This window comes from Mastigoproctus giganteus, chromosome 8 (genome assembly GCF_048544385.1).
Source record: "Mastigoproctus giganteus isolate SK-2022 chromosome 8, ASM4854438v1, whole genome shotgun sequence".
In the NCBI taxonomy this organism is placed as follows: Eukaryota; Metazoa; Arthropoda; class Arachnida; order Uropygi; family Thelyphonidae; genus Mastigoproctus; species Mastigoproctus giganteus.
Genome location: NC_143582.1, coordinates 162,690,691 through 162,961,435, shown reverse-complemented (window position 1 = coordinate 162,961,435; position 270,745 = coordinate 162,690,691). Strand labels below are relative to the sequence as shown.

At 37.9% G+C, this 270,745-nt stretch overlaps 1 protein-coding gene across 1 annotated transcript; it reads left to right on the top strand.

The window, feature by feature from the left end:
- Positions 1–34,399: 34,399 nt before the first annotated feature.
- ArgRS (arginine--tRNA ligase-like protein) lies at positions 34,400–257,212 on the top strand. Its single transcript, XM_090379871.1, has 15 exons — positions 34,400–34,417; positions 35,087–35,165; positions 77,364–77,513; positions 110,728–110,916; positions 123,599–123,870; positions 145,650–145,833; positions 160,656–160,785; positions 178,131–178,235; positions 195,960–196,138; positions 214,844–214,953; positions 220,108–220,213; positions 228,077–228,190; positions 228,790–228,848; positions 233,009–233,256; positions 257,027–257,212. The coding sequence occupies exons 2-15, from the start codon at positions 35,118–35,120 to the stop codon at positions 257,134–257,136; spliced, it is 2,004 nt and encodes a 667-aa protein (XP_090235997.1). The 5' UTR covers positions 34,400–34,417; positions 35,087–35,117; the 3' UTR covers positions 257,137–257,212.
- The last annotated feature ends 13,533 nt before the right edge of the window (positions 257,213–270,745 follow it).

Here is a 270,745-nt window from a genome sequence, read left to right as displayed (position 1 = left end):
GCTGATGCTACATAAGCTCATATGCTTGCTTTTTTGCATCACATGCCTCTATTACAATTACAACACTAAGAGAGGGTATGACGCATCTCATTTTGAACGTACAACGCGTGTAAGGACGATAGGTGAGTGGTGGAGTTTCTGCTTAAATCCTGCGAGATCCATTGTATTAAACTAACATCCGCAGTAACTGGAGCCCGCAATCCGACTCACACTGTCCGCCATCATAGAAAAAAAAAAAGAAAAAAAAAAGACGTATTAAGAAAATATTGGTTGTAAGTTTTAGGCGCATCACCAACTTAGGGCCATATCGCGCAGTATATAACGTCTGTAAATTGCGTGTGTTCTGTGGTTGATTTGCTGTTTTCTGAACTAAATACCCGAATTTCCGGGAGAAAAACCATGCTACCCTAGCCTGAGACCGACTAAATCAGCCATATTGTGAAAAGGCTCATAAAAGTTCCTCACGTGATTAACAGAATTCGAACTCAACTCTTTTCTACCGGTGTGGGGAGGACAGTAATTCTACCAACTGTGCACGAGGGCTAAGAAAATGATGCGGCTTGCTTTTTCTACATCGCAGTTAATACAATATAGTTAGTTTTAAATACCCAATCAGTAATATTAATATTTTATTGCATATAATATACAAAAAATATTTAAAAAATTAAATATATATTCATAATATAAGTACTTTTAAATTTTTTTTTTTTTGGTAAGTTGCTGTGCAGAAACAGAACATTAACAGTTTCTGGGTTAAGCTGTATTAAAAAAAATAAAAAAATAAATAAAATAAAAAATAATAAAATTCAAAACTTCTTTCTTGGGACAGAAATCCAGCAGAGGAAAACCCTTTTGCTGGCTGCGCTGCTGGCAAGGATGGCAAGAAAGTTTGCTTGGACTGTACCAACTAAGAAGAAAACAGGCGATGAATTATCAAAAGCTTTTTAAAATTATATTTACAGAACGAATTCCTGAAAAGATTCAAACAGAAAATTCAATAACTTTTTAAAAAGTATGATATACATTGGTTTGCTATTGAAGATATAGAAACAAAAGCGCAAAGAATAGAACTATGAAAACGAAAGTGTGGAAATTTATAACTAATAATATTAAGACGTGGATAAAGGTGCATAGTGTTTGAGTCAGGCGCCACCAGTGATTTCCTACATCTGCGCCATAAGTACTCTTGTGAAGAAATACAGTACTAATGTAGAAGCCAGAAAAGTGTGTGCGTGTAGCGTGTATTGCGTTGGTTCTGTTGTTGTGTTCTGGCTTTGGTTGCAGGATCCCTGGTGGGACCCCACGTTGCCCGCACACACCGCTAGGAGGTAGCCAGGCTGCCATTATTCTCTGGATGGTCTCTGCCAGAGTCACCTGAGCTTCCTCGGATGGAGACCAAATTAAAAAAAAAAAAAAAGGGTAGAGTATGGGGGAAGTACAAGGTGTACACAAGAATAAAGGAGTGAGAGTGAGGCAGTGGAGATGAAGGCATCTCCCTGGTTATCAGTGGAACATTAGTTCCACCAGTGGAACATTGGGTTCCCCTTTCCCTTTTCGCCTGGTGGAACATTGGGTTCCCCTTGCCCTTTTCGCCTGGTGGAACATTAGTTCCACCAGGCGAAAAGGGCAAGGGTAACCCAAGGTAGGGGGAGTTAAAAACACCCAACAAGGATGCTGAGTGAAGTCGCCAATCGGCTTTGGAGTGGTTTTAGGCCACTGAATCCTACCAAGTCCGAGGTCTGGGTTAGCAACATCCTACCCGGAAAGTACCCAGATTAGCAGTCATAAATTCCTACCGAGCCATGTGGCTGGTTTAGCAAGGTCATCCTATCTAGCACACACAGGATTTGCAGTTCCTATCCTGACAGGTGTCAGGGTTTGCAGTCTTACCCTGGGAGACCCAGGGTTAGCTTGTTCAGTTGATAATCCTAACCCACCGTAGATTAGTTTAGCGTGGAGAGTTAGCTGGTCATGTGAGTGCTTCTGGTCAGGCGAGTTAGGTTTAGGTTGAGAGTGGTCTAGTCAGGGTTGTCTGTTGTTGGACAAGTCCAGGAAGTAAAGTCAGGTGCAGGAAGTATTATTTCCAGTGAAACAACCCAGGAAGAATAGTCTGTTCCAGTTTAGGACAGGTACAGGAAGCAGTAGAGGTCTATGTTGGGGTATCAATGTGTATGCCCAGGAAGGTCAGCGGAGGGATTCTTTGAACTAGGAATTGGCTTCTGGTGACCCAGTACGTGGGATTAGTGATCTCCGTACGAACAGATCCTGGGCAAATTGTGAGAAGGCTTTGTAGTAGTTCTCGTCGTTTAAGAAGAGGTGTTCCTGACCGCGGGAAATGTCCTGAATGGTGGTATAAAGGATGGATCGTAGGTCTTCATACGAGGGAAATTCATAGAGATATGGTCCCGTTCCTCAATGCCATCGCAATGATAGTGTGGATCTTCTGAGATACCCAGGGAAAATAGTTTGCTGTTGATGGAGCCAACCCCGTCAGAAGAAAGGTAGTGTGATGCCAGGAGAAAACAGGCAGGAGGCTTAGGAAAGACGTGAACGATGTGAGGGATAAACGTTTTCGTAATAGGACCCTTAGGTCCGTCAAGTCTGAAGCAGAAATGCAGTAAGGCGCTTTTTCTCAAGCTTGGGATCAATGGTGACATGGACATGTGGACATGTGTATAGGTAAGGGCGTCACCTTGAACGTTTGTTCAACTCCGCCTCGTGCTCTGTGAAGAACAGTATCACTACAAATGGGCCAGATATGTGTGTGACGTACGTTTGTGTGTATTCTATGTATGTTCTGTGGTTATGTTCTGGCCGCTTGGCTACCCAGAAGCATCAGTCACCTGGACAGATGATTCTGGGTACTCGTCCACACCACGGGAAGGTGGGCCAGTCCCAGCAAAACACGTACTGTCTCAAGAGAGACTCTGACCCACCTAGTGTTGCCAGAAGGTGGGACATATTCCTCTGGGAGCCCATTCCAGAGGGAAGAGATAAAGAAAGAAGAGCCAAAAAAATAATAATAAATAAATAATAAAAAAAAAACCACTCGTGGTACAGTTAGGGAAAAAAAAATAAATAAAAATAAATAAATAAAAAATATAAAAAATAAATAAATAATTAATAAATTAATAAAATATATATATATATATTAAATAATAATCAAAATATATATATTAAATAATAATCAAAAAAATATATATTAAATAATAATGATAAAAAATAATAAGAAGAAATAAAGAAATAATAATAATAAGAAAAAACAATGAAATAAATTGGCTGCACTAGAGTGGGAACTCAAGGCAGAGCGCATGGAGAAAAAAAAAAAATAATAAATAAATAGAATAAATAAAAATAAATAAATAAATAGAAATAACATGAAAATATTAAAATAAATAAATAAACAAATAAATTGGCTGCACTAGGAGTGGGAACTCAAGGCAGAGCGCGTGGAAAAAAAAAATAGGTATAAAATAAGTAAATAATTTGGCTGCGCTAGTGAGAACTCAGGGCAGAGCGCGTGAAGAGCTTCGTGAGATCTATAGTGAAGCCCAAATAGGTTGCAGGGAAGATACAGAAGTGAAGACCATGACGAATAACTTCCAGGTCTAGGGTGAGATCGCCAGCGAAAACCTGGAGGGCCAATGTGCCCACTGTACAGCAGGCACGGATGATTGTTAGAAGGATGCTTCTTTGGACGGTATCCAGCTTTCTTTGGTTTCGATTGATGACTGCCCGGGGAAACCAGACCCCTGCAGCATAAGTGATCACAAGAAAGATTATAACTTTATGTAAGAGTGAGAGGGTGCGCCATTTGAGGCCCCAGTCACGCCGGGTCACTCCAGCAACAAGGACAGTGTATTTTCTTACTTTTGTCTGTAGATATTGCAGGTGCGGGATAAATGATAATTTGGAATCGAGAATAATATCCAGATGTTTGAATTGGGTTCCGAACTTAATGGTAGATCCCTCAACCGTGATTTATGGTGGTGGTCTTGATGGATGGAGTTAGCCTTTCAGAAGGATGGATTGTGCTTTGGCTGCTGAATTATGAAGATTATGCTTAGCGTATAGATAAATATGATCTTTATTGTAAGGTTCATAGATACACGCTGGTACCCAGAATTTACAAAACCCTTCACGGCATTAAGCCAGGGGTTATGCATGAGAGTAACTAATTTCTAATTATAATATCATATGTCATATGTTGAAAAGAAACCTACAGAAGCAAATAAAGTTAAAAATGAAAATAGCGTATAATAATCTTTATAAAAAGAAATTCTTAAAATCTAAACCAGTGCTTCCCAAACTTTTTTTGGATCACAGCCACCCTAAAAAAAGGCCTCGCCAGGGCTTTTTTTAGCTCACCAATATAAAGTGAAGCTAACTAACTTAAATGAATATTTGTCTGTTTGCCTCCAAAAACGTAAATGCAGCCGTGTATTTACGCTCTTATGCCCTCATGTAACCCTGTGTGAATTATAAAGAAAACTATTTACTGCACTTTATTCCTTCTTCGTAAAAAATTGCAACTACATAAATAAAGTCTGTTATAGTCACTTAAATTAAGTCATAAAAATTAAAGTTAATTACATAAATAAGTCATGATATTAATGGAAATAGTTAATTATATTTTAATATTTAATACGATGGATGAGCTTGGTGGAGATTCAAATCAAGTGATGGCAGACATGCATCTCATGTATGGATTTACAGGATGCAATACAGCTGGGACAAGACTTCAGTATGCAGAAAAACTTGTCTAATCGTCATATGCCAAATAAGACCTTTCAGAGAATACACGAACACTTTGGGGAAACTAATTCATTCAGAAAACGAGTTTCAATTGGTGGTAGAGACGTTAGCACCAGAACAGTAAATCTGACAGACGCCTGGAACTTTTAAGTGGATGAGGAGGTCAATGATGAGGCGTTTTCAGGCTTGTATTTAAGTGCATGGTGGTAATTTTGAGCATTTCTTGTAAACGTAAGCAAATGTATAATATCTTTATTGCAATCATGAAAATCAGTGAAAATTTTACATGCATGCCTGATGCCCATAACAACAACAATGTTAGGGGTTTAACATAGAAAGGAACTAAAACAGACAAAAACACAAATTGTAAACACTTGAAATTTTTTTTTTTTTTTTTTTAACAATGGCAACACACCGATCAAAGAAAGACAATGACAGTCACTCATCTGAAGATGAGAGCTGCGCCCTGATGATACGTCTTTTGTAAGCTTTGTCCTGAATGAATTTCTTGTAGTCAGCATCCATCTCCTGTACGTTTTGGAGCATCTCCATTGGCAGGAATCTGTCGCTTTCCTGAGCCTCCATGCCACGGATTGTAAAGAGAGGATTGTAAAGAAAGGGCTCTTAAGGATTTTGGGGGATTCTCCAATTACACCTCTGTCAAAAGCTTGGCGTATTGATTTCACCCGCTACCATTTTAATTGAGGCGAGTAAGCGGTGGGTGAAGATCCATCTGAGACTTTTTTTGTAGTCTTTTTTTTTTTTTTTTTTTTTTTTTTGGTAATTTCTGAAGTGTAAAGTGTGTTTAGGGTCTGACGGCACCAGGGATTTCCCCCATCTCTGCGTAGTATACATTATCGTGTGTTACAGGCATAGATATTTAAGAGTGTATGGATATTGTTAAGTGTAATGTCACGTATCATTGTTCATCTGGCCATTTAGCCGTTGGACCCCTATTGAGGTCCACCATTGCTCATAATTGGCCCTGTGGAGGACCGGGTACACCAGTATTTCAAGTAAGTACTCTGGTAGGTCCTGCCACCTAGTTTCCTGAGATTTCAGTGGTTAGGACCTAAAAAAAAAAAAAAAAAAAACGCGGTAAGATTGACCGCTGAAAGTGTTAGAGGCTGAGAGGAATACTTGTACAATGGAATTTGAAAGTTTTAAATTTAGACTGCGTGGGGCTTATGCTGTGAAAGCAAACAGAGTAGAGGGTAGGCTGAAAGCTAGGGAGAGGAAACAGGAAGTAAGGGGTCGATAGAGGAGGTGCCCCTGTGGTCAGTGGGGCAGGCCCATGTCCCATCAGGAGGAAAAGGGGGCCAAGGAGGGGAGGAGACAGTGAAGCTATCTCCCCTCCAGGAAGTGGAAAGAAAGTACCGTGCAAGAGAGCACAGGTATAGGATTGCCTATGACATTGGCAGCAGAGCTGCATTGAGGTCAAGTCCATTGATTGGGTCACGCCTGAGACAAGTCCTGTCCTTGCAGTTCAGGCTGTTGAGGTTGTGGCTAGCAGTCTGTCATCAAGTTTTCAGTTGCTCGGTGCTGAGGATCATTTACTATCCTGTGCCTGTCCAGGGTAGGTTGTTGTATGGTGGTGGATAGCAGAGTAGCCTTTTTCCAGCATGCAGTGCTATGGTCACTCGTGGGATAAAGTTCCATCCAGGGTGTTCTAACCATTGAGTCTCATCAAGGGTAGTTGTGGTCACAACAGGTCTGTAAGTAGTGGTAGGTTGTTTTAGTGGCAGTTTTGACTTTTCTAAGGTTGCGGATAAGTCTGTCTCCTGATGAAGAGGTCCTGAGCATATTGTGTGAATACTTTATAGTCATTCTCCTCCATGAGGATTAGGTGTTCCTAGTTTCTTGGTGAGTATTGGAGCTGGGTCAACAGATGGCAGCGAAGGTCGTCATACAAGCTGCAGTTGTACATTAGGTGTTCCCATGATTTGGATTCACCACAGAAGCAAAGGGGTGTTTCACTGAGCCCAAATCCTGCTAGTTTTTCCCTGATAGCACCGTCCATGCCCTGTAAGTAAATACATCACTAGGAGCCTTGGTGAAAGCCAGCTTAGGTGCTTGGGATACGTCATCTGTATATTGGGTAGGAATTTTTTTATGATTGCCCTCTTCGCTAAGGCTTCTGCCACATCTTTTTGGAGATGCGCGATAAGGCGTCTTTTCTCTAGTTTTGAGTCATTTGCAGGATTTGCTGTGAAATCTAGAAAGTCGGTTTCCCAGCCTCTGGAGAGGCAGAAGAGCAGCCCTTGACGTGATGGACAATCTCGAGGTCTAGGGATGGGAACGGCCCCAGCCAGAACCTGGAGCACATGGGTGCTCACAGTGTTGCTGGCACTTGAAATTGTCAGAAGAATGTAACGTTGAAGTGTCAAGTGTGTTTAGGGTCTAATGGCACCAGGAGTTCCCCCCATCTCCATGTAGTATCCATTGTCATGTGTTACAGTACACTGTAAAAGCCAGAGATTTAAAAGTTTATGGATATTGTAAAGTGTAGTGTCATGTACCGTTGTTCTTCTGACCTTTTAGCCGTTGAGCCCATAATGGGACCCACCATTGCCCACACTAAGCCCTGTCGAGGCAAGTCAGGTACACCAATATTTTTATATAGTACTCTGGCAGGTCCTACCACTTAGTTACCTGAATTTCAGTGGCTAGGACTTAAAAAAGGAGGTACAAATAGTTAAGGCGGTGATATGAAATATGCAGATTAGATGGGCGTGGCTTCACTGGAGCTGCTTGTTGATTGGCTGTTGTGCTGGTCCCTCTCCTATCTGTGATTGGCTGTTGAGTTGAATGGGAAAAATTTTATTTTAGTTGTTATTTTGCTCACTATATTGTGCTGACGGTTTTTTAATATTTCATTTTTCTGCCCAGGCCCAAATCCTGATCTTGTGTGGTGGCTGTCTGGCGCTTATCCACTAGGCTACCCTTTAAGTTGAGTGTATGTGTGTAAATGGCGCTATGATACGTATCAGTGTGTGTGAATGTGACATCAAGAGACCTGTATTCTGCAATGAATTGTGGGGCAGAGCTTAGCACCGAATGTTGTTTATTTCTTCTGATGGGAGGTACCTCTAGGAAAAGTTTTTTTACTTCCAATAGCATCAACAAAAGTGTTGATGCTATTGGAAATATATATATATACTATGTTATTATTAGGCTGCTGTGCTGGCGAAAAAAAGCTGAAAGTAAAGATTTTTAATTTATTTTATTTTGTGTTTCATGGTTAAATATATATTTTTTTCCAATCAGTTAATCTGGTGGTTGCTCCATCTATTGGTCCTTTTTGCAACCTGATAATAAAAATTTTTTCCCTTATTCTAGAATCTAAAGTTTTTTTTATTTCCTGTGTTGATACTATTGGTGATGTGATGGATTAGCGGTCCACTTTGCTGACGAAACCCTGAAGAGTAAAGATTTTTTTGTGTTCCATATTGTTTGATTTGTAAATTTATTTTTTTTTGCCAACGAAAACCTGAAAAGTAAAGATTTTTTATGTGTTCCATATTATTTGATGTGTAAATTTATTTTTTCCCAATAAGTTAGTCTGTTGATGGTGGTTCTATCTATCAGTCCTTTTTTGCAAGCTGAAAATGAAATTTTTTCCCCTTTAAATTGAAATATAATGATTTTACATTCTAAAAAGTAATTTCCTAAAGTTGTTTAAGATTTTAAAACTATTGATTAGTTGTAAATTTTAAAAGTTATTTCTCTAGTAGCTAAGAAAAAGACAGACAATATTTACATAAAGATTTTTTATTGGTACAAAGAGATTTACATGGCTATCAACAAAACACACAAAAGGCTAAAGTATTAAGAGAAAATAGGATAAAAATCAACACAATCACTTACATATTTAGATAGTTTTCTAGCTGAATGGATATACCGTATATTTTAAAGTGTAGGCACAGTTCAGTTCTATCATTGAACAAACTGCACTGAATACATCATATACATTAAATTCTGTTTTTATCCCTTCTATCTGAGATTTAGCAAAAAAAATTGAACGCAATTATATGGCTCTGCAGTTCGAATAAAATGTTCATGCACATTGTTAAATAGTATTTAAAATGAGTTTATAAACATTCCTGATTTTAAATGGTCTCTAACGGAGTCTAAGTGTTCTAATATAACAGTTTGCATCAGTATAAATGCAGACTTTTCACAATCGAGATGCTCTATAAATGCGTCAATATAAGTCCAAGTTCTGAATATTCTAAACTTAAATTTACCTCAGGTTCCAGAGGACTGCGTGACCAATACATGCCAGCAGTGCCATGTTTGGTGCCGATTCTGAGTCTATGCAGCTTGATCCCTTTTGCTCCCGCTCTTATGAAAAGCAAGATATCTGGCAATTTCTCCTTGAAATCAGTCCATTGCCTTTTCGATAATCGTATGTATGCTTTTGCTGTTTCGAAAGTCACATATGGCCTCGAACTCATAAAAAATTCGCACTGTTGAACTACTGACTAACCTTGTATAGAAAATAACATCCTGTTTTCTAAGATCCTCAAACTTTGTAGCCGCTGACATTTTTGACACTTGCACAGATAAAGTTCAGACTACAAATTTATGTATTCTAAGTCTGAAATGTTGCAACCATACATGTGCAGAAGTTAACTTCACGTGGTTACCACTTCTCCCCAAGTACAACTCTGAGCTAATACTCCCACGCTGAGAGGTAATAAAACTATGCAACAGAAGCCATGTTTACGGTAGTCAAGTATTCAACCTTTTTGCTCCCAAAAATACAAGAATAATCATATTACAAAGTCCAACTGTAATAAACAAAGGGACTAGTTTAAATTCAAAGAACACCGCAAACTTTTATGGTCATAGGTGCCTTCGCTAGATTTCATTTGAGCTGTGATATAAAAAAAGTTATTTTCTTCTTAGTAATATATATTAAAAAGTAAAGTGCAGCCATTATCAACCCACTGCAGGATGGAAGCCTCCTCAACAATTCATGCTGAGGGAAAATGGACCATAATCTGCCACGCTGGTCCAGTGCGGGTTGTCAGATCGACCGTATTCAGCAGTAAGGGGCTTGAACCCCAGTCTACTCAAAGAGCGTATACTACTGCACTCCCGCTCCTGCCCACTCGGCTACGGAGGTGCCTAGTAATATATTACTATAGAGAAAATATTTATTTATTTTCATTTACTATATACAATTTTCTTAAATTCATTTCGAACCTTGTATTTAGAAAGGCAAAAAATTAGAATCACAGCAAACAAGTACCTTTTTTTTCTACACAATGTTTGTTCAAAGGTCACACTTCAAAGGGAAATGTTCCCAAAAAAAGCATTAGACCTTTCAATTTTTAAGTTTAAATGAAAATATATACTTTTAATTCGAAATCATACCATATTCATCTTAAATAAAAAAAAAAAATCGACAAGACTAGAAAGCAGCATCGTAAGACAAAACTCGTTTATTGGCAAATTTGATTACAATTTCATACTATAGCTACTCAAAACATGAAATAGTCTTTATGATAAAAATCACTATTTTAAATTCATTGACTAAAATGAACATCCATTGTTGAATGTTTGTTTTGGTCAGTGATTCGTAGGCATTATCAATGTAAGCATATCCTTAACCTCTTAATACCTCTGCATTCATTAACAAGGTGTAACTTTTAGTATGGAAAAGACAACTGCTTTTTTTTTTTTTAGTGACAGTTCTAAAAGATAATGAAAAGATATTTTTCTGTTGCCTATTTTAATGTTTAAATGTATTTTCAGGGCAAAAAAAAAAAAAAAATCAGATTGTAAAGCCCGTGGTTTTTCTTTCTTCAACTCTATATTTTGACATGGAGTGGTTTCGATATGTCAGGTTACTATTCTTAGCATTTTTTTAAAGAACAGAAACGATTTTTGTATTCTTTAAAAAAAATCTTATTGGTCCTTTTGAAGCAGAAATTTGAGGCTTCCTATTGGTCATTTTGAAGCAGAAATTCGAGGCTTCCTATTGGTCATTCTGAACCACCATCTTGAGGCTTCCTATTGGCTGTGACAGGGGATCCTCTTGATTCTAAGCTCTGATTGGTCAAAGTCAACTGCCGTTTCAATCCACGCTTTAAAAGGCTCAATTATGGGAGGCAGTGCTAACTGGTTTTTTCTGAACTTTAGCACCATGTCTCAACAATTAGAGCTATTCAGTGATTTGGAAGAAGAGATCATTGCCCTTGCCAACCGGCTCGAGCACTAATATCAGGCAGCCAAACAGTTAGAGGTTGAGATGGAGTACTGCAAGAATTTGGAATATTCAAGTGTGAGTATTTTTCATTACTGAAAATTTTTTTATCGATTTTAAAATTGCTTATAGAGCTATTGTCGCTAATCATATTTTAAACTGCTACTTTCATGTTTTTTTTTTAGGATATGGGGTTCTTTGGCCCTGCACAAATGGATGTTTTTGCATTTACTGGTGCTGAGCCACTAGGGATGGCTGGCCAATCTACCGACAGTGCTCAGGTTTTGGGAGGTGCAGGTCTCCCAGAAGAAGAAGCCTCCCAAAGCACACCCAGTTTGGAATTAGTTGAAGCTGATGAGGAGGTATGTCTATATTATTAGTTTTTTTGTTAGTGTAAAAGCTTTAAGTGAAAAAGTCCCTCCTCTTATGCGATTTTTTTTTTTTATTATTTCAGATGGAGGTAGGAGGAGGCGCTCATGTGAGAAATTACCAGCATTTTTGCAACATTCAAGCTGGGGTTGTATGCTATTCAAAAAAAATATCGGGCCTTATTAAAAACATGAAGCCCCGATTTAGCAATCTCACTATGCTCACCGAGAGAGAGCAGTTTCTTTCGGCCTTCCAGCAAATGCTCCAAGAGATAATAAGGCGTTTAATGCCCCAGGGAAACTGTCCATGTTAGGATGTGTTTAGATGCTCCTAGCATGAAAAACCCAATAAATCTATGGTTTATGCCCTTGTCCGATCTGACGTTTGGCCGCGTGATGACTGTAGTTACAGCTGTGGACCAATCAAATGGTAAATTTATGATTACGGACGACTTGAGTCTGGACGTTATTCTTACATTAGCAATTGGGGAAGGGGAACAATCGTCCTGAGAACATAAAAAAAAATGGACAATTTTGAATTTGAATGACTTTTTGAAAAAAAAGAGTTGTTGTTCAAATCAGTAATACCAATAGTTTGTATCTTATCAGAGTGCTATCTGTCGGTATTTCTGCCCAGCAGGACAATGCTAAAACTTATCCACATCATGGTCATTTCTGCCGAGTGCATATTTGAACTGGTCTATCACGGACCTCTGGCCACTCAATAGATATTTCTGCTACTAAATCACGACAGCCATTATGATCTTGTGTGATCTTTGAAAGCTCTGGCAGCGATTATTATTGTCCCCTTTTTCTTAAAGCTCTTACAAACCGCCAAAACCTAGCTATGCACAACTGTGCATTCAAATGTAATAGGTGCATTGCTATCGCCATTCATAAAGAATGTAACCTTCTTTTGTTCAAAAAATCGATATTTTCAGAGCAGTAAATGCTTGGACAGTCACAGGGCAAAGAAAACTTGCTCTGAAGTGCATCACTACCGCGTTTATCTGTGCACTTTTCTTACTACTACTGCACACAAATGCATCGATCCCAGGCTCTGTAGTCACTGTAAGACTACATACTCAGCATTGTTTTGTTAAAAAACCTGAGGGCCCAAATCACGATGTTTCTGTTTATTTTGACACAAACAGTCTTACTAAACGGCGGATATGTGGCTGTTCTCTGATTGGCTACCTTTGGTGACGAGGAACACGTGTACAGGGGCCAAAATTGCATGGCTGAGTTTTTGGTTGAACTTCTAGGAGTCCAAGGGACTTTGAAACGAGGCAGGGACAGCCAAAAACTTTGACACGTCAAGCCAAAATATAATAATGTGCACGTATTCGCTCACAACCTTTGTGGTTTTGATGCCTACTTCTTGCTTCGTATATTTTTTCAAAACATAACACCACAAACAAAATACAATGGGTTGAAGATTTTGGGCATCTTTATGAACTCGATAAACACAGTCTTCTTGGACTCTTATTCATTTCTAGCTGTTCCGCTCCGAAAACTGCAATCAATGTTTCAGCTGCCTGAGCTCCGTAAGGGATTCTTTCCTTATGAATTCCACAAGATTGATACTTTAGATTATGAGGGTGTATTGTCTGATCAAAACTATTTTAAGCCGGAATTCATGACGAAAGAAACCGGGACAGAATTCGAGTTGTGGTACTAAGAGAAGTCATGCGATACCTACAAACTGAAGTGTGAGTTCTTGGCATATGCCCTAGATGATGTTAGAGTATTGCGAGATTCCTGCAATAAGTTTCATTCTCTCTTTATAGCAGTCTCGCAAGTTGATCCTTTCTGTCAATACATTACTATCGCCAATACATGTAGCAGGATCTTTGCCAGAAACTTTTTTGAACCAAATACAGTGGCGATCCGGCCACCTGGCGGCTACAGAGGGAGTAACACACTGAGTAGGAAAGCATTGGCTTGGCTTTCATGGCTGGAACAACAGAACAACATTAAAATTCAACATGCTCGGTCACAGGGTGGGGAGGCTAGAGTAGGACCTTTTCCTTTTCCTTAGATTGGGTTTGTGGTGGCACTGCCTGGGATCCCTATATGCTGAAACCATGGACCACAAGGCCTTCGTTAAATCTCAAGATTATGAAGTGGTGTCTGTATGGGAATACAAATTTGACAGCCAACAGAAAAATGATCCAGCCATGAAAAATGACCCAACAAGGAAATATGCCATATTTGCAAACCCACAGATACAATGAACAGAAATCCACATAATGAATATCCTCGTTATCAGCCACAAGGTAGTGCTCTCAAAGGAGGTAGAGTTGATTGTTTTCAACTTTACCACCTGGTGGCTGATAACGAGGATATTCATTATGTGGGTTTCTGTTCGTTGTATCTGTGGGTTTGCAAATACGACACATTTCCTTGCTGTCATGCCAAAGTCATTCTTTGTGACTTTGACTCTAGTCACAATGCATACTTTGATATCATCCATGCAAGGGTGACCGTGCCCGAGAAGCAGTTCTTGCCCGTCCTCCAAATAAGATCCAATGGCAACTAGTGTTCCCATTAAGAGGTGCTTGTGCTGAACAGATGTTGCCCACGAGGACCAGAGCTTTTCGGAGATCTGGTGCATGCCTGAGTTTTACCTGGCAGTCGAGAGTGGTTATAAAATTAACAAAATCTACAAAGTTTGGCATTTCAAAGACATTCATAAGTCATTATTTGGTCGCTAAATAGACACCTTGAAAATCAAACAGGTGTTGGGATGGTTTGTTGTTATTTGGTTTTTAGGAGCATTAGCAACTAAGGCCATATTGCTCCAAGAAATGCGGTGGTCATTCCCTGACCTTTCCTCATCTTCCGTATTTGGTGGTGACGGGCTCGAACCCCGGTCTAATCAAGAAGCATGTGCTACGCACTGCTGCTGCTGCTCCTTCCCACCTGGCTACGGAGGTGCCTGTCGGGATGGACCAAGGGAGTTGACCCTGACGCATACATCTCTGATTTTAAATGTAAAGATGGTATCGCTATGGACAGGCACGAAATAAAGGCAAACCCAGCTAAGCGTGCACTTGCTAAACTTTGTTTGAATTCTATCTGGGGAAGGCTTGTAATGAGAACCAATAAGGTGAGCAATGCGAACCAATAGGGTTTTGTATTTAACACAAAAGCATAGCACTTTTCATGGATGACACCTAAATCATACATGAAGCCAAGTTTGTGTGGAGGAAATGCAAATTGCATTCGCTCTGATCGACGGAACGGAGGAACCCTACCGTCGGAGGGAATGCTGTCATTGGCTCCTTCATTGCTTCCTATGGCCAGATGAAGGCTATGGCCCCTCTACGTCATCGCATTCTTTACTGTGACACTGATAGTATTCTGTACAGCGAAAAACCTGGCGACGAAAGTCCACCCATTGGTCACTCGCTTGGGGAACTCACAAATGAACTAGGCGGAGATCACATCATCGTATTCGCCTCCACTGGTCCCAAATCTTATTCCTTCCACACCCCAGGAGGTAAAATAGTAACAAAATGCAAGGGTGTGACCCTTAATGCCAAGGACACAAAACTAGTCAACCTGTACATTATGATGCTGCAGCAAAAGGCCAGCATGTCGATGTTTCTGTCGAAGTATTGTTTTGTATCTGGAGAGACAAACGCTCATCCCGTCTCTTTGAGCCCTCAGTAACAAAAAGGTTTGGATTTAATTTCACTAAACGTGTGATTGGAGTCAACACACACACTTTCCCTTATGGATATTTCCAAACGCCCAGTGAAAGCTAACCATATTGTAGTTTTAAATGTTTTTTTTTTTTTTCGACGAGGCTATCATCACCGATTGGGCGAATAAGTTCTGGGACCGGAAGTGGCTTGAGAGTTTGCGGATCTGTTCCACAGTGAACATTAATAGAGATAGAGGAATGCGGATCCATCCCCTCTTTGAGGCTACTATCCTCAGAAGGGATGAACGGTTCCACATTACCCACTCTCGAGCCACTTCCGATTCCGTAACACAAGAGAACGGAACACGTGGGAATGAAACACGTGACGAGTACCGTGAACCTGCTGGTATTTAAAGACGCACCGCAGAACAAAGAAAATACCACTGAAGAAGAAGGCAGGAGCCTTCGAAAGCTTTGGTTTTATCGATTTTAATTTAGTATATTTTAATGTATTTTATTGTTCTTAACCCAGTATATTTTAATGTATATTTTATATGTATATTTCATATATTTTAGTTGTAAAGTTAATATAATTTATTGTAAATACAGACAAATATAACTTATTATAAATACATAGTTATCAAGATTCCAGTTTTCGTTTTCTTTGTGTTTTATTTCTACATAAGGTTGGTGAAAAACATTTAAAACTACAATATGAACATACCCAACCTCAGAGGCCTGTTTGAAGAATGAAAGAAAGCTAACCACCTAAACATCCAATGTCAACATTAGAAAATTCCAGTGAAATTCCCATGTTTTGACACTAAGCAGTCCTCAGTGGCTTCCCTGGTGACTTCTTTTTTCTGGATGTTGGCGAGGGCACCTGGGCATGCACTTCCCCGGTCATAACGTTCATGTTGGGGCACAGGGGATCACGGCATCCCTCCCACCCATCACGAAGTGACAGTGCACTTAGAGGGGAGAAGATGCACACCCCTTTCATTGGTTTTCTTTTTTAAAAAAACAGCAATAAACAATGTTTCCAAAGCATTATTTCTGAGGGAAAATCTCACAACCTTTTTCAAAAATGGGGACAATGCATCTGTTTTGTCTCTGGAAATGTCACTTTCTATCTTTATTGTTACTAGCCCATCCTGTTGTGCGAACACATAAATACAGGGTACAGACTCACGCATGACCAGTTACAGAATGATGAAACATCCATTTATGGCAATAATCCGTCGAGTAACACAGAGTGGGAAGACAACATTTGTCCTGCCTCTGCTGGAAAACAGCCAAAATTTAATTTCCCCTCCATCCCAAAGAATCATCTATTGTTATTCAGAGTCCCAAGAAAAGTTTCTACGATACCCGCAAATCGAGTTTGTACAGGGCTTAAACATTCCAGAATTTGACTCTAGAGTAAACAATTTACTTGTCTTAGACTATCTCATTAACCAAGCAAAAGATAGTACTGTAGTGTCTGAAATATTTATAAAGGGATTGCACCACAAAAATCTGAGTGTAAATTTATTAACACAAAATTTATTCTCTCAAGGCACTCAGTTCCACACTATAAATTTGAATTCCCACTAGTTGGTTGTTTTTAAAAATCCCCATGACGTCTGACAAATCTCGCATCTAGTCACCCAAGTGTTCCCCAGTAGGTGATGTGTTCTTGTTGATATATAAAGATGGTACACACAATCCACATTCATATTTACTGTTTAATTTTTGTCAGGATACTGACGATAGGTTACGGCTGCGCACACAAATGCAAAGCTAACTTCATAAAGTATCTTTTAGAAGCTCACCCAAAACAGGCAACTGCTATTTTGAAAGCCTCAAATCCTGCACAGATTAATTCTCTCTCTGTGAGATTTCTAAAAACTTAATCAAAAGTAATATTCCTTTGACTGACAGAGAGAAAAGTAAGTTACGATGCAAGGAGCAGTTGCTCGGAACGCTTGCAAATGAAAGAGTCGCCTCTAAAACAAGGCAGAAATTAATACATCAGTAAGGAGGGGTCTCATCGCACCACTCATTACAAGTTTGATTAGAAGATGAGTGAATCTTTCTCCAAATTCCTCCTTGTATCTGCACCACCAGAACAAAAACAACCAGTATCTTTAGACGAGCAGATGTCGGCTATCTTAAAAAGACAAGACTTGCAGCCAGACTTGAAAATTAAGATATATCTACAAACTCTCCACTTTTATTTGGGCCTGAAAGCTAATGCCGCAAAATTCAAGCTTTGCGGCATTGCCTAGAACCAAAGATAGCTCGTTTATACAACTCTTCGTTTCATTACTCAGCATTCCCTGTGAAGTGCAACAACAGCAACAGCCGGAGGCTATAGAGAAGAAGTGATGCAAACCAGTCAAATGGAGATACACAACACTCATCTCTCCTCGGCGCTTGAGTAGCAAACACAACTGGATAAAGTTATAGGTGAGTATTTTTTTCAATAAAGAGACATTTCTTTAAAAAAATTATTTAGGAAGTAAATGTTGAATTAAATCTAATGTGGCAATTACATAATTTGTCCACAATTCTTTAAAATAATATTTGTTTACAATCTTTTGCATAGAAACACCTCGACATTTATGAATTAGGAAAAAATACAGTGAAGTTCACATGCGATTGATTCGGGATGCTGAATTAACATTTGTTATAAGTAAATTTCTTGCTCTTCTTGCTAAGGAGTTCTGCGATGTCCAGTGGCAGTGGTCTTGCGAAGCTGTCGAAAAATATTGGCTTTCATTTTTTCCTAGGTAAATGCACACCCAATGTCTGCCTGGCCTTTGCGAAAAGTTGGTATTCATGACGAGTAAGGCTGGCTTTCTCTGTATTATCGACAGCAATTTGTCTCATGCATAGTTGCCAATCAGAAGTTTTCTCGATTCATTGTCGGCTTCTAAAATTCTTATGATCTGCTCCGTGTTCATTGTCTATAAATGCTCTGTCTTTAGTCACAGAAAGAATGTTTTCGAATTCGGCATACAAGATCACTGTTATGTTTTCTGGAAAATTCTCCACGAATTTTATTTCAAGGCGGATGATTCCCCAATGTGTTGAGCTGATGTGTTTGGCAACTGCATTTTGATCTGGAGTTAAATCGGAGACGTAAAGCACGTTGTCTTCTGTATACTCCAAGAGGGAGACGTCGTTTCCATATTCTGAATTCCACTTGTTTAGGGCTGTAAAAGTGACAGGTAGGACTTAGTATAATGTCTGTTCTTATAATTGTGTGTAAGCAGTATGGACGGATACTAGATGCCATTAGCAGTCAGAAGCAAATAGCACAGGATGTACTGAGCAAAATTAAATGGGTTGGCCACCACCAGACTAACTTATTGGGAAGAGAAAATATATTTAACCATCAAACACATAAAATGAAATAAATAAAAAATAAAAATATATTTACTTCAGCTTTTCGTCAGCAAAGTGCACTAATAATAACACGGTACAGGAACTCCCCGACTCATGTAATACTCGACTTACGGAAATTTAACTTGACGTAAGTTTTTGCCGGCTGGTGCAAACTTAAAAAATGCGTGGAAACATTTTCTGCAACCCATAGGAATAAATGTAGGTATCGTTAAAATATCATAATGTAAACCCAATAACACCGTTTTTATTATTATTTTTTTTGTAATTCATTCAAAGTCCTTGGAAGTTGAAAATTTCGCTTATTACTAAGCTATCTATCTATCTAAAAGGTCATATTTATAATGGAAATTGCACTACCCCTTTGATCCTTATCATATGTTCCAGTTATAAGAATCAGTTTTGAACGCCTTTGTGATATTTTTCTAAAGCACGTTCCTGGAGGTCATGGCCAAAAAACAATAAAAACAATTTGCACTTTCCGATTTATTGGCTTTTCTGTTAGTGCATATAATTATAAATGGGTAGTAAACTCGATCTTATTGCATTTGTGATAATACCGATAACTACAATTGTGAGTTTAATGCTATTATGGTGCAATGTGTTCCCCTTCACTGAAATCATCAATCATATAAACAACAAATTTTCAGAAACTTCTGTTCATTCCTGTTTAAGTATTACAATGATGAAGAGAAAGTGACCAACGAAAACTGCAAGTGGTGGTATTGCCGGGAAACGAAACAAAATTCATTTAGAAATGATGAAATTGATTAAGAAGTACGAAGCAGGACAAAGTTTGTCAATTTTTCCAAGGGAATTTAGGTCTCGCTGCTTCAACAGTGAATACTATTTTAAAGGACAGTGCGCGATTAAAAGAACGTGTCAAGGATCAACGCACTCAAGATCAACAGTGATCGCAAAACAGCGTTCAGGTGCTATATCGAAGATGGAACAGCTGTTAATAATGTGGATGGAAAATCTGATTCAGAAGCCAGTGCCCCTGAGTCTATTGGCCATTCAAGCAAAAGCAACAAGTATTTATAAAGATATTAATTAAGGATAAGTACGACGAACCCCAACCCAAGTTCGTGACAATCAACGGGTAGTTTGATAGGTTCAAGCATCGCGCTGGTTTCCACAACGTTAAAGTATGCGGTAAAGTCGCCAGTGCCGATCTGCAGAGAAATTTTGTGATGCGTTAGAAAAAATTATTGACGAAGGTGGCTATTCAACGCAGGAAACCTTAACATTGACAAGGCTGCTCTGTATTGGAAAAAAAATGCCACATCGAACATACATTGCCAAACAGGAAAATACAATGTCAGGTTTCAAGTTGTCAAAAGATAGGGCCATGCTCTTGCTTGGGGCTTATGTAGATTACAAATTAAAACTGCAGCGGTAGATTACAAATTAAAACCACTGCTTGTGTACCATTCTTGAAATCCTTGTGCATTTAAGGGCATCAATAGAGCCACCCTACCCGTGCATTTCCGATCGAAACAGAGAGCACGGATAACAATATCTCTCTTTGATGGTTGGTTTAAATGCTGCTTCATTCCCGAGGTTGAAAAATATTGTAAAGACATCGACGTTCCTTTCACGATTTTGCTTCTATTAGATAATGTTCCTGGACATCCTAGGCATCTAAACGATTTCAATCTGAACATGAGAGTCGTATTTCTACCGCCAAACATGACTTCACATCCAACCTATGGATCAGGGAGTTATTTCGAATTTAAAAGCATACTATTTCTGCACATTTGCTCAGGCATTGTCTGCAGTAGACAATGAGAAAAATTTTATGTTATGAGACTTTTGGAAATCTTACAATATTTACCACTATGTTATTAACAAGGTCTGGGTGGAAATTACTAAAAGTTGCTTAAATGACACATTGAAGAAAATATGCCCACGGCACGTAAAAGGCTATGGAGGATTTGAAAAAAACGAATCATATGAAGATACAGATATGATTGCAAAGGTTGCAGAGCTACTTCAGTTGGAGGTTGATGCCAAAGATGTGGAGGAGTTAACAGAGGAAGAAGAGAAGGATTTATCTAATGAATAACATATTTGCAGGAAGAAATAGTGAAAGAAGAAAATGCTGACGAAGCTCAAGATGAACCAAATGAGCAGTCGAGACGCTTCATTGCCAGAGAAATGGCAATGGCATTTTGCGAAATTGCATTGTCAATGGTAAGGTTTGAGAAGAGGGATCCTGACAGTGAATGATTCTTAAAAGTTAAGTGAGGAGTTAATGATATGCTTGCTTGCTGCTAAGAAATCTACGACGAAAAGAAAAAAAGCCACCGTCCAGTTACCCATTAATATGTTCTTTCGCAAGGTTGAGCGGCCGATACGTTCTAAATCTCTACAGCCCTCAACCACTGCAGCGGCGTACTTATCAGCTGAAGACGTCGATTTTGGCAGTGATGTTCGAGAGGTAAAACTTACTGACATTATGCCTGTCTCCTCTCTTTTTTTGTAATTTTATAATTTTGAAATTTTTTTAAATTGCACGTTTTGGAATTTTTCCTGTGCATGAGATAAAAAATTGAATAAATACAATAAATAATTCTATTTACATGTTCATCGGACATTTCTTTTTTGATTCAATCAATTCAGCAAGTACAGTTGCGAGTGCTGCACAAGCATGGGAGAAATTCCCTGACTTCCGTAGCGTTCAGCAGAATGCAACCCTTATGTAAGTCGGGAAATTCTTGTTTATACTTATTTCCAGTGGCATCAACACTAGAAATAAAAAACTTTTCTCACAGGTACCTCCCATCAGAAGAAATAAGCCACATTCGGCGCTGGGATCTGCGAAGCAGAACTCCCACACTGCACATTTCATACAGGTCTTTTGACGTCACTGACACCTATAAAGCCACATATATACACATACACTTAAGGGTAGCCCAGTGGAAAAGTGCCAAACAGCAACCACACAAGATTGGGATTCGAGCCTGAGCATAAAAAAGAAATACAGTATAACAAAGAATAATGATCGGCGCCATCTAGTGAGCAAAATAACAACGAAAAAAATTTTCCCACTCAACTCAACAGGCAATCCCAGAGCCAACATCGTTCAACTGAACAGGCAATCCCAGAGCCAACATCGTTCAACTGAACAGGCAATCCCAGAGCCAACATCGTTCAATTCAACAGCCAATCCCAGAGCCAACATCGTTCAACTCAACAGCCAATCACAGAGAGGAGAGGGACCAGCACAACAGCCAATCAACAGGCAGCTACATTTAAACAAGGGCCACCTAATTTGCACGATTCATATCCCTGCTTTTAAGGTATACAGTGTAAATTTAAGAATTTTGAGTGTAGGGCCAGAATAAATTTGACATGGGTTGAATGCTAGTTAGAAAGCTAGAGGGAGGAGAGGGCACTGAAGGTTGGGGGTGAGAGACAGAAGTATGGGAGTCGATAGACAAAAGACCGTAAAATCAGTGAGGCACTCCCATGCCCCACCAGGTGAAGAATGGGGTGGCACAGGAGGTGGTAGACCCTCTCTCCACTGCCAAGAGGGTGGGGGTTAAAAATGGGCACAGCTAGAGTGCCTTGGTCACATCATCCATATGGCGTTGAGCAGCAAGCTGCAGTTGTCCAAGTTGCTGAATCCTTCATGGGATAAGTCTCATCCAAGGTTTCCTGTTCCCATGTTGTTGGTTCCATGGTCTTTTACTGAGTTGAGTGGCCCCAGTTTCATACTTTGACTGTCATTGTAGGGATGTGACTACCAGATCTATGGGTTTATTGCAGTTGTCCATTATCGGACTTGTATGGCAATCAGTGTCTTCCTTCTCATGAAAACCTCCTGAGCAAACTTGGAAAGTACACTATATTCCTCCTCTGTATCCAGGAGGTGATGTTCTAATCCTGTGGGGAGATATTTGATTGTTGTTTTGAGAATGTACCTGAAGTCTTCATATTGCAGGCAGTCATACATCAGATGACTCCAGTTTTCTATCTCTCCACATGTATAATTGGGATCCTCCGTAAGGCTGAAGCCTAACAGCTTTTCTTTGTAGGGTCCATGACCTGTTAGTAGTGGCCATGTTTAGCCTCAGGAAGAACCAAGTTGGCTCTTTAGGATATATTTTACTAAGTTGCCGTAAGTATTTATGTGTAATTTCTACTTTGATGGTCTCTGTCCACCTGTTTTGCCACAGTTTTAGGAGATAAGTTTGCAGCCGGGTTTTTTCTGCCTTGTGTGAGGGCTGGAAGTTTGTTCTTGAAGAGCACCTAACAAAGCAACCAGTACTCATCAGATAAGATGGTTTATAGCGTGGTTTTCGTGGCCTACGCCGAGATTTCAGATCTGTAGTTGGTGACCCATGAGGCTCGACGGTAGCTTTGTTGGGTAACTCATTAATTACTTTCATCAGTTCTCCTTCATGATGTTAAATGTTGACGGGGTCAAATCGCATAATGGGATGGAGAGGGGACGAAAAGATTTTTCCTTTAAGAGACTCACCAAAGGCTCTCATACGTCTGATTCGTTATAAGCACTGTTCTCCCTCACCGTGTAGAAAAAGCCCTGGTCCGAATCCATGTTAATGATGCGAGGAACTTTTATATCCTTTTTTCACTCTGTGGCTGAGTTAGTCGGTCTATCTGTGAACAGCATCGTAAACTTGGTGTTTCGTCTGTTACACAGGCAGCTAGACCAAGAGCACATTCAATTATGGAGATATTACACATCGGGAGATGAGAATTCTTGGGCTGCCCTAATATAATACTTTGTACTGAGGAACATGCGTTTCCAGTTCGTCATGCTAATGGTGAAAGAAATCGAGATCCAACGATTGAGTTGACCAGGGTAGGTTTTCAAATTTTTTTTCGTGTTCCTCAAACCACCCTAACACACATTTGTATCAATAGGCGGTTTCACTGTCATCTTAAGAGTATCCCTGTCCATGGTAGATATAGACACATACACATAATACCTGATCTGCAAATGTTCAGATATGTTCTGGAGTTAACGGTACGCTGGAGTGAGATGAGGAAACAAAAGCTGTGTCACAAAAACATCTCCCTCAATCTCCCTCAGCAGTTGGTGCAGAACAGGATAGGCGAAGTGTCACATGATTTTCACCATGTGTCGATCAACTTGCCTCCAGTCTTCACAACACAGGTGGAGGTTTGTTCCAACAAATAACTACCCACCAGTTGAAGGCAAGTTTCTAAACATCTGCCTTGCAATCCTCTTCCTCAATTTGAATCTATGCCCACTCCCTTATGTGTATAGTCTGAGAAAAAGGAAGATGCTGTTCGAGGCATACACTTGGGGAACTGCAGCCCAAAATAAATTATGTACTTGGTGAGGTTGAATTAAAAACAGTGCAGTAAGAAAGATTTGGGAGTTGAGAGAGAGAGAGAGAGAGAGAGAGAGAGTCAAAAGTAGGAGAGAATCACCAAGAAAGAGAAGAATGATGATATACAGCTCAGGACCCTGGATGTGCCAAGCTCAGACTTACAGGATGTGAGCCCCTGGGGTTAACACGGGCAGATATGGAGTTTTCGGAACAGCATAAACAGACAGCTAGGAAACCCCATAGTGTCCTATCGATGATTTTTTGAATGTTATCCTGTTGAGATAGGAAGGTCATAATCTCACTGTATAACGCAATTGTAAGACCACAGTTGGAATACTGTGTTCAAGTATGGAGACAATATGAAAAAAATACATTGAGCTTCTTGAAAAGGTCCAAGGACAGGCTTCTCGAGTGGTGAGATGGCCAAAAAGTCGACCGTACAAGGAAAGACTGATTATATGGGCTACACAGCTTGACAACCAGGTACCTCAGAGTTGGCCTGATCTAAGTTTATAAAGCTCTGAGAGGGATTAATAAAATGAATGATGGTGGAATTGTCACTGTTACAAAGTATTCATTATGAATACATAGTTTAAAATCAAAGACTGAATACATGGTTTTTGGACCTTGAGAATTAGTGCATATGGGCTTAGGCCATCGAAGCACGTATGGGATAAAGTTGTTAATAAATTTATGTTATTAAGAATTCCAGAACTAGGGGACAAATTCAAATTACAGGGGTAAGTGGTTTAGACTAGATTGTATGACGTTTTCATACAATCTAGTCGAGTCGTTGAAGACAAAAAGTTGTCTTCACATGTAGTGTAAATACATTCAAAGGTCAGCTGGATTGTTACCTATATTAGCAGGGAAGCATATAAATTGTATTTTCTTATTAACTCTCTGTGTTTTTTCTCAGTGCCGCAAAAGCCTGTGGCTTCCTTCACTATATAACGTATACTATTAATATTACTATCAGAATTGAGCTTTCTCAATCCATTCTAAGCCTTACGGACGTCAATCAGATCTCGAAGGTGCCTAGTCTTTAGACACTGCAATTTGCGGAACTGAAGCCTTTCTTGGTATGACTACCCTTTCATTCCCTTCACCAATCGCGCTGCTTTTCTGTGCACCCGTTGCAGCAAATATACACTGATGAGCCAAAACATTATGACCTACCTAATATGACGTTGGTCCTCCATATGCAGCCAAAACAGCTGTTACCCATCGAGGCATGAACGCTACAAGATTTCTAAACGTGTCTTGTGGTAACTGGTACCAACACGTAACCAGCAGATCTTTTAACTCCTGTAAGGTCTGTAGTTGAAACGGCGAAGATCGGAGTTGCTGTTCGAACACAAACCACAGATGCTTGATGGGATTGATGTCTGGGGAATTTGGAGGCCAGAACAATACCTGGAGGTCTTCCTCATGTTCCGCGAATCAGTCTCGAACGATCCGAGTGGTGTGGCATGGCACATTATCCTGCTGAAAGACGGCACCGACAGAGGGGAAGACGGTTGCTATGAAAGGGTATACCTGGTCAGCAATGATATTTAGGTATGAGGTACGTTGAGAGTCTAACAGCTCCTGGGATTTCTCCCATCTCCACGAATGTTCTATGTATCAGTGACAAAGCTAGATATTTAGAAGTGTGTAGATCATATGTAGTATTATATGTTGGGCCCATTGTTTATCGCTTATTGTCTGCCAAGCCCCTAATGGGACCCGACCCACACCTCGCCACATGGAGGCTAGCTGGGTGTTACCAGTGAGTCAGTTGTACTCTGGCAGGTCCTGCCACTTACTTTCCTGGGATTTTAGTGGCTAGGACCTAAAATAAAATTGGAACGAGCACGGTTGATTTTAGATCACTTACATTAAAACGCTAATATGGGATTTGATGCTGATGGCTTGTTTCTGAAGAGCCTAAAAGGTTGGGCAAATTTTTTTTGGTGTATTTTAAATTTGGACGTGTAGGGCTATGCGCTGTGCAAGAGAAAGTGCTGGAAGGGAAGAGTGAAGGCTGGGGGTGAAATAGGAAGAACAGGATCGATAGGGTAGGTGACCCCCTATTATTCAGTGAGGCATGCCCATGCCCCACCAGAGGAAAGGAATGGTGTGGCAGAGGAGAGTGGAGACAGCGAGCCGTCACCCCCCCCCTCCCGTTGCTGTGGGAGAAAAAGTTGCACCGCACAAGAGAGTGCAGAGCCTTGAGGCAACATGGCTCTGTCAAGGCAGCAACTTGGAGTTTCTATGCAGTATGAGATCTTCGTCGGTCTTCTCTGTCATCGGTAGTTTTTAGTATCCACTTTTGTCCTCCTCAGCTATAAACACTGGTCAGGTCCGTTGTCAGTCTGTTATCAAAGGCTCTGGTTCTCTTCATAATGGGAAGATCCGCATCTGTCTCCATTGGGTTATTCTTGCGTTCGCTAGATATGAGATATTATTAGTAGTGAGCAGGCTCCCGAGAGAGGGTTCCCCTGAGTCCGCTCCACTTGTGTTCTGTGTCTTATTTTTTTATCTAGTTTTTCTGTTGATGGCAATCAGTGTTTTTTACACCTAGTTCCTTTAGCGCCCTATATTCCTCTAGTGAGTCCAGTAGATGTGATTCCAGGTTTTTGGGTTTATCGCGGAGATCAGTCTGCATCTGAGGTCCTCATAATGTGTGCAATCTTATGTAATGTGCTCTCCTAGCACTCAAGCTCCCCACAAGTGCAGCTCAGATCCTCAATTCCCAGCGCTTTCATCTTGGCTTTAAAGGCCACCCTGTCCAGTCAGTAAATAGATGGTGTATAAGCCGGGTTGAAACCAAGATGGGGGCTGCTAGTACAACCTGTTAATGTTCGGAAGGAATTTCTTGGTGTTATTTCCCTTGTTTGAGTTTGCCCAATTCTCTTGCCAAATGTGTATCAGGTGTTTTTGGAGTTTTGCCTTTTAATTTTTGTGGTGCATCATTAACATCCACAATATAGCCATGGTATGTACAGGGTATTCCTTTCTCTATGTGGTAGTTAATTCCCCTGTGCATGATCTATAAATCAAGGGGGAGAGTCCCAGCCAAGACCTACAGTGCGTTGGTACTGGTTGTTCTACACGTACGTGTAACTGTCAGTAAGATGGTTCTTTATGTTGCATCAAGGATGTGTCGGTTTACTATAGTCGTTGCGGTTTTGGGAAACCATATCGCTGAGGCGTAAGTGATGATCGGTAGAAAACTTGTTTTATAAAACAATGACAGGGTGCGTTGGTTTACTAATGATATTAAGAGTAGGAGACCGGCAGAATTACTTAACAAGTACAGGTCACTGTTGAACAAAAGCCGAGAATTAGGGTTGAATTTGAAAGTGTCTGCAATTCTGCACTGACACGATAGGAGGAAGTATATGATGAGTGCCTTGTCGATCAATTCGGCCCTGGCAAGATTGTGCAAGGCTCAAGGGGTAGAATTTTTTTCAGCCTGGACTATACTTGTTAACAGGAGAGATTGCTTTTACAGGGATGGGATACACTTAAATAGAAAGTGTGCAAGAATATTTGCTGATGCTATCGAGGCAGTGTTCGGTGGGTCGGAAAACTGCTAGCTTGGGGGGAGACAAAGACAAATAGATTGACAGTAGCCACTGGCAGAGGTCTAAAGGCGACTACGATGGACAAAATGGGGGGAGACAAAGACAAATAGATTGACAGTAGCCACTGGCAGAGGTGAAAGAGATTCTTGCACTGCTTCTATTAGAATGAGCAAAAGCCTGAAAAACAAGATGCAGAACTGGAATTTGGGGAGTACAACGTCTACAAAAAGGATAGACAGGATAGGAAGGGGGGAGGGGTTATGCTATTAGTTAAGAAACACATAAAAACCAAGGAAGTGAAGCCAGTCGACATCGCTGGACAGTGCAGTGTTGAGTCAGTTTGGTGTGACATAAGCATTGGGAGATCAAAATTGAGAGTAGGAGTGTGCTATAGACCTAATGACTCTGATGAGTATAATAAGAAACTGTACAGGGAAATAGTGGGCCAGTAAATCAGAGAGTCTTATAATGGGAGATTTTAATTTCCCAGATATTGACTGGAATTTGGGGGCTGGTCACTCACACACTAGTAGGGCTTTTGTGGATTTATTGGATGATTGTTTTCTACATCAGCATGTTCGGGAGGCAACTAGAGGGAGTAATACTCTTGATTTGATTATCAGCAGTGATTCTTCATGCATTAAGAATCTGCAGATAAATGAACCACTAGGTGGCAGTGATCACAGTGTGCTGAATTGGGATTTACTCAAAGAGGTAACTACCATTAGGGGTAAAGGGAAGGGTTATTGCTTCCGTAAAGGCGACTACGATGGACTGAGACCGTATTTAAATTCTATACAGTGGGACCAACTGATGATGTTACCAACAGCAAATTCAAAATGGGAAGCATTCAAAGAACTTATCTTGGAAACTACTAGGCTTTACATACCAACTAAGAAATATTGTTCAAGGTTTAGGCCAAAATGGATGTCAGATGAACTAATGTCAGATGGCATATGGCAGAAAAGAAAAATGCATGGGATACTTACAAATTAACACATGACACAGAAGCCTATGATAGATACAAGTTGATATGCAACCAAGTTACAAAGGAGGTTCGGCAGGCGAAGGCAGATTACGAGAAATCCTTGGCAAGGGATGCAAAGAAAAACAGCAAAGAGTTCTTTACTTATGTAAACTCTAGAAGGAAGGGGATGAATCAGATTGGTCCACTTGATATTGATGGGTCAACTGTTGATGATCCTGCTCAGGTAGCTAACAAACTAAATGAATATTTTGCATCGACATTCACACATGAGGAGTTATTCAGCGAGGGGAATGCCAGAGGTGTATTCATCTCTAGTAGTAAGCTACAGAATCTTGAAATAACTGGGAGTAAAGTGGAGGAGAAACTGTTGAAGATAAACACAAGAAAGGCACCCGGGGTGGATGGGATCTATCCAGTTATATTAAAGGAGGCAGCAAAGGAAGTAAGCAAACCCTTAGCCATAATTATGAGAGCTTCCTTGGACTCAGGGGAGGTACCCATAGACTGGAAATGTGCAAATGTGACCCCAATTCACAAAGGAGGATCAAAGGCTGACACAAGTAATTATAGACCTGTGAGCTTAACTTCTGTTCCAGGAAAATTAATGGAGGCACTGGTTAAAGAAGCACTGCAGGATCATTTAGACAAGACTTCAGTTATAGCTCGGACACAGCATGGTTTTGTTAAGGGGAAGTCTTGCCTGACCAATTTGATTGGATACTATGATGCAGTCACAAAAGAACTGGATGCAGGGTATAGCTTTGATATTATATTCTTGGACCTTAGAAAGGCTTTTGATACTGTTGCACATGGAAGACTGCTACACAAATTGGAGCAGTGTGACATTGGAGGAAAATTGCTGCTATGGATAAAGGGGTGGTTGAGGGGGAGAAGCCAGAGAGTGGTAATAAATGGACACTGCTCATCGTGGACTAATGTTATTAGTGGAGTCCCTCAGGGCTCAGTGTTGGGTCCATTATTGTTTTCTGTATTTATAAATGATATTGATGATGGTATATCAAGCTTAATGTCCAAGTTTGCAGACGATACAAACGTGAAAGGTGGCTACTGAGGTCTGTTGAGTAAGCTTCATTACCTTGACAGATGCTAAGTTGCTCTGGGAAGTTAGCATCTACTATACAGGGTGTCCCAAAAATACACGGAATAACTTCAGGAATGAGTTATTCATATGTAGACAATAAAAATATTTTATATCAACATAGTTCTGGAAATGCTTGGTTTCCGAGTTTTGAAGGTCGGTCTATGACACTTAACTGATCACATCACCTTATAGTAATTGTTCAAAATGTCCACCTTCTGCCTGAATACAGGCCTCACATTGACGTCTCATGGACTCGCGAAGACTATGCCAAATTCCTGGCATGTTTCGTATTGTCTCACAACCTGCCAAGATTCGATTGCGGAGAGTTTCCACATCAGCTACCGGAGTCGAATACAGCAATGACGTTAAATGGCCCCACAAGAAGAAATCTAGTGGGTTGAAATCAGTGAGCATAGAGGACAAGCAGTTGGTCCACCTCTACCTATCCACCGACCAGGAAACCTTCGATTCAGGTAATTGCGAGCTAGGTGGCTGAATGTGCGTGAGCGCCATCGTGCATGAAGTGTGCTTGTTGACGAATGATCAGTGGCGTGCCGTCCAAGAAATCAGGCATGTCGTTTTCCAGAAAGTTTCTGTATGCCTGCCCTGTGAGTTTGTTTGGAAGTACATGGGGCCCAAATTACTTACCAAAAACACCTGCTCAGATGTTCAGGCTGAACCTCTGTTGGTGATGTGATGGAAGAATTGCATATGGGTTTTCCTCAGCCCATACATTCTGATTGTGAAAGTTTTGGATTCCGACTCGTGTGAACTGTGTTTCATCTGTGAATATCACGAAGGCAGGAAAGTGAGGAGTTGTACCACACTGCTCCAAGAATCACTGGCAGAACATTACTCGCGCAGGGTAATCTGCTGGTGACAAGGCCTGTACCCATTACAGATGGTAAGGACACAGTTGGTGTTCTCGCAACACTCTCCAAATAGTCGAACGTTGAACAGCCAGTTGCATTGCTAATATTCTGCGTGTGCTTATTCGAGGAGTGGCATGCACAACATCCAAAATCTCCTCCTCTACTTCAGGAGTTGTAAACCTCGGTTGTCTTCTGTTGGCAGCACGAGGTGTAAAGGTCCCATGTTCACAAAGGCGGCGATGGATACCTTAAAACGTTTTCCTGTCTGGACATCTTCATTCTTGGAACCTTTCGTGGTACAAACGACGAGCCTCCAGAGCATTGCCGTCCGCCAAACCGTACATAAAGTGCATATCCGCTTGCTCCTGATTTCAGTACATGGCCGGAATGGAAAACCAACAGATTCTCTCAGTACCTTGTGATAAAGGAAATCACCTGCTGGAGATAACACATTCCGGTTAATAACTCGGGAACCAAGCATTTCCGGAACTATGTTGATATAAAATATTGTTGTCTACATATGAGGAACTCATTCGTGAAGTTATGCCATGTATTTTTGAGACACCCTGTATAGCTTATAGATTATATATTATATATAGATTATATATTATATAATCTATAGCTTATAGATTATATATTATATAATCTATAGCTTATAGATTATATATTATATAATCTATAGCTTATAGATTATATTATATCTATAAGCTTATAGCTTATAGATTATACTATGTGGGCTAGGTGGTAGATGTCAGAGTTCCCAGCACATGGATGACTGGACCCAGGGTATCCCATCAGAACATCACCCAAAGTATGACACCGCCGCCACCGGCTTGTTTTTGTGCCCCGGTGCATCCAGTCGCCATCACTTCCCCAGGTAACTGACGTACACATACCCGGCCATCAACATGGTACAACAGGAAACTTAATTCATCAGACACCAAATGACCTTCTAATCACTCAAGGTCGAGTTTCGATGCCGCGTGCCCATTATAGGTCCTGTCGCTGGCGAACCGTGGTTAGCATGGGCACCTGGAGCAGCCTGTGGCAACGCAGCCCCATTTTCGGCAAGGTTCGATCAATCACCGGCTAGTTGCGCAACAGTCACCCTTCTGTTACCACGTACCATCTGGGAGAGCCTTCGCTCAACTCAAGCACCAATGAGCCGTGGTCATCCAACACCTCGCCGGCAGTTTGTGGGTTTGCTCTCCTCGGACCACTTTCAGTAGAGTACTTACCATAGCTGACTGGGGTAAGCTTCAAACGTTTTCCTGTCTGGACATGAAAACGTGCTAGGTATGTGGGCTAAAAGGTCATAAACGTCTAAAAAACATTCTAACAGCCGTGCCGTGTTGAATATGTTCTGACCCAGTCGTTTGGCCATTGCAATTTGGCCTTTGTCAAACTCGCTGAAGTCCACTGACTTTCCCATCTGAAGAATATAAGCAACACTGATTAACGGAGCTCAGTATCAGGTGTTTTTTATACTGTGTCTCAATTTGCATTACGATTCGCTGTCATGCTTTTGCTCATCGGTGTACATCCTCAAATGAGGCCTTCAGACCTGTGTGCAGTGTTCAAGATGTGGCCCAACTATTGCCTTGTGCAACGAGATAATAACCTTATGACTGCTGGGGATTCATGCATATATCATTAACAAAAGTGTTCTTTGTAGAGTTGTAGAGTGGGTATGTTAAGGGCGAAGCATGGATTTACCTTTATTTTTCCTACGGCTCTTCCATGTAGAGCAGTTGGGTTGTTGGTGGAGAATAGAGATACATCGTCTAGTCAGAGTCTGGGCTGTTATGGACACATCTCAGGAGCGTTTATGGATATCACTTCTTTTCTACTTCGTGCTTCATAAAATAGCCTGATGATGGTGCCGAGGGGCCATTTGATGCACGTTCCAATCATTTCAAACTGACTTCTTTCTATCACAATAGATGCGAAAAGAAGCATATTCTGTGCTTTAAGTGTAATTGTGCTTTAGTCTAATCTTTAAGTCTAATTGTAGTTCCTCGATCAATACATCTGTGACGAGTTGTGCTGACGTGTTTGGGGCCAAACGTGAGACAAACAAACTGCTGGGAGGGAGTCTGGATGATGAACCATCCCGTTTGAAAGGCTGAAGTTTCGAGACTAGGGCGGCGCCCGTCCAAGTGGTTTCTTCCTGTTCAAACTATTTCTACTGGCTGTCTTGCACTTGGTAGTCTGGTTATTTCCCGGTTTGGCAGCCAACATCAAGTTGGTCGCAGGCCTGGTAGTGGTTCGGTCTTGTTTAGGGCTAGCTGACGAGTGAGTTCCTGTGTGCAGTTCAAAGGCGTTTGATGTGGCATATTTACTTTTGTACTGATCGTAGCTAACTTCGTAGGGTGGTATATGACCACTGTTTGTTTCCTCGGGCAGGTTTAGCTTGAGCGCGTTTAGATATGATTTATTTCTCTCAGAAGCGTGTTCAATGAAATCTTCCGTTTCTTTATTACGTTCATAGACAGTAATGGGCGGCGTGTTTACGACTGCGTGTTTTGGTCGGTTATCAGTTTTAAAGCGAGAGCTAGTCGTCGAGATGGATGCACGGGCAACACAACCTTTTTCAAATTGAGAAGGTAGTGTCCAGATTTCTTCAAGCTGGTTTGTAGGTCTGAGGAACCCGCAGAGACGATTGATATGCGGATCTCTCCGATAGCATAATATTGCTCTTCAGGTCTATCATCTGGTTTTCCAAAAAGCTTATTTCCTTTCTAATTTCCTCATTCTGTGCACGGCGTTCTTGGTTTATACTGAGTAGAGCACATAAATATTCAAATTTTTTTGGAAATTTCACCTCTAAATTGTGCATATACTCTTCAGCCTGCATAGTAACAGGGTAAACAAATTGTGTAAATGCTTCAGCTATTACGCTGCTAAGGCTATTCGTGAGGTTGCTGAGATGTGGGGCGTGTGACTGTTCACTCACGGAGCTGAGACGACTGGCATTTTGGCAGTTGTCAGGAGAGATACAACAACACGATTTGTTTTCATTGATTGTATCGGGCTGCGATTGTGAACTCCCATCGTTTCCCTTAACATCGTTTGGTGGGTCATTTGCCCGGTCTCGCTCATATTCCAAATGATGTCTAACTTCTTTATCAAACTTGCTTTCTTTATTCTCCAAGTCATTGTTTTGTCTGTCTGTGTAGCGGTGAGGGGTTACAAAATTGCCCCCTTCGAAATTATGAAGTAGTTCTACCGATGCATTTTCGTCTTTGCGGGGGGGAGGGGTGCCACTTTTCCTAATTACCGTTGCCGTGGTGCCTATTTGTTTACTCTTTAGACATTTCCCCAAGAACCCTTTCCTTTTGTTCAGTGACAAGCGAGAGAAGCTTGAATACCCCGAGCATAACAGGCATATTCTGTGCTTCGACTTGCTACAGATTAAGGTTTCGTCTGCCGAGGTGTGGCAAAGGTCCCTTGCCCCAGCAGTTACTGCGAGTGCTGTGTTCTTAGTCTGAGTCATTATTGCCATTTATACAAAAATACAAAGCAAGCGGCTTTGTATTTTTGCTGAATTAAGAGATTAGAGTTCCAAGAGGTGGGGCAGCGGCCGTTTTCGACTCTTAAGGCTATCCAGTCAAATAGCTCTCTTCATGGTGATTAACAATCACCTTGAAACGAGGCCAGGCGGTATTATGGCCCACGTCATAGCTCAATTACTACTAATAAAAATATTAATAAATAATTACCTGATTAACACACAGGTCAAAGGTGTATGTCACCATGTACCTGGTATCCTAAGAATTATGTAGATACTACACATGGAACAGTTCATAGGTAATATCATTCACTATTAAACGTACACACGGAGCACATAGAATTTGAGTCCGCACCGATGCAGGTCTTTTTTGGAGGAATGAAGAGCGGCCTAGCTCCGCTCCCTGATTCGCAGTGATTGGATGATCTCTTTCCGATTTGAAACCAGGCGCAAATGGGAAGCATCGTTTACCGATTTTAAATCAGTGACAAAACGAGAAAAATTTTTCCCGATATTAAACTAGCATCAAAGGTGTTTTTTCCCCTTTTGGCGCTGGTTTAAAATCGGAAAATGAAGTTACGCCCGGGAATAGGTCGTCCAATTACTGCGAACCAGTGGATGGAGCTAGGACATCTCTTCACTTCATGTCGCAAAGATCCATGGGTAAGCACCATAAAGTAAATTTCAGTCGAAATTTTATATTGTTTCACTGACGTCACAGAGTAGTAAGATATGCTACTATTCTGTGACTGACGTGTGTTGTGCAGGTGCTTCTAGGAATTAAACAACACGAAGAGATATTTCAGATTATGGTTTGTCCACCCCATAAATTCAAAGAGGAACTGGACAAACATTTAGAGGGAATGGTTGTGTGAATTTTTTTTTTTTTTTGGCAGATGCTACATAAGCTCATACGCTTGCTTTCTTGCATCACATGACTCTATTACTATTATCCCATAAGCAGATTATAATGCGTTCATCGCCTGACATAAATCCAATAGTTCTGTTATGGGATCATCTGGGCCGTGAAGTCTCTCCATCATAAAATTTATGATAAACCTTACGGACCACTTGGAATAACGTTAGTGAAGACACTATTATAAAATAAATGGTCAAAATGCTTCATCTGTGTAAGGCAGTTACAAAATTTCGTGGAAGATGCTTTGACGAAAATCATTATAGTTGTTAATATTAATCATTTAATTTTTTTTGTTGTAAATTTTTCATATATAAATATATACACAGTGTATATATATATATATATGAAAAATTTACCTCCGGTATGTATATATGTACACACACATGCGTATTTTTTTATTTTATTTTTGGCAGATGTCGTTTAACCCACGTGTTCGATTGCAGCATGGATGACCAGCGTTACGAAGAATTGAAGATTTCGGTTAAAAATGCGGTAAGAATTATGCAGTTGTGTAACTAAAAGTGGTTGTTGTTATTTATAATAATTAATAATATGAATGGGAAAATTAAGTGTTAATCTTAATTTGAGGATTTACGGAAGTTTTGGAATTATGAATTTTGGTCTTTTTGGTAACTTGTTTTTTCTGAACGGTAGTGATGCACAACCTTTTAGATTGGAAAGGCCACAGTCGCATCGAAGACTTCGTCTACTTGTCGCATCAAAAAATAAATAAAATAAAATAAATAAATAAAATAAAAAAATAATGGAGTTCATTCTCAGAGGGATTGTATGGTAGCAGAATTTTGTCTTACAATTGATGCAATGATTTCTTACTCGAGGAAATGATTAAATTAAACAAACAATTAAACTTCCTTAATAGTAATGAATTTAAAATAAAATATAAAATAATAATACATTACTAATATTATCGCTGAACCTGTATAGCAGAACTAAATGTTCATTATCTGGTGTTCTGGATTCTGATATGTTTATTTTAGTGAAACAGTACAAATTACCGCTATCTTCCGTGAGGTGGGGGGGGAATAGCATCGCTGGAGCTTCACGCAAAGGAGGGTCCTACAAGTTTAAACCAGTGTTGAGCAACTTCAAAATTTATGAATTTTATTTGTTGATCGTAATTACATGAATTATACTTTAAAGATGTTCGACGTTTTATATAGCATTTATGTTATTAATGCATAGTTCAGCTGTAGTGTAGATCCGGGTGTCTGTGTCTCTTCTTTGACCCAGTTCAGTATGTGATTTTAAGTTTTTCGTGAACTAACTTGGTATTCCAGCATTTGTGGAAGGTTAAAAATTCTGCATCCCTATCTCCCATAAATAAATTAACAGTGAATAAATAAATGATGAAATATTGCAAAATGTGTGTTACAACACTTATTATTATTATTATTGGCCATATGGTGCAAGGAAGCCTAAGGCTTATGCTGCACCAGCCAAAAAAAAAAAAAAATGCTGAACTATCTCTGAGAGAGAGAAGTAGAAGGGAATCACCACGAAAGAGAAGATGTGGGTTTTTTTTTTTTTTTTTTTTAGGAGCATTAGCAACTAAGGCCATATGCTCCGGGAATATGCGGTGGTCATTCCCTGACTTTTCCGCATCCTCCGTATTTGGTGGTGACAGGCTCGAACCCCGGTCTAATCAAGAAGTGTGTGCTACGCACTGCTGCTTCTTCCCACCTAGCTATGGAGGCGCCAGAAGAAAGAGGAGAATGATGATATCCAGCTTGGCACCCTGGGTGCGTCAAGCCCATACTCACCAGACGTGAGCCCCTGGGGGTAAACTATGTTGTATCTACACCAATATTATATAGTTAATTACCTAAACCCATAAGAAATTATGCCTTGTGCATTTCATCTTCTAATAGTACAAATATATATTAGGTGCAGTGATATAGTTTTTTTTGGATCAGGCTGTATTATTATTGCCTAGTATATCTGAGTGAAGCCTTAGGCAAGTTTGAGAGGACTTCTCCTTGGCAAACATTGGGTATCAGGTTCTTAATATATGGTCATCAGTACTTCAGTTGATAACAGTATCATTTATGTAAGTGAATCACTGTTCCCATCTTTTATACAATAGCACATGGGAGCAATACTAGTTCCCTCATAGATATTCATTTTGTTTTAAGTGAATTACAATTCCCAACATTTATACATGGTCAGAAAGGAGGAAATAGTGCTTTTCCCATATTCCACTTTTAAAATGAATGTTATATGCTGTTGTATATAACTCAGGAACTGTGATTCACTTACATAACTAATATTGTTTACGTGAGTGAAGTACTAAATACTGTATAATATTAATCGAGTCCTCAATACCAGACATTCGTCCTTGACTTATTTTCAAGGAAAAAGCACAATAAAAGGTGTACTTCTTTCTAGAAATGTCAAATCTTTCAAGAAATATGGAATTAGCAATCCTTGATTACTTTAAAGATAATTCTTTGAATAAAGTAAACAGTTCAGACCATAAATTCAGATTATACAGGGTGTCTCAAAAATATTGGTACAAACGTTTAGGGGAGGTAGGTAACATCTAAAGGAATGTGAATCTCATAGGAACATGTAACCGGAAACGTCATGGGAAAGTAGTAGCAGAGGCACAAGAAGCAGAAATGACACAAGACAGTAATTAGTGGCAAACATTTATTTGACATAATATTAACAATGGAGTACGAGATGGATGCATTTCATGATGTTATAACAGATGCTCGAAGGTTCCCCCATGAGACACGATGCATGCATGACACCGACGCAGCATGGATTGGCGGACACGGTCGAACACACCTGGAGTTTCTTTGACAGTAGCAGCAACACAGACGAGTCTCACCACGAGATCCATTTCCGTCTCCACAGGCGATTCATACATGATAGATTTGAGGGCCCCCACAGAAAGAAATCAAGGCTCGATAAATCAGGTGAGTGTGGGGGCCAGGCAACGGGTCCACCCTGGACAATCCATGGACGCCCAAAACGCCTGTTCAAATGGTCACAAACAAATCTTCCATAATGGGCAGGTGCCCTGTCATGTTGTGAAACCAAATGTTGCATCTCACATTTGCTGGAACATCGTCAAGTAACCCTGGTAGAACTTGTTCAAGAAAGATCTGATATTTAGCGGAGTTCATGTGGGATGGTAACAGGTATGGGCCGACTAAGCAGTCACTGACCATACCTGCCTACACATTTATTGCGAAGCGATGTTGTACCACACGGGGGCGCACACCTTGTGGGCCCTCTGCTAATCCATACACTAGGTGCATGTCTGCCAGCTCACAGTTCGTATATCGATGCATGCTCTTCATGCGGGAACTACTGCTTGAATGAATAAACCAGAAATTTTCCCTCTCGATGAACAGCACAGTGTACCGACTTACAGTGACGTTTCCTGTTATGGGTTCCTGTGCGATTCACCTTCCTTTACATATTACCTACCTCCCCTAAAAGTTTGTACCAATATTTTTGAGACACCCTGTATATGGTATAAATTACCATATACAGGGTGTCTCAAAGGCCATGGTTAGAAACTATTTAACATAGATATATAGATACTTAACATAGATGTATACCATAACATATATCTCAAACTCAATAGTGTAAGGCAGAGGTTCCCAAACTTTCTCGATTCACGGCGTCCTTAGTGTCCCAGTAATTTTTTCACGGCACCTCTAGGCCAAAAGAAATACCTAATACAGTGGTTTTCAACTTTTTAATAATCCAATTGTGTGTGTGTGTATTAAAAAAATGTTATATAATTGTTATTATAATAATTAATTATAAACAAAATTACAATTCATAATACAAATTATACATACGTATATAATAATTTTATTCTTTACATAGAGGTACTATGTAAATATCAATTGAATTATCAGATCACCACAAAATTAAAAAGATACAGTACAATGGATACCGTAAACCTTTTTATAATGAAATAGATATATAAATTTCAAAAAAAAAAAGAAAAAAGTTTTAAGTAACTTAAACCCAAATTACATGGCACCCCCCGAATGTTGTTGCAGCACCCTAGTGCGGCACCCCGGTTGAAAACCACTTGTGTGTGGTATAACATTAATAGATAAAGTAATATGTATCACTGCATTTAGGAATCTGTTAACTTAGTGTAGTATTGTCAATTAATCAATTCAATTTATTAAATTTTCATTTTAATCAATGAAATTGTATTTAAATGGAAATCATGTCTTAGACTAGAGCAGCAAAATGAGCGAAGTAGTGAGAGTGCTGTGGCTCGGGGGGAACCAAAGAGGACGATTCTCCAATGCATCACAGCCTAAAAAATGTTCAACTTGTGAAATGTTTGCAGATTGTTCTGGAACTGGACTTGATATTGCCAATGAGGATGTGTTTGTGTGTGCAGAGATTGTGAAGAAATTAGGCACCAACTTAGAATTCTGATAGGTCTGTGAGAACTTAAAGAGTAGGGAAGATGCTCTCGAAGGAATTAAAATGTGTGGGGGGGGGTCCATCAAGCTCTCTGCTAGCCAAATCAATACCAGAACTCAATCCTATGTATCAGTCAACACAATGGCAATCTTCGTGGCAGAATGCACTGGTCCCACAGGAGCTAGTTATTATTGGTAACTCTGTTGTCAGGGAAATGGGAAATATATTATTTAAAAAGATAGGTGGGATAGGACCAGGGTATGTCTGCCAGGGGAAAAGTTCATGATGTTGTAGAGCAGATATAATCTTTTAAGGGCATGAAAGGTGTTGTTGTACATGTTGGCACTAATGATATTAAGAGTAGGAGATCTGCAGATTTACTTAACAGGGCAATGTTGAAAAAAAAATCGCACATTAAGATTGCATTTGAAAGAGTCTGCAATTCTGCCCAGAAACGATAGGAGGGAGTATATGATGAGAGACTTCTCAATCAATTCGGCTCTGGAGAGATTGTGCAAGGCTCATAGAGGTAGAATTTTTCTCAGGATGGTCTGTCTGTAATTTAACAGGAGAGACTGCATCTAAAGGGATGGGATACACTTAAATAGAAAGGGTGCAAGAATATTTGCTGGTGCTATCAAGGCAGTGTTTGGTGGGTCAGAAAACTGCTAGCTTGGAGGGTGGGATTCACAAATAGGTTAACAGTAGCTGCACGCAGAGGTTAAAGTGATTCATGCACTGCTTCTATTGGAATGAGCAGCAACCTGGAAAGCAGGGTGCTGGGTATTTCTAGAAATGCCGAGGCTTATCATTATTATTATTAGCCATATGGTGCAAGGAAGCCTGAAGCTTTTGCTGTACCAGCCAAATAAAAAAAAAATTTTCTGAATTACCCTGAGAGAGAGAGAGAGAAAGAAAGAAAAAGAAAGAAGTAGAAAGGAATCACCAAGAAAGGGAAGAATGATGATATCCAGCTATGGACCCTGGGTGTGCCAACCCCATACTCACCAGATGTGAGCCCTTGGACTTATCATGGAACAAGTAAATGCATTGGCTGTGTTAGGGTAACTAATTGTAAGAACAGGTCCATGTATACTTGCACATACACCAGTGCTAGTAGTATAATAAATAAATTTTATGAATTTGAAATGCTGGTCAAGACATTGAAGGTGGATATTGTTAGGATACCAGAGACATTGTGTCACATAGATATAAGGAATGCAGATTTGGAATTAAGGAAGTAAAATGTGTACAGGAAGGATAGACAGATAGGAAGGGAGGAGGGGTTATGCTGTTAGTTAAGAAACAAAATCCAAGGCAGTACATCCAGTTCTCGTGGGTGGACGGTGCAATGTTCAGTCTGGCTGGAGACATAAGTACTGAGAAAGAAAAAATGAGAGTAGAAGTGTGGTATAGGCCTAATGACTGATAAGTACAACGAACAACTGTACAGAGAAATAGTGGGCCAGTAAATCAGAACGTCTTATAATGGAGGATTGTAACTTCCCAGACATTGACTGGACTTGTAGGTTGGTCACACGCACACTAGCAAGACTTTTGTGGATATATTGGATGATTGTTTTCTACATTCCAGCTAAGGCTTTTTATTCCAACTACTAGACTTTTATATTCCAACTAGGCCTAAATGGATGTCAGATGAACTAATGACACTTGTGGCAGAGAAGAAAAATGTATGGGATACATATAAATTATCAGGTGACACAGAAGCCTGTGTGCAGATATTAGCTAGTCTGTGATCAACTGAGAAAGGGGGTTAGGCAAGCAAAGGCAGATAATCATAAATCATTGGCAAAGGATGCAAAGAGGAATGGCAAAGACTTCTTTACTTATGTAAACTCTAGAAGGAAGGGGATGAATCAGATGTGTCCACTTGATATCGATAGTTCCACTGTTGATGATCCTGCTCAGGTAGCTGACAAAGTGAATGAGTATTTTGTATCTACATTCACACAAGGAGTTATTTAGGGAGGGGAATGCCAGAAGTCTGTCAAACTCTAATGAGGAGCAAAAGGATTTTGTAATCATCATCATTCTTCTCTTTTTTTTTTCTTGGTGATTCCTCTCTCTCTCTGCTGGTGCAGCATAAGCCTCACTCTTCCTTGCCCCCTATAGCTAATAATCATTATTATTATAACTGAGAAGTTGATAACTGAGAAGAAATTAATAACTGAGAAGAAATTGAAGTTAAATATAAAAAGGCACCTGGGGTGGATGGGATGTATCTGGTTATATTAAACGGGGCAGCAAAGGAAGTAAGCAAACCTTTAACCATTATTATGAGAGCATACTTAGATTCAGTGGAGGTACCCAATGACTGGAGATGTGCAAATGTATGCAGGCTTGTCTAGACCTGTTAGTTTAACTTCTGTTCTGTGGAAAATAATGGAGTCACTGGTTAAAGGATCATCTAGACAAGACTGCAGTTATAGTTCAGACACAACATTTTTTTGTTAAGGGGAAGTCTTGTCTGTCCAATTTTATTGGTACTATGATGTAGTCACAAAGGAACTGGGAATAATTTTGATATCATATACTTGGATTTCAGGAAAGCTTTTGATACTTTTGCACATGGAAGACTACTGTGCACATTGGAGCAGAATGGCATGAAGGGTGAGTTGCTGCTATGGATAAAGGGATGGTTTAGTGGGAGAAGACAAAGAGTGATAATCAATGGGCACTGCTCTTCGTGAACTAATGTTATGGTGGAGTTCCCCAGGGTTTGCTCTTGGGCCCATTGTTGTTTTTGTATTTGTCAATGATATTGACAAAGGTATATATCAGGCTTAATGTCCAAGTTTGTGAAGGTTGGCAGTGTTTGTTAAAGACAGTTTGCTACTGCAACAGGATCTAAAAAAGTTGGGCAGATGGGCTGAGAGGTGGCAACTGAAGTTTAAAATTGACAAATGCAAATGGGTAGCAGTAACCCTAGAGTAACTTATCAACTGTGTGGTACTACACAAGGTAGTGGAGAATGAAAAAGACATGGGAGTTATTGAGAGTCAGATCATTCACAAGATCTGACTCACAATGATCTGTATATCATTGGCATGGCTCCATGAGCTGTTCTGAGCAGTGCAGGCAGGCTGTCAGAACAGCTCATGGGGTCTTGTCAATGATATACAGCAATTTTGCTAGCAAGGTTAAGAAGGTGATTATCCCTTTGTATAAGGCCATGGTTAGGCCACATCTTGAGTACTGTATACAGGTCTGGAAGCTTCACTTTAGGAAGGATGTAGCTCTGCTGGAATGGATGCAACAAGATTGGTGTGGGGGAACAAAGGGTTGCTTTCTTGGTAAAAGGTTACCAAGAAAGGCTTAATTTCTGCAAATTGCAGAATCTGGAGATTAGCGACCTGCAAGGTGATCTGATTGACGTCTACAAGGCCAGGAATTGTAATGCTGATGGGATTCTTACTCAGATTGCTTTGTGGATTAACTCAAGACTTGGATGCTGCAAGACTTTTGGAAGGAAATTACTGTCAGCTTAGCTTGCACTTTTAGATAGAAGAAATCTGTTTTGTGGAGACAGGATACATTTAAACAAAGGTGATCGAGAGTTTTTGCCAGTATTATTGAAGATATTTTAAAGGTTCAGGGAAACTGCTAGTTTGGGGGGCCAAGGGTAATATAGGTCCATGTTTATCTGATAATATTGGTCAAAGTAGCACTTGTAGATACCCCAAGAGTTCTTGTTTGTTACCACAACAGAACATATTAGCAAGATGTTCTGAGGGCAGAAAGGTTTCAAATGAGTGGGTAGCTAAAGCCAAGAAAGTGAGCTTAAATAAATTTAAGGGATGTGTCACGATAGTTAACTATACAAGAACACTAAGTCTTAATTGTTTATACAGTAATGTCAAAAGTGCCATCAGTAAAATGAGTGAATTTGAACTGCTGATTAGGACAAGTAACGCTGACATAATAGGGCTTACGGAAACGTGGTGCCACCTGAAGATAGGGGATGATGAATTTCAGTATGGTGTATTTAGGAAAGATAGGGCAGATAGAAGGGATGATAGTTTCATGCTTCTTATCAAAAGCAGCCTGAGCACACGATGAAAGCTTTCCAAGATTCAGGCATTTTGCATGCTAGTATAGAATGTATATGTTGTGAGATAGTTGGAAGCAAAGGTATAATGAGAGTGGGAGTAATCTACAGATGTGATTATGATGAGAGCCTCTACATGCAAATGGAATGGACAAGTAGGTGTCAATGTCTTATTATGTGTGATTTAATTTGCCTCCTTATCCCTGCTAGCAAAATTCCTGTATGTCATTGACAAAATCCAGTGAGCTGACCTGGCATTGTCTGCACTGGTCAGAAAACTTCATATCAGACTGCACAATTACCCCCAGGTTCTTTTCATTTTCCACTACCCTGAGTATAGTACCACACCGTTGATACATTACTGTGGGATTACTGCTACCCATATGGAGTACCTTGTATTTGTCAGTGTTATACTTCAATTGCCATTTCTCAGCCCATCTGCTTAATTTTTATAGATCTTGTTGCAGCAGCATACATTCTTTACTATCATTAACCACCCTGCCAACTTTTGTATCATCTGCAAACTTAAATAAATTTTTCAGAATCTTCTCTTCATTCCTATTTACTTATTAAATGATGAAGGGAAAGCAACCAAAGGAAAGTGCAAATGATGGCAGTGCTAGGAAACGAAACAAAATTGATTTAGAAATGAAGGTGAAAATTATTAAGAAGTATGAAGCTGGGCAAAGTTTGTCATTTATTGCATAGTAATTGGGTCTCGCTGCTTCAGTAGTGAATACTATTTTAAAGGACAGTGAACGTATAAAGGATCAGTGCTTTAAGGTCAATAGAGTTCAGGTGCGATGGAAAAGCTATTAATAATATGGATGGAAAATCGGATTCAGGAGCACTTGCTTCTGAATCTAATGGCCATTCAAGCAAAAGCAAGAAGTATTTATGAAGAAATTAAGGATAAGTATGGTTGAACCCCAAGCCAAGTTTGTGGCAAGCATCGGGTGGTTTAATAGGTTCAAGTGTCACGCTGGTTTCCAGAGCGTTAAAGTAAAATTTTTGTAATTTTGTACACTTTTGTAATTTTTCCTTTGCATGAGATAAAATTCAATAAATAATTCTATTTACACGTTTGTTGAACATTTCCTTTTTGCTTCAATCAAATGCAGCGTGCATAATTGCGAGTGCTGCATAAGCATTTAGGGAAATTCCGACTTACGTAGAGTTCCACGGAACGCAACCCTTACGTAAGTTGGGGAGTGGCTGTTTGAATTCTGGAGCATGTCAGGGTAAGTTGGTTGGTTGACTAATATGAGTTTTAGTGGCACGTTAGCAAATGCCAATGTCAGATAGGTTATACTTCTCGTGTAAAAAAAAAGGGATGTACTAATGTTGGGTGAAAAATTTATTTTCTAAACAAATTAACTTATCTTTTATCTAAACAAATTAACTTATCTGTAATAAAGTTTTTATGTTTGGAAGGAACCTAATCTCAGCATAATCTCTTTTTTTTTTTTTTTTTTTTTTTTTAGAAATTGCTGTTTATTTGTAGTGTGACATTAAGGCATTATGTTGATAGCTCTTCTAGTGTGTGTGAGATTAGGGCTGTTATAAAATTTTTGTATTTTATTTTAGAACGTTTTACTTGTAAATCACCTGTTCTGAAATTAATGGATGCAGCTCCAGTAATTTCCTATTGTAAACAGAAATGTTTGTCTGTGATTAGTTTTTTCCCCCTATTCTTGCATTTTGTACTGTCAGTCTCTATGCTCTGATTATTGCAATTTGTAAGTCAAGTAAATTGTAAAGGTTTGTGACTCTCATAAACATTCATTAATATCATGATGCATTTGCATAATTTATCCTTTTCTATGCACAATGAATGGTTCATTGTGTACATTGTATGCTTTGAATGATTTAAGTTCTGTAAAACATCACATAACTAATAACTATAATAATAATGATTGCAATGGATACTGTATTTTATGTTAATCCTTGAAATGTCACCACATTGAGTATCTTTGGTCATGATTATTCCTTTAGCTGAAGTAAAAATAAAACACACATCTGTGTTTATAAACACTCCAAAATGGAACAAGAAACTGTGCTTATGTGATGCACTGCAAATTCCATTTCAGAGTACTGTATTTATAAACACAAGCTTGTTTATTTTTAGGATCTAAAATGTCAGTTTTGTTATTGTAAATTGTTATTGAAGGTTATATCAGGATGATAGCTGTACATTATTATTATTATATTATTTCTGCCTGACTGGGGGTTCCACCTCGTGATGGGTATTGCTACCAAGTACACAGGTTGATTGTTGTCATGTCTGGTGTTATGGTTTGTCAAGGAACTCTCTGACTATCCATGTTCAGGATTGCGACTGTCTGGAGTTTCTTGTAGGTGTTTGCTGGGAGACCTATTGCTTCTAGGCTGTTATGTAGGGTCTTTGGCATCATACCTGTGGTTGATACGATGATCGGTATGGTCGTTACTTGTTTCACATGCCACATCTCTTTGATCTCCTGTCTTAGGTTCGTGTACTTCCTGATTTTTTCCCTATGGGTTTTCTGCAGGTTGCCAGTGTTGGGTACCGCTATGTCAATGAGATAGGTAGTCTTTTCCTTCTTGTCCACAAGGATTGTCCAGTCTGTTGTGCAGGATTTTCCTATCCGTTATTATGGCGAGGTCCCAGTACAGCTTGTGGGTTGGGGTCTCTAGTACTGCCTGGGGTTTGTACTTGTAGTACGGTACACTTTCTTCGATCAACTGGTATTTCCTTGCTAGCGTCTGATGTATTATCCTGGCTATCTGGTAGTGTCTATGAGTGTACTCAGTCTGGGTGATCACCTTGCATCTTGCGGTGATGTGTTGGATCATTTCTGAGGCCAGATGGCATCATCGAACACTCTGGGCTCCTTGGCTATGTTTTCTATAGTTCCTGGTGTTGGTTACCTGGTCTTGGATGGCGAGCATGAATCATTCATGCTCGCCATCTTCCCCGAGACTGAATCATTCAGTCTCGGGGAAGAGCGTTCCACTCGTGAGCCATGCATTGGAAGCAGTGTTATCTATGTGATTTTTTTTTAGCATTAGCATTAGTAGAGGCATTTGATGCAAGAAAGCAAGCTTATGCAGCATCAGCCAAAAAAAAAAAAAAAAAACCCACTTCCACTTCACCCCTCTGTTCGTTCCAAATACCTGTCCAGCTGAGCCTTAAACTTATTTAGGCTATCAACCTCCACCACAAGGGATGGAAGTCTGTTCCACCAACCAACCACCCGCTGGCTAAAGGCAAATTTCCTCACGTCTATCCTACATCTGTCTTTCCTCAATTTGAATTTATGCCCTCTCAGGTGATTTTTCTGAGCTAGAGGAAGAATCCCATCAGCATTGAGCATGCTTAAACCATTCAAGGCTTTATACACCTCTATCAGATCACCTCGCTGGTGCCTAGTCTCCAGACACTGTAATTTGCAAAACTTAAGCCTTTCTTCGTAAGAGCACCCCTTTGTTCCATTCACTAATCTTGTTGCCCTTCTCTGTACTCGTTCCAGCAGCTCTACATCCTTCTTGAAATGAGGCCTCCAGACCTGTATACAGTACTCTAGGTGTGGCCTGACCATTGCCTTATACAAGGGAATAATCACCTCCTTATCCCTGCTGGAAAAATTCCTGTATATTATTGACAATACTCCATGAGCTACTCTTGCAGCCCGTCTGCACTGCTCAGAGAACTTCATATCTGCCTGCACAACCACCCCCAAGTCCCTTTCATTCTCTACCACTGTCAGTGTAGTACCACAGAGTTGATACGTTGCTCTGGGGTTGCTGTTTCCCATGTGTAGTACTTTACATTTGTCAATGTTAAACTTCATTTGCCACCTCTCAGCCCATCTGCTCAACCTTTCCAGATCCTGTTGCAGCAGCATAGTGTCAGTAGTGTCCTTGACAACCCTGCCAACCTTTGTATCATCTGCAAACTTGGACATTAAGCTTGATATACCATCATCAATATCATTTATAAATACAGAAAACCATAATGGACCCAACACTGAGCCCTGAGGGACTCCACTAAAAACATTAGTCCACGATGAGCAGTGTCCATTGATTACCACTCTCTGTCTTCTCCCCCTCAACCACCCCTTTATCCATAGCAGCAATTTGCCTCCAATGTCACACTGCTCCAATTTGTGTAGCAGTCTTCCATGTGCAACAGTATCAAAAGCCTTTCTAAGATCCAAGTATATAATATCAAAGTTATTCCCTGCATCCAGTTCTTTTGTGACTGCATCATAATATCCAATCAAGTTGGTCAGGCAAGACTTCCCCTTAACAAAACCATGCTGTGTCTGAGCTATAACTGAAGTCTTGTCTAAATGATCCTGCAGTGCCTCCATTAATTTTCCTGGAGCAGAAGTTAAGCTCACAGGTCTATAATTACTTGTGTAAGCCTTTGATCCTCCTTTGTGAATTGGGGTCACATTTGCACATTTACAGTCTATGGGTACCTCCCCTGAGTCCAAGGAAGCTCTCATAATTATGGCTAAGGGTTTGCTTACTTCCTTTGCTGCCTCCTTTAATATAACTGGATAGATCCCATCCACCCCGGGTGCCTTTCTTGTGTTTATCTTCAACAGTTTCTCCTCCACTTTACTCCCAGTTATTTCAAGATTCTGTAGCTTACTGCTAGAGTTGAATACACCTCTGGCATTCCCCTTGCTGAATAACTCCTCATGTGTGAATGTCGATGCAAAATATTCATTTAGTTTGTTAGCTACCTGAGCAGGATCATCAACAGTTGACCCATCAATATCAAGTGGACCATTCTGATTCATCCCCTTCCTTCTAGAGTTAACATAAGTAAAGAACTCTTTGCTGTTTTTCTTTGCATCCCTTGCTAAGGATTTCTCGTAATCTGCCTTTGCCTGCCTAACCTCCTTTGTAACTTGGTTGCATATCAACTTGTATCTATCATAGGCTTCTGATAGATACAAGTTGATAGTTATGTTAATTTGTAAGTATCCCATGCATTTTTCTTCTGTGCCATATGCCTCATTAGTTCATCTGACATCCATTTTGGCCTAAACCTTGAACAATATTTCTTAGTTGGTATGTAAAGCCTAGTAGCTTCCAAGATAAGTTCTTTGAATGCTTCCCATTTTGAATTTGCTGTTGGTAACATCATCAGTTGGTCCCACTGTATAGAATTTAAATACTGTCTCAGTCCATCGTAGTCGCCTTTACGGAAGCAATAACCCTTCCCTTTACCCCTAATGGTAGTTACCTCTTTGAGTAAATCCCACTTCAGCACACTGTGATCACTGCCACCTAGTGGTTCATTTATCTGCAGATTCTTAATGCATGAAGAATCACTGCTGATAATCAAATCAAGAGTATTACTCCCTCTAGTTGCCTCCCGAACATGCTGATGTAGAAAACAACCATCCAATAAATCCACAAAAGCCCTGCTAGTGTGTGAGTAACCAGCCCCCAAATTCCAGTCAATATCTGGGAAATTAAAATCTCCCATTATAAGTAAATCAGAGAGTCTTATAATGGGAGATTTTAATTTCCCAGATATTGACTGGAATTTGGGGGCTGGTTACTCACACACTAGCAGGGCTTTTGTGGATTTATTGGATGATTGTTTTCTACATCAGCATGTTCTACATCAGCATCTTGATGGAGATCATTATAGTGTCTGCCATGGAGTGTCTTCTCTGCCCATCTTTTTAGCTTCATTTGTGACTCCTGGTTGTGGGGGGGGGAACTCCTCGCTTAGATATACTGCTTGTCTATCTTCCTTATGGCCTGCTGGAGTGCTGCTGTGTGTTTCTGGAAGTAATCCTTCAGGTTAACTATCGCTGTCTTCTGTTGCTCAGTGAGGTCTATCAGGCCCCTTCCTGGGCAATTGTCAGTCTCTCCATGGCAGATTTTGGGTGGTGTTGGCAGCTCTTGGTCATCATTGTCCTTGTCTTTTTCATGATATCCTCCAGCTCAGTGTTAGTCCAATCTATGGCTCTGAAGGAGTATGTTAGCACTGGGATTTCATAGGCGTTTATGGCTTTAGCTGTAATCCCTCCATTCAGCTTTGCTTTCAGCAGGCTTCCGAGTCTCTGATGGTGTTTTTCGGTCAGGCAGGCCTTAATTTCCTTGTGCTGTAACTGCTGAGCCTGCATCATCCCCAAGTATTTGTAGGCCTCTCCCTCTGCCATGGCTTCAATCTCTTTACCAGTCTTGCAGCTGGTAGTTTCTGTTGGCTAATTTTCCCTGGTGCAATCCGTGGGTCTTGCATTTGTCTAGACCAAATTCCATCCTAATATCATTGCTGAATTCTTCTGTGGTCTGGAGTAGTTGCTGGAGGTGCTTCTCAGTTCCTGCGTAGAGCTTGATGTCATCCATGTACATCAGGTGGGTGAGGGTGTACAGGTTCTTCCTTCCTTCTTTGAGGTTATATCTGTACTTGCTACTGTTGAGCATGGTGGATAGCGGGTTAAGTGTTAGACAGAACCCCAGTGGGCTCAGGGCATCTCCCTGAAAGATTCCTCTCCTGATGGGGATTGGCCTAGTTATGATATTATTATTATTATTGCTCTTATACTATTTCTCTTTGATTGGGGGTTCCACCTCGTGAGGGGTATTGCTACCAAATACATAGGGTGGTTGTTGTTATGTCTGGTGTTGCTGTTGGTCGAGGAACTCTCTGACTGTCCTACAGGTGTTCAGGACTGCGACTTTCTGGAGTTTCTTGTAGGTGTTTTCTGGGAGACCTATTGCTGCTAGGCTGTTATGTGGGGTCTTTGGCACCATACCTGTGGTTGACACGATGATCGGGATGGTCGTTACTTGTTGCATATGCCACATCTCTTTGATCTCCTATCTTAGGTTCGTGTACTTCCTAATTTTTTCCCCATGGGTTTTCTGCAGGTTGCCAGTGTTGGGTACCACTGTGTCAATCAGATAAGTAGGCTTTTCCTTCTTGCCCACAAGGGTTATATTTGGTCTGTCTTGCGGGGTTTGGCCTATCCGTTATTATGGCACGGTCCCAGTACAGCTTGTAGGTTGGGGTCTATAGTACTGCCTGGGGATTGTACTTGTAGTGTGGTACACTTTCTTCAATCAACTGGTATTTCCTTGCTAGCTTCTGATGTATTCACCTGGCTATCTGGTCGTGTCTATGAGTGTACTGAGTACACTCATATTATTATTATTATTGGGAATGATTCAAGAAAGCAGGCTTATACAGCATCAGCCAAAATATAGTTTGTCTAGTTGGAACAGATGGAAGTTTGTTCTAGCAATCCTATTGGCTTAAGGAAAACTTCTGCACATTTGTTCTGCAACCATCCTTCATCAATTTGAATTTGTCAGTCTGAGCAAGAGGAAGAATCTTATCCGCACTGACTTTGTTCAAGCCATTCAAAGCCTTAAACACCTCAATCATATCATCTTGCAAGTGCCTAGTCTCCAGATGCTGAAATTTGCAGAACTGAAGCCTTTCTTGGTAAGAGCACCCATTTGTTCACTTCTGTAATCTCTTTGCCCTTCTGTGTACCCATTCGAGCAGCTCTATATCCTAATTAAAATGGGGCCTCTAGACCTGTATACAGTACTCAAGATGTGGCCTGACCATTGCCTTATACAATAGGATAATCACCCCCATATTCCTGCTACCAAAATTCCTGTAAATCAATGACAAAACCCATGTCCTGGCTGCCCGTTTGTACTGATCAGAGAACTTCACATCACACTGCACAATTGCTCCCCAGGTCTTTTCCATTTTCCACTGTCCTGAGTGTAGTGCCACACAGCTAATTCTGGAATTACTGCAACCTATATGCAGTTACCTTGCAATAGTCAATGTTAAACTTCAGTTGCCATTTCTTGGCCCATCCTCCTAATTTTTCTAGCTTTTTTTGCAGCAGCATACCTTTATTACTGTCATTAGCTACCCTACTAACCTTTGCTTTCTGTATCATTAATACAGAAAACAATGAACCCAGCACAGAACTCTCTCAGACTTCCCTAACAAAATTAGTCCACAAAGAGCAGTGTACATTGATAACTACTCACTGTCTTATCCAACTTAATCATCCCTTTATCTACAGCAGTAACTTTCCCTTAATTCCACAGGGATCCAATTTATACATTAACCTTTTATGTGCAATAGTATCAAATGCTTTCCTCAACTCCAAGTATATGATATCAGAATTATTTTTTGCATCTAGTTCCTTTGCCACTAAATAGTATCATAGTATCCAATCATACTATAGTATCATAGTATCCAATTATACTATTTATCATAGTATCCAATCAAATTGGGCAGACATCTCCTCTTAATCAACCCATTCTGTGACTGAAGTATAACTGCACTCCTGTTTAGAATGTCCTGCATTACTTCTTTAACCAGTAACTCCATTATTTTCCCTGGAACAAATTAAGCAATAGGTCTGTAATTACTCATATCACTGTTTGGACCGCCTTATCAATAGGGATCTCCCTTGAATTCAGAGATTCTCTCATAATTATGGCTAATGGTTTGCTTATCTCCTTTGCTGCCTCCATTAGCATGATTGGATAGATCCCATCCACTCCAGCTGCCTTTTTTTGTTTAACTTCAACAATTTCTCTTCCACTTTCCTCTTAGTTATCACAAAATCATTTAGCTCCCTGTTAATAAAACTTTTGGCATTCTCTTCCCTAAAGAATTCTTCATGTGTGAATGTACATGCAAAATACCTATTCAATTTGTCAGCAACCTGAGCAGGGTCCTTAACAGATAACCCATTGACTTCAAGTGGACTAATGTGATTCAGTCCCTTCCTTCTATTAATATAATATCAGATCCTTTGCTAGAGATTCTCATATACCTTAGCTTGCCTAACTTTCTTTGTGGCTTGATTACAAACTAATTTATATATATCATTCTGTATCACCTGATAATTTATATTCTTCCCATGCATTTTTCTTTTTTGCCACATGTCTCATCAGTTCACCTGACATCCATTTAGGTCTGAGCTTTGAACAGTATTTCTTAGTTGATATGAAAAGCCTAGTAGTTACTACAGGTACTTTCTGAATGCTTCCCATTTAGAATTTGCTGTTGGCAACATCGTCAGATAATCCCACTGTACAGAACTCAAACTGTCTGAAACTACTGTTGTTGCCCTTAAGAAAGCAAAAGCCCTTCTCTTTCTTTACCCTTGACAATTGTTGTATGCTCAAATAAATCTCTCATTAGTACACTGTGATCTCTGCCACCCAGAGTGCCTTTTACTTGCTGATTCTTAATGCATGAAGAACCTGCTGACAATAAGGTCGAGATTAATGCTTCCTCGTGTTGCATCTCTAACATGCTGCTGTATAAAACAGTCATCCAATAAATCCACAAAAGTCTTGCCAGCTCTGAGTGATCAACCTAGAAGTTCAATCAATTTCTGGAAAGTTAAAAATCTATTCTCATTTACTGGCCCACTCTGTTTCTCCATACAGTTGTTCATTGTATTCATCACAGTCATTGAGTCTATAATGCATCCCTACTTTCATTTTAATTTTCCCAGTCTTTGTTACGCCAAATTGACTCAACTTTGCTCTTGCCACCCATATAAACTGGATGCACAGCCTTAGATTTTATGTGCTTCTTAACTAAGAGCATAACCCTTCCTCACCTCTTATCCTTTTTTTTTTTTTTTTTTCAATGTAAACCCCAAACACGAGAGGTGTTAGAACCTATAGTACTTAGAACCGTGCTTGGGTTGGGGGTTAAAAAGACGAAAGAAGATATTTGTTGACATTGGACTTGAACTTCTGTAGACTAATTTTCAGGAAATACGTACGAAGGAAGGTTGTTCAGAAAACAGCAGTTGAATGAATAAACGAGGAAGATGAAAAGTTGGTTCTGTGAGTTTGAAGTTGGACAGTAAATGGATGTTGGCTGGTGGCGGCACGTGTTTGGACTGTTTTGAGAGAGAGAGAGCAGGAATTATAGAAGCTAATTCAGAAGAACAGTGCCTATGGAAGTATCCGTAGAAGAGGCATGCAGCAGAAACAGTGCATCTATGAGACAGCGAGTGGAGAGACTCTGTTAGAGATGAGTCATTAATTGACCTAACTGCCCTCTTCTGAATGGAATCAAGAAGCCTGAGAGAGGTTTTGGTGGCACCACCCCAGATGTAACAATATTCCATGACAGGGCGGATTTGCGATTTATACAGAGTGAGCAGCTGTTTGGAAGAAAAGTAACGCCGAGAGCTAAAGAGAAAACCAAGTTTTTTAGATGCAGAAGAAGCAATATTTTTAATGCGCTTGTGCCAAGAGAGATTAGAAGTCAGGGTAATCCCCAAAAGAGATATATCATTTTGCCTAGCAATCGGAGTGTCACTAAAGATAAGTATAGGAGCAGAAGAATCCTTTTTGCGAGATATAAGACAAGACTGAGTTTTTGAAGGAATGAAATCAACTAAGTTGTCTTTGCCCTACTGGAGAATTACCTGAAGATTGGCATTTAAGGAATTGGTAGCAGATTTTCGAGAAGTTGAAGCTGATTGAGCAGGACAAGGTTTCTCAAAATGGAAAGTGGAATGCAATGTGCTATCATCAGCAAAGCTATGGATAGGATTTCCAGTAAATGGAAGAAGGTCATTAATATACAAGAGGAAAAGAGTGGGGGGAAAGAACTGAACCTTGGGGGACACCGGCATTAGTGGAGAAGTTAGAAGACAGAGAGCCATCTACCATTACCCTCGGTGAGCGATCAGAGAAAAAACTGGATAACCAATTACTAAAAACAGTTGGCAAACCATAAGATGGAAGCTTGTTTAGAAGACCTTTATGCCAAACACAATCGAAAGCCTTTGAGATGTCAAGAGCAACTACTTGTGTTTCACCGAACCTTTCCATTGAATTAGTCCATAAATGGGTAACATAAGCCAGAATATCACCAGTGGATCGACACTGACGGAATCCATACTGGCGATCAATGATCAGACGGAAGATTTCTAGGTAGTTTAAAATTTGGCGGTTAATTGATTTCTCCATTACTTTAGAAAGAGTAGAAGTAATTGTAATGGGACGATAATTGGATGGGAGGGATTTGTCACCCTTTTCAGGAACTGGCTGGATATGAGCAAATTTCCAAGCAGAAGGAAAAACACCTTTGGAATAAGAAAGTGAAAAAAGGTGGCAAAGAATAGGAGTAAGTTCAGGAGCACAGGTTTTGAGAACAAGTGGAGAAATACCATCGGGACCTTGAGCTTTATTAGCATCAAGATTCGTCAAAATCCTTCTGACATCCTTTTGACGGAAGACCACAGGAGGCATTGAATGGAGTGTGTTGGGAATAGTTGGTGTTTTACCAAGATCGTTAATGCATGAGTTGAAAGAAAAATGGAATGCTAGCAGGTCAGCTTTATCCTTGGCTGAAGTGGCAACAGAACCATCTGGTTTGGGCAGAGATGGGCAAAAGTTGTGGCCAATAGCTTTGGCAAGAGACCAGAATGCTCGGCTACCATTAGGGCAAGAAGCAAGTTTTCTACTCTTAGCCTGTTCAAACTCTAGTTTGGACTGGTTAAAAACTGCTTTAAAATTGTTGCGAGCTTTGGTATAGGCAGAAAATGAAACTGGAGAATTAGAAATTATAGGCATTTTGAAATATAAATATAAATATTCTTCCACCCAGATTTCTCTAACCACTGAAATAAATGAACTAACAAGAAGATTCTCAAATAGGGGTTACCCTCTAACCTATATAAACAAAGTCAAAAAAATAGCCCGTGATAAAATAAATAACAACAACCTCGCAACAAACATAGCAAAAAAATCCGACAAGACCAAAAAAATATATTTCATCACCATCCCATATATCGAGCACTGGTACAATAAACTTAACCAAATATGCAAGGGAACCGACATGAAAATCATAGCAAAACCCATGAACAAACTATACACATTCTTCAGAAATCGGCCTTCAAACACCACATTCCAATCACAGCATGACCTCGTATACAGTATACCATGCAAAAATTGTGACGCTGTCTACGTAGGATCCACCATGGGAGTGGCACAGCTTCGAGCAAAACAACACGAAGCTTCGGTGCGGGCGGGTCGTTCAAATGCATCGGAACTTTCGTTCCACGCAATAAATGAAAGACATACTTTCGGCTTTACGGAAACAAAAATTATAAATATTCAACACAACTACTACAAACTACTCATTGCAGAAACCTTAGAGATGAAACTACATGAAACTTCAATCAATATCCGTAGGCCATTCCTATTGTCCGACGATTGGTCACTTATACGCATGCGTGAAGAACAAATACTACAACATAAGGAAAGAAAAAAAGTTTCGGATTAATTGTGAGTAACTCTCTTCCTGTGAACATGATGCCCCGAAAAGTTCTAGTCCAACTTAAGGAATGTAGAGAATAACCCCAACCCCTACCCCCACCCCCGCCCCTTACCCAATTATTAGACCCCTAAATTTAACTCAAAATTCCAGCCACAGGACCAAAATGTAAAATCGATCCTTAATTATTAGCCCGTTTAGACCTCCAAAATCTAACTTTATGACAATGTTTTGCAAAATTGACATCGCCTTTCCCATGAAGTATTAGCGAGTTGGACAAGGAGAGTTGGAAAAGAAGCTTCCTATATCAAAAAATAAAGGTAAGCCCTGTTGATTCATAATATAATAGAATATAGGAATTATCGAGCACGTAATAGCTCTCTAGTATCAAATCTATAAAGTATTTAATGTTGGTAATGTCGTACTGTGTGTTTAATTTATTCACTTTAACTTTATTATACATATGTACGTACAAGAAAATCACATTATATGGGGTCAGCAGGTATTCGCTTATATCTGTGGTTTCTGCCATCCATGGTAGGTCTTGGAATATATTCCCTGCAGATATGGGGGTCTTATTGTATACCTGAACCTGTTCTTACTCTTAGTTACTGTAATATAACCTGTATATTTCCCACCTTAGGCTTTGAAATCCTCATTACGATGGTCAAAAATTGTTAGTTGATTAATTTCAATTCAAGTTTGTTAAAGTTGAAGTCATTATCAAAACAGCAGTTGACATACAAAAATGTATTTGTTTATTATTGCCATTTGTATTTAAAATATAAAGTTTAAAATTAAATTAATAAAATTTTTAGTTAAAAATGGATGAAAAGAGAAAGAGTAGAGCCCAAGAAGAAAGCAAAAGAACAAGCAGTCAATAAATTACCTAAATTAGATAATTTCTTTACAAAACACAGTAATGAATTATGTCCAGAAGAAGGTAAAGAAAAGGCCAGTATTGAATTGGAAAATGTGGAAAAGAATGATGCTGGTGTAAATATATCTGCAGATCATTTAAATCAAGCAGGGTCATCAAATGAAAACAATTCAACAATATATTCCTTCGTTGGAAATTAGTGTTGAACATACTGCACCATCAACATTTCTGATGAAATAAAAAGAAACATTGAGTTTGTCATCTCAAAGACCTAAACAACCATTTCCAAGGGATTCTGAACAACAAAATAGAAGTTTCAGTGACACGTGCTACTATTCTACTTCAACATATGGTCCAGTTCCTCATTTGTGGCTATGCTACTCACAAATTTTAGATGCTGCATATTGTCAACCATGCTGGCTGTTTTCAATTAAAAGTCAGTGGCATTCTGGACTACAAGATTAGAAAAATCTATCTTTTCAGATAAAAACTTGCAGTGTTTCTCAACATCATATTGAGGCATGTACTATACATAAAATGTGGAAAAGAACGCAACGATTGAAAAAGATCTTGAGGAACAGATCCTCATTTTATAAAATGGTACTAGAATGGTTATTTTGGATAATGCTTATGTTGGCTAAAAATTCTTTAGCATTTCACTGTCATTGGGAAGGATTTAGTAGTAGTGGCATGTGATGCAAGAAAGCAAGTGTATGAGCTTATGCAGCATCAGCCAAAAAAAAAAAAAAACACACCATTCCCTCCAAATGCCTGTCCAGTTCCTCCTTAAATTTATTCAACCCATCAACTTCCACAACGACAGATGGAAGTTGGTTCCAGCAATTAACCACCCTTTGGCTAAAGGCAAATTTCCGCACATCTATTCTACATCTGTCTTTTCTTAATTTGAATTTATGCCCCCTTAGGTTCGTAATCTGAACAAGTGGAAGGATCCCATCAGAATTCAGCGTGCTCAACCCATTCAAGGCCCCATTCAACACCTCAAGTAAATCTGCATCCTTCCTAAAATGAGGCTTCCAGACCTGTACGCAGTACTCAAGGCGTGGCCTGACCATTGCCTTATACAGAGGGACAATCACCTCCTTCTCCCTGCTAGCAAAATTCCTATATATCATTGATTTTCGGAAGATTACAATGGCAATTTTTTATTGCAAGTCCATTTACTTTTCTACTATGATGACATAATGAAATAAATTATTAATAAGCCATCTGGTTCAGTAATTTAAGCTCCACTATCCAAAATTAGTTAACAGAATGTTTAGGTACCAAATTAACAAAAGAATTAACACTCAAAATTAATTCAGCACCATTCTGTTCAATAATTTTAGATGCTACTCAAGATCTCACAAAAAAAGATCAATTAAGTGTTATTTTTTATTTATTCTTTTATGTAAACCCCAAACACGAGAGGTATTAGAACCTACAGTACTTAGTACCGTGCTTGGGTTGGAGGTTGAGAAGATGAAAGAAGATATTTGTTGACATTGGACTTGAACTTCTGTAGACTAATTTTCAGGAAATACGTATGAAGGAAGGTTGTTCCAGAAAACGGCAGTTGAACGAATAAACAAGGAAGATGAAAAGTTGGTTCTGTGAGTTTCAAGTTGGACAGTAAATGGATGTGGGCTGGTGGCGACACGTGTTCGGACAGTTTTGTTCTGTGAGTTTGAAGTTCGACAGTAAATGGATGTGGGCTGGTGGCGACACGTGTTCGGACTGTTTTGAAAGAGAGAGAGCGGGAATTATAGAAGCCAATTCAGAAGAACAGTGCCCATGGAAGTATCTGTAGAAGAGGCATGCAGCAGAAACAGTACATCTATGAGACAGCGAGTGGAGAGACTCTGTTAGAGATGAACCATTAATTAACCTAACTGTCCTCTTCTGAATGGAATCAAGAAGCTTGAGAGTGGTTTTGGGGGCACCACCACCCCAGATGTGGGAACAATATTCCATGGCAGAGCGGATTTGCAATTTATACCGAGTGAGCAGCTGTTTGGAAGAAAAGTAATGCCGAGAGCGAAAGAGAGAAACCAAGTTTTTTAGATGCAGAGGAAGTAATATTTGTAATGTGCTTGTGCAGAGAGAGAGAGAGAGAGAGAGAGAGAGAGAGAGAGAGAGAGAGAGATTGAGATTGAGATTAGAAGTCAGGGTAATCCCCAAAAGAGATATATCATTTTGCCTAGAAATCTGAGTGTCACCAAAGATAAGCATAGGAGCTAAAGAATCCTTTTTGCGAGATATAAGACAAGACTGAGTTTTAGAAGGGTTGAAATCAACTAAGTTGTCTTTGCCCCACTGAGAATATTACCTGGAGATTGGCATTTAAGGAATTGGTAGCGGATATTCGAGTAGTTGAAGCTGTTTGAGCAGGGCAAGGTTTCTCAAACTGGAAAGTGGAATGCAATGTGCTATCATCGGCAGAACTACAGATAGGATTTCCAGTCAATGAAAGAAGATCATTAATATACAAAAGGAAAAGAGTGGGGAAAAGAACTGAACCTTGGGGGACACCGGCAGCAATCTACCATTACCCTCAGTAAGCGATCAGAGAGAAAACTGGATAACCAATTACTAAAAACAGTTGGCAAACCATAAGATGGAATCTTGTTTAGAAGATCTTTATGCCAAACACAATCGAAAGCCTTTGAGATGTCAAGAGCAACTACTTGTGTTTCACCGAACCTTTCCATTGAATTAGTCCATAAATGGGTAACATAAACCAGAATATCACCAGTGGATCGACACTGACGGAATCCATACTGGCGATCGTTGATCAGACGGAAGGTTTCTAGGTAGTTTAAGAGTTGGCGGTTAATTGATCTCTCTATTACTTTAGAAAAAGTAGAAGTAATTGCAATGGGACAATAATTGGATGGGAGGGATTTGTCACCGTTTTTAGGAACTGGCTGGATACGAGCAAATTTCCAAGCAGAAGGAAAAACACCTTTGGAATAAGAAAGTGAAAAAAGGTGGCAAAGAATAGGAGTAATGTTCAGGAGCACAGGTTTTGAGAACAAGTGGAGAAATACCATCGGGACCTTGAGCTTTCTTAGCATCAAGGTTCGTGAAAATCCTTCTGACATCCTTTTGACGGAAGACCACAGGAGGTATTGAATGGAGCGTGTTGGGAATAGTGGGAGGTGTTTTATCAAGATCATTAATACATGAGTTGGAAGAAAAATGGGATGCTAGCAGGTCAGCTTTATCTTTGGCTGAAGTGACAACAGAACCATCTGGTTTGGACAGAGGTTTGAGCAGAGATGGGCAAAGGTTGCGGCCAATAGCTTTGGCAAGAGACCAGAATGCTCGGCTACCATTAGGTCAAGAAGCAAGTTTTCTACTCTTAGCCTGTTCAAACTCTAGTTTGGACTGATTAATAACTGCTTTACAATTGTTGCGAGCTTTGGTGTAGGCAGAAAATGAAACTGGAGAATTAGAAACAAGCCAATTATGATATGCAACATTCTTCTCTTGAACAGCCTTAGTACATTTATTGGAAAACCAAGGTTTAGATAAAGGGCAAGATTTTAAAGTGGAGTGTGGGATAAAGGATTCCATTCCTTCAAGAATAATTTCACTGACACGATCTGAGCAAACGTTGACATCAGAAGTTTTGAAACAGTAATCCAACCAAGGAAAAGAAGAAGAGAACTCTCGCAGGTCATCCCATTTTGCATTCTTTTAATGCCAAACAACACGAGGTTGGGAATAGCCATGAGATAAAGGTTCCATTGAAGAAGAGACAATCACCAAGTTGTGATCTAAAGTGCCTTCGACCGTGTACTTAGAAGGGTTGTTTGTGAGAAAAAGATCGAGCGTGTTGGCTTTATGATTAGGATTGTCTGGTATTCTTGTAGGTAAATGAACAATCTGTGTAAGGTCATTAGTAATTGCAAAAGCCTCAGCATCTCGGCCAGCTGGGTCGGTGTGACTAGAAAATGGAAGCCAGCTGGAGTTGTGAACATGGTCACGTAATTCACGACGAAAATGAAAAATCCAAAGATTTTGAAATTTGTGAAACGTTTTTAGGATTCTATGACATGAATGATCATTTGGCAGAAATGATGACCTATAATATAATGAAAAGATTACACCATGCTTCCTTGCACTATGTGGCTAAGTAATAATAATAATGGTAATAGCTTAAATTGTGGTAATAATGTTTCATCATTTTTCGACATTCTTCAAAATTTGTATAATTTTTTTGGAAATAGTACAAAAATATGGGATCTTCTTTCCAAATTTATTGGGGAATCTGTAGTTGAAAAACTCAATCTAAAAAAAACTTAAAAAGGGAATCTAAAAAAACTCAACCCTGCTTGATGGCCGGGAAGATTACAGTCAGTAACAGCTGTGAAAATTCATTTTGCGGATATTATAAAAACTTGGGCAGAAATTAATCTTAAATCAACTAAAAAAGCAGACCGAGATGAAGCGTTTAGAATAATGAAGCATATGATGACATTTGATTTTATTTTCATTGTATATTTTTGAATAATGTGATGTGCAAAATTAATTATGTTATGCTTCAAAAACTCTACAGAAGCATGACATAGACCTTGATGAATACACTTCTGTATTGGATCGAGTCAGTAAAAATTTAGAAACATTCGAAATTCATACAAACAAATTAAATACAAATTTGAGCAAATTGCCAAGGAAATTTGAAGACAAACGACAACATAGAACTAAAAGACAGTACAATGAATTAGCTTCAATTTTTTGTTTGATAATAGAGATCAGTTTTTTAAAATCAGTGTTTTTTACTATGTTTTAGACAAAATTATGACACAAATTAAAAATCATTTCAAAAGTATGAAGTTAGCAAAAAATTATTTTGCAATACTAGAACCGAAAAAGATATGTCATAAAATCTCATAAAAAAGTATTCATCTGTTCTCTCTCTCTCTCTCTCTCTCTCTCTCCCTCCCTCCCTCCCTCCCTCCCTCCCTCCCTCAACTGCCGATTCAATATTGTAATTTAATCACACTTATTATAGAAGATTTATCAGCAGACAATGTCTATCAGACAATTTTTTTATTTGTTAATTTGAAAATATAGTGCCCTAGAAAATGACTTTCAGAAATTTTTACTTTATTTATGTTATTTTTTTTCCCTACCCGTGTGAGCTGCCTCTGCCGAAAGATCATTTAGTAAGAGTAGACTGTGAAATCTTGCAGTTTTGGCTGTTGAGCATAAATATGCCAGTAAAATGGATTAAAAAGATATTATTAATGATTTCGCAAATGTAAAAGCACGAAAAGTAACGTTTTAGCTGTTTTTGTAAATTTATTAATTATAGTATAATTTGTTTGTAAAATTATAAAGAAATCATAAGTAAAATACATATTTATGTTATTAAAATGAGTTAACATTTTTTTTTATATTATACCTAATTAAAATTTATTTTAATAAAAAAAAGGGGCCCAAAATGATTTCTTGCCTAAAGGCCCAAAAAACTTAGCTATGCCACTGGTTTTGATCCAACAAATTACCGACCTATTGCTTTTACGCTGTTCAGGAAAAACGTTAGAAAAATAATTAATGCCAGGTTGACATGGTTCCTAGAGACTGAAAACATTCTAAGTCGAAATCAATATGGCTTTCAAAGAACTAGATCAACACCCGACCTCATTGTTAAAGCTGAAGGAAACATTCGAAATGCATTTCTTAAGAACGAACACTTAGTGTTGACATCAAAAAAGCTTTCAACACAACCTGCCAATATGGGATTCTTCGAAGTCATCATCCAAAATTCATCTGGAACTTTTTAAGCAATAGATCCTTTCGGGTACGGTTTTGCTCTGCTCTCTTCCAAACATTTGTACAAGCAGAAGGAGTCCTCAGAATTCTTGCTTAGTGCCACACTCTTCTCCATCATGATCAGTTAAATTACCAAATGTATTCCTGACAGTTGAAACATATCTGTATACTAACGATCTGGCAATCTCATGCCGCTCTCAAAACATGTGTCTAATTGAAAGACATCTTCAAGGCACTATTAATAAGCTTGTTCAATAGGAAAGAAATAATTGATATAGACTTTCAAAGCAAAATACAACAGCAATTCATTTTTGCCATAAATGGAATTTACATCCTGATCCAGTCTTACGATTTGACTCTTGTCCAATTAACTTTAAACAGAGTATTAGATTTCTTGGACTAATTCTGAATAAAAAACTAAATTTGTGCATATTAAGCATATTCATACAATCTCTCTAAAGAAGCTAAATCTACTTAGGGCAATTTCTGTTATGCCATGGGGTGCAGATTGGTACATGCTGCTTCACCTATACTGGTCATTAATTAATTATGAAGGAGTGTGTTTATGCATGGGTAATGCACACATCATTTCTACTATCAAGGTAGTTTTAATGCATCATTTTAATTTTATCTCATGTTGTAAATACCTTCACAATGAGTTGCCATGGTATTGCACTACCTTGAATAAGTAACACTTCACCTATGGAGAAGACTGATAATATTGGTCAAAGTTAACGCTTGCACATACCACAAGAGTTCTTGTTTGTTGCTACAACAGAACATATTAGCAAGATGTACTGAGGACAGAAATGTTTCAAATGAGTTAATGCCAGGGAAGGGAGCTTAAATAACTTTAAGGGGTGTTTCAGGGTAGTTAACTATACAAGAACACTAAGTCTTAATTGTTTATACAGTAATGTCAGAAGTGTAGTCAATAAAATGAAGAATTCGGACTGCTGGTTCGGACAAGTAACACTGACGTAATAGGGCTTTCAGAAATGTGGTGCCACCCAGAGATAGGGGATGATGAGTTTCAGTATGGTATGTATAATGTATACATGTCATACTGAAGATAGAAGGGGGGGTGGGATCATGCTTTTTTTTTAAAGCACCCTGAGCATGACGAACGCTTTCCCTGATTCAGATGTTTTGCATGTTAGTATAGAATCTGTATAGTGTGAGATAGTTGGAAGCAAAGGTATAATGAGAGTGAGAGTAATCTAAAGGCGTGATTATGATGAGAGCCTCTACATGCAAATGGAATGGGCAAGTAAGCATCAATGTCTTATTGTGGGTGATTTTAATTTGCCTCTATTGATTGGAGCAAATGGGAAGGAAACTCCACATGGGGGACAATTTTTAAATCAACTAGATGATTGTTATTTGTATTAACATGTCAGGGAAAGTGTTAGGGAAAAGAATATTCTAGACCTCATCATCACCCATGAATCAGATGACATAATAGGGATGACAGTACAGGAACCATTGTCAGGAAATGATTGCTGAGTTCTATGGTGGACGATGAAGAGAGAGGTAGCAGTACTGTATTTAAAGGCAAAGGAATGAGTTATAATTTGAGGAAAGGACATTACGACTGATTGGATCCTACATGGTCTCTATTAACTGGGTAGATATCTCACAGAGAGTGAAAAAAATTGAACTATGGTATATCTTTAAAACATTAATCACAGAAGCCTTGAATGCTTATATACCATTAAAAAAATACTACACGAGGACGAATCCAAGTTGGATGAACAATGAAGTTGCCAGATTACTTGAGCAGAAAAAGGCTGCATGGAAAATTTACAGAGAATTAAAAAAGTACTGAAGCTTATAACAGCTACAAATTGATCTGTAATAGTGCCACAGAAAAGGTTAGGCTGGCAAAGGCAGATTATGAGAAATTTCCGGCAAAGAGAGGGGATAAGGAATTCTTCACATCCATTAATGCAAAGAAGCAGGACAAACCAGATCGGATCCTTATGTAATGGATGTAGAATAGTATTAGATACCCCAGCTGAAATTGCAAAGTAACTCAACAGTTACTTTACATCGATATTTACAGAAGAAAAAGCTTTTGTGTCAATGAGATATTATGGGAGTGAAGTCAAAAAAAAGTAATTAATGATGTTGAAATTTCACATGTTTATTTAATGAAAAAACTTTCAATCTTACAGTCCAGTAAGGCCCGTGGGGTTGATGGCATATACCCTATAATCTTAAGGGAGGTGGCAAGTGAGAGCATTGAACCATTGAGGCATAAGAGCATCACTGGATTTGGGAATGATTCCGTTGGATTGGAAAAGTGCCAGTGTGTGTGTGTGTGTCTCCAGTGCATAAGGGCGATTCTAAGTGTGAAGAATTACCGGCCAGTCAGTCGAACTTCAGTAGTAGGGAAAATCATGGAGACAATGATCAAGGGTGGAATTCAGGATCATTCAGATCAGTGTTTCTCAACCTTTTTTTAATTATTGCCCCCTAAAGGACTTTTTTAGACAATTTTTTTTTTCTAATTCCCTCCCCTCCGGTGATGGCATCCGCTGAGAATAAATAACAATAGTCTTCTCCACTGGTGAAGTGTTATTTATTCAAGGTAGTACAATACCATGGCAACTCGTTGTGAAGGCATTCACAATATGAGATACAACCAAAACAATGCCAATTAATTAATTAATTTAATTAGTTGTTGAATTAATTAATTCAACTACTTTGGTAGATAGCTATATTAAAATGATAAACACTCCTTTATATTCTTACCCATGCATAAACACTCCTTTATACTCTTAGGCAATTAGCCAAGAAATATCTTTTAGTTAATTAATTAGATCTAGACTCCTGTATGTGTCTCAGCTAGAGAAAGTGTATTAAAGTGGCTTGCCCCTGTACATCATAATGTTCTCTGAATTGTACTAGGAGCTTTTTGCACCTAGATCGTGTATCTCTTTTGTACAGAGTCTCTATACATAAGCACACGAACCACCTCTATTCCTTCATCAGCACTCTTCTGTTAAACTGTGCAGCTAAAATCAGAAATTGGCCACATCATCCTATATGGCAATATCTGTTTACGCAAAAGTGGCATAATTTTTATCAAAATGAACCTTTTGCAGAATAAACCATGTGGCATTAGATTAAAAGGTTAAACACATGCTGGGAACTAAATATGAATAACAACTTAAGATGTTAGCATGGATACACCACCATGGTAAATGTCATTAGCACATGTTGATAAACATTTCCAATAATGGGGAAATAATGCACTTCCAAATTTTAGTATTAATCAAATCCATGCTGCCCACTCATTTTAGCTCTCTAGTTTCACTCAAATTTATGCCAATGAGTCCAAGACAGACAGTAAAGTTGGCAACTTAGTTCCACCAAACATTGTAATATCTCAGCAGCTCCCTTTGGAGTGCAGCACTTACACTGCAGAACTGTATGCTATCCTAATGGCTTCAGAGAATGTAAAACAGTCTTTATACCCTCAAACCATTGTTTATACCAATTCCTTAAGCACTGTATCTGCTCTTCAGTGTAAACTTCCTTCCAATCGTACGTTACTGCAACAAATTCAAATAAAGATAGTTCAGCTTATTGCATACAAGCAGAAAACAACCTTCTGTTGAATAATTGGCATTCTGGAATCACAGGAAATGAACACGAAGATTTTGTTGCTAAGAATGTCAGTCACATAATATCAGACATCCAGATACCTTACACCGATTTCAAACACATACAATGATTAAAAAAGATCGCAAGCAGTGGCTATCAAGCCTCAGGGGAGTAGGAAGGAAGAAGTTGTATTTTCTAGATTGCAAATTGGACATACCACCTAACTCAAAGTTATCTACTCACACAAGATGATCATCCACTATGTGCCAACTGTCAAACTCAACTCACAGTAAAACATCTGATCATTGAATGCCCATTATACTTGAGAGAACAACAAATAGCTTTCTCTTCACATCCGTGTTCCTCTAATCAACTTACTTCATAGCAGATCCTCGGAGCCTGATGAGATATTGTTCTTTTTACTTTCCTGAAAATGATAAACAAATATCATCTTATCTGAATCTACCTATACCAGCTAAGAGTGTAATAGGTGCATTGTAGCCTTCACACAAATAAATCAAACAAACAACAGAATTCCGTGCTGGGCTTATTGTTGTTTTCTGTATTTATTAATGATATTGATGAAGGTATATCAGGTTTAATGTCTAAGTTTGCAGATGATATAAAGGTTGATAGGGTGGTTAATGACAATAATGAAGGTATTCTGCAACATCTAGACCTAGAAAATTAGGCAGATGGGCTGATAAATGGCAGTTGATCATTTGAAATTTAACATTGACAAATGCAAGGTACTGCATATGGATAATATCATTTTCAGTAATCCCAGAGTGACATATCAGCAGGGTTCTATACTCATTGTAGTGGAAAATGAAGAGAACTTAAGCGTAATTGTTCAGTCTGATATGAAGTTTTCAGACAGGATACCAGATAGCTCATGGAGTTTTGTTAATGATATAGAGGAATTTTGCTAACAGGGATAAGGGAATGATTATCTTATTGTATAAGGCAGTGGTCAGGTCATAACTTGAGTATTGCACACAAATCTGTAGGCCTTGTTTTTGAAAGGATGTAGAACTACTGGAATGGGTACAGAGAAGGGCAATGAGACTGGTGAAGGGAACAAAGGGATACCCTTAACAAGAAAGGCTTCAGTTTTGCAAAGTGCAGTGTCTAGAGACTAGGCACTTGTGCAATGAAACTGATTGAGGTGTTTAAGGCTTTGGCTGACTTAAACTCAGTGCTGATGGGATTCTTCCTCTTGATTAGACTATGCACATGAGGGGACAAATTCAAATTGAGGAAGGATGGGTGCAGAATAGATGTGTGGAAGTTTGCCTTCAGCCAATGACTGGTTGATTGCTGGGACAAGGTTTCATCTGTTGTTGTTGTTGTTGTGGAAATGGATAGTTTGAGTGAATGCAAGGAAGAATGGATGGATGGGTGAAATGGATGGGTGAAATGCATTTTTTTTTTTTTTTTTTGGCTAACGCTGTTTAAGCTTTATTTTTTGCATCATATTCCACTATTAATACTAAGTGATGGGGGGGGGGGGATTTACTGATCATCACCAAAAATGAAATGGCTATTGCAATAACAAAAAGTATCACAAACGTGATGAATAGTGATTCGAAAGGACAATAACTTAGTTCCAACATGTAACATAATATTGACCTTCAACACACCCAGTTTACCAACCTCAGTTAAAGCAGGTACTTTGCGCTGCCATGTTTGCCTGTGCATACTAAATCCCTTATGATGTTTCAAATGCCAAAAATTTGATTATTCTTAAACAACCTATAGAGGCGAAGCTACATGTCCTAATTATCAGTTCAAAAACCATTTACAAACAAAAAGTAATAAATAAATAAATAAATTTTCTGTTTATACTCCGGCACGACAACCAAGTCAGTAGAGTTTACAATAAATTGTCAATACAAATATTTATTGTATTTAGTAGTCACGGGCTTGAACCCCAGTCCACTTAAGGAACACATGCTATGCACTCTCGCTCCTGACCACTGGGCTACGTCAGGCCTACAAAGTCTCCTGAATATCCAAATTTCAAGAGAGATCACCCAGCATTTTTAAAATCATGAATCTGCTGAAAGAAAAATACAAAAGTATAAGATCAAAAATAGTCGCATATCAGGAGCAAGTAAGATTAACTACGCCAAAGTGCACCTATGCTTTTGCTCCAAAATTGCCAAACTGTTGAAACTCAAACAGAGCTATTGACCCTGCCCATGGGCATGATTTGTACTCTCAACACATCATTCTGCCTCCAAATCAGGTTTAGCTGATGAAATGAATAACAACCCTATCACAGTTCTGCCTAAAATTACACCAAGTGATAAAATACCAAAGAGATCACAAGGCAACATACCACTGAATTGACACAATCAAACTGAAACAGCATGCACACTGAAAATATAACTATACAAAATGAAACAGTACTTGATCTTCATGCGGAAGATGCCATGGAGACCAGATGTTCACCTATTAGAACTAGTGATGTTGAAGAGAGTACAGATGCTTGATGCCTTTTTTTTTTTTCTAAAAAAGATAAAACCAAACATGACTGTTAGAAGCATACTGCTTACATTCCCTCTTTAAAACCAAATAATACAGCACATTGTACAATGGAATTGATAGGTTTATGCAGCAATATTGATGATATCTCTGATTTAATTTCCCAATGTAAACCTGTATCCTTTGTCTTGCAAGAGACTAACCTAACCATCCATCACAAAATTACCGACCGATCTCCCTCACCAACTGCTTAAATAAAACACTAAAAAGAATGATATACATGAGACTTACCTGGATACCTGAAACTGAAGCACCTGATAAATGACAGTCAATTTGGATTCCAAAAACATATTCACTTTGGATGTAATAGTAAAAGCCGAGACTGACATCTGTAATGCATTTTATCAAAAATGAGAGTACAGAGATTGTCCAGTAGGCTGACAGGTTGTGTAAGTAACAACCAGGTTTGTTAGTTGCATTAATGTTCTGCGTCACAATTTTTCAATAGAGCATCAAACAAATATTGCTTTAAAGTGAGAAAATCTATAGCAGAAATGTATGGTGTTGAAAACTGTTTATGTGATTGAAACAAGACTTATTAGTGTGTTTGAATGGTATATCAAAACATCGCAAACATCGTCACATCTGTGAGGATGTTTGCAATGACTCAAGAAGTGGATGCCTGTTAGCCTCTCAAAATGAGGACAGGGTTTGCAAAAGTTCAAGAAATTGTGGCAAGACATCATTGTTTGACCCTCAGAATGATGGCTGATGAGTTGAATATGAATAAAGAGAAGACTCAAATTCTGCATGAAGATTTAGAGAAAAGGAAAGTCTGTGCAAAGTTTGTGCTGCACAGCCTCATGGATGAGCAGAAGCAACAAAGAGCAACAACATCGTGTGGTATTCTGGCTTATGTTACCCATTTATGGACTAATTCAATGGAAAGGTTCGGTAAAACACAAGTAGTTGCTCTTGACATCTCAAAGGCTTTCGATTGTGTTTGGCATAAAGGTCTTCTAAACAAGCTTCCATCTTATGGTTTGTCAACTGTTTTTAGTTATTGGTTATCCAGTTTTCTCTCTGATCGCTCACTGAGGGTAATGGTAGATGGCTCTCTGTTTTCTAACTTCTCCACTAATGCCGGTGTCCCCCAAGGTTCAGTTCTTTCCCCCCACTCTTTTCCTCTTAGCATTAGCATTAGTAGAGGCATATGATGCAAGAAAGCAAGCTTATTCAGCATCAGCCAAAAAAAAAAAAAAAACACACCACTCCCATTTTACCCCTCCGTTCGTCCGAAATACCTGTCCAGTTGAGCCTTAAATTTGTTTAGGCTATCAACTTCAACAACAAATGATGGAAGTCGGTTCCACCAACCAAACACCCGCTGTCCAAAGGCAAATTTCCTCACATCTATCCGACATCAGTCCTTCCTCAATTTGAATTTATGCCCTCTGAGGTGATTATTCTGAGCAAGAGGAAGAATCCCATTGGCATTGAGCATGCTCAAACCATTCAAAGCCTTATACACCTCTATCAGATCACCTCGCCGGTGCCTAGACTCCAGACTCTGTAATTTGCAAAATTTAAGCCTTTCTTCGTAAGAGCAACCCTTTGTTCCATTCACTAATCTTGTTGCCCTTCTCTGTACCCATTCCAGCAGCTCTACATCCTTCTTGAAATGAGGCTTCCAGACCTGTATACAGTACTCAAGATGTGGCCTAACCATTGCCTTATACAAGGGAATAATCACCTCCTTATCCCTGCTAGAAAAATTCCTGTATATCATTGACAAGACACCATGAGCTATTCTTGCATCTCGTCTGCACTGCTCAGAAAACTTCATATCTGCCTGCACAATTACCCCCAGGTCCTTTTCATTCTCCACCACTGTCAGTGTAGTACAGCAGAGTTCATACGTTGCTCTGGGGTTACTGTTTCCGATATGTAGTACTTTACATTTGTCAATGTTAAACTTCATTTGCCACCTCTCAGCCCATCTGTTCAACCTTTCCAGATCCTGTTGCAGCAGCATAGCGTCAGTAGTGTCCTTAAGAACCCTGCCAACCTTTGTATCATCTGCAAACTTGGACATTAAACTTGATATACCATCATCAATATCATTCATAAACACCGAAAACAACAACGGACCCAACACTGAACCCTGAGGAACTCCACTAATAACATTAGTCCACGTTGAGCAGTGTCCATTGATTACCACTCTCTGTCTTCTGCCACTCAACCATCCCCTTATCCATAGCAGCAATTTGCCTCCAGTGCCACACTGCTCCAATTTGTGCAGCAGTCCTCCATGTGCAACAGTATCAAAAGCCTTTCTAAGATCCAAATATATAATATCAGAGTTATTCCCTGCATCCAGTTCTTTTGTGACTACATCATAGTATCCAATCAAATTGGTCAGGCAAGACCTGCCCTTAATAAAACCATGCTGTGTCTGAGCTATAACTGAATTCTTGTCTAGATGATCCTGCAGTGCTTCTTTAACCAGTGCCTCCATTAATTTTCCTGGAACAGAGGTTAAACTAACAGGTCTATAATTACTTGTGTCAGCCTTTGATCCTCCTTTGTGAATTGGGGTTACATTTGCACATCTCCAGTCTATGGGTACCTCCCCTGAGTCCAAAGAAGCTCTCATAATTATGGCTAGGGGTTTGCTTACTTCCTTTGCTGCCGCCTTTAATATAACTGGATAGATCCCATCCACCCTAGGTGCCTTTTTTATGTTTATCCTCAACAATCTCTCCTCCACTTTCCTCTCAGTTATTACAAAATCATCTAGCTCACTGCCAATGTCTACTTTACCTACGTCATTCTCCTTCCTGATGCGTGAATGTAGATGCAAAATACTCGTTTAGATTGTTAGCCACCTGAGCAGGATCCTCAACTGTTGAACCATCAATATCCAGTGGACCAATCTGATTCATCCCTTTCCTTCTTGAGTTTAAATAGGTAAAGAACTCTTTTCTGTTTTTCCTTGCATCCTTTGCCAAAGATTTTTCGTAGTCTGCCTTTGCCTGCCTAATCTCCTTTGTGACTTGGTTACAGACCAACTTATATCTATCATAGGCTTCCATGTAGCCCATTAATTTGTATGTATTCCATGCATTTTTCTTCTCTGCCACATGTCTCATTAGTTCATCTGACAACCATTTAGGCCTAAACCTTGAAAAATATTTCTTATTTGGTATGTAAAGCCTGGTAGCTTCCAAGATTAGTTCCATGAATGCTTCCCATTTTGAGTTTGCTGTTGGTAACATCATCAGTTGGTCCCACTGTATAGAATTTAAATACTGTCTCAGACCATCATAGTCGCCTTTACGAAAACAAAAACCCTTCCCTTTACCTCTGATGGTAGTTACCTCCTTGAGTAAATCCCACTTCAACACACTCTGATCACTGCCACCTAGTGGTTCATTTATCTGCAGATTCTTAATGCATGAAGAATCACTACTGATAATCAGATCAAGAGTATTGCTCCCTCTTATTGCCTCACGAACATGCTGATGTAGAAAACATCATCCAATAAATCCACAAAAGCCTGACTAGTGTGTGAGTGACCAACCCACAAATTCCAGTCAATATGTGGGAAATTAAAATCCCCCATTATAAGACTCTCTGATTTACTGGCCCACTCCATTTCCCTGTACAATATCTTATTATACTCATCAGAGTCATTAGGCCTATAGCACACTCCTACTCTCAATTTTGATTTCCCTATGCTTATGTCACACCAAACTGACTCGACACTGCCCTGTCCATCGATGTCGACTGGCTTCACTTCCTTGGATTTTATGTGTTTCTTAACTAATAGCATAACCCCTCCTCCCCTCCTGTCTTGTCTATCCTTTCTATACACATTGTATTCCCCAAATTCCAGTTCCGCATTCCTTATATCTGTGTGACACCACGTCTCTGATATCCCAACAATATCTGCCTTTGATGTTTTGAGCAAAACCTTAAATTCATCAAATTTATTTACCAAACTCCTAGCATTGGTGTACACGCAAGTATGCATGCACCTGTTTCTATTCTTAGCTACCCTAACACAACCCATGTGTTTACTTGTACTGCAATGATTCCCAGCAGTCTCTGAATTATCCTGCATCTTGTTTTTCAGGCTTCTGCTCATTTCAATAGAAGCAGTGCAAGAATCACTTCCTCCTCTGCCAGTGGCTACTATCCCCCCCCCGCAACTAGCAGTTTTCCGACCCACCTAACACTGCCTCGACAGCATCAGCAAAAATTCTTGCACCCTTTCTATTTAAGTGTATCTCATCCCTTTAGAAGCAGTCTCTCCTGTTACAAGTACAGACCAGGCTGAAAAAAATTCTACCCCTTGAGCCTTGCACAATCCCTCCAGGGCCGAATTGATCGACAAGGCTCTCATCATATACTCCCTCCTATCGTGTCTGGGGAGTATTGCAGACACTTTCAAATTCAACCCTAATTCACGGCTTTTTTTCAACAGTGACCTGTACTTGCTAAGTAATTCCGCCGGTCTCCTACTCTTAATATCATTAGTGCCAACGTGTACAACTATATCACCTTTTGTGCCCTTAAAAGATGATATCCGTTCTACAACGTCATCAACCTTTGCCCTTGGCAGACATACCCTGGTCCTATTCCACCTATCCTTTTTACAAAGCATGTTCCCTGTTTCCCTGACAATCGAGTCACCAACAACTACTAGTTCCTGTGGGACCAGCGCATTCTGACTAGGGGGCTGCCTCTGTGTTGCATGATGACCAAGTGCAAGCTCTGGCGTTGTTGTGGGTAGCTGAGAGCTCAATGGGCCCTCAATTTATTTCCTTCGAGGGCATCCACCCTGTCCTTCAAGCTCTCATAAAGGCCCATAACAACGCTGAGTTGTCGCCTGATTTCCTTGCACTCCTTACATCGTGCACACACAAAGACATCCCCCTTGGCAGTATCATGTCCTGGACCCGACTGCTCCGCAAACATCAAGCAAACAGTGCATTTTAAAAGACTGTGATTCAGAGGACAACTGCCCCCTTCAGTTCTCCCCTGAGCCACAGCACTCCCATTAGCTTGAGCCTATTTCAATGAGTATATCAATGACCTTCTTCCATTGACTGGAAATCCTATCCATAGTTTTGCCGATGATAGCACATTGCATTCAACTTTCCATTTTGAGAAACTTGTCCTGCTCAATCAGCTTTAACTTCTTGAAAATCTGCTACCAATTCCATAAATGCCAATCTTCAGGTAATTTTCCAATGGGGCAAAGACAACTTAGTTGATTTCAACCCTTTTAAAACTCAGTCTTGTCTTATATCTCGCAAAAAGAATTCTTATGCTCCTATGCTCCTATGCTTATCAAAGACAACTTAGTTGATTTCAACCCTTTTAAAACTCAGTCTTGTCTTATATCTCGCAAAAAGAATTCTTATGCTCCTATGCTCCTATGCTTATCAAAGACAACTTAGTTGATTTCAACCCTTTTAAAACTCAGTCTTGTCTTATATCTCGCAAAAAGAATTCTTATGCTCCTATGCTTATCTTTAGTGACACTTCGATTTCTAGGCAAAATGATATATCTCTTTTGTGCATTACCCTGACTTCTAATCTCTCTTGGCACAAGCACATTACAAATATTGCTTCCTCTGCATCTAAAAAATTTGGTTTTCTCTTTCGCTTTCGGCGTTACTTTTCTTCCAAACAGCTGCTCACTCTGTATAAATCGCAAATCCGCCCTGCCATGGAATATTGTTCCCACATCTGGGGTGGTGCCCCCAAAACCTCTCTCAGGCTTCTTGAATCCATTCAGAAGAGGGCAGTTAGGTTAATTAATGATTCATCTCTAACAGAGTCTTTCCACTCGCTTTCTCATAGACTTACTGTATCTGCTGCATGCCTCTTCTACAGATACTTCCATGGGCACTGTTCTTCTGAATTAGCTTCTATAATTCCCGCTCTCTCTTTCAAAACAGTCCGAACACGTGCCGCCACCAGCCAACATCCATTTACTGTCCAACTTCAAACCCACAGAACCAACTTTTCATCTTCCTCATTATTTAGTTTGACAATTCATGGTGTATTCAATAGTAAGAAAAAGTGGGTGGGACATGCTGTATGAAGTAACGAAATTTTTGGATATGGCGTACATGTGGTAAGAATATACCCAGATCCTTGACATAATGTGGCCTCCACAATGCTCCCTGCATACACACTACTCGGACTCCCTCCAGTCACTATCTGGCAGAGTAGAGGTAGCAAGATTATACACTAGCTGATCCGGAAGCCTCCTAGAGAGTTACCAATAGGTTCGGTCCGGTGTACTAACTAGTGGCCGGCCTGCGAACACCGTTTTAGGAATATTGGATCTCGCCATGATGTTCATCGTAACCTCAAAAGTCATCAATCATACTGCATGATGGAAGAGATAGGGAAGGGTTGACCGGAACTTAGCTCTAGAGACTAAACATGGGTTGCACCACTTCAAGCCTCCAATAAGCAAAGTGGTGGTATTTCACCAGTTGACGAGTCATCTACCACCTAGTACTGCCTGATAACATAGAGGGGCGGCGTTCCTCCATGTGGTGTGGGCGCCACACCTCGACCCCTGCTTACATTGGTTCACACCTGGGTGGTCACCCACCATGTACTTGTGCATGGAGGTTATACCCAGGATTACTAACAGTCCCACCATCGTGAAGTTGCAAGCAGAGGATTTGGCTGTCACAGACTGTCCGGACTTCGCCGAAATTGGGTCCACTCCGAATATCAGTTCCATCAGTGTTTTAGACTCCCAGGTAGCAAGTACATTTTGTCTGGCTTATCTGAGAGAATATCTGTGACAACCTCAAGGACCATAATTGTTTACATCAATTAAGGGATAACAATCATTCATTGAAGTTTTGCTGAATTCCAGGGTATGCTGGTATCGCGGCTAATGAGAGTGCAGATCAAGCAGCCAAAAAACCAATCAGTACAGCACTAGCAAATTACGTACCATATGTAAATTTTTTGAGGCGTATGAAAAAGGCCTGTACTTTTCATTGGTCAGAAATCTGGAAATCATAGATAAACAAATTGCACCAAATCAAAGCTTCACGCTAAACAGACAGGAAGAAGTTGTACTAGCAAGATTATCCATAGGACATACCCACCCAGCCAGCCCATATGTTTCTTCTAGTGGGGGGACCCTTCTCTATGCATGCATTATTCATCACTTCTTACTGTCAAATGTATACTCTTGAATTGCATTTACTATTCCCATATCAGTAACAGTACCTTTTACTTGCTGTCACGATGGTAAGAATCCTTATCACTTACCCACATTATTGGAAATAGTGCAAATATAGATGAACTGTTTGCCTTCCTTAAGAAAGTGCACATATAGGCACATTTTAGCCTCAGTTACCCTTGTGCTCTTAAACATTCATACCACTACCTTCTAACAAGAGACAAACTTTGGCATCAGGTGTGCCGTTTTATAACTTTAAAATTGTTCACATTTTAATGCCAGCCTTTATTTTCAATATTTTGTTGACTCAGTTAAAATTTACCCATTTCTTCTCATAATTTGTCCAAACCTTTAAATTTATTTGCGCTGTCCACTTCCATGTGACTAGGTGAAATTTAATTCTAGCAATCAGTTTCTTGCTGAATATAATCTCTGCTTATATGTTGTGTAAACATCATTTTCAATTTATGTTCCTTTGTAATGTGCCCCTCTGGGAAAGATTAAAGGTAACTATCAGCATTTAGTTTACTTATTTTAAAGCTAATTATTATCGTTGGTTTTAAGTTTAAAATTTATGATTATGACAATTCCTTAAATTAAGCCTTGCTAATTTCTGTAAGAATCTTTTAAAGCTTTATACACTTAGGTCACTACATAGATGCCTAGTTTCCAAAGACTTCAATTTGCAGAACTTTAATCTTTCTTGATAAGGATGTGTTTTTGTGCTCCCTGACTAATCTTGCTGCGTTTCTCTGCACCCTTTTTTCGACAGCTCTGTGTCCTTCCTAAAATGAGATTTCCATGTCTGTGTTCAGTATTTCAGGCATGGAATACTGCATATTGCCTTATACATTTGCATTTATTTATACTGTATATGTAAATAGGAATATATATGGGGTTAAGGGGCTGATGAGTTAAACCTCATCAGGTTATCTGCCTAGTTTGCATAGATCTTGAAGTTGCATATCCTAATAGTGTCATTAGCCACTGTGCCCACTTTGGATCATCAGCAAACATAGACATCAAACTTGAAATTCCTACTTTAATATAATAAATATTAAAACATTAAGGGACCCAACACCAGCCCTTGTGGCATCCCACTCATTGCATTCTCCCCTCCCCTACTTGTTCTAATTTTATAACCTAAAAATGAAAAATTATTATTTTTTCATAAAAAGGAAAAAGAATTTTCCTGATACATATACCTAATAAGGAAATGATTATATACCTAAATGGGTAAAATTTAGAAGAAAGAAACCAAATTGCAAGCAAAAATATTGGACTGGAATCAATTCTGATACTGTTAGGTATGCATAGGGTTGGGTTTTTTTTTTAGAGTATTCTCACAATTTTTGTAATTCCCTTGTTATTTTTTTTTCTCATCTCATTTCCAGTTCATTTAAACAAAATCTCATTTGTCGTCTCCTTTGTGCATAAATATCAGGGATTCTTAATACATCTGCAACGATTACTGAATGTTCATATTGTTGCAGATAAATAAATATTCTTTATTGTACAACGAGAAAAGTGAATAGTATTATGGTAATAATGGGCATTGTTTAATGATCCTGCTTTTCCTTAATGGTAATAGTATTTTCTAGCATACCAGTGCATCGAACCAGAAATTTGTAGACATCAAAGAAATGACCTTTTGGAAATTTTCTCTCCTTACTTATCCAGCTTTGCTTTTTTTTTTTTTTTTTTTTTTTTTGAAAAGGTGAACATGTATGGAATGAAGTCATGAGCCATTACTGTCAACTGTATGCATTACATTTATATAGGAGGTACACACGTTAACAACTTGTGTGGGGATGGGGGACAGGTGCAACAAAAATTGTGTTGAGAATTTTGGTTAACTTTGTTGTAAATTTTTCCCTGTAATTTTGATTATTTAGGAAGAAGAAATAGCCGTTCTATTAAAAGAATTAGAAGAATTAAAAAACCTGAAGAATGGTTGTTTGGATGGTGTTCCAGTACCTCATGCACTACGGTCCCTTAGAACAGAAAATGCAAAGCTTAAGTATCGGATCAATATTTTAAAAAGGGTAAGATAAATTCCTGATCATATTACTGACTTCTCAATTCCCATATGATAAAATACAAATAACAGGAATGTGAACATAATGACCATGGATCATGGCAGTTTCTATGTACAATCAGTCCTCGTATAACATGTGTTTACATTACACGAATTCAATCATACACGATTTATAAATAGGGGAACGATTTCGCTTATGCATGATCCGCCTTTGTGTTTACAAGAAATGGCAATCGAACGTGGAATCACCCCAACTGAATGCAACACAATAGGAATGAAGAGAAGATTCTGAAAATGTATTTGTTTTTTTATATCGTTGAAGGGGAAACACATTTCACCATAATAACATAAACACCCACACAATTCCAGCTATTGGAAAAAAACTTGATCTAACTGCAAATGCAGTTAGATCAAGTTTACTACCAGTAACAGATTCCACTAGCAGAAATGCAACTGGAAACTGTTTTTATTGTTTTATGGTAGTAACCCCCAGAAATGTGCTTTAGTAAAATGTGAGCTGAGCTAATGAGATGTTAATAGTGTGTCTCCGCCTTTATGGTGTTGTTTATTCAGTTGCTACACCCATGCAGCTTTTTTTATGTGTGTTAAGCGTGCCTCCTCATTTTGTAATTGTGCTTTATTCCCTAAAAATGAGTAAAATACTTAAAAGGTATGAAAAGGAAGTGTCCTGGTGAAGACACTACAGATTCAGAGAGAAAAAGAAAAGCAACTGGATAGACAGAGGCGGACTGGGTCAAAAATTCTTACATGGGAAAATTTGTAGCTGCCTCATACTAGCATTTATGGCCAAAATCACACTGGCCTCTGGCCCACCCAGGTTTCGCCGGTAAGGCTTTTGGCCAGTCCTCCTCTGTTGATAGAGAAAAAGTATGAAATCGTGAAACACTTTGAGCGAAATGAAGACCATGTGATATTGCACATGCTACAGGCCTAAATGAGGCAACACCAAGAATCAGAAAGAATGCAGAGAAAATAACTTTTATGGCAGGAACAACTCAAAGTGTAGAAAAATCCATTAGATCCATTAAAGAATTGGAAGAGATGGAACGTCTGTTTGGATAGCAGATCAATCAAAGAACAGGTTTGCTTATGATAGAAGCAAAAGCATTAGCAATATTTGATTACGATTATTTATTGTGTTTAGTAATGTTTTGGTTACAAATGTGTGTTCAATCTTGGGTGGTCGGCACCTAACCCTATTTTTCCCATAGGGCCTGTTATTTATATTGCACGATTTTGCATTGCACAAGGGTTTCTAGGAACACAACTATCATGCTATATGAGGACTGACTGTAATTGAAAAAATTTTTTAAGCCTTTAATCCCCTCTGACATTGCATGCAAGTCTTCGTATTATTTTTAATACTTCATTTGGGAATTAATTTTTGTTCCATGTTCCCTGGGTTTAGCTCTGGAATAGAATGGGTACAGTATGGTACTTGCTTTGTGTGATATTAAGCACATTTTACAATAGTGAAGCATTACGTGTCAGATTTGGCATTGTTCCCTCCTCTGATTTCTTTCTTCCTCATTAGACAGTTGGAAAACTGGTCCCACTTTATACCTTTTTCAAACTATATTCTGATCTCTGGCAGGCCCTTTCCATTTAGAAAAAAGTAGGCTGGAAGATCTCCTCAAGCCTTCACTGATTGATTTTACAAACAGCATCACATCACAAGGTGGATTTTTCTTTTACCCCTCCCTGAAGTTAACACTAACAACATTGTTTTGTGCAGTTCTCTTCTCTCTCTCTCTCAGTTAAAGGATAGGTGGAATAGGACCAGGGTATATCTGCCAGGGGCAACAGGAAGGAAGTGTATCCAGGTGACATAAACACTGGGAAAGAGAAAATGAGAGTAGGAGTGTGTTATAGGCCTATGACTCTGATGAGTACAACAAACAGTTGTGCAGAGAAATAGTGGGCCAGTAAATCAGAATGTCTTATAATGGGGATTTTAACTTTCCAGATATTGACTGGAACTTGTGGGTTGGTTACTCACATGCTAGCAAGACTTTTGTGGATTTATTGGAGGATTGTTTTCTACAGCAACATGTTCGAGGAGCAATCAGAGGGAGTAATACTCTTGATCTGATTATCAGCAGTGATTATTCATGCATTAAGAATTTGCAGATAAAAGAACCACTAGGTGACAGTGATCAGTGTACTGATGTGGAATTTACTTAAATATGTAACTACTATCAAGGGTAAAGGGAAGGGTTTTTGTTTTCGTAAAGGTGACTACAGTAGCCTCAGACAGTTTTTAAATTCTATACAGTGGGATCAATTAGCTGATAATGTTACAAATGGTGAATTCTAAATGGGAAGCCTTCAGGGACTTAATCTTGGAGGTTATTAGGCTTTTCATACCAACTAAGAAATACTGTTCAAGGTTTAGGCCTAAATGGATAATTTAATGAGGCTCATAGCATAGAAGAAAAATGCATGTGATGCATATAAATTTTCAGGCAACACAGGAGCATGTGGCAGATATAAGTTAGTCTGTAATCAAGTCACAAAGGAGGTTAGGCAGGCAAAGGCAGATTACGAAAAATCTTTGGCAAAGGATGCAAAGAAAAAGAAAGAAACAGCAAAGAGTTCTTTTCTTATGTAAACTCTTTTGCCGATTTTTTGATGTGAAACATCCTTGGGGGGTGGGTACCTACTGAGTAAATCTGATCGGTCATGAAGTGACGTCACCCGTGGCATCTGTCAGAGGCGCTTCCCATGCTCAGACCACTAGTCTGTGTGGAACGCTCTCACTAGTAGTATGATTAGATTAGAGCATGTGACGCATTTTTTGTGACCAGTACGATATCTCGAGTTCTAACTTTTTGGAATATTTAAATAGTATGATTGCAAGTATTTGTCATATGACTGCAACAATACAAAGATTTGTCAACAATTTCTTATTTCATCTTGGATTTTCGCATATGCAACTGTTCGGGGACCCTAACAATGGAATGTTGTTAGGTGCAGAGACATTTAGATATGTTGCAGTAGCAAGTATACATCTCTTACTTTAGTTATCATAAATCCATTGTATACTGTCTTCCAGAAGTTATGGAAATTTGTGAATGATCAGTACAAAAGCTCTTATTTTGTAATCAAAATATCTAAAAGAAACACTGAGGTTTCACATAAAACCATCCACTGCACGTGCTCGGCAAAAGCGCAACTTTTTTATTCTTTTTTTTTTTTTTTTACAACTAGGAAAATATAATGGATACAATTTTTTTTTTTTTTTTTTTTGTGATAAAATTTTAATATTTCGAATAAAAAATAAAAATATTTCCCATATTACAAAATAACGAATTATCACAAAACATTCTAGAATATAAAAACAAATCATACTTAAAAAACAAACTGTTCTAGAAAAGGTACACAAAAATCACAGATTACATGAAAAAAATATTGCACAAATATTCAAAAAAATTTTATTCTAAAAATTGCCATATGCAATTTACTTCTTTATTAATATTTGTTTTCGATCTTCTTCTTTGCTCAATAGCTGAACTATTATTACGGACAAATGATTTGACATAACGATCCGGATCAAATTGAAGCAATGGTTTTCCATTTAGATGTATGGCCATCATAATCTGCAGCGTGTTTAATTGTCAACGTTATTCATTCATTTATAGAGTATTATTCATTATGCTGGAAGCTCACTTGGTTTCAGCACTGCTAATCGCAATGGTTTCAAGATATTTCTGGCTTTCTTAATTGTAAAGGGAATTTCAATCGATTTTAAAGATAAACTGTCTTCGACAAAATCTCTAAACTCATTAATTTTTATTTCATATTTTATCAGAAAACAAATTTCTTATTCGGTTTTCACAGTCTTGCCACTGAAAGTTCTTTCAAATTCCACAATTTCCAGTAAAATATGTTTAAAATTTCTTCAATGGTATCATTATTTTCTTTATTTAATTTAAGGATAAAACAATGCATTTAATAACTTGTCACACGGTAATTTTACTGTTATTACTTTCGATTTTGATTCCTTCAAATTCTTTCCACTTCAACATGCTCTCAATTTTAGCTTCATAATTTGCTTCAGAATTTTTCAAATTACCGATAGCATTGCTAGTTTGAATAACCTTATTGTTCTTTTACCATAGTGAATCTGTAAAGCTTCTGAAATGTAAGAGAGCTCCTGCGAAATTTTTTTTTTGCTGGTGCAGCAAAAACCCCAGGCTTCCTTGCGCCATATGGCTAATTATAATAATAATAATAAAAATGTTTGCACAATGCAGAATAATTCTCTTAACCCCAATTACCATCTGCAAGCTACAAGCTGCTCTTCGTAGCCCAAACACATGACCGATCTTTGTAGTTTCCACAAGTTCTTTTGCAATCATCTTTAATTCCTGCTAGTTTTTTGGAGATTGGTGATATAATGGATACTTTTTTTTTTTTTTTAATTATTGCATGTATGCCATTATATTTTGGAACATTTTCTACATAGTGAAAGACTCAACAAAATTTCAAAATCTGCCAACATTTCATCTTTGTAAAGTTTATATAATATCTTAGTTTCCTCAATCCCCCTATGCTGCTACTTTCATTAGTTCTTTGAATACTGTGCAAAATATCGGAATCGCTTGGATATTCATCTATTGTGATCATGTAAACATAGACGGAGGACTTGACTGAAACGCGTGGATAACTCATTTCTCCGAAAAACATACGCCTGTTTGTTGGAGTAAAGGGGAACCACGACACAGGTTGACCAGAGGCTATTATCCATGTCGGGAATCTTCTTAATCCTCTGACTGGCTATGGAAAGCATATTGACTAGCGCAACTTCTCGAAATGTGGCTGCATAAAGTTTTAGGACACCACTAATGTTGTAGAACGGTAATCCCTTTCACCCTTAATTCGTAGTTTCTAATTACCCAAAGGCCAGAGGTGAGAACAATGCATACAATGTCTGTCCTAATCTGTTCGTTACATGGAAATTATTTTCGTTCTATGGAAACTACTGTATTTTAAATGTAATTACCAAGAGGAATTTATAAAAATTCAGTATAAAGAAGTTGGTTAAACAGAGGTCCGACTGTAATTAAATCAAAAATTAAGCAATTTTAAAAAAACATAACTGATCGATTGTGCCATTAAAATGCTGGGAATGGTGACCCACTTGCCCCACCGTACTTTCATCTCTGGATACTCAATAATTGCATCCAGGATTTCATTTGTAAAATAAATGATCGTCTCAACAATGGGCTCTCGCGAGCCCACTATAACTCACCACTGATCCTGCTCAAGTAGCTGATAAACTAAATGAGTAATTTGCATCTACAATCACACAGGAGGAGTTATTCAAGGAGGGGAATGGCAGATGTTTATCAAACTCTGTCAGGGAGCTAAGTGATTTTGTAATAACTGAGAGCAAAGTAGAGGAGAAATTGTTGAACTTAAACATAAAAAAGGCACCTGGGGCAGATGGAATCTATCTAGTTATAATGGAGAGAGTAAGGGAAGTAAGCAAACCCTTAGCCATAATTATGAGAGCATCCTTAGAATCAGGAGAGGTTCCCATGGACTGGAGATATGCAAATGTATCTCCAATTCACAAAGGGGGTCAAAGTGACACATAATTATAGACCTGTTAGTTTAACTTCTGCTCTGGGGAAAATAATGGAGTCATTGGTTAAAGAGGTGATATAGTATCACCTAGACAAGACTGCAGTAATACTTCAGACACAGCATGGGTTTGTTAAGGGGAAGTCTTGTCTGACCAATTTGATTGGATACTACGATGTGGTCACAAAGGAACTGGATGCAAAAAATAATTTAGATATCATATACTTGGATTTCAGGAAAGCTTTTTATACTGTTGCACATGGAAGACTGCTGTAAAAATTGGAGCAGTATGGCATTAAGGGCAAGTTGCTGCAATGGATAAAGGGATCGTTGAGTGGGAAATGGCAGAGAGTGGTAGTAAATGGATACTGCTCCACGTGGACTAATGTTATTAGTTTAGTCCTCCAGAGTTTCCTCCCTGCTAGGCCATTGTTGTTTTGTGTATTTATCAATGATATCGATGAAGGTATATCAGGCTTAATGTCCATATTTGCAGATGATACAAAGGTTGGCAAGGTTGTTAATGACAGTAAAAGGATCTAGAAAAGTTAGGCAGATGGGCTGACAAGTGGCAGCAAGTTTGACATTGACAAATGCAAAGTACTGCATATGTGTAGCAGTTACCCAAGAGAAACATAGCACCTGTGTGGTACTACACTCAGGGAGATGGAGAATGAAAAAGACCTCGGGGTAATTGTGCAGTCAGATATGAAGTTCTCTGAACAGTGCAGACAGGCTGCCAGAGCAGGTCATGGAGTTCTGTCAATGATATTTGGGGAGTACAATGTGTACAGAAAGGATAGACAGTACAGGAAGGGAGAAGTCGTTATGTTGTTAGTTAAAAACACAAAATCTAAGGAAGTGCACCCAATTGATGTTGGTGGACAATGCAATGTTGAGTGTTTGGTGTGACATAAGCACTGGGAAAGGAAAAATGAGAGTAGGTGTGTGTTATAGGCCTAATGAATCTGATGAGTATAATAAGCAATTGTGCAGAGAAATAGTGGGCCACTAAATTAGAGTGCCTTATAATGGGGGATTTTAATTTCCCGGATATTGACTGGAATTTGTGGGTTGGTCACTCACACACTAGCAAGGCTTTTGTGGATTTATTGAATGATTGTTTTCTACTGCAGCATGCTCGGGAGGCAACTAGAGGGAGTAATACTCTTGATCTGATTATCAGTAATTATTCTTCATGCATCAAGAATCTGCAGATAAAGGAACCACTAGGTGGCAGTGATCACAGTGTGCTGAATTGGGATTTACTCAAAGAGGTAACTGCCATCAAGGGTAAAGGGAAAGGTTTTTGCTTTCGTAAAGGTGACTATAGTGGTCTGAGACAGTATTTAAATTCTGTACGGTGGAACCAACTGATGATGTTACCAACAGCAAATTCGAAATGGGAACCATTCAAAGAACTAATCTTGGAAGCTATTAGGCTTTTCATACCAACAAAGAAATATTGTTCAAGATTTGGGTCAAAATGGTACTGTTGATGATCCTGCTCAGGTAGCTAACAAACTAAATGAATATTTTGCATCAACATTCACACATGAGAAGTTATTTAGGGAGGGGGAATGCCAGAGTTGTATTCAATTCTCTCAGTAAGCTAGATAATCTTGTAATAACAGAGAGTAAAGTGGAGGAGAAATTGTTGAAGATAAACACAAGAAAGGCACCTAGGGTGGATGGAATCTATCCAGTTATATTAAAGGAGGCAGCAAAGGAAGTAAGCAAACCCTTAGCCATAATTATGAGAGCTTCCCTGGACTCAGGGGAGGTACCCATGGACTGGAGATGTGCAAATGTGACCCCAATCCACAAAGGAGGATCAAAGGGAGACAGGTAATTACAGACCTGTTAGTTTGACTTCTGTTCCAGGGAAATTAATAGAAGCACTGTTTAAAGAAGCATTGCAGGATCATCTAGACAAGACTTCAGTTATAGCTCGGACACAGCATGGTTTTGTTAAGGGAAAGTCTTACCTGACCAATTTGATTAGATACTATGATGTGGTCACAAAGGAACTGGATGCAAAGAATAACTTTGATATCCTATATTTGGATCTTAGAAAAGCCCTTGATACTGTTGCACATGGAAGACTGCTGCACAAATTGGAGCAGTGTGGCATTGGAGGCAAATTGTTGCATTGGATAAAGGGATGGTTGAGTGGGAGAAGACAGAGTGGTAATCAATGGACACTGCTCTTCGTGGACTAATGTTATTAGTGGAGTCCCTTAGAGTTCAGTGTTGGGTCCATTGTTGTTTTCTGTATTTATAAATGATATTGATGATGGTATATCAAGCTTAATGTCCAAGTTTGCAGATGATACGAAGGTTGGCAGGGTTGTTAATGACACTAATGACAGTACACTGCTGCAACAGGATCTAGAAAAGTTTAGCAGATGGGCTGAGAGGTGTCAAATGAAGTTTAACATTGACAAATGTAAAGTACTATGTATGGGAAGCAGTAATCCCAGAGTAACGTATCAACTCTGTGGTATCACATTGACAGAGTACTTTTGGGTCTAACGGCACCAGGGATTTACCCCATCTCCGCGTATGTTCTTTGTATCTGGGACAGTACGCTGTCAAGGCCAGAGGTTTAAAAGTGTGAGAGTCATGTGTTGTGTAATATGTTGTGTCCCTTGTTCCTCTGGCTTGTTAGCCGCCAGGCCCCAGATGGGATCTGTCGTTTACGTACTCCACCACGTGGAGGCCAGCCAGGTGTTCCCTTTAAGTTTGGTCTGGCAGGTCCTACCACCTATTTTCCTGAGATTTCAGTGGCGAGGACCTAAAAAAAAAAAAAAAGAATATATATAAAATAAATAAATAAAAAATAATTAAAATAAAAATTCTTCTTTTCTTTTGGGCACAGATGGTACATTATACGCTACTTAGAGGGGCTATAAGGGATAAGCGCTAGAGGTGATATGATTTCCTAACAGGTCAGGCATGAATTTTGGTGTTTTAAATTTGTACGTGTGGGGCAGGCACTGTTGTAAGGAGAAAGAGATGGGAGGGGAGGTGGAAGATGGGGGATTGGAAATTGGAAGAAAGGGGTCTATAGGGAAGATGACCCCCTGTTGAAATAGTGGGGCATGCCCATGCCCCACCAGAAGAAAAAGAGGGGTGGCAGTAGGGGAGGAGACAGCAGGCTGTCCCCTCCCCCCTGCTAGGGAAAGAGGAGTAAATAGCAGGCTAGTCAGAGCCAGGGCGCTATATGGCTGTATGGCATCATAAGATGCAATCTTCAAGGTCTTAGTCCAAGTTGCAATCTTCGTCTTTGCATTGGTCTGGTGGAGGTCCAAGTCCAGAAGTCAGGTCCAGTTTGTTATGTTCATGTGTTGTTATCTGCTTCAGGTGGTCACTAGTTCAGAGTTTCGCAGTCATCTCAGGTAGTTACGTTTGTGTTTTCATAGGTTAGTGATGATGTGGCAGGGATCTTTGTCTTTCAAAGAGTTCGCGGGCAAAGACCGTGAAAGCCTGGTAATTATTAGCATTATCATTAGTAGAGGCATTTGATGCAAGAAAGCAAGCTTATGCAGCATCAGCCAAAAATAAAAATAAATAAATAAATAACCACTTCCACTTCACCCCTCTGTTCGTTCGAAATACCTGTCCAGCTGAGCCTTAAACTTATTTAGGCTATCAACTTCCACAACAAGGGATGGAAGTCTATTCCAGCAATCAACCACCCGCTGGCTAAAAGCAAATTTGCTCACGTCTATCCTACATCTGTCTTTCCTCAATTTGAATTTATGCCCTCTCAGGTGATTATTCTGAGCAAGAGGAAGAATCCCATCAGCAGTGAGCATGCTCAAACCATTCAAGGCTTTATACACCTCTATCAGATCACCTCACTGGTGCCTAGTCTCCAGACACTGTAATTTGCAAAATGTAAGCCTTTCTTCGTAAGAGCACCCCTTTGTTCTATTCACTAATCTTGTTGCCCTTCTCTGTACTCGTTCCAGCATCTCTACATCCTTCTTGAAATGAGGCCTCCAGACCTGTATACAGTACTCTAGGTGCGGTCTGACCATTGCCTTATACAAGGGAATAATCACCTCCTTATCCCTACTAGAAAAATTTCTATATATCATTGACAATACACCATGAGCTACTCTTGCAGCCCGTCTGCACTGCTCAGAAAACTTCATGTCTGCCTGCACAACCACCCCCAGGTCCCTTTCATTCTCTACCACTGTCAGTGTAGTACCACAGAGTTGATACGTTGCTCTGGGGTTGCTGTTTCCTATATGTAGTACTTTACATTTGTCAATGTTAAACTTCATTTGCCACCTCTCAGCCCATCTGCTCAATCTTTCCAGAACCTGTTGTAGTAGCATAGTGTCAGTAGTGTCCTTGACAACCCTGCCAACCTTCGTATCATCTGCAAACTTGGACATTAAGATTGATATACCATCATCGATATCATTTATAAATACAGAAAACAATAATGGACCCAACACTGAGCTCTGAGGGACTCCACTAATAACATTAGTCCACGATGAGCAGTGTCCATTGATTACCACTCTCTGTCTTCTCCCCCTCAACCACCCCTTTATCCATAGCAGCAATTTGCCTCCAATACCACACTGCTCCAATTTGTGCAGCAGTCTTCCATGTGCAACAGTATCAAAAGCCTTTCTAAGATCCAAGTATATAATATCAAAGTTATTCCCTGCATCCAGTTCTTTTGTTACTGCATCATACTATCCAATCAAATTGGTCAGGCAAAACTTCCTTTAACAAAACCATGCTGTGTCTGAGCTATAACTGAAGTCTTGTCTAGATGTTCCTGCAGTGCTTCTTTAACCAGTGCCTCCATTAATTTTCCAGGAACAGAAGTTAAAGTAACAGGTCTATAATTACTTGTGTCGTCCTTTGATCCTCCTTTGTGAATTGGGGTCACATTTGCACATCTCCAGTCCATGGGTACTTCCCCTGAGTACAAGGAAGCTCTCATAATTATGGCTAAGGGTTTGCTTACTTCCTTTGCTGCTTCCTTTAATATAACTGGATAGATCCCATCCACCTCAGGTGCCTTTCTTGTATTTATCTTCAACAATTTCTGCTCCACTTTACTCTCAGTTATTACAAGATTCTCTAGCTTACTGCCAGAGTTGAATACACCTCTGGCATTCCCCTCGCTGAATAACTCCTCATTTGTGAATGTTGATGCAAAATATTCATTCAGTTTGTTAGCTACCTGAGCAGGATCATCAACAGTTGACCCATCGATATCAAGTGGACCAATCTGATTCATCCCCTTCCTTCTAGAGTTTACATAAGTAAAGAACTCTTTGCTGTTTTTCTTTGCATCCCGTGCCAAAGATTTCTCGTAATCTACCTTCGCCTTCCTAACCTCCTTTGTAACTTGGTTACAGATCAACTTGTATCTATCATAATCTTCTGTGTCACGTGTTAATTTGTATGTATCCCATGCATTTTTCTTCTCTGCCATATGTCTCATTAGTTCATCTGACATCCACTTAGGCCTAAACCTTGAACAATATTTCTTAGTTGGTATGTAAAGCCTAGTAGCTTCCAAGATAAGTTCTTTGAATGCTTCCCATTTTGAATTTGCTGTTGGTAACATCATCAGTTGGTCCCACTGTATAGAATTTAAATACTGTCTCAGTCCATCGTAGTCGCCTTTACGAAAGCAATAACCCTTCCCTTTACCCCTAATGGTAGTTACCTCTTTGAGTAAATCCCACTTCAGCACACTGTGATCACTGCCACCTAGTGGTTCATTTACCTGCAGATTCTTAATGCATGAAGAATCACTACTGATAATCAAATCAAGAGTATTACTCCCTCTAGTTGCCTTCTGAACATGCTGATGTAGAAAACAATCATCCAATAAATCCACAAAATCTTTGCTAGTGTGTGAGTGACCAGCCCCCAAATTCCAGTCAATAGCTGGGAAATTAAAATCTCCCATTATAAGACTCTCTGATTTACTGGCCCACTCTATTTCCCCGTACAGTTTCTTATTATACTCATGAGTCATTAGGCCTATAGCACACTCCTACTCTCAATTTTGATCTCCCAATGCTTATGTCACACCAAACTGACTCGACACTGCACTGTCCAGCAATGTCGACTGGCTTCACTTCCTTGGATTTTATGTATTTCTTAACTAATAGCATAACCCCTCCTCCCTTCCTATCCTGTCTATCCTTTCTGTAGACATTGTACTCCCCAAATTCCAATTCTGCATTCCTTATATCTGTGTGACACCACGTCTCTGAAATCCCCACAATATCTGCCTTTGATGTTTTGAGCAATACCTCAAATTCATCAAATTTATTTACTAAACTCCTAGCGTTGGTGTACACACAATTAAACATGCACCTGTTCTTTTTCTTAGCTACCCTAACACAACCTATGTGTTTATTTGTACCCCAATGATTCCCAGCAGTCTCTGAAATATCCTGTATCTTATTTTCCGGGCTGCGGCTCATTCCAGTAGAAGCAGTGCAAGAATCACTTTCACCTCTGCCAGTGGCTACTGTTAATCTATTAGTCCTTGTATCTCCCCAATCTAGCAGTTTTCCGACCCACCTAACACTGCCTCGATAGCATCAGCAAACATTCTTGCACCCTTTCTATTTAAGTGTATCCCATCCCTTTAGAAGCAGTCTCTCCTGTTAACGAGTACAGACCATTATCTTTTTCTTGCAATATTATTTCTTCTCGGTCTTTTAGCAAGGAGTTGTGTGTATATAGCTGATATCTGAGGTCCTCATAGTTGTCACAGTCATGGATAAGATGTTCCCATCACATGACAGTGGTAGAGAATGAAAAGGACCTGGCGATAATTGTGCAGGCAGTCTGAGCAGTGCAGGCTGTCTGCAAGAGTAGCTAATGGTGTCTTGTCAATGATATACAGCACTTTTTTTCTAGCAGGGATAAGGAGGTAATTATCCCCTTGTATAAGGCAATGGTCAGACCACACCTTGAGTACTGTATACAGGTCTGGAGGCCTCATTTTAAGAACGATGTAGAGCTGTTGGAACGAGTACAGAGAAGGGCAACAAGATTAGTGAATGGAACAAAGGGGTGCTCTTACGAAGAAAGGCTTAAGTTTTGCAAATTACAGTGTCTGGAGACTAGGCACCTGCGAGGTGATCTGATTGAGGTCTATAAAGCCTTGAATGGTTTGAGCATGCTCAATGCTGATGGGACTCTTTGGCTTGCCTCAGAATAATTGTCTGAGAGGGCATAAATTCAAATTGAGGAAAGTCGGTTGTAGGATAGATGTGCGGAAGTTTGCCTTTAGCCAGCATGTGGTTGATTGCTGGAACAAACTTCCATCTGTCGTTGTGGAAGTTGATAGCTTAAATAAACTTAAATAGATTCAAGGCAGAACTTGACAGACATTTGGAGTGAGTGGATGGGTGAAATAAGGGATTTTTTTTTTTTTTCCCCCTTTGGCTGATGCTATATAAGGTTGCTTTCTTGCATCATGTGCCTTTGCTAATGCTAATGAAATATTGGAATTTTGCTTGCAGAGACAAGGCGGTGATTATTCCTTTGTATAAGGCAGTGGTCGGGCCACACCTTGAGTATTGTGTACAGGTCTGGAGGCCTCATTTTAGGAAGGATGTAGAGTTGCTGGAACGAATACAGAGAAGGGCAACAAGATTGGTGAGAAAGGAACAAAGGGGTGCTCTTACAAAGAAAGGCTTAAGTTCTGCAAGTTGCAGCATCTGGAGACCAGACACCTGCAAGGTGATCTGATTGAGGTGTATAAGGCCTTGAATGGTTTGAGCAGGCCTAATGCTGATACGATTCTTTCGCTTGCTCTGATTAAGAACCTGATTGGGCATAGATTCAAATTGAGGAAAGACAGTTGGAGAATAGATGTGCAGAAGTTTGATTTTAGCCAGCAGGTAGTTGATTTCTGGAACAGACTTCCATGTGTTGTTGTGGAAGTTGATAGCTTAAATAAATTGAAGGCTGTATTAGACAAACATTTGGGGTGACCAGATCGGTGAAATGGGAAGGTTTTTTTTCTTTTTGGATGATGTTGTATATAAGCTTGTTTTCTTGCATCATATGCCTCAACTAATGCTAATGTTACTGGTGCTGTTATCATGTTAATTTCATTATGTTGACCCGTATGTTTATGTTGCTCTGCGTGGGTAGCACAGTGGCATTGTCACTGGGTGGGAAAGGCCTGGGTTCGAATCTTGTCGATGATGCAAGGAACTTTAATGGGCTTTTTTCACTCCGTGGCTGAGTTAGTCGGTCTCAGGCATAGATAGCAAGGTTTTTCCCCCAGAAACTGGGTTTTTTTGTCCAGCGAAACAGGCAAATCGATCAGAGAACACACACAATTTAAAGACATAATACATACATAGGTATATATAAGAAATTACAATAATTAAAATTTTTTTTTTATGCCTATGATAAAGGTAAAAAAGGTAACCTGCAGCCCTTATCAACCCACTGCAGGATAGAAGCCTCCTCAACAATTCATGCTGAGTTTATGATGCTATCCCTTAATTCATATTATCATTATTATTATTTTTTGTATTCATTGTAATTGTTTGTATTTAATTTTTCTGTGCAATGATTTCAAATTTTGATATAATGTTATTTGTATTTTCTCCTGCTGTAAACCCTTCTGGCTACTGCCATACTGGGTAGGTATTTGGAATATTACCTGTATTTTCCTTGAAAATTAAGTGATATTTACTTATTTAATTTTTGCTACTTTATGCAGTTCATTTCTTTCACACTTGCATATGTTAAATTCAGGCTGAACTGGTCTTTGTTGAAGCTCTTCATTATAAAGAAACAATAAAGACATGATTGAGTAGAGTATGTATGTATGTGATCATGCATAAGAAGGCTGGTGTTCAGTGTACTCAGGTCCTCCATGATAGTATAATGGTTTGCATATCTTTTGAAGAAGTATAGATTTGAATCTATACTTCTTCAATTGAGGCTGTAGTTAACTGTTTTAGGTAGAGAAAAGAATGTTTCTTCCATGAATTATTCTGTTTTTTTTTTTTTTTTTTTTTGTTACCATGCGGAAATCAGACCTGTACTGGAGTTATAAGAAAACTGGTGTATATTAACCAAATAATTGATGTGCCAGAAATTCTTAATCATCAAAGCAATATGCTCCGAGCATGCTTGAAGTAGTAGTTTTGTGTTTGTATTAATTTTTGTAAAAAGTGTTTTTTATACTTCTTGAATATTTTGATATGTTAATTTTTATTATTTATTTGTATAAAATAAATACAAATAAAATGTTGAGACCATTAAAAAGCCTGTAAAATGGAATGAGCTGGTTTACAGTAACATAAAATTGGATGTAATCTATTTGCATGTCATATACAGGGTGTTTCAGTTAAACGTTTCAGAACTTCTAAGAGGGGTAGGGTACACCCTGACAACTCGAAATCATATAGCAATGTGGGGTCGGAAATGCTTTCCTGAAGTGGTGTTGTACACAGAAGCACCATAAAAAGAAAAGAGACCGTAAGTGAGAAATCGTTTTAATAATACATGAAAAGAAGCAAAAGGTACATGGATTAAAGTAAGTGTTCGAAGTTTCTTCCACGGGCTACAATGCACGCCTCACATCTCCGACGCATGGACATCCGAACATTCTGGAATACTCCAGGCGAATTTCGAATTTCTTCGGCAGCTACTGCGATTCTTGCAACCAGCTCCTCAGCATTGTCAACAGGGGTGTCATAAACTAGCGATTTCATATGACCCCAGAAATAAAAATCAAGACATGATAGGTCGGGTGACCGAACAGGCCAACGCACGGGACCACCACGTCCGATCCACTGTTGACCAAATGTGACATCCAGGTAGTTACGAACATCTCCGCTATAATGGGCAGGGGGTCCATCGTGTTGGAACCACATTGTCTGTTGCGTCGATGCAGAAATCTGTTCATCTCTCAAAAGTTGTGGCAATACTTGCTGCAGAAAGATCAAGTAGATAGGTCCGGTTAGACGACACGGTAACAGGTAAGGTCCGATGAGTTGATCTCCCATAATACCGGCCCATACATTGACCGAAAATCGAATCTGTGCTGCACGACGTCGTATTGCATGCGGGTTCTCGACCGCCCAGATATGGTCGTTATGCGTGTTGAAAATTCCTTCCCTTGTGAAGGATGCCTCATCGGAAAATAACACTTCAGCAGGAAAAAGGGGATTTGTAGCACCTTTTCCAAGGTACCACTGTGCGAAAGCAATACGAGGTTGAAGAAATTTCGAACACTTACTTTAATCCATGTACCTTTTGCTTCTTTTCATGTATTATTAAAACAATTTCTCACTTACGGGCTCTTTTCTTTTTATGGTACATCACCGCTTCAGGAAAGCATTTCTGACCCCACATTGCTATATGATTTCGAGTTGTCAGGATGTACCCTACCCCTCTTAGAAGTTCTGAAACGTTTAACTGAAACACCCTGTATACCTGTTAATTCAGTGAGTAGGTGACTGTCCAAATATTTCAAATGAAATATTGATATTAGGCAGTTTAGAACAGTTAATGAAAAGATTTTGTAAATTAATAGTTAGTGCAATGAAACTTCTTGTACTGCTTAACTGAAGCGGTAATTATCGTGGGTACTTATTTTTATATGAATTATGCTTATTTTTGATATTTCACTTTTCCATTCTCATTCAGAAGTATTAATATGATGAAAAGTAATTATCAAAACAATGCACCTGGTAAGGTAAAGAACGTTTCTACATTTTTGTGGCTTTTTTTTTTTTTTTTTTGTCCTTGCCCTTTTCCCATTGTATATGAGGTCAGCATTTTTTTACTGTTTTGGCATGAAATTTTTACGGCCAGATGCCCTTCCTGACGCCAACCCTTACCCTTTATCTGGGATGGGGATATTATTTGTTATTTGTTTTTTTTTTTTTTTTTTTTTTTTAAGTAGCATTAGCAACTAAGGCCATATTGCTCTGGGATATGCGGTGGTCATTCCCTGACCTTTCTGCATCCTCCGTATTTGGTGGTAACGGGCTCGAACCCCGGCCTAATCAAGAAGCGTGTGCTACGCACTGCTGCTCCTTCTCACCTGGCTACGGAGGCGTCTAGGATTGAGATATGCAGTGGTCGTTCCCTAACCTTCCGCATCCTTCGTATTTGGTGGTCACGGGCTCGAACCCGGTCTAATCAGAAAGCGTGTGCTATGCACTGCTGCCCACCTGGCTATGGAGGTGCCATTTTTGTGACTTTCAATGTTTGTAATTATAAAATAAAAAAAGGTTTTTAATATTGTATGTGCACTACTTCTCTCTCTCTTTTTTTTTTTCTTTTTTTTCTTTTAGTGCATTTTTATATTTTTTGCAGAATACAAAAGTAGGAGAATTATATGAAAAATTCATTGAGTTCTTAACCAATAACTGCGTTATATGACTCAGTCAGATGCTCTGGTTTATTTACCTTGTTGGAATTGATCAAAGCTACAGTGCTTGAGAATGTTATATAGAATTGCCAGTTTTATAGATGGCAAACCTATTTTGAAAAACTGTCTATGTAGGAGGAATTGGGAATTAAAGTGTATCTAGCCTGAAAATAAACCTTAAATTGAAAGGTAAGAGAAATGAAATCTAAAAGTGCCAAATGGGATGATCTACATGATTTCTATTCTTTTCTTTGGTTAGATTTGGTTAATGTTTTAAATCTCTTGAATAGTTGGTGAGAGCATGTTATTGAAATTATTCTTGTAGGGGTGAAATCCTTTATTCCTCATTCCACTCTGAACTGGCATGCTCTATTAAACTATGGTTTTTCCAAAAATTGTGATAATGCTGTTAAGATAAAGAATAAAGCATATTACAATTGGTTTGTATTGAAATATGCAGCTTCATATTTCACTGATGCTGCTACAGTAGTAAACAACAGACTTATTTCTGATAGCTACCTTATTAATAGATCTAAACTTGATTTTGAGAAGACCAAGAATTGGAAACTTCTCTTTTCTGACTCAAGGTAGTCGAGCCTTTTAATCAGGAAAGTGCCTCCTACCATACCAAATACATTCCATTTCAGGCCTTCCTTGGTCTTCTAACTGAAATCTGTCAGAAGAATCCTGGTGAAGGCATTTCTAATGACATAATACCATTTCTCTGCTTATTATTAAAATTTGTGCTCCAGAATTAATTCCTTTTTCTGTGTTGCTTTTACACTCCCTAATTCCACTGGTGTTTTTCCTTCTTCACGGAAATTTGCTCATATGCAGCCACTTCATAAAAATAGTGATAAAAACTCGCCCTTTCAATTACACTGTGGTAATCTCCCAATTGCAGCGTGCATAGCCAAGTGGTCAGGAGTGGGAGTGTAGTAGTACACGCTCTTTGAGTAGATCAGGGCTCAAGCTCCTGACTGTTAAATATGGTTGATCTGCCAACCTGCACTGGACCATTGTGGAAGATTATGGTCCATTTCCCTCAATATGTATCGTTGAGGCGGCTTTCATCCTGCAGTGGATTTGTAATGGCTGCAGTTTACATTTTTTTTTTTTTTTTTTTTTCTTAATCTCCCAATTTATAAATGCTACCTATTCTTCAGAAGTGGTTTATAAATTGGAGCAGTTTTACCCCATATATTCAGAGCAATTCAAAAAGAAATACATGTTTGGATGTTCATAAAACACTAACCATGCATATGGCAGTAAATTCAGATATTAAATGTGATGGATAAACTCTGAAATTTTTTAAAAATTTCAGATTTTATCCTCACTGAAAATTTGTTTCAGATTTTACAAGACCTACGATACAGTTTGGTAAAAGTGAATGTTTTAAAATAGCAGATTTTATCATTCTTAGATATTTGGGAAACATTTTGTGAAATTGGCTTCTTCATTGGGAAAAAAAGCATTTTGTGTCATTCAGTTTACAAAGTCAAATTCAGTGACTAGTAAGCAGTTCTGTACATGCCACAAAGAAGGATCCACTAAACATAATTTACAATTTGTGTAAGCAGTTCAGTAGTAAGAAGCTGCATCCAAGAAGAATCCAAGCCACTTTACTTCATTTTGCTAGCAAATACTGTATCTGAATGGGGAAAATCGAGGCTGCCTCAATTTTTTTCCATTGATTAATGATTAATGTGGAAACATTATTTTTGAGGGGCACCTGTGGAGTATCCTGCCACCACTGTGTTAAGGCCTCTTCATTCGGGGCAGTAAGTAGCCAATCTCAGGCATTGACTCATAGTAAATGGACGTTGACTTATTGTAGCAAATGTACACCTGTGTTAAAAAGAAAGTGCATCACCCCCTTAAAATTTTAATCGTCGTCCGACTAACCTAAGTACATGGCAATATTTCTTACAGATTGCATCAGATAAGGTGCCTCCATAGCCAGGTGGGAAGTAGCAGCAGCAGTGCGTAGCATACGCTTCTTGATTAGACCGGGGTTCGAACCCATCACCACCAAACACGGAGGATGCGGAAAGGTCAGGGAATGACCACCGCATATCCCGGAGCAATGTGGCCTTAGTTGCTAATGCTCCAAAAAACCAAATAACAAACAAACAACAAGCATCAGATAAGAATGACATGCGTAGGCGATGACGTAATATTGCATCAGCTGTTACTTTCAGCTATATAAGCACGCTCTGCAAGAGTTGCAGTCATTTCTTTCTTGTCTGGATGGCAAGTTATGTGCAGTTGACGCTACGAAGAAAGAGTGCTATTGTTTCTTTACATGAGGGAGGATGTTCTTCCCATATTGCTTATAGAGTGTCATGTAATCAGTCAACAGTGAGTACATTTCTTTCCAAACTCAAGAATACTGGTTCTGCTGATAGGAAAAAAGGAACTGGATGCAAACGAGTCTCTGCGCCAAAACAGGACCACTTTTTGAAGCACTTATGTCTTAAAAACTGTAAAGCTTCTTCATTTGAGCTGAAAAGAGAATGGGAAGAACATACAGGAGTAGTAGCAAGTGCAGTAACAGTCAGAAGATGCCTCTTCAAAAATGACTTGTAGCCCATCGACCTAAGAAGCTCCTCCTCCTCACACAAAAAATGAAAAAGGCCCAATTAATTTAGTGTAAGGAGCATGTCAAATGGATCCCAGAGCAGTGGAAGTCAGTTATTTTCTCAGATGAGAAGAAATTCGACCTGCATGGCTCTGATGGGAGACAAATGATTTGCTGTAGACATGGCGAAGAATACCATACAGACTGTATGGTGTCTACAGTGAAATTCCTTACCAGCCAAATGATGCGGGGGTGCATTTTGTATCATGGAGTAGGTCACCTGCAGTTTATAAAAGGTTCTGTAAATGTCAATGGATACCTTGCTATATTGGAAGGCAAATTGCTGCCAACCATTAGAGACCATTTCAACCTGCCAAGTAATTGCATCTTTCAGGATGACTCTGCTCCTTGTCATCGGGCAAAAAGTGTAAGTAGGCACCTCTGTAGTTACTTTAGCTTCATTTCTGCATTAGAGGTTCAACAGTAATGTGTTTACACTCGTTACAGGTGAAAAGATGGTTGGAAGAACAATCCATTACAACTCTTAACTGGTCAAGAAACAGCCTGGATCTGAATCCTATAGAGAATTGTTGGCATTGTGTGGAATCTACAGTTGCCAGAAAGAAACCAAAGACCCTTCGTGAACTTCAGGAAGCATAATTCGTGTTTGGAACCACGAACGATCAGTTGATTATCTTCAGAAATTGATCTTGTCAATGCCTCAACGTTGTGCTGCTGTCATCAGGGCCAGAGGTGGTTCAACTAAATATTAGTTTGCACCTGGTGAATTTTTCATTTTGTTTTCCATTTAAAATGATAAATGATAACTGAAGCAAATTGTGAGGGCTTCTGATAATATTTCAGCCATAATTGTCGTGTTTACCAAAACTGTTGGATAAAGGTTGCAAATGCTCGTTTTGGAATATTTTGAGAGCACCTGTCAAATATTACTTAGCTTTGCCTTAACTATTAATAAATATCTTTTATTTATATTTCTATTTGTGATGCTAGTCATTAATGTAACATACCATTGCGAAAAAAGGTTAGAAATGTGAAATTCCTAGGTGATGCACTTTCTTTGGACACCAGTGTATGTACTGATTTGGAAGAGAGAGGAGGAATTAAAGAAGCCAATTCAGTAGAATTGTGTGTAAGGAAGTATCTATAGAAAAGGCATGCAGCAGAATGGGAACATCTATGAGGCAGAGTGGAGAGACTTTGTAAGGGATAGGCCATTAATTAACCTACTTGCCCTCTTTTGAATGGAGTCTAGAAGCTTGTGCGAGGTTATGAGGACACCACCCCAGATGTGGGAACAATAGTCAGTGGTAGTGCAGATTTAAGATTTTTCACAGAGTGAGTATGGTTTAGAAGAAAAGTAGTACTGAGAGTGAAAGAGAGAAAGAAGAAAGAGAAAATTTTTTAGATGCAGAAGAAGCAATATTTGTCATGTGCTTCTGCCAAGAGAGAAATTAGAAGTCAGGATGATCCCTAATAGAGACATGTGATCTTATCTAGAAATCTGAGTTTTATTAAAGATAAGCATAGGAGCAGAAGAATCCTCTTTATGAGATATAAGACAGAGCTAAGCTTTAGAAGGATTGAAATTAACTAAGTTATCTTTGCCCCACTGGAGAATTTCTGGAAGTCAGCATCTAAGTAATTGGTTTCTGTGCAGAGCAAGGTTTCAGAAATTGGAAAGTAGAATGCAATGTGCTATCTTCGGCAAAACTATGAATAGGATTTCCAGTATATAAAAGGTCAGTAATATACAAGAGGGAAAAGAGTAGGAGAAAGAACTGAACCTTGGGGGACACCAGCATTAGTGAAGAAGTTAGAAGACAGTCATCTACAATCATCTCCAAAAATTAGATTCCAAGTTGCTAAGTCTCTGACAGAGAATATCACAGGAGACGTATGCACAAGTACCACCTTTTGAAGTGAATGGAATCATACGGCAAGTAATTAGGACAACTGAAATGAGTAGTGGTTGAATCAACAGCTAATTGGGTTTCTGTCAGAAAAAGTAAGCTTGTCGTACTAAGTGGAAATGGATATCACTGAGATTGAAACTGAGACCACATATATGAGGTGCTACCCAAATGTTCCCGAAATTTGAATGTTGCGTGGGAACTATGTCTAGTACAGACTTCTGGCACTAGGTAACACTACATGCATCCTTTGTGAATCAGTGTGCCATGTTGCGTCGGGCTTGGATTGTCATTGAATATTTATGCGCAATTCTTTGGTGGTGTGTTTTGCGTAGTTTGCAATTGTTGTGATGGCTGATGTGAGAGAGCAACATGCTTGCATCAAGTTTTGTTTCCTTCTTAACGATACAGCAGCAGGTGACAATGCTTTAGGCCAGATGCAGACCTACTACTGATTTAACCGTTTTAAAAACAGTCAGATGTTTGTTGATGAAGATGATCACTCTGGACATCCATCATCGAGCACCACCCTGTAAAATGACGCAAGAGCTTGGGTGGCGATCTGTGAAGACTGCAGGCGGACCATCCACAACATTTGTGGCATTGTAGGACTGTCATACTTGTCACCGGATTTTGTCAGATGAGTTGAACATGATTAGGATTGCAGCCAAGTTCGTGCTGTGGTTACTGAGTGAAGACCAAAAGCAGCATTGCATGGAAGTTAGCAGAGACCTTCAAGAACAGGCCAGGGGTGATCAAAACTTCCTTTCTATGGTCGTCACTGCTGATGTGAGTTGGGTATATAGGTATGACCCAGAAACCAAGCAACAATCATCCCAGTGGAAGAGCCCATCTTTGCCTTGACTGAAGAAAGCCCAACAACTGAAGAGCAATGTGAAGTCCATGCTGATCTGTTTTTTTTTTTTTTTTTTTTTTTGAATCTTGATGGGATTGTCCGTAAGGAATTCGTCCCTCCTGGCTAGACCATCAACGCAAAGTTGTACCATGACATTCTGAGACAGTTAAGGGAAGCTGTCAGGAGATGTCCAGAGAAGTGGTGCACAAAGAACTGGGTCCTTCATCCTGACAATGCACCGGCCGACACATCTCTTGCTGTGGCGCAGTTTTTGGCATCCAACAACATGACAATTGTCCGCACCCCCTTTATTTTCCAGACTTAGCACCTGTGACTTCTTCCTCTTCCCAAAAATGAAAATCCGGCTGAATGGTCAAATATTTGACAGCATAGAGGATATCCAAACCAAATTGCAGGCAGTGGTGAACACTATGACAAAGAAGGACTTTCAGGGCGCATTCAAATCATGGGAGAAGTGCTGTGATCGGTGTTTATGCTCTCAAGGGGACTACTTTGAAGATGACAGTGGCAAATAAGACCCAAGGTGAGTCTATTTTATAAATACATTTCAGGAACTTTTGGGTAGCACCTCGTATTTGTGAAACAAACAAGGAAGTTTTTACATCCCTAAACTTCTTCACATGTGAATGTAGATGCAAACTATATCAACAACCTGAACAGGATTTTTTGATAGTTAGGCCATTTATATATATTGGGCCAGTGTTGTTTATCCCTTCCATTCTAGTTTTAAAATAAGCGGGGAATTCTTAATCAGTGATTTAAATCTGCCTTAGCTTGTCTGTCCCCTTTAGTGACTAATTTATACTTACCGTAGATTCCTGTGTGCCTACTGATTTATAGTAATCCCACAAATTTTTCTTCTCTGCCATAAATCTCATCAGTTCGTGTGACATCCATTTAGTTCAAAACTTTGAACAATATTTCTTCATGGGTATTAAAAGCTTAGTAGCTTCTATGAACTTAGTATTTCTCCGAGTGTCTCCTGTTTATTATTTGTAGTTGGTAGCATCATTTGTTGAGTCCACTGAAAGGAATTTAAAAACTGTCTGAAATTACTGTAGGTGCCTTTATGAAAGCAAAATCCCTTCTTCCCTACCCTTTACAATAGTTATATCTTTAAGTATCCCATATCAGCTAATGCGTGATGAGTCATTGCTGATAAACGGATCAAGATTATTTCTTTCTCTTGTTGCATCTCTAACATGCTACTGTGTGAGTAGCCATCCCTCAGGTTCTAGTTAATATCTGGAAAATTGGTCTCCCATTATAAGACATTCAGATCTACTGGTCCACTCAGCCTGTCTGTGTAGTTGTTCGTTATACTCATCACAATCATTTGGCCTATAGTGGACTCTTACTCACTTTGGTTTTCCCAGTATTTATGTCACACCAAGCAGACTCAACATTGCACTGCCCGCCCATACCATCTAGGTGCACTGCCTTAGAGTCTGCATGCTTCTTAACCAAGAGCCTTATTCCCTCTCCCATTAAAAAAATCACCCTTTTGTGGATTTTTTAAAAAAATAATTGTAACTCTAGATGTATGATATTGGAACCTATAATGCCATTGTATGATACTAGAGGTTCCATTTTAGAGCTGAGGAAACAAGTAGATACTTATTTACAGTGGTCATTATTTTCTGGAAATACATAAAAAGGCTGCTTTAAAGAACAGATGCAGATGGTATAAATGAAGGAGGAAAAAGTTATTTGGAGTTTATCTGCAAATGGATCTGCTTGTTGGTTAGGTGATTCATGTGTTTGAAAGTTGGGGTTGTCTCCAGTAAAGATATGTGTTCTCGTCTGAAATCTTAGTGTTGCCGAAAATGAGCAAGGGTTGAATTAAGTGCAATGGGGTAATAGTTAAAATGGAGGAATTTGTCACCCTTTGTAGAATTTGGCTGGATATGACCAAATTTCTATGGGAAAGCATAAATGCAAGTAAAATAAGAGTGTGTCAAAAGGCAACACAAAAACAGAAGTTAACTGTGTGGAGTGGGGAGGGGGAAGAATGATGATGACACTGGTTTCAGCAGGTTGGCCAGTGTGGGAATATCAGATTCTTCTGACCATATGTTTCTTTTTTTCCCCCAAGATGGTGATTGGAATTCCCACAAAGGACACCCTGGCCCTATGACTGTAATCTTTCCACCATCATCAAACTCCAGGTGTTGTCCAATCCTCCCACCTCCTATCCCCATGTCTTTGCCTGATGAGCCCTACTTCCCTAAATACTTCTGTTTCTCTTAACAGTCCCCCTTTGGAGGATGGGTTGTGTCTGCAGAGGTTCTCCCTCTGTTCCCTGTTCTTCCAATTTCTGATGGAAACCCTATCATCCACCCTTTTCACCTTCATTTATCCCCCAAAGCTTGAACTGTCACTCGTGTGTTTCTTTCCAACAACCCCACTCCTTTTTTTAATGCCCCTCTGGTAAGCTCAGTTGATGCCAGGGTTTGTCCAGCCGTGTCATCTAATCCCTACTACCTGGCCCAGCTCCCTGAACCTGGTATGGTAACTAGGGGTCCGTTGTTTTCCATGGGCCCCTAGGTTAAGAGGACAGATAACATAACCATGTGTTACACTACATAAACCACTTATCATTCACACTGTCTAACCTTTACAGGGTACTGTATTCAACACAAGAGAACTGACCACAGAGTTATGGGAACTACCGGCCTCTGGTGCCAAGCATTATAGTGATCAAGTGATTTCCTGAGTGATTTCTAGAGAGTTTTCTCAAGGCTACAATTTTGTTCATTTGTTAAAAAGTTTTTTTACGTTCTCATTAAGTAATAGTAAACTTAGTCTTATAAATTGTAAGTAAGTTTCAGAAAGGGAAAACCACCTTTCTTTTTTTCCTTTAAACTAACTTACTAACTTTTATACCGCTTGGTCACTCTAGCGGCACTGCTCCTGCCTCTCCATGGCAGGGCCGGTAATCTGGGAGAAGAAATTCACTCTCTCAGGGCTGAAAGGAACAAAGATGGATAACAATATGTTTCCACATTTAGAGCCATCGAGCTGAAGACTACCTACCAAAGACACCGAAATGACTTCTCTCAACATAAGGGGTTGAAAACAAACCCTCAAGAGGAGATATCAACATTCCTCATACTTCACTCTCTCTCAGACAAGCCTCTGAGTCAACTATCCCCATTTCTTGTGCAGAAATGCATTGAGTCTGCCGCAGGTTCACCAAAAGCAGTAAGGCAACTCCAGTCAGGGGATCTTGACTGGAGTTGCCTTACTGCTTTTGGTGAACCTGCGGCAGACCATGTGGTGGAGACCGTGGAGACCATGAGATCCCAGCATTCTGCAAAGTTGTTAAAGCTGATCACTTTTGGCAGACAACCAATAAAAGTTACTCCTCATGCCACCCTAAACTCTTCAAAGGGAGTAATTTCCAAATGGGATTTATTAACAGTATCAGAGGAGGAAATTGTGAAAGAGCTAGGTGAACAAAGAGTCATCCAAGCAAGGAGGATCATGACTCGGAAAGATGGTATTCTTGTCCCAACTAGGAGCATAATCCTCACTTTTAGCTCACCCATCCTACCATCTGTTAAAGCAGGATATCTCCATTGCCGTGTCCATCCTTATATTCTAAATCCCATCAGGTGCTATAAGTGCCAAAAATGCAGACACTCCAAAACTGCAAATTGAGGTGTTGAATTATGTCCTAATTGTGGATCAAAGGAACACAATCAATCTGACTGCACTGCTGCTACTTCTCATTGCCCAAAATGTAAGGGTAATCACCCAGCTTTCTCCAAAACATGCGATCTATGGAAGCAAGGAAAAAAAATCCAAAAATATAAAGTGGAGAACAAAGTTACATATTCAGAGGCGAGAAGACAAATAATAAAGAGAGAGCCAAAGCATACATATGCCACAGCTGCTCAACAATTTCGGTCCATAGCTATTCAAACAGATATTTCAGTTCCTCCAAATATATCCATTGCTAATTGGGCACGTTCTATAGTCTCTCCTTCCAAACAGTGTCCTCTGCAGAAAAAAACTGAACAAGCCAGTAATACCCCAATTACTGTTCCAGCCAATGTTTCTCCAACAGCAAAATTAAAAGTGACAGAAACCACAAAACCGCAACCTCCGATTTCAATCGGAATGGATATTGATCAACAGAATGAAGCTGATGATGGAAATTTGGAACTTCGTGCAACCGATGAAATGGGCAAGACACGTCCTTTCTTTCCTAAGAAAGAAAAAGCAAAAATAGATACAAACAAGCTACAACTAAAAAGTAGTCAGAAACAAAAACAAACAACAAAACCGCTTAATGGAAAGAATATGTATGTATATATTAAGTGCAATAGCATCATTAATACACAGCCATTTCTGAATAAACAGAATATTTATAAGGCTTTAGCCCTAAATGCATCTTAGTCTAAATACATCATACACCATCAGGCATCTCTCATATTGTAGAGTTATACTTCATAACTGTTTTGCCATCATTGCATCACATGGGTACCTCCCCGTACACCGAAGAAGGGCCAAATAGCCCTGAAACGGTTCCGTATGGGTGGTGGTACCTATCTGAGAATAAGTAACATTAGTCTTCTCCTTAGGTGAAGCGTTACTTATTCGAAGTAGTGCAATATCATGGCAACCTGTTGTGAAGGTATTCACAATATGAGATATGACTTAAAACGATGCTGCCTTATAAATATTCTGTTTATTCAGAAATGGCCGTGTATTAATGATGCTATTGCACTTAATATATACATAGTCTAAATTTGCTCCCAGCTTGAGGCTTTAGCCCTAAATGCATCTTGGAAAGAATACTTCAATGGAATTGTAGAGGCTTTCACAACACAAAAGATGATTTATATGATCTCATCGAACGCTGTGAACCAGCAGGCATATCCCTTCAGGAAACTTATTTAAACTCACAAGTGTGTTCTGCCGTAAAAAATTACACTATTTTCAGACGAGACAGGAGTGACTTGCCAGCTTGTGGAGGGGTGGCGGCTTTCTTTTCAAACTCCTTTTGAAGTAGTGGCAGTGCACACTGTAATTGGGACCACTCTTACAATAGCGTCTATATATATATATATATATCCCTCCTAATTTCTCGTTCTCTTCAGATGATCTAGAAAATCTAATAGACCAACTATCACATCCTTTCTGCTTGCTTGGAGATTTCAGTACATATCATTTTCTGTGGGGATCTCCAAAAATTGACAAGAGAGGTAAACTATAGAATCACTTCTTGATGTTTGTCAACTTACTCTTTTGAACACTGGCGAGCCTAGCTATATTCATTTTTCTACAGGATCCATGAGTGCAATAGAGCTATCAATCTGTTCTTCATTTATATATACCAATACAGGGTGGTTTGTCCTTGAAAATCCAAGGAGTAGTGATCATCTACCAATCACTATTACTGAATATTATTACTGTGTTATGTTACTAAACACAGTAATATTTACACAGTAAATATTACTGTGTTTGTGCATCACTTCACTTGAAAATTTCGTGGGACACATTGGAAATGAATATGCTTCACATATCCAATTTAATGAAGAAATAGTCCATTCGCAGCCCATAGATAATGTCACAGAACACATAACTAACCAAATATTGCAAGCTGCCAATTCTGCAATATCAAAATCTTTGCAGGGGAAGCACAAACACAGTAATTCCTGGTGGAATCAGGATTGTATATATGCTAAACAGGAAAAAAACAAAGTTTGGAACTTTTTTTGCAAATTCCCAACTAGTGACTTAATCGCCTTTAAAAGAATGAAAGCCAAATTCCACCAAATAAGACAAAAAGCAAAAAAAGATGCCTGGATTAGCTTTTCCTCAAGTATAAATAAGGACACGGACAGCAGAATCATCTGGAGGAAAATACGAATGCTTAATGGCAAATATGTTCAGTCCCCCCAGCTACAATATTAAATTGGGAAGGGAAGGAGTTGTCATCACCGGTAGAAATAGCAAATGCTTTAGTGGAATCATTTGCCAGTAAATCAGAAATATCCACCTACAACCCAACCTTTCAACAAATTAAAGAATCTGCAGAACAGCAAAAGATATATTTTTCTACGATAGTTTCACATCCATATATGCAGCTATTCACATTAACAGAACTTTTAGGGGTGCTCAGTAAAACATCCAATCCAGTAGTTCTGCTGGTCCTGATGGGATCTGCTACATAATGTTAAAATAGCTTGACAATGAGCCAAAAGAACATTGTTAAAATATTACAACAGAATATTCTTAGAAAATACCTACCCAATCTCCTGGTGTAACTCAATTGTTCTAGCCTTCCCGAATCCAGGAAAGGGTCGCTCTTTTCCACATAACTACTGTCCGATTTCATTGACTAGTTGTTTAGGCAAAGTCCTGGAAAATATGGTTCACAGGCTGCTAATGTGGTTCCTGGAAATGAACAACTTGCTAAACAATAATCAGTATGGATTTTGTAAGAATCAGTCCACTCTAGATGTGATGATAAAAGCAGAAACAAACATTCCTAATACCTTCATAAGGGGACAACATCCAGTTATGGTCAATCTTGATATTGAGAAAGCATTTGATACCACCTAGCGATATGGTGTTCTTCAAGATCTTCATTCTTTCGGCTTGAGAGGGCAGTTACCCCAATTTATTCAAAACTTCCTATGCCATAGAACGTTTCAGGTTAGATACAAGAACAATTTATCCAAATCATTTGAACTAGAGGAGGGTGTACCGCAGGGTTCCATTCTCAGTACAACATTATTTTCAATAAGAATTACAAACACGGCATGGGAAGTACCAAATAAGTAGAATCGTACATGTTTGCTGATCTCATTATCCCTTGTAAATCCCAAACTATGACCACCATTGAAATGCAGCTTCAAATTTCCATAGCTAAAATAGAATCATGGACATTACGGAATGGTTTCTCTCTAGCAGAAAAGAAACCCACTGCAGTTCATTTTTGTAAAAAACGCAAACTACATCCGGACCCAGAAATATATTTAAAAAAATGCCTGATTCCTGTCACCAACAAGTTCTGTCTATTGGGACAGTATACTGTCTATGCTTAGACAATAAACTTAATTTTGCTTCTCATATAGCTTATCTTCGGACAATTTGTCTTAAAAAACTGAACGTCCTAAGAGCTGTCTCTGCTATGTCCTGGGATGTTGATAGAACCCCTCCTACATCTCTATAGAGCTTTAATAAGATTATACTTGGATTATGGATCACTGGTCTATGACTCCGCATGGAAAAGTTCTCTATTACGTCTGGACACCACCATCATAGTGCCCTTAGGATAGCTGTGGGAGCCTTCAGAACATCCCCAGTTCACAACCTGTACATTGAGCCAAATGAACCTCCTCTTCATCTCAGAAGTAAAACTTTATTTTGTAAATATGCAGTAAAGATTAAATGTAATCCATCTCTCCCCCAGCTGGCAGTGCTTGTTTTACCCTCATTTCACCATGCTATATCACAATAATCCAATAAAAACCACCCTGCAGGGCTTCGATTGCAAGAACTCGTACTTGGGATATATTGGGATATTAATATTTTTTTTATTGGGATATTAAATTGGGATATTAACTATAATTGGGATATTAACTTTCAGAACACATTCCAAGACCTTGCTACCCCAGAATCTCCTTGGACTGATTACTTACCTCTCTGTGACAATTTCTTTTTAAGATGGTGAAAATCTTTCCTGGCAAATATCACCTTTCAACAGCTGCACAAATCTCGTTCCTTGGCCAACTCAGAGAAAGTACATATTTATACTGATAGCTCCAAAACAGTTGCAGCTGTAGGTGCTGCAGCAGTTTCTTCCACCTTCTCAGTAGCCGTATCTCTTCCTATGAATGCAGTATCTATACTGCAGAATTATTTGCAATAAAACCTGGCTCTGGATAACATAAACAACTTCCATATTGAGCAATCTCTTATATATTCAGACTCCTTAAGTGCAATCACTGTCATTCAATCTACCTTTTCTCCCTCTCACTCCATTCTTAAAGAGATCAAGTCTAAATTATTTTACTATCAAACAGACAACCAGAAAGTTACTTTCTGCTGGATCCAATGCCATGTCTGCATCCCAGGTAATGAACATGTGGATGCCGCTGCTAAACATCCCGACTCTGGATTTTCCACTCAAATGAAAGTGCCCTACACTGACTACAAATCCATTATAAAAAAAAAAACATGTAGAAAACAATGGTCTCATCTCTGGCAAACTCAAATCAATAATAAGCTGTTTCAGATTAAAAAAGAGCCACAGCAGTGGTCATTTAGTTTTAGGAGAAGCAGAAGACAAGTGATTCTGGCAAGGCTCCGCATTGATCATTCGCATCCAACTCATCTGTATTTGCTTCTGGGAGAGATTTCTTCTCAGTGTTTCTTTTGCCAGTTGCACCTAACAAAACATTCTCATTAAATTTCCCGAACTGTCATCTGTCTGAAAATCTAGCTTTAGCTCCCTATCCAACTTACAGGAACCTTTAACCTTATCACATATTCTTGGTAATAAAGCAAATTTGGAGGAACTGTTTCAGTATTTAAAATGCATAAATTGGTATTATTATATCTAATCATAATAACGTGAAATTAGTAATAACTAAATCATGAACAGGCACAGTATGGCCTAAGAGGGGCCATTGTGCCAAAAAACCTCAAATACTGCTACTACTAGTAATGGGAACCACCAGTGCCTCTTGATCCTAAACACTATATACCTTGTGGAGCCGAGTTTTAAAAACAAGTTTTGAAATGTCATTAATACCTGGAGACTTGCTGTCATTGAGATTGTTCAGGATTCTTATAATCTCTTTCTGATGTGAGAAGGCATTGAGTGGGATGTTTGGTAGGTAGAAGGAGAATTACTGTATTCATAAATACACAGGTTAGAGGCAAAGTAAGATGCTAATAAGTTAGCTTTATTTTTAGACGAAACTGACTTAGCATCTTTTTAACTTTGTCATAGTGACATATTTCAAATGAGGCTGAGAATAACCTTGCAACAGGGTTCCATTGGAAAAGAGAATATAATTATACCTAGAATGTAGTCAGTAATTACTGTATACTTGAAAGGTGTGTTCTGTGTATTGGTGAGGAAAAGATCAAGAGTGTCAGGTGTGTGGTTAGGATTATTTGGTATTGTAGTAGGTAAACAAACAAGTTCTCTAAAACATTGGTAATACCAAAAGCTTTAGATTTGACACTTCTACCAGCTGGATCTCTACAAATAGAAAATTGAAGCTGGTTGCTTCATGAACATTATGGTCAGAGAGAATTACTTCATTGTTATGAAAACTTGACTAGAGAAAGAAAAAATTCTGAGTGTGTTTGGAGAACAATATGAATTTGACAGGATGGGGGAAAAGAGATTTTGAGTGAAGAGAGATCAAAAGGGAGGGGCGGATTCCAGATTAGGGAGTCTCCTCTCATGGAATATCAGAGTGAAATATGCAGAAGTATCATTTTTAAGCAGGTAGAATCACAGAATGATTAATTTGGTAGTTCAGGAAATCGATAGTGAGATTCTGCCAGAAAAAGTAAATGGGCTATAGATGCTTGTAGATGGAAATAGATGTTATTAAGATTAGAACTGAGACTACATATATTTATTTAATTTGGAAGTCATAGAAATTAGGAATGGAAACGTTTGAAACTTATGTATTCTTAGTTTGAATTGATATCATAGTGCAACTCACTGTGTCTCAGATAATGTTATCAGTTTTGTGAAGTCCTGATCAGATGTATGCTAATATCTAGGGGGGAAAAAGTGACAGTTATTGTAATAAGTGGTTCAGCTTTTTTTTTTTTTTTTTTTGCCCTATTGCAGTTTATGCACGTGCAGTGGAAGTGATTACATAACATCCTGATTTGTTCTTGAAATCTGACACGTGTGTCTAGTTACTGTTGTTGTTACTCTGTGAAAGAAAGTACTGTAGCTGTACTCCTACCAATCGGACTGTTATTTGTTTTTAATGGTTTATGTGAATTTTCAGAAGTATTAAGACAGTTTCATTTTTATTGATGACTTTCTTGATGAAATAGTGGGAGTCAGATTAAAGTATTTTATATTGCTTGATTTTAATGTTTTCTCTCTGACCATTTCCACCTTTTTATTTCGGCTTGACTTCAATAAATAGTACTGAACGGATGCATTCTCATTTCATTGGTTATTGTTATAAATTGGTTTTTGTTATCAGTTTAGCTGAATCTGAAGTGATCACAATAAGTGGTATTCTTTTTTTTTTTTTTTTTTTTTTCAAATTTATCCTAATACACAATCAGTGAAATTTATGATAACCTGCCTTTGTTGCGTGAAGTTTTATATTGCTATAGACAGAATATTTATAAATTATGTGCTATATTATTAAGACAAGAACATCTTGTTGATTACAAACAATATGGTATATAGCTAAATTACAATTTCAAATGTTTATGAATTTGAAAAAATTGATAAACATCTTGAAATTGTAATTTATATGAAAAGAAGGGTATATAAAATTACAGTCACATAATGGTTTTGTATGTCTTTCCAGTTATCCAAAAGCTTAGTTAACCTTTTGGATAACTTTAATTTTTCCATGACTTCTTGATATTATTTAAGTAGTTGACCTTTGTTTACTATATAAAACTAGAAAACTGAGCAAAAGAAATAAAAACTGCTCTTCATTATATTTTATGGAGAAATTTGAATGTTGTTTAATTCTGATTTTAAAATATTACTTAATTGGACAATACTTGATTGGTTAGTGTTACTAAATATTTCCATGAGTTGTTATATTAATTGAATATATTTTATCACTACAGAACATACAGGACGAGCAGTCTAGAAGTTCTGATTACATGGAAAGCCCACAGTCTCGGCTATTAAATAGCTTTATCCAAGCTATAAAGGCTGCATTTCCTGAAATCTGTGATCCACCAGTTGCAGTACTGCCAACTAATACACCTAAATTTGGAGATTATCAGTGCAATAGTGCTATGCGTTTGGCTCAAGTAAGTGAATTGTGCAATGCAAGTTTATTTATATTTTATTAATCACTTACAATAGACAGCAACAGCAAAAGAACAAAATGATCCACCAGAAGTGGTGTAGTTTCATTTGGATATTTAAAGTTACATTACTCACATAAAATCAGACATTACAAGTAGATTTGGTTTTGCCTAATGTGATCACATTTGGCCCTGTGCAACCCTCAACTAATAGCATTAAGTGGCTAATTAAAATATTTAATTAACCACTTAATTAGGCATGGCAAAAAAAAAAAAATGATAGTGTGTAGTTGTTTCTTTATACACAACTGAAGTTTTTTACAATAAAATGCAAGAAATTTTTGAAAATGATGTACTCTACAATTTTATTCTTTATTCTGTCACTATATTGATAATTAGCATTAGCATTAGCATTAGTAGAGGCATATGATGCAAGAAAGCAAGCTTATTCAGCATCAGCCAAAAAAAAAAAAAAAAAAAAAAACCTCTCCCATTTCACCCCTCCGTTCGTTCGAAATACCTGTCCAGTTGAGCTTTAAATTTGTTTAGGCTATCAACTTCAACAACAAGTGATGGAAGTCGGTTCCACCAACCAACCACCCGCTGGCCAAAGGCAAATTTCCGCACATCTATCCGACATCCGTCCTTCCTCAATTTGAATTTATGCCCTCTGAGGTGATTATTCTGAGAAAGATGAAGAATCCCATTGGCATTGAGCATGCTCAAACCATTCAAAGCCTTATACACCTCTATCAGATCACCTCGCCGGTGCCTAGTCTCCAGACTCTGTAATTTGCAAAACTTAAGCCTTTCTTCGTAAGAGCAACCCTTTGTTCCATTTACTAATCTTGTTGCCCTTAATAGAAACAAATAATATGAAAAACAGTTAAAAGTTATTGTAAAAGAACTGTTGCAACTTTAAACAGATAATGCTGAAGAGGCACTTTTTATTGTGTTACCTGCATACATGTACCAAAATAGTAAAAGAAAGAAAGAAAATAAATTCAGACTATCTAATGACAAACAAGGGTTGGCTCACTGAGGAAAGCAGAATGGTGCAGTATCCTGTGAATGATATTGTCCCAACTGTTTCCCCCTCCCCCACTGCCCCAGCTTAATGGGTAAATACAGAAACTTACTAAGGAGAAAAATAACACACAAAAGAAATTTACATTTAATTTATATTTTCAGTTAAAGAACAAATAATGTCTTTAGTAACAACAGTTGCGCAAAAATAAAGCCAAACCAAATCTTATGAAAAATTCATCCCTTCCCCTCCCCTCGAGAGTTGATATACTTCTAGTCATACAAGGTGGAAAAGATCCTAATTTTAAAAATTCAAACAGCATTATGAAGATTTCTTAACTTTATTTTTTTTTTCATGTTTAGTGATACTGTCTAGTTTGTGATAATAAAATATATAGTCAAGAGACTATATAAAAAAAATAAAAAATAAATATCTTTAGTAACAGTTGCAGAAAAGTTATTATTATTAATAGCCATATGGTGCAAGGAAGCCTGAGGCTTATGCTGCACCAGGAAAAAAAAAAAAAAAAAGTTCCCATTTTACCCTGAGAGAGAGAGAGAGAGAGAGGGAAAGACAAAAGTAGAAGGGAATCACCAAGAAAGAGAAGAATGATGATATCCAGCTTGGGACCCTGGGTGTGCCAAGCCCATACTCACCAGATGTGAGCCCCCGGGGTTTTGACTACATCTGATGCCCAGTGATGCAGGCAGCACCTCCTAGTTGTTACATATCTTGTCATGCAAGGTTGAAGAGATATAAACACCAAGAGTTTTGGATATTTATATAATGCTATTGCTAATGCACATTTTTCTTACAAAAATGTAAGAAAAATGTATGCTATCGGATAAAATACACAAACTTTTTTCTTTTGTGCACAATGTAAAGTGGATGCAATTTTTTTTTTTTAGGCTGTAATACAGCTGCCAGTATATAATCTTTGAAATTTTGTTACGATATCAAGTAAATATTGTAGGTTTTTATAAATTTTTAATACAGATTTAAATAGATAACTCTCTTTGAATTTTTTTATTAGTCCAGATATATATACCAAAAGAGGAAAAAGGTGTCAGAATAGTAGAGATTTTAAAATCCAATTTGTTGTGAGTAGCACACTTTTTTCTTCTTTTTTTTTTTTGTGCATGGTGTAGGATGGACTCAGTTATTTATTTTTTTTTATTTCATAATGATTTTGACAGTTTATATCGCTGTTGTCAAAAGATAATAGATAATTTTCTGATAATTGGGCATGTCTTCTGGTGTTCTGATAAGTTTAGTTTTCTTTCAATTTTTGATGAAGAGTCAAGTTTGTGTTATTTTTCAATATCCAATTTCAATTAAATCTGCTGTATTTAATGATATACACTTGAAAGCCAACATTAGGTGTCTTTTTGAATAGCCTATATAGGTGCAAGTCCCTAATCCAGCTTTCAAAAGACTTGTGCGAGTGAGTGAAATTAACATTACAATTTGTTGTAAACCTTTGAGTATTGCTATTCAGTGACAAGTTGGTTCTTCAAATATAATTATTTCTCTCTCTATCTATCTATCTGTCTTGTCTTGTCTCCATCATCACGTCGGACATGTGCTTTTGAGCTCCTGCCTTTTTTTTAATTTTCAACTTTAGCCATGGAAGGCTGGATATTCTAGTAACGGCTTATTCCACACCCACCCCATCAATTGCCCCCAGCTATGGCCAGCGAAGGTCAAACAACCACAGCAACGGAACCTACAGCTACTGCCAGCAATGACCCTGACACCGCAAGCCACACCCTGCGACAAAAGGTGAATACCTCAAGGTCCAAAAGGTCAGTAACTTTCAGTACTTATGCTAATGCCATATCTAATGGATTATGCTTGCCACCAGTGGAAACCGCTCTTTTGCAACTCACAATAGCACATACGTGGTTGAACAGTGCTCCAACAAATGAAGCAATCACTATTACCTCAAGGGAAAATGGAATAGTAATCTTTGCTACCAAGGAGAATACTCCTTTAGAGCAGTACCTTCCAGCGATTGCGGAGAAAGTACCGCCGAAAAATATTTCTCATGCCTCCCATGTGGTGGAAACTGTGCAGGTGTATTTCAGCCACCCCTCCTGGGTGCAAATTATCCTGCAAAACGGAATAGACATTGGTTTTCATCAACTGGAAGCAGTGCCAATTGCCTTAGCACTAACAAAAGTTACAATATCAAATGTCCCACCTGAAATTCCTTATCTATTTCTCAGAGGAATTTTATCCAAATACGGATCTGTTACCGGAAAAATACGCACACTCTCTGTAGCAACCACAAAACCGGAAATTTTGCATATAAAAAGCTTCTGCAGGCAAGCACTTATGTACTTCGCTAACAGTGATGCAGAAAACATCCCAAAACTCATCAATGCCGATTTAAGCGGAATCACTTACACCTTCTATACCTCCATTTCCTCTCAATGTTTCTTCTGCCACAAAGAGGACCACATCAGGAAAAACTGCCTGCACGTCTCTAACCACTCTGAAAGTAATACCAGAATTCAGGTGGCACCAACCAGGGTCAGACCCGAACCACAAAGCAAGCTGGCTATTGGAAACAATGGGCATACAAAAGAAACCATCAACCAGTCTGAGATGCTTCCTACACCAATCACATCAGAAAAAGAAAATCAGAGGACCAGGGCAGACCCCTTTCAGAAGACCCACCAACCGAAACAAGAGGATTTTCTCGGAAGCAACCCCCAAGACAGTGCATATCCAAAGTCACAAAACAGAAGAAGACAACAGATACCCTTGTAGGAAAAGAGCCAACTGCTAACCAAAACAACAGGAAGGATGAAAATAAATACAGAATACCACAGAAGTCAAACAGTCAGATCCTAAATAAGCCCATCACACCATCAAATATGGAAATAAATAAGAAGGTAGAAACCACAAATGACTCAAATGAAGAACTTGAATTTCTTGGGGGCCGTAGAAGAGAACAACTGTGATTCCCATGACTCAGAGGACGAGGAGGGGAAAGCGATTTTCCCTGCACTAAAGGCCCTCTAACTGTGGAAAAACTACGCTCCTTGCTACGGGAAGTATGTGGCTCCCCACAGAAGCTGGTGACAGCTCTGAAGTTCACCACTAACATACCAGAGCTTATCTCACAACTTAAGGACCTGCATTTTAAACTAAAAGGGAAAAAGGACAGGGCAGATGTGAATTGATCCAAGCACCTGTACTACTTGATTAATGGGCTTGAACAGCAATACCATGAAACAGGATGCTAACCGCCCCAAAACTTGCAAAACCCTTACTTTTATTCTTGCAGATAATGATGACACTTAGCATGCTATCACTTAATGCAAAAGGATGTGCCTCTGCATTGTGAAATAAGCTGGCCCTTCTCCAGATCCAACAACATCGTGCCGACCCACTCTTCCTACTGGAAACAAATGTTAAAGCAGATACCAGTCCATCATTGAAATGGGCAGATTCGCCATATGTATTCCATCATTCTCCAACACAACAATATCATGAAGCAGGATTGAGTATCGGCCTTCATCATAAGTCTGCCTGTAAGCTCAAGGTGATAGCAGAGATCGCTGGCTATGCAATTTACGCCCTCCTGGATATACCCCAGAAAGAAAGCCTGCACCTTTTTTAACATATACATACCACAGCAGGACAGACTTGCGATTACGATATGCAATGTTCTTCTCTTGAACAGCCTTAGCACAATTATTGGAAAAGCAAGGTTTAAATAAAGGCTGAGATTTTAAAGTGGAGTGTGGAATAAAGGATTCCATTCCAAGAATAAGGTATATTCAGGTCAAACAGAACCTAGGGTTTCTCCCATCTCCGCGTATGCACATTGTATCGGAAACAGAACACTCTCAAGCCAGAGATTTAAAAAATGTGTAAGATGTTGTCCATTGTTCCTCTGGCTTATTGGCCACTGGGCCACTATTGCAGGGCACCTCCATAGCCAGGTGGGAAGCAGCAGCAGTGCGCAGCACACGCTTCTTGATTAGACTGGGGTTCGAGCCCGTCACCACCAAATACGGAGGATGCGGAAAGGTCAGGGAATGACTGCTGCATATTCACGGAGCAATATGGCCTTAGTTGCTAATGCCCCTAAAAAAAAACCAAATAACAATAACAAATGGGGGGGGGGGGGACTGAGAAGTCCCATCCGAGAGTCAATAGTACTGAGGTTAGGTTCGGAGATAGTCCAGTATTCCGTGAGAAAAACAAGATTCTGTACTTATGTTCATTGCTGGGGTTTTCGTTGGTGGAGTGGGCCATTTGTTCCTTCACGAGTGAAGACGTCCTGTCTGTGCCTTCCTTTGGGGCAAAGTCCCATCTTTGGTTTCATGGAATCAGGGGTCCCATGTTAGGGTCCTTGCATATGGAGAGTTATTTATGTTGGTATTTGCTGTCGGGATTGTGCTCTGTCCCGGTTCTGATGTACAGCGGTGATATAAGCCAGGATTGTGGAGGTGGGAGGGCCCTTCTTCTGTAAAAGAGTTCCTGTGCAAAGTTGGTAAAGGCATTATAGGTCTTGCTGGATTCCAGGAGGTAATGCTCTTGGTCCTTTGGACTAAAGTGTATTTTAGTAATTAATACACATCTTAGGTCTTTGTAGATTGGGCAAGTATAAATTAGGTGCTTGCTCCCAGGTCTCTGGGAGCCCACAGGAGCATAGGGGGTTTGTCTGTTAATCCCATTGTTATTAACTTTCCTCTGATGGCCCCATGCCCATTGAGTAGGTATGAGGACAGTAGGCCTAGGGAAAGCCAGACCAGCATTTCTGGATGAGTTTTTCTGAGGTCTGCAATGAATTTTTTTGGTAATGGCACCCTTTGTGCTGTTATTCCAGTGTTGCTGCCAGAGTTCATGTAAGTATTTGGTTAAACGTCGGTTTTCCATTTTGTGGTTGTTTGCTATGTCTGAGGTGAAGTCTTGGACGGTGGCAGCCTGGTTAGGATGTCAGACCACACTACCTCCAGGTCCAGGAGCAGAACCCCCCCCCCCCCAGGGCTTGCAGGGCATAGGTGCTGACCGTGCAGCAAGCTGAAGAAATTGTCAGTAATATTGTCCTCTGGATAATTTCTAGCTTCCGTTGATCGGAGACCATTGTGGTTTTGTTGTACCAGACTGGAGTGGCATATGTAATAGCAGGTAGAAAGACTGTCTTGTAGAATAGACTGAGGGTTCTCCTTTTGAGCCCCCAGCCTTTCCTGGTATCCTGGCAAATAGTGAAGCATAGTTTTTAATTTTCCTCTGCAGGTAATTGAGGTGCGGTTTAAAAGTAAGGTTATTATCTAGTAGGAAACCCAGGTATTTAAGCTGGGTATCCATTCGAACTGTTTTATTTTGAATCTTTATCTGTGGTCTGTTTGGGTGCAGATGACCCTTTAGTAAGACTGAGCAGGGTTTAGCGGCAGAGATTTGTAGGTTGTGTTGAGTTGCCCATTCCTGTAGGGTTTCGAGAGCTCTATTTCCTAAAGCTTCCAGTTGTGTCCTGGTGCCTGCATCAAGGCCAGGTCATCGGTATAAGCCAAAGATGTAACGTTTCCTAGGTCTTTTTGCAGGAACTCATCAAGTACCATGTTCCATAACATGGGGCCAAGAATTGGGCCCTGTGGACAGCCTCTGGGCACCTGCCATGTGACTTGAGCATATGGGGCTCTCACAGTGATTTTCCTGTGCGAGAGATACTATGCAATACATTTAAACATATTTGGAGGGAGATTTGCCCTTCTGAGCCTTGCCAGGATGCTTGACCACCAAAGGGTGTTGAATGCCTCGGAAAAGTCGACAGAGATGACAAGGAAATATTTTTGTTCACAGGCATTGCCCACATTTATAATTTGATCCAGGGCATCAATAGTAGACCTGCCTTTTCTGAAGCCATATTGGTTGTAAGAGAGTAGGTTTGCTGCAGAGTAATACTTCTCAATTCTTTGTTTCAACATGTATTCGAATACTTTACTTATGACTGATAGTAAGGCAATCGGATGGTAAGATTCTGGTAAGTCTTGTCTTTTGGACGGATTTTTTAGGATTAGCCGGACACTCGCTGTTCGCCTGTTGAGCGGGAAGCAGCCTTCTCGTAGACAGTAGTTGAACAGGTTTAAGAAGAGCTGTGTAACGTATTCGATGGCTTTCTTTATGATTTCAGCATTGTCGAGGCCACGTTATGTTAAGGATCTGGGTATATTGTTACCATATGAACGCCGTATCCAAAAATTTCATTACTTCATACAGTACCCCCACTTTTTCTTACTATTGAATACACTATGAATTGTCAAACTAATAGAGCAAGCTTGTCTGCAAAAAGATCTAAATTTCTCAAACACTTTCCAGTTCATTTCACAAATATAAGTGGTCTCAGTTCTAATCTCAACGATGTCCATTTCCACTTACAGTCTGCCAAACCCCATGTACTTTTTCTGACAGAATCTCAGTTATCGATTGATTCAACCACTGCTCATCTCAGTTGCCCAAATTATTCACTGTATGATTCCTTTCGCCTCAAAGGTGGTACTTGTGCATATGTCCGTTCCGATATTTCCTGTCACTTAAAATCTCTCTACCTCAATCTTTCAAATTCATCTGTTGTCTCTACAGTTCTCCCAACTCCACTGGTCACTTGGAATGAACTCTTTGATTTCCTCTCTTTGCAATTTTCCAACTTTCCTAACAGTGAGGTAATTTTTCTTGGTGATTTTAATGTTCACAACTCCAGCTGGCTTCCATTTTCTAGTCACACAGACTCAGCTGATCGAGATGCTGAGACTTTTGCAATTGTCCATTACTTGGACATACTACTCGGACTCCCCCCACCAGTCACTATCTGGCAGAGTTGAGGTAGCAAGATTATACACTAGCTGATCTGGAAGCCTCCTAGAGAGTTACCAATAGGTTCAGTCCGGTGTACTAACTAGGGGGCGGCCTGCGAACACCGTTTTAGAGTACCCTCGAAATGTAAGGAAGTTTGGATCTCGCCATAGTGGTCATCAGAACTTCAAAAGACATCAGTCATAGTGCATGATGGAAGAGATGGTGAAGGGTTGACTGGAACTTTCTCTCTTGTCTTTTCTATACACATTGTATTCCCCAAATTCCAGTTCTGCATTCCTTATTTCTCTGTGACACCACATCTCTGATAGCCCAACAGTATCCATGTTTGATGTCTTCACCAGCACCTCAGATTCGTCAAATTTATTTACTATACTCCTAGCATTGGTGTACATGCAAGTATACATGCACCTATTCTTACTCTTAGTTACCCTAACACAGCCCGTGTATTCACTTGTTTCACGATGACCCACAGCTTGGCCTGAAATTCTTGACACCTTGCTTTCCAGGCTGCAGCATTTTCCAATAGAATGGTGCATGAATCACCTTCACCCCTGCCTGCAGCTCTGGTTAATCTATTAGTCTGTGTATCCCCGAAAGCTAACGGTTTTCCGACCCATCTATCACTACTTCAATAGCATCTGCAAATATTCTTCCATACACTTCTATTTAAGTGTATCCCATCTCTGTAAAAAAAAAAGGTCTCTCCTGTTAATGAGCACAGACCATGTTAGAAAAATATATATAATAATGGCTGTTTTTCTGTTAGTCTGATTTCAATGAATTTTACAAATTCTTCCAACAGAGCAATATATGAAATTTCATAAAAATCCCTTCACTAGTAGTCAAGTTATTTTATATGCAGACAGACAAAGGCGCAGGGAAATATTAATGCTGGATTTCTATTAGCCCAATTTTGAATGTCTAAACAAATTTTTCTAAAAGTGACATAATTTTATGAAATCCATCCGTTAGAAATGGGGCTCACAACACCAGTGAGCAAAATCAAAATCTTTATACCAGTACTGGGTATTGTTAAATTATGAAACTGGGATACCGGTATTCCAAAAAAAAAAAAAAAAAAAAAAAGTAGTAATTAATTAAATTCTGGTTTAAATCAAACTTGTATTACAATAAAAGTTTGATTTAAAACTTTTATAATTTTAATAATAATTAAAAAATTATTAATAATAATAATTTTAATAAAAAAATGATAATAATTTAATAATTTTCTTATTGAAATTAATAAGTTATTAAACTTATTAATTTTAATAGATTTAATAATTTTTATAACAAAAAATTATTAAACATACAGTTATTCTAAAAACAAAAAAAAAAAAAAAAATTGAAACTGCAAATTTGGTTATGTCTAAGCATCCACACTACCTGTCTGAATAAAGTGAGCTCTTAAGAAACATAAGCAATCAATAGTGTTATTTTTAAACTGGATCTAATTTTGTTTTCTGCCACTAATTAAATATTAGTGGCAGAAAACATTCTTTTGCATTCTGTGCTGATTGGTGCTATTGTACTGAGATAGTCATAGACGAGTTGCAGTTTACTCCCCCCCCCCCCATTATTCCCTCATCTTCAAAAAATATCTTATTTTCTTTTTGACTTTTTATGGCACTATATCCGTATTAACGAAAGAAAGGGATTGACATTGAAGCTTGGTGAGGAAACCAAATCTAGGATGTGGGGGGTTATTTATTTATTTTTTAATTTTTATTTCCCTGTACCTTAGTATTGCCATCACTTGCCATTGTTATGATTTTCGTACAGCAGCTCCCTTCAAGCACTAAGGCCCACTAGCTACCTGACTGCTGAGGGATTTTCCCATTGTTTCTCATGAGCAATGACACAAATATTATAAAACAAAAGTCATTTATCATACAAAACTGCTTACAAGTATATACATAATTTGTATTCATTTACATTTAATCTATTAATTTTTCTCATTTAATCTGTTAATACATGCAATCATTTCCATAAAATTTCTCTCAATTAACAATGTCAACTATCTCTACAGCTGCAAACACTAAACTAATTCAATCTTAATCACTTCCTCATATTTCTCTTAATCAGCAATATCAATTCTCTTCACAACAGTGATCCATACGCTAACTTAATACTAACAATTCCATATATATATCTCTCTCTTAATTTAGCAATATCAGTTTTCTTCACAACTTTAATCAATAAACCAACTCAATACTAAACATTTCAGTAAATTTCTCGTAATTTCTTCAACTTCATCCTTACTTTAAAATAATTACAGTTTTATCTAAGCACCCTTTTCAACACAACACAGTTCAGAGTACTTACCTTCCTTCTCTTTCACAGCGGGTTTGGTTTGTGTGGATTCTTTCTTCTTAGTTGAATTTTGCTGTGGGGGGGATAAAAAATTGCAAGGGGAGAAAAATCATGTTTCAAGTTTCTTCATTGGACCTACCTCCAATACAAGGTTGAGGTGATGATCGAGGCAAAAAGGTGCACCATCTGATGTCACTCCCAATAACTACCACCCACCACTCGATGCAAAAAGCACAAGCTAAATAGGTCCACTTCGGTAACTGGATGAAGATGACAAGAAGAAATACTGAATATACTGCACTGAGTATGGTTAGGGAAAAAGTCCTTTGTATTCAGGCCTTAGGCAGAGGGTTCGGTTCAAAAAGTCAGTCTCCTGAGGAAGACAGTGGAGCAAGTGGTGTTGTTCCTCTATGGCTATCACAAGGGAAAGGCAAGATCATGCAGCCTAATTAACTAAAAGTGCTTCCTGTGCAACTATGCTAGTGGCTACCCAGGAAAGGCAAAAAAGCCAATGCATGAAATGGAGCACGAAATGAATATGTTCATCATGCAAGCATACTTTAAAGTAACTAAACTATTTGTTGATGTGACAATGTACAAGATAAACCTACACATTAAGAGGTTGGAACAGTTCCTGAACGGGTCACTGAACAGCATCATCATCACTAACACCTAAACTACTTGTATAATGCATTACCTGAGCAACAACTCATCCACGCTTCAAATCTTTAATCTATAATTTTATCCTTAATTGATCCATTGCCATGCCCCCCCACCTGACAAGTCAAGTTCCATGGAATATCACTGCCCCTCTCCCAGAGAGGCTGATCTCTACTAGCTATCAGTAGACAGAACAGCAAATAGCAGAGAAGAGATGGACCATTGTCACAAAGATAGCTCCTGTAATCTTGGAAAAAATTCAAGCAGGATGCGAGCAGCCAACAACAAAGAATATAGATACAAATATAGTGTTGATTGTCAAGTGACACTGGAGTCCACCCTTCCAACTCCACATTTGTGTACTATGTTTCACAGTAAAAACTTTGTAAAGGCCATAGATAGTACGATGTGGTTACAAAGGAACTGGATGCAAAAAATAATTTTGATATCATATACAGTAGATCCTTAATAATCCATATTAATTGGGAGGAGAAGTCAACCGGATTAAGCAATAATCTGGATTAGTGAAGCAAAAGATTTCCCTAAAAGACAAAAATCTTAGAGCACAAATAAATAGAAATTTATTTGTGCTCTAAGTACATTTATCCATCGATAGAGGACTCAGAAGTTGTACAGCAGACTCTCGATTAACCAAGACACTTCAAGACGCCAAAGTTAAAATATATATATATATATATATATCCACTGGAAATCATAAAATTCAAGTAATAAATAGAAAGGTTATAAACATATGTTTTGCAAGTCATAAATAAGTGACAAGAAGCGGCATTATAAAGTCATGATTGGGAGATGAATGTACCTATTATCCTGCAACACCTGCTGTCTTCACCCCCGCTGCACAAAAAAACAATGGAAAGAGAACAAATGTTTAGTTTGTTTTAGTGCGTTGTGTAGATTGTTGTGTTCTATCACACCGCAAAAAGACAAATTTTGTTTCATTATTTGTCAGGAGTGTCAATTTTTTTTATAGTAAATATTTTTTGTTTTTTGGAAATCGTAAAAATGATGGGTAAATGCAAAAGAGTTGTGCTTTCAATTGAATAAAAACTTGAAATTATTCAAAAGTTTGAAAATGGTGCAGCTGTTAAATCTTTAATGAACCATTATAATGTTGGTAACAGTGATGCATTATGCTGTCATGGGGCCCATGACAAAATGGAGTTTGGAGGCCCCATCTAAAGAAAAAACTGATAAAGAACATTTTCAATTTCATTTTAATGTAACAACAAAACAAACAAAAAAATGGTTTTGATGAAGATTACTTGAAGATTAATTTTCAAATTAATCTTCAGCTATTAAGCTATCACACATAAGCTATTTATATGCATCCCATACATTCTTCTTCTCGGCCATGAGCCTCATTAATTCATCTGACATCCATTTAGGTCTAAACCTTGAACAGTATTTCTTAGTTGGAATGAAAAGCCTAGTAGCCTCCAAAATTAAATCCCTGAAGGCTTCCCATTTAGAATTCAACATTGGTAACATCATCAGTTGATCCCACTGTACAGAATTTAAAAACTGTCTGAGACCACTGTAGTCACCTTTATGAAAGTAAAAGCCCTTCCCTTTAGCCTTGATGGTAGTTACATCTTGAAGTAATTCCCACATTAGTACATTGTGATCACTGTCACCCAATGGTTCCTTTATCTGCATATTCTTAATGCATGAATAATCCCGACATAATCCCAGAGCCATAAATCCATATGTTATCAACATATTTTATAAAAGTCAGTCACGGAAGTTAATTGTCATATCCACAGGTATAGATTGGTATTTAATTATTAGAATGTTTTAATATATATATATATATTTTTTTTTTTTTTTTTTCAGATGATTCAAAAGACTGATGGTAAGAAGATTTCTCCACAGGTGTGTGCTCAGGAAATTATTTCTTATTTACCTGAAAGTGAAGTAATTGAAAAAACTGAAATTGCTGGCCCAGGATTTATTAATATTACACTGAACCGCCAGTATGTGAGCAAACAAATATCTGATTTACTTACTAAAGGTGTGAGGCCTCCCCATGTCTCCAGAAAGTACAGAGTTATAGTAGACTTTTCATCACCAAACATTGCCAAAGAAATGCATGTAGGACATTTGAGGTATTTAATAATTTTTTTTATTGATTTTTAAAATATATATAGAATAAGATTTTAAAGGTGCATAAGCAAAAGGAACAAATACACAGCAGTTACAAACTACTCACTTAAAACAGTGCTCTGAAATAGAAAGAAATGAATTCCCCCACCCCTTTTTTTATTGCTATGAAAGTACACAATCTTACTAAAACAACCTATCTCTTTTTATGCAAGTGCTTTTGCATCACTGGGTTAGTGAACTAAAAGGCCAAAAGATAATTGATAGATACATTTTAAACATAATAGAATAAAGAAGGCTTTCATTTTCCACAGCCCCCCCCCATCTCATCAGGAACCAAAAGGTACTGGTGTCTGAAACAGCCAAAGGACAGAGTATTTTAATAAATTCTGAATCTGCTCAAGGGCTGAATTGAAAGGCCTGTGGTTCTATATTATGCAAACTACTTACAAATTTTGTCCTATGACCTTTGGGTCATAGGACAAAAGGAAAGCAGGTAGACCTCCTTCAGTAATCTCTCTTACTTGGTGCCTTCTAAAAAAATTAATCAGAAGGGGGATTGGTGGGCTGAAGAGATTTATCAGAGGTAAAGAAGTGTGTAATTAAAATTGAATAAATTAAATTTATCAAAAGATAAAATATATACAAAAAAGGTTATAAACGACCTACTACGTGGACCTAGATATTCTAAAGTAACCTGGGCCTGAATATTCCAAAATTACCAGCGCAGATGGAAGAAATTACTGAATGTCAAGTTTCTGTAAAAACACAAATTTTCATGTCCTGGGAGTAGGGGGAGAGGGGGTTTGACTTTGAGAAAAGAAGAAAACAATTGGGAATAATACTTTAAACATATCCAAAAACTTTAGATATGTCTAATACACATATCCAAGATTGCTAAACTGGTAAGCTGTTTTGCTTCTACCATGGAATGATCATGTGTGCAAACACTATACATTACAGGCACAGAATATAAGCTCCTATGCACATGTTGAAACAAATTTAAGTACTTAGGAAACCTTGTAAAGTGCAGAAAATGAATGAAATGAAAATTTCTTCATAGAGAAAATCAGAATTAAGCAAAAGCAGCCGAATGTATTGACTGCTGAGTATTTATTCCATAATGGTTCGAATGATCCTGACTGTTCAAGGTCCCTTTGAAACTCTTCAAAAATAAAAAAACAGACAACTTCTGGTAATCCGACACCCTCTGGTCCAAGGGGGGGGGGGGTATTGTATTAGCTGAAAAGTCAAACTATTGAACCTTTCCTTAATCTTATCAAACCTCAATTTTTTACATTTTTGAGCCTAAAAAATTAACAAAATGATAAAAATAAGACAGTCATTGGAACACAATTGTGGAGATAATCTTTGAACAGTGGATCTCTGTTTAACACCCTGTTTGTACACTTAAAATTATTAATATTATTAAAAAAAAATAAAAATAAAATTATTAAAATAAATTTCTCCCAATCCATTGGCTGGAAGAAAAGCTGTAGTAATTCAATTCACATCAAGAGAATTGTCTGGCAAATGTGCCCTACAATTATCTAAGATGAGAACAGCCTTTGGATCTTGCACCCCTTCTGATGCTGATAATTTCTCGTGCTGGGAACAAATGAATTCTTAAACCAGTCCTCGAATATTTTGAAACATTCATCCATGCAGATTTTTGGCTGCTGTAGACCACAAGTAGACTGACATTTTTAAGAGAACGAGGCTTTCTCTACTTTCCAGTGATGTGGTTCTGATGAAATCTCACCTTGTGGGTTAAAGGAAAATAAAGATAGTGACCCCACAAGGTGAAACTTCATCAGAACCAGCTAGTGTAGTCCTGGGCAAACTCCTCCATTGTAATCCAGTTTCGCCTGCATTATAAACTTGCTCAGGTGTGTATCTCTGTGTAATGTCAGATGCAAAATTCTGGACATACTCCTCTGCTGTATCATGGTTTGCAGATTGACTCTCACCTGACACAACCAACTTGTGGATATTATACTTCCTCTTGAATCTACTGAGCCATCCATCACTACAAGCACACTCTTCCTGCATGCCTAAGTCATTATGGAATTGTTGAGCTTTCTTACCTATAGTGTCACCACTGAGAGGGGAGTCCTTAGCACACTTAGCTTTGAACCACATATACTCCACTGAATTGACATCACCAGCGACCGATGATTTTAAGGTGTTTCTTTGTTGAAACACCTCCTGTACGTAACTCTCTGGCTTGGCAGCATATTCTTGAAGCTTGTCTGCCTGCTTCACAATATCTAAGACCATTGTCAATCCTATGCCTTACTCTTTAGCCACGTTGCTTCAGCTTTCCCCCTCACTTCATTTGTTCAATGACTTCTAGCATTTTGAGCAATGCTCAGTGTGCGATGCTTCCTATTATTGGTCTTTGATGATTCAGGAGTAGATTTTGAACAATTATCAGCCATGATTAATAAGTAAAAAAAAGTATTACTTGAGAAAATAAAAAGGGGCTCTGTTACTAGACACTGCACAAGGCAATACTAATGTTCATACTGTCAAAATGACAATGTACAGCCCAAGGTGTGCAGGTCTGGGTACAGTGTAGTCTGCCTTATCTATTAAATAACCTAACAAAAATCAATTTTTTATTTTACATACAACTCTAAAAATATTTAATTTAATAGTATACACTGCAAAATAATAATCAAGAGTTCCTCAATAAAAATATTTTTTCTGTATACTGTACAGTACAGATAAGCAATTGTAGTACATAATGCACTTATTTTAACATTGTACCCTGTATTTTTTATCTGCCTCTTCTGGCATTATATTGGGCAGTACAGTGTAACTGTACATTCTTATTTCAAAAAACTTGTTATTCAAAATGTATATTAATCATAGAAATTTTTAAAATAAAATATAAAACAAAATAATTAAATGCACTTAAATTGCATTTTTTTTAAGGGGGGCTTAGAGTTCAAACTGTAGTATTAAACAAAATTTGGATTAAGAGGAGTTGGATTAGTGGAAATCGCCTGCATAAAGCCAATTGGGGATGAGAAATATCAGGACCTATCATTGGAGAGGTATAGTTCTGCACCAATAAAATTAAGCTATCACATGAAGAGATGCTGTGGGTGGGAGAGACCTCTAAGAGTGGGTTGTATTCTGCCCAAAGTTATTTCAGAAGTGTGTTTTCTTACATAGTTCTGAACATTTTAGAAGGAAATTTTCGTTTAATTCATTTTCTGCACTTTTAGTTCGAGGCTCCCTATGTACTGGTAGGAAAAAACAAGATCATTTCAACAGGTTCACAGAAAGTTTAATTCTATGACTGCAAAGTAGTTTGCATTCTTTGTCATTCAATAGTACGGGCAGAGCAGCTCATTAATTTAGTAACTTCAGATGTGGATGTTACTTGTGTTTAAAGTTTTCGGATAACTTCCTTAGAGAAAAGGTATTGTTTTAGTTTGACAAATATTGCTTGCACTGAATTTGTTTCTGTACTTCCTGGGGGCCATGTTGCCCCTCCTGCAGTAATGGCAATGCACGAGCTTAGGCTCTTTAGAAGCAACTAAAGACATTATCCAAGAGTCATCCTAAAGTTGTTCGTTTTTAATTGAATAACATGACCTAGTAGGTGAATCTATTGTTTATTAAACTTAAGGCACTGTTGTGACCGATCCGGAACTATTTGGTTCCATTATTATATAACAGGTGGCTTTAGTTAGCAACCTTGTGTGCTGAGTGGTGAATATATTGAATATATTGATTCAATATATTGAATCTAAACAAGCAGCGTTCAGAAGAAAAACTTCCAATTGAAAGTGTAACTTTTGTTATGTGGTAATAAAACATCTATTGGTAGGCAGAGTATGATTTCAGTGCAGATATTGAAATAGTTTGAGAAATAATGCTCACACTGCATTCTAAATATCTGTTTATACTGCCAGAGGACCATGTTGCTCCTCTGTGACAATGGCAGAGCTACGCTCTTTAGTCTCTTCTAAAGTAACTAAAAAACATAGGCTCATTAGCATAACACTACAGATTTTCAACCCAGCCCTTAAGCAAGTTTAAAGAAATTTTATTAATATGTAATGTCCCTTAGTTGTTTCAGATGCCAGTGCCTTATAGTTCTCAATGAGATGTCACCCTAGCAGATTAAATCAGTCTTTATTCTATAATATATATTTAATTGTATATATCATGTGGCCTTTTAGTTCAAAAAAATCCAGCTGCACGAAAACGTGCATCAAAGGAGTAGTACTACGTACTTTTGTAGTGATTCCAAAAAAATCATTTATTTCTATTTTAACACACTCATTTTAAATGAGTAGTAGATGATAATATTATTATAACTTTCCATTCATGGAAAGAAATGAAAGTTTAAAAAAAATATAATAAATAAATCAAATTTTAATTTTGAATTAGTATTAGTATATGCATTGTGACAAGGGCACAAGGAGTCAGGCTTAATTTTTTTTTTTTTTTTAAATACAAAAGTGTTTTTCTTGTCACTGATTTCATTTGGGTATCTGGCTAGCTCTTTAAATTTATATAAGCTCTTCAGTTTTATAAGAATAGATAGCAGTTTGTTCCAGTGGCTAATTACTCTTGGACTAAAACAAAACCATTATATCTAGTCTGCAATTTAAATACATGTCATCTAGCTTATCACACGTGAGAAAGAGAAAAGTTAATCCCTGTTTTTTTTAATAGACTGATTCTCTTCTTATTTTAGTTAATCGTTTTAAAAACATGAATATCTTAATAAGACTGTAGTATAGAGCTCCTCTTTCCAGACCTTGTAACTTTTAAAACTGACAACTAACAAAGAGCTATTTGGAAATACCTCTTTGTTCTAATAACTAACCACATTAGTCTTCATTGCACCCTTTCTGGCTTACACCTCTATAAAATAAGTCAGATGATGTACCTAACCATTGGTTTATACAATAGAATGATCAGGCCTTTTCCCCTACCACAAAATTCTCATATGTGATACATAGAACCATGTCTATTCTATCAGCCTGTCTTCACTGTTCAGTTTGTAATTTCATTACTCTCTCACCGACTGTAGGGGATACGTTCCTGAAAGATACCACATTTGGCAAGACAAAGGACTTGACACACATGGTATTAGAAAATAGGGAGTTCAGGGGGAAAACAATAAATATGCCAATAAAATATATGAGAAGAAGCACAGTTAACTTCATTTTCAATTCGTGTAAAGGTTGGCAGTGCAATAGGGAAAAAAGATAATAAGGAGATGGAAGATGTACATATGAAATATCAACTATTCTTTTAGGTTACATTTTAATTTTGTATGTCAAAACATGATAACTTCAAAGTGTTACAAAAATAAGTAAAAATTACATCCAGGAAAAATGTAAATGTTAGTCAAAATCACTAAAATTGATAGTAAAAGGGTAACACATCCACGTGAAACACTACATGTGGTACCTGACGAATGCATTGTTGAGTTAATAAACTACAGTGGTTTTCAAACTGTGTCCTGGCACCTAGGTGTGTGTGTGTGTGTGTGTGTGCGCACCAATATTAGATTATATGATGTGTTGTGGCACACCACTATTGGTGTGCTACAACACAGTCTGATACTGGTGTGACACAATACTTCAAGTGTACTACAACATTGGGAAAACCTATGTTGAATTTAATGACAGTTAAACTTTATTTGTGCTCAACTCTTAATTTCAAACTTTAATTGAGTGATAATAGTTTGTGAAACACAGGAGTATATCATAAACTAATCCCTTCCCTCTGCACTACTAAGGTATAATTGTTAAATAAACAAAAGAACACAACAAGTATTAGTAGTGGCAAATGATGTAAGAAACCAAGCTTATAAACTATTAGCAAAAAAAAATCATTTCCCACATTACCTGTCCATCTCCTCCTTTTGTCTAGTTCTTCCTTGAATTTATTCAAACTACCCACTTCAACAACAGATGGAAGTTTGTTCCAACAATCAACCACTTGCTGGCTGCAAACTTCTATCCTGCAATCATCCTTCCTTGATTTGAATTTATGCCCATCATGTGTGTAGTCTAAGCAAAAGGAAGGATGCCATCAGCACTGAGTTTCTCAATCCATTCAAAGCCTTAATCATTGCAGTCAGATCACCTTGCAGATGCCTAGTCTCCAGATGCTGCAATTTGCAGAACTAAAGCTTTCCTTAGTAAGAGCACTCCTTTGTTCCCCTTGCCACTCTTGTTTCTCTTCTCTGCACCTGTTCCAACTGATCTATAACCTTCCTAAAATAAGACCTGAAGATGTACTAAAGATGCAGCCTATACATTGCCATGTACAATGGGATGATCACCTCCTTATCCCTGCTAACAAAATTCCTGTATATCATTGACAAAATTCCATGAGTTCTCCTGGCAGCCTGTTTACACTGATCAAAGAACTTCATATCTGACTGCGGAATTACTCCCAGGTCTTTATCATTTTCTGCTATGCTGAGTGTAGCATAGCAGAAAATGATATTATTTCTCCCTGATTGGGGGATTCCACTCCTCAACGGGTACTGCTACCAAGTACACAGGGTGGGGTGGTTGTAATATCTGGTATTACTGTTGGTCAAGAAAATCTCTGACTATCCTACAGGTGTTCAGGATTGTGACTTTCTGGAGTTCCTTATAGGTGTTCTCTGGGAGACCTATTGCTGCTTCGCTGCTATGTAGAGTCTTTGGCACCATACCGGTGATTGACACGATGACCGAGATGGTCAATACTTCTTGCATATGCCACATCTCCTTGACCTCGTGTCTCAGGTTCGTGTACTTCCTAATTTTTTCCTCTTGGGTTTTCTGGACATTGCTAATGTTGGGCACTGCTATGTCAATCAGATAGGTAGCCTTTTCCATCTTGTCCACAAGGGTTATGTTCGGTCTGTTGTGCTTGATGGTCTTATCCGTTATTATGGCGCGGTCCCAGTACAGCTTGTAGGTTTGGGTCTCTAGCACTGCCTGGGGTTCGTACTTGTAGTATGGTACACTTTCTTTGGTCAACTGGTATTTCCTTGCTAGCTTCTGATGTATTATCCTGGCTACCTGGTCGTGTCTGTGAGTGTACTCAGTCTGGATGATTACCTTGCACCTCACAGTGATGTGTTGGATCGTTTCTAAGGCCAGGTGGCATCGTCAACATGTGTCATCTGACATTGCCAGCATGAATCGCTACGTGTTCTTGATGGAGAGTTTATTATTATTAGTGGGTTTTTTTTGCTGATTCTAGGGTTCCTCCATTTGCCGCTTTGTCGCCTTGTGATGAGGAAGTGCCATCACCGGCCGTTTGTGCGGCCATTTGTAATATGTGAAAGGGTTTTTTTTTTTTTTTTTTTTTTGCATGTTGAGTGACCAGCATCAGGCGATTTAGCAACCAGGGGGGCAACAAACTCGAGTTTGATTGCCCCCTGTCTCATCTCTAGCTGCGTAGAGGCAGGCTAGATTCATCTTAGCTCCTGCTAGGCATCCCCAGAACTGATGGTCTGAGGAAACCCATGGAAATATAGGAAAGGAGAGTGGATGTATATCAGGGAGAAGATGGGGAAGGAGGGACTGGGGGGAATATAGTGATAGAAAGATGGAGATGATTGAGACAGTAAGTCTCAATCATCTTCATCTTTCTATCCTGCCCCTCAGTAGGGGCAGCAGGCAGTGAAGATTCCACCCCTAAGTTGGGGGTCAGCAGCACAAATCCCACCCCTCAGTAGGGGTCAGCAGGCAGTGAAGATCCTGCTCCAGTTGGAGTCAGCAGTGATGATCCCAACCTAGATGGGGGTAAGCAGCATAGATCCTGCCCCAGGCTGTGGTCAGCACAGAGGATCTCATCCTCAGAAGATCAGGGTCTGCAGTGTTTTCTGCCAAGGTGTGGTTCTGTAGGCCAAGTGTAGTGTCCATCACTGGATATAACTATGATTGAAGTTAGGTAAGTCACAGTTGAAGGATTGGTCCCATTAATGTACCTGATCTTGTTAGAGTTTACACGTCAGGATGTCGTTGGCACTGTTCTTGAGAAATAATTGTCCTACGCTTGAAGAGGGCATTAGCATACCTACAGAAGGCTACATAGTTAGCCTGAATTGCAGTTAATTCCGACACTTCATCTTGGGTGTAGCAGCCAGTCTCAATTTCAAGTTGTGTCCGGATGTCCACGTACAGGTGACAGTCATACATCAGGTGGTCCCAAGATTCACTGTTTCTGCAGGTGCAATCTGGGGTGTCTGTGAGGCCCATGCTGTGAAGTTTGTTGTTGAAGCTACCCATGGCCCATTAACAAGAATAGGGCATGGAGCCCTGGAGTGAACCATTTTAATGTGGTTTTTGCTGTTCTCAGCTACCTCTGGTAGGAATTTACGGGTGATTGTTCCATGCTGTGTGTTGTTCCATTTCTCCTGCCACCTGGAGACTAACAGCATTCTTATTCTATTCAAACCTTGTTTAGCAGGAATGGTAAGGTCTATCTGGATGTTGTGAGCATTGTCCTGTATGTTCCTTTTGCGGAGAAACTTTATCTGGTGATAAACAACTTCCATATCAAGAGGGATCTTGCTGGTAAGGACCTGGAGTGCAAAGGACAACCTGCAGGTCATTGCTAGGAGGGCAGCCCTTTGGGCCAGTAGTAGTTGATTTCTCACAACCTCTAGGTTGACTCTGTGCCACCCCCCCACCCCCTGTTCCATATGTTATTATTGGAAGCACAATACAATTGTAGTATAGATTTAGGGTTTGGGGTTTAAGGCCCCACTCCTTCTTAGTAATATTAATAATCCTTCTTATATATGTCTTCACTTTTTCTTTGACATACTTGACATGTTGGAGAAAAGTGAGCTTGTAATCAAAGATTACTCCAAGATATTTTGTGCTGGCCATGCTTTTAATGTTTTGGCCATTGTATCTAACAGTGGGTGGCCTTTCTGGGTCTAATTTCCCCTTGAGGAGCATATGTACTGTCTTGTGTGGGTAGATCTATAGCTTATGCTGAGTTGTCCAGTCTTGGAGTTCTAGTAACATGCAGATGGTACATTAATCTGGGATTACTGCTATCCATATGAGTACTTTGCATTTTTTAATGTTAAACTTAAACTGCAATTGCTCAGCCAATCTTCCTAATTATTCCTACATCTTGTTGCAATAGCTTACCTTGAGTACTGTCATTAACCACTCTGCCAACCTTTGTATCCAAACTTAGACATTAAGCTTGTTATACTTCATCAATATCATTAACAAATATAGAAAACAACAGTGAACCTAACACTGAAACCTGAGGGACTCCATTAATAACATTGCTCCAAGAGCAGTGTCCATTAATAATCACTTTATCTTCTCCCACTCAACCATCCCTTTGTCCATAGCAATAATTGACCCTTAATGCCACATTGCTCCAATTTATACAGCTGTCTTTTATGTGCAATAGTATCAAAAGTTTTTCTGAAGTCAAGCCCAAAAAACATATGATGTCAAAATTATTTTTTTCACCAAGTTCTTTTGTTATTGCATCATAGTATACATTCAGATTGGTCAGACAATATCCTACCTTAACAAATCCATGCTGTGACTGCAGTATAATTGTATTCCTTTCTAGGTGATCCCAAGTTATTTCTTTAACCAGCGACTTATTTTCTCTGGAACAGAAATTAAGCTAACAGGTCTGTAATTAATTACTCATGTCACTTTTGATCTCCCTTTGTGAATTGGGGCTACATTTGCATATCTCCAGTCCATAGGTAGCGATAAGAACCCCTGAATCCAAAGATGCTCTCACAATTACCTCCTATTGGATAGATCCCATCCACTTCAGGTGCCTTTTTTATGATTAGCTTCAACAATTTTTTTCCACTTTCCTCTCAGTTATCACAAAATAATTTAACTCCCTGTTAGAGTTTTATAAAAACTTCTGGCATCTCCTTCCCTAAAGAATTTCACTTGTGTGAATGTAGATGCAGGGTCATCAATAGTTAACCCATTGACATCAAGTGGCCAATGTGATTCAACCCCCTTCCTTCTACTATTAATATAAGCTTCGAAGCCTTTGCTGTTTTTCTTTGCATCCTTTACCAAAGGTTTCTCGTAATCTGCCTTTGCTTGCCTTAACCTCCTTTGTGACTTGATTACAGACTAGCTTATATCTACCATAGGCTTCTGTGTTGCCTGATCATTTATATGCATCCCATGCATTTTTCTTTTCTGCCACAAGTCTCATTAGTTCATATGACCTTCATTTATTCCTACTTACTTGAACAGTATTTCTTAGTTGGTAAGAAAAACATAGTGGCTTCTACAGTTATTTTTCTGAATTCTTCCCATTTAGATTTGATGTTGGTAACATCATCAGATAATCCCACCATATTAAATTTAAAAACTGACTGAAACTACCTTTGTCACCCTTAAGAAAACAAAAGCTCCTCCCTTTATCCTTGATAGTAGTTATGTGCTTAAGTTAATCTCACATCAGCACATTTCACTGCCACCCAGAATGTCTTCTACCTGCATATTCTTAATGCATGAAGAACATCTGCTGACAACAAAATCAAGAGATTGCTTCCTCTTATTGCCTGCATAACATGCTGCTGTAGAAAACAGTTCTTAGAAATCCACAATTCTTGCTGGTGTGTGAATGACCAACCAACAAATTCCAGTCAATATCTGGAAAGTTAAAATCCCCCATTATAAGACATTCTGAATTACTGGCCCACTATTTATTTTTATAGCTGTTTGTTATACTCATTGGTCATTAGGCTTATAACACCTTCCAACTTTCATTTTTGTTTTCTCAGTGCTGATGTCACACCAAACTGACACAGCATTGCACTAGCCATCCATATCAACTGGAGGCACTGCCTTAGATTTAATATGCTTTTTAACTAAGAGCATAACCCCCTCCATCCTGCCCTGTTCTGTTTTGTCCTTTCTGATGAGATGCCTATTGCTGACCCCCTTCCAAGGGTGGAACCACTGCTGACCTTGGCAGCTTGCTGCCAGGGTGGTATTTATGTTGACCCTGAGAGGCCACTCAGGGTGAGATTGCACTGTCCTGTCTTGTATTTTTCCCCTGCTTACTTCCTTTTCTGGCTACTTATGTCCCCATCTTTACAATTACTTTTCCCCATCCCTCCCTACACCCATATACCTCTCCCACTATTCCCTCTCCTTTCTTTCACAGGGATCTATCAGAAACAGTTTCTTGGGGGAGGGGGGTCAGTATGAAATGTTTACAACCTGGACTTCACTTGGCAAAGGAATGGAAGCAGGGAGCATCCGATCAGGTGTTGGATGCTCCATACCTGCTAAGATGCCAATTATATAACACACCAACAGAACACATCACAACTCTTACACACTCTGACTTATGGAAGCCTATGATAGGTATAAGCTGGTCTGTAACCAAGTCACAAAGAAGATTAGGCAGGCAAAGACAGATTATGAGAAATCTTTGGCAAAGGATGCAAAGAAAAACAGGCTTCTTTACCTAAGTAAACTCTAGAAGGACAGGGATGAATCAGATTGGTCCACTGTATATTGATGGCTCAACTGTTGATGATCCTGCTCAAGTGGCTAACAAACTGAATGAATATTTTGCATCAACATTCACACATAAGGAGTTATTCGGGGAGAGGAATGCCAGAGGTGAGTTAAACTCTGGCAGTGAGCTAGATGATTTTGTAATAACTGAGAGGAAAGTGGAGGAGAAGTTGTTGAAGTTGCTGGTGTGGATGTAATCTATCCAGTTATATTAAAGGAGGCAGCAAAGGAAGTAAGCAAACCCTTAGGCATAATTATAAGAGCTTCCGGGACTAAGGGGAAATACCCATGGACTGGAGATGTGCAAATGTGACCCCAATTCACAAAGGAGGATCAAAGGGCGACACAAGTAATTATAGACCTGTTAGTTTAACTTCTGTTCCAGGAAAATTAATGGAGGCGCTGTTAAAGAAGCACTGCAGAATCATCTAGACAAGACTTCAGTTATAGCTTGGACACAGCATGGTTTTGTTAAGTGAAAGTCTTGTCTGACCAATTTGATTGGATGCTATGATGTGGTCACAAAGGAACTGGATGCAGGGAATAACTTTGATATCATATATTTGGATCTTAGAAAGGCTTTGATACTGTTGCACACGGAAGCAGTAATCCCAGTAAACCCTGAACAAATTGGAGCAGTGTGGCATTGGAGGCAAATTGTCACTATGGATAAAGGGATGGTTGAGTGGGAGAAGACATAGAGTGGTAATCAATGGACACTGCTCATTGCTGACTAATGTTATTAGTGGAGTCCCTCTGGGTTTAGTGTTGGGTTTATTGTTGTTTTCTGTATTTATAAATGATATTGATGATGGTATATCAAGCTTAATGTCCAAGTTTGCAGATGATACATTAGCATTAGTAGAGGCATATGATGCAAGAAAGCAAGCTTATGCAGCATCAGCCAAAAAAAAAAAAAAAAAACCCTTCCACTTCACCCCTCCGTTCATTCGAAATACCTGTACAGCTGAGCCTTAAATTTATTTAGGCTATCAACTTCCACAACAAGGGATAGAAGTCTGTTCCACCAACCAACTACCCGCTGGCTAAAGGCAAATTTCCGCACATCTATCCTACATCTGTCTTTCCTCAATTTGAATTTATGCCCTCTCAGGTGATTATTCTGAGCAAGAGGCAGTATCCCATCAGCATTGAGCATGCTCAAATCATTCAAGGCTTTGTACACCTCTATCAGATCACCTCGCCAGTGCCTAGTCTCCAGACACTGTAATTTGCAAAATTTAAGCCTTTCTTCGTAAGAGCAACCCTTCATTCCGTTCACTAACCTTGTTGCCCTTCTCTGTACTCGTTCCAGCAGCTCTACATCCTTCTTGAAATGAGGCCTCCAGACCTGTATACAGTACTCAAGGTGCGGCCTGACCATTGCCTTATACAAGGGAATAATCGCCTCCCTATCCCTGCTAGAAAATTTCCTGTATATAATTGATAAAACACCATGAGCTACTCTTGCAGTCCATCTGCACTGCTCAGAGAACTCCATATCTGCCTGCACAATTACCCTCAGGTCCTTTTCATTCTCTACCACTTGTTGATACGTTGCTCTGGGGTTGCTGTTTCCCATATGTAGTACTTTACATTTGTCAATGTTAAACTTCATTTGCCACCTCTCAGCCCATCTGCTCAACCTTTCCAGATCGTGTTGCAGCAGTGTAGCGTCCTTAACAACCCTGCCAACCTTTGTATTATCCGCAAACTTGGACATTAAGCTTGATATATCATCATCAATATTATTTATAAATGCAGAAAACAACAATGGACCCAACACTGAACCCTGAGAGACTCCACTAGTAACATTAGTCCACAATGAGCAGTGTCCATTAATTACCACTCTCTGTCTTTTGCCACTCAACCATCCCTTTATCCATAGCAACAATTTGCCACCAATGCCACACTGCTCGAATTTGTGCAGCAGTCTTCCATGTAAAACAGTATCAAAAGCCTTTCTAAGATACAAATATATAATATCAAAGTTATTCCCTGCATCCAATTCTTTTGCGACTACATCATAGTATCCAATCAAATTGGTCAGGCAAGACCTTCCCTTAACAAAACCATGCTGTGTCTGAGCTATAACTGAATTCTTGTCAAGTTGATCCTGCAGTGCTTCTTTAACCAGTGCTTCCATTAATTTTCCTGGAACAGAGGTTAAACTCACGGGTCTATAATTACTTGTCAGCCTTTGATCCTCCTTTGTGAATTGGGGTTACATTTGCACATCTCCAGTCTGTCGGTACCTCCCCCGAGTCCAAGGAAGCTCTCTTAATTATGGCTAACGGATTGCTTACTTCTTCTGCTGCCTCCTTTAATATAACTGGATAGTCCCATCCACCCCAGGTGCCTTTCTTGTATTTATCTTCAACAATTTCTCCTCCACTTTCCTCTCAGTTATTACAAAATCATCTAGCTCACTGCCAGTGTTTACTTCATCTATGGCATTCCCCTTCCTGAATAACTCCTCATGTGAATGTAGATGCAAAATATTGATTTAGTTTGTTAGCTACCTGAGCAGGATCATGAACAGTTGAACCATCGATATCAAGTGGACCAATCTGATTCATCCCCTTCCTTCTAGAGTTTACATAAGTAAAGAACTCCTTGCTGTTTTTCTTTGCGTCCCTTGCCAAAGATTTCTCTTAATCTGCCTTCGCCTGCCTAACCTCCTTTTTAACTTGGTTACAGATCAACTTATATCTATCATAGGCTTCTGTGTCACATGTTAATTTATATGTATCCCATGCATTTTCTTCTCTGCCATATGTCTCATTAGTTCATCTGACATCCATTTAGGCCTGAACCTTGAACAATATTTCTTAGTTGGTATGTAAAGCCTAGTAGCTTCCAAGATAAGTTCTTTGAATGCTTCCCATTTTGAGTTTGCTGTTGGTAACATCATCAGTTGATCCCACTGTATAGAATTTAAATACTGTCTCAGACCATCGTAGTTGCCTTTACGAAAGCAATAACCCTTTCCTTTACCCCTGATGGTAGTTACCTCCTTGAGTAAATCCCACTTCAACACACTGTGATCACTGCCACCTAGTGGTTCCTGTATGTGCAGATTCTTAATGCATGAAGAATCACTACAGATAATCAAATCAAGAGTATTGCTCCCTCTAGTTGCCTCCAGAACATGCTGATTTAGAACACATACTTGGCAATAATGCAAATTTTGAAGCACTCTTTAAATACTTGAGAAGCATAAATATATATAATCGCCTCTGATAACCATAATATTAAAGACTCAGTCATAAGTTAATAATGAAAAGGCACAATATGGCTCAGGAGGCTCTTGTGCCAAAAAACCCACAACAACAACAACATGTGGTCATGGTATGTTGATTAAGATAAACAACTGCGATCAATGGCAGCTGATTGTTTCATGAAATTAATTATGTATAATAATATTTATTATATTAATTATAATAAAAAGATTGGAAAGCTAAAATATTGAAAATTACTTCCCAACTGTTTATTTGTTAATGAATGAGATTAATTAAAAAGAAGTGTGGTTATTAAAAAATTGTTAAAATTAAATTGCATAGAACAGTACTTCTCAACCTTTTATCATTCGCAGACAACCTCAAGCATTTTTTACTTACTGCGGACCACTGGGTAGGGTTTCTTTACTTCTTCTTCTTCTTTAATGCTGCCGAATGGCGTTTGCGACTTCGTTTTGATATTGTTCTCTGTCTAGCGCTGCGTGTAGAATTTGTGCTGTTGTCATGTGAAGCCAGGTGTTGATGTTATCTAGCCATGCCATTTTCGGTCTGCCTGGGCGTTTCTTGCCTTCGATCTTTCCCTCCAGGATGAGTGGTAGTAGTGATATTTTTGTTGGTTCCTAGCGATGTGACCTAGGTATTTGCATTTCCTGCTGATGATAGTTTTGAGCAGGTCCCGTTCCGTGTGCATGTCCTGCAGGACCTGTGCGTTGGTTATCTTGGCTGTCCACGGAATTTTCAGCATTCTTCGGTAGAGCCACATTTCGAAGGCCTGGAGCTTTTTTGTAGTGGCTGATGTTAGAGTCCAGGTTTCTACACCGTAGAGCAGTATTGGCCAGATGTAGCATTTCAATGTGCGTAATTTGAGCATGATGTTCAAGCTTCTGTCGGTGAGGAGGGTTCTCCATTTGGTGAATGCCTGCCTGGCTTGTTCAATTCTGCTTTTGATTTCGGCCTCATGGTTCAGCTGGTCATCAATGAGTACTCCGAGATACTTGAAGCGGTGTATTTGCTCTAATTTTTTGTTGTTTAGTTTGATCGTGATTTTGCTTGCAGTCCTGCTGACCTTCATCACCTTTGTTTTCTTTTTGTTGATTCGTAGCCCCCATGTTTGGCTTTCTATGTCCACTTCGTTCAAGATGGTCTGTAAATCTTGTTCTGAATCCGCTATTAGTGCTGTGTCATCGGCATATCTTAAGTTATTGATGTAGTGTCCGTTAACTTTTATGCCGATGTTCTTGTCAGCCAGTGTTTGGTCGAAGATCATTTCCGAATAGATGTTAAAAAGAATGGGAGATAATGGACAGCCTTGCCGGACGCCTTTTTTTATTGGAATTGGGTCTGTCAGATCGTTGTCATAGCGAAGCCGGGCTGTTTGATTCCAGTAGAGAGTTGTAATAAAGTTGATATCATTGTTTTCAAGCCCAAGTTTTCTCAGTCGGTCAATTAGGCGGTCGTGGTCTACTGAATCGAAGGCTTTCTCGTAGTCAATAAAACATATATACACGTCTTTTTGATGTTCATAGCACCTTTGTAGCAATATTTGTAAACAGAAAATTGCTTCTCTGGTGCCTAGTCCCCTGCAGAATCCGAACTGTGTGTTTCCTAGTGCACTTTCGCACTTACATCTTATCCTTTGCTGAATCACCTTGAAGAAGACTTTTAGCACCTGGCTCATTAGACTGATCAGCCTGAAGTCTTCGCATTTCCGGCTGGTAGCCTTTTTTGGTAGGGCCACAAAGATGGACTGGAGCCATTCGGATGGAATGTCGTTGTTGTTGTAGATTTGATTGAACCATTTCGTTAGTTGTTGGATGTTGCTGTAGTCTAGTTGTTTCAGCAGTTCCACATGAATCTGATCAGGTCCACAGGCCTTGCCTGGCTTTGTTATTCGGATGGCATGTTCCACTTCAGATGTTAATATGTGGAGATTGTCTTCCTGTGTTTGTTGTTGCGTTTCTGCCGGTTTTCTGTTGGTGCCGAACAGATTGTATATATAGCTCTTCCAGGTGTCGAGTTTGGCTTGTTTGCTTAGTATAGGTTGATTGTTATCCGTATATAAACTTGGGATAGGAGCCGGTTTGTAGATGTTTCCAGCTTCTTTAAGCTTCTTGTGCATGTTATAGTTGTCATTTTTCTTGATTAGGTCTTCGATTTCTGCACACTGATCTTCCATCCATTTTTCCTTCGCCTTCCGGATTTCCTGTTTGATCTTTTGTTGTATTTCTTTGTATTTTTCCCGGTTGTTGTTGCTTTTGAATATTCTCCGTTCATCCATTAGGTCTAGTATGTGCTGGGTCATCCACCGTTGTTTCTTTTTCGACGCCTGATGTCCTAGCAGGGTTTCTGCTGTTTCATTGATCCACTGTTTGAGTGAACGCCCGAATGCTTGCACGTCTGTTGTTACTGCTTCGATCGATCGGATTGTAGTGTTGAGATGAAGCTGTACTTGTCGTCTGTTGGCGGTGTTTTTCAGTTTCTCCAGGTCGATTCTTTTTGTTGTGCTTGTGTGTTTGACTGCTCTTAATTTGAGACATAGTGTTGCTATTACTGGGTTATGGTCTGATGATATGTCAGCTCCAGGGTAAGTTTTTGCCTTGAGGACACTTGACTTATATCTGATGTTGATTAAGATGTAGTCAATTTGGTTCCTGACGATATTGTTGTCAGTCTTTTGGTGAGGTCCAGGTGTATAGTCGTCGAGGTGGTAGTTTGAACCAAGTGTTGGCAATGCTAAATTTTTCTTCTTGGCAGAACTGGACGAGTCTGTCGCCTCGTTCATTCCGTGTCCCCAAGCCATGTTCTCCGACTATGTTTTGTAGCTTTCCTTGACCGATTTTGGCATTAAAGTCACCGAGGATGACCGTCATGTCGTGCTTCTTCAGCGACTTTAAAGTGTTGCTTAGCTTGTTGTAGAACAATTCAATTTCTTGATAGTCTTTGTCCGCTGTTGGTGCGTAGACCTGGAGCACATTCAGGTTGATCTTGTTGCCTGCTAGCTGTAGTAGTGCGATTCATTCCGATATTGGGGTGAAACTGGTGACTTTGTTGGCCAGTTGTTTGTGGACAACGAAAGCGACGCCGTACGTCTGCTTGGTGTTCTCTTCTCCTCCGGAACAGAAGACGTGGTGGTCGTTTGATATAAACTTCTTTGTTCCAGGCCATTTGGTTTCACTTAGCCCAAGTATGTTGATGTTAATGCGTTCCATTTCTTGTAAAGCATTGGCTAGTTTTCCTGGTTGTAGTAGGCTTCTAACGTTCCATGTAGCTAGTTTCAGAAAATTCTTCGACGCAAGCTCAGAGATTCTTAGCACCCCTGTCCCATTCAAGGGACGCCGAGACTCGGGGCCGTGGTTTATTTTGCTTGCTATCCTTGAAGTTTTCAAGGGAAGGATAATCCAAGTAGTTTCCCGTTGCTTTCTTGGATCACAATTTAGTTGAAAAGGTCGTGTGTGGACCTTTTGAAACGGGTTTCGTCTGATGTCTCCACTGAAACCTTTCCGTCGTGGAAGGCCCTTCTGGGAGCATATATCTTTCGGTGCTTTAATAGTTTAACAAATTAAACTACTAAACCTGCCGCAGCCATATAAATGGAGTAGCTCTTATTCAGTGATGAAGCTGCCTCGTGATGTCATAATTTTACGCAATTTATGCCGAATTTCTAGTCACCACTGACCAAGCAGGTGGCACTGCTGTAGTTTTATCTCCTGGAAACATCCAAATGGCTGACTCGGTAAAATTACTGTGACCTTGAAAATACCAATAATGTATAACTCAGCAAAACGTGAGTATTTTTAAATACAATTTGGTATCCTGAAAACTTCTACATCAAAGCTATCATGTAGCACAACTATTCTACTAAGAATTCCCAGTGACTGATTATAGTTCCTTAAAAATTTAATGACCTTGAAATTTCCTATGCCCGAACATAACAATGATAACCATTTTAAAGTTCAGTCCGAAAAATAAAACCACGTTTAGGTCTCAAATCTTAACCTATCACTCACCCACACTTATTTTATCTAAAATATAACTTTTCTTTACATCTGTGAAAAAACTAGTATTGGGTTGATGTTTCAAAAATCCTGTTTTTAGCCAGTTATCCATGTTGTTCAGTATATTATACTGAGTGATCATAATCATCTGTCATTGTTCCGCTATTCCATGGGTCGATGTATGAAGCCTCGCCACCATGCCCTGTCCGTGTACTTCTCTCCATCATTGATTTCACTTAAATTTCCTCCTCTCTTAATGACATCGGTCTTTATCATGTCCTGCCATCTCATTCTTGGTCTTTTGTCTCTTAATTGTAAATCAAACATTCTTCTTGCAAGCACCTCTCGTTCATTCTCTTGACATGTCCAAACCATTTCAAACGGGACCTTTCAAATTTTGAATTTGAAATTCTCTCCCTAATCACATCGTTCCTAAATTTGTCACGTGTTGTTTTTCCAGCTATGCTCCTCACAAACCTCATTTCTGCCCCCTGAATTCTGCTTTCATCCTTTTTCCTCATAGTCCAAGTTGCCGATGCATATGTCAGAATTGGTACATAATAGACCTGATATATAGCCTTCTTACACTTCAGTGGTATGTTCCAGATCAGATCTCTTGTCTTCCTATAGAAATTCCCACCTGCTTGTATCCTTCTACTTATTTCTTCGTCTATTACTCTAGTCTTTGTAATGGTGCTTCCTAGATACTTGAAGTTGTTAACCAATTTTAGCCTTTTCCTTCCATTGTAATGTATCTGTTAAGCTCACCATGCCTCTTTAGAACCATTACTTCACTCTTCTCCTGACTGAAAACCAGTCCAAATTCATTGGCCATACTAGCCCATATATCTAACTTGCTGTTGCACTTGTTTCCTGCTCTCTCCCCATATGCAGAGGTTATCTGCGAAGAGCATTAACACACACTTCTTGATTAGATCGGGGTTCGAGCCCGTCACCACCAAATATGGAGGATGCGGAAAGGTCAGGGAATGAGCACCGCATATTCCCAAAGCAATATGGCCTTAGTTGCTAATGCTCCTAAAAACCAAACAACAACAACAGCAACGAAGAGCATGACTTTCATCTGGTTCTGTCCAAGTTGTTCCACCATTGCACATCATTCATGACAGCTATGAACAGTAGTGGTGACAGGACGCCTTCTTGCCTCAAACCTAATGTTATTTCGAAGCTCTCTATCAACCCCCACCACTGTTCTTACTTTGCTCGCTGTGTTGGTGTACATATTCTCAGTTCTCTCCACAAGAATGTTCCTCTATCCCCAAGTTTCTCAAAACCTCCCACACTTTCTTTATGGGGCGCCTCCGTAGCCAGGTGGGCAGGAGCAGCAGTGCGTAGCACATGCTTCTTGATTAAACTGGGGTTCGAGCCCGTGAGCCACCAAATACGGAGGATGCGGAAAAGGTCAGGGAATGACCACCACATATCCCCGGAGCAATATGGCCTTAGTTGCTAATGCTCCTAAAAATCAAATAACAACAACAACAACTCTCTTTACAGCATGAAACGCTTTCTTTATATCCAAAAATGCCATCCATAATTCTTTGTGTTCATAACACTTTTCTATCAGTTGCCTGAGGCAGAAAATTAGATCCACCGTCGATCTGCCAGGCCTAAAACCGTACTGTTTCTCGGCCATCCTGTTTTCAATCATTCCTCTTATCTTCCGCTCTAACACTCTCTCATACAGCTTACTTACATGTGATGTCAGTGTGTTGCCTCTATAATTGGAACACTTTTTCCTGTTCCCCTTCTTGAACAATGGGATGATCAAACTTTCTTTCCAGTCCTTCGGCACCTGTCTCTCATCCCAGATCTTAATATCAGCCCTATACTTAGTATAGGGCTGATATTAAATTCCTAAAATAAATAATTCCAATCTCAAACAAAATATCACTTATTAATTAAATATAATTAAAAATATACTAAAAAAACTCGCCCAACATGTACAATCAAATAATCACTACAAATTTTAACAGTTATTCTCTCACACTAGTTTTGTGAAAATGTAAAAAATACTTTACAAATACACAAAAAAAAATCCAATACATATTACATGCTCAGAAGCTGGTGATTGACTGTAACAGATGAAAGCTTGCGGCCTCACCAACAGCACGCTGGCGACAGACAATGCCTTACATTCCAATCAGGAGGTATCCTGTACATTGTAAGGGATACCTCTTGATTTGCAACAACAAAGTAAACAGTTGATTGCCAATTTTAATTTTATTTCTAATTATATTTTATACTTACAATAAAATTTACCTTCTCACGGACCACCTATAACCAACTCAGACCACTGGTGGTCTGTGGACCACAGGTTGAGAAACACTGGCATAAAGGAAAGTGCATTACCCAACATTTGTCATATGGGTTTCACTTGTCATATGGTATTAGATACATTTGAGGTACTATATTTAACTGTAGTGCTGTCAACGTAATGTACATTACATTCTTGTTGATAGTGAATTAAATATACTGTATTATTAATGTCTGAAATATACTTGAAAGTGTCTTTATAATTGTTAAAATATGTACCGATTTTATTATAAGATGAAAATACTAAAGTGAGATCAGTGCTGGAAAATGCGTTTTTGAGTTGTCTAGCTAATTGACTATAATATGGGCGGATTATTTTTATGTTTGTAACAGACTATTTTTTTCATTATTAGGCAATTTTCATGTAGAGTCCACCATTTTCTTATTTTCACACCAATTAAGTGTAAAATATTGCAAACTTCACCTTCACTGCAAAATGTAAGTGTTTGGTTTTTGAATTGTTATACCTGGTTTTACAAAAAAAAAAAAAAAAAAAAAAAAAAAAAATGCTGAGCATATTATTTGGCCAAGTTTTTTCTACAATTAGTTATTGTGTGGAATGAAAGCAACTTTGTTTTATGAGAAAAGTAAAGTATTGTTTAGCTTACGAAAAATGTAGCAGTTCTTGAGAAGGATTTGATTTTATTCCTGTTGTAGAGTAAGTTTGTGTTACTGCTATTTATTTCAGATCAACCATCATTGGAGAAAGCATAAGTAGATTAATGGAATTTATGGGATTTAATGTACTTAGGCTGAATCACTTGGGAGACTGGGGAACACAGTTTGGAATGCTTATTGCTCATCTGAGAGATAAATTTCCAAATTATTTAGAAGAATCACCATCTGTTGGAGACTTGCAATCATTTTATAAAGTAAGTTTAGTTGCATGAGATGTTATTTTGTTTAATATTAATTTAAGAAAATGAAAACTTGTTTAATACTTTGACATGACAACATAAATCAGAGAAGTTCAATCAGTTATTTTTTGACAAAGATGCAATCGTTAACCACATTTAGGAGTCATGGGCTGGAACTTCAGCCATTAAGTTTATAATTTATGTAAACCTAAACACAGTGCGTAGCACACACTTCTTGATTAGACCGGGGTTCGAGTCAGTGACCACCAAATACGGAGGATGCGGAAAGGTCAGGGAATTACCACCGCATTTCCCCCGAGCAATATGGCCTTAGTTGCTAATGTTCCTGAAAACCAAACAACAAACCTAAACATAGAGAAACTCTTTTTTTATATTACTGATTTATTTTATTTTGAATATTGATACATAAGAGTGAACCTTGCTAAGTTCAACCTTAACTGCACACAAATTGTTATATATTTTTTTTTAGTTTAGTATTTTCTTTTTCATACGTCATAGTGATATTACCACATTTCTTCCTATAGTAATATTAAAATTAATGTTTATCTAGTGATTCTTTGTATTAGTAAATAAGCACAATTTGCAAACATAAAAATAAATACATAAGCAAAAGGAATAATGCACTAGTCAATAAAAAATATATATATATATATATATATATATATATAAATAAATAAAGCCAAGTGAAAGTTTTTGCTTTCATATGGCTAATGTAGGGATTCATGAATATATAACATTCTCCTGGATATAAGGTTTTAATAGCACTGGTGATAACCAAATAAAGTACATATTTAGGTGCTTTTTTTTCCATATTTTTCTCCCATATGCTGTTTTCAATTTTTTTTTTTTTTTTTTGTATTAAGCATTAATGTTTCTTTGCAGGAACCAGTAATAATCAATCATCATGGCAGGATGCCATCTCCTATGATGTTGTTCTGTTGTTGATATATCCTGAAGAAACCTTTTGCCTTGTTTGTCTAAGTACGAAATCAAAAAGTGTATTTGTAGGGATATTCGATAGCTCCACATTGTTTTCTAATAAATTAGTTACTAATATTTCAAAGGTTTCTGCTTTTTCCTCCAGTGTCATAAATTTCACGTCTATAATGCATCTCCTTAAAGGATTGCCATACATATCTATTCAGTGTTATTTAGTTCTACTATTAGTATTAGTAGTGGCAAACAATGCAAGAAAGAAAGAAAGCTTATAAAGCAACAGACAAAAAAAAAAAAAAAAAACACTTGCCACTGTCACTCCCTTCCCCTCCAATAATTTGTCTAGTTCTTCCTTGAATCTATTCAAACTACTCACTTCACAACAATAGATGGAAGTTTGTTCCACAGTCAACCACCCGCTTCCTGAAGGAACATTTCTGCAATCATCCTTCCTCAATTTGAATTTATGCCCCCTCACATGCATAGTCAGTGCGAAGGAAAAATGCCATGAACCTTGAGATTTTTCTCAATCCATTTAACCCCTTCCCGGAACATTTTTTTTTTTCCCTGAAAATGTGCCATAACGGATTGACTTTTTTTATTTTACAGATTAAAAGTGTGCATCATGCAAATACTCATTTTATAGTTTTTTTGTATTTTTTATAATTTTTTTAGTAGAAAATACATATGAGTAAATAACCCATTTGGGCTATCCCGGGTTGTCTCGTGTATGCCAAAAAGTTTGGAAATTATACAGATTTTTTTAATAAGTTATCGCTTGAGCTTAAAGAAAGGAACAGAAAAACACTCTTCACTATTCATTATATAAATAAATTTAAAAAATCAAGTGGAACGAACGCACAAGCAGTAACCTTCCACCACAAGCAATAATCGTAAACTAACTACATTCTGACACACGGCCTCTGCAAGTGGATAGGCAAGGTAAGCGTCGCTTACAGATGGCAGTTCAAGAGGGTGCCGAAATATTTTTCAATATAGTTTTCTAATTGGTTAATGCTTATCAGTATGCAGCGTTGAGGATAGCAAATTTTATTTTGCTTACTGGTGACACATGGGAACACCCACTACTGTTCTGACATCGCTGTACAATAAGTAAATATAAGTAAAATGAAAGCCAGTCGTCTGCTGCCAGACATAAGAAAATCTCGAGAAATCATGAGATTTAACTGGCTAATGCAAAATTAGCCAGATAAATGCCCGAGAAAATACGTTCAATCCTAAATTTGGAGGCATTATTGTTTGCTTCAGGTATTATTGTATCCCGAGATATTTCGCTTAGTTCCAAATAACTTTTTAAAACTAAAATCGAGATATCTTGGGATAATCCATGAAGGGGTTAAAGCTTTAAAGGCCTCATTCTGATTGCCTCTTTGGTGCAATTTGCAGAATTGAAGCCTATCTTGATAAGACCATCCTTTTGTTCCCTTCACTAATCATGCTGCCCTTCTCTACACCATTCCAGCAGATCTACTCCTGAAATTTAGACCTCCAGACTTGTATTTTGGTGAAACTAGGAATTGCATAAGAGCTTTCTGATAATTTTTTTTTTTTTTTTTTTTTCAGCTTCAATTAACTTAATTTTGGAAATTGTGTTTTAAGTGGTTGAAGCTATCACCTGCTTTAACAAATTTCTCGAAGAACTCTTGCTTTGTGTAAATGAAAAGAAACGCCCCTGGATATATGTCATGTTGTCTTTTCCAGGAACATAGGAAGCAGCAGCATTTTGTAATAACTTACTAATCCAGGAATCAGTGCAGTGACTTTTAAACTGCCACAGATCTGTCAATCAGCTTTGTAATTGGTGGCACTCAGTATTAGGGAAATGCTTTTGTACATTTTTTTATTTCATGCTAACAGTGTGAACGTCAGGGATTTTTGGTTTTTTATTGCCATTATGTACTAAAGTTGCTTTTAACCTGACCTTAGATAAGTCTACAAATAAATGCCATTCATCAGAATTGTCTGAACACCCATGTTTTGCACAACACCAGTAATATTCAGACATTGATTCTTTCTTTTCATAAAAGGACTCAGTTGTTGGTTCCTGAATACGCTGATTTTTTTTTCTTCACTAACAAATTTCACCGTTGTAAACCATAATTTCCAAAGTTTGGCATTATGCTTTGAAGTTCATGTGAAGTCCATGTGATTGAGTTTGTCTTGTTTTATCAGATAAGATGCTTTTTTAGCACTTTTTTTCAGAAATGCATAATGTGTTTTCTGAAGTATGCAATTATTTTCTCATTGCTTTCTTCTTCCTCTCAGTTAGTTGGTAAAGAAGAAATTGACAGCCCTTCTCCATGCAGTACAGTTTTTAATGTAGATAAAAACATAAGGGTTTACAATACTTTGCTTGTTTTTAGTAGAAAAGTTTAGCTGGAAATTTTCATCATACCAAGGTAGTAATCATAATTGTTTTTAACTTTTGCCACACCATTGAAACAGCAAAAGGCTTAGATTATAACTTTCTTTTCAGGCATTGTTCCGGGTTCATATCATCACATGATTTGTAGCATATATGTGGAGCCTAGCATATCCTTATTTCCCTATTGTGTAGCCAAGTACAAGCAATTGAGGCTGTTTGGTAAATTTGCAGTATATGTACTGAAAAGCTACATGCAGAATTTACATGACTCCAGTTCTTTTGCTTGTGGGTGGTTGTTTTTTCAAAGTTAATATAATATAATTAGGTCAAGTTAATATAATAGTATTATGTACTGTAAATCAGCAAAATAAGTCCTCAATATTTTGTTGTTCCTCCTCCTCCTCAAGCTGCAATTACAGCCTTGCAACGATCTGGCATAGAGTTAATCAACTTCTGAATATATGGTTGCCCAATTTTGTGGTACCACACCCTTACAGTGCTCTCCTGCAGCTGAATCTTACTTGTTGGCTTCTTCTGAGCAATTTTAGACAGCATTATGTACCAGCAATTTTCAATAGGGTTCAAATCTGACTGTTGCTTGGCCAGTCCAACACAGTAATGCCAGCATTTCTGAGGTATATGACTGCACTTTAAGGGATCAAGTTAATATAATAGTATTATGTACTGTAAATCAGCAAAATAAGTCCTCAATATTTTGTTGTTGTTCCTCCTCCTCAAGCTGCAATTACAGCCTTGCAACGATCTGGCATAGAGTTAATCAACTTCTGAATATATGGTTGCCCAATTTTGTGGTACCACACCCTTACAGTGCTCTCCTGCAGCTGAATCTTACTTGTTGGCTTCTTCTGAGCAATTTCAGACAGCATTATATACCAGCAATTTTCAATAGGGTTCAAATCTGACTTGCTTGGCCAGTCCAACACAGTAATGCCAGCATTTCTGAGGTATATGACTGCACTTTAAGGGAGGAAAAACGAGGGAAAACATCAGTGTATGTTTTAAGCCTTGTGAGACAAGAAAACAAACTCTTGATTAAATCTAAATAGCATGAAACTTATCAATTTTGCTGTGTTGCAAGGTGCTGAGTCCTGTTTAAAAATGCAGTTTTGGACATCTGTGTGGTGATCCCAAATAACTGGTTTCAGCCACTCCTCCAAGATAGCAGTGAAGGTTTCTGCATTCACCGTTCCGTTAGTAAACTTAATTCGTAAACCCCTTTGCTTGTTATGCATCCCCCAGACCATCTGACTGGCAGAGAACTTTACAGTTGGTATTGTGCAGTCAGGATGGTACGCCTCTGATTTTCGTCTTCTGACATATCGCTTCCTATCTGAGCCATGCAGGTTGAATTTCAATTTGTCAGAAGAAGATGACTGTGTTCCATTGCTCTTTTGTCCATGAAATATGCGTTTTAGCCTAAGAAAGTCGCTTCTTCCTCATTTGTTGGGTAAACAAAGGCTTCTTCTTGGGCCGATAGACATGCAGACCACATTCCGAAGGCTGTCTTTGAATAGTTGGTGCATTTCTATTTGAATGAGCAGCAGCCTAGAAAATAAGATGCAGGGTATTTCAGAGACTGCTGGGAGTCATTGTGGTACAAGTAAACACATGGGTTGTGTTAGGGTAGCAAAGAATAGGAACAGGTGTATGTATACTTGCGTATACACCAATGCTAGGAGTTTGGTAAATAAATTTGATGAATTTGAGGTGTTGGTCAAAACATCAAAGGCAGATATTGTTGGGATATTAGAGATGTGGTGTCACACAGATATAAGGAATGCAGAACTGGAATTTGGGGAGTACAATGTGTACAGGAAGGATAGACAGGATAGCAATGGAGGAGGGGTTATGCTATTAGTTAAGAAACACATAAAATCCAAAGAAGTGCAGACAGTCAACATCGCTGGACAGTGTGCAGTGTCGAGTCAGTTTGGTGTGACATAAGCACTGGGAGATTAAAATTGAAAGTAGGAGTTATAGGCCTAATGACTCTGCTGAGTATAATAAAAAACTGTACAGGGAAATAGAGTGGGCCAGTAAATCAGAGAGTCTTATAATGGGGGATTTTAATTTCCTAGATATTGACTGGAATTTGTGGGTTGGTCACTCACACACTAGCAAGGCCTTTGTGGATTTATTGGATGATTGTTTTCTACATCAGCATTTTCAGGAGGCAACTAGAGGGAGTAATACTCTTGATATGGTTATCAGTAGTGATTCTTCATGCATTAAGAATCTGCAGATAAATGAACCACCAGGCGGCAGTGATCACAGTGTGCTGAAGTGGGATTTACTCAAAGAGATAACTACCATCAGCGGTAAAGGGAAGGGTTTTTGCTTTCGTAAAGGCAACTGCGGTGGTCTGAGAAATTATTTAAATTCTTTACGGTGGGACCAACTGATGATGGTACCAACAGAAAATTCAAAATGGGAAGCATTCAAAGAATTTATCTTGGAAGCTACTAGGCTTTACATACCAAATAAGAAATATTGTTCAAGGTTTAAGCCTAAATGGATGTCAGATGAAGTAATGAGACATGTGGCAGAGAAGAAAAATGCATGGGCTACATATAAATTGGGTTGGCATGGAAGCCGATGATAAATATGAGCTGGTCTGTAACCAAGTCACAAAGGAGATTAGGCAGATTATGAGAAATCTTTTGCAAAGGATTCAAAGAAAATCAGCAAAGAGTTCTTTGCCTATATAAACTCTAGAAGGAAAGAGATGAATCAGATTCGTCCACTGAATATTTATAGTTGATGAACGGTTGATGATCCTGCTCAGGCGGCTAACAAACTAAATGAGTATTTTGCATCTACATTCACACATGAGGAGTTGTTCAGGGAGGAATGGTAGAGCTGAATTAAACTCTGGCAGTGAGCTAGATGATTTTGTAATAACTGAGAGGAAAGTGGAGGAGAAATTGTTGAAGATAAACATAAAAAAGGCACCCGGGGTGGATGGGATCTATCCAGTTATATTAAGGGAGGCAACAAAGGAAGTAAGCAAACCCTTAGCCATAATTATGAGAACTTCCTTGGACTCAGGGAAAGTACCCATGGACTGGAGATGTGCAAATATAACCCCAATTCACAAATGGGGACACAAGTAATTATAGACCTGTTAGTTTAACTTCTGTTCCAGGAAAATTACTGGAGGCACTGGTTAAAGAAGCACTGCAGGATCATCTAGAGAAGACTTCAGTTATAGTTCGGACACAGCATGGTTTTGTTAAGGGGAAGTCTTGTCTGACCAGTTTGATTGGATACTATGATGTGGTCACAAAGGAACTGGATGCAGGGAATAACTTTGTTGTATATTTGGATCTTAGAAAGGCTTTTGATACTGTTGCACATGGAAGACTGCTGCACAAATTGGAGCTGTGTGGCATTGGAGACAAATTGCTGCTATGGATAAAGGGATGGTTGAGTGTGAGAAGACAGAGAGTGGTAATCAATGAACACTGCTCAACGTGGACTAATGTTATTAGTGGAGTTCCTCAGGGTTCAGTGTTGGGTCCGTTGTTGTTTTCGGTGTTTATAAATGATATTGATGATGGTACATCAGGCTTAATGTCCAAGTGTGCAGACAATATGAAGTTTGGCAGGGTTGTTAAGGACACTAATGACAATACGCTGTTGCAACAGGATCTTGAAAAGTTGAGCAGATGGGCTGAGAGATGACAAATGAAGTTTAACATTGACAAATGTAAAATACTACATATGGGAAGCAGTAACTGCAGAGTGACATATCAACTTTGTGGTACTACACTGACAGTGGTAGAGAATGAAAAGGACCTGGGGGTAATTATGCAGGCAGATATGTAGTTTTCTGAGCAGTGCAGACGGTCTGCAAAAGTAGCTCATGGTGTCTTGTCAATGATATACAGTTAATTTTCTAGCAGGGATAAGGAGGTGATTATTCCCTTGTATAAGGCAGTGGTCAGGCCACACCTTGAGTACAGTATACAGGACTGAAGGCTTCATTTTAAGAAGGATGTAGAGCTGTTGGACAAGTACAGAGAAGGGCAACAAGATTAATGAATGGAACGAAGGGTTGCTCTTACGAAGAAAGGCTTAAGTTTTGCAAATTACAGTGTCTGGAGACTAGGCACCTGTGAGGTGATCTGATTGAGGTGTATAAAGCCTTGAATGGTTTGAACATGCTCAATGCTGATGGGATTCTTCTTCTTGCTCAGAATAATCATCTGATAGGGCATAAATTCGTATTGAGGAAAGACGGTTGTGGGATAGATGTGCGGCAGTTTGCCTTTAGCCAGCGGAACTATGGGGAACCCTAATTCCGCTGGCTAAAGGAGGAACCCTGGAGGAGCCCCAAAACTTTAATAAAATACATTGCGAATATTTGAACATAAGGAACCATGCTTACACCTACACAAAACAGGATACTAATGAGTGTGTAACACCATGTTTACAGAAAAGGCTAATTCAATACCTTGAAATTACTGTCTGATGCAATACCTTTGCTGCTTTGTGACAAACAAAATGACTGTAATCAAACAATATCTTATACATTTCACTACAAATGTTACTTTTTTTAAGGTTATGCAATTTTTTTGTCTGCTGCTGTATATCTTTAATAAGTTATACCTGCATTTAGTATTGATTATAGTAGTACCTCAGTTAATGCATTGTCTGTGAATGAAATGCCTTTATAGTGAGGTTAGCTATAATTTAAAAAAGTAAAAATAATAAAATAATAAAAATAAAAATAAACAGTAAATTTACAGAATACACTTGTGATGTTCGACTTGTGCCTTTATAACTCTCTGCTGCTGGGAAAATTAAATTAACTCAGATTTATGCATTTTCTGCTGTCTTTGGTGTCTTAATTTTTAGTTTGGATTTAAGACTTCAGTGCAATTCAGTTTCTTTCTGTTTTTTTTTGCAAAGAGCACAAATAAAAAATTGTAATTTCATTAAATTATTTATTTGTTGTTATTTAGTTATTTATTTGTTGGTACTTTGTCATGTCTTTCCTCTTGTACAGCACCATATCGTCTCGTATTGGCAGATTTTGGAACAATTTTTTTTTTTTTTTCATGGGATCCTTCTCTTATTCAAGGCATGGGCCTTGAATAGCTTACTTACTAATTTTGGTGGCATTCCACTTATTACTTAGAGCTACAGAGAGCTCTTAATAGAGATACAGTCTGTCCTCGTATAGCACGATAGTTGCGTTCCTAGAAACCCTCGTGCAATGCAAAATCGTGCAATATAAACAACAGGCCCTATGGGAAAAGTGGGGTTAGGTGCCGACCACCCAAGATTGAACACACATTTGGAACCAAAACATTACCAAACACAATAAATAATCGGGTAATTTTAATCGTTATAAAATACTTACGTATTTTATAACAATTAAAATACGTAATAAAAATAATATTATATTATAATAAAGTATTTTTAGTATTTTTTAATACTAAAAAAGTATTTTTTACGAATAAAATACGTATTTTATTCGTAAAAAATTTATTATATTAAATAAAATAGTCGTAATAAAATACTTACGTATTTTATAATACGTAAGTACTGTATAAATTATAATACGTAAATCGTAATAAAATATTGCTAATGCTTTTGCTTCTATCGTAAGCAAACTTGCTTTTTGTTTGATTTTCTATCCAAAGAGATGACAGCCGTTCCATCTCTTCCAATTCTTTGTGTCTTAATCTAATGGATTTTAATTACACTTTGAGTTGTTTCCGCTATGAAAGTTGTTTTTATTTTCTCCGCATTCTTTGTAATTCTCGGCGTTGCCTCATTTAGGTCTGTAGCACGTGCAATATCACATGGTCTTTCATTTCGCTCAAAGCGTTTCACAATTTCATATTTTTTCTCTATTGACAGAAGCGGATTGGCCATAAGCCTTATGGGGGAAACCACGGTGGGCCGGAGGCCGGTGTGATTTTGGCCATAAACCGTAGTATGAGGCCACTATAAATTTTCCCGGGTAAGAATTTTTGATCCAGTCCGCCTCTGTTTATCGATATTGCTTTTTTTTTTTTTTCTCTCTGAATGTGCAGTGTCTTAGCCAGTACGCTTCCTTTTCACACCTTTTAAGTATTTTACTAATTTTTAGGGAATAAAGCACAATTACAAAATGAGGAGGCACCCTTGATATACATAAACAAAGCTGCGCGCGTGTAGCAACTGAATAAATAACACCGTAAAGGCCGAGATACACTATTAATTAACACCTCGCATTTTACTAAAGCACATTTTTGGAGGTTACTACCATAAAACAATAAAAACAATTTCCAGTTGCGTTTCTGCTAGTGGAACCTGTTATAAACTGGTAGTAAACTCCATCTAATTGCATTTGCGATTATATGGATAGCTGGAATTGTGTTGGTTTTTACGTTATTATGGTGAAATGTGTTTCCCCTTCACTGATATAAAACACATAAATACATTTTCAGAATCTTCTTCATTCCTATCGTGTTGCGTTCAGTTGGGGTGATTCCGCGTTCGACTGCCATTTCTTGTAAACACAAAGGCGAGTCGTGTATAAGCGAATTCGGTTCGTGTTATATAAGATAACGTTCCTCTATTTATAAATCGTGTATGATCGAATTCGTGTAATGCAAACACGTGTTATACGAGGACCAACTGTACTTTAATTATGGCCACCCACTGTGTGTATATATATATATATATATATATATATATATACAGGTGACCCCCGCTTAAAAACAGAGTTCCGGAAAAACAGAGCGCTAAGTGAATCCGCGATAAATGAGCACCGCATTCCCATAAGGTAACATATGTATTTGTGAGTTGCAGTCAGTGCCATAGGATATTTCCTAATCAATAATAAATGGTAGTGAAAAGATGCATAAATGTCAGTCAAAATATTTAATATTCAAATATTTGCACATATAAAATATTCTGCATTACATACGTATAATTATGTTGTAACTACTTGCGTATCAAAAGTAAACTTAAAATTCCAATTAAAATACTGAATTTAATTGATTTAATTTAATGGATGAATTTAATCATGAAAAATGTGTGGATTTTGAGTTGAACTTTTGCCCTCTTCCATATAAACTAAAAGGGGTATTAATTTTAAATCCCCTGCAGCATTCCCCCCCCCCCAACAGTAAAGTCAACCGATCCTTCGCCGCTTTGAAACTTGGCATGTTTTTTTCTTTTTTCAATATGAAACTTCTTTTAGGCATTCGTTTCCACAAAAGTCCTGCTTCATCTATGTTAAAAACTTATTGAGAAGTATAACACATAATATCCCTCTTCGATAATTTTAACAAGTTCTTTTTTGAAAGTTTCAGCTCCTTGATCTGCACTCCCTGGATTTTAATTCTATTTTACCAGCTGTTACCAGTTTTAAATGGTTCCACATTTTTTTTTTTAGGCGAGTTTTCTTCAGATCATCATATTGGCTAATCTCTTTCTCTCTCTCTCTCCTTTTTTTTTTTTTTTTTTTTTTTTAATATTTAACTTAACTGAATTCTGCATTGGAATATTATCTTCAATAAAATTAGTTAGTCTTTCCATTTCAATTCTAATAGCCGGCCTAGTCCTAGTTGCTTGCAGTGGAACAGCTATCTTTCCCGCTGCAAAAATTAATTCTTTATTTTTTTATAATTGTTCTTACAGTTAAAGTTGCGAGTCCTAAATTATGGCGCACATCCGCTTGTCGTTGACCGGAATCGATTCGCTTCAAAACGTCTAATTTGATTTTCAAATTCAGTCTTTTTCTTACATTTATAGTCTTCATACTGCACACAGACGTTGTTGCTTTTTCATTCTTTTTTCATTCTTCGAAAATGTAACTGCATTGGTTGAATTAATTGTGATACAATGTTCAAGTAAACTGTCCGTTTCGCACGATGTCTAATACGGTACTGATTGATGACTAGACTTCGGATAAATGCATATAACGCAAATATTACAAGCAGTATACTTGATAATTTTTTAAAATGTTGATCTCGGAACTACATAACAAGTCACTGTACTGCAATTAAATTAGCGTGCGAGAAAATTTCACTGAGCGTGGGAAAATTTCTCAAGTCGGCGTGGGAAACGTTTTAATGCTGTTTTGCTATTCATTTTCAAGCTATCGACTCCATCAAATGAAACGATTTCGTTAAATATGCCAAAAATTCAATCTGTAAAAGAGCGTTATAGTGATCTGTGACAGCATTATAGTCAGATACGGGTTATAATATAAGAACAGTGTTATAGCGAATCAGCGTAAAGCAAACCGCATTATAACGGGGGCCTGCTGTATATATATATATATATATATATATATAATTTGAATAGCTATTGAGGTGTTGATCGGTGTTATGATATGTGTGTATCCGCGGGAGTGTCTTTAAAAATAAAAATATAGTAATAAAAAATTAATATTTTGTTAATAAACAATTTATGCACTAGTCCACCCATGATTCTAAAGAAAAAAAGGTCAGGTTAGCCCTTCCACTTTGGGAGGGGTTAAGTGGAGGTAACCTGATCCTTTTTCACCATTAGAGCATATTATTGAAGAACAAAATACAAATACTGTAAAAAAAATAAATTTTTTGTTAATAGACAATTTATGCACTAGTCCGCCCATGATTCTAAAGAAAACAGGTTAGGTTACCCCCTCCAGTTTTTGAGGGGTTTAAGCTCCCATGGGATTCCAGTGGAGATAACCTGACCATCTTTCTCCATTATGGAAAGTGTTCATTAGGGCAAGTAATACTAAACCAATGTTATCATCTGTTTTGTTCACGCACCAATCAGCACATCATTTGCCATGCCTACCTGTCAATCAATATATCATTTTCGACTTCTACTCCCCACTGTTAACACCTACCATCTGTTTACCGAGTGAGCAGTGCTAGAGTGCGGTATCGGGAAACTTAATTTAGTTAGCAGACATTTCCATAGTTCTCGTGTTGGCTTTCTTTACCCTCACCAATGAAGAAAGTGATTCAAGAGAGTACAATTTTGAACAAAATGCTTGCCTTCAAATGCAGTCAGATAGGAATTTTTTATGTTACTCTAATACTGTCTAGTTCAGAGGTTCCCAAACTTTTATACCTTGAGCCACCTTAAAATATTTTATAAATTTCACACAGCCCCCAGAGTTCCATAACAAGTGCAGATAAACAGATTTGACATAATTTAGCTGTGTATGTGTACACATACTTTTATAAATTAATATATACTTCAATGCATTTATTCTCAAAGAAATAAAATATGAATAATAGAAATAAATAAAAAATGCTTCAAGAAAACAAGTGCCTCCCCCCCCCTCAAAAAAAAACAAGTGTGCCCAAGGAACCTCCTGCCTTCAAGGCGGTTCCCTCACTTTGGGAACCTCTCTGGTCTAGTTGTACAGCAGATGTGAAAGGCATTTCTGAAGTTCCCTTTATGATGGTGCTAGAAAGCAATGATTTGTGAGAGTAAACTGCCATTAGACATGACACTAATATTTACTGTCAATTGTAAATAGTGATTTGTAGTTGTTGATGTTATTGGTTGAATTAGTGATGGAATGAGAATAATTACCTGTTTAGATCTCACTCCATCTTAATACAATACTCAGGAATGATTATTACCTCAACCTCATCTGTCATAGTCTTCTTCTGAAAAGCAACTATTAAATAAAAAAACTTAGAACAAGAAGGCAACAACCATCTGTGGTTGGTGAAGCATTACTTATTTGATGTAGTGCAATATATGGTAACTTGTGAAGACAGTCGCAATATGAAATACAATTAAATTGATGCCTTTCACACCTGTAGTTTACCATTACGAACAAAGGATTGTGTATTTACACTGAGAGTTCTATAGTAAATTACAAGTTCGTAATATATTATGCCTTGAGCATTTATTTTTATTAGTAATACTTACCATATGTATGCTGCACTATGACCATAGTTGCTGATGTGCCTAAAAAATCCCCAAATGAACAAACAAGCCACCACTTATAACTAAGGTATTTGTGAGCGATTAAAGTATATACAATGCTAACCACTATTAAATATTTTTGTACAGGAAATTCTTTAAACACCAGACTAGTGTCCTTTCTGTATTTTGCAGAAATAACTTTATACACATTAAAATTTTGAAGTTTATTTTCCTGTGTTACTCTGCTCCTAAGTTTCTAACATGGTGACTTTGGAATTGGCAGTTTACTAGAAATCTTTGTAGCAGTTATATTGGCTACTAGCACACTTTAACCATTTTGCCTTTTGGTCTCTTCCCTTTTCTTTAGTGCCATTAATATTCAAAGAAAAGATATACTTAATGGCTTTACCTCTATCTTCACTTGAGCCTTAAACTGTAAACAGTTCTCTTTCTTTAATAAAACTGAAATACAGATATTGATCCATTAAGGAATTGTTAATGTTGGATAATATATGTGCATATCCTTCTGAAATTTTATCAATCAGTGACTGGTACTATTAAGTGCCCTGTTTTTTACTTTGTAATACTACAGCTCATACTTTGATGATTCTGAAAGTGAGCAGGGTATAAGAGGAGAAAAGAAATTGGGAAGTTGCAAAAATGATAATAGGAAAAGTGCTATTTACAGCTGGCTGCAAGTTGGAATGATTAAAGCAGAGTACAATAATAAATTTATGGGAAAAATCTGTTAAATGATGGGTATGATTTTTACAGAATCAAATAGTCATAGTAAATTATCTTCTTCTATGTACTTTGAAGTCAAAGTAAATAAATGCTTCTTTTTTATTGTATATTTAACTCTTATTTATTTAACTCTTATTTTGGTGTTTTTAATACATGCATATGCAAAGTAATTGTTTTTATTGTCGATTATATGGGGTACAGATGGTCTTGAAAAAGAGCTTTTGATTTAACAGATATTTTGCAATAATGGACACCTCCATCAGTCTGTAAAATTAAGTTTACTGTAGATAAAAATATAGTAATATATATAAAAGTTAATGGTTACTTTTTGAGTATTGCAAAGAAGCAGACATTCCTTGTTTGCCATTAGTTTAGCCTGTTCTTGGATCCTGCCAGCAGCTGTGGAGCACAATACATGTGGTTTTGAAGAATGTGCAGAATACATTGGTGTTTTATGTCATCATTGTGTAGTGGAATCAGTATTGTATATGACTTTTCTATCTGAGTTGGGTCTGTCCATTGATCTAATGAATGTTAATGATAATGTCAGCAATAGTAAAAATGAACATGGTCATTTTAGATGTTTGACATAGTGTAGTTGAAATATCTTATTAATTATGTTGATCCATTGATTAGGTTCATTTCTACTCCACATTGGTAGTATCCATCTTGTCATTTTTATGCAAAATACTTTATCCTTTAATAAAGATAATATTTGATAATGGGTAATAGCTTCATTTTGGAATTAGCATTTACATTTCTGAACTGATGGTTGGTATGTGCGTTGCACGTGTTAATTAAATTTTACACAAGCTCTAATCTCTAAATTTTATTCTCTGTCTAGGAATCCAAAGTGAGGTTTGATACAGATCCAGAATTCAAGAAGCAAGCCTATGCATCTGTTGTACAGCTACAGAAACATGATCCAGAAATTCTGCAAGCATGGAACTTGATTTGTTGCCAGTCCAGTAAAGGTACATGTTTTGATTGTTATTTTTGTTAAATATCGTCTTTACCTATATCTATTGAGCAAACACAATCTTGGGAATATCTGTAGTAATGGATAAGATAGTTCATGAGTTTTTTTTTTTTTTGTTTCTGGTATACATGATCAAATCCTGATGTAAAGCATTGTTTTCCCGCCCCCAACTCCAGAACTGTAGGCCTTAAATTCAAATTACAAGGAAAGAGGTTTAGATTGGATTGTATGGCATTTTCTTTTAGTCAGCAAGTTGTTAATTGCTGGAATAAATTACCTCAGTGAAGAGAGAAATAAATTACCTGCATGAAGAGAGAAAGACAGGTAGTAGAGGAGTCAAGCATGAAAGTGCAGTAATGCACACACATTTGAGTGAATTGTAGTTATAGCTTGAGACTACTAAATATGGTTAATGATTGCATACATTAACCAAATATTTAATTGTAAACTGTTCTGACCTAGTGGTCATGCTGTAGTATAAACAAGAACATTTTAAGGCTTGATCATGGTCAAGTGCAATAATGCACATGTTTTTGAGTGGACCATGGTTCTAGCCCATCTTCAGCCTGTGTGACTGCATACCACAGTATAAAAATTTTTTTTATCTCTCTCTCTCTCTCTCACACACACACACACACACACACACACACACACACACACACACACACACACACACACACACACACACACACACATCTTTAAAATCCAGCATCCTCAGGGATTGAGTGGTGCCAGATTTTAGAGGTATACCTACTGCTTGAGCAAATTTTAGAGGAACACTTTTTTCAATAAATATTAAGTACTAACAACAACTGAACTTATTTGCATCTGTGAATATTTATAATAATAACTTGGCCTTTCATCTTTTTTTTTTTTTTTTTGCAGGCAACAGGATTTAAACTATATTGATTATGCAGTGATCTTAATTTTCACAGCAGAACAAACTTAACTTTCTAATGAGTTGCTCTGGTACTGCACTACTTTCAGTAGATGACATTAGCTATATTACAACTTTGAAAACTCTAATATTGTATATACTGCATGACAGCTCATACTGGACAACTTTTACAGGTGTTCTGTCTGCATGTTCTTACTAGAAACCACTTGCTGTCTAATGAGGGGCCAATTGCTATTGTAACAGGCTGACAATTTTAAATAAATGCCTAATTAATGGCTGATTTAGAGAGGTTAACTGTTTGAAAGTAGTTCAAGGACAACTCATTGGTCTTTTTTTGTGTAGGTTTTAAAGAAAAATGTGTTGTTGAAATGAGTGCTGGATTATTTTCTTAATATTCTTGTATTATTAAGCTATATGCCAAATACTAATTTTCTTATTCACTTCAGGTCATCCCAGTGCCATGCATATACACTTCACACCATGCTCAATTGGGATGCATGTGAATAAGGACACCACATAAAATGACACCATAGCCTTACATTCTTCAGTTACCTGAGCATGTATAAATTGCACAAAGTCTCTACTGTCTTTGATGGTAAAGTTTGAATGTCCTACAATAGGAGATATCAGTTTGGTTAAAAATCTAGAGACTGCCCACAAATGATACAATTGATCTAAGTGGAATCCCCACCTTATGAATTTTCGGTAGGCCATAAAATCTAGGTAACAGGCATCCCATGACATGGTGTCCAATAGGTGTCCTTGGAGATCTTCCTGGCCTTCAGCCAACCCTGCAAGATTTTGTTGACATGTCGTTCTAATCCTACCAAAGGATTCCTGTGGGTAACTTTATAAGTTGACCTATCATTTAACAGTCCAAGGCTTTGTGATGGTAATCTACTTTGTTTGAGGATCACAGTTGACCTCTCTTTTGCTTTCAGGTAAAACAACAATGTTGGCATCCTGTCTTAACTCCCTAAGAACCTTCCTGTGGATTGTGGTGAGATTAGAAGGAGCTATATGAGCCTGGCTCAAAACCACCGAAGTTCTAGTGTATATTTCATTAACTATGCCGGCCAGTAACTTCTTCACTGGTCTTTAAATACCCATAGCTATTTCTGCTATGGGGGAGGGGGGGGTCAAGAGACCAATGCAAACTTTACACCTAAATTCAACACATCCTCTTATTCCTTAGTTAAACGTTTATTGCTCACATTGCATATGAAATTGCAACCAGAATTCTCATTTCTAGTATTATTATGCTCATCAGCAGCCTTAATCTAGCAAACTTATTGACTTTCTTCTGCCTATAGACATCTGAAATTCAAGCTGTTTTGGCTAGCACCATCCTTGTAGTGAGTAAAATATATGTAGGCACCAAACAACTACTCAAACTATCAAATGACATGCCCTTGCATAGTTCAAATTACCATGTAGTTTTCCAATCCATTGTTCAACCCCTTATTCTGGCAAACTTCACAGCATGAAATAGATAACCATCCTCAAAAGGCATTTTAATATCATTTGGTCTCACTCCCCATGAATTTTGTTCATGGGGAGTGAGACCAAATGCTTAGCACTAATGAGCAAATCTCAAATGCTATCTCTACCTGGCTTCACAAACACTTTATCATTAAAATTCTTGGATGCAACATACCACAGAATAGCCACTAATTCTTCAAATAGGCTTCTGGGGTTGGGAAGGTTCTGACTCATAATGGACTACACCAACCATATATGACTGAAACTTTATTAGCATAAATTAAAACAGAATAATAATAAAATAAGACAGGATAAAATCTTGTAAAAATAAAATACACTAACAACTGTAGAGTTAAAAGCAATAAAATGATAGAATTAAATATATGAAATATTAGTATTAATACAGGCATAGATGCAAGAAAGCAAGCTTATATAGCTTCCATTTCACCCATCGATTTGCTCCAAAATTTTGTCTAATTCTTCTTTGAATTTATTTAAGCTATCAACTTCCACAACGACAGATTAGCATTAGTAAAGGCACATGATGCAAGAAAGCAAGCTTACATAGCATCAGCAAAAAAAAAAAAAAAACCTTCCTATTTCACCCATCCACTCACTCCAAGTGTTTGTCTAGTTCTGCTTTGAATCTATTTAAGCTATCAACTTCCACAACAACAGTTGGAAGTTTGCTCCAGCAATCAACTACCTGCTGGCTAAAGGTAAATTTCCACACATCTATTCTACAACTATCTTTCCTCAATTTGAATTTATGTGCCCTCAGGATTGTAATCTGAGCAAGAGGAAGAATCCCATCTGCATTCAGCCTGCTCAAACCATTCAAGGCCTTATACAACTCAGTCAGATCACCTTGCAGGTGCCTAGACTCCAGACACTGCAATTTGCAAACTTAAGCCTTTCTTGGTAAGTGCCCACAACCAATTTCATTGGCACTCAGAGTGACCCTTCATTCCCCTCACCAATCTTGTTCCCCTTCTCTGTACTCTTCAACAACAACAGATGGAAGTTTGTTCCAGCAATCAACTACCCACTGGTTAAAGGCAAACTTCTGCACATCTATCCTACAACTGTCTTTCATTAATTTGAATTTATGCCCTCTCAGGCGATTATTCTGAGCAAGAGGAAGAATCCCATCAGCATTGAGCATGCTCAATCCATTCAAGGCCTTGTACACCTTAATCAGATTGCCTCGCAAGTACTTAGTCTCCAGAAGCTGCAGTTTTCAGAACTTAAGCCTTTCTTCATAAGAGCACCCCTTTGTTCCCTTCACCAGTCTTGTTGTCCTTCTCAGTACTCGTTCTAGCAACCCTACATCCTTCCTAAAATGAGGCCTTCAGACCTGTACACGGTACTCAAGGTGTGGCCTGATCATTGCCTTATACGAAGGGATAATCACCTCCTTTTCCCTACTAAAAAAATTCCTATATATCATTCACATGACCCCATGACCTCCTCTGGCAGCTTGTCTGCACTGCTCAGAAAACTTCATATCTGACTGCACAATTACCTCCAGATCTTTTCCATTCTCTGCCACCTTGAGGGTAGTACCACACAGTTAATACGTTTCTCTGGGGTTACTGCTACCCATATGCAATACTTTGCATTTGTCAATGTTATACTTCAGTTGCCACTTCTTAGGTCGTCTGCCCAACTTTTTGAGATCCTGTTGCAGTAGCATACTGTCATTACCCTGCCAACCTTTGTATCATCTGCAAACTTTGACATTAAGCCTTATAAACCTTCATCAATATCATTTATACAAAACAACAATGGACTCAGCACAGAAACCTGGGGAACTCAACTAATGATGTTAGTCCAAGAAGAGCAGTGTCCATTAATTACCACTCTGTCTTCTCCCACTCAACCATCCTTTTATCCATTGTAGCAACTTGCCCTTAACGCCATACTGCTCCAATTTGTATGGTAGTCTTCCATGTGCAACAGTATCAAATGCTTTCCTGAAATCCAAGTATAGGATATCAAAATTATTTTGATATTATTGATGTGAAAACAATTTTGGTAGCACCTACCTAATTTCAGACTGAAGTAAAACCAATTTGTCATGATTTTGCAAAGTGGAAATGGTGTCATTTGACGTCATTTCTGGTTTGTCAATTTGATCAACAAACCGGAGATTACAATTTTGCTACACGGAAATGACACATCTCAAAATCGCATGTCAACACGATTTTATCTCTTTGAAGCACCATTCATGTGACAAAGCCTGAATGGTACTTCAAATCAACCCGTCTGTCGTTTATCAGGCATTTTCTCATTACATGAATGTATGTTTGTGAATTTGAAGCTTGATGCTCCCCGAAGCCTTGCTAGCAGAGTGGACACTAACTTGTCGTCGATCATTGTGATGGCGTGTTCTTTGTTCTTGCCTAAAGGATCATTGGGAGCGTTATTTGGCCACAGCAAAATGTGCACGTGTGGACTACCGCAATGTTGAAATTCTATGTGCTTGAAAAGTAGACCACATAAAATTGACCAAATGGGCTAAACGTTTTGACTGCAATATGTTCAAAATTACATCCACAATCTTCTTGAAGTATATCACTCAAGTTGCAGCATTGTTGTTCACTAGCGTTGCCTTCTGCATGAAGTCAGTGGTGCGTGCATAGTCCTCGCTAATATGGTGCCCCCTATTCTGTAGCTTGTGCAATAGCTGAAGCAAGCACGGCCAACCAATTTCATTGGCACTCAGAGTCAAGGTCATTGTAGGTTTACCAAGCTGGCATAGTGAATAGATCGTGCTAATGTTTAGCCCAGTAGTAGATAGAGTTTGGAATTGTCATTAGGAAGGCCAAATTGTTTCCGATACAGCTTTTAATGTATTCTTTACATTGAACTTGCTCGCAGGTATAAGTTTTTGCATCTTTACCTATATATTTGAAAGCCATGTCAAAGAGTATCATTATCAATCTTATTATCTTCATTGCTACGTAAAGGAGATGATATGGAGTAACACGGCATTGGTCAGATCATCTCATTGCTATCATGAATGGAGTCATGTGTAAATTCTCTCTGAATTGTCCAAGATAAATGCTAGGAAAGGACAGTTCCTCTGTGTGCTTGTGAAACAGAAAGCTGTTGGTACGTTATTTTCTCCTGGGGTGATTCTAAAATATTTATCGTCGCTCCACAACGTTTGCTGTTGGATGATAAGACTCTCCTCGATCGGAACCACTTCACTTATGTCGTCTTTAGCCAAATTAATTTCCATGTGACTGTCATCAAAGAATGACTGATCTATCATGATAGATCAGTCATTCTTTGATGACAGTCACATTCTTTGATCTATCTTCGATATTTGGTTGACAAGATAGAGAGGTGTGTCGACCAAATATTGAAGCCATGCTTTAACCACTCACTTTCTTACTAACCCAATGAAATAGCTGGATTTGTGTATTTTATTGCGTTTATATGCACAAATAAGGCACCTGAGACATGCATACAGACAATACAGCATTATGGGCCAAATGATCAATGTGCCTGTTTCAGTCAATCTCCCTTGGTAACCAAGGAACCATCATGTTGACTGCAAGTGGCGCACATTGATCACTTGGCCCAGAATTCTGTATTGACTTTATGCGTGTCTCAGGTGCCTTATTTCCACGAACGGTAAGCTAGGAGAAATAAGCCTCTCTGTCACTAAATCGAACTTTGGTAAATGCAATGGAATTTCTGGCTAGACAAAGCTAGCGATGGAATGGTGTTTTTCTTAAGTGATATTCCACAGATTCCACAAAGATCCTGTCAACGTCAACATCGGGAAATGCATTGCATATCAATGATACAACTTTAGCAGCTGTGTTCTTTGTGTCATTTTTGGACTATAGATGATCGCTAATGTAGCATACAGAACAGAAATCATTTTTCATAAATCTTCTTTCAAACTTGTGATGCGCATTCTTATGTAAATAGTAGTCGGTGTAAGGAAAAGAAACTTGATCATTTAAACTCATCTGATCTGAAATTGGAGAAACGATCTGTTGTACATAATTAATACTCACTTCGGGTACATCATTGTTAGATGGAGCGGCATTGCTGGTTGAAGGCACTGCTAAATCCAATGCTTGATTTTCTGTTTATGCAATCTCGATACTCTTTCATTCTTGCACGCTTATTGCTACCTCCATCTTTATTTTCTTAGGTTGGCTTGCTCAATACTCTCGACAACGCTCTGCATTTGAATTCGGCATCATTGAACACTCAGTCATCACAATGTGGTATTCAGTCCCTTTCACTAATCAGAAAATTATTGATGTGCAAACAAACATCTATAGCAGCACCTAACAATGGAATGTAACAAAAATGCGGATTACAATACTTGTATAGTTGCAATTATACTGTTCAACAAATGGCTACAATCAAATGGGTAATTAGGCTATTGCCTTGAATTTCCCTAACCTCTTCCAAACGTTGATTCGGTAGAGTAAGTAGTGGGTGTGTACATAAAACATTGCATTGTTCGTACTAAATATTATATATCTGGATATTATATATCTGGATCTTAGAAAGGCTTTTGATACTGTTGCACATGGAAGACTGCTGCACAAATTGGAGCAGTGTGGCATTGGAGGCAAATTGCTGCTATGGATAAGGGGATGGTTGAGTGGCAGAAGACAGAGAGTGGTAATCAATGGACACTGCTCAACGTGGACTAATGTTATTAGTGGAGTTCCTCAGGGTTCAGTGTTGGGTCCGTTGTTGTTTTCGGTGTTTATGAATGATATTGATGATGGGATATCAAGTTTAATCTCCAAGTTTGCAGATGATACAAAGGTTGGCAGGGTTGTTAAGGACACTACTGACGCTATGCTGCTGCAACAGGATCTGGAAAGGTTGAACAGATGGGCTGAGAGGTGGCAAATGAAGTTTAACATTGACAAATGTAAAGTACTACATATGGGAAACAGTAACCCCAGAGCAACGTATCAACTCTGTGGTACTACACTGACAGTGGTGGAGAATGAAAAGGACCTGGGGGTAATTGTGCAGGCAGATATGAAGTTCTCTGAGCAGTGCAGACGAGCTGCAAGAGTAGCTCATGGTGTCTTGTCAATGATATACAGGAATTTTTCTAGCAGGGATAAGGAGGTGATTATTCCCTTGTATAAGGCAATGGTTAGGCCACATCTTGAGTACTGTATACAGGTCTGGAGGCCTCATTTCAAGAAGGATGTAGAGCTGCTGGAACGGGTACAGAGAAGGGCAACAAGATTAGTGAATGGAACAAAGGGTTGCTCTTACAAAGAAAGGCTTAAGTTTTGCAAATTACAGAGTCTGGAGACTAGGCACCGGCGAGGTGATCTGATAGAGGTGTATAAGGCTTTGAATGGTTTGAGCATGCTCAATGCCAATGGGATTCTCCATCTTGCTCAGAATAATCACTTCAGAGGGCATAAATTCAAATTGAGGAAGGACGGATGTCGGATAGATGTGCGGAAATTTGCCTTTGGCCAGCGGGTGGTTGGTTGGTGGAATCGACTTCCATCACTTGTTGTTGAAGTTGATAGCCTAAACAAATTTAAAGCTCAACTGGACAGGTATTTCGAACGAACGGAGGGGTGAAATGGGAGTGGTGTGTGTGTTTTTTTTTTTTTTTTTTTTGGCTGATGCTGAATAAGCTTGCTTTCTTGCATCATATGCCTCTACTAATGCTAATGCTAAATATATTGGACTGAAGTATGACACTAATGAGGCTAATGTCACTAACGTTGATTCGGTAGAGTGAGTAGTGGATTTGAGCATAAAACGTTACATTGCTTGTGACTTTGACTCTAGCTGTTCAGTATTAAAACAATTCTGATTTTTGTCAAAGATGTTTTCACATAAAACATCTTTCGTGCGTACAGGGTACACACGCGTGGTTTTTTTTTTTTTTTGCATCTAGTCTCTTTGTGACCACATAGTATCCAATCAAATTGATTAGGCAAGATTTCTCCTTAAACTCATTCTGTGTCTGAATTATTACAGCAGTCTTATCTAGATGATCCTGCAATGCTTCTTTAATCATTGACTCCATTATTTTGCCTAGAGCAGAAGTTAAACTAACAAGTCTGTAATTATTCATGTCACCTTTTGTGAATTGGGGATACATTTTCACTTCTCCACTCTGTGGTGACCTCCCCTGAGTCCAAGGATGCTCTCTCGTAATTAAGGTTAAGGGTTTGCTTACTTCCTTTGCCACCTCCTGTAATATAAGTGGACTGATTAGCTTATATCTAATATTGACTTCTGTATCGCCTGATAATTTATATGAATCCCATGCATTTTTCTTCTCTGCCACAAGTCCAGTCCACCCCAGGTGCCTTTCTTTTGTTTAACTTCAACAATTTCTCCTACATTTTTCTCTTAGTTATTGCAAAATCATTAAGCTCCCTGTTACAGTTTAATAAGCTTCTGTCCTTCACTTCTCAGAATTCCTCATGTGCGAACGTAGATCCAGAATACTAATTCAGTTCGTCGGCTATCTGAGCAGGATCATCAACAGTCGAACCATCAATATCAAGTGGATCGATCTGATTCATCCTCTTCCTTCTAGAGTTTATATAAGAAAGAAGTCCTTGTTGTTTTTCTTAGAATCCATTTCCAAAGATTTATCGTAATCTGCCTTCGCTTGCCTAATCCCCTTAGTGACTTGATTGCAAACTAGTTTATATCTACCATAGGCTTCTGTGCTGCCTGATAATTTATATGCATTCCATGCATTTTTCTTCTCTGCCACGAGTCTCAATAGTTCATCTGATATCTATTTGGTTCTAAACCTTGAACAGTATTTCTTAGTTCGTATGAATAGACTAGTAGCTTCCAAGATTAATTCCTTGAATGCTTCCCATTTAGAATTTGCTGTTGGTAACACATCAGTTGGTCCCACTGAATAGAATTTAAAAACTGTCTGAGACCACTGTAGTCACTGTTATGAAAGCACAAACCCTTCCCTTTACCCCTTATGGTAATTATATCTTTAAGTAAATCCCACATCAATACACTGCACTGCCACCTAGTGATTCCTTTATCTGCTAATTCTTAATGCACGAATAATTACTGCTGATAACCAGATCAACAGTATTACTACCTGTGGTTGGCTCTCGAAAATACTGCTGTAGAAAACAATCATCCAGTAAATCAGCAAAAGTGATGCTAGTGTGCGAGTGAGAAATCCACAATTCCAGTCAATGTCTGGGAAGTTAAAATCCACCATTATAAGACATTCTGATTTACTGGCCTACTCTTATTTTTCTGTACAATTGTTGGTTGCACGTGCTGGTCCCACAGGAACTAGTAGTTGTTGGTGACTCTATTGTCAGGGAAACGGGGAACATACTTTGTAAAAAGGATAGGTGGAACAGTACCAGGGTATGTCTGCCAGGGGCAAAGGTTGATGATGTTGTAGAGCAAATATCATCTTTTAAGGGCACAAAAGGGGATATTGTTGTACATGTTGGCACAAATGATATTAAGAGTAGGAGACTGGTGGAATTACTTAACAAGTACAGGTCACTGTTGGAAAAAAGCCATGAATTAGGGTTGAATTTGAAAGTGCCTGCAATTCTTCCCAGACATGATAGGAGGGAGTATATGATAGCCTTGTCGGTCAATTCAGCCCTGGAAAGATTGTGCAAGGCTCAAGGGATAGAATTTTTTTCAGCCTGGTCTATACTTGTTAACAGGAGAGACTGCTTTTACAGGGATGCGATACACTTAAATAGAAAGGATGCAAGAATATTTGCTCATGCTATCGAGGCAGTGTTAGGTGGGTTGGAAAACTACTGGCTTGAGCGGATACAAAGACTAATAAGATTAACAGTAGCCACTGACAGAGGTGAACCTGATTCTTGCACTGCTTCTATTGGAATGAGCAGCAGCCTGGAAAACAAGATACAGGGTATTTCAGAGATTGCCGGGAGTCATTGCAGTAGAAGTAAACACATGAGTTGTGTTAGGTTAGCTAAGAATAGGAACATTGGTGCATACTTGCGTATGCACCAATGCTAGGAGTTTGGTAAATAAATTTGATAAATTTCAAGTATTGCTCAAAACATCAAAGGCAGATATTGTTGGGATATCAGAGGCATGGTGCCACAGAGATATAAGGAATGCAGAATTGGAATTTGGGGAGTACAATATGTACAGGAAGGATAGATGGGATAAGAAGGGAGGAAGTGAAGCTAGTCAATATCGCTGGACAAGTGCAGTGTCGAGTCAGTTTGGTGTGACATAAGCATTGGGAGATCAAAATTGAGAGAAGGAGTGTGTTAGAGGCCTAATGACTCAGATGAGCATAATAACAAACTGTACAGAGTGGGCCAGTAAATCAGAGAGTCTTATAATGGGGGATTTTAATTTCCCAGATATTGACTGGAATTTGTGGGTTGGTCACTCACACACTAACAAGGCTTTTGTGGATTTATTGGATGATTTGTTTTCTACATCAGCATGTTTGGGAGGCAACTAGAGGGAGTAATACACGTGATCTCATTATCAGTAGTGATTCTTCATGCATTAAGAATCTGCAGTTAAAGGAACCACTAGGTGGCAGTAATCACAGTGTGCTGAACTCGGATTTACTCAAAGAGGTAACTACCATCATTGGTAAAGGGAAGGGTTTTTTCTTTCGTAAAGGCAACTATGGTGGTCTGAGAAAGTATTTAAATTCCATATAGTGGGACCAACTGATGATGTTACCAACAGAAAATTCAAAATGGGAAGCATTCAAAGAATTTATCTTGGAAGCTACTAGGCTTTACATACCAACTAAGAAATATTGTTCAGGGTTTAGGCCTAAATGGATGTCAGATGAACTAATAAGACATATGGCAGAGAAGAAAAATGCATAGGATACATATAGATTAATGGGTGACATGGAAGTCTATGATAGATATAAGTTGGTCTGCAACCAAGTCACAAAGGAGATTAGGTAGGCAAAGGCAGATTATGAGAAATCTTTGGCAAAGGTTGCAAAGAAAAACAGCAAAGAGTTCTTTACCTATGTATACTCTAGAAGGAAAGGGACGAATCAGATTGGTCCACTGGATATTGATAGTTCAACTGTTGATGATCCTGCTCAAGTGGCTAACAAACTAAATGAGTATTTTGCATCTACATTCATACATGAGGAGTTATTCAGGGAGGAATGCCAGAGGTGAATTAAACACTCTGGCAGTGAGCTAGATGATTTTGTAATAACTGAGAGGAAAGTGGAGGAGAAATTGTTGAAGATAAACATAAAAAAGGGCACCCGGGGTGGATGGGATCTATCCGGTTATATTAAAGGAGGCAGCAAAGGAAGTAAGCAAACCCTTAGCCATAATTATGAGAACTTCTTTTGACTCAGGGGAGGTATCCATGGACTGGAGATGTGCAAATGTGACCCTAATTCACTGCGCCTCCGCAGCCAGGTAGGCAGGACCAGCAGTGCGTAGTACATACTTCTTGATTAGACCGGGGTTCGAGCCCGTGCCCACCAAATACGGAGGATGCGGAAAGGTCAGAGAATGACCACCATATATCCCCAGAGCAATATGGTCTTAGTTGGTAATGCCCTTAAAAACCAAATAACAAACAAAGTCTTAATTCACAAAGGAGGATCAAAGGGTGACACAAGTAATTATAGACCTGTTAGTTTAACTTCTGTTCCAGGATTAATGGAGGCACTGGTTAAAGAAGCACTGCAGGATTATCTAGACAAGACTTCAGTTATTTTTTATTTTTTTTTTTTTTATGAAAACCCCAAACACAAAAGGTATCAAAACCTATAGTACATAGTACCGTGCATGGGTTGAAGGAGAAGTATTGGGGGGGGGATGCCGGAAACTTTGCTCTAGAGACTAAACATGGGTTTCACCACTTCAAGCCTCCAATAAGCAAAGTGGTGGTATTTCACCGGTTGATGAAAGTCATCTACCACCTGAAGTTATAGCTCGAACACAGCATGGTTTTGTTAAGCGGAAGTCTTGTCTGACCAATTTGATTGGATACTATGATGTGGTCACAAAGGAACTGGATGCAGGGAATAACTTTGATATCATATATTTGGATCTTAGAAAGGCTTTTGATACTGTTGCACATGGAAGACTGCTGAACAAATTGAAGCAGTGTGGCATTGGAGGCAAATTGCTGCTATGGATGAAGGGATGGTTGAATGGGAGAAGATAGAGAGTGGAAATCAATGGACAGTGCTCATCGTGGACTAATGTTATTAGTGGAGTCCCTCAGGGTTGTGTTGGGAGCATTGTTGTTTTCTGTATTTATAAATGATATTGATGATGGTATATCAAGCTTAATGTCCAAGTTTCCAGACGATACGAAAGTTGGCAGGGTTGTCAAGGACACTAATGACAGTTTGCTGCTGCAACAGGATCTAGAAAAGTTGAACAGATGGGCTGAGAGGTGGTAAATGAAGTTTAACATTGACAAATGTAAAGTACTACATATGGGAAGCAGTAACTCCAGAGTAACGTATGAACTCTGTGGTACTACACTGACAGTGGCAGAGAACGAAAAGGACCTTGGGGGAATTGTGCAGGCAGATATGAAGTTTTTTGAGAAGTGCAGACTGTCTGCAAGATTAGCTCATGGTGTCTTGTTATTGATATACAGGAATTTTTCTAGCAGGAATAAGAAGGTGATTAACCCCTTGTATAAGGCCACACCTTGAATACTGTATACAGGTCTGGAGGCCTCATTTTAAGAAGGATGTAGAGCTGTTGGAATGAAGGGTTGCTCTTACGAAGAAAGGCTTAAGTTTTGCAGATTACAGTGTCTATAGTCTGGAGACTAGGCACCTGTGAGGTGATCTGATTGATGTGTAGAAAGCCTTGAATGGTTTGAGCATACTCAATGCTGATGGAATTCTTCCTCTTGCTCAGAATAATCACCTGAGAGGGCATAAATTCAAATTGAGGAAAGAAAGTTGTAGGATAGAAATGGTGGAAGTTTGCCTTTAGCCAGCAGATAATTGATTGGTGGAACAGACTTCCATCTTTTGTTTAGGAAATTGATAGTCTAAATAAATTTAAGGCTGAGCTGGACAGGTATTTGGATCGAACGTAGGTGTGAAATGGGAGCGGGTTTTTTTTTTTTTTTTTTCTATTTATTTGACTGATGCTGCATAAGCTTTGCTTTCTTGCATCGTATGCCTCTACTAATGCTAATGTGCTTTAGAAAAATATCACCGAGGCATTCAAAATTGATTCTTATAACCGAAGATGTGATTCTAATAACGATGAAAGTGTAGTGTATTTTATTAGTTTGAATTATTTCTTTGAAATTTGATTGTATAAAGTTGCTGATTCTAATAATCGGCGATCACTATACCTGGCGCTTACTGTATATATTTATTTTTATTCTTTATTTTATATATTTTTATTATTTTTGTTTTTATTTGAATATTTATTTTATTTATTATTATTTTTATTATTTTTTTAAATTATTATTATTTTTTTTTTTTTTTGGCTAATGCAGAAAATTAGCTCCCTTTTGATATATGGCTGATACTAACTCATGTGGGAATTCTACTTCCTCTGCATTAAATCTGCTAGCTAGTTCCAGTTGAAAAAGCATTTAAAAATTCCTATGGTTGGACCTGAATCCAGACCTGTACACATGAGTGGCAAAACCATTCTGTCACAGAAGATCAATCAGAAACAGTGCTGTTGTATTGAGTGTTTCAAATGATACATAAGGAATAAGGCTTATGATGATCCTGACTATTGGTGCATTACATGTTGAGACAGTAAATTTTTACTTTTCAGATAGAAAGCATTCTGATTAGTGATTGCAGTACTGCAGCAAAATGAAAATCGCAATATTTTGTATCAAAAAAATTTAATTGAAAATAGAAAAAGTATGTGAAATTAATATTTAACATTATAAATTAAAAAAATGTAAATTTTCATTCTGATAGAAATTAACATGTTTACTGATGTAATCATATATTTTTTAACAAGTAATTGTTTTATAAAACCAAACAGTGGAAATAAATACAAAAAGTTATTTTATTTCATACCTTTGTTTGAAAAAAAATGAGATCTTAAAAAACAAAATGCATTGATAGCCCCGTTGCTGATCTGTGAGCGAATTTTAGTGCAAATATTACCTCCTGAGAAAGTTCATTCCAAATCGACACTTGTTGGAGGAATGGTGAAGGAGAACTGATGTGCTGATTCCAAATATTTCACTCTTAATTTCTTCCTCTTCAGGTTATCTCATCTCTTGTTTGATAATTTTCAGATCTCTTTGAACTGAAAAAGATTGAGTACAGGGTTTTTTTTTTTTTTGGTAGAGACTGCAATCTTTTTTATCTATGACAAATTCTAGTTTTTGTTTCATCAAAAGCATTTCTAGTTCATCTTCACTGTATGTTTGTTTGTTGTAGAGTTTTAAGCACATTAGAATGTATTATGTGGAATATATTATGTCTGTAAATTGTGTGTGTTTGATAAAAATCCAGAGTTTCTAGGGGGAAAACCATGCTGTCCTCAACTGAGACTGACTAATACAGCCACTTTGTGAAAAAGGCCTATAAAAATTCCTCACATCATTGACTGGATTCAAACTTGGGTTTTTTCCACCCAGTGTGTATGATTTACCAACTGTGCTACCCACGAGGGCTGGTCATCTTTGCCTTCTTTAGTTTGATCATGCATGCATACATGAAGATGCAGAGGTTGGAGTTAGTAATTTCAAGCTCAGTAATGTCTTCTTGATATTCCATTGTTTTTCTGAAATTCTTTGATCCAGAGTATAAATAATTTTTTCAATAGAAGCTTTTCTTTGTCGATTTTATTTTTTTCATCCTCTTGAGGATTATGAAGGTATAGAAAACTGCTTTCTAAATCATTCAATTTCAGCTCAGCTAAATCTTTTATTAAAACATCACATGTTTTTGTGCTATAGTAGACAACAATTTTCGTAATAGTTTTAGGAGATTTAGGTATTTCATTAAAGCCTCACAATATTAATATCATTCTCAGATCATTGGAAGTACATAATACATTGAAAGTTAATCCATCAAGAGCAGTCATTTGTACTAAAGAGTAATTGTTGGTAGTGGTATTGGAAAAATAACTTATAATTTTAGATTTTAGTGTTTTACCAGCAGGTGGGTTAGTGTGCATTGTTGTTGAACTTGAGTAGCTTTTAGTTCTTTTCTTTTTAATAAATTAATGTTGTGTGTTCCGAGATGCATGTCAAGCCCTCTTCTTGATTCTCCAGCACTTTTAATAAATTTGGAAGACTGCTTGCATTTGGCTAACATTTCCTTTTCTTCATCTAAATAATAGAACCGTACTTGAGTTCCTATCATTCGCTTTTCTGTGATATTTAAATGTAATATTATTCATTCTGGATTCTGGGTAATATTAATCTGTAAAATATATACATTAATACAATAAAAAATTTACTAATTGTTATTTGATATTATAATTGATAAATATAAATTATGTGTACTTTTATTACTTACTGTTAATATTAGTGTCACTTTGTGTGACACTAATATTAACGGTAAGTGTTAATATTATATGTACATGATTTATATGTGTCACCCTGACACCTTGCAGACAACTTTTACTCTGAATTTCAGAATCTCTTCTCAGATTGGGCCATGGGGTGTCACTAGCCCTGATTGTTGGAAATCCTATCACTCCGTGCCAGTTGCACAGGCATATGCACATTGTTGCTTTATGTAGGCTGCTTGCATATCTCAAATTGAAATGGTGTATGTTTATGCATATCTAAATTGAAAAATCAACCTTTAATTCTGATTCTAAGACTAGAAAGCCAAAATACCAGTATTTCGGTACTGAAAAATAGCACGAAATACTGGTATTGCAATCCCTAATTCTAATTGAGACTATTCTTTCTCCTCATTTATACTTTTTATTCTCTTAATTGAGCTAATACAAAGGTTGGCAGGATAATGGTAGTAATCAAGGCATACTATTTTAATAAGGTCTAGAAAAATTAGCCAGTTGTACTGAAAAGTGATAGTTGAGATGAGATTTAACGTTGATAAGTGCAAGTAATGCATATGGGTAGCAGTAATTCGAGAATAATATCAATTGGGTGGTATCACACTGAAGGCAGTGGAGAATGAAAAAGACTTAGGGTAACTGTACACTCTAACCTAAATTTTTATGAGCAATGCAGACATGCTGCTAGGACATCTTTTAGGGTTTTATCAATGATATACAGGAATTTTGCCAGCAAGAACAAATAGGTGATTATCCCATTATGTGAGGTATTGGGAATTACCAGTGTACAGGTTTGGAAGCCTCATTTAAGGAAGGACATGGATTTGTTGGAATTGGTGCAGATAAGAGTGACAAGATTAATCAAAGACACGGAAGGGTACCATTACCAAAAAAGAATTCAGCCCTGCAAATTGTAATGTCTGGGTGCTAGGTATCTGCAAGGAAATTGAAGTGTTTAAGCTCTTTAAATAGATTGATAAATTAAATGTAGATGGCATCCTAACTTTTTTTTGGGTGGTGCACATGAGGGGACATAGATTTAAATTAAAGAAGGATGGATGATAGATGTGCAGAAATTTGCTTTCATCCAGAGAGTGGTTGATTGTTGGAACAACCTTCCATCTGGTGTTGTGATGGTGCATATTTTGAATAAATTTAAGGAAGAATTAAACAAATTATTATAGGAGGTGGACAGATGAGGCAGACAAGAAGACTTTTTTTTTTTTTTTTTTTTTTCCCTGATGCTGTGTGAACTTGCTTCTTTGCATTTGCCACTACTAATACTAATATTCATTTTGCTGCATGTACTTGAAGTGCTGTCGGTCTCATATTGTCTAGTAAGTATTCCCAGAGATCACTGTAGCTGGACCTTGCAATTCTATAATCAGTTCCCTTTCGTAGCATTTAAAACCTATATATCCCTCAGGTTAATTTTCTAAATTTTGCTTGTATTTCCAGAATTTCGAAAACTTTATAAGAGGCTGGATGTTTCTATAATAGAAAGAGGAGAATCTTTCTATCAGAGTTACATGGAAAAGGTTGTTCAAGAGTTACTACAACGGGGTAAGTTTCTTTTAATTTTGTGTTTCTTTTCTTATCCCACTAGTCAATGTATAAAATTCTGAAACATGAATCACCCAGCACTCCCATTTTAAAATGTTTTTTTTTACAGTTACCCTAAGCATGAGAGCTTGATTGGAACCTATAGTTCTGTAGCATATTGAATTTGTGTAGATTCTAATTTTTCAAGTAATGCATAAGAATATTCTAAAATTAGAATCCTCTTACGTATTAACAGAAAAACTTTCCTTCTTATGTATTACCTGAAACTGAGAATCTACTTAGATTTCTGAGTATTATGGATTCTAATTTCAGATCCTAATTTCGAGTTAATACATAAGAAGTAAAGTTCTTTCAGAGAACAAAAGAACAGAGTAGAAGGAATAAATGCATATGAGTTAAGATTGGTTCAATAAGTTTGGAGTTGAACTGTGAATGGATATTGACTGGCTGATGCACATTTGTACTAGTTTAGAAAAAAGAGAAGTAATTACAAATGCCAATTCAGAAGAAGAGTGCCCATTTAGATATCTGTTAGAAAAGGCAAACAGCAGTAGCACATCTATGTTGAATGACTCAGTTTGTGTGAATAAGTTTGTAAATAAGGTATCATTCATTAACTCAACTCCTCTATTTTGGTTAGATTCTAGGAGCTAAGAAAGGTTTTCAGTATGCTATCCCAGATGTGGAAACAGTATTCTGTGGTAGAGAAAATTAGTGATTTACAGAGTCAGGAGCTGTTTTAAAGAGAATAATGGTGAAAGCAAAAGAAAAGTCTAAGTTTTTTTTGGGTTTTTTTTTTAAATGAAAAGAAGCAATATTTGTAAAGTTAAGTTAAGCAATATAATAAAGGTTAAGTTAGGGTTGTCCCAGTAAAGATATGTGACCTTATCTAGAAATTTGGGTGGTGTTGAACATGAGAATGGGAGCAGTAGATGCTTTCGTTATAAAGAAAACAGTTTCAAAAGGATTTCAGTTTTAACTAAATTATCTTCTTCAGTGGAGAATTACCTGGAAGTCAATATTTAAAGAACTAATGATAGATATTTGAGAAGTTGTAGCTATTTATGCTTTCTAGTTTGACAAATTATGAATTTGTCAAACTAGAAAGTAGTGCTCTATCATCAGAAAAAAAATGGATAGTTTGCATCTCAGAAGGTCATTAATGTTGAAGTGAAAAAGAGTGGATGGAATAGTTCTACACACACACACACACACACACACACACACACACACACACACACACACACACACACACACACACACACACACACACACACACACAGTACATCCTCATTAATTTGATATCTGTTTATTTGAAAATACAGTTTATGTTGAAGTTGCTACAATAACAATATGTTTAGTAATGATAATCTGAAATATGTGTACAGTGAATATCGAAGTAGAGCCTACTACTTATAAATAGCCTGCCGTCTTTTTTAAAATGACTGCTGAAGCCAACTACAGACAAGCATCGTTATAACAAGAATGAAGAGACCGTAATGAAAGTTTTCTACTGTATAATTTATATTATTGTTATACAGTGTTTGTCAACTTTCTACCTAAGGAAGAAATAGCAAGGAGCCCAAAATGGCAGAATGAGAATAGAGACTGCTAGATGCGCTACTGCATATATATGCAGTAGTGCATCTAGCAGTGCCTATTTTAGGCACTTGCCTGTGGCAAGTGCCTTAATTGCACACCCCTAGCACCGTCCTTGATGAGAATGATATTTATATTGCATAAAAATGTAATAAAAGTATGTTAAGTAAAAGTCCAATGAATCTAAGGGACCATAATGAAAATTTGCTACTATATAATTTATAGTATTGTTATACAGTATATGTTAACCTACTACATAAGGAAGAAATAACAAGGATTCCAAAATAACAGGATGATATTTACATTGTATAAAAGTATGTTAAGTAAAATTGGAGTCCAGTGAATCTTGCATACCTAATGTTAACAGGTATATATAAAGTAATGCAAGTGACTACATTATATGTGACATACATTACATGTATATAATAGAGGTGACATGGGCTTATATACTTTAATACTCTCAGAACTATATATATTTACATTATTCATTGTTGTTTCAAACAATGTGTCTGCTAACATGTGGATTGTCTTGAAATCTTCTACTGCTGCCATCTATTCGCTGTGTTTCGAACTAAATAGACACAGTTTTAATAGATGGCAGCATGAAAAGAGGGGTTTTACCTATTGGTCATTGTGCCTGATTTTGATTAAAAAAGCCAGAATTAGAAATTTGTGAAATAATGGGCATTTAAAACCTGTATAGAGTGTAATCTGGCTTTAATTTCTTAAAGAATTACAGATTATTATTGGATGTTTCATGGTACTTCTTTTACTTCTTCACTGACTGTAAAGACAGCAGAATTGGTAAATTATGGTGATATGATTTACTTAAGTTGTCAATTTTTTTTAAATTATGCATTATTACCTGTTAATTTGATTACACATTAATTTGATTATACGTTAGTACATGTTAATTCAATTACTCATTTCTTATTTGTTAAGGTTAAGATTTAGTCTTGAATTAGTTAACAAATAGCTATTAGCAAACATCAGGTAAACAGTTAAGTTTTAGCAGTTTTAAATAATTTTGCATTAGTTATTAATTTGGTTAATAAAAATTAATGATAAATCAGTTAACATAAGTAAATATATAGCTATGAATACTTACACTCCTGTAATGATACCATACCTTACGATACCATCAGCCTCACATACCAAGACAGTGGTTTACAATTCATCATATTTATATGTTCTTCTGTATTGTACTCTTAAACTAAGAAAGTGTGGAATTAAAACTCCAGTTAAGGTCTCCTGGGGCCAATCTTAGATTAGTTTATTGCTGTAGGCGAGGGTATTTGGAATGAGTGTAGGGATTTGGATGTTGTCGGATTAGACATCTGTTTAGCGAATAACCTTTGTGAGTGTTTTAATTGTGTTCAAGGTTATGTTAGAAAGGGAGGATGGGGGTTCTTTTTTGGGATATACTCAATGGGGGTTCTTTTTTGGGATATACTCAATGGTGGTTCTTATTTTGGTTTTTTATCTGCTCTAATACTCTGCTTTGAAAATATGTATGTGGTTATTGTCTATCTGCATACCTTTGTTTCAGTTAATATTGTTTGTTATGCTGATAATGAATGATTCTTTGTACAGTCTGCATTTTCTGTATCTCTCAGTAGTTAGGATTGAGATGTTGTTGAAATACCATTGGTGATCCTCATACCAGGCATGGAAAGCTGGATCTGATTTTGTTATTTGACCATGGACTGTGTTGTATTTATGTTCTTTAATTTCTTAAAAAGAATCTGTAATTCTTTAAGAAATTAAAGGCAGATTACACCACCACACAGATTTAAGTGCTCAATATTTCACCAATTTCCAGTTCTTGATATACTTGCACACCATACCACTAAAAGAATATTTAAAAAGCTAGAATTCTCTGGAAATTTGATTCAGAAGTTGAAGAAATTAAATCAGTAAATATATTGATAAGTAAATAGATGTAGAGGATATTACTGCATCAAAAAAATAAATAACCATAGTTTATTTTATATATTTTTTTAAAATTGTTTGATTTTTGGTAATGAGAAATTAATTTTTAAAGGCATTTATTGTACAAAGTTTTAATTTTTACAGTTTTTCAAAATTCCACAGAAAAAATCACTTCACAGAACTGGCTGGTAGCAGAAAACTCACCACCATATATGGGAAACTCATTCATTAAGCGGTTAAATAAATGGCAGGTTAGCTTTTTGCTGATGCTATTTGTTTAAACGTAGTTCAACGTCAAGGGAACTTATGGTGAAGGCAAAGTCCATTCTGCTTGACCATCAAGACCATTATAGTTACTAGGCAGCGTAAATCCTGGTGTCCAAAAAGAAAAATACAAACAGCCTTACTTTTCATAATTAAGTTCAAGTAGCTTCTTACTCTAACATAAAGCCAGTGTTTTATGGTCAGAGCACTGGAATAAGTTAATTTATGATTTATTTATGTATAGCATTTTGTATAAAAAAAATAATTAAAATAAGCAACATAAATCCATGTTTTAAGTGGTGTGTGATGTTTGACAAAACTGTCCTGAAAGTTCATCATACATGGTTATAGTAAATAGTTGCATGAATAAGGGCACAGTAATGTTTTTGGTAGTTTTTGCTCTTTTCCCAATGCAAGGTTCAGCACTGCAGAGAATTCTTGAAAAATGGTCAATGCCACTGGTGTTAAAATCATATTTTTTGTTGCTATTCATGAGGACAATTTTTTTTTTTTTTTTTTTTTTACCAGTTCATATTTATGTGAGTGCTATAGTTCAAAAGTCGGAGAACTGTGATTTAGTCATGTCTGGCCTAGTGTACTGGAAGTAACCACCTTGGTGTGAACCAGCATAAGCAGGGATCAAGAATGCTGTTCACACACCTCTACAAAAGAATGGCAAAGCTTCTGTGATGTTAGGCAGTACTAGGTAGTAGATGACTATCACCTGGTCCATAACCACCACTTTTTTCATTGAGATTTTGTCACCAAAACTGTGTTTATATTCAGTGCAAAGCTTCAGCCTCTCCCCATCTCTTCTGTCATACAGTGCGACTTATGGTTTATGGCAGTAATAGTAATAGAGGCATGTGATGCAGGGAAGCAAGCATATGAGCTTATATAGTATCAGCCAAAAAAAAAAAAATCACACAACCATTCCCTCTAAAAGTTTGTCCAGTTCCTCCTTGAATTTATTTAAGCTATCAACTTCCATAATGACAGATGGAAGTTTGTTCCAGCAGTTAACCACCTACTGGCTAAAGGCAAATTTCTACACATCTATTCTATAGCTGTCTTTCCTCAATTAGAATTTACGCCCTCTTAGATTCTTAATCTGAGCAAGCGGAAGAATCCCATCAGAATTCAGCGTGCCCACCACATTCAAGGCCTTATACATCTCAATTAGATCACCTCGCAGGTGCCTATTTCAGCCGCTGCAATTTGCAGAACTTAAACCTCTCTTGGTAAGAGGACCGCTTCGTTCCCCTCACCAATCTTGTTGCCCTTCTCTGTACATGCTCAAGCAAATCTATATCCTTCTTAAAATGAGGCCTCCAGACCTGTACACAGTACTCAAGGCATGGTCTGACCATTGCCTTATACAAAGGGATAATCATCTCCTTTTCCCTCTAGCAAAATTCCTGTATATCACTGACAAAACCCCATGACCTGCTCTGGCAGCCTGTCTGCATTGCTCAGAAAACTTCATATCTGACTGCACAATTACTCCCAGGTCTTTTTCATTTTCTACCACCCTAAGTGTAATACCACACAGTTGGTACGTTCTTCTGGGGTTGCTTCTACCCATATGCAGTACTTTGCATTTGTCAATGTTAAACTTCAGTAGCACACTGTCATTACTGTCATTAACAACCCTGCCAACCTTTGTATCATCTGCAGACTTCAACACTAAGCCTGATATACCTTCATCAATATCATTGATAAATATACAAAACAACAGTGTGCCCAACACCGAACCCTGTGGGACTCCTCTAATAACATTAGTCCACAAAGAGCAGCATCCATTGATTACCACTCTCTGTCTTCTCCCTCTTAACCAACCTTTTATCCATTTTTTAATTGAGATTTTGTCACCAAAACTATGTTTATATTCCGGTGCAAAGCTTCAGCCTCTCCCCCATATCTTCTGTCATACAGTGCGAGTTATGGTTATGACGGACATGGTTACAGTTATCATGGCCAGACTCAATATTCCTTATAATTTGAGGAGTACAAAGTTTGAATGGTTTTCATGGGTTTTTTGGTTTAGTTGAGTCACTGTGTACTGTACTAGACCAAATCTAACCCATTGATAATGCTTTAGGGGGTATCATCCAGATTAACCACTGAATCTTAATGAAACACCTTCTATTCAACATGTGCTAATTCAGACTCACTGAAGATAAAGAATTCATGTGTGTGTTACTATGTTTAGATAATTTAAATAAATATGGGACAACTTTCTAGGATGCTACGATTTCAAGGCACAAAGTCAGTCACCAGTTTTTCATCATGTCTCATACATGTGGAGGCACTGCTGAGGTTATGGTAAGTAGCTGTGGCCATGCACTTTGCTGTATGTATGGCATATGTAAAACTTCATACGTTAACACTTTCTCAGTGTTTACTTCATCTACACTGTGCTGCCACTTTATTGGGTATGCCACTGCTGTGCACACAAATGGTTGTCCAACAATGTTGCAAGTCACATGACCAGTTTTGAATATAAATGCAGCAGAACAAACTTTTTAGTATGAGTTAAGCATACAAACTGTACCAAGAATGGGGAAAAGAAGTGATCTAATGGACTTCAAATGTGGCATGGTAGTAGGTGCAAGATGTGCTGGACAAAGCATCTCTGAAATGGCAGTTCTGAACTTTTCACGCACCATGGTTTCAAGGATGTATTGAGAATGATGCAACGAACAGAAAACATCCTCTCAACAGCACTCCTGTGGAAGAAAATCACTTGTTGATGAGAGTGGTCAGAGGAGGATGGCTAGAATTTGGCAAGCAAAGAGACGGGCCACAATGTCGCACATCACGTCAGAATACAACCTCAGTGCGCATAAGAAAATATCGCAATGGACCACTAGTCGCACTTTGTCGCGAATGAGCTACAACAGCCTTCAGCCACATTGTGTACATTTGTTTTCAATAAAGAACAAGAGAGCACACCTCCTGTGGGCACAGCAACACCAGCACTGGACTATTGACGACTGGAAAACAGTTGCTTGGTCTGACGAGTCGAAGTTCCTGGTGCATCATGTTGATGGAAGGAAGACTCAGAATTTGGTGAATACAACATGAATCCATGGACCTGTCATGTCTGATGACTACTGTGCGAGGTGGTGGGGCAGTGTTATGATGTGGGGAATGTTTTCTTGGCACATGTTTGGTCATTGATACCCATAGATTCACATCTGAATGCCGCATTGTACCTAAATATTGTTGCTGACCAAGTGCATCCGTTCATATTGACAGTTTATCCTCAGTCAGATGGTTACTTCCAGCAGGATAATGCGCCAGTGCACAAAGCCCGAATCACTATGGAATGGTTCTAGGAACATGACAATGACTTTTCTTTGCTGCAGTGGCCTGCTCAGTCCAAGGATCTCGAATGGGCAAGGATCTCTATTGAACATCTTTGGGATGAGCTGGAAAGGACTGTTAACTGCAGGCCTATATATCCGTCGAATCTCAAGGAACTGTGTGACACACTCATGTCTGCTTGGTACTCCATTTCAGCATCTTGTTCAATCCATGCCTTAATGAATTCAGGCTGTTTTGAAGGCTAAGGGAGGCTCAACATGCTACTAGGTAGGTGTACCTAGTAAAGTGGCAGCACAGCGTATGTCAGTGTGTCATGAATTATCAGACTAATGGAACAAACTTATTGGAAACTGGATTTATCTGGAAGAGCTAGTTAAACATTGTATTTATGGGCCTTGCCACAAGCCTATTTCGTGATGATCCTGTCTGTTTAGACAGTTAGGAAAAGTATAGTAAAATTGTAATTTTATCAATTTCATAGAATTTTACTACTAGGGATGTTTCACAGTGCTCTTTTCTAGATGTGCTGCCAGTTTTTTTTTCTACTGATGCATATAAGTGCAATCAATAAATAAAGTTCAATCTTCACCTCTGTGGATGATATTAAGTTATATAAAACTGATCATGATTATAGAAGAAATCTACATTTTGTAGGAAAGATTAAGTCAGCTTGCATTATCATTGCGATCATTAAACCGCAAAAAATATTTTTAGCCATCTTTATAAAATAGTTGATAATATAATAAAAAGGTTCATTCAGTCAGTTGATGTATTTATATCATTCATCATAGTTGTTTTGGAACCCCAATTGGAAAAATGGTAAGTAAACTTCTAAAAGGTTGGGTATAGTTTTAAGAAAAAAACAGTTATGTACTTTCATGATACTAAATTCTTAATTACAGTTTACCAAATGACTGTTGTCTGTATTCTTGAGTATGCAGGTTTGGTCCCCTTCAGCAAATGGCTTTATTAGATTGAGTTCAAAAATTATTTATGTGATATGTGAGCTTCAAATTGGAATTGCAATATAATGCAAAAAAGTTACTATGAATGATGTGTCCATTATAAACTGATGACGCTTGAAGAATGTAGAAATTAATTGAATCTAATCATTATAAATAAATTGAACATAGGTCAGTTGGTGCAACAGATCTTGATCTTGATTTAAGGAATCATTAGTTATTTGAAATTAAATATTCAAGACCTGGTCATTTGAGAAATTATTATCTTAGCTAAGCCTAGAGCACTTTAATGACCTGGATATCGATATATTCTTAAAATCTTTACTTATGTAAACTCTAGAAGGAAGGGGATGAATCAGATTGGTCCACTTGATATCGATGGTTCAACTGTTGTTGATGATCCTGCTCAGGTAGCTAACAAACTAAATGAATATTTTGCATCGACATTCACACATGAGGAGTTATTCAGTGAGGGGAATGCCAGAGGTGTATTTAACTCTGGCAGTAAGCTAGATAATCTTGTAATAACTGAGAGTAAAGTGGAAGAGAAATTGTTGAAGATAAACACAAGGAAGGCACCTGGGGTGGATGGAATCTATCCAGTTATATTAAAGGAGGCGGCAAAGGAAGTAAGCAAACCCTTAGCCATAATTATGAGAACTTCTTTTGACTCAGGGGAGGTATCCATGGGCTGGAGATATTCAGATGTGACCCCAGTCCACAAAGGAGGATCAAAGGGAGACACAGGTAATTACAGACCTGTTAGTTTAACTTCTGTTCCAGGGAAATTAATGGAGGCACTGGTTAAAGAAGCATTGCAGGATCATCTAGACAAGACTTCAGTTATAGCTCGGACACAACATGGGTTTGTTAAGGGGAAGTCTTGTCTAACAAATTTGATTCGATACTATGACGTAGTCACAAAGGAACTGGATGCAAAGAATAACTTTCTTATCATATATTAGGATCTAAGAAAAGCCTTTGATACTATTGCTCATGGAAGACTGCTGCACAAATTAGAGCAGTGTGGCATTGGAGGCAAATTGCTGCTATGGATAATGTGGCATTGGAGGCAAATTGCTGCTATGGATAAAGGGATGGTTGAGGGGGAGAAGATAGAGAGGTAATCAATGGACACTGCTCATCGTGGACTAATGTTATTAATGGAGTCCCTCAGGGTTCAGTGTTGGATCCATTGTTGTTTTCTGTATTTATAAATGATATTGATGATGGTATATCAAGCTTAATGTCCAAGTTTGCAGACAATACAAAGATTGGCAGGGTTGTTAAGGACACTACTGACAGTATGCTGCTGCAACAGGATCTGGAAAGGTTGAGCAGATGGGCTGAGAGGTGGCAAATGAAGTTTAACATTGACAAATGTAAAGTACTACATATGGGAAGCAGTAATCCCAGAGTAACGTATCAACTCTGTAGTACCACAATGACAGTGGTAAAGAATGAAAAGGACCTGGGGGTATTTGTGCAGGCAGATATGAAGTTTTCTGAGCAGTGCAGATGGTCTGCAAGAGTAGCTCATGGTGTCTTGTCAGTGATATACAGGAATTTTTCTAGCAAGGATAAGGAGGTGATTATCGCTTTGTATAATGCAATGGTCAGGCCACACCTTGAGTGCTGTATACAGGTCTGGAGGCCTCATTTTAAGAATGATGTAGAGCTGTTGGAATGAGTATAGAGAAGGGCAACAAGATTAGTGAATGGAACAAAGGGTTGCTCTTACGAAGAAAGGCTTAAGTTTTGTAAATTACCGTGTCTGGACACAAGACACCTGCGAGGTGATCTGATTGAGGTGTAAAAAGCCTTGAATGGTTTGAGCATGCTCACTGCAGATGGGATTTTTCCTCTTGCTCAGAATAATCGTCTGATAGGGCATAAATTCATATTGAGGAAAGATGGTTGTGGGATAGATGTGCGGCAGTTTGCCTTTAGCCAGCGGGTGGTTGATTGGTGGAACAAACTTCCATGTGTCCTTGTAGAAGTTGATAGCTTAAATAGATTCAAGGCAGAACTTGACAAACATTTGGAGTGAGTGGATGGGTGAAATAAGGGTGTTTTTTTTTTTTTTTTTTTTTTGCCTGATGCTATATATGCCTGCTTTCTTGCATCATGTGCTTATGCTAATGCTAAAAGTTTTGTCACTTAAAGATATTAAGTAATGAAAATTACAAAATCTTGATTTTTTAATTTTCAAAATTTTACTAAATCCCTTATAAAATTGTAATTTTGCAAAATATAAATTTAAGATGTTATATACACACTCAAAAATTATAAACCAAATGTTTGGATTTATGAAATGGATGTGTAATTGTGATTATATTTTATTTTTAGAAAAGTTTATCTGAATATATATATATGGTTATATATCTTATAAATTATATTTTAATTGGTTAATATGTTGTTTTTTATTGTGTAGAAAATTTATTGAATAATAAAAAAACAGCAAAAAACTTAATTTAATTTCACAAATATGTGTGAGTTCTCGTTTCTTATCTGAATGCTGTCGATTGTCACATTACAGTCTATTTACTTTTTCTGACAGAATCTCAACTCAGTCTCCTTGACTACTGCTCTTCTCATTCATCTTGCTTACTTGTTGTTTGATTCCTTCTGCTTTAAAGGTGGTGTTGTGCATAAACTCAATCTGGTTATCTTTGAAAAGAGATTTCCTAATCTAGAATCTCCTCTCTGTCTCTTTTTTTTTTTAATTTAATTTAATTTTTTTTTTTATATCTCCTTTGGCTCAAAACTGTTTATCTATTCTGCAAAGTTTATTTGATGCTTCTGCAACTTTATGGATCCTCAGAACTTTTACTTTCTTTTGATTAAATTCTACTTTCTTGAGTTTAACAGAAATAATTTTACTTGGTTTGCTCATGACTCTGACTAGTTTCCATTTGTTTGTTATACTGACTCTGCTGATATAACTGATGATAAATTTGCTATTATGACTTTACACAGCTTACCAAACAAACCTATAACTACACACCTAATGCTCTTGATTTTTTCTCTGCCAAACCACCCATTTAAAGTACAGAGTCAATGTTAGCTGTTTTTCTGGTTATCTTGGATCACAACTTGCTTATGATCCTAGCTGTCCCTCATACTATCTGGCTTATTTCTAAATAGGATGATCTGAATGATTTCTGTTCCTCTTTTCCTTCATTGGATTTCTCTTTTAAGTCTAATTCTAATACTAGCTGGGATTGTGTTATGGAAATTGTTCTTATTGGCTGCTTCTCAAAACTGCTACATGTGATAACTAACAGTTATTACATTATTAAATGTGAAATATTTCATAAGGTAATAACTTTTGAGTATTTAACAGATTTAGAGAATTGGACCCAGCAGAATGATTATCCTTTAGTGGGGTATACAAGATGACATTAATGAGTTCTCGAAGGATCATTCTTGCCAGATCTTTACATATAATGCTAAACCCATGGTGGCTTTCTATAATGGCATACTGTATATTTATTTTGATTATGGTAATGGATTGCACTGGTTAGCAAAAAAAAAAAAAAAAAAAAAAAAACCACATTTTTTTTCATTCCCTATTAAAATTCAGGGTGATTTTTATTTGACATTGCAGTTGGATTTGAGGATCCACAAAAATTTCCTATTTTATCTTGGCCTCATTGATTTGACGAACTTTTGCCTCAAAACAGGAAAATCCTTGTCTTTTTTTCCCTATCCCTTTCGCAGATATTTTTTTATCAAACCTAGATATGCAATGGAAGTAAAGGGAAATAAATTTTTGACTTATCCTCCAAAGGAGGATATGCTACATTTTTCTAAGACGCCTCCGTAGCCAGGTGGGAAGGAGCAGCAGTGCGTAGCACACGCTTCTTGATTAGACCGGGGTTCGAGCCCGTCACCACCAAATATGGAGGATGCGGAAAGGTCAGGGAATGACCACCGCATATCCCGGAGCAACATGGCCTTAGTTGCTAATGTTCCTAAAAACCAAATAACAAACAAACATTTTTCTGGCCTGGTGTTTCTGAATGCGCTAGCTTTTTTTTTTTTTTTTTTTTTAATCTTGTAGTGGCAATCTGTTGCTCAGTTGCCCCACTTGCTTAAAAAGCAGCAGTATTTAGTCTTGCAACCCAGTCAGCAAAACTACCACTTTTAGGTCGGCACAGATATTCCATTTGTATTCTTCGTAGCATATTTTTTGGAAAAGATCCTGTAGGTTCTTGAACATTTCTTTCATTTGCACTACATGAACCAATGGTATACATGGATACTTATTTTCATTATGGAGTAAAACTGCTTTCAAAGTGACCTTGGATGAATCAGTGAAAAGCCTCCACTGCTCGGGGGATGTGTTCCAGATGTAACTCTTTCATTAATTCCTGGATATTGTTACAATAAACCAAAGCACCATCCATGGAGTAATAGATTGTTATGTTAGATTGCTTCTTCCTATAAAAAGACACCTTGAAACTCTTTTCAAGAATATTCCACTGCTGAAGCCGTGATCCTAGTATTTGAGCCTTGGTTTTGGAGAGGTCCAAATAATAGTAGTAATAGGGGCATGTGATGCAAGAAAGCAAGTGTATGAGCTTATGCAGCATCAGCCAAAAAAATAAATAAATAAATAAAAATTACACAACCATTCCCTCTAAATGTTTGTACAGTTCCTCCTTAAATTTGTTTAATCTATCGACTTCCAAAACGATAGATGGAAGTTTGTTCCAGCAATTAACCACCCACTGGCTAAAGGCAAATTTCTGCACATCTATTCTACATCTGTCGTTCCTCAATTTGAATTTATGCCCTCTTAGGTTCGTAATCTGAACAAGTGGAAGAATCCCATCAGAATTCAATGTGCTCAACCCGTTCAAGGCCTTATACACCTCAGTCAGATCACCTCGCAGGTGCCTAGTCTGCAGCTGCTGCAATTTGCAGAACTTAAGCCTCTCTTGGTAAGAGGATCCCTTCATTCCCCTCGCCAATCTTGTTGCCCTTCTCTGTACACGCTCAAGCAAATCTACATCCTTCCTAAAATTAATCCTTCATACCTGTACTCAAGGCATGGCCTGACCATTGCCTTATGCAGAGGGACAATCACCTCCTTTTCCCTGCTAACAAAATTCCTGTATATCATTGACAAAACCCCATGACCTATTTTGGCAGCCTGTCTGCATTGCTCAGAAAACTTCATATCTGACTGCACAATTACTCCCAGGTCTTTTTCATTTTCTACCACCCTAAGTGTAGTACCGCACAGTTGGTACGTTCCTCTGGGGTTACTTCTACCCATATGCAGTACTTTGCATTTGTCAATGTTAAACTTCAATTGCCACTTCTCAGCCCATCTTCCCAAATTTTCTAGATCCTGTTGCAGTAGCACACTGCCGTTACTGCCATCAACAACCCTACCAATCTTTGTATCATCTGCAAACTTCAACATTAAGCCTGATATACCTTCATCAATATCATTGATAAATATACAAAACAACAATGGACCCAGCACCGAACCCTGTGTGACTCCACTAATAACATTAGTCCACGAAGAGTAGCACCCATTGATTACCACCCTCTGTTTTCTCCCACTCAACCATCCTTTTATCCATTGTAGCAACTTACCCTTAATACCATTCTGCTCCAATTTGTACACTAGTCTTTCATGCACAACAGTGTCTGTCAAAAGCTTTCCTGAAATCCAAGTATATGATATGAAAATAATTTTTTGCATCCAGTTCCTTTGTAACCACATCATAATATCCAATCAAATTTGTCAGACAAGACTTTCCCTTAACAAACCCATGCTGTATCTGAATTATTGCTGCAGTCTTCTCTAGATGATCCTGCAATCAATGTATCTTTAACCAGTGACTCCATTATTTTACCCCGGAACAGAAGTTAAACTAACTAGTCTGTAATTACTCATATCACCCTTCGAACTCCCTTTATGAATCGGGGATACATTTGCACATCTCCACCCCGTGGGGACCTCCCCGAGTCCAAGGATGCTCTCATAATTAAGGCTAAGGGTTTGCTTACTTCCTTTGCCGCTTCCTTTAATATAACTGGATAGATTCCATCCACCCCCAGGTGCCTTTCTTATGTTTAACCTCTCTGGTTGCCTCTCAAACATGCTGCAGCAGAAAACAATCATCCAATAAATCCACCAAAATCTTACTAGTGTGCGAGTGACCAATCCACAAGTTCCAGTCAGTATCTGGGAAGTTAAAATCCCCCATTATAAGACATTCTGATATACTAGCCCACTCTATTTCTCTGTACAATTGTTCATTGTACTCATTCGAGTCATTAGGCCTATAACACTCCTACTCTTATTTTTGCTTTCGCAGTGCTTACGTCACACCAAACTGACTCAACAGTGTACTGTCCATATATGTCAACTGGATGCACTTCTTTTGATTTTGTTTTTTTTAATTAACAGCATAACCCCTCCTCCCTTCCTATCCTGTCTATTTTTTCTCTACACATTGTACTCCCCAAATTCCAATTCTGCATTCCTAATATCTGTGTGACACCACATCTTTGATATCCCAACAATATCCACCGTTGATGTCTTGACCAACGCTTCAAATTCATCAAATTTATTCACTATACTTCTAGCATTGGTATACATGCACCTATTCTTATTCTTAGTTACCCTAACACATCCCTTATACCCAGCTGCTTCACAATGACTGCCATTAGTCCCTGAAACTCCTATCACCCCTTACTCCAGGCCGCTGCTTATTCTAATAGAAGTAGTGCAAAAATCACCATCTCAATCATGACCAAATCATTCAATTCTGCCTGAATGATTAGATGCAGTATCAAGAATTGAAAAGTCTCTTTCTGTGATCTGTACTCATTCTGGGTTCTGCATCTTCTGGAGACTGCTTTTCTAATCCTGAATCAGAGTCAAATCCATAAGTTTCTGCTGGCTTTGTCACTGGCATTGTGTCATCATGAGGATCCAGCCTTAGAGCAGAAGGTACATTGGAATACTCTATTTTATGCTTAGATTTCCCAGAAAAAAACAGAAATAATACTGTTTATGCAAAAGTAACAATCATTTATGTAGTCTCAAGATTCCCACCATATCACCAGAATGGCAAAAGGCATCAGTTTATGACTACTTCTAAGCCAGCCTGTTAATGTCCTTGAACGTGAGCTACAGGAAATCTTTGGAGCCCATATTTTATCTTGATCTTTCTCACAAGTTGCAACAGTGGATTCTGCTGAAATTTTAATACCACTTCTCCACAAATGTAGCAAAAGCTATTGGGCATACTTTGGCAAGAACACTACATATTTCATGTATGGTTAAGGTACGTGCAAATAAGAACACAATTAAGAAATTGTAGATTTGTATTTCTAATTTAAACACGATTTACACTAATGCACGCAGCACTTGTTAAACCCTAATTCACTAAAACATTTGTTCACCACTCACTCTCTGAAACATACACTTTTTGAAATATGAAAATGCTTGCTTGGTGTGGAACCCACTCATATCTATACTGGTAGAGAAGTTTCTAGCAGGCTCACAGTGTTTATAGAGAACTCTGTAAAAAGTTCTAAAACGAGCCAGAAACATCTAGACCTTTTGTCTGCACATAACAATATCCTGGAATTTATAGAAAGCTCACAAATGCTCTAGAAATTACTCAAATGTTCTAGCAAAAAAAATAAATAAATAGATAAAACAGATGGAAAAGATGATTCAACCAGCTACAAGTCTTGGTTTTCAGCCATTAACCTACGATATTGGAAAACTGAGAGTGATGAGAACTTTTTAGGCACAAATCTGAGTTTTTGAACATATTTCCTATGAGAATCTGTCAATTATTTCAGGGAGGAAATTGATGGTGATTATTTGTTTATTTTTTTAATGCAGGTTTTGTCCCCCACATCTGTCTTTCAAATTTGTTAAAATGTCTTCTTACAAATGCTGCCAGTGTCTTATCTGCTGCAGTCCTTACTCAACCCTCTATTGACACACAGCTTCACATGCAGAGGTACTAACTTGATGTTTTCATTGTAGAAAGCATATTTATACATCTACTATGAGAAAATACTTGTGCATGATCACGTGAAAAGCTGGGGCCAACAGAATGCCTAGCCTAAGCCACTATTCGTGTTTTCAGAGATATGACAGACACAAAATATGAGTAAACTACAGCTATCATGATACTATTATGGTACAGTTGATACTGTTTATAAGGTTGGATGAAAGTTCAACAGAAACATCAAGTAAAGGGTTAAATTATTTTTTTTTCTGCCCCCCCCCATTGTTTTTTATATTTTGTTATATCTGAAATCTTGGATCCAAACAATGCTTGCTGTGTAAGCTTTGTTTGGATCCATCCAAGGTTCTATCCCATTGAGAAAATAATACATTGCCTAGCCACTTTATTAGGACCACGAGCTAATTAATATGTTGGATTGCTATTGGCCCAAATCACTGCTCCTACTTGACGTGGGAGAGAGAGTGAACAAGGTGTTGAAAAGAGACACGAGGAATACTGGATCTTTTGTGTAACAAAACTCCTCAAATCCTGGAATGATGTGGGTAGACATTATGCTAATGAACACACCCTTCCAATTCATCCTATGGATGCTTGATGGGTTTGAGATCCTGTGATTGTGCTGGACAAGGCAGATGCTAAAACCAGTCTCACATATTTGATTCAGTGGACAGCTGTATTGTCATCTTCAACGTATTCTTGTCCATAGGGATGAACATGCAGCATGTCCAGGTGTACTTGATTGTCAGCAGTATTCAGGTATGCTCTGGCATTTATGGTACCCTCCAGTAGGATTAAGTTATTAGATTCTATTCCTTTACCATGAAAATAAGCATGTACACCATTATACCCTCCTTCAGTTGCCAGAAATCATATAAGGTGATGGAATCATCAGACCACATGACTTGACCCCAATCCTTCATCCATCCTTTGCATTCCTACCAACAGAGCCATATTTTCTGGTTGGTTTCAAGATCACTGGCTTCTGTGAAGGTTTTTTACACCCATAATGCATTTTTTATAGGATCCATTGCATGTTGCAGGTTCTGATGTCTTGTGTTGTTCCCACGTTAAATGCAGAGGTCAGTTGTTCCACCATTTGGCAGTGATTGCAATTGATAATCTGCTACAGATGTTGAGCAGATTATCAGATGTAATCATTGTTTTATAGACTGATATAACCAGATAGAATTAAATATGTCCTATATAACTGGAGGCAGTGATTTGAGTATGTCTTGTATTAGTTAATTAAAATTGGTTTTAGAAGTATGAAGTGGGTACGGGATGTCTGATAAAAAAAAAAAAAAAAAGTTCATCTTTAGTTGGAGGCTTGAAGAAATTTGATTTAGGTCTAGTACTAGGATTAAAGTAAAAAAAATTGTGAACTTATTGATTATGAAAAAAAAAAAACAATCTACACTATTATTGTATGCAACCAGGGTTTTTGTTTTTTCCTTTTGATTTTTTACTTTTATTCTAGTGCCTCACTTCAGAAGATGTGGATAGATAGATATATATGAGCTTTCAGCATTCTCCTCTTTTCCATGCACATATCCTCTCTATTATAATTATATCACTACTTACCTTTATATATAGTAGAACTTTTTTTTTAATGTTCTCAGGAGTGTTGGAAGAAGATGAGGGGAGAAAAGTAATGTTTGCACCAGGCATGACTGTTCCGCTAACTATTGTAAAATCTGATGGAGGTTACACATATGCTACTTCTGACCTTGCAGCATTGAAACAAAGAGTGGAAGAAGAAAAAGCAGACTGGATTATTTATGTGGTTGATAATGGACAAGTAATTTATTTCTTCTACTGTACTTTTGAACTGAAATTTATTTTTGCTTTACTTAAAAGTTTGATTCTTATAAATGTTTATTCATACAAATTACAGCAGTCCTATGGAATATGAAAATGATGGATTGAACTGTTTTGTAACTTTTATTGCTCTTAAATTTTTAAAATATTTGCTGGAATTAAGTATATGAGGATTTTGCACTTAAAAGTTGTCCTTGTTTTAAAAATTTTTTTTTTAACCCTTTATTGATTGTGCTGGGTAGAATAGGTCCCATGAAATTTTATCTCTTCTGTGCCCATCAACTATCATATCTATTCAGCTGAAACAAAAAATGTGTTCTTTAATTTTTCCTTTGAAAATTCTAGAAATAAGCTATTAATTGTTGAATATACAGGAAAATGCAGGGATGAGTATGAAATACTTTGTTTAGCCTAACTCATAATAAAGTTGACAGTTTTTGTTCTGGCCAAAAAAAAAAGCAACAGAAAAATCATTGTTTCAAAAATTTCTTTTAACTATGACATACTTGAACAGTTTCACTGAAAAGCATTGGAACTTTGGGTTTCTACAGAATATGACACCTTCCCATTTTCTGTGTGTGCATATGTGCAAAGATAGTTTTTTTAAGTACAGGGTGTCTGATAAGTCACTCCCTACACAACACATTTCCTTAGATGAACTGGTATGTTTGCTACTGCCAATTGCAAAAGGTTAATTGGAATGTCTGTGAGTACATTGATAATTGTTTTCAGTTTATTCAAGTTTGGATGGTTTTTATTGTAAACCTCTTCTTTGACTTGCAGCCTACAAAAAAAAAAAAAAAAAAAAAAATCCACAAGCCATCTCAGATCCAGGCCATTCATAAACATATCTGCCAATCTGTCAGGATTATGCAGCCATGTATGGACGTTATTTGCAAAATTAGGGGGGAAGGTGCTCCATCCTTCATAAAATTAAGTTTTAACGTTGTCTCATTATGAAATAACTAGCCACGCATGACCTTGCAACATTTCAAGGTATCTTATGGCATTCATTTTGTCATGCAGAATGAAAGGTCCATTGACTGTGGATGATGATGATACACACCAAACTCGAGCCGTTTCAACTCACATCCAGATTTTCTGCTGCTTAATAATGGTAATTGTGTTGATTAACAAAAACTATCAGTGTGAAACACAGCCTCATTACTCTAAATAGTGTCACCAAACAGCTCTGACTCTTCATTCCACTTCAGTGTAATTTCTGCAGATTCCATCGTTCTGTCACAGTCATCAGGCAACAATTGTTGAATTTAATGTGGCTTCCACATTACATTGTTATGTTGCTATTCTTGTGAAAACTACTATACCATCAAGATATCTCCAACTACAAACCTCCTTAGAAATTGTAGCAGTTTGGATAGCAATGGGAATATTGTTAATGCTTGCATCCATTTATATGTCACCGAATTATCCTTGCTCCCAGACTGAACTTGACAGTCTTATCACACAACTTCCACCTCCTATATGTTTACTCGGTGATTTCAATGGGGGTCCATTGTGGGGATATTCCACCATGGATAGGAGAGGCCAATTGATTGAAACATTCCTGGATAGCCATAATCTGACTCTATTAAACACTGGGTCTTCAACTCATGTTCAACTACCTATAGGTACAACATCAGCCATAGACTTATCCATCTGTTCAGCATCTCTTTTTCCAAGCATGGAATGGTTAGTGCTGAATGATCCATTCCACAGTGATCATTCCCTATTATAAATTCAATTCAAACGCAGGTCGTGTCATGTTCTAAAGGCCGTACTTCTTGGAATTTCTACAAATTTCTACAAAGCAGACTGGAAAACCTATTCCACTTGTGTCATATGCGAAAAGCAATATGTGCAGCAAACCCTATCTTGATGACGTAACTGACCACGTTACCAACCATATATTATCTGCAGCAGAAATTTCCATTCCAAAATCCAACCAGCGCAAGCATGTACACCAAAATCAGTGGTGGAATTAAGAATAATACTCCAAAGCGAAATGTGATAAAAACTGAGCTTGGAACCACTTTTGTAAATTCCCAACAACTGTTAACCTAATTGTTTACAAAAAACTCAGAGCCAAAGGAAAAAAACTTAACGTGAATCCTCGATTAACTTTGTCTCATCTATCAACAAAAATGCTGACACTCGAATTATCTGAAAAAAAATACAAGCTCTCGATGGGAAATTTCTACCACTGCTCCAATAATACAATGGAATGGACAGGACCTATCCTCCCCTACTGATATAGCAAAAGCATTAGCAGTCTTATAATATTTCTGCCTCATCCTCTTATGTGATCTCCTTTCAACACATTAGAACTAATCAAGAATGTCAAAAATTGAATTTTTCAACTAAATGCTCACTTCTGTATAACCAACCGTTTACTCTAGCTGAGCTCAAAGAGTCCTTGAGCAAATCATCAAATAGTGCAGCGTGACCAAACGGCATTTACTGCAGTATGCTGAAACATCTAGGTGAAGCCGATCTTGACATATTATTACTTTTCTATAATTGTATCTTTTCAGAAAATACATGTCCTCTGTCATGGCAACGTTCTTTTATATGTGTGCTATACCAAAACCAGACAAAGACCCCACTCTAGTTCAGAATTACAGACATATCATTAACAAGCTGTTTGGGCAAAATATTTGAAAGGATGGTACATAAGAGGCCCACTTGGATTCTAGATTCCCAAAATCTTCTTTCTGATTACCAATATGGTTTCTGTGAAAACAGGTCTACCCTAATTTACTTGTAAAAACTGAATCCAACATACGAAATGCCTTTGTGATGAAACAGCATCTAGTGATGGTCAACCTAGATTTTCAGATCAGAAAGCATTCGATACCACTTGGCGTCATGGTATTATTAAAGATATGCATCAGTTGAGGCTGAGAAGCTACCTTCCTTGAATAATTCAGAACTTCTTAAAATTATGCACCTTTCAAGTCCGATATCGAAACATGCTGTCAACATCTCGTATTCAAGAAGAGGGTGTCCTGCAAGGTTCCATATTTAGTGCTACCCTATTTGCTATTCGGGTCAACAATATATTGGACGATCTTCCAAAAACCATTCAAATATACATGTATGCAGATGACCTCACCATATCTTGCCAGTCAAAGTATGAATACTGTTGAAAGACAGTTACAAATCGCTCTTGCCAGAATAGAATCCTGGACCTTAGGTAATGGATACCATCTTGCTGAGCAAAAATCCACCATTACTCACTTCTGCAAATTACAGTCACTTCATCCTGATTTTGAGTTAAAGATCAATAACATTTTGATTCCTCTTGCTCATGCTGTCTGCTTTCTTGGCCTGATGCTAGATAGGAAACTAAACTTTCAAGCATGTGGCCTATCTTCGATCCATCTGTTTGAAGAAGTTGAATATCCTCAGGTGTGTGTGTCATCCATATCATGGGGTGCTGATCGACATACCTTGATCCATCTTTATAGAGCTCTCATCAGGTCCTGCTTGGACTATGGTTCTCCAGTATATGACTCTGTAAGGAAAAGCACTTTAGAGCAACTAAACGCGATTCAGCACAGTGCTCTGAGAGTTTCTCTAGGGACTTCCAGAATCTCCCCAGTTCATAGTCTTTACATTGAAGCCCATGAACCTCTGTTACATCTCCTGAAGAAAGCATTACTTCTCCTGTATGCCGCAAAATTTTTTTAGTCTTCCTTCTCACCCTAATTGGAGATGCCTGTACAATACCGAATGGGAGTCATTTTATAATAGTAAACCAAATGAACACAGACCTGTCCCACTCAGACTTAAAGAACTGACTCAATCATGGAATATAGGAATCGGCAATATATTTTAGGACATGACACTATCAGATCCACCTTGGACAAATATTCCTGCAGTTTATGACTATTTCGAACAGTGGGGAAAGAACACCTTGTCTCTCTCCAGTATCGCACAGTTATGTGAAACTCACTCTCTTTCTAACTCACAGGCCTGTAAGATCTATACAGATGGATCAAAACTGAGACCCGAGTAGGTGCTGCGTCAGTCTTCTCCTCATTCACCACTTCTGTCTCATTGCCAGTAGAATGCAGTATCTTCACTGCTGAGCTCTATGCCATAAACTTAGCTCTGGATCACATTGCAGGTAGCCCTCATATAACACTGTAGTTTGGTTCCTACAACATCTCATGTAATGCGAAACCATGTTATATGGGACTAAGAACCAGTACAAAAAGGGGGGTTATGTTCCAAAAGCTAACAAAAATATGCCATTTTTTTTATAGTAGTAATAACCTAATATTTTAACTATTATTTTTATAATAGTAGTAACTTAAATAGTAATAACCGAACAAACGTCTTACCTTACAAACTGTGATACTTATACTGTATGTGATATAATGTGGGTTCGTTTAATTTTCTTCCTTTTCATTGCTGCTAAGCACAATCTCTTCTGCAGCATCTAGATTTTGTGTACCTTCTGCTCTCTTTAAGTCATGAACTACAATCTTCAAAGTCACTATTATTTTTAAGGTCTCAAACAAGCACAAGTTTAATAGGACAAACTAACCCAGGGATCTCCCAACAAAATATAGTGGACCCCTGCTTTAAATAATACGTGAAAATTGGAAGAATATTTTCCAGTTAGCAAAATAAAAATAAATTTATGCTTACATACATAGCTTAATTAATATGTACTGTAATTTGTACATACTAATTGATATTCCTGTTCGCCGACTTTTTTTTTTTTTTTTTTTTTTTTGTAAAATTTAAACCAGTAAAAATGATAAGCAGTTAATAACAAAGATCATGGCAAGCACAAGTTGCAACAAACACAATACAGAGTAATGAGTTTCTGGAAATTTATTTGTTTTTTTATATGATTGAATATTTATTTCATGGAAGGGGAAACACATTTCACCATAATAACGTGAAAACCCACAGAATTCCAGCAATCAGTACAATAGCAAATGCAAGAAGATCGAGTTTACTACCCGTTTATAATAGATTGCACTAACAGAAAAGCCCAATAAACCAGAAAGTGCAAATTGTTTTTATTGTTTTATGGTAGTGAAGAAGTGTACTTTAGAAAAATATCATGAAGGCATTAACAACTAGCAAGTGAACATCAAGGATTCACAAAAAAGGATTGGAAACATTGAAATTTACGTCTAACGTAATAGCAAGGTTTTCCCAATACAAAAGCTCAAAAGTGCCGTGTTATGTGAAATTTCCAGAATTATCAACCTGTGTTAGAGCGAACCCTTGTTGTAGAAGTACTGTGTTGTGTTAGGATTGCCACAATTTATCAGTCGTGTTAGAGCGAAACATGTTGTAGGAGTACCCTGTTATAAGGGGGGGTTGCCTGTACTGAACTTTTAATTACGACTGCTTTAATATACACTGACTCACTCAGTGCTGTCTCTGCTATAAATAGTAATACCAACCCCTCTCACCCTGTAATAAAGCAAATTCATTCTAAGTTAATTGCTTGTAATGAGAGAAACAAACTGACATTCTGCTGGATCCCGGGGCATTCTGGGATAGCAGGAAATGAGAGAGCAGATCTTGCAGTCAAACAACCAGACTCTACCATTTCACAGACTTTACAAGCTCCATATACTGATTACAAACATATTATCCGTAAAGCATGTTACAATAGCTGATCACTAATCTGGAGAGATTATCCAGATAAACTTTACAAAATAAAACTAGACCCAAAGTTGTGCCTCTCCAGCTTCCAGAAAAGCAGGCAAGAAGAAATAATTCTGGCAAGGCTAAGGATTGGGCATACTCACCTTACTCATCTGTAACTATTAATGAATGACAGCCCTCCCCAATTGACTGTTTATCATTTGTTAGTGGACTGCCCCCAATTTCTAAATATCTGTTCAAACACCTTTAAATCATTTGCTAATGCACAGTCATTATTAACATTATTGCAGATTCTTGGAGTTTAACCTAATAAAGCAGAACTGTTTACCTTTCTAAACTGCTTAGGAATATATCATAAAATATTACAGTTATTTTAAATAAAGTCAGTATTTCATTATTAACCATTAGAAAGACACAATATGGCCCTGGAAGCTTATGTGTCGTTAAACTCCAACACAACAACAACAATGATGAAAGTGTAGTGCATTTTATTGATTTGAATCTGTTCTTTGAAATTTGATTCCATAAAATGGCTGATAACCGGTATCACTCTAACCTGTGCTTGCTATGTACAGTCAGTCCTCATATAACATGGTAGTTTTGTTCCTAGAAATCCTCATGCAATATAAATAACAGGCCTTATGGTAAAAATAGGGTTAGGTGCTGACCACCAAAAGATTGAACACAAATCTGTAATAAAATTCGTGAGTATTTTATTACAATTTTCGTTTTTTACATAATAAAATATTTCTAATGCTTTTATCATAAGCAAACTTGTTCCTGATCTCTTCTTTGTTTAATCTTCTGTCCAAACCGATAACAGACGTTCCATCTCTTCCAATTCTTTGTGTCTTGATATAATGTCTTTTGTTACACTTTGAGTTGTTCATTCTATAAAAGTTGCTTTTATTTTCTCTGTTTTCTTTCTAATTGTTCTTGGTGGTTAGATTATGTTATTTCCTAACTTAACCTTTAAGGCTAAATGAGGAAATAACATTCTAATTGTTCTCAGCAGTTAGGTTATGTTATTTTCTAACCTAAACTTAAAGGTTAAGTTAGGAAATAAGGTTTCCTAACTTCGTCTGTCACACTAACATGTCAGTCAATATACCGTTCCCAACTTCTATTGTCACTAATGATAATCATGCACAGTCTGTTTACTGAGAATGCAGGGAAAAACTGTAGTAACAGCAAACCAGTTTGTTCAGTGAGTCACGTAGTTTACCATGGTTCTCACGTTGGCTTTCTTTACCTTAGCCACTTTTCTTTTTCTCTCTAAACCTGCAGTATCTTCATGAGCACCAGCTCCGGCTACAAGCATGTTCAACTGGTTCTGTCGAACAGGGCCTCTTGCACAAATGATCTAAATAATAATATCATCTATCTTTTCCACATTTCTATCAGTGAACCTGCTGCTGTCTAAATGTTTAGTTACCCACATCATTGTCACTGCAAGAGCACTTGCACGAGTCGACTTTAAAATTACTCTGAGCGTATACTTCATTCTCAATGTGTATGTTCCGTTTGATATTGAACAAATTTAAAATAGTTTCCATAGAATGAAGAAAATTTTCATATAACAAACAATTTACAAGAGACTTAACTGAACTGGAAATGCACTGTTTATACCTCTGGCCTTCAGGCAATTAGTGCAGCTGCTGCTAATCATGAATTAAGAGTCAAAGGGATTACCATTCTGCAACTTAGTGGTTATTGGTAAAATTTATCCATCTGTCCCACATACCCAGAAGTTCTGGTGATCATCTGATTGGTCAACGTTTACCAGTATTCAACACGACAGGCAAATAATTCATTGGAAATAAATAAAGTACATGAAATTGCAGACGTTAATTTTCTTATTATCTGGATTGGTGTTTCTTATTTATATCTTGCAGTTACAAAATAGTTTGTTTATACCATATATTTCAATTTTTTTTCAAGGTAAGTAATTTTTATAATGAAAAATATAACAATGTGAAACTTATTTGTTAGTATATGCTTATAGCTTATATTCTCTATACGATTTCAATTTTTTTAGCATTGCTTATAAATATCACAAAACTTACCCCCTAATTCATATGGTTAAAATATGAACAAATTAAAATGGGAAATTTTTTTTCCTGTTTTAATTTCTTTTTCCCCATGGGAAAAAAGTACTCTTTTACTGTGATTTAGAATTTAAAGTTTATTTCCAGAATTTCAGAATGATTTTATTTTTTTGTTGTTTCATTATATTATATGTGAGATATGTTCTAATTCTTTTCTTTTTCAATAAATTAATAATAATTATTTACACTTTATTTTATTTTTTAATCCAAATATTTTAGGACAGAAAATCTGATTTCGCTTACTGACAGCACATAAGGTCCCAGCGGCCCTGTGTATCTTATCATTTACTAAAGTGATATTATAAATACTAAAATGTGTAATATTTTAAAATATGTTTATTATTCCTTACCACAATTGACTGTTCTTATGCTACATAGGTACACTGATAATTTTTAAGAAATTAATATTTATAAAGAGAAAAAAAAATTTTTATGCAAATAATTTACATGATATAAATATCTTTAATAATAACGGAAACAGACTTAATAATTTATATAATATGAATATTTTATTTTCAACTTAATAGCTTATAAATTTAATAAATTCTTTTTAAATTTAATTATTTCTCAGTTACTGTAAAATTTGAAAAAAAAAAAAAAAAAATTAAAAAATCACTATTGCAAAAACACCCTGTATAAGTTTTGCACAGGACCCCACGGCCTGCAAGTAACATTTAAACAGAGCCCCGCAAATAATTCTTGAACAGGATCCCACAAATTTTGAGGCCAGCCCTGACCAGCACATTATCTTTTCACATTTTTCAAGTAGTTTACTCATTTTTAGGGAATAAAGCACAATTACAGTATAAAAAGAACAAAAATAAAGAGGCACGTTTGATACATGCAAACAAAGCAGTGCACGTATAGCAACTGAGTAAACTGCAGTAAGTGTTGTGTTCAACTTTGTGATTCTGCTGCATTCGACTGCCATTTCTTGTATACGCGAAGCCAAATTGTGTATAAGTGGATTCAGTTTGTGTTATATGTGACATCGTTCCTCTATTTATAAATCGTTTATGATCGAATTCGTGTAGTGTAAATGCTGTTATGTGAGGATTGACTGTATATATATAAATAGCAAAAAACAACAAAGTGTTAGCGAAAAAGCAACAAAATGTTTTTTTTCATCATGCACTGAAAAGTATTTCAGTGCATAAAATATCCAGTGCTTCAAATACAATATGTATATCAGCTAAATGTATGAAAAACAAAAAAAAAAAAAGGAAAGAAAAATAATTTTTAGTTTTCTGTTGGCTTGATTTTAATGAAATTTTGGGAGGTTCAATAAAACTGCCACACAAACAAGCGAAATATAAAATTCATGAAAATCCATCCACCAAGAGTCAAGTCATTACATGTGGATGGATGGACAAAGAAATAATGATTGCTGGATTTTTGTTGGTTTGATTTTAGTGAAATTTGGGATTACTCTACATGTCTGTCTCCATTCAGTAAAATTTCATGAAATTCATCCACTGGGAGTAGAGTTATTACATATGGATGGATGGACAAATAATTTCTGGCTGGATTTCTATTGGCTCAGTTTTAATGTAATTTGCGATGGCTCAACAAACTTTTCTAAAAGAACCAATTATAAAATTTTATGAAAATTCATTCATTAAGTTATTACATGTGGACAGACAGTCATAGACATAATAAAGACAATAAGCACATTACATACATATTTATATATGTATGCTAAAATGTCTAAAAAAGGGTGCTGCTGCTCACAGTGGATTTTTTGAAATCCATATTGTTATAACATCTTTCTTTGATATATATTTACCTAATAACAATTTCAATAAAAAATTTTATATTGGAAGTTGCATTAAAAATTTTCACTTAAACAGTGTCTGCTGCTCATAAATGGATTGCTTTTTTTTTTTTTTAAATATATCATTGTACACCCTTTCTTCCATGTTTACTTGATCTTATAAAAAAACTTCTAAGATGATATAATTGTTACAGACTGACAAAAACTGGTTTAAAATAAAAAACTTTGCATTCATCTTATCTTATCTTGAAAGCAAAAAAAAAAAAAAAAGGACACTACTTATAATGAATTATTTTTTGCAATCTGTATGGTTATAACAATTTTTTTAGGCACATTAGCATATAAAAATTATGTGCTTATTGTTTTCACCATATCTGTCCATCTTTATGTAACAACTTGACTTCTAGTAGATGAATTTTCATGAAATATTATATTTGTGCTTTTTAAAGTTCTGTCAAGCTATTTAAAATTTCATTAAAATTTGGAATTAAAATTATTTTCATTAGAATTTTCATTAAAATTATTGGAAAATAGAAATCTATAATCTATTGGATTGGGGGCTTAGAGGGGAACAGGTATCCTGTGTGTTATCAGACACTCAGCCTAAAACACTGATGGATCCAATATCTCTCTATTACAGAAGATTTAGGAGAAGTCCGGTTGGCCTGCCTCCCTAAAATCCACTCATGCACACCTTCTCGATGGTAAGCCCTGTTACGTCACTTAGGTGGCAACGAACGTGTACAGTGGTTCTCTTCAAGACGCCTGGTCAGCGTGAAGAAGAAAAGACCAAACCCTCCAGCAATGAGAGCACAACAATACAAATGGCCCTCAGTCCCCAGCAGCTTTCACTCTCCCTCTTACGGCAGCGAGAGGATCAGAGTGGAAGCAGAGGGCGCTAAGAATCTCTGGGTACGACCAGGCTGCCATGCACGGAAACTGAACTTGGCCTGTTATAACGTATGATCACTCATCGGTGAAGACAGGATATTAGAGCTGGAAAAGGAATTAGAAAATGTGAATTGGAATATCATCGGTTTGGCTGAAACAAGAAGAAGAAATGAATCACTTATAAGTTTATCAAGTGGAAATCTGCTGTACACTAATGGAAACAGTGAAAGGAGTGAAGGTGGAGTTGGGTTTCTGGTCCATAAAGATTTTAAAAACAACATTTTGGAATTCAAAAGTACATCACATAGTACACAAGGGTGTCAAGACTAATATTTAAGATTTCTAAGAGGTACAAGCTAAAGATTATTATGATTTATGCACCAACATCGAGCCATGATGATGAAGAAGTTGAAGAAATGTACACTGAAATTGAGAGTCTTCTAGATGAGCAGAAAACCCACTACACTATTATTATGGGGGACTTCAATGCTAAGGTTGGAAAAAGGCAAAACAGCGCAGAAAGAGGAACTATAGGAAATTTTTGAATTGGTGAAAGAAATAAAAGAGGTGAAAGACTTGTGGAATTTGCAGAATCTCAAGGACTGTCAGTAATGAACACTTTTTTCAAGAAAAGGGTGAACAGAAAGTGGACATGGAAGAGTCCAAATGGATTAACAACTAATGAAGTCGACTTCATCCTCACTAACAGAAGATATATTGTGAATGATGTTACCGTCCTGAATAAGGTAAATGTTGGAAGTGATCACAGAATGGTAAGATGTACACTTGATATAGATGTAGGAAAGGAAAGGAAAAAACTGACTCGAGTAAATAATACAAAGGTCTTTGAAATAACAGAGGAGGAGGAGAAAAAGCAGTATGTACTGGAACTTAAGAACAAGTTTGAGCTTCTGCAGACTGCTCAGGACCAAGATATCGACGAGGAATATTACAACTTTCTGAAAGTGATAAAGCCCAAGAAACCTATAGGAAAACAGAAATCCAAAGAAGAAAAAATTAGTCAAGAAACACTTGTCATGATGAACCAAAGATGACAAATGAAGAGCAAGAAAAACACTGACAGGGAGAAAATTGAGTATACTGAGTTATGCAAAGCCATTAGAAAGAGACTCAGGAGGACATAAGAAGATTTAACACAAGAAAAGTAGAACAAGCATTAAGGGAAAACAAAGGATTTAAATCAGCAGCCATGAGCAGTAATACAGAAAGACAAATGATACTGAAACTGAAGAATAGCGATGGTGTACTTATAAACAGCAGAGAAGGCATAATTCAAATAGCAGAAGACTACTATAGAGAATTATAGGAGCGAGGGAATGATACCAGAAGTAGGGAACATGGATTGCAAAGTAGCAACACATACGACATACCCGATATTCTTCCTGATGAGGTAGAACATGCATTGAAGAAAATGAAGAATTGGAAAGCCCCGGGGGAAGATGAAGTTACTTTAGAGTTGTTAAAATTGGGAGGAAGAGACATAACACAAAAACTGGCAAGGCTCTTCACAAAGTGCATTAGAAAAGGTGTGATGCCTAAGCAGTGGAATAATGCAATCATAGTTTTGCTGCATAAGAAAGGAGATAAATTAGAAATTGGAAATTATAGACCAATTAGCTTGTTATCCCATATCTACAAGTTGTTCACAAGGGTCATTACTAACAGATTAGAAAGAATACTTGATGAGAATCAACCGAAAGAGCAAGCTGGCTTTAGGACAGGATTCTCAACTATGGATCACCTTCACGTAATATCACAGCTAATGGAGAAAGCAAATGAATATAAAACACCATTATGCCTGGCATTTGTGGATTATGAAAAGGTATTTGACTCCATCCAGCATAAGGCAATGTTTCAGGCACTGGAAAGACAAGGCATAGATACTCCATATATTATGATTTTGAAGGAAATATATGAGAGTGCTACATCCTTTATTAGACTAGACAAAGACAGTAGCAAATTTAAAATCTAGAAAGGAGTTCGACAAGGAGACACAATATCTCCGAAGCTGTTTACTGCTGCCCTTGAGGAAGCTTTCAGAAGATTAGACTGTTCGCAGAAAGGAGTCAATGTGAACGGAGAGTACTTAAACCATTTACGATTTGCAGATGACATTGTGGTCATCGGCCATGATCCCAAAGAATTAGAGGAAAATCTTAATCAGTTATGCACAGTTAGTAAGGATTTTGGACTAAAGATGAATATGGCTAAAACAAAAGTAATGATGAACAAGTATGCCACGGAAAGGGAAATAATGATTGAAGGAGCAGTAATTGAAAAGGTGGAGTCATATACTTATCTGGGACAAGTTATTAGCTGTAATAATGATAAATGGCTGGAAGTCAAGAGAAGAATAAATTTTGGATGGATAGCATTCAGGAAATATAGTCACATACTGAAGAGCAATATCCCAGTTTGTCTGAAACGTAAAATAATGAATCAATGTATACTCCCCAGCATGACTTATGGAAGTGAAACTTGGGCACTCACCAAAAGAATGGAAGTGAAGCTAAGAACTACACAGCGAAGAATGGAACGAATTATATTGGGAATAAGACTGTTAGATAAGAAGAGAAACACATGTATTAGGCAGCAAACTCAAGTAAAGGACATTCTTATCAAAACTAAAGAACTAAAATGGTCTTGGGCAGGACACATAGCTCGAAGACATGATGACAGATGGACTAAGAAAATAACAGAATGGTACCCAAGAGGAGCTAGAAGAAAACCTGGAAGACAAAGGCGGAGATAGATAGATGAAATTCATGAGTTTTTGAGTAGTAAATGGATGGCCAGTGCTCAAAACCGAAGGAACTGGAAAGTTGCTGGAGAGGCCTTCAGCCTGCAGTGGATTGAAAATGGCTGATGATGAATCTATTGGAAATCTATCCAGATCTGGAAATTATTATTATTTATTTCATTCTCATGTAGTAACCTACTCCCAGTTGATAGATTTTCATGAAAATTTGTGTATGGGCCTTTTAAAAAGAGAAAATTTGCAGTAAATGTATACAAGTGTGTCAATTTTGCTTCAGTCAGAATCTTCTTTGCCAGTTAATGAAGAAACAATTTCTTCTTCACCGTCAATTGAAATTCATCACTGCTGCTGCAGTATAATCCTGGACAAGAGAATTTTAAAATTCACTTCCCTATTTGTGATCTTCCATTCAGTAAACTCCATTATTAAAGTTTTTACTTTTTTTTTTATTTTTGCTTCCCAGATCCTTGTGGATTTTGTGGTATACTGCTAGGCAGTTTTTAATTCCCTTTGAAATTTTAAGTTTGTGATTCATGTTCGGATAAGCATACAAAAATGATTTTCTAATTTCCTAGCCATTGTGAGGCTTACTTTTATTATATTGGTAATGGCCATTGACATTATCCGATCAGAACTCCTTCCAGAAACACTAGGAATAGAAATGGTAACTGTCTACACTGATTAATTTTCTAGCTTTGATAGAAAATGAATTTGTTAGTGAATCAAAGATATAGCTTTGATTCACTAACAGTTCTTCAATTCACGAGCAGGTCCAATCAACTTGCCCTTCATCTCCCAATGAATATGCAAGATCAATAATTGGAGCATATGTATTCTCTGCTAATGGGATGCTATTATCACTAAAAACTACTTTGGGCCATATGGCTTTCCAAAAGGCATTTAAAGTTTATTTTTATTTCACAAAACTACTAGTTCAATTATTTTCACATGTTCTGAGATTGTAAAGATTTTTTTCAAACTTTACTTACGGTGAATGAATCATCAGTATTTAGTTCATCCAGAATTTTTAAGTTTATATATTCCATATATAATATGCCTTTAAAGTAAAACATTACAACTTGATCTAGGGACCAGATTAATGATGTCATGTTGATTGCTTAGAGTTGGCAGCCATGGTCTAAATTTTGTGGATGATCTATCAGTAAAAGAACTTTGAACATGAAGTTGTTTTTCTTCATGTAGTTTTCAACTTCAGGAACAAAAAATTCATAAAACTAGTCTTTCAATATTGTTCTTTGTTACCCACGCTTTTTTTTTTTTTTTTTTTTTTAATATTAACATGCCAATGAATTGATGGGATACTCCTGTTGAGCCCTTTCGGATTAACTAGCGTAGGTTTCATCACATGGGCACTTTGATGAATTATTATGTAAAAGAGTAATGTTATTTGAATCTTCTAGTTATTTTTTCAGTTTGAGACAAAGGTTCTATTTGCATTCCAGGAGAGACCCATTTTATTGGCATTAAACGTCCAGTTTGGAAGAACCTTTTTCATTTAATTTAGCCAGCTCCTGTCAAAATTCTTTAGTACTTGATTCTGATCACTTGATGCATTTTCTCCTTTAATTTTACATGTAAGCTTCAGTCTGGCATATTCATTGTGCTAGACAGAAGCTTACCTTTTGTTAAAATAAAATTTTTATATTTATATATATTTATTTTATTTTATTTTTTTGTTCTCTTTTGGGTGTTATCCTCTAAATCAGTGGTGTCCAATGTTTCCCATACAGGGGCCATATTCAAAGTTAGCTTTGTTTTGCGAGCTGCACTGAGTGATTTGAGAAAAATTAATGTTACATTTCCCATATCTTGTTACATATAAAAGAATGTTCCCATTTTCATGTTACTGTTTTTTATTTTCATTAAAATTATAAAAATATTACTTTTATTTAAAAAAAAAACCTTACTTTTGTTTTTTAATGCTCACTTTAGAAAATTTACAACCTGAAAAGGATCACTGCTTTTCAATATTAAGGTGAATAAATAAATATAATAATTTACCTAACATTTTGTAACTTTGAAAACTTCTTTTCGCAATGATCCTTTATATTAATCATAAGATTTATGCTTGGAATCAGTCATTTTAAATAATACGAGCTTTACCCATTGCAAAAATTTCACAGTTGGTGGCAGTTTTTCTTAGCTGTCCTAAAGAAATGCAGTCCGTGTTTTGTCGTGAGCAGGTAAGCCAGTATGCGTCGAATCCTTTCTCATTTCTTGTATTTGAGGAAACTTATAGATTTTCTTTTGTTTCACCATCTTTCCCATTATTCAAAATGTGCACATTGCGTAACAATTTCACATGTACAAAATGTAGTACATTCTCTATAATACTTCTTTGAAAACAATAATTTTATATTCTTGTGCCCCTCTGGTAACCTTATCTTATATATATATTTATATAAGATAAGGTTACCAGAGGTTACCAGAATTTTATATTCTTGTGCCCCTCTGGTAACCTTATCTTAACATGTAGCAATGTCTCTGGTCAGAATGATCTGACCCGAGACACTGCTACATGCAATTGACCATGGCTGAATACAGGGTTAGTAAGCGAAATTCCAACTCTATCAAACGTTTGCCCTTGAATTTTATTTATAGTCATCGCAAAAGCCAGCCAAATAGGAAATGCCCATCTCTTAAATGAGAATAGCAAAGTCAAATCGGATGGAGTCAAATGTAAATGCTGTAAGAGTACCTGTTTTCCTTTAACTGCTCCTGTTATTATTTCTAGATCCAAACAATTCTGATGCATAACTTTGACTATAAGTCTTATACCATTGATCAGTCCTTCTGAAATTGCCATATTCCGCACTAAAATAAAATGATCCCTGACTTTTTTTTTTTTTCACACTTAAAATGTAAGGCTTGACAATGAACACACCTTTCACTAAGTAAGCCAATATTGTGACATATTAAATCTTTCGAATCCTTAAATGCACATTTCAGACCAATCCTGTCTGCATTTGCAGGAGCACGAAAGCATGTGTGTCTTCTTTGCCACAAGGTACGTTCAACATGACCAGTCAGAGTAGTGTAGCGGGGCTAAGATAAGCAGTGCTAATAGACAAAACTGGCCCGTTCTGTAAAATAAAACTATTCGGAATTTTTATATTTTTCCATTTTTCTGCACACCCAAAAGAAATATCTTCAATTTGAGATCACATTCGGCCCGATCGGTTAAGCCTATCTTTCACAATGGCCGTCTCAAGGAAACAGCTTCCGTATTAATATATAGATTCTTTAAAAATTGACAGTCTTCTTACACAACAGACATACTGCTTTTTCGTCGTACTCAGTGAATAAATAGCCTTCAGTCCACCTTTGATTAAAAACACAACACTCCAAATAGACTTTTTCCTCTTTCAGAACATTTTTAAGGATGATTTTTTAATTCAATACAAATTAATAATAATTCAATATAATGAACAATTCATATCACAATATGAAAATATGATATGTACATAACTGTATTTATCTTGCATATGACTGCACTAGGCTACATGTACACATTACACTTGCATGCCTGTACACGGTGGCGTGACTCTATAACGTTGTTTTAGTTCGCTTTCTGTGCAGGCTGTACAAAAATTATTCATGGGTGGATATGGGCCATAGGTTGGACACCACTGCTCTAAATCATTAATGTTTTTTTCCAAATTCTGTTTATATTTAATGTGTAAGATGCTTATTTTAAGATGTTCTCCATGTTTTTTAAATCATTCTAAACAGCTGCTTTGTTTAAGATAAAATATGAGGCAACTGAAGTCATGCCTTTCTTTTCATTCCCTTTTCTTTTTTTTTTTTTTTGACATAATGTAATGAACAATTAAAAAAAAACTGAATGGAGATGCATTTATAAAGTTATTGATAACTGATATAAAAAAATCGACAATTTGAACAAACATCCATATAAATTTACCTCAGGTTTAATTGGTGATGTTTTATAAATTCACTATATTATCCAGCAGTAAACACACATTAAGAGCAACTGAAATTTCTAAAACATATGTTGCCCTTTGTGTAATGTGTAATATTCATTTTGCATTTTACAAAATTAAAACTGGATGCATGTTGTGTTTAAATGAATGTATAACTGCCATTTATTTCTAAAAATTTTCAGATCCACATGGACAATGAGTATACAGTGAATACAATAACTTACATATAAATGTATGCACTGTGTATCTAAAATTTAAATGAAAAAAATCTTGTAAAATAAAACATGCAAGGCTGGGTTTTCATATTGTGTAAAACAAAACTGGTTATATTTTCTCGACCATGTTAAACTGAAACTATGTAAATCAAGTATGCCATAGCTCAGGGCTATGGTTATAACATTTCCCTTTTATAAATAGCAGTAGGCCACACAAGATAGTCCACTAATGGGCACATTATCAGATCATATTGGCTGGAGCTATTTATAGAATCTTGTCTAATTCTCTGTTTACTTCAACTTTTTTTTTTCTAATTGTGCCTTATATTTCATTTTTGCTTCCATTATTTGGCCCTTGAATAATGTAATTTAACTCAGCAATGACAGTGCATTTCCAAGATGGTTAGTTAGCATAAAATCACTTGGCCATTTCTGGGCACATCACAGATTGAAGCTTTATACCTCAGTCCTCAATTTATATCTACACCCTTTTGACTCTTTCCTGTTGTGGAAATAATACAAATAAGTTGTTACTTCTTATACTGGGGATAATACTAGTTGCCCACCAATAAAGGGACAATAGAGCATGAAATATTCGATGTGAGTAATTGCAATTGTTGAGAATAAATAGCAATATGTATCTTTTTATGGGGAAGTGTTGTTTATTTAATGAACAAGAGTGAGGTAACTCATTGTAATTTGCTTCACAATGAGATTTATGATGCTATTATATGCGAATTTCAGTTTACTGTTATAGCTATGTACAGAATGGTTCTTTGTACCACTTGTATTAGTCCCATGCATTACATTAGGACAAATGTTTTTTATATAAAGTGATTCAAAATTCATACATCCAAAAATTTAAGTGTTAATTTATCATTGATAACTTGAGAGAAGTTGATTCTGACTATTACAGTAATAGCACTGGTGATACCTAAATGTCCAACAGTCATTTATATGTTAGCTTTCAGTCATTAACCAGTAGTGTTTTGCTTATAAAAGGTGGTGGAATGTAATTTTTTCATCCACAGACCCCAGTTTTTATCTTTTGTACTACTTGAAAGGAGTGGTATACATAACCTTAACCTTCATATATTAAAAGAATTATAGTATCAAATCAGAAATTTCAATGAAAACTATTGAAACCTCATCAGAGAAAACAATTGAGAGGATTGTAAAAAGTGGTTCTTATATTTGGCAAGGACTGTACTTGCAATATTTATTGCAATTGCTATTATAATTTTTTGATGATAATAAGTGAAATAAAACTTAATAACTTCTATTATAGTTATTATTTATTTATTTTATTTTTTTAGGCTTTGCATCTTCAGTCAGTGTTTTCATGTGCTGAGCAACTTGGTTGGTATGATGCTAACAAAGTAAGGATTGATCATATGGGTTTTGGTGTTGTTCTTGGAGAAGACAGGTATCAGCCTTGTTTTTTATTAGTATGATTAGGTGACAAAAAATTTTGCATATTACCACAGAAATAGTCAAAATTAAACACTTTGGTATGCTGTATCTATCTTATAAAGTTTATTGAGTAAGCATAAAACAAAGAGGGTTTCAAAGAATTTTTATATTAGATACATAGAAATGGGATACAGAAGTATCATTGGATGTTTAAAATGTTCTCCACCAGCACGTGTGTGAAAGGCAGTTTCTTAGCTACCTGGCATATGGCCATGCACATGACAAGTGTAATTTTGCCTACTTCTTGTTATATTATAACCCACAAATCTTGAAATGTTTTTGGTTTGTGAATGTATACTTTATATTTTAGGTATCCCCATGCAAAAAAAAAAAAAAATGGGGGAGTGAAGAGTGGGGAAGAGTATTAAAAGTATTCTCTCACAAGCTATCCATCATTAAGAAAACTTACTATACAGATAGGTACAGATATCAAAGTGAAAATGGGATACATTACAGAAGTTGGAGGTGCACCTATCGGTAGTATTACGGCAGTATATCTGAAAACATTTCTTATTGTGAGAACTGCATCAGTCATTAACAATTCGAGATAATGCTGCCCAGTAACAGTATCATTGAATTTCTAAAATATGATTATCCTAAATTAAGAGGTTCATGTTCATCCACACTGACCTCTGGCAGATTAACATCTTTCTGTAGAGTGAGATGATTGAAATGGCCATTTAATTTGAACATCGCTTCATCTGACCATACAGTTACAACCTGAAAATTATCAGCTTCACTGTTCTTCTGACAGTACTACTCACAAAAACCTGCTCATTGATCAAGATTGTATTCCTGAATCACATGTAGTAGCTGAGGTATGAAGGGTTAGAACTTTGTCCTGTAAGGTTTTCACACTATTTGATGCTTGTGGATCACACTTTTCTACTGAATCAATACCTAAACTACCAGTGTGAGCACCTGATAACCAGATTTAAATCCACTTGACTATTTTTTGGGACCACATAAAATCACAAACTTGCAAAGTGAAGTTCTGATACGAATCATTGGAGATGATTCGTATCAGTTTCAATTGATAAAATGTTTTGAGACAGAGGCTGGACATATAGAACAAAATTTGTAAATAAAATATTCCCTGTGGTTCAAGACTTTATGCACACCCTATACTTTAAGCCTTAGTGAAATTTCAGTAGGCCACACAAGATAGTCCACTAATGGGCACGTTATCAGATCATATTGGCTGGAGCTACTTATAGGAGGACAGATGTAGCATAGATGTGCGGAAATTTACCTTTAGCCAACGGGTAGTTGGTTGGTGGAACAGACTTCCATCCCTTGTTGTGGAAGCTGATAGCCTAAATAAATTTAAGGTTCAGCTGGACAGGTATTTCGAACGAACAGAGGGGTGAAATGGGAGCGTCGTTTTTTTTTTTTTTTTTTTTTTTTTCCGGCTGATGCTGCATATGCTTGCTTTCTTGCATCATATGCCTCTGCTAATGGTAATATCGTAGGCTTCTGTGTTGCCTGATAATTTATATGCATCCCATGCATTTTGCTTCTCTGCACGAGTCTCATTAGTTCATTTGACAACCATTTAGGCCTAAACCTTGAACAATATTTCTTAATAGGTATGAAACGTTTAGTAGCTTCCACTATTAATTCCCTGAATGCTTCCCACTTAGAATTTGCTGTTGGTAACATCATCAGTTGGTCACACTGTACAGAATTTAAAAACTGTCTGAGACCACTATAGTCACCTTTATGGAAGCAAAAACCCCTTCCTTTACCCCTGATGGTAATTATATCTTTAAGTAAATCTCACATCAGTACACTATCACTGCCGCATAATGGTTCCTTTATCTGCAAATTCTTAATACAAGAATGATCACTGCTGATAACCAGATCAAGAGTATTATCCTCTCTAGTTACCTCTCGAACATGCTGCTGCAGAAAACAATCCTCCAATAAATCCACAAAAGTCTTACTAGTGTGCGAGTGACCAACCTATAAGTTCCAGTCTATATCTGGGAAGTTAACATCCCAAATTATAAGACATTCTGATTTACTTGCCCACTCTATTTCTCTGTACAATTGTTCATTGTACTCATTCGAGTCATTAGGCCTATAACACACTCCTACTCTTATTTTTTCGCATTGCTTATGTCACACCAAACTGACTCAACAGTGCACTGTTCATCTATGTCAACTGGATGCACTTCTTTTGATTTTATGTTTTTCTTAATTAACAGCATAACACCTCCTCCCTTCCTATCCTGTCTATCCTTTCTGTATACATTGTACTCCCCAAATTCCAGTTCTGCATTCCTTATTTCTGTGTGACACCATGTCTCTGCTATCCCAACAATATCCACCTTTGATGTCTTGCCCAACACTTCAAATTCATCAAATTTATTTACTATACTTCTAGCATTGGTATACATGCAAGTATACGTGTACCTATTCTTATTATTAGTTATCCTAACACATCCCATATACCCACCTGTTTCACGATGACTGCCATCAGTCCCAGAAACCCCCAACACCCCTCGCTCCACGCCTCTGCTTATTCTAATAGAAGTAGGTGGTAGAGAATGAAAGGGACCTGGGGGTGGTTGTGCAGGCAGATATGAAGTTCTCTGAGCAGTGCAGACGGGCTGCAAGACTAGCTCATGGTGTATTGTCAATGATATATAGGAATTTTTCTAGCAGGGATAAGGAAGTGATTATTCCCTTATATAAGGCAATGGTCAGGCCACACCTAGAGTACTGTATACAGGTCTGAAGGCCTCATTTCAAGAAGGATGTAGAGCTGCTGGAACAAGTACAGAGAAGGACAACAAGATTAATGAATGGAACAAAGGGGTGCTCTTACGAAGAAAGGCTTAAGTTTTGCAAATTACAGTGTTTGGAGACTAGGCACCAGCGAGGTGATCTGATAGAGGTGTATAAAGCCTTGAATGGTTTGAGCATGCTCAATGCTGATGGGATTCTTCCTCTCGCTCAGAGTAATCACCTGAGAGGGCATAAATTCAAATTGAGGAAAGACAGATGTAGGATAGACGTGCGGAAATTTGCCTTTAGCCAGCGGGTGGTTGGTTGGTGGAACAGACTTCCATCCCTTGTCGTGGAAGTTAGCCTAAATAAGTTTAAGGCTCAGCTGGACAGGTATTTTGAATGAACAGAGGGGTGAAGTGGAAGTGGTTTTTTTTTTTTTTTTTTTTTTGGCTGATGCCTCATAAGATTGCTTTCTTGCATCAAATGCCTCTACTAATGCTAAGTAGTGCAAGAATCACCCCCCAAGCTAGCATTTTTCCGACTCACCTAACACTGCATCGATAGCATCAGCAAATATTCTTGCACCCTTTCTATTTAAGTGTATCCCATCCCAGTAGAAGCAAGTCTCTCCTGTTAACAAGCACAGACCAGGCTGAAAAAAATTTTACCCCTTGGGCCTTGCACATTTCCTCCAGGGCCAAATTTATTGACAAGGCTCTCACATATACTCCTTCCTGTCTTGTCTGGGCAGATTTGCAGACACTTCCAAATTTAACCCTAATTCACGAATTTTTTGGAACATTCACCTGTACTTGTTAAGTAAATCTGCAGATCTACTCTTAATGTCATTGGTGCCAACGTGTACAACAATATCATCCTTTGTGCCCTTAAAAGATGATATATGCTTTACAAGGTCATCAACTTTTGCCCCTGGCAGACATACCCTGGTCCTATTCCATCTATCTTTTTTACACAATATATTCCCCGTTTCCCTGACAATAGAGTTACTGATAACTAACTCCTGTGGGACCAGCACATTCTGCTTTGGAGGTTGCCGCTGTTGCCTGATGCCCAGGAGTGAGCTCTGGTGTTGAGTTGGGCAGCTGAGAGCTTGATGGGCCCCTCATATTAATTTCTTTGAGGGCATCTACCCTACACCTCAAGCTCTCATAGACGCCCATCAGAATGCTGAGCTGATGCCTAATTTCTAGACACTCTCTGCACCTGGCACACACACACACACACACACACACACACACACACACACACACACACACACACACACACACACACACACACACACACACACACACACACAAAGACATCCTCCTTGGCTAGATCATATTCCGTTCCAGAGAGTTCGGCAAACATTTCACAAGTTGCACATTTTTTTTAGGCTGCGATGCATTGGACAATGGCCCCCTCCCCAGTTCTCCCCCAAACTACAGCATTCCTGCCACTTTGTGCCTGTTGCTTTTCTGCTCTAGTCTGACTCATGATATTTTAAATTAATAAGATCAATAAATTTAATTAATTGTCACTACTACACTATCTAATAGAATATTAAATGCAAGGATGCGAATTATGCTATATAATTTTATGTTAGAGCTACCTAGTTACCACAATTAAAAATTTTAATTCCCTACCACTCTATACAAAAATAATGGCTGCAAGATTCAAACGAAACAACAGTTTTATGTATATTAAATAGTAATCTACAAAAACTTATCTAAAATAAAAATAACCAGCGTATCTAGAACTATATGACTACTTATAAAGTTCAATAAAAAATAACAATTAGGTAAATAATGCAATATTAACTCTTACTAAAATATAATATAATGTATTGTTCTGTTCCATGTCTAGTATTTTGTTGCATATTACATATGTACCAGAAATGCATGTCATGTAATTTTCCCCTGGACAAATGTAATAGTTTTTGATCTGCCTGACATTCTACATACTGCTAATGACTAACTGCAAAAGTTAGGAATAATAATAAATTAGAAAATTAAATAGAATTTTAAACAAATTTATGAAACTTATTTCATGCTTATCCATTTAACTCACATTTACACCTGAAGGTGCAAATCTTGTGGACTTTCTTTTTTTTTAAATCTATCAAAAAAAAAAGTGATAAATTTGTAATCCAAACATATATGATGTATCTAAGACCTCATATGGTGCTTAAATCAGAGAGAACATGATCATATTTATTATTACTTACAAAAATAAATTATAAACTTGACCCCTAAAAGATGACAGATACATTATAATTATCATAAAAATTAGGTTTCATAGATTTTTCTTTTATTCTATTGTGGATATTGAATTCTTTAATTAATTTCAGTTCTATCTTGTTCTTTAATAGAAAGAAATTTAAGACCAGATCTGGTGATTCAGTTCGGCTGTCAGTTCTCTTAGATGAAGGTCTACAACGTGCACTTCATAAACTCAAGGAAAAGGAAAGGGACCAAGTGAATATTTTGAATTGCTCTTTTATTGTGATTGGAATTTAATAGTATATATAGTAAAAGATCTGGATAGAGACTCATATTTTAGGAATAAAATTTTATCACATGTTGAGAGTGATGCTACATAAGCATTCATTTAGTTTACTGTGTTTAAGCGTAGTAAGCTAAAAGCATTTAGCAAAATCGCCACGCTGTTGAATATTAAAACATTCACCTTAAGCACCTTATAAGAAGATATACATAAAGAATATTGTATTATCAAATTCCAAAACATTATTTGATGCAGTTAACATGAGCAAAATGATGTGTCCATCATAACTGTGCTATGTATTGCCTTACGTCCATAGGCAATACATGCTGCTAAAACAAATCAAAGTAGGTAAGATACAGTTATGAACAACTGATGTGATTGGCAGTCTGTAATTACCAAAACTGTTATTGGGCAAACAGAATCTGAAAATAACTATTTATGCATGTTTACAACAATGAAATATGATAAATTTGTAGACCTCATTATAACCATGTACTAACCAGTGATCTGGATATAGCAGAGGATGAGGGGGAATCAAAGATATTATGTAAGAAGAATTTGAGCTTCAGGCTTGCACCAAAATAAAGTTAAAACTGGTGAAAAGTAATTTACATGCTGATTGCTACTATTCATCTATAAAATAGATAACACACCTGTAGAAACCTTCTATAATTCAATTGTAAGCACTAAAAATGATATTAACATTAATTAATAAACTTAATGACATCAGTAAATATAACGAACTTTAGGAATATTAAAATAAAAGATTTGCATAATAAATTTATAGTGACAGACAAAGCAACTGATAATTTTACCATAATCTGTAAATAAAATTCTACATGGATACTTTAAGCAGTGAATCGGAAAACAGTGAAACCTATAAAGTGGTGCATAACAAACCTAATATAGTAGTAAAAAAAAAAAAAAAAAAAAGACTATTCAGAAAAAGATTAATATTCAAAATGAAAGTACAAAATTCTTATACATTTACTGCATACCATAATTTCATAAAACAGATTTATTGTCATGCAAAGCTAGCTATTTAAGAGCACTCAGTAAATGCCTAGATAAAAAAACTGAAACTTATAGCAGAAAAAAATGATGACGAATGGCAAATTTATTGGCAATAACTCTAAAGTTACTGAACAGATCAGGAAATATCAGACAAAATCGGTATATACATTTGACTTCAGAAACCTTTTTACCAGCACATCACATGACAATTTAAAATTGGCCATAAATTACTATTATTACCAATTCCATAACAGCTTATTTTGTTGCAAAAGTTTTTGGAAAGAACTAATTTCACTTTGTATTAGTAATAACTAGTATACGTGCCTTGAGTGTCTGGGGTTCAAGCCCGTGACTGCTAAATACAGTGCTGTTTCTTGTATTCTGTCTGTCTTGTGAACTCCTCTGACCGTTTGGTCGTCCTGGAGTATAAACAGAAAATTTATTTATTAAATTTGGAAATAGCATCTATATACAATCTAGAGGAATAGCAATGGATGCTACAAGTTCACATAATCTGTCCAATTTTTACCTATATTTTTATAAAAGAAATCTAGATCTTAGTGTTAAAGTATTGCAATTCCTAGATAACGTTATGGAATTCGATTGCAATGAATATGGGGAAATTTCAAATTGAATGTACCCAAGCAATCTGAAATTGAACGGACAAACAGCAGTATGCGAGTAATATACCTTGAATGGAAATAGATATAACAGCGTAATGCACACAAAATTGTACAACAAACAAGTTGAATTCAGCTTTAATACTATAAGCCTCACAAATTGGAACCCTAACATTTCTAAAAAGTGAATGCTAACATAATAAGAAGGCAAACATAGATGAGAATTTAAAAAAGTTGCAATGAAATGCACTTCATCATGAGCTTGAACAAATTAAAACAGAAACTGATTAGCAGTGCTATTTCAGAAGGATATATAAAGTATCATGTGGGTGTAGCTGTAAAAGCAGAAGCTTTTATGGCTTCTCCCATATTTCATGGAAGAATGGGCAAGATTTTCATCTTGCCCTATTCTTGCACTTAATTGAAAATTTGGCCTTGAGAAAAGTAAATATACCTAGATGGTGCAGAAAATTTTTAATGAAGGTCAAAGAATGAGAAGACTAGGTTTAGGAAGATTTTTCGAAAAAAAAATAATTTTTTTTTTTTTTTTTATGAAACCAACAAACACGAGAGGTATTAGAGCTTATAGTACTTTAGTACTGTGCTTGGGTTGGAGGTTGAGAATATGAAAGAAGATATTTGTTGACATTAGACTACTGTATAGATTGTAATTTTCAGGAAATACGTATGAAGGAAGATTGTTCCAAAAAACAGCAGTTGAATGAATAAACAAAGATGAAAAGTTGGTTCTGTGAGTTTGAAGTTGGACAGTAAATGGATGTTGGCTGGGGGCAGCACATGTTCGGACTGTTTTGAAAGAGAGAGCGGGAATAATAGAAGCCAATTCAGAAGAACAGTGCCCATGGAAGTATCTGTAGAAAAGGAATGCAGCAGAAACAGTACGTCTATGAGACAGGGAGTGGAAAGACTCTGTTAGAGATGAGTCATTAATTAACCTAACTGCCCTTTTCTGAATGGAATCTAGAAGCCTGAGACAGGTTTTGAGGGCACCACCCCAGATGTGGGAACAATATTCCATGGTAGGCCAGATTTGCGATTTGTACAGAGTGAAAAGCTGTTTGGAAGAAAAGTAACGCCATGAGCAAAAGAGAAAACCAAGTTTTTAGATGCACAGAAGCAATATTTGTAATGTGCTTGTGCCAAGAGAGATTAGAATTCAGGGTAATCCCCAAAAGAGATATATCATTTTGCCTAAAAATCGAAGTGTCACCAAAGATAAGCATAGGAGCAGAAAAATCCTTTTTGCGAGATATAAAACAAGACTGAATTTTAGAAAGATTGAAATCAACTAAGTTGTCTTTGCTCCATTGGAGATTGGCAATTTTAGGAATTGGAAACGGATACTCGAGAAGTTCAAGCTGATTGAGCAAGGGCAAGGTTTCTCAAAATGGAAAGTTGAATGCAGTGTGCTATCATCGGCAAAGCTATGGATAGGATTTCCAGTCACTGGAAGAAGGTCGTTAATGTACAAGAGGAAAAGAGTGGGGGAAAGAACTGAACCTTGGGGGAAACCAGCATTAGTGGAGAGAGTGGTAATCAATGGACACTGCTCATCGTGGACTAATGTTATCAGTTGACTCCCTCAGGGTTCAGTGTTGGGTCCATTATTGTTTTCTGTATTTATAAATGATATTGATGATGGTATATCAAGCTTAATGTCCAAGTTTGCAGACGATGCGAAGGTTGGCAGGGCTGTCAAGGACACTACTGACACTATGCTGCTGCAACAGGATCTGGAAAGGTTGAGCAGATGGGCTGAGAGGTGGCAAATGAAGTTTAACATTGACAAATGTAAAGTACTACATATGGGAAACAGCAATCCCAGAGCAACGTATCAACTCTGTGGTACTACACTGACAGTGGTAGAGAATGAAAGGGACCTGGGGGTGGTTGTGCAGGCAGATGTAAAGTTTTCTGAACAGTGCAGACGGGCTGCAAGAATAGCTCATGGTGTATTGTCAATGATATATAGGAATTTTTCTAGCAGGGATAAGGAGGTGATTATTCCCTTGTATAAGGCAATGGTCAGGCCAAACCTAGAGTACTGTATACAGGTCTGGAGGCCTCATTTCAAGAAGGATGTAGAGCTGCTGGAATGAGTACAGAAAAGGGCAACAAGATTAGTGAATGGAACAAAGGGGTGCGCTTACGAAGAAAGGCTTAAGTTTAGCAAATTACAGTGTCTGGAGACTAGGCACCAGTGAGGTGATCTGATAGAGGTGTATAAAAGCCTTGAATGGTTTGAGCATGCTCAATGCTGATGGGATTCTTCCTCTTGCTCAGAATAATCACCTAAGAGGGCATAAATTCAAATTGAGGAAAGACAGATGTAGGATAGACGTGCGGAAATTTGCCTTTAGGCAGCAGGTGGTTGGTTGGTGGAACAGACGTCCATCCCTTGTCGTGGAAGTTGATAGCCTAAATAAGTTTAAGGCTCAGCTGGACCGGTATTTCGAACGAACAGAGGGGTGAAATGGAAGTAGTTTTTTTTTTTTTTTTTTGCTGATGCTGCATAAGCTTGCTTCTTGCATCAAATGCCTCTACTAATGCTAATGCTAAGTTAGAAGACAGCGAACCATCTACCATCACCCTTAAGATGGAAGCTTGTTTAGAAGAACTTTATGCCAAACACGATTGAAAGCCTTTGAGATGTCAAGAGCAACTGCTTGTGTTTCACCGAACTTTTCCATTGAATATGTCCATAAATGGGTAACGTAAGCCAGAATATCACCAGTGGATCGACACTGACAGAATCCATACTGGTGATCATTGATCGGACAGAAGGTTTCTAGGTAGTTTAGGAGTTGGCGGTTAATTGATTTCTCGATTACTTTAGAAAGAGTAGAAGTAATTGCAATGGGATGATAATTGAATGGGAGAGATTTTTTACCCTTTTTAGGAACTGGCTGGATATGAGCAAATTTCCAAGTAGAAGGAAAAAACACCTTTGGAATAAGAAAGTGAAAAAAGGTGGCAAAGAACAGGAATAAGTTCAGGAGCACAGATTTTAAGAACAAGTGGAGAAATACAATCAGGACCTGGAGCTTCTTAGCATTAAAATTCGTCAAAATCCTTCTGACATCCTTTTGGTGGAAAACCGCAGGAGACATTGAATAGAGTGTGTTGGGAATGGTGGGAGGTGTTTTGCCAAGATCATTAATACATGAGTTGAAAGAAAAATGGGATGCTAGCTGGTCAACTTTATCATTGGCTGAAGTGACAACAGAACTATCTGGGTTTGACAGAGGTGGGAGCAGAGATGGGCAAAAGTTGCAGCCAATAGCTTTGGCAAGAGACCAGAATGCTCGACTGCCATTTGGACAACAAGCAAGTTTTATACACTTTGCCTGTTCGAAATCTAGTTTAACTGATTAATAACTGCTTTGCAGTTGTTGCGAACTTTGGTGTAGGGAGAAAACGAAACTGAAGAATTGGAAATAAGCCAATTACGATATGCAGTGTTCTTCTCTTGAACAGCCTTAGCACACCTACACCAAAGATTGCAACAACTGCAAAGCAGTTATCTTAATCAGTCTTAACACTAGATTATCGAACAGGCAAGTGTATAAAACTTGCTTGTTGTCCAAATGGCAGTCGAGCATTCTGGTCTTCCTTGCCAAAGATATTGGCACTGACAACTTTTGAGCATCTCTGCTCCACCTCTGTCAAACCAGATAGTTCTGTGTCACTTCAGCAATGATAATCTCGCAGGTCATCCCATTTTGCATTCTTATAATGCCAAACAACACGAGGTTGGGAATAGCCATGAGATAAAGTCTGCATTGGAGAAGAGACAATGATCAAGTTGTGATCTGAGGTGCCTAAAGGACCACTCACTTCGACGGTGTACTTAGAAGGGTTGTTTGTGAGAAAAAGATGAAGCGTGTTAGTTGTAATTGTCCAGTATTCTTGTAGTAAATGAACTATTTGTACAAGGTGATTAGTAATTGCAAAAGCCTCAGCATCTCGACCAGCTGGCTCGGTGTGACCAGAAAACGGAAGCGAGCTGGAGTTGTGAACATCAAAATCACCAAGGAAAATTTCCTCACTGTTGGGAAAGTTGGACTGGAGAAAGTCGAGTTGCAAAGAGAGGAAGTCAAAGAGCTCCAAGTGATTAGTGGAGTTGGGAGAACAGATGAATTTGACACAATGAGGTAGGGAGATTTTGTGCCAGAGAAGATCGAAAAGAGGAGATTCCAAATTACCAAGTCTCTGACAGGGAATATCGGAAAGGACATGTGCACAAGTACCACCTTTGAGGCGAAAGGAATCATACAGCGAATAATTTGGGCAACTGAGATGAGCAGTAGTTGAATCAACCGATAACTGAGATTCTGTCAGAAAAAGAAAATGGGGTTTGGCAGACTGCAAGTGGAAATGGACATTGTTGAGATTAGAATTGAGACCATGTATATGTGTGAAATGAACTAGGAAGTGTTTGGGAGATTTAGATCTTTTCGCAGATAAGCTTACTCTATTAGTTTGACAATTCATGGTGTATTCAATAGTAAGAAAAAGCGAGGGGGGGGGGACATGCTGTATGAAGTAATGAAATTTTTGGATATGACATACACATGGTAAGAATATACCCAGATCCTTGACATACCGTGGCCTCGACAATGCCTACCCCGTGCATACATACGACTCGGACTCCCTCCAGTCACTATCTGGTAGAGTAGAGGTAGCAAGATTATACACTAGCTGATCGGGAAGCTTCCTAAAAAGTTACCAATAGGTTCAGTCCGGTGTACTAAAACGGTGTTCAGCCTGTGAACACCGTTTTAGAGCTGTACCCTCGAAATGTAACGAAGATTGGATCTTGCCATGATGTTCATCATAACCTCAAAAGTCATCAGTCATACTGCATGATGGAAGAAATGGGGAAGGGTTGACTGAAACTTAGCTCTGGAGACTAAACATGGGTTTCACCACCTCAGGCCTCCAATAAGCAAAGTGGTGGTATTGCACCGGTTGATGAGAGTCCTCTATCACCTAGTATTGCTTGGTAACACAGAGGGGTGGCATTCCTCCATGTGGTATGTGCGCCACACCTCGACCTCTGCTTACGTTGGTTCACACCTGGGTGGTCACTCACAGTGTGCTTGTGCATGGAGGTTATACCCAGGATTACTAACTGTCCCACTATTGTGAATGTGCAAGCAGAGGATTTGGCTGTCACAGACTGTCCGGAGTTTACCGAAATTGGGTCTACTTGACTTTTATGTGACCCGAATGTTAGTTCCATCAGCGTTTTAGACTCCCAGGTAGCAAGTACAGCTTGTCTGGCATATCTGAGAGAATGTCTGTGACAAACTCAAGGACCATTGAAGAAGGTCTGGAATTTCTGAGTACTGTAATTGCTTGTGATGAATGTTGGCTGTTCAGTATTACTCAGAAACTAACAGATAGTCTGTGCAGTGAAGAACAATACAATCCCCCTGACCAAAAAAAAGCAGGAATGTCAAAATCAAAAATGAAAATCTCACTTTTTGTTTTCTTCAATATTAAAGGAATTATTATTTCTCCATACTTCCTGCCAAATCATGATCTGGTCTGGTCTGGTCTGGTCTGTACATGCACCCTACTCACCAGAATGGTACAGCCACAGTGTACTCAAAGGAAACCCATTGAAGACATTTAGAGGAAAATCACTAAACTTTTAAAAGTGCTTACAGAAGATGCCTTCCAGAACTGTTTCTCTGAAGAAACAAATGCTTGGAAGAAACGTATAGAACAGTATGTGAAAGCCCAAAACAATTATTTTGAAGGTGTAACTTGTAAGGTATGAAATATTTCATTAAGTTTATTTTATTATAACATTCATTATTTAATAGCCACACCTTGTATTTTCATAATATTCACTTTATTTGTTGTTCACCTGCCATTTTCCTCTGTGACTTACTAACTTATTTACGTAATACTCACTTCATTTATTGTTCACTAATCTTTTCTCTTTTCAGTTTAGTCATATTTCCACCTTGTACAGTTTATAGTTTGATTCTACAAACTGTATGAGGTAAGAATAGAACAAAAGTTTCATTACTTTATAGATATATTTTACAATAGGATTTTATGTATAGTAATACTGAGAAAAATCATTATCTCTGTAATTACTGTATATAACTATTTTGTAATTAAGAAATAGGTGCTTTGCTATACTTTTTAATTCTTCTTACTCAGGTATTGACAGCTGAAGAACTACAGGCTGCTCAAGAAGCTGTAGCTTATGGCTGTATCAAATATGCAGATCTCTCTCACAACAGGAATGCGGAATATGTGTTCTCTTTTGACAGAGTGAGTAGTTGGAAACCAAGTATTAGTTTGTATATTATGACTTGACACATAAGGAGTATATGTGTAATGCAAATTATTTGCCAACTAAATAAATTACTTACATCTTCTTTTATCCTGTACATCTGATATATACGTGTCACACACACACACACACACACACACACACACACACACACACACACACACACACACACACACACACACACACACACACACACACACACAAATTCAGTTTTAACATACATATATTGTAAACCACAACTTTTTATAGTAAAAGACGTGACTGATCAAAAAGACTGCCTGCAAAGATTACATTGAATTTGTCTTTAAGGTTGGTTATCGTTCTGTCATTTAATTTCACAGGAGTAATGATGTTTGTTGATGGTTAGAATGTTCATAAAGGGCAATTTGGTATTAGGGACTAACCCTAGACTGAGAAGACAAGCCATCAGTTTGCAACACTGAAATTGAAAGGCTTATTGGTTAAATAATAGTTTTTTGTATATAGTATATAGAAAAAATATACAAATAGATTTTTGTATTAATCATAATAGTTTTTTTTTATGTAGTATATATATTTCATTCCTCTTATATTTCAGATGCTAGATGACCGAGGAAATACTGCGGTATATCTTCTTTATGCTCTTACCAGAATCAGGTATGCTGCGGTGTTTTTGAAATTAAATGTAATTTACAGTGATCACTTTGTTCTGTGACTATCAGTTTTGCACAATGATGAGGAAGTCTATGGGTAAATCTCCCTCTTTTTTTTTTTTTTTTTTAATGAAAACCCCAAACACGAGAAGTATTAGAATCTATATTACTTAGTACTGTGCATACGTTGAAAGTTGAGAAGATACTTGTTAACATTAAACTTGAATTTCTGTAGATTGTAATTTTCAGGAAATACATTTGAAGGAAGGTTGTTCCACAAAACACAGAAGTTGATTGAATAAACGAGGAAGAAGAAAAGTTGGTTCCGTGCATTTGAAATTGGACAGTAAAAGCATGATGACTGGTCGTAGCATGTGTTCAGACTGCTTTGAAAGAAAGTGCAGGAATTATAGAAGCCAATTCAGAAGAACAGTGCCCATGGAAATATCTATAGAAAAGGCATGCAGCAAAAACAGAACGTGTAAGAGATAGAGAGTAGACAGACTCTGTTAGAGATGAGTTATTAATTAACTGCCCCCTTTTGAATGGAATCTAGAAGCGTGAGGGAGGTTTTGGAAGCTGCAACTCAGATGTGGGAACAATATTGCATGGTAGAGTGAATTAGCGATTTGTCCAAAGTGAACAGCTGTTGGAAGAAAAGTAACGCAGAGAGCAAAAGAGAAAACCCAGTTTTTTTTAGATGCAGAGGAAGCAATATTTGTAATGTGCTTATGCCATGAGAAATTAGAAGTCGTGATAATCCCCAATGGAGAATAGCATCTTGCCTAGGAATCAGTGTGTCATCGAAGATAAGCATAGGAGAAGAAGACTCCTCCAACAGCTTCAACTAAGTTATCTATGCTCTGCTAGAGATCAGTATTTAACACATTCCCACTGGGGCATGAGATACTCACGACTTTTATTTCCCAAATGACGACTGTGTTTTTTTCATAATTTGGTTCATTTAAGTGACAAATAACACAGTATGTGCAAGAAAAACGTGTTGTCATTTGTTTTTCATGAAAATTTGATAGCGACCCACCAGTGGTTTGCCCCGCCCTGTGGTGCTAATTATTGTCAATGAACAGGGATAGGCGCCAGTGAGTCACCAAAGCGCACGCTCAAATTACTTCCTTTTACTGCCATGAGCATTGTTTTCCAATTTGTTCGTACTCTGTGAGACTGACAGTAGTTATTGCCTCCATATTGACTTCATTTCAAATGTGTGTACATGTGGAGAACATTTCATTTATCACTATAATGTAGAGATCAGGGTAAACTCTTTAGAAATTTCAAATTTTCGTTTATCGTATTTCATATTTATAGATACCTATTTCTAAAAAGTTTTGAAACGAACCGCACCTCTTTTTACCGAAAACGAGCTAAAGACAGATTTTTGATGAATATAAGTGATATCGATGATTCAGATGTACCTCTTTTGAAAGAAAAAGGTGCCCAAAAACATGATGAAAATCGTCCAGGGACATCGAGAACAGAGTTGAACTTGTGGACAAAAGAGAAGCCACAATATTTCTTTATTGATGAATCCGACAACATTTCAGAATTAGGTGATTTTGACATACATTCCAATTACAGTGATGGTGATGATAAGATCCAAACCTCAGAAGAATCTAATGAAAGTGATGAATATCATGAAATCAGTGATGAAAATAATGACCCAAATTCTCAAGTAATCTCCAATGCATCTAAGTCTGAAAATGTTATTTAGCAAGAGGTAGGAAAAACTAAAATTTCAATTAATGAATATAATAAAGATGCTGAAATCCTTGTTGATGTTGATAGGAAATCTATGAGTAGAGATTGTTTCCTAGATCTGCTGAAATATTGGAATTTCTCTGATAATGAAACTGCCAATAGACAAGACAGTCTCAACAAAATCAGAATTTTATTAGATAAAACCAATAGGAATTTTCAGAATGTGTTAAAGCCAGGAAAAAACTTGGTCATTGATGAAAGTTTGATTCCTTGGTGTGGAAGGCTACTCTTTCGCCAGCATATCCCTAACAAATCTCATAAATATGGGATCAAATTTTATAAATTGTTTGCCCGATGGATATACTTGTGAAATCTCTATTTATACCAGAAAGGTTGATTCAGTGGAAGGTAAAGGACATTCTCATGCTGCCTCAATGAAACTGGTGGCTAATCTGCTCAATGAAGGATGTGTTCTTTATTCGGATAATTTTTACACAAGTTTCCCCTCTAGCACAAGAGTTATTAGAAAAGAAAACCTTTCTCTGTGGGACTCTAAGAAGCAATCGAAAAGGAATACCAAGGAATATTACAGGGAAAAAAAATGAAACTAGGAGACATAATCACTCTTGAGAATAACAAAGGAGTGAAAATCATGAAATGGATCAATAAAATACCAGTAATGATGCTAACAACATGCAAAACTCATCAGTGTAAAATTATTGAGAACAGGAAAGAGCAATAGAAAGGGAGAAAAAAATCAAGAAACCAAATGTTATTATCAGCTACAATCAAGCAAAGAATGGAGTGAATACATCTGACCAAATGGCACTTAAAATTTAGTAGCCTGCGTAAAATGGTATAAAAAAGCTGCTGTGGAGATCATCTTTGGTACCATGCTAGTCAATGCATAGGTGGTACCTACTGCTACTCTCTAAGTTTTAACTCTCTCTCTCTCTCTTTTCCAATTTTCCCTGGACTGTTGTATCTTGTGACAGACTGTCATATTATGCATTCAGTACTGTTAGGCTTGCATGTGATGGGCACCAATGTATTTTTCAACAATGAGACAATGAGAAATTAAACAGGCAACATATTTCCAATTAACAATAAACCAGTATAGTAAGTATTAATAAAAATGTCCACATTCAAATTCCAAAATCAGTGGAGTTCATATGTACTAACATCAATTGGTTTATCATGACAAGCATCGAGGCAAAATATGTGATATATGAGATTGAATCAATAAGTAATGCACTATAAGCTGTAACATCTTTATTATCTGAGATATTGTAACTATACTCTTCGTACATAAAATGCAATCTGTCAACTTTGTGAAAATATCACACAATATAAGAACCACCGCATTTGCTGCATTTTCTCCTACATTCTTTCCAGGCAGTAAATGGACTTTGGTAATAATCAGTAGGCTGATGTTTAATGGCAGAAATGAAGTCCACATCACTTTCAAACACCCTACTACATGGGTATGCCTTAACAGGTCACATTTTTTGGTTTTCCGAGTTTTAAGCTTTTCCATCAACCATCTGTTGATCGTTGTTCCACTTTCCAAGAAATCAATAAAAAAAGATGCCATTTTGATCTCAGAAGAAGGTGGCCATAAGTTTTGTCAAAGATTTTGAGTTTTACCTTTTTGTTTATAGGTGATGTCGGGTGTGCCCATATCATGGATTGTCATTTGGTTTGTGGGTCATAATGGAAAAGTTGGTTTTATGTGACAACCCCTAAGCACTCAGGACTTTTGGCACCAAACCTCTCCAGAAGATCTTCACAGATTTCTTTCCTTGCAGTGTCTTGTGTGAGTAGCTTAAGCACCCACTAGGAACAGATTTTTCTGTACCTCATTCTTTTGATGATGGTCAAAACACTTCCCCTTGACATTTTTGCAGCATCTGTCACTTGTCTAGTGGTTATGCACCTGTCATTTTGAAAGAGCTGATCAATGAGTTCTTCATTTAGACTCTTAGTGACAGATGTTGGTCTTCTTGCTTTTGGTTTGTTCTTGATCAAAATCATCTTCCCAGAACTGTTGATGCCACCTCCGGACAATACTTGAATTAGTTGCTTGGTCCTCATAGACTGCTAGGAGTTTTCAATGGATAAATGTGGTTGCCTAATCACCCAATTTGAATAGGAACTCATGCACTGTTGCTGGAAAAACGACTCCCACTTTGTCCACCCATATCTTCAAATCTTAAAAACACCACAAAAATTCTATTAGGTGTGTTAATGGGTAATTGGTAGTATGACAAATGAGCAATTTTCATTACTTATTGAACTGCCCTTGTACAAAAAAGAGTTACATACCTTGACTAACAGAAAAAATTCTAGGAGATTAAATCTTTTCTATGCAGTAATCTTATTTTATATGTTTTGCTATAAAAAATTGACTGATTTCTGAAGCAAAATCTTCTTGTTCTTGATACTTAGATCTATTACGAGAACTGCAAATATTACTAAGGACATCTTAGACAAAGCTGCACAGACTACTAAAATAGAATTAGAACATCCAAAGGAATGGAAACTAGGAAAAATGTTACTTAAATTTCCAGAAGTAATAACTGCCATTCTCCAAGATCTTTCTCTCCATACGTTATGTGAATATTTATATGAGCTGTCAGTAACGTTTTCAGAATTTTATGATAACTGTTACTGTGTTGAAAAGGACAAAAATACAGGTAAGTTATGTTACTGTATAATTCATAATGTTAATTTAAATAACACTTTCAGTTCTCAAAAGTTTGGCTCTCCTCTCCCCTCATGTTTGATTTCATGCATCCAATCAGTGCTTTACATTTTGCTTCACAAATAATACTATTGCTCTTAGAAAGAGCCCTGTTAAGCAGTGAGTGCATCTCTAAAATTTATATAAATATTTACAGATTTTTTCCCCATCATGAGAATAAATTAGATATAGAAAAAATAGTGGAGTCAGTTTGATATTGTGCTTTTAGTGCATCCCATATTATGACAAGGATTCAATCAGTCTTCTTTGCTTTAATATCTACAGAAGAGAACTGCAAAAATTCGGTTGATTCGGCAAAATTAAAAAAAAAGACACCTGTAAAAATATAAAGAAATATTTTTGATGAAAGACATTACATAGTATAATAATAAATATAAAAGTAAGTAAGAGTAAAATTTACTTCACTTCATATATTTTGAAATAAGTTCATTGTGTTTGAAATGGGAAAGTACATTCAATTAACTAAAAACAACTTGCTTTTAATACAATATTTTGATTTTCTTTCTGTTTGTTATTCTGTTATCAAGACAACAATTTTTTAAGAAAACAAAGGAAAAAAGCTGAAGTAGATTAACCAAAGCTAAAAATTAAATTTTAAAAAAATGTATGAACAGAATAAATTGTCTGTGTGATGTTGTTCAAGAAAACAAATGATCAATGATAAATATTGTAGAACACATTAGGAAAACTTGAAAATAAGGTGACCAACTTTAATTAAACTCTATAAAACCTTAACTTTCAAAAAAATTTTTTTTCTTAGTATTGGCAGAAATGTTTTTGAGTGTTATCGTAATTTTATAATAAAATTTAAGATTGATGAACTTACCTGCAGAGGAAAAACTGCTGACTTGGTGAATGAAAAACATTGACGTTGATGAACATAATGAAATAAGAATATAGGGCATGAGTGAGGTGAAGGGGTGGTCAGTACTGCTTAAGGGGTGTCTAGTCCCGTGACTAATGATAACAAACCCAGGCCAGGACAGTGAAGGTTTGACTCTACATGAGAGAAACCAAATGAAACAATGGTTCCTAAAATCATTTGAAATTCAGTATAATCCAAAATTATTTTAACTTAAATTTTGGAGTATCCTGTAGGCCACACTTAAAAATGGTGTTTTCTAAAATTATTTGACACATTTATTGTACTATCATTAACTTTCTCAAGTTGCTTGAGATGGCTAGTCTTTTCATGGCAGATCCCTTTTAGTTAATTCATGTTCTTGGTATTTTGTGTTGCTTTTAAGCTCACATTCCTAGTGTTGAGAGCAGTTTCTAAGAGGAGAGGATGCAATCTTTCCAAGCTGCGGAGATGGCATGTAGAAAGGTGTTGTTTCTTCTTAGGATCCTCTGTAGATCTGTTGAGGAACCTGTTATGTAGTACACTCCCATCTAAAAGGTTTTATTAAAATAGGACCAACTTGTTTACCAATTTTTATTAAAATATTTTCTATTATGTATAAAAATCAAAACACTGAAATAATATTTAAGAAATTTCTAGAATAGTCAAGAATATTCCAGATGGGTGTAAAAGATTCTTGAATGTGGTTGCTGCTTTTAGAATATTCTAGAAAATGGGAATGTCATTTCAATATTATAGAAGAGGTTTTGCAATAATATAAATCAAGGAGTAAGAGCTGTAACTTATGAGTGTTTGGTGTAAGTTTTTGTGTTTCGAGATAGACATGTCAAGAAATGAGAAAGTAAGTGTTAAAAAAGAAGTGCTATTATAACTCCGTATAAAGAAAGTTATTCCATGAGAAGTATTGGCAAAAGCCAAGGTGTTTCATTCATTTAAAGGTGTACAAACTGTGATTTGGCAATTCAAAGAGACTGGCAGTTTAAAGGACAAACCATGATCAGGACATGTAACATGGTAGCACAAAAGACCATAACACTGATTTCTAAATGCAATCAGCAACTTACTACACCTAAAATCTGAACTGAATTCAATAAGCATTAGCATTAGTAGAGGCATATGATGCAAGAAAGCAAGCTTATTCAGCATCAGCCAAAAAAAAAAAAAAAAAAACACACACACACCACTCCCATTTCATCCCTCCGTTCGTTCGATATACCTGTCCAGTTGAGCTTTAAATTTGTTGTTTAGGCTATCAACTTCAACAACAAGTGATGGAAGTTGGTTCCACCATCCAACCACCCGCTGGCCAAAGGCAAATTTCCGCACATCTATCCGACATCCGTCCTTCCTCAATTTGAATTTATGCCCTCTGAGGCATGAGAACAGAGAAACACCTGTGTCTACATCTATTGTAAAACTTCATCTTAAACAAGCAGGACTTCATGGTTGTGTAACAGTCCAAAAACCTTATTAAAACCGCAAAATTGAAAGAAATGGTTGGCTTGCGTTAAGCAGCATCAACATTGTAGTTGAAGAGTGGAAAAAAATACTGTGGACAGATAAATCCAAAAGTTGAAATTTTTGGATCCAAGCATAGTTTGTGAGACAATTCAACTGAAGAAAAAAAAATGGTGCCACATTGTTTAGTGCTTACAGTCAAGCATGGTAGTTGTTTCTTCATGATCTGGCGCCTACGTAGCCAGGTGGGAAGGAGCCGCAGTGCGTAGCACATGTTTCTTGATTAGACCTGGGTTCAAGCCCGTCACCACCAAATACGGAGGATGCGGAGCGGTCAGGGAATGACCACCGCATATCCCGGAGCAATATGGCCTTAGTTGCTAATGCTCCTAAAAAAAACACCAACCCTTTCAACTTTCTTCATGATCTGGTTGCTTCTGTCTTTCTGGAGTGGGTGACATCAGAAATGAAGGAATTTTAAGAAAAGAAGACTATAAAACATTTTACAGCATAATGCAATAACCTCTGGACTTCAACTTTGTCGAAGAAAATTTATATTACAACAGGACAATGACTTGAAGTCACAGCTCTAAGCTGTGCAGGGACTTTCTAGTAGCTAAACAACAGGAGAGGGTGTTGCAAATTTTGGTGTGGCCACTCCAATTGCGTGACTTAAACCCAATAGAGCTTATATAGTATCATGTAGACTGCAAAGTCTGTGAAGTCTGCCCATGTTCACAAAATTTGTGGGGAACCTTGCAGATCACTTGGAATAATGTTACTCAAGACTGTTATAAATTAATTGCCAGAATGCTACATCTGTGTAAAGCAGTGATAAAATCTTATCGAGGATATTTTGATGAAGAATCATTATGGTTGTTAATATTAATCATTTCGATATTTTTTTTGCTGTAAATTTTTCAATGCTTATTAAAAAAAATTAAATTAAATTAAGTTAAAAAATTAATTTAAAATATGTAATGTGTCAATTTTTTTTATATTAAACCTTATGTTGTCATAACTAATTTCAATAAAAATTAATGAAAACTGTTGTCATATGCTGATTCCAAACTTTTATGTGGGGGGGGGTGGCACTTCATCTTTGAGTCCATGATGGATGACAAATGGAACTGTGGGACTGTTCTTTCTAGAAAATGACTCCATCTTTCCTGTTCTCTGTTTTGCCTTTTCTGGCTTCTTTTCTATATCTGTTGATAAAGTAGGGGTCTTTAAATGTTACAATCCAGGATCTCATCCATCATCCAATTGGCATTGGAATAGTGTGTTGTCAGTCTTGTGTACAGTAGACATTTGAAAAGCTTGCTGAGGCAGGAGAGTAATGTGATAGACCGATAAGAGGTCGGAAGGCAACTACCCGAAGTTTCCTTCCCGAGTGGTTGACTTCAGGTAAGGACCTTCCCAATGCAGAGTGGAAACAGGTCAACATTAAACTCATACTGAAAAACCTCCAAAGCCTCCAGACCTTCTGACCTCTTATCAGCCTATCGCACTACTCTCCTGCCTCAGCAAGCTTTTCAAATGTATACTGCACACAAGACTGACAACCCACTACTCCAATGCCAATTTGATCTCACCAATGCAGTTGGCTTCAAACTGGGACTCTCCACAGTGGATGTCCTCCAGAATCTATTATCAGCAATAGAACAAACAGAGCAAGCAAAAGTATTTCCTAATTATCGCAGTTGATTTTACCCAGCATTCGACACCCTCTGGTGGTCGAGCATCCTTGGCAGACTGCATGAAGCAAAAATCCTGATTAATCTATTCAATGTCATAATGAGTTACCTAACTAATAGAACTATATCAGTTAATACCACCTACCAATGAGTGACCTGACAGGTCCACAGAGGCTGCCTGCAGGTTTTGGGTCCTTTTCTATGGAACATAGAAAAGGACCCGAAAGGTGGCACAATAACCACCAGGAGTGAACCTCAACATAGAAAAAACTGGACTTGACCATCTATACGAACCTGACATTGTGTGCTAACTGTTGATCAGCTGGACTCCGTTGCTGGGCTTACTTTTAAATCCCACTTTCCCTCCCCCTCCTTTTGCCTGTGGAGCCTTGTCTCTGTTGTAATTAGGGATGCCTTTCCTTTCATCCTCATGCATCCATCTTTCTTCCCCACCCCTCTCCAAACCTGAACCACTCACTTCATGTATGTTTTTTTTTATATATATATATATATATATATATATATAGGTCCTTCCCACTGAAAGCCCATGCAATTATGCAGCAGGACCTGCCAGAGATTTTGGGACTGCCTTGGCTGCTTCCCAGACATTAGTGGCAGACAACATGGGGACCCATCAGGGGGTCACCTCGGCAAAAAGCCAGAGGTACATTACAACCCAACACTACACTTCACAAAACAACACACAACTCGCACCTCTGGCTTTTACAGAGTAAATGGCGCAGATGCAGGAAACCACTGGAGACACCAAATGCTATGCCACCATCAGCTGATATGTATTGCTGCTGGTGCATTTCGAATATCCCCTGTCCAAAGCCTGTATATTGAAGCAAATGGGTCACTGTTATCATTTCGATGATGAATACAGTTTTCTCTCTACAATATGATTTTAAACTAAAATCTCTATCAGTTCACCCCATATTAGACGTTGCTTTCAAGCTAAGATGGGAAATCTTGTATAATACCCATCAGATGCCAACTGTCTATTCATATCCAATAGCTACTCAGCGATTTAAATATCACAGTAGGAAAAATTGTCCCATCACCAACGCAACACCCACCACCTTAGCATGCTTTTTTTCCAGCCTGTAACATCTCCCTTCTTCTTCTTCTTCTTCTTCTTTGGTCCTTAGCTGGCAGCTGGGGGAGGCGGTTGGCCACACAACCAGTATGCTGCTGTAGGTGCCGCAGGGTTTCGGACTTGCTCTGTGATGTTCTTCCATACCTTACGATCCATGGCGTCAGTCCTGGCCTGGTTAAGGTTGAGACGTCGGCTCTTCAAGTCATTTTCCACCTGCTTGGCCCACGTTTTCCTAGGCACGGTCCGTTGGATGCTCCATTGGGTGGGTCGTTGTCTCCAAAGGAGTGTGGATGGTATTCTGTTCGTGCCCATTCTACCTATGTGGCCAAACCATCTAAGCCTTCGCTTCTGGATTTGGTCGGCAATGGTTGGTTGCTGTTGGCATCTGGCGCAGATGGTATCATTAGTGATGCGGTCGCGAAGAGAGATGCCCATGATCTGCCGCAGGCATCGCATTTGGAATACCTCAAGTTTGTTCAAATCTAACTTGAGACAAATCCATGTTTCCGATTCGTAAAGAAGAATGGGCAGGATCAAAGTCCGGAAGAGTCGGATTTTAGTCTTTGTGGAAATGTTGGTCCTCTTCCACAGACACCATTTGAGCGAGGCGAACGCAGTGGCCGCCTGTCCAATTCTGCTGTGGATTTCCATGGTGGATGCAACTTTCTTCTCCTGGACCAGCGACCCAAGGTATTTAAAGTCCTGCACTTGCTCGATCTGGACGCCTTCGAGATAGATGGTGGCTTGCGACCCATCTGTTGTCAGGGCCTTTGTCTTACCAGCATTGATCTTCAAACCGTATGGCCGGGCAATGCGGGCAATGTCGTAGAGGATGTCTGTGGCTTCAGCGTCGTTACCGGCAAGGATAGCACTATCATCAGCAAACATCAGGTCAGTCACATAGTGATCCTTCATATTGTATGCCCTGTCTGTTTCTGAATGCTTGCCTCATAATGGCGTCGACCACGATGTTGAAAAGCAACGGGGAGGCTACATCCCCTTGGCGGACTCCAGTTTGGATGGTAAATTCCTCAGATAAATCGTTCTGAATGCGCACCTGGCTGGTTAAACCGTTGTATGCAGTTTGGAGGAGTGTGATGACTTTTCGAGGTACATGTTCAACCTCTAGTAGTTTCCATAAGGCAGGCCGGTGGACACAGTCGAAAGCAGACTTAAAGTCAATGAAAACAATGATGGTTCGCTGTCCACACCAGATCCTCTCCTCCATCAGCTGACGAATGGCAAAGATTTGATCACAGCATCCTCGCCCGGGTCTAAATCCTGCCTGTTCTTCTCGACTGGTTTGCTCGCGATGTTTTTGCAGTCTTGACTGGATGATCTTCATAAAGACCTTTCCGATGATGGAAAGGAGGCTGATGCCACGGTAGTTCTTGCAGTCCCGGTTATCACCTTTCTTGTGGATCGGTACGATAATGGCTTTCCTCCATGTTAGCGGAATTTGTTCAGTGCACCAGATGGTTTTGAGGAGCGAGTGTAGTCGGCGAAGCAGTACATCTCCCCCGGCTTTGATCGCTTCTGTGGTGACTTGGTCCACTCCTGGTGCCCTGCCATTCTTCAGGGATTGTATGGCTGCTTTCACTTCTTCTACTGTAGGCTCAACATCGACCATGGAGACCTCAGGGGGGTCGATCGAGAGTGCTGTTGCTGGCGGTCCCTGAGGTGGGTCGTGATTATACAAAGCTTTGAAGAATTCACTCCACCGTTGCAGGCGTTCGGACATCTCCTTTAGCAACTTGGGGAAGGCTGACATCCTAGCTTCTGTCTGCCTGCAGCTCTACTTCGCATGCTAAGCTAAACGCTCTGACTCCTTTACAGAGACACAACAAACTAACCACAACCAAAAATGTATGTATACTAATTTTCTCATTCATTGTAAGCTTTGTTTTTGTTGAGATATAATCCTCATCTAGTCCTGTCGCAAGTACAGCAGAGGCTGCACTGTCTTTTTGAATATGAATTAGATATTTGCTTCTGATGGATCCCAAGCCACATTTGGATTAGGGAAAGTGATTTGGCTGGAATTTTTTTATTTTATGAAAACCTTAAACACGAGAGGTATTAGAACCTACAATACTTATTACCATGCATGGGCTAGCTGAAGGTTGAGAGGATGAAAGAAGATACTTGTTGATATTAAACTTGAACTTCTGTAGATCGTAATTTTCAGGAAATACGTATGAAGGAAGGCGGTTCCTGAGAACAGAAGTTGAATGAATAAATGAGAAAAGAAAAGTTGGTTCTGCGAGTTTGAAGTTGGACAGTAAAAGGATGTTAACTGGTTTTGACACATTCAGACTTCTTTGGAAGAGAGCTGGAATTAGTCTGTAATTCCAGCTCTCTTCAGCCAAATCAAAATAATAATGCTCATGGAAGTATCTATAGAAAAGGCATGCAGCAGAAACAGAATGTCTATCAGACAGAGTGGATAGACTCTGTTAGAGATGAGTTATTAATTAACCTAACTGCCCTCTGTTGAATGGATCTAGAAGCCTGGAGAGATTTTGGGGCACCACCCCGGAACAGTATTCGATGGTAGGGCGTATTTGCAATTTGTACAGAGTGTGGACAGCTTTTGGAAGAAACGTAATGCCAAGAGCAAAAGAGAAAACCCAGTTTTTTAGATGCAGAAGAAGCAATATTTGTAATGTGCTTATGCCAGGAGAAATTAGAAGTCAGGATAATCCCTAATAGAGATATATGATCTTGCCTAGAAATCAGATTATCATTGAAGATAGGCATAGGAACAGAAGAATTCTTTTTTCGAGATATAAGACAGGACTAAGTTTTAGAAGGATTTAAATCAACTAAGTTATCTTTGCCCCACTGGGAAATTACCTGGAGATCAGCATTTAAGGAATTGGTAGTTGATATTCAAGAAATTGTTTGTGCAAGACACGGCTGGAAGGTGGAATGCAATGTGCTATCATCAGCACAACTATGAATAGGATTTCTAGTCAATGGAAGGAGATCATTAATGTACAAGAGGGAAAGTGTGGGAGAAAGAACTGAACCTTGGGGAACACTAGCATTAGTCGAGAAGTTTGAAAACAGAGAACCATCACCTGCAGTGAACCATCAGAAAGAAAACTGGATACCCAAAAAGTTGTAATTGGATATCAATTTTACTGGCAAAAGGCAGTTGTCTCTGCCTTTCCAAAGCCAGGAAAGGATGCTAGAAATCCAAATAACTTGCAAAAATAAATTATCTTATTGACAGAGCTCTAAAGCAGTGGCAGTCCAGTTAGCTTAAAAGAGTGGAAGTTGTTCTTTCTCACATAAGACATAGCCATCTAGCCCATTGTTTTCTTTAGAGGGCAGGTGACCCTCCTATGTGCAAGTATTGTATTACCATTCTGACAGTTTTACTTCTTTTAATGGAGTGTCCTTGTTTTATTGATGTGCAATGTTTACATTTTACCACATAGCTGTCTGACTGTTAACAGGAGAAACTGCTTCTACAGGGATGGGATACACTTAAATGGAAGGGATGCAAGAATATTTGCTAATGCTATCGAGGCAGTGTTAAGTGGGTCGGGAACCTGCTAGCTTGGGGGATACAAGGACTAATAGATTTACAGTAGCCACTGGCAGAGGTGAAATCGATTCTTGCACTGCTTCTATTTGAATGAGCAGCAGCCTGGAAAATAAGATGCAGGATATTTCAGAAACTACTGGGAGTCATTGCAGTACAAGTAAACACTTGGGTTGTGTTAGGGTCGTTACGAATAGGAACAGGTGCATGTATCCTTGCGTGTAAATGCTAGGAGTTTGGTAAATAAATTTGATGAATTTGAGGTATTGCTCAAAACATCAAAGGCAGATATTGTTGGGATATCAGAGATGTGGTTTCATACAGATATAAGGAATGCAGAACTGGAATTTGGGGAGTACAATGTATACAGCAAGGATAGACAGGATAGGAAGGGAGGAGGGGTTATGCTATTAATTAAGAAACACATAAAATTCAAGGAAGTGAAGCAGCTGACATTGTTGGACAGTGCAGTGTTGAGTCAGTTTGGTGTTGAAATAAGCATTGGGAGATCAAAATTGAGAGTAGGAGTGTGCTATAGGCCTAATGACTCTGATGAGTATAATAAGAAACTGTACCAGGAAATAGAGTGGGCCAGTAAATCTGAGAGTCTTATAATGGGGGATTTTAATTTCCCAGATATTGACTGAATTTGTGGGTTGGTCACTCACACACTAGCAAGTCTTTTGTGGATTTATTGGATGATTGTTTTCTACATCAGCATGTTCGGGAGGCAACTAGAGGGAGTAATACTCTTGATCTGATTATCAGTAGTGATTCTTCATGCATTAAGAATCTGCAGGTAAAGGAACCACTAGGTGGCAGTGATCACAGTGTTGTACTGAAGTGGGATTTACTCAAAGAGGTAACTACCATCAGGAGTAAAGGGAAGGGTTTTTTGCTTTTGTAAAGGCGACTACGATGGTCTGAGACAGTATTTAAATTCTATACAGTGGGACCAACTGATGATGTTACCAACAGCAGATTCAAAATGGGAAGCATTCAAAGAATTTATCTTGGAAGCTACTAAGCTTTACATACCAACTAAGAAATATTGTTTAAGGTTTAGGCCTAAATGGATGTCAGATGAACTAATGAGACATATGGCAGAGAAGAAAAATGCATGGGATACATATAAATTAATGGGTGACGTGGAAGCCTATGATAGATATAAGCTGGTCTGTAACCAAGTCACAAAGGAGATTAGGCAGGCAAAGGCAGATTATTAAAAATCCTTGGCAAAGGATCCAAAGAAAAACAGCAAAGAGTTCTTTACCTATATAAACTCTAGAAGGAAGGGGATGAATCAGATTGGTCCACTTGATATCGATGGTTCAACTGTTGATGATCCTGCTCAGGTAACTAACAAACTAAATGAATATTTTTAATCGACATTCACACATGAGGAGTTATTCAGCGAGGGGAATGCCAGAGGTGAAGTAAACTCTGGCAGTGAGCTAGATGATTTTGTAATAACTGAGAGGAAAGTGGAGGAGAAATTGTTGAGGATAAACATAAAAAAGGCACCTATGGTGGATGGGATCTATCCAGTTATATTAAAGGAGGCAGCAAAGGAAGTAAGCAAACCCTTAGCCATAATTATGAGAGCTTCTTTGGATTCAGGGGAGGTACCCATAGACTGGAAATGTGCAAATGTGACCCCAATTCACAAAGGAGGATCAAAGGCTGACACAAGTAATTATAGACCTGTGAGTTTAACTTCTGTTCCAGGAAAATTAATGGAGGCACTGGTTAAAGAAGCACTGCAGGATCATCTAGACAAGACTTCAGTTATAGCTCAGACACAGCATGGTTTTGTTAAGGGAAAGTCTTGCCTGACCAATTTGATTGGATACTATGATGCAGTCACAAAAGAACTGGATGCAGGCAATAACTTTGATATTATATATTTGGATCTTAGAAAGGCATTTGATACTGTTGCACATGGAAGACTGCTGCACAGATTGGAGCAGTGTGGCATTGGAGGCAAATTGCTGCTATGGATAAATGGATGGTTGAGGGAGAGAAAACAGAGAGTGATAATCAACGGACACTGTTCATCATGGACTAATGTTATTAGTGAAGTCCCTCAGGGTTCAGTGTTGGGTCCATTGTTGTTTTCTGTATTTATAAATGAAATTGATGATGGTATATCAAGCTTAATGTCCAAGTTGGCAGGGTTGTTAAGGACAATACTGACAGTATGCTGCTGCAGCAGGATCTGGAAAGGATGAGCAGATGGGCTGAGGTGGCAAATGAAGTTTAACATTGACAAATGTAAAGTACTACATATGGGAAATAGTAACCCCAGAGATATCATCTCTGGTACTACACTGACAGTGGTAGAGAATGAAAAGGACCTGGGGGTAATTGTGCTGGCAGATATGAAGTTTTCTGAGCAGTGCAGATGGGCTGCAAGAGTAGCTCATGGTGTCTTGTCAATGATATACAGGAATTTTTCTAGCAGGGATAAGGAGGTGATTATTTCCTTGTATAAGGCAATGGTCAGATCAGGTCTGGCCACACCTTGAGTACTGTATACAGGTCTGGAAGTCTCACTTCAAGAAGGATGTAGAGCTGCTGGAACGAGTATAGAGAAGAGCAACAAGATTTGTGAATGGAACAAAGGGTTGCTCTTATGAAGAAAGGCTTAAGGTTTGTAAATTACAGTGTCTGGAGACTAGGCACCGGCGAGGTGATCTAATAGAGGTGTATAAACCCTTGAATGGTTTGAGCATGCTCAATGCTGATGGGATTCTTCTTCATACTCAGAATAATCATCTAAGAGGGCATAAATTCAAATTGAGGAAAGACAGATGTAGGATAGATGTGCAGAAATTTGCCTTTAGCCAGCGGTAGTTGGTTGGTGGAATGGACTTCCATCCCTCTTTGGGAAGTTGATAGCCTAAATAAATTTAACGTTTAGCTGGACAGGTATTTTGAACAAACGGAGGGATGAAATGGAAATTTTTTTTTTTTTTGGCTGATGCTGCATAAGCTTGCTTTCTTGCATCATATGCCTCTACTAATGCTAATGACTGAGCCTTATACACTTGGTCAGATTTTATCTGACAGGCAGTATATCAAATTTTTTATATTTTCACAATCAATTAATATATATAATCATATTTAAATAAGCTATTTTAATTATATTACATTTTTGACTTGGCCCATTGTGGCCTAAGCCACCAATGCACCTAAAAAATTAAGTAACCAACCAACCAATTTAATAGTGGTTAATTCACGTTTGTGGTGAAGCTGTGCTTGAAAAAAACAAGGTAATCTCAGAATCCGTCAACAAAACTTCTTGCTCAATTGTGGTAGGTTCCTCCTCTTCATCACTAGAAATTTCAGGTTCCATTATATCTGGAATGAGTTCCTCTTCATTCCTTAGTATATCCTGAAACATGCATAGTCTTCAAAACACATTTTCCTCTAAGTTTGAGTGATGACAAAAAAAAAACCACTTCCACTTCACCCCTCTGTTCGTTCAAAATACCTGTCCAGCTGAGCCTTAAACTTATTTAGGCTATCAACCTCCACCACAAGGGATGGAAGTCTGTTCCACCAACCAACCACCTGCTGGCTAAAGGCAAATTTCTGCACGTCTATCCTACATCTGTCTTTCCTCAATTTGAATTTATGCCCTCTCAGGTGATTATTCTGAGCGAGAGGAAGAATCCCATCAGCATTGAGCAAGCTCAAACCATTCAAGGCTTTATACACCTCTTTCGTATCACCTCGCTGGTGCCTAGTCTCCAGACACTGTAATTTGCAAAACTTAAGCCTTTCTTCGTAAGAGCACCCCTTTGTCCATTCACTAATCTTGTTGCCCTTCTCTGTACTCGTTCGACAGAGTACATGGTGTACTCGACAATACACCATGAGCTACTCTTGCAGCCCATCTGCACTGCTCAGAGAACTTCATATCTGCCTGTACAACCACCCCCAGGTCCCTTTCATTTCTTTACCACTGTCAGTGTAGTACCACAGAGTTGATACGTCGCTCTGGGGTTGCTATTTCCTATGTGTAGTACTTTACATTTGTCAATGTTAAACTTCATTTGCCACCTCTCAGCCCATCTGCTCAACCTTTCCAGATCCTGTTGCAGCAGCATACTGTCAGTAGTGTCCTTAACAACCCTGCCAACCTTTGTATTGTCTGCAAACTTGGACATTAAGCTTGATATACCATCATCAATATCATTTATAAATACAGAAAACAATAATGGACCCAACACTGAGCCCTGAGGGACTCCACTAATAACATTAGTCCACGACGAGCAGTGTCCATTGATTTCTGGAAACAGGGGACAGTCTTCAGTATTCAACTGATGCCCAAATGATTCAACCTTAGTTCTTAAAATATCTCCAGCTATGGGAATGTTTTTTATATGCCTTATCATTAGCCATTGTAAGGGTATCGTTTAAAGGTCTGTATACTTTGCCTTTTATGCTCTGATCCTTCCTGGTGAATTTACCATTTTTTCTCTGATCCTCTAAATTTTCAATCTATCTGAATGATGAGCTGTGTACTCTTATGAATATTGAGCCATTTAGCAATATTGGTATTAGAACACATGCCATTTTATATACAGCTCATAAAATCATAATTTTTATAGTGAAGTTGGCAAAGCTACCCACTTTGTAAGAGCCATATCAACGTACTCTATGTGCATATACTGAAACGAATTTCTAGTCAATTTAATTTTGTTGTGCCAACAAGTGTGAGAAATTGTCAGTGATTTCTCACAATCAGCCCTGAAGTTCATAATCATTAGCTTTAATATTCTTTCATTTTGAATTGTAAATATTGTAATAAAATAAGTAAAACACAAGATAGAGAAAATTTTTGGGGTCACTTAGAATTTGTTCATCTTTCAAGGTCATTATAATGAATGTAAAATAGCATCATGTTTATGGGAAATTTTTCAGTGTGTGTGTTATATGAATTATGGTGTAAAATAATTAATATCAATAAATAACTTCTTAATGCAATATTTGCATATTTTGTGATGCAGTGAGATATTTTAGACCAACTGTGGGCAAATGCAGCTCTCAGAGCCGCATGCCGCTCTTCGTTTAGTTATTTGTGGCTCCCATTGAAAATTTAAATCCGTTTTTTTTTTTTTTTTTTTTTTATTATTTCAGAACTTTTTTTTTTTCACTGAATCTTGTTAAATTAACTAAGTAACTAATATTTTGTTATAAGGATTTTATGTTGTGTTTATTTTTTTTTTATGTCTAGATATTTTGCAATTTTTATTTTGATTATAAATAAATCCGCGTGCATTTACACTGCTGGCGTCATCGGCCAGCAGTGCTTTTTGTGCTTTTTCAAAAAATCTGGTAAGTAGACTTTTTATTAAGCAATTTAAACTTGTTTACGGAGCGTAATTTTTCCGCGCCATAAATTAATTTATTTTGTTTCAATTTCAGACTTTGGAATTAAATTTATTTAATTTTTTTGATAACATGACCTCAGAAAACATCAAAAAACGAAAATACGAACAAGAAAATAGAATTTTTCAAGAAGAATGGGTAGAAAATTTTGCTTTTATTGACAATAATGGAAAGTCGTTGTGTCTTATTTGTAAAGTTACAATTGCAAACTGCAAAGCAAGCAATTTACGTCGACATTACAAAGTAAATCATCCCCACTTTTCAATTCAATATCCACTCAATTCAAAATTGCGAACAGAGAAACTTAAGTCCTTGCAATCTGGTCTTCATAAGCAACAAGGACTCTTGTCTTCTTTTAGTCGCGAAGATGACAGAGCAAACGAAGCTAGTTTTTTAATAGCTTGGAATATTGCTCGTGCCAAATGTCCATATGGAGAAGGAGAATTTATTAAAAGAAACTTGGAAGAAGTGGTTAAAGTTTTGGATCCAGATAATACAAAACTGCATAAATTGATTGCACAGGTTCCTATGTCACGCCTACAACTGAGCGTCGTATTGGTGCAATTAGTAAAAATGTTGAAAATAGTTTGATGTGTGATTTGAAAAATTGTACAGCATTTAGTTTAACTCTCGACGAGTCTACAGACATTCAAGATGTTCCACAATTGGCCGTTTTTGTCCACTGTATCTGCGGACGTAAATGCGAAGGAAGAAATGTTATACCTAGTAGCTCTTATCGAAACAACTCGCGGTATCGATGTTAGAAATGCACTTGATGAAGTAATGAACAGGTTTGAATTGCCTCGTGATAAACTTGTAATTGTTGCGACTGATGGAGCGCCTGCAATGATAGGGAAAAATCAAGGTCTCATTGATCTTTTAAAAAACGATCCTAAAATTCCACGTTTTTTACCTCTTCACTGCATAATTCACCAGGAGCATCTCATAGCAAAGTACTTCAAATACGAAAATGTGTGGAAAATTGTTTTGCAGATTGTGAATTTAATTAGAACAAATGCCAAAACACATAGTCAATTTAAGAACTTTTTAGAAGAGTTGCGAGTGAATGACGAAACAGATGAATTGCCCAGTGATGTGTTGTTAGATGGCTGTCAACTTACAATGTTTTGAGCCGTTTTGTGGAATTCTTAAATCCTGTTATAACATTTACAAAAGAAAAAGGAAAAAAATACCCAGAATTAGAAAGTGAAACTTGGCTTTCTGACTTAATGTTCCTTACAGATATTATAGAACATTTGCAAACACTTAATTTGGCTTTACAAGGAAAGGAAAAAAAAATTATTAATTTGTCACAAACTGTATTTAGTTTTAAAGCTAAACTTCGGCTTTTTGTGTACGATCTTAAGAACAAAATATTTAATCATTTCCACGAGTAAAAGCAAATATAATTAATATCAAAGAAGAAAAGTTAGATGAATACAAAGAAAAATTGGAAGAATTGCAAGCAGATTTCAAACATAGGTTTGAAGATTTGAAAAGTTTGAAATCTACATTTGCATATTTTTTGAACCCATTTATTTGTGATATTATTGAAGATGGATTTCCAATTTCTGAAATAATACTTGTTGAAAAAGCAGCTGGGGAATTGGAGTTATTAGAGATGAAAGAGAATCAGGCATTGCAAATGCAGCACAAATCTACTTCTATAATTGAATTTTGGAAACTCGGAATTTTGGAATCAAAATATCCACATTTAAAGAAAGCTGCTTGCCGTCAATTTTTGGTACAACATATTGCTGTGAATCTTTGTACTCCACAATGAAGTTCGTGAAGTCAAATATTGTTCACAGTTGACCAATCATAATCTCACAGAATTGCTGAGAACGGCTTTAACAAATTTTACGCCAAATTTCAAAGATTTGACCAGAGGTCTTCGTTAAATGTTATACTTTTTATTAATGCATTTTTATTTTATTTTTATTATTAAAATTTTGAAATAATTATTTTGTATTTTCTTATATATGTATACTTTACATAGCACTTAAGACTTGTGTAGAATATGTAATCATATTAATTAAATTAAATTAGATTTGAATTTGTGTATTTAATACTATGTAACAATGGTGTGGCTCTTTATAATATATGAAAAACCAGAATGCGGCTTTCGTTGACCTCATGCGTGCCCACCCCTGTTTTAGACAGATTAATATATATCATTGTTATGATAGCTTAAAATACATAGAAATGGAAGTCACAGCTAAGTTTATTATTTGTGGTAATGACTGGCTTTTGATGGTAAAATTTAGTTAAATTTCATTGATATTAATGCAGTTTAATTTTCATACAGGGTATTCTGGGAAGAAGTGCACAAAATTAAGGAGGTTATTAATCAAGTAATTTGGAATTTAAAATGTTATATTAAATTTTTATTCCAAATGGAGTTGTGGTTAGTTCTTATAAAATTCTATAAAAATATAGATTTTGTAAAACACCATAGCGAACTCATAATGAAAAACTGCATACTAAATGTAGGTGTAAATACACCTTGAGCATTTATATTTTATTTATTTTAACTTCCACACCTTTTGGCACCTCTCATATGTGATAGTAATAGGATCCTATCTCTATCACTTTGGCCTCCTAATTAACCCTGCCAAATCAACTCTGATTATAAACTGAGCTTCAACCCCCACATTGACAAGCTCATAAAGAAATTCTGCCAAATGTGCTACCAAACAACAACTGCTCCACGTCAGGGATCTGGATGTCACTCGTTGGTACGTATACACTTCTGTATACTCTGTTGTATTACACGGTGTTTAAAGAAAGTGCATCACCCCTTAAAATTTTAATTGTCGTCCGAATAACGTAAGTATATGGCAGTATTACTTACAGATTGGTTCAGATAAGATTGACATGCATAGGTGATGTAATATTGCATCAGCTGTTACTTTCAGCTATATAAACATGCTCTGCAAGAGTTGCAGTCATTCCTTGCTTGTGTCAGGATGGCGAGTTGCATGCAGTTGATGCCACGAAGAAAGAGTGCTATTGTTGCTTTACGTGAGGAAGGATGTTCTTCCCTCATATTGCTTATAGAGGGTCTTGTAATCAGTCAACAGCGAGTAGATTTCTTTCCAAACTCAAGAATACTGGTTCTGCTGATAGGAAAAAGGGAACTGGACACAAACGAGTCTCTACAGTGTGTTTTGAAGCGTTTATGCCTTAAGAACCGTAAAGCTTCTTCATCTGAGCTGAAAAGAGAATGGGAAGAACAAACAGGAGTAGTAGCAAGTGCAGTAACAGTCAGAAGACGCCTCTTCAAAAATGGACTTGTAACCCATTGTCCTAAGAGAAGCCCCTCCTCACACAAAAAACAAAAAAGGCCCGATTAATTTGGTGTAAGGAGCATGATAAATAGACCCTCGAGCGGTGGAAGTCAGTTATTTTCTTGGATGAGAGGAAATTTAACCTGCATGGCTCTAATGGGAGACAAACGATTCGCCATAGACATGGTGAAGAATACCATCCAGACTGTATGGTGTCTACAGTGAAATTCCCTACCAGCCAAATTATTTGGGGGTGCATTTCATATCATGGAGTAGGTCACCTGCAATTTATAAAAGGTTCCATAAATGCCAATGGATACTTGGCTATATTGGAAGGCAAATTGCTGCCAACCATTAGAGACCATTTCAACCTGCGAAGTAACTGCATCTTTCAGGACAACTCTGCTCCTTGTTATCGGGTGAAAAGTGTGAGTAGGCACTTCTGTAGTTACTTTAGCTTCATTTTTGCATTAGAGGTTCGACAGTAATGTGCTTACATTTGTTACAGGTTAAAAATGGTTGGAAGAACGGTCCATTACAACTGTTAGCTGGCCAGGAAACAGCCCGGACCTGAATGCTGTAGAGAACTGTTGACATCGTGTGGAATCTGCAGTTGCCAGAAAGAAACCAAAGACCCTTCGTGAACTTCAGGAAGCCATAATTCTTGTTTGGAACCACAAACTATCAGTTGATTATCTTCAAAAATTGATCTTGTCAATGCCTTGACGGTGTGCTGCTGTCATCAGGGCAGAGGCAGTTCAACTAAATATTAGTTTTCAACTGGTGAACTTTTCATTTTGTTTTCCATTTAAAATGATAAACTGTAAGGGCTTCTGATAACATTTCAGCTATAATTGTCTTGTTTACCAAAACTGTTGTACAAAGGTAGCAAATGCTCATTTCAGAATATTTTGAGAGCACCTGTCAGATATTACTTAGCTTTGCCTTAACTATTAATAAATATCTTTTGTTTATATTTCTATTTGTGATGCTAGTCATTAATGTAACATACCATTGCATTGCGAAAAAGGGTTAGAAATGTGAAATTCCTAGGTGATGCAATTTCTTTGAACACCAGTGTATATGCCTCAGAAATTTGGGCATCCGCAACCACCACTAACATCAAGCACATGTACTCCGCTGAATACTGGCTCCTTTGTTGGATCACGCATTAACATTGTCATCCACCCCAGCAAAGAACAACTGCGGTGACAAACGCTGCACTTTGCCTGACTACCAAATCTTGTAAGGGAAAGACACCTTGTCTTCACTGCCAAAATGACTACTGGCATAATCTCAGAGCCAAATATCTGGGAACTGTGTGGCTGGAGAATCCCGGACTGAGGTCAGCTCCCGCTCTTATAGCCCATCCTAACAGACTAGCATTTAGTGATCGTGTTCTTCCCAGGCAGATGCTCCCCACAGTCCAAGAAATCGATGCCGACCTCAACAAGTTTGTGAAGGATCGGAAATACCGAAGACTGATTCTTAAGATCCTTAATCTCAACCGGGCAAATTGCACATTAATTATGGGCAGTGTAATAATATCTAATATATTGTAAATAATGTCAAAAATATAATATATTTATGAATATATTGTAAATAATCCGAAACTGGTTCTGTTGTTGGCTCTGGGGGACGAATCTTGATGTGGGGGCCCCTTTCCCCAAGGCTATTTTGTCCACCAGCCAATGTAAAACCCCTGGCATTGCTGCTGTGAAGGGTATATTGTATATATATCACTTTTGTATACAATAAAGATTATATATATCTGCCCACCCACCGAGGACAGGCCAACAAGCCTTGAAGTGGTGTCGTCTGGGTGGTGGTGCCCACTGAGAATAAGTAACAATAGTCTTCTCTATTAATGAAGTGTTACTTATTCGAGGTAGTGCAATACATGGTAACCCATTGTGAAGGTAGTCACAATATGAGTTACAATTAAATCGATGCCTTTACACTACTTATGTAATTTTTCATTAGGAGTTCACTATGGTGTATTTACACCTATATTTTATAGTATATTTCAAACTCATAACCTGTTATGCCTTGAGCATTTATATTTTATTTAATTATACAGTTCTGTAATAATGGAGATATTTATGAAAGTATTTATTATTAAAAAACAGCTGTTAAATCTACAACATATGTTCATATTACACTGTTCACTGCAATATGCTTTAAGCAGTGTGTATGCAGATATCTGCATTGAATTAACTTGCATGCAAGAACTGTATCCATATTATGTACATATAATGAACATGATATATCCATGTTATATTCTTGAAGTAGTAGACTGCTCTGTGGTTAGATTTTTGTTATTGGATTAATGCACACCTGGAACTGTATCAATTTATTTTATTCACTGATGAAGCACAGTTCATTCATGTTGCAGTGAGTAATATGTGTAACTTATGTATGATCAGAAGTAAATTACTCTTGTCACCCTTTGTGAATTGGGGATACATATGCACATTTCACTCCGTGGGGACTTTCCCTGAGTCCACAAAATGACGTGTATATATAAGGGCGGCACCTAGAACATTTGTTCAACTTCATCTCATATCTCTGTGAAGAACAGTATCACTACAAATGGGCCAGATATGTGTGTGACGTAGGATGTGTATGTTCTGTTGTTATGTTCTGGCCTCTTGGCTACCCAGAAGTATCAGTCACTCGGACAGATGATTCTGGGTACTTGTCCACACCACGGGAAGGTGGGCCAGTCCCAGCAAAACACGTACTGTCTCAAGAGAGACTCTGACCCACCTAGTGTTGCCAGAAGATGGACAGATTCCTCTTGGGGGCCCATTCCAGAGGGAGGAGGAAAAAGAAAGGAGAAAAAACACAACCACCCATGGTGCAGTTGGGGGGGGGGGAGTAAATAATGATAAAAATAAAATAAAATTTTAAAAAATAATAATAATAAAAATAAATAAATTGGCTGCACTAGAGTGGGAACTCAAGACAGCACATGGGGAAAAAATAAAAAAATAAAGAAGAAGAAAGATGGTGGTGGAATGCGAATATGGAACCCTTAAATCACTGAAGAGGTATTGTTAGGTGCAGTGACAACTATGTAGCTCTGCTTCCTGCACTCAAAGACTTGGGATGCATGGGATTTTAATACCTTTAGATTGCCAGGTGTTTGGAGTAGAGGCTCTGGTTGCTGTTCTGAGATACCTGGCACAGCCTGCCGCAGAGTCCTTAAGTCGGTGTACACCTGCATTCGAAAAGAAGATGTTTCCAATTTTCTTACCTGCCGCAGAAACAGGATCTGTTGGTAGCAAACCCAGGAGATGTAACTTTTCGTTGCGAGACCAGTGTCTAGTAACCAAGTAGGAGAATTCCAAGGTGAGGGAAAGCCAGGTCTTTACTGTTTCCGGGGTTGTGAAAGTGACATCAGGTCCACAAAATGACAGAAGATAATTCTTAACAATGATTCTCAAAGGGTGAGGTGGTATCATCTTTAACATTTTATTGGGCCTTGCATTTTTGAAAACCAACATAGAGGAGAAATCTAAGTTAACTTTATGCAAAAATGACCTGCCACTCTTTGATGATGTTCCCTCAATGATGAGATTTTGCATATATAGCACTCTTTCTTGCCTCAGGCAATAAGAATAGGTGTCCTGCACCCATTCTTATTGCCAGATTGGTGGAAGCAGTCCAGTTGCCTGGTTATTGAGGTGAGATCTCCAGATCTCAGCCATCTTGATTATTATCTTTGGGATAATATGAAGCCATTGGTATAAAAGGAGAAATTAACACAATAGGTGCAATGCAAGGTTTCAGATGCTGCAAATGCGGAACACCTCTTGAGCAAATTATCAGTTCACTTAGAAATTGAGCTATATATGGTACTGCAGTTTTTTATTTAATGGTTACCTCACAACAGCCTCATTCACCTATGTGCATTATGTCCATAAATTGCATGTGTTCTCTGGTTGGTTTGTTTTGTTATACAAACAGCCAGAGTTTCTGGAGGGAAACACCTGGAATCAACTAACAGCCATGGAATGAAAAACACCACGAGTTCTTCTACTACCCACAAGGACCATGGTATTGCAGTTGGAGCTCTGCAAAGATAAAGCTTGGATGTAACTGTATCTGAGGGCTAGCTATCAGGAGAGCAAAATGATGCATAGTATCATTGGTGTGAAATGAACACAGCATTACTGGAACCTTTTCATGTAGTGGGGATAGGTTTCAGTTTCTTGTTCACATCCAGGCACTTAAAAGGTTAGATACAGGGAATGAATGTGTGCAATGTTTTTTTTTGGCTGATGCTACATAAGCTTGCTTTCTTGCATCATATGCTTCCACTACTACTACGACTTTAATTGCGATCAGAGGTGCACAATTTGAAAATAGGTCATTTGCAACTGCCTATAATTACTGACCTTTAAATGATGTTGAGGTTCAGCATAAGAAAGGCACCTGGGGCGGATGGGATCTATCCAGTTATATTAAAGGAGGCAGTAAAGGAAGTAAGCAAACCCTTAGCCATAATTATGAGAGCATCCTTGGACTTAGAGGAAGTCCCCACGTACTGTAGATGTGCAAATGTATCCCCAATTCACAAAGGGTGATCAAAGGATGACGTGAGTAATTACAGACCTGTTAGTTTAACTTCTGTTCCAGGGAAAATAATGAAATCACTGGTCAAAGAAGCATTGCAGGATCATCTAGACATGACTGCAGAATTCAGACACAGCATGGGTTTGTTAAGGGAAAGCCTTGGCTGACAAATTTTGCTGGATACTATGATGTGGTTATAAAGGAACTATATGCAAAAAATGATTTTGATACTGTTGTGCATGGAAGACTACTGTACAAATTGGAGCAGTATGGTATTAAGGGCAAGTTGCTACAATGGATAAAAGGGTGATTGAGCGGGAGGAGAGAGAGAGAGAGAGAGAGGGGGGGGGGGTAATCAAAGATGCTGCTCTTCATGAACTAATGTTATTAGTGGATACCCCCAGAGTTCATGTTGGGTCCATTGTTGCTTTTTGTATTTAGTAATGATATTGATGAAGGTATATTAGGTTGTCCAAGTTTACAGGTAATACAAAAGTTGCCAGAGTGCAGTGTGCTATTGCAACAGGATCTAGAAAAGTTGAGCAGATGGGCTGAGAGGTGGCAACTTAAGATTAACACTGACCGATGTTAAAGTACTGCATATGGGTGGCAGTAACCCAGAGTAACATATTAGCTGTGTGGTACTACACTCAGGGTAGTAGAGAATGAAAAAGACCTGGGGTAATTCTGCAATCAGATATGAAGTTTTCTGAGCAGTGCAGACAGGCTGCCAGATCGGATCATGGGGTCTTGTCGATGATATACAGGAATTTTGCTAGTAGGGAAAAGGAGGTGGGCCACTTTGGAGGCCTCTTGTTAGCAAGGACATACAGTTGCTTGAGCAAGTACAGAGAAGGGAAACAAGATTGGTGAAGTGAAGGAAGTGGTTCTCTTACCGAGAAAGGCTCAAGTTCTGCAAATTGCAGCTTCTGGAGACTAGGCACCTGTGAGTTGATCTGATTGAGGTGCATAAGGCCTTGAATGGTTGATTCTGACGGGATTCTTCCTCTTGCTCAGATTACGAACCTGAGGAGGGATAAATTCAAATTGAGGAAAGACAGTTGCAGAATAGATGTGTGGAAATTTGCCTTTAGACAGCAGGTAGTTGGATTGCTGGAACAAACTTCCATTGGTCATGGAAGTTGATAGCTTAAATAAATTCAAGAAGGAAGTGGACCGACTCAGACGGAATGGGGGTTGGTTTTTTTTTTTTTTTTTTTTTTGGCTGATGCTACATAAGCTTGCTTTTGTTGCATCACATGCCTCTACGACCACTACAACTATCCATAACAGCTTCATTGGAATATGGCTAGTAGAATGGGTGTCTTAATGAAGATAACAAAACCTCCAGTTTTGTTTGGTGGCTTCCTAGGGATACTCTGTAAATATTTAAATTTGTTGTAATTTTCTGCAATAATTTTATTTATTTGTTAAATAAGACTGATTGTTTTACTTAATAAATTGAGTTAAGTTTAATGATAAATCAAGCCTCTATCAATTTATCATTAAGCATAATTTGTCATTTATCATTAGGGTTAACTGGATCTATTTAGGTATTAATTTATCATTAATACCTAAATGGATCCAATTCCAATCAACACACCCAAGATTCATTTAATAACCCTATTAAAAGTCAGTTGTCTTAAATTCAGTTTAATAACATTAGTTTCTATATAGTAGCAGATACTTTTACTTTTAGAGTATTTTGTTATTTAGATACTGTGGTTAGTGATTTAAAATTGGTTTCTTTTATTTTTGTTAGGTGAAATAGTGAATGTCAACATGAGTAGAATGCTTTTATGTCAGGCGACAGAAACAATAATGTCTCAAGGATTTCAGATCCTAGGGTTGAAAACTGTCCATAGGATGTGAGACTATTACTGTTGCAGGAAAAACTGATGTATTTCGGGAAAAAAAATTAATAAAAATGGACTGTACAGAAAAATAACTTTTTTGAGATTTTACTGAGGATAAAAATGCACAAACATTTTAAACCACAAGAATTTAACTGCTAATCTTTATAGGTAGACCTTGTTGGTTTGTTGTCTGTCTCTAATAATGCAGTTGCAAAATGTATTTGAGATGAGAACCACAACACCTTTTTTAGCATGTATTAACTTTTTTCACCATGCTTGAGGAGATATGGGGTGAACATACTGATATGAAGCAGCACGCCCAGATTTTTAAACTATGTTGTGACCATTCATAAAATTTATGAAATTTTCAGTACTATCTTAACTCTTCTGGCTATTTGTGTTTGCACAAATGAACCCATGCTTCATCTACTACAACTACTTCTTTTGGCATTTTGAAACTGTCGACAATATAATACAGGCTGGCCTCGATTAACGCGATTAATTCGTCCCGCGAGCACATCGCGCAAAACGGAAACGTGTTAATCAAATATAATAATCAATAGGGAAAATTATAATTGGTCCTTGGCCTTCTGGAATGTCTATAAAGAATTTTAAAAATACCTTTTAAATAACTTTTTAACTGTATACAATGTAAAATATAATGAAACTAATTATGGAGTTAAATGTTTATTGCATAAAATAGCGGTTCCCAAATTGCACCGTGGAATGTTTTAAATTTTTGAGGGAAACAGCGATACTCGACAGCTGTCGGACACCACGCGAACTATTAGCTCGAGGTAGTTCACAGTTTCAACATTTCTTATTAAGTTGTTTGGACCTAAACGGAACTGTTAGGTATTTCTTTTGGGCTAGGTGTGCCGTGAAAATATTACTGTGACATTAAGAGTGCCGTGAACCGAGAAAGTTTGGGAACCTCTGACATAAAATACACAATAAAGAAATGACTGTTGTGGAAATATTTGAACAGCGTTGACTTTCTTTTTTCATCAATCAGTTTCCGATAGCCGACAACAATCTTTTCTGGGCCCTGGTGAAATAAATATCGCAGAGAACCTCAAACCTTTTGTTTCAGCTTCTCTGTGATACGAAAGATTTCATCCAGTTATTTTACTGTTATCTCCTTCGCAGTAACATTTTCATCCGTCTCATTTAAAAATTTTAATTTTTAAATGCAAGTCTGCATTGACTTTATTAGCGGGAGACAAACAAGTAACATGTTTTCTTCCGATGGTTGATGGAACACGCCAAGACGGGCAGCAGGCAAACGTTTATTTATTGCCCATCTGATGCGCGGTAAGCTTATTCAAATCTTTTTCAACTACAGTACTACATTAAAAAAAAAAAAAAAAAAGATCGTGTTAACTGGAAATTTGCATTGTGTAAAGTGAAAAATGGTATAATTTTTTCAAATAGCGGTAACTGAAACACGCGTTAATCGAACTCGTGTTATGCAAGGCCTGTCTGTATTCTTTTCCTTTTATCTAAAGTCTTAATTGATATATAGCTAAAATATAATAAACTCAAAATGCTATACTGAAGTATAGCATTTTCCATATGAAATTTTGATTTCTGTGAAATTTTTTTTTGGTGCTTGCCTTGGAGAATTGTAACAAATTGATGGATGTCATCAGGAGTTTAATTACATGACGTTACTGATTAATCACAATGTATCTCTTCCTTTTGCTGCTGCCTCTATTATAGAGATACTTAACAAGATGATTTATTCAGAATAAAATAAGAATCAAGTGTTCCTGAATGCATTCTGCCTGTCTAAATGAGTAAAGTAGATAATTAAGAGAATTAAGTAAAGTAGATAGAAAAATTAGATAAATTGATTTTCAACAAAAATTGTGTAGTGTAATTGTGAAAAAGCCATTGTTGCCTGTCAACTGCTTGCATCCAGAGTAGATGTATGCTGGGTGGTGAAACTATTTTGCCAGTTGTCACTCATTTGGAATGGTCTGGATTCGAATCCCATTTAGAGACTGGAGAAATTCTGAAAGGCCTCTTTGGTTGTGGTTTTAGCTAATCAAACACAGGCAGTGAAATAGGCTGTGGGCTTCATGTTATACAAAATTGGCTCATGAACACACATATACTCCTGTAGACATGATGCATTAGTGCAGTAGGGCCTGGGTGTGCTGTGAACTCGGCAACAATGAAAATAGTTGTGCTTGAATGCTGACCAAGCTGCTAGAAATTACTATTGTAAAATTTAAGGAATTGCAAATTTCTAGTTTAAGGAACAGACAACAGAAATATTAGGAAGTAGTTAAAATTATTTCACTTTTGTTCAGATTATTTTTCTAACACTCAGAAAAATAAACTGATATCCTCCTTAACAGTTAACTCCAAAACCAACATGCTTAATAGGACAAAGAGACATTGTCTTTGCTTCTGCAGTATTGCTTCCTGTTGGAAGGTGACATAGAAGTCAACTTGTGATTTTGTCTTAAATTTGTTGTTTAATCATATATTTGCCATATAGATTGATCTGTTTTTTTCACAGTCATCTTTTGCATCTTGTAATGTGCATTACAGTAAAATTTTAATTATGAAGTACTGTCTACTTTTTAATTCAATTATTTCTGTTCTTTTAAAAGATTATATTATGACATTGTGTTATTCTGCACGCGAGCCATAAAGATAGTTGTAAGGTTATATAGTACCTTTATATAGAAAGTCACAAAACCAAAAACCTAAAGTCATAGATGGCAATTACATTACTTTTATTTATGCTATCTGTGTATGTAGGCGACTCGTGATTATGTAACCAAGTCTAACAATTTCATTTCTGTGGCAACCCATATCACACAGTTTGCACACTGTACTGGTGCTGATGTGTCCTAATCATCACACCAAAAGACTGTTTTGTGATATTGATCTGCATTTAACCCCCAGGGGCTCATATCTGGTGAGTATGGGCTTGGCACACTCAGGATCCTGAGCTGGATATCATCATTCTTCTCTTTCTTGGTGATTCCCTTCTACTTCTCTCTCTCACTCAGGGTAACTCGGAATTTTTTTTTTTTTAGCTGGTGCAGCATAAGCCTCGGGCTTCCTTGCACTATATGGCTAGTAATAAAATAATAATAAATAAAAAATAATTTTGAGCAGACAATTTGCATTGCTCTTGTAACCTGTCCGCTTCAGAAGTTTTCGGGTTGTTTCATGACAGTTTCAGCACTAGTCCATTTCTTTTACAGGTCACATCACCAATCATTGACTTAGGGATCTTCAATATTGTTGAAATGTGTTGTCACAGACCAATTGCGTTAGTAACACCGTATTATTATTCTGTTCTGGTGGTCTAACTCCATTGATTGCAACATTTTGCATTCACAGCCATACTATCTCCTCAAAGGCTTATCAGCATATTTATAGTAATGTCTGACGTGTAGTGCTTGGATAGGATGTGACCATCTTTCAACAGAGGAGTATCTGCATATTAATGGTAGAGCAGTGTATGTGGCAGAATCTGGAATGTAAGTTCAACTCTGCCAGTATACACTGTTGCTACAGACTGAAATTAGCCAAAGTATGAGTATGTGGTGTTTGTGTAGTATAGTGGTGTGTTCTGTCCAAGTGGTTTTTTTTTTTTTTTTGGCCTCATAGCTACTGTCTCCTTAAAGGAATAGACAATAGCTAAGAAGCAGGAAATAGTGATCACCTGGAAGGTCACTTCCTGGTACCTGCCCTTGGTCAACTGGGAGGTGGCCACTATTGTACACTGTGGCTTATTGATATGGAAGGCGCTTATGTCCTGTCTATCCTTTATGTACACCTCCAGTGTACATAAAGGACAGATGGGAGCAGGAGGTAATTGCTCAGGGAAGTAATTGTAAAAGCTACTATGCTTTTCATTCCAACTGGGAGATATTGTTCATGAATTAGACATTATAAAGATTGACATCCTAAATATTAGGACACCAGATGAATTGATGATATTAGTGGCAGAGAAGAAAAATGCACATGATAATTATCAGGGAACACGAGTACCTGAAGAGAGGATAAAGTAGTCTGTAATCGAGTCACTGGGGGAGGGGTGAGCAATGTCAGTCAGATTATGAGAAGTCTTTGACCAAGAAAGAAGGAAACTGGCAGAAATTATTTTTGTATGTTATCAGTAGAAGGGAAGAAATAAGCCACATTAGCCCACTAGATATGAATGGCAAGTGTTGATGGTCCAGTTCATATTGGAACTGAATCCATATCTTGTCTATATTCATACATAAAGACTTTGGTTAGGGCAGTGGTTCCCAAACTATGAGATCTATGGGCCTCTTCAAATATCAAAAAAGTTTGCAAATATGTGTGTGTGTAAAAGAATAGATAAGTCTGATAAAATCTGCATAGATTGAGGTGAAAAATACACAAAATGCCAAGGACTAGAAGGGTAAGGATGATGGAAAAAATAATATAGTAGGTTTGTAAAAGGCAAAATAATGTTAATATCCTAGAAGTTATGATGAATTAAGAAAATTATGGGCTGAATTGCAAAGCCAATTAGAGATGAGGGAGCTATAAAGTAAAATGATTAATACCAAATGCCCACCCATATCTGATGACAGCTCTAAAAGGTGTTAGAGCTGTCATCAGATATGGGTGGGCAAATTTAGTTAAGTCAAAAACAGGGATAGCAAAAATGCAAAATCTGATGTCAGCTGAAGTAAATATTGATACATGGTCAGGTATTTCATCAGGGGACTACACCTGACCATGTATCAGGAACTGCATTTGTATACTTGTCCATAATAGTAGAAGAGAAGTGAAATAAAGCCAATAAAATTATTACAAAATCATGTATTTTCAGGATCCGTAATAATTTTATCGATTGTTTATACTTGTGTCGGAGTATAAATAAGAACATATTACACAAAGATCCTTATCACGTATGACATCTTGCATTTGAGCCAAAAACAGTCATTTTGTTTAGTGGTAACAAAGGCCGCTTCAAACTGTTCTTCGAGAAATAGTTTGTGTTTCGGAACTAATTTCTCAGAGTGGTTACAGAAAATCTGCAATTCATATTCAAGTAGCTGTACACTTTGGCTTGATTTTATCGTGACCACTGTTTCTCACCATCTCAAATGATCATCCAAGCAGTGTGACATTTTCTTAAAAATAGCTAATGATATCAATAATAGATGCCATAAATACGAAATATATACGTTTCAAAAATGCTTTCATCTTTGTTTATATCTATGTATTTCTGTTTTATGTCTTTTACTTAGCTTTTGAGCAATGTGAGTCTTGATTACATTGTGATGTATTTTCGCATCTACAAACAAAATCGATTTTTTTGGAGCCAAAGAACATAACATAACTTTCCTGTAGCAAAAGTAATGATGACGATTTATATTCTAAAAATGTAAGGAAGCTGAATCTTTCTTTCGACTAGCTTTTTTGTGTAATATCAATATGGCCCAAAAGAGTATAATAGAAACAAAAGTATAAAGTTTAATAGAAAAAAAAAGGTACAAAAACAGTGATTAACTCCATCACCAATGTTAAATAACATTGAATGTGAAAGTTAAACGATGCTCACCGCCTAAACATGTGATTCTACTTCCCAAAATTTTGAAGTTGGTCAAGGCCAGCCTGAACGTGTGTCTAAAACGACAAACATCCTTAAGTGGCACTATTTCTACGTTATTGTTATTTGCACACGCGAAACTAATGGCAAGAGGCATCAGTATATGGTGTCTGTAAATGGATGCATTGTGTATTGCTGGACAGTCATAGCGGACATTGTGTGTGTACCTGAAGGACGTATAAGGAATTCAGAACTGGAATTTGGGGAGTACAAAATGTACAGAAAAGAGAGGTTATGCAATTAGTTAAGAAACACATAAAATCCAAGGAAGTGAACCATTCGACATCGCTGGACAGTGCAGTGTCGAGTCAATTTGGTGTGACAAGCAATGGGAGATCAAAATTGAGAGTAGGAGTGTGCTATAGGCCTAATGACTCTCATGAGTATAATAAGAAACTGTACAGGGAAATAGTGGGCCAATAAATCAGTGTGTCTTATGGGATTTTAATTTCCCAGATATTGACTGGAATTTGTGCGTTGGTCACTCACAAACTAGCAAGGCTCTTGTGGATTTATTGGATGAGTGTTTTCTGCATCAGCATGTTTGGGAGGCAACTAGAGGGAGTAATACTCTTGATCTGATTATCAGTAGTGATTCTTCATGCATTAAGAATCTGCAGATAGAAGAACCACTGGGTAGCAGTGATCACAGTGTGCTGAAGTGGGATTTACTCAAAGAGGTAACTACCATTAGAGGTAAAGGGAAGGGGTTTTGCTTTCGTAAAGGCGACTACGATGGTCTGAGACAGTATTCAAATTCTATAAAGTGGGACCAACTGATGTTACCAACAGCAAATTCAAAATGGGAAGCATTCAAAGAACTTATCTTGGAAACTACTAGGCTTTACATACCAACTAAGAAATATTGTTCAAGGTTTAGGCCTAAATGGATGTCAGATGAACTAATGAGACATAGGGCAGAGAAGAAAAATGCATGGGATACATACATATTAACGTGTGACACAGAAGCCTATGATAGATATAAGCTGGTCTGTAACCAAGTTACAAAGGAGGTTAGGCAGGCGAAGGCAGATTACAAGAAATCTTTGGCAAAGGATGCAAAGAGTTCTTTACTTATGTAAACTCTAGTAGGAAGGGGTTGAATCAGATTGGTCCACTTGATATCTATGGTTCAACTGTTGATGATCCTGTTCAGGTAGCTAACAAACTAAATGAATATTTTGCAACGACATTCACACATGAGCAGTTATTCAGGGAGGGGAATGCCAGAGGTGTATTAAACTCTGGCAGTAAGCTAGATAATTTTGTAATAACAGAGTAAAGTGGAGGAGAAATTGTTGAAGATAAACACAAGAAAGGCACCCGGGGTGGATGGGATCTATCCAGTTATATTAAAGGAGGCAGCAAAGGAAGTAAGCAAACCCTTAGCCATAATTATGAGAGCTTCCTTGGACTAGGTGGTAGATGACTCTCATCAACCGGTGAAATACCACCACTTTGCTTATTGGAGGCTTGAAGTGGTGGAACCCATGTTTAGTCTCTAGAGCTAAGTTCCGGTCAACCCTTCCCTATCTCTTCCATCATGCAGTATGATTGATGACTTTTGAGGTTATGATGAACGTTGTGGCGAGATCCAATATTCCTTACATTTCGAGGGTACAGCTCTAAAACGGTTTTCGCAGGCTGGCCGCTAGTTAGTACACCGGACCGAACCTATTGGTAACTCTCTAGGAGGCTTCCGGATCAGCTAGTGTATAATCTTGCTACCTCTACTCTGCCAGATAGTGACTGGAGGGAGTCCGAGTAGTGTGTATGCGGGGAGCATTGTCGAGGCCACATTATGTCAAGGATCTGGGTATATTCTTCCCACATGTACGCCATATCCAAAAATTTCATTACTTCATACAGCATGTCCCACCCACTTTTTCTTACTATTGAATACACCATGAATTGTCAAACTAATAGAACAAGCTTATCTGCGAAAAGATCTAAACCTCCCAAGGATTTCGTAATTCATTTCACAAATATACGTGGTCTCAATTCTAATCTCAACGATGTCCATTTCCACTTGCAGTCTGCCAAACCCCATGTACTTTTTCTGACAGAATCTCAGTTATCGGTTGATTCAACTACTGTTCATCTCAGATGCCCAAATTATTCGCTGTATGATTCCTTTCGCCTCAAAGGTGGTACTTGTGCATATGTCCGTTCTGATATTCCCTGTCAGAGACTTGGCAATTTGGAATCTCCTCTCTTTGATCTTCTCTGGCTTAAAATCTCTCTACCTCATTGTGTCAAATTCATCTGTTGTCTCTACCGTTCTCCCAACTCCACTAATCACTTGGAGCTCTTTGACTTCCTCTCGTTGCAACTTGACTTTCTCCAGTCCAACTTTCCTAACAGTGAGGTAATTTTCCTTGGTGATTTTAATGTTCACAACTCCAGCTGGCTTCCGTTTTCTAGTCACACCGACCCAGCAGGTCGAGATGCTGAGGCTTTTGCAATTACTAATGACCTAGCACAGATTGTTCATTTACCTACAAGAATACCGGACAATCCGAATCATACAGCCAATACGCTTGATCTTTTTCTCACAAACAACCCTTCTAAGTACACGGTCGAAGTGAGAGGTCCTTTAGGCACTTCAGATCACAACTTGGTGATTGTCTCTTCTCCAATGGAACCTTTATCTCATGGCTATTCCCAACCTCGTGTTGTTTGGCATTACAAGAATGCAAAATGGGATGACCTGCGAGACTTCTTTTCTTCTTTTCCTTGGTCGGATTACTGTTTCAAAACTCCTGATGTCAACGTTTGCTCAGATCGTGTCAGTGAAATTATTCTTGCAGGAATGGAATCCTTTATCCCACACTCCACTTTAAAATCTCGTCCTTTATCTAAACCTTGGTTTTCCAATAAATGTGCTAAGGCTGTTCAAGAGAAGAATGTTGCCTATCGTAATTGGCTTGTTTCTAATTCTACAGTTTCATTTTCTGCCTACACCAAAGCTCGCAACAATTGTAAAGCAGTTATTAATCAGTCCAAACTAGAGTTTGAACAGGCTAAGAGTAGAAAACTTGCTTCTTGCCCTAGTGGTAGCCGAGCATTCTGGTCTCTTGCCAAAGCTATTGGCCGCAACTTTTGCCCATCTCTGCTCCCACCTCTGTCCAAACCAGATGGTTCTGTTGTCACTTCAGCCAAGGATAAAGCTGACCTGCTAGCATCCCATTTTTCTTCCAGCTCATGTATTAATGAACTTGGTAAAACACCTCCCACCATTCCCAACACGGTCCATTCAATGCCTCCTGTGGTCTTCCGTCAAAAGGATATCAGAAGGATTTTGATGAATCTTGATGCTAAGAAAGCTCCAGGTCCTGATGGTATTTCTCCACTTGTTCTCAAAATCTGTGCTCCTGAACTTACTCCTATTCTTTGCCGCCTTTTTTCACTTTCTTATTCCAAAGGTGTTTTTCCTTCTGCTTGGAAATTTGCTCATATCCAGCCAGTTCCTAAAAAGGGTGACAAATCCCTCCCATCCAATTATCGTCCCATTGCAATTACTTCTACTCTTTCTAAAGTAATGGAGAAATCAATTAACCGCCAACTCTTAAACTACCTAGAAACCTTCCGTCTGATCAACGATCGCCAGTATGGATTCCGTCGGTGTCGATCCACTGGTGACATTCTGGCTTATGTTACCCATTTATGGACTACTTCAATGGAAAGGTTCGGTGAAACACAAGCAGTTGCTCTTGACATCTCAAAGGCTTTCGATCGTGTTTGGCATAAAGGTCTTCTAAACAAGCTTCCATCTTATGGTTTGCCAACTGTTTTTAGTAATTGGTTATCCAGTTTTCTCTCTGATCGCTCACTGAGGGTGATGGTAGATGGCTCTCTGTCTTCTAACTTCTCCACTAATGCCGGTGTCCCCCAAGGTTCAGTTCTTTCCCCCACTCTTTTCCTCTTGTATATCAATGACCTTCTTCCATTGACTGGGCCGACCGGGCTAGCCAGGTGGGTAAAGTGCCTGCCTGGCAACCCCACGGTCGCGGGTTCGAATCCCGCCTCGGGCTTGGATCAAAGTACTGCAAAAACTTTGGGAGGTGCACTATGGCCACAGAAGCCGATGCGCCAATAACTACCAAAAAAAAAAAAAAAAAAAAAAAAATTCCATTGACTGGAAATCCTATCCATAGTTTTGCCGATGATAGCACATTGCATTCCACTTTCCATTTTGAGAAACCTTGTCCTGCTCAATCAGCTTCAACTTCTCGAAAATCTGCTACCAATTCCTTAAATGCCGATCTTCAGGTAATTCTCCAGTGGGGCAAAGACAACTTAGTTGATTTCAACCCTTCTAAAACTCAATCTTGTCTTATATCTCGCAAAAAGGATTCTTCTGCTCCTATGCTTATCTTTAGTGACACTCCAATTTCTAGGCAAAAGGATATATCTCTTTTGGGGATTACCCTGACTTCTAATCTCTCTTGGCACAAGCACATTACAAATATTGCTTCCTCTGCATCTAAAAAACTTGGTTTTCTCTTTCGCTCTCGGCGTTACTTGTCTTCCAAACAGCTGCTCACTCTGTATAAATCGCAAATCCGCCCTGCCATGGAATATTGTTCCCACATTTGGGGTGGTGCCCCCAAAACCTCTCTCAGGCTTCTTGATTCCATTCAGAAGAGGGCAGTTAGGTTAATTAATGATTCATCTCTAACAGAGTCTCTCCACTCGCTTTCTCATAGACGTACTGTTTCTGCTGCATGCCTCTTCTACAGATATTTCCATGGGCACTGTTCTTCTGAATTGATCTCTATAATTCCCGCTCTCTCTTTCAAAACAGTCCGAACACGTGCCGCCACCAGCCAACATCCATTTACTGTCCAACTTCAAACCCACAGAACCAACTTTTCATCTTCCTCATTTATTCATTCAACTGCCGTTTTCTGGAACAACCTTCCTTCATACGTATTTCCTGAAAATTACAATCTACAGAAGTTCAAGTCCAATGTCAACAAATATCTTCTTTCGTCTTCTCAACCTCCAACCCATGCACGGTACTAAGTACTATAGGTTCTAATACCTCTCGTGTTTGGGGTTCACATAAAAAAAAAAAAAAAAAACTCAGGGGAGGTACCCATAGACTGGAAATGTGCAAATGTGATGCCAATTCACAAAGGAGGATCAAAGGCTGACACAAGTAATTATAGACCTGTGAGCTTAACTTCTGTTCCAGGAAAATTAATGGAGGCACTGATTAAAGAAGCACTGTAGGATCATCTAGACAAGACTTCAGTTATAGTTCGGACACAGCATGGTTTTGTTAAGGGAAAGTCTTGCCTGACCAATTTGATTGATACTATGATTAAATTACAAAAGAACTGGATGCAGGGAATAACTTTGATATTATATATTTGGATCTTAGAAAGGCTTTTGATACTGTTGCACATGGAAGACTGCTGCACAAATTGGAGCAGTGTGGCATTGGAGGCAAATTGCTGCTATGGATAAAGGGATGGTTCAGTGGGAGAAGACAGAGAATGGTAATCAATTGACACTGCTCTTTATGGACTAATGTTTTTAATGGAGTCCCTCAGGGTTCAGCGTTGGGTACATTGTTGTTTTTGTATTTTTAAATGATATTGATGATGGTATATCAAGCTTAATGTCCAAGGTTTCAGACGATACAAAGGTTGGCAGGGTTGTTAAGGACACTACAGACACTATGCTGCTGCAACAGGATCTGGAAAGGTTGAGCAGATGGGCTGAGAGGTGGTAAATGTAGTTTAACATTGACAAATGTAAAGTACTGAATATGGGAAACAGCAACGTGTCAACTCTGGTACTACCTGAGGGTAATTGTGCAGGCAGATATGATGTTCTCTGAGCAGTGCAGACGGGCTGCAAGAGTAGCTCATGATGTCTTGTCAATGATATACAGGAATTTTTCTAGCAGGGATAAAGAGATGATTATTCCCTTTTATAAGGCAATGGTCAGGCCACACCTTCAGTACTGTATACAGGTCTGGAGGCCTTATTTCAAGAAGGATGTAGAGCAGCTGGAATGAGTACAGAGAAGGGCAACAAGATTAGTGAATGGAACAAAGGGTTGCTCTTACGAAGAAAGGCCTAAGTTTTGCAAATTACAGTGTCTGGAGACTAGGCACCAGCGAGGTGATCTGATAGAGGTGTATAAAGCCTTGAATGGTTTGAGCATGCTCAATGCCAATGGGATTCTTCCTTTTGCTCAGAATAATCATCTGAGAAGGCATAAATTTAAATTGAGGAAAGACAGATGTAGGATAGATGTGCAGAAATTTGCCTTTAGCCAGCAGGTAGTTGGTTGGTGGAACAGACTTCCATCTCTTGTTGTGGAAGTTGATAGCCTAAACAAATTTAAGGCTCAGCTGGACAGGTATTTTGAACGAACGGAGGGGTGAAATGGGAGTGGGTTTTTTTTTTTTTTTTTGAGCCTGATGCTGCATAAGCTTGCTTTCTTGCATCATATGCCTCTACTAATGCTAATGCTAAAGTGGTACTAGTGATTCCTCACAAAACCACAAAAACTTTTGTGGAGAAACAAAATCTGCCAAAGCCAGATGGAGTGTGAATAGTCCAAATGAATAAAACACGTAGGTGTATTTATTCATTTGGACACTTAACTACTAGAAGGCCCAGTCTACAGGAATGGGCATTTCACTATCCATCCATGGCAAAAGGAGCTGGGTCAAGTCAGAAGTATTCAAGTCGGAGTCCACCCCGAGCAAAGCAAGGAAGAAGAGGACTCAAGAAAGGGAAGAGACAAAAACGGGCCACATGACAGGAGAGCTCCAAAAGCAAGCAGGAGGCAACTAGTGGGAGAACACCCTCAAGAATGGGCCAACAGGTGGGAAAAGACATGTTTTCAAGTCCCATTGATGATCTAAGGAATTTTTATGGGCCATTTTCACAACGTGACAGATATGTTCGCAGGCAAGGGTAGCATTGTTTTTCGTCAAACAGAAAATCAACAAAAAATCAACAACAATATACATAAAGCATTATGGCCTCAGTCGCTAATGTTCCTAAAACCAACAAGAATGGTGTCTCCCACCATTCTTGATGGTTTTAGGAGAGTAAGATAAGATAGGAGAGGACAGTAAAATAAGTAAGGCAAAAGACAAGATCAAGAAGTCAGTAAGTAGAACTCACTCAAAGTGAACGCTCCTTCCCTTTGAGTTAGTTCTGCCAGGAAGTTTCATTTTAAGGAGGGGTGCAAGGGGTGATCCTTCCTCAAAGGGCATGGAAACTCAATGCTTTCCTGGCACACAAGAAAGATGCCAGCAAAAAGCATTGAGATCCTACCCCAGGGGGTTAGCAGAAAATTTTTGAAGACAGTCCTGAGGGAAGAAAAACAATCCAGATGGTCATCCCATAGTATATTTTAGTCAGGAGTGGGTGGTATAGTAGGTGTGACAGCAGCGTGTAAACGCCTTCTGCTTATAGAGAGCAGTTCAGAAATGTAAGCCATTAAAGGCCACATTGGTCTTGATCAGGGACTGAAAAAGCTGTAGGGCTGAAAGATTGCACTGCAGAAGAAGTTGCTGGAGATCAAGGTATTCGACACAGTCGAACATAAGAATACATTCTTGCATATCCTCACAGATTCAAGTATCACCCTCGGCGATGCTGAGTTTGGTAAATCCGTAACCTGTAAGCATGAAGTTGAGCTCCAGGTTGAGGTGAACTAAATCAGTTTACGTTTGGTTCTTTCTGGTGTTGGTGCACCAGCGGACTTGCCAGAGTTTGAAAATTTTCATCCAGAGCCTCTCCTTTTCTGAGGCAAGGCTGCCATCTGTAATAGTCAAGATTCCAAGGTTGATGGGCGTTTTGGTTCTGGTGCCATGTAGGAGCCCTCAGAAAGAAATGTACAGATCCTGAGATAACCTGAAATGCTAGGGTTCAGGTTCTACATACTACAGTTGAGTGGAAAAGGCAACAAGCCCGGTTTGTTGGCGAAGGTGTTCCTATTCACCCAGGAGAACGATATGAGACAAATAGAAGA

What these genes read in the sequence shown, in the direction of transcription:
- ArgRS (XM_090379871.1), top strand. Translation starts at nt 35,118, where the DNA reads ATGGATGACCAGCGTTACGAAGAATTGAAGATTTCGGTTAAAAATGCG. An exon ending in TTGTTGCCAGTCCAGTAAAG is followed by an intron (nt 160,786 to 178,130) that starts GTACATGTTTTG and finishes TTGTATTTCCAG; the next exon opens with AATTTCGAAAACTTTATAAG. An exon ending in TGAAAAGGACAAAAATACAG is followed by an intron (nt 233,257 to 257,026) that starts GTAAGTTATGTT and finishes TATTTTTGTTAG; the next exon opens with GTGAAATAGTGAATGTCAAC.